This window comes from Sciurus vulgaris (assembly GCF_902686455.1).
Source record: "Sciurus vulgaris genome assembly, chromosome: 6".
NCBI lineage: Eukaryota > Metazoa > Chordata > Mammalia > Rodentia > Sciuridae > Sciurus > Sciurus vulgaris.
Genome location: NC_136466.1, coordinates 108,901,440 through 109,111,686, shown reverse-complemented (window position 1 = coordinate 109,111,686; position 210,247 = coordinate 108,901,440). Strand labels below are relative to the sequence as shown.

The following is a 210,247-nucleotide window of genomic DNA, read 5'->3' as shown; positions in this document are numbered from 1 at the left end:
TGTTCATAACATTAATGACAAAAAGTTTATAAAATTGTTTTTAAAAAGTAAAAATAAAAATAAGAATTTTATCAATCCCCAGCACCGCCAAAAAATAATAATAAGAAGAAATATTTTAAAATATAATACAAATGACCATCTAAGTGCCAGATTGTGTAGGACAGACATTAAAGGAACAGAACATGATGGGAAAGGGAGGTAGCTGAGCAAAACCTTCCTGAGGCTCCTGCACACCCCCTACAGTACCAGGGATTGATCCCCAGTCTTTTTTATTTTTTTATCTTAAGCCAAGTTCTCACTAACATGCCAGGCTGGCCTAGAATTTGTAATCCTGCTTCAGCCTTTTGAAGCACTGGTATTACATGCTTGTGACACCACTGCAGCTGGTTTTGCAGTAGCACTGAATATGAATGGAGTCTGGAACTTAGCTAGGTTTAAAACCTGGGGAAAAGTCAGCAGCAGCTGGGACAAACACAAGATCAGGAACTAAACTGGAAAGTTCTGATGTACAATGTGTGTGTTTCCAGTGATCAATAGAAAAATGGCCAGTAAAAACTGACTCTTCACATGTGTAAAGGTAACAGGAGAGAGACTGTTTGACATTAAAATTGCCACTTTATTTTCCTCTAAATAGTTCTTTGGTGATGCAAAATATTAAAAAACCACCTTCTAACCACAGAAAATACAAGATAGAATATAATTCCTTGCTTTCTTTAAAAATCATCCATCATGCTTATTTCTTGTAACTTTTGTTGTGTTGATACCAGGGATTGGACCCAGGGACACTTAACCACTGAGCACATCTTCAGTTCTATTTTTTTTTTTTTTTTTTTGAGTCAGGGTCTCACCAAGTGCTTAGGACCTTACTAAGTTACGGAGGCTGGCTTTGAACTTACCTTTTCTCCTGCCTCAGCCTCCTGAGCTACTGGAATTACAGTGTGCAACACCACATCTGGCTCTTGTAACTTTTGTTACGTGAAGTTCATTGGGAATTGTATAATGCTCCCAGAACAGGGAGATAGAAAAATGCAAACGGTCAAGTGACAGCAAAGTCACCTAGCATTTGTTAAGTGTCTGGTGTCTACATTTACTACTGAAATTATACTCAGAAGTTAAAGTTATGACTTAGCTACCTGATGATTTTTTTAAAGAAACTTTGATGTTGAAAATAATAAAAAAGAATTTACTTTTAGCCCCCAAGGACCATTTCTGTAGCTGAGGTACTGCCTTTCCCCTTTGCCTTCAGCTCCACTCCCATGCATTGCTTATTCCCATTGTTTATCCTCCTCCACTTGCTTTCTCTCTGCCCAGAGCAGCTTCCCACCATCTCACCTGCCTATTCTAACTACTAAACCTGGTTGGCTCATCCACATCCTTCAAGACTTGGCTTAAGAGTCTCCTCTCCCCAAAGTCCTCCTGAACTACCTATTTAACTTCTTTTATCCTGAAGCAGAACTCTATTGTAGCTCAGATCACACTGTGTGGTTAAGGCACATTAGTTTCTCGAACTATGGAACTTGTCAGAGTCACTTTCTTTGTCCTATGCCCAGCCAAGTACATGACAGATGCTAAATTTGTTGAATGAACACATGAAAAATAACTGCCCGGGAATCAGTTCCAGGACACCCGAGAGAGTTAAACGCAGGCAGGAAGGTGGAAGTTCAAGGGCTACTGAACCTATGCCATAAGGTGTCCTTTTACCCATTATGACCTTGCCTAGCTTATCACAAAGTATCACTTTGGTTGTCCTCTACTGGATTCAAGGGGAAGGGACATAGATTCTATATCTTCGTGGGAGGAGTGTCAAGGCCACTTACAGAAGATGGGAAATAGTATGTGGTTGTTTACACCAGATGGCTGCATCCATATTTATACATTTAGCCTGATCCAGTTTTATATTTTGTTTCCTTTGTTTTAACTCTCTTAATCCATTTCCACATTGCCTAACTGCTGCCCATATAAATTGGCAAGCAACTTTCTCTTTCTAGGCCATGTTTAATACTCTTTGGTTTATTTTGGAATAACTAACTCCTTTTAAGATCCAGAGGCAAAGAGATGTAGTAGGGCCCCCAGGAGAAATGGCATCAGCTCATAAGGCAAATACATCAGATGAGGTGACTGACTGACTTTATACAGGGGAAGGCTAATTGGGAAGGTGGTATGAGTATGAGGGTGAGCTGCTTCCACTCCTGGGAAAAATTCAAGGGGTTCTGGGCATTTGAAAATCTTGATTTTAACCACATCTGCCCAAATGTTTCTGTGCAATTTTCCCAGATTTCCATCCCTTCCTATATATTGTCCCTTTTGCAGAGAGTGGGGACCAAGGAGAGCCCCATCTCATTCTTTTTGAGACAGGGTCTCGCTAATTGCTGAGTCTGGCCTTGAACTTGTAATCCTCCTGACTCAGCCTCCCAAGCTGCTGGGATTACAGGTATGTGCCACCATGCCTGGCATGTATGGTGTTCTTACATCTACATTGTACCTTAAATTGTCATCTCAACTCTGTATCCATCCTTCTCATGCCCTGGCCTTCTCCTAAGCCAAACTGCCCTGGAATCTACAGAAGATAATGCACTAGAAGCTGTGATGGAGGCTTCTGGGGTTTCACCCTTATCATAGGAATCTACTCAAGAGAAATAAAAGTAGACATACATACACAAAGTTGTGCAAAAATATTGTAGTAGCTTTGTTTGTAATACACAAAAATTCTAAACCAAAATGTTCATTAACAGGTGAATGGATGAACAAATTATGATTGATATGCCCTACTAGATGACATCCAGATGCCAGGGCCATCTTCTTGGACTTCTTTGTCTCCAGAACCATGAGCTAAATAAACCTCTATTTTTTTTTTTTTTTTCCAGTACTGGGGATAGAACCTAGGGCTTTCTGCGTGCTAGGCACACACTCTACCACTGAGCTTCATCCTGAGGCCTCTATTCTTTGTAAATTAAAAATGCATAAGGGCTGGGATACAGCTCAGTTGGTAGAGTGCTTGTCTCTTAAGCACAAGGCCCTGGGTTCAATCCCCAGCACTGGGAAAAAAAAAAAAAAAATCCATAAGATAAATATTGCCTACTGTAAAAAATATTATGTAAAAGACCATTTCAAAAGGTTAGTCAAGGGCTGGGAGTGTAACTCAGTGGTAAAGCATTTGCTTGCTATTCATGAGGCTCTGGGTTCAATCCCCAACATCACAAAATAGATTTTAAAAAAGATTACACAAGACATCCTCTAGTTTAACCATTAACTGGAAGGAACCACAGAACTCAGAAAAGCTGAAGAATACAGACTAAAATAACCATAAAATTGCTAGCCCAAGGCCCCAGATATTCAAAGACACTTTCAGGCAGGGTATTCCAAGGGCTTGAACATCCCAAAGCCATTGAATTAAAACTTTACCCCACAGATTGCACTATTTGATTCCATTTGAACACTATTCTCAAATGAAAAATTATAATAATGGAGAAGAGATAAGTAGTAGCCAGACGATAAAGTTGGAGGAGAGAATGCCCATAAGGACAGCATAAGGAAGATTTTTGGGGGTTGATGTGCCCTGATTATAGTGAAGTTAAATGAATTATACGTGTGATAAAATTTCATAGAATTGTATATACACACAAGTACTTATAAAAGTGACAATAAGATCTGATATGTGATGTACATCCCAGGCAATATGCTTAAGAGATTGCAAAGACAGAAAGAAATCTCACCTTTTATATAGCCATGCAGATGTACCCCATATCATGTATAAGTTAAATGATAACTAGTCCTCAAGTAAGGGCTCTTGGCAGCAACCCTGGTCATGAAGAGTTCATACTAAATTCACCTGGCAATGGGGTAGCTACTTGTGTTTGATCCAAAGAAAAATTAAAGTCTTCATATCCTTGTGATAGAATGTAAGTTGCCAGCTGAAGTTAGGCTCCTGCTCTTCCACAGGACTGAGAAATAAGGACAATATCTGCCTTGATTTCATGTTAAAGACATGTCTCTTGGGTTCCTGAGAAAGATTCTTCAGGTGGGATTGGGGGAGAGGAGGAAGAGGAAAGGAAGAAAAATTTGGCTAAGGGTGGTGGTGCACTCCTATAATCTCAGCTACTTGGGAATGGGGATTGCAAGTTCGAGTCATTGCAAGTAGAGAATTGCAAGTCAACCTGGGCAATTTTAGAAAGACCCCATCTCAAATTTTTAAAAACTAAAATAAAAAGGGCTGAGGATATAGCTCAGTGGTAAAATGCTCCTGGGTTCAATTCCTAGTACCATATACACATAAAAAAATTCTAGACAATTCATCGTGACTGAAAGCATATTAACGGTTACCTAGAGACCCGGGAGAGATTTGGAAGACAGCAAGGAGAGGGGGACAAGGTAACTTCGGGGCGTGATGGAAATCTTACCTTTATTGTGGTGATGATTTATGGATGTACACATATGTCAAACCTTCACTGTATATTTAACATATGCAGTTTATTGAATGTCAAATATTGCTAAGGCTATTTTATAGAAATTCCAGGCATAGTACCACATTTGTTAATTTATAATCTCTGATGCTAGAACGTAGGCATCAGTTATTTTTCAAAACTTGCCAGGTGATTTCAGTAGGCAACCATGCTTGTAGTCCTCTTTGAATTTTAGAGGGAGCATATATTTGGGCAGGCTGCTCCAACCTACTTACAGGATAACTCATAAGCTGTGATAACCAAAGTTTCCAAAGTGAGAAAGGGCTCTTCAGCAGATTCAGGATGTACTGTGGGAAAGATGCTGTATAGAATGTTCTCTAAGAAACATTAGGACAATCACATTGCAGACTCCTAGAGATGTGGAGTAAGGACATGTCCTCTGTCAAAAACTGTTTTCCCTTTGAGGATGGGGATGTAACTCAGGGCAAAACACTTGCCTACCATGTGCAATGCCCTGGATTCAATCCCTAGTACTGCAAAACAGACAAACAAAAAATATTCTACCTTTGAAAACAAATACAAAGTATTCAACTGAATTAACATAGCTAGAAATGAAATGCTTGACCTAGGGCACTGCCCATCATACAGCAGTGCTATTTGATCCAATGAACTATAAAACGGGACATGCACAACAGAATTCCAGTGTACAGGAAAATGGAACTTGTAGGCATTATGTTAAATGAAATAAGTCAGACCCAAAAAGTCAAGGGTTATATGTTTTTTCCCATTACATGGAAGTTACAGAGGAAAAAAAGAAAAAGAAAAAAGAAAAAAAACTGTTGTGGGTGGGAATCTCATAAAAATAAAAGGGAGACCAGTAGAGGAAGGGGACCAAGGGGAGAAAGAAGGGGAGGGAAAGGGAAGGTACTGGGGAATGAAATTGACCCAATTATGTCGTGTGCATGTATGAATCTCTTACAACGAATTCCATTATTATATTAAATATACTGCATCAAAAATTTTTTTTAAAAAAATTCAGTGTAAAATGGAAGTAGTATATAGGAAAGTAAAACTCAGGAAGCACTAATGGAATTTTGGAGGCCCAGACTCCCATGGAACCTGTCTGCTTTCTCACCCCTCAACCTATAGCTATGGTTGTGGGTGGAAAAAGTACAGGCTCAGTTTAAAGATGAATCCACAGCACTGGCCACAGAGAATGGTCACTGCAAAACAACCCACTCTGTGTTGACCCTAGAAAGCAATACTGAAGGGAAACTTACCGAATAAAAAACTGGGCACCACAGACATTTCTCTCAGCTACATTTTTTGGCTGAAAGTTTTCCAATAAACACTTCAGAAGTCCAAGTTTATGTTACATCAGTTTTTAGCTTCTCATTTGCCTTTCTTTACAGAGAAAATGAAGTGGGAATAGTAAAAGACTTCTGATATCTAAAAATTCATTATTTAAGCAGTAAATAACAAAAAAAAGTAAGCAACTCCTCACATGTCCCAATTTTGTGTGTGTGTATATATATGTGTGCGTATGTGTGTTGGGAGGTAGCGGGGGCAAGATAAAAAAATTCCTTCATAACAATCATATAAAAATAAAAATTTATTCTTCCAGCTATACTTCATTTTTATGGAAAAAACTAAGTATAAACTATAGTTGAAAATGGTTTTAGTTAACTAAAATAAAGATCTTTCTTACTGTTTGCAAAGAAAAGGATACAACATAAATGATATAAAATAACTTTTTATTTACATAATTTATATCTATAGAACATAACTGCTTTCTTTAGAACAAGAAAATTTACATATGACAGATATTGCTTTTTTGTCAACAACTTCTTCAAGCAAGATAGTATACATGGTTGCATCTTTTAAAAATAATATGGTGGTAAACAATGGATATTAATATTTTTATCGGTGCCTCAATTACTTACCAACAATTAGGCTTTGAAGCCATCATGTTGATCACATGCTAAGACTTAAGTGTTCAGGAGCAAAAGTCAGGAAAAGATAAAGACCTTTAATCACATCTCCTTCAAGATTTATGAAATAAATTCTTTGCAACATCTTTACATCAGTCAGACTTAACACAGATCATTCCATCTTGTAAGGTAAGTACACTGATTAAACTTCTCTTTATCCAAGGTAAGTTTTAAGACTATAACAGTAGGATAATTTGTTGACTGACTTGATTCTCTATACAATGAATGCCCTGTACTTGTTATACAGTAAGAAATTATTATTGTCCATAAAATTGGTTTATTGTAGATGTTAACAAAGTTAAAAAGTAAATATTGTACAGGGATAAATAACAATTTAGTCATGGCAATGTAACACCCAAACTAATACTAATTAACAATTTCAGAATGAATTGTGTTGTTCTTGAGACAAGTTCTTACCATGTTGCCCACAATGGGTTCAAATTCATCATATGCCTTCTTCAGCCTCCCAAGTAGCTGAGATTATAGGCATGTGCCACTGTACTCAGTACAATGAGATTTTTTAAAAATTTACAAACAGGTTATTAAAATAGCAATGTGATTTACTACCATGATTTTGTGACATTAATTGATTAAATAAATAAATGCATACTTATAGAGAATTTCCACTCAGACTGAGATCTTCCTCATGACAAAAACTTAAATTGTAAATTTCACTGTAAGGCAATGAATACGAAATGCTCTAATAGCAAGTTTCAGTAAATTAGCATCACTGTTAAACTTGCTAAGCCATTATCCTCTTTCTAAGGAACTTGAAAACTGGCCACCATTTCCTCAATATACAAACCCTAGAATTATCTAGACTTTAAAATATTTTCCCAATTGAAATACTCATCAGTTCATAATACAATGGACACAGTTTTAACTTATAGGCACAACTCATAACTTTAACGACAAATAACATATATATATAGATGTCAGCACCTCAAGGTAAGAAAACTATCTAATATAGGGTTAAACTAAAAACAATCCAGCCATGGCCCTTCTTTCAAGTACTGTCTGTGGCTGCTTTCACACGGAATGGCAGAGTTGCAGAGCTGCCACACAGACCAGCTGGCCTGCAAACTTGAAAACATTTTGCAGAAGAAATTTATAACTCTAGAGCTAATATATAATATCAATCTAGGAGGCTTTTCAAATAAAATCAGAATAAATCTGCCCTTTGAGATATTTAATTTGAACCAGGAAAGATTTGCTCAGGTAGAATGAATATATATGTGCGTGTGTGTGTATGCAATCAAATCTCAAAAATAAAAATGATACTTAAATTCATACTGATGTTAATTGTTGACCTTATAAAATCTTGTTCTTATTTTGTTTTTAACATCACAATTATGTTCTGTGCTATATGTTCCTTAAACAGAATGGGGCGGGGGGGTTTGCTATCAAGAAACTTTTTTTTTTAAGGAGTGTGTGTAAAGGAGACTGAGTTTTTTTATTTTAATATTTTTTAGTTATTGATAGATCTTTATTTTATTTATTTATATGTGATGTTAAGAATTGAGTCCAGTGCCTCACACATGCCAGGCAAGCGCTCTTCCATTGAGCTACGACCCCAACCATGCTTTTGTTTTTTGATACTAGGGATTGAACCCAAGGATACCTAACCACTGAGCTACATCCCTAGCCCTTTTTTTAAAAAAAATTTGACAGGGCCTCACTAAATTGCTGAGGCTGGCTTTGAATTTGAAATCCTCCTGCCTCAGCCTCCCTAGTTGCTGGGATTATAGGTATGAGCCACAGCACCCCCGCAGGAGACTGAATTTTATGTGAGAATTTGTCTCCTAAGTGAAGTTGAGTTTTTTCTCTCCCTGAAAATCCTGAGATTACCCATGAAATAAGAAAAATAAAAATTCACAGTACAAAGTCAATATACTAAACTATGAGGAAAAAAAGCATTTAAACCATACACACTACCCAAATATTTTTAGTTATATCATTTTAAATATCTTTACAAATAAAGAGGGAAAGGAGACAAACATAAATTTGTTAATGCCTTCTTTACCCACAATCTGAAGGGTACATATAATTAAAACTGAGTATGCTTTTAAATAAAAATTTTAAAAATAAATAAGCTCTTTGATGTATCAACTTTATAAATAGTAAATTTAAATACTAGTTCTTCAATTAGGACTAATGGTACATCACCATGAATTAGAAAAATACATATTTTTGAGTGTGTCAGATACAGTTGATAATAGAAAAGTTTTTAACTTTACCATACTCAAGTGGAGAGTCACAATTTGCTTTCATATACTTAGAGGCAACTGCAAGGGCCTTCATCATCCCCCCCAAAGAAAACAAAAACAAAAACCTTTACAAAAGAAGTTCACTGAATGTTAAATACAATCAACCTCCACTGTCAGCACTGATTTATGTAGATATTTATCCACAATATTTCCAATGTCCATGTGTGCTCAGAAACAGGAAGTATCAAAATGTAAACAAGAGTTATTTCTGAGAAAGCAGTCCTAATTGTTTGGTATATCCAAAATGCTGAATCAATCAGAATCAAAGGAACTTCGGCAATGTCTTCCACTGATTATAAAAACGTATTAGATGTTCAAATGACCTAAAGAAAAATAAAGTGATGCTTTTTTTCTAAATGCTGCTTTGCTGATGTAATTGATTCTGGAAATACTAATGCTTTAAAAACAAAAAAAAAAAACAACAAAAAAAAAAAGGGTGGAGGAAGAAGAAGAAAAAAACCCAAAAGATGGTTTCATTCTGTTTCATCTACTTCAATGAAGATATCACTGAAGAAATATTCAGAGACTGTGGTTGGCTCCCGTTCACGTGCCCGGTTTTGGCCAGTTTTCCGTTCTTTCAGTAAGGGCTGATCACAAGAAACCTAAATAAAAATAAAAATACAATACAACATTTACATATCACTAGTGAGCACCCACCTAGGATGCACAAAGGCCCTGAGTTTGATCCCCAGCATCATGTAACAACAACAAAGAGTGACGTAATCCTAAACACAAAAGAGCTTTAACAGTAAGGTGACTTTTGTTGCATCAGTTATAACTTTGGAAGCATCCTAAATTTATAACACTTGACATGATTAGGCAAATTATAAGGTACTCAGGATCCATTACTTCACCCTAACTCTCAAGAAAAAATTGCAATCAACACGAGAGAAACATAGCACTGTTGAATCAGTAATTATAACATTTTAATTACTGGTATAACAACAGACAGACCCATAAAACAGAACAGCACCCAAAAGCATCACAAATCAAAGTGACCTTAACAAACACTTAAAAATCTATAAAAAATTAAGATAGCATAGTATTGGCACAGGAATACATACAGATCGATGAAAGAGAAGACTAGATAACATATGGAAATCTATTATCTAATTAAGTTATATTTCAAAAAACATGAGAAAAGTTAGATTATTCAAAAGGTGATGTTAAGACAGCTATATAACCCCCTCAGGGTGAAAAACCAGTCAGACCTATACCTCACCAAAATAAATTCTAGGTGAATCCAAAGACCTAAATGTAAAAACATTAAAACAACCACAAAAAAAACTACTATAATATGCCAAAATAAAACACTTTTATAACCCTGGATTGGGAGGGGAGTGATATCTTTTTAAATGACCCCAAAGGTCAGAAGCTGTAAAAGAAACAATTGATAAATTCATGTACAGAGAAGCAAAAGGTATGTGCACAGCACAGTTTACCAGGTGGGAATGAAAAGACAAAGGAAACATGCAAAAAAAAAAAAAAAAAAAAAAAGCAAGTATATCATCAACAAAGGGCATTTTTTCCCCTAATAACCTCTATAAATCGGTATGAAAAAGAGAAATAACCAAATTTTTAAAAAATGTCAAATTATATGAATATATGTGTCACAGAAAATAAAGCATGAGCTGGGTATGGTGGCAAACACTTATAAACTTAGCTACTTGGGAGGCTGAGGCTACTTGGAATATCACAAGTTTAGGGTTAGCCTGAGCAACTTAATAAGACCCTGTTTCAAATAAAATAAAAAGGGGTGAGAGTATATCTCAGTAGTAAAGCATTTGTCTGCCATGCACAGGGCCCTGGGTTCAATCCCCAGTATGACAAAAAAAAATTATCCAAAAAAAAAAAAAAAAAAAAAAAAAAAAAGAGAGAGAGAACAATCAGGCAGTACCTATCAAAGGAATAATTGTTCCTTTCAACAACTCAATTCTATTGCTAGGAATTAAACCAATGAGTATATTTGCAAAATGAGTCATTTTTAAGTTAAGCTATTACCACATTATTTGAAATAACAAATAATTAAGAACAGCCTAAATGCCTATGACACTAGATTATTACATGGTAAAACCAAATAATGGAACACCATGTAGTCAGTCATTAAAAACAAGGAGGGTACTCTTGGACACTTATCCTTGAAAAATGAAAAGTAATGTACATATGGAAACCTACACATGAATGATCATAATAGTTTTGCTCATAAAAGCAAAAACTGAAAACAACTCAGATGTCCTACAGTGGCTGAATGAATAAACAAAACTGTGATACATCCACATCAGGGAATATTATTCAGCAACAAAAATCAACAAACTATTGATACGTAAAACCACCTGGAAGAATCTCCAGGAAACTTCTAAATGAGAAAAAAAAAAAGCCATTTCAGATGTATGATTCCATTTATGTAACACACTTGAAATGATAAATTTAATGCTGAACAAGTTGCTAGAAGTTAAGAAGGGAATGGAGGGAGAAGTGGGTGCATCTACCAAGGACCATTATACAAAGGATTCTTGCGGTGATAGAGAACTGTTCTGCATCTTGAGTGGAGCAATGTCAATATCGTGGTTGCAACACTGAAACATCATTTTGCCAATGGGGAAAAACAGATAAAAGGTAGATGGAACTCCTCTGTATTATTTCTTACAGCTAACTACCTGTGAAACTACAATTACTTTAAATTGAAAAATTCAAATTAAGGGAGAGAGAGACAGAGAAGCAGCTCTTTACTGTTCTGCAAAGGTTTCTAGGACATACTGTTAAGTTAAAAAAAAAGGAGGGTACAGCCGGATGCATTGATATACCCCCGAAAAAAGAGCTTATATAAAATAGCTCTGGAAAAGTAAACCAGAAACGGATAATACCATCTATCTGGGAAGGATGGGCAAGTGAACTTTTCATAGTAAATCCTTTTGGTTTTTTTGGGTACACTATAAGTCTTGAAACATTTATAAAATATTACTTAATTCAAAACAAAATTTAATTGAGATTCTTGCCTTATATTATATACTAAGTTGCCTAGGCTATCCTTGAATTTGCAATCCTGCTTCAGAGTAGCTAGATTATAGGCATGTGCCACTGTGCCTGGCTGTACAGAGTCAAAATTTTAAAACTGATTACTGAAAATTTTAAACCTCTGAAGAAAAACTTCTTAAATCATAAGATATACACAATCAAAAAAACAACTAACAAAAAATACAAAAGGAAAATTCTAGTAAATATATGGGAAAAAAAAAAAAAAATCAAGTCACTAGTAACTAAGGAAATGCCAATTAAAAAATGAAACGACAGCCCTGGCATGATTCCGTCCTGCGCGTCTCTTCTCTCAGGCAGCAGCCTATTTTCTGTCCACCTTCTCTCCCACCTAAGTGCGTGCTACCACCCCATGGAACATTCGATGGACATGGACATGAGCCCCCTGAGGTCCCAGAACTATCTTTTCAGTTGTGAACTAAAGGCTGACAAACATTATCACTTTAAGGTGGATAATGATGAAAATGAACACCAGTTATCCTTAAGAACGGTCAGTTTAGGGGCTGGTGCAAAGGATGAATTGCATATTGTTGAAGAAGAGGCAATGAATTATGAAGGCAGTCCAGTTAAAGTAACATTGGCAACATTGAAAATGTCTGTACAGTCAACGGTTTCCCTTGGGGGCTTTGAAATCACACCACCTGTGGTCTTAAGGCTGAAGTGTGATTCAGGGCCTGTGCATATTGGTGGGCAGCACTTAGTAGCTGTGGAGGAAGATGCAGAATCAGAAGACAAAGAGGAGGAGGATGTAGAACTCTTAAGTGTGTCTGGAAAGCGATCTGCCCCTGGAGGTGGTAGTAAGGTTCCCTAGAAAAAAGTAAAACTTGCTGCTGATGAAGATGACAATGATGATGATGATGAAGAAGATGACGATTTTGATGATGAGGAAACTGAAGAAAAAGCTCCAGTGAGGAAATCTGTATGATACACTACAGCCCAAAATGCACAAAAATCAAACCAGAATGGAAAAGACTCAAAACCATCAACACCAAGATCAAAAAGTCAAGAATCCTTCAAAAAACAGGAAAAAACTCCTAAAACAGGGGCTGGGGAGATAGCTCAGTTGGTAGAGTGCTTGTAAGCACAAGGCCCTGAGTTCAATCCCCAGCACAGCAAAAAAAAAAAAAAAAAAAAAAAAACTCCTAAAGGACCTAGTTCTGTAGAAGACATTAAAGCAAAAATGCAAGCAAGCACATTGAACAACCCTGGGCACTACTGGTAAATTAAGCCCAAAGATGGGGAGAAGGGAAAAGGAGAGACAAATATAGTCCATACTGAGTATCATCAACAATCCAGGCTGAAGTCTTCTATTTTAATCTCAATCCTCTTTCCTGGTTTGACACCCACACCCACTTGCAGGCTGGAAGCAATCTCTCTTGATTTTCTAAAGCACTTTTGACTGCTGTGAATTCAGCGAACCTTATATTACTCTTACTTGTGCATATGCCTCATCATCTCCTGGACCATGTTTTAATCACCTTTGTATCTCCTCCTCCTTAGCTGCTCAATAAATATTTGAATGAATCAAAAAAGACATTTTTACCCCTCCATCATTATATTTAATAGAAAAAGTAATTTATTTTGAAGTGTTTTTAATATCTAACACTGGCAAGGATATGATTAAACTGGCACTGCCATACTGCTAATAATTATAACTGTTCTATATAATAACTTGGCAATGATATTCAATGATATTCAAGGACATTTATCCAAGGCAAATAAAATGCAAGCACTGCTTCATTTTGCTTCCACAAGTCAGAAGCAACGGGATGAAAGGAATGACAACGGCCATTTATGGCCCTAAACTAAACTAGGTTAACTTCATAATCTAATACCTTATCTTTTCCACGATGGAGGGTTTGATGGGGGAGAAAACTGATGTGAGTTGCTCTGAAATAATTTCTGATATCCAAATGAAAATAAAAGCACCATGTTTTTCCTAGTTGAGTCTGATATTCAATCCATTTTATACAAACAATAAAATACAGTAGTTATCACAAACCTGAGCTGATGAACTGCCAATATTCTCAGACTGAGTATTAATAACAACACTTGGAGATGGAAGCAGATCAGAGGACTCCTGATTTTTTTTCTGATCTTCATTAAGTGGATTAGATCGTTTCAAATTCCGTCTTGATACAGGTATAAGAGGTTTTAGGCGCTTCTTACTATGGACGTGAGTAGGTTCATCAGACTCCAAATTATTCTTTGAGCATATTAAAGATAAAAATCCCAGGGGTCTTCTGCCAGGTCTAAAAATGCAAATGTACAGATATTCAAGAATATCCAGGAAGACATATTCTTAATAACATCTTCTTTCTACTGATGCTAAAATGGCACACTCCTACTAAGTACCGATGTCACTAGGCCATAACATTTATCTGCAATAAGATCAAGGCTTACTCTGGAGCAGAGCTTCCCAAGTTTAAAAGTTCATATAAATCACTTGGCAACGTAACTAAAATAAAAATTCTGACTGAATTGGTAGTATGACCTGAGTCCTGCATTTCTAACAAGTTCTCAAATGACACTTAAGAGAAGCAAGGCTCTGGAACAGTAGTCAGCAAATGATGGTCCAATCATACGACTGTGTAAATAAGTTTTACTGAAACATAGCCATGTGCATCTGTCTATGATTGCTTTTTGTTGTATGGCTTTAAAATATTTTTAGTTGGAGACAGACACGATACCTTTAGTTTGTTTGTCTATTTATTTATTTTTAGATGGTGCTGAGGATCAAACCTACTGCTTCACATGTGGTAGGTAAGTACTCTACCACTGAGCTGCAAATCCAGCCCCATATGGTTGCTTTTGTATTGTAACTGCAAAGCTGAGTTGAGTAGCTGCAAGAGAAACCATATGGTCCACAAAGCCTAGAATATGTACTATATGACCTTTAATAACAAATTTGCTGCCCTCTGTTCTAGAATACTGCTTTTCAACTTGTTTTAATCCAAATCCCAATGATGCTTCCTTCCCTCATTCTATTTTCAGTACCTCTCTAAAGCCAGAAAAGATATCACTGAGCTTTACTTTCTACAATTTAGATAATCCAAACAACAGAGCTATTAAATAAGCCTTTTAAAAACACGTCCTTTCCCCTTAGTGGAGGCTAGTGCATGTTGCCTCCCTTCAACTCACCATGTAAAATTTTTTTTCTTTTATTGGCAATAGTGGGGATTAAATGCAGGGCCAAGCACTCTACCACTGAGCTACATCCTCAGTCCCATGGAAATGCTTTGAATGCTGCTGACAAACCAATAATTGTTGATGACTCAAAAGACTCGCTTCTAGGATATGAGAAAAAAACAATGCGGGAGAAGTTTGGTTTGGGGCTTAAATTTCACACTTGGTGATGGTTTGCCTCTTTAGTATAGAAAACAAGTCGTGGTTTGCCTCTTTAGTATGAGATAAGGAAAGAAAATGAAACATTATTTGGGAATTCAATAAAACAACTTCGAGTATTACCTCTGTATCAATTCTGTGTCTCATATCAACACCATGTGCATTAGCAGCTCTGTATGGCAGCATGCATAATGATCTAAACAATAACCACAATCTTGGGGAAAAAAATGTATGCAATCTATTCTTAAGACTTTCTATCTAAAATAGTCAGTTGTTCTTTATATTACTGATAGAGGAGACGTTTATAAAACACCAACTTTTGTACTGAATTTAATCTCTGTATATGTGTTATATCTATAGGTTATACTTTTTCAGAGGGGTAGGGGAACATTTATTAAAGATTTGCACATAATACCTGGACAGTGAGGTTTTTGAAGATGTTGTTCTGCTACCTATTTGTTCAGACGTAGAAGCAGAATCCGTTCTTTTTTCTTTATCAGATACAACCATCTCATCCTGAGGCAACTGAGGCATATTCTTTTCTATACATGTATCTCTTATTTTATCAACAGACCTAGATCCTACATTCTGAAAAGTTGTTTCAAGTTTCTCTTTTTGAGGTTCTGTAGTTGCATGTGCACATCCTGAGGTAGGAAAAATACCTCGTCCCTTGTAAGACTCCCCTTCAAAATAAGAACAAATGGTAAGCATGTATACTGAAATTAATACTTACATTTTAATTGCAATACTTGAAGGCAAAAAGCATGATATTCTATAACAAACCTCAACTAACAAAAGCAGCCTAAATTTTAGTTAGTGGAGTTGCTTGGACAATTAAAAATAACTGAGTAAAAGATACGGTAACAGATTCTATAAAATAGTGGTATTACTACAAAAATTGTTTTCCAAAAATATATCTTGAACTATCAAATGAAAGGGTGATCACTTTAAAATAATCTAAGACTCCTTAAACTATAGAAGCTAAACCAACATATAAAATACAGGTGGTAACTTGGATATCTGTAGTCTAGTGGAAAAGTAAACCCCATGGATTGTTAGGTTAGCTTTAAAGAGTTTTATTTTCCTAAATAGTAGATAAAACCCACAGTAGCAGTTAGAACAAAACAATGAGAAATTTCTTGTTAAAATATAAATTTCCCTTCAGAGAGTTATTTCTAAGCTCTGTTCCTAGTCTCACTTATAGGCTCCATGAAGAGCAAATGAAATTGGTAAGTACATCCACCTTTTAAAAAACAAAACAAAACATGATTAAGGATGGCATTATGATATATCACTAATACTTCAGTGTGTTATGATTTGTTAACACTTTTAATGGAGAGGAGGAAATGGATGAAACAGATCTTAGGACACTTCTAAAGGCTAGAAACCATAACCAGATTACAGTTTCACAATTAAAGTTGGGCAATTAAGACTAAGTCAATGACATCGTATTATCATTGTAAGTGTCTTTAAAGAGCCAGAACCAGATCTGGGGGAGCAGCTCAGTGGTAGAGCAGTTCTGTAGCATGAATGAGGCCTTGAGTTTGATCCCCAGCACCATATAACAAACAAACAACAACCTCAAATCATCAAGTCTTTCCATTCTGTAATTCTAACTCTATAAAGATGCCACCATTACTAATTTTTTTTAATTCCTAGGAATTCATTTTTGGGGCAGGGGATATAGCTCAATTGGTAGAGTGCTTGCCTTGCAAGTACAAGGTCCTGAATTCAATCCCCAGCACGGCAAAAAAAAAAAAAAAAAATCATTTTGTCTGGTTTTAAATTCTTAACCATTGCCATGGTTAAGCAATATCTGAACTAATAGGCCTAAGAAATAGTAAGCTTGGAAGAAAAGAGGAATGATACAAATTCAGGGTAAAATTAAGGAGATATAAGAACAACTGCCATTTACACACTCAGCTAATTCCTAAAATGTAGTTACTAAGCTTTTACAGAAAATCTTTGTATAGTCATTATGTTTTTCCACTAGTTACAGGATAAAAGGACCTCATTTTGGCTACCAACATGCCAAATCCAAGGTCTTAGTAGAAGAGTAACTATTGACAATAAAATGAATATTCTTTTTTAAAAAATGAGCAAGAATGCTTCAAGTTGGAAATGTACAGGAAATAATCAGAAATACTTAGCAAAATGCAATCAGGTTAAAATTTATTTCACTCACCTGTTTCCTCAAAAACATTTAATTTCTTTGAACACACCTGTTTCAAGAAAATTTACAAAAAATTTTAGAAATCTATTTGTCAAATAAATTTCCCTCCCTCCATTTCCTTCTTTCCTTTCTGCAAAGAAGGCATGTATCTCCCAGAAAGCTCTATAGTCATTCATGTTTTATAGGAATTCTACCAAACTTTTCTGGAAATGTCAACTGTTAAACTGGTCCACAGTCCAGAGAGGGAAAGCTGCCAAATGCCTCTTATCTCAAGCATTAATATTGATACAAACTAAACACTTAATATCAGTAGAAAAATGTCAAATGCAATAGTACAATTTTGTATGTGTGTGGTGCTAGGGATTGAACCCAGGACCATGAACATGCTAAGCAAGTGTTCCACCATTAAGCTACAATCCAACCCCTCAAATCAAATATTACAAGCAGCAAATCAATAGACTAGCAAATGTATCACAAATAGTTTATCTGAGGAATATGAAGATGATTCAACATTAGAAATATAATTCAATAGACCTTAGGAGAAAAAGCATATATAATAGTATCATTCATTCCTGAAAAAAGTTAATAAAATGGACTAGATATATATACATTTTTAATACAGTTGGGGGGGTCTATGGGGGTCTCACTATGTTGTATAGGCTAGTCTTGAACTTGTAGGCTCAAATGATCCTTCTGGCTCAGCCTCCCAAGTAGAGGACATTTCCTTCCTTCTTTTCTCTCTCTTTTTTTTTTTTTTTTTGTGGTGCTGGGGATCGTGTGGCATGGGGCGTTGTGCTTGCAATGCAAGCACTCTACCAACTGAGCTATCTCCCCAGCCCCTCTCTTTTTTTTGGTACTGGGGATTGAACCCAGGGCACTTAATCACTGAGACACATTCTTTATTTAAATTTTATGTTATGTTATGTTAGAGACAAGGCCTTGCTAAATTGCTGAAGTTGGCCTTGAACTTCTCATTCTCCTTTCTCAGCCTCCTGAGTTGCTGGGATTATAAGTATATACCACTGTACCTAGTGACATTTTCTTTTTCTTTCTTTTTTTTTTTTTGTGATACTGGGGATTTGAACCCAGGACCTTGTGCTTGCGAGGCAAGCACTCAACCAACTGAGCTATATCCCCAGCCCCCTAGTGACATTTTCTTAATGCCATAAGATATAACCATTGAAATGTGAAAGTTGGCATTCCACTTAATCAGGAATAAGAAAAAGATGTCAACTATTGTGATTACTTTTTTAATACTATTTTTTAGTTATATCAGTCACTATTAACAGAACAGAGAAAAAAATAGAATTATAAAACGTAGAACTGAAATTACAGTTGCAGACAAGATACCTGTTAACCTACAAAATCTGAATCAACTGAATACTGCACATAATAAGTAAATTCAGAAAGCTCTCTTAGAGACAGAGAGCGAGCAAGTGCACTCAATAAGAACAACAAAAAAGATTAAATTATCAAGGATAACCTAATTTAAAAAAGTATGAATTCTATAAAAGAACTTAAAATAAAAACAAAAAGTCACATAGCAGGCTAGAGTTGTAGCTCAGTGGTAGAGTGCTGGCCTAGCACATGTGAGGCACTGGGCTCCATCCTTAGCACCACATAAAAATAAACATAAAATAAAGGCATCTGTCCATCTCCAACTACAAAAAAAACTTTTTTTAATTAAAAAAAAAAAAAAAAAAAAATTGGGGCTGAGGATATAGCTCAGTTGGTACAGTGCTTGCCTATCAAGCATAAGGCCCTGGGTTCAATCCCCAGCACTGGAAAAAAAAAAAAAAAAAAACAAAAAGAAACCACAAAAGTAGTAGTTTACCTTAGTACTGAAAAAAAAAAAAAAAAAAAAAAATCAATCAATCAATAAAATCTACATGAGAAAAGTCATTTCTGTCATGTATAACTAATTAATTAATAACTAATTAATAACAAAAATTTTTTAGAGAAAACAGTCAAAAGATAAATAAAAATAGGGGGAAAATGTGCTGCCCGTTACCATATCTGTATCAAAATTCTTCCAGATCTATAAAAACAGCAACTCCTTTAAAAAAATGTGTAAAGAATATATTCATTTGATAGTCAAAGAAACATAAATGGCCCTTAAACATATCAAAAGATGTCTAATCTTATCAATAACAAGAGAAAAACTAATCTGTGATACCATTTTTTTACCTATCAGATATATATGAAACTACCTCTGTATTTGTTCTCATTTAAGAACTATTGGTCTTTAGCTTTCCCTTTGAAGAAACAAGATTTTCAACTGATTTTCCATAATATAGTTAAAAATATAATATATATTTGTACAATATATAATATATATTATATATAATATATAATACAAATGTAATATAGTTCCAAACATACAAATATAGTTACAAATTATGAATGGTATTAGAAATAAAACAAAAAAGGGGATACTAGGAAACCTACAACATGATGACCAGTATCAAATCTACATTATGGAGACTTTCCTGAGACAGTGATGACTGAGCTAGGACAATCTGTAGTGTTTTACAATGGAACGTTTCATACAGAAGGGACAGCAAATGAAATGTTTTGGGACAAGAAGAATTATAGAGCATTCAAGAAATTGAAAGATGGCTAATGTGCCCAGAAAGTGAGATGGAAATTAACACAGAATGAGACTAGAGACAGAAATGGGTAAGACCATACAGGGGCTTAGATGCTCTAAGAACAATGGAAAACTTTACACATTATGATGATGATATTACTATTATCTAACTATTATCTGAAAATTCATTCTGAGAGGTAAAGTATCTTGTTTACAGATCTATCTGTTGGGTGGTAGAGCTAAGATCCAGATCTATATGATACTTTTGGCCTTATTTTCAGTCTATGTCACAGAACTGAGAGTAGGTTTCCTGATTAAAGTTGACTGATTTTTACAATGAACTAATAGAAAGTGATAATCCCAAACTGGCCTTATCTAGATTATTTATGATGATAAGTGTCAGAACTAAGTTTATATATCTATAAAGGCTTTAAGAACCAGAAGGCAAAAACAGAAATAGATCTCTTCCATTATGGCCACCACACTTGCCTAATCAGTCTATCTTACCTCAGAGGTATACTGTTGATAATCATCTCTTGAAGTGAGTGAACTTTTTTTGGCAGGAGGAACATGGTTGTTTTCATCAAGTCTGCAATGAAATCTTTTCCTAGATATAAGATCCAAATTAGCAGGAGGCTCTTCAGAAACATCTCTTGCAGAATTAGATAAACACATGGCATCTTGACCAACTTGTACTGTAGTTAGTGGTAAACTCTTACTGCATAGAAAAAAAATACAGATAAAACCAATGAATCAGAAGCTATTTAATGAGGTTAAAGGCTGAGCTATTCCAATTAAATTTCTAATGAAACCAAATTCCAAATAAATAAATTCAATGTCATGGCCATTAAGATTCTAGTTCTGAGCTGCATTCATACTTAAAGGCTCACAACTTAACTTCCCAATATTGAATTAAATCTGAAGTATTTGTGTTGTTCATATCTACAAAATTAAACTTTTAATCTAAAATGTACCTTCCTAATATAAATGGCTTCAACTTCTAATGCTACTTCATAGACAATTAAGTTTCCCAATGGTAGTCAAAATATAATAGTTCTACACTAAAGAATTAAAGAGTATCAAGAAAATAAAAATTGAGTTAGGCACAGCAGCAGGCACCTATAATGCAAACTATTTGGAAGGTTGGAGCAGTAGGACCACAAATTTGAGGCAAATTTGCCTGGGCTAATTAGTGATGCCCTGTTTCAAAAAAGGGGTCAGGAGTATTCCCAGGGGTGTAGCTCAGTGACACTGCACTAGTGTAACATGTGTTAGGCATTGGATTCAATCCCCAGGACCACACAAAATATTAAAAATTAAAAATGTTACTTCTCTGTACTACTTTTTTTTGCAACTTTCTGTGAATGTGTACTTCAGTTATGTGTATATAACTGCACTTGTAATAGATGTTACTATGATCTAAACTACTAAATTTTTTGGTTGACAAAATAAAATATTAATTTTCATTTAAATGGCATCTTTACCAAATATAAAATCAACTATCTTACATTTTTTTCCTCTAAGTTACCACATAATTTAAGATCCACAACCATTACAAATAACTATCAGAGAATAGTTAATTCAATCAATATGAATAGATTGATAAAGCACCGTTCTCCCTAGAAGAAACAGTTAACTCATTTATTACCTCATATCGTCTATTTCTTCGGTATTCACAGATTTTACCAATATGGGTGCTGGTAGTAAAGGGTTTGGCATTAAATGAGAAGTAGCATCTGCAAAGTCTTCTGTAGCATTGGTTGGGATTTCCACCAGAGTTAAAATGAATGCTTCTTCATCCTCTTCATCTTGATGTACATCAGCAATCAGATTCACTATCAAAGTTGAAATATTAGTAATGAAAATCTAAACCATGAAATAACAGAAAATCATTTATTTTACCTTTAAAAAGAGAGCATAAGACTAAAAATCTAAATTATACCCCTAACCACCACTATAAGTAATTGTCAGTGAGTGGTACCAATGGATACTGAACTGAACTGACAGGTTGCTGGATCTCTCTGGATAAACTACTTACTAACCAAAAGAATAATTTCACAAAGTAATGATATACAAAATAGTTCATTTGATGTTAAGGCCACTATAAACTAAAAAAATTTTGTATTTTTCCATAGTTAAATTTAAACATCATACTAATTAGGTACTATGATACTTCACTGAAGCAGATAATTATACCTGTTAGGTCTTCAGAATTGATTACATTCTCTTGTTGGACTTCTGGAATACTAGTTGGTATACACTGCCATAAAATATTAAAATGAAAGAGTTAGGTTTTTAAAATTTTTTCTGATAATGTGATATATAGTGAAGAGATAGCTTCAAAATGCAATGACTTATCTTAAACATATACAATTTTTCCAGTTGAGATGATTTTTGAAGTGATAGGATAGATAGGGAGACCCAAATCCCTCAACCTCTCTGATCACACAAGCCATATATGTAGATGACATATGAATGGAGGCAAACTGCTCTCCTTGTCTTCACTGGGGTTTCCTCCAATTTGTTTTGCACAGAACTGCTAACACTGTTCTAAAATGCAACCTTGATTTTAATTCTCTAGTGCTTAAAATCATAAAACTTCTTCATTTTTATAAAACATCAATTATTGACTCAGACAAGATTCACCAATGGATGCCAAATTATTGGGTGATAGGTTGCTAGATCTCTCTGGATAAATTACTTACTAATACAAAGTAGAAAAGATGCTTTTAAAATGGAGAAACCTGGCAGGCACCATTCTAACCAAATTGCTCAGTCTTATATGTGATACAAAAGGAAGATCACCAAGATTACGGAGTAATCTTGCCCAAACATTAAATCCAATAATGAGGTAATAAAAAACAATTTCAGATTGTGGAGCAATCTAAAAATTAGTCTACAATGTGAAGTTCACAAACCAACAAACAAAAAAAGAGCTACTCTAAGGAGAGTAAGAAGAAATGACAATAAAATGCAATGTGATAGTCTTGATTGGGTCCTGAGTTAAACAAAAAAAGCTCTAATGGACATCATTGAGACAAGGGGGAAACCTGAATGGTAACAATATAGTAAGTAAAATTATTTAATTGATATTAAACAGTATGATAATACTTATTGTGAGAATAGTACTCTCACTTCTCTATAAGAGAATACCCTTGCTTTTATTAATAGAGAGAAAATACAAAGATACAGTATTTAGAAGTGACAGCTTATGTTTGCAACTGACATGCTTTTTTTTTTTTTTTTTTTAAGTACTGGGGATTGAACCCAGGAGACTTGGGCATACTAAACCAAATGCTCTACCACTAAACTATACATCTTCAGTCCTTTTTTTAAATTTTAAGATCAAATCTTGCTAAGTTGCTGAGGGTCTCACTAAATAGATGGGGCTGGCCTTGAACTTGTGATCCTCCTGCCTCAGACTTCAGAATCGCTGGGATTACAAGGATGTGTCACTGTAGCCAGCCTCAATGATTGTATTAGGGGGTAGGGGTGGGGCACAGTACTAGGAATTGAACTCAGAGGCACTTTACCACTGAATTATATTTCTGGCCCTTAATAATTTTTACTTTGAGACAGGGTCTCACTAAATTGCTGAGGCTGGCCTCAAATTTGTGATCCTCTTGCCTCTACCTCCCAAGTCCCTGGGATTACAGGAATATACCACAGTAAGCAGCCCACTCAATGATTTACTATCCTAGAACATGTCTTGCTGTTTCATCTTATTTTTTTACACATGTTCCTCTCCCTTTAATTGGCTAAGTTATAAGCATTCTTGAAGATCAAGCATTCTCCCACTAAGGGAACTTTTTAAAGAAAATTTTATTGCCTGGGCCTCATTCCCAGAGATGAGATTAATTTAATGGGTGTAAGATAACCCCTACAGAGTCCTGTTAAAATCTCTAACAAAACATCTATCAAACCAAGTTTAATCATTCATTTGGTTATCAGTCTCTCACCGATGTATCTCCCAGTACCTCACAGTGTCAGACAAGCAGTAGTAATATTTCTTTCTTTTTTTAAATTTATATATATATATATATATATATTTAGTTGTAGTTGAACATAATGCCTTTGTTTTATTTATTTATTTATTTATTTATTCTTATGTGGTGCTGAGGACTGAACTCAGTGCCTCGCTTGTGCTAGGCAAGTGCTCTACCACTGAGCCACAACCCCGGCCCAGTAGTAATATTTCAATAAATACTTGCTGTTAATGAACTCCTCAGATCCAGGAGATAAGAAATAAGAAATGAATTCTCTATGTATGCATTTTTTTTTTTTTTTAACAATAATGCTGAATAACAACTCTATTACCTCTATGCTCCAGAGACCAAACACACTCAACCAAAATTCTATCACAATACATTTTACTAAGGTAAAACTATAGGGAAAATGGATCAGTAACTGTCAGGAGCTGGTGGGGAAGTAGAGGGGTGACTATAAAAGTCAAGTAGAGAATAAGGGTGATGGAACTGTTCACATATTGGTTACATGAGACTATATATCTGTAATTTGTAAAAGTAAAAAGGATGAAGTTTACCACATGCAAATTATACTTCAATTTTTCAAATGGGGGCAAAAAAAAAACACCTCTTAACCCTTGGTATAATCTACATTCTTTTACCTCTGGCACAGGAAGTGTGAGCACACTGTCTCCTTTAGTGTCCTTTCTCAGGGGCTTGTCAACAGAACTCTCACCAAGATCCCTACCCAAATCAATTGAGTAGGGTCCTTGCTCAGTGGAAACAATTGGAGTAACTGACACTATCTGAACCTCTTGAGATCTCTCCTCTTGACCTTCATTTCTGAAAAAGAGTTTGTAGTATGTTATCTGAAATCAGGAAAATCACCATGGAATTATTTTTAAGAGATCGGTGCAATCAGAGATCATCTAGTTTCATGATTTTCAAAATTTTAAAATATATTTAATGCAACAAAACTCTTTTCTCAATCAAATTGTTATAGTTATAGCCTTTGGTTATAGTTGAAAGAGAATATGAACTGAATTCCAGATTCTCTTCTCTCTTACCTTTCTATTAAGTTTGCTTCTTGTGAAATACTGGTCCCTTTGGTATCATGTACACATGAAAATTTGTTCTGCTCCTTACTCTCTGTTGTTGTAACTTGCCCAAGGCTTTTCTCTTCCAATTCTGTTGCTTTGGAAGCATTTTTCTCAGTTTCTTAAATAAAAAACACATGTAAGTTACAGTTCAAAACAGTACAGCTAAAATCTCTGTATTACAAACATTCTCTTTTAAAAAACAGATCACTATGTAGTGACTTCTCCAAACTCCTCTTAATCCAAAAATCAACTGATTAACATGGCAGCAGAATGGTTCGGGTCAATGAGCTTTTTGAACAGTAAAACAGATGTGATTAATAAATCTTGTGCTGCATACATTTTTCTTCTGGCTGCCACAGCAATTGCCCCTACTTTATGCTAACAGTACTCTAGAACTATCATCAAGAATAACACTGTTGTTAAAAACTCACACCCAAAAGAGGCAGAGAAGTGAGTACAGATTAAGTCCGGCTAGTACCACCTACAGGGTAGGTTTTGGGAGGGAGCTATAGGACAAAGATGTCATAAAGGGGAAGGAAATATTTCTAGATAAACAGACTAATTTGGGTCAATAGAGTGAAAGTTTCTGGATGCTGCCCAAGATAGCATAATAATGAATTAACTAACTGCATATGCACACTGCACCAGAAGCATTGCTGGATTAAGGGAAATCCCAGAAATCAGTGACTCCAAAATAGGGGAAAAAATGATGCTAACTATCCAGATCTTCTAAACGTGAGATCAATATAATATAGGTAGCCTGTTGTTTGCACTGCTTTTCATGGTCTTACTACCACTGTAAGGGAGTGGGCCACTGGAAAGAAAGAGACAGAAAACAAAGTGGACGAGCAGTCAACAGGTATATCACAATAGGGCCAATAAAAAAAAAGAAAGAAATAGGGGGCTGTGTGATTATATCAAAAGATGTTTTCAATATATTAAGCTTGAAAAACAAAAGGTACTAATACATAAAGAATTTTTATTTTATTTCTTTAAAGACTTGGGAAATCAAATTTAGTGCCTTGTGCATGGTAAATATGTACTCTATCCTTGAGGTATACCCACAGGTCAAGAAATCTTAATAAGACAAACCAATTTAAAAATAAGCAGAGAACAGATATTTTGCTAAAGAAGATACACAAAAAAGCACATGAAAAGACACAACAGGGATGGAGATGTAGCTTAGTGGTAGAGCCTGGATTGAGTCCTCAGCGTTAGAGGAGGAAAAAATGACATACATCATCATTAACCATCAGGAAAATACAAATCAAAACTACAAGGAAATACTACTTCACATAAGGACACCTAGATCAAAAAGACAAATAATAAAAAGTGTCTGTGAGCACTGGGATATAGTTCAATGGTAGAGTATTTGCCCAGAATGTGCTGGGTCCGGGGTTTGATTCCTACTATCATAATAAAAAGTGCCTAGGAGTATGTACAGAAACCAAATCTCTCATAGAATCTTAATGAAAATATAAGATGGTGCCGATGTTCCTTTTTTAAAATTTACTTTGTATAAATGATAGATAAAAACATAAAAAGTGTACATACTTAAATGCCATCACTCTTGAAAGCAGTTTAACAGTTTCTCAAATTATTAAATAAAGGGGCTGGGGGCACAGTTCAATGGCAGAGTGTATGCTTAGTATCTGTGAAGGGCTAGGTTTTATTCCCAGCATCAAAAAAGAAAAAAAAAAAAAAAAAGGTTAAATACTGTATGATCCAGAAATTCTACTTATATGTATATAAGAAATGAAAACCTGTCCACATTAAAATGTGTACATGAATGTTCTTAGTAACATTACTCATTATAGCAAAAAAGGTAAAAACATCTCAAATGCCCATCAAAAGATAAATGGATCAACAAATGCAGCATATTTATACAAGAAATATGGCAATAGCAAGAAATGAAGTTTGTTTTTTTTTTTTTTTTTTGGGGTGCTGGGGATCGAACCCATGCACATGTTTTAAAGAAGATATGCATATTGGAATGGTTAAATCTATGCATTGCCTCATATAGTTATTAATTTTGTGATAAGAGTACATAACATGTCTGTTCACATTTTTCAAGAACATGATGTATCATCATTAACTGTAGCCATTTTCTGTATAATTGTACAGCCACTGTTTTTAAAAGTGATGAACAGTATATATGATGTAGTATGCATATAATTTTGTTCTAAAAAAATGCACATATAAATATATATACATACACATACATACCTGTGTATATACATGAACATGCATGTGTATATACTTATACATGTGTAAAACATTTCTGGAAGTCTACAATAAGAGACTGTTAGTAGAAGTTTACCACTAGAAGTGAAGACTAGGGGGCTGCAAATCAAGAAGGAAAGGTTTATTTTATTTTATTTTTTGGTAGCAGGGATTAAACTGAAGGGTGCTTAACTACTGAACCACATCCCCAGCCCTTTTAAAAATTTTTATTTAGAGACAGGGTCTTGCTAGATTGCTTAGGGCCTCGATAAGTTGCTGAGGTTGGCTTTGTACTCCTGATCCTCCTGCTCAGCCTCCTGAACTGCTAGGATTTCAGGCATGTACCACTGCACCCAGCAGGAGTTTTGTTTTTTAATTTTAAGCTTTTCTGGGAACTATCTTATTTTTTGCCAAGTGCTCCATGCATACATTTATTTTTTGTAATTGTAGATGGACAGCATGCCTTTATTTTATTTTGTTATTTATTTTTTAGTAGATGGATGTAATACCTTTATTATATTTACTTATTTTTATGTGGTGCTAAGGATTGAACCCTCATAGGCGTTAGGCAAATGCTCTGCCACTGAGCTACAGCCCCAGTCATGCATACCTTTCTAAGAGATGTCTGAGTATTTATGTATACACAGATACATACACATACACACACACACACCCCAAAAAAACAAAACCGAACAAAAACCTGATCAGGCAAATATAGCAAAATGGGATCAATTACCGAAATCAGCTGGCAGATTTATTGTATAGCTCATTTCACCTTTTTTGTATATTTAAAATTTTTTAAACATGAATTTAAAATAATTTTAACAGATTAAATTCCTTTGAAATGCTAATATTATTTCTGTGTCAAAGTGATCTTATAACTTGTAAGTGAAAAATAAAATTTACCTCTTTGAATTTCTATTTCTTCCCCTTTTAAAACACAAAAACTGGGATTTTTCTGATGAGCATGAAACCTCTTGGTTCGTAAAACCTTCTCAAGATTTGGCTTTGGTTTGACAAATCTGCTTCTCATTCTCAAACTACTGGTTACTTTAGAAGTTGTATTTCTAAAATGTACAGAGATAATAGAAATTTTATGAATTACTTAAGAATTCTCTTACTCTCTCACAGTGATAGCAGTTAATGCAACAACTGTCAGGTATGGTCTATGTAAGTGTTCATTTCTTAATTCTAAAATTACTAAGTACTTCATTTTCTAGAGATCTTCAGAAGAAAATCTGACCACATCTGTAGAACAGAGACTACATTTACATAAATCTTTTAAATTAAAGCTTCAGACAAACAACACCACTACTTACTTTAATACCCAAATCAATAAAATCTAAAATCAGATAATTTTTAATTTAATTGATGAGAAATTAACATGTCTATAAGCATTACTTAAAGCTATTAACTAAACTGATGGAGGTTTAATTATATTTAATAATTGAATACTAAAATAAACCTGGTCAATGTAGCATTCTCCTTGACTTCTTGCATTAAACCAACTTCTCTAGTACTCTGTTCCTCTAATACAATCTTGTTTTCTTCAAATGATGCAGGAGATGTAGTAATGACAGGTGAAGAAACCTCCTGATATTCATGAACAATTTTGTGATTTACATTATCTGGGTTGAAAGGAATATGACTTTTATCCTTTGACTGAACATCAGGAAATACACATACTCCTACTGCAGAAAAAAACAGAAAATTAAAATTGACACAATATAGAGAGATATCCAAATAAAATTAATGCTTCAACATTAATATTTATAAAATTCTATATTATTATTAAAGATTGCTCTTTTTGGATCCAAACTTAAATTCATGATCTCATATTTCATATTGGGGATCTGACCCGTAATGAGCTTAATAATTCTTATGACTAAAATTTTGTGCAACTATAAGTAAAAATGCATCACTTTTTAAATTATTTCCAGTAATTATATAACCCCAGGTGGATTTCAAGATAGGACTATATTTATTAGCTTTTAAGATCTATATTTTATGTCCTCGAGATTTGTGACAGGCTTTACTGTAATGCTATCACTGAGAAAGAAGCTCTATAGGGAACACGAATCAGACTTTCCTAATAAATAAGTGTTATAAGCATAAAAATCTAACAACTAAAATAAATGGCAGATCTGTTATTATCAAAGTAATTACCAGAAACACAATTAGCATAATTTTTCACTTGACACAGTTAAAGATAATCAATGGTAAAGACCATAACTTCTAAGTGCAGTCTGATATATTAAAAAATCTAGGTTGGCATATCTTTTGGCTCTGTCCAAATAATCACAACAGTTTAAATGATCTCAATAACTGTGAAAACCTCAAGCAGCAACTCCTTTGCTAAAGAAATGAGTATAAAATGATCAATAAGCTCAATTAACCAATGATGTTTATCATGATAAAGGTAGAAGTCATTAGATCAACTACTCAATGAATTAAATTTTTCTTTCTTTCTTTCTTTTTTTTTTTAATTATTTTTGATGTCAGGGATTGAACCCAGGGGTCACTTAACCACTGAGCCACATCCCCAGCCCTTTTTATTTTTTACTTTCAGGTCTTGCTAAGTTGTTGAGGCTAGCCTTGAACTTGCAGTCCTCTTGTCTTAGTCTCCCAAGTTGCTGAAAATTACAGGCATGTACAACCACACCTGGCTTCATATTATTCTTAATAAACTAAATACACTATCTCAAAATGGTTTTTGCTACACCTAAAGGTGCTAAACCAGAGGATGAGGACAGGTACAGTAATGCACACCTGTAAACCCAGTGACGAGGGAGGCTGAAGCAGGAAGATCTCAAGTTTAAGGGCAGCCTTAGCAATTAAGCAAGGCCCTCAGCAACATAGCGTAACTCTGTCTCAAAATAAAAATAAAAAGGGTTGGGGATGTGGCTTACTGGTAATGAGCCCCTGGTTGAGTTCAATTCCTAGTACAATTTAAAAAGGGGAGGGTGGGGAGGGAAGGAGGCAGAGAGGGAGGGAGGGAAGATGGACCAATACATAAATATTACCATTTCTGGAAAACAAAAGTGATGATAATTTCAAATGTAAAAGGTTTATTTTCTCAAAACACAGGTGTAATTTCTTAACAGATTTTAAGCTTTTTTTCTCATGGTAGGACTTAGCTCTCTCTCTTACCATCACCCTGTTCAGTACTGATCTCTGACTGCAATACTAGATCTCCCATTGTTAGTAAGGTTATGGCAGCTTCAGTGCTTCCATCATTGGTACCTTGTGAGGAAATACAACAATATTAAAAAGGAATAACAGATCTGGAAATTAGTTTACTTTAAAAAGAATATTAGCTCAGTTGTTTTTTTTCTAGTAATGGGTTTCAATATCCTCTATACTATTATTCCCTTACTAGTATGGTGTTTTATTCAGTTTATATGCTACAAATTTAAAAAAATCATCAACTGGTGGCTCTTATTTACTAAAACATTTTCTCCCATTAAATAATACATTCAAAGAAAATGTTCCCATCTGTGCAAATTAAAAGGAAATGATCAACAAATACTTTTCTACTGAACATTTAACTTTCAACTCACCTTTTTAAAAGTAACATCCCAAGGATCTAAGTTTATCATAAAGATAACATATTTAACACCTGAACAGTTTTGTCCAATTCTCCAGCCAAGTGACTCATTCACTATCACTAGTGCTAAATCACTGTGCTAGTGCTAACCAAGTAGTTTTAGTAGTTTTCTTAACAGTTACCTGGTTCATCTTGGGTCTGTTCACCTGTTATTTCCTGAAAGAGGAAAAGAAAGGTAACATCTGAAGTATTTCCCCAAACACATACAGTCTCTCAAGAAACACTACATTTTATAGTCAAGAAACACTACATTTTATAGATCTTTCTATACTTTTAGTTATATTTTAAATTTGATTGTTCATAACATTTCATAAACAAAAACAGAAATAATAGCAAATTCTTTTCTCTCTTGCTCCTAATTTTGCCTTTATCGTAAATGTAAATTTTAACTCTAACCACACTGTTATGTATACCTAACCTTTTTTACTTTTTTCACTTTAAAATCCTTCAACTCCAGTCAAATCTGTTACTAATTTTTGCCCAATGGAAACTGAAGTCTGAAGAATATTACAAATTTTTTTACATTACTAGATGGCTTAAAATTTAGCTATAGTTGGGATATAACTCAGTGGATGGATCAGCCTAATATATTAAAAACCAAGGTTGGTATTTCTTTTAGCTCTGACCAAACCATCAGAACAGTTTAAACCAAATTACAGCAATGAATGCAACTGCCCGTTATAGTATATTTGTCATCTAATTGTGAAAAATATTTTGTGTTTAGTATTCAAAAGGCCAGGAGTTTAATCCCCAGTACCACCTTTCCCACCCTCTCCCCAAATAATTTTAATAAATTGAGAAGTTACAGGATTAATTTTCAGAGCAATACCATGAAGAGCTCAGAGCTCCACTGATCCATCCCCCAGTAAAACTGGTGAGAATAATATAAAAAAGACAAAAGTATTCAAAGTCTCTGAAAATAGCCCTAAAGACCAAAAGTAAATGTGAAGAAAGGTCTACTCAAGATCTACGAAAATTAATACAGATGAGCATTTAAGTGAACCATGGGTGCTCTCTCCTTCCTTTCTCCTGACTCAGGTGGTAGAGATGATACCTAAGACTGCTATAGCCAAGAAAAACAGGGCCCATCTCCCACTGGTGCCAGTTGGAGAGCTTTGTTCCCCAGGGGAGCAGGACTTCCAACATCACAAGAAAACCACAGACCAATATCTATCATAAATATGGACACAGAAACCTTCAATAAAATACTAGTAAACTGAATCCAGCAACATATTGTGATGGGCTGACAGATCTGACTCCATGAGAATGTTATAGGCCAGACTCTAAGGGAAATGACTAAACAGACTCCATTTTGCTCTGAGACTCCACGTTATGTAGAAAATAAGCTTCTCCCATGGGAACACCCCGCCTCTGTACCCATCATCAGTTACTTGGTGTGACATGTTTAATAATATACAATGCCAACTCCTATGTGTAAAAAATTGCTCTCTTTTGATTCCTACTGCTCCTAAACAATGTACCATGTAAACAGTGATTGTGTGGATGTTAGTAACCATTCTTTAGTTTGTACCTAGGTAAGGGTCAGTTTGACCCACTTCCCCCTCTATGATCTCATGATGATAGTTTGTAATTCTGAATCACAGCAACAGACACTTATGATTGATGTGATTTTTGGTATAAGAATCCCTACAACCTCTGTGGTCGAGGCTGTTCTCCCAATAGCTATTTTTTGGGGGCATTGTGTGAGACAGTCAGTCAGCCGGCTTAATAAAGACTCTCAAATTTGGACTTCTCAGTGGTGATTGGTCTGTTCTTAAGTTGCGCCCCATAACAATATAAAAATGATACATCATGACTAAGCAGGTTTTATCCCAATAAAGTAAGGTTGACTTGAAATCCAAAAATCAATGTAATACAGCTTATTGATATAATACAAGTAAAACCAATCATCTGAATACAAAAAAAAAAAAAAAAAAAAAAAAAGATAAATTCCAACATCCTTTCCACTAAAAAAACCAAAAAGCTAGAAATAGAAGGGGGGGAATTTCCTCAACCTAATAAAGGGCATCTAGTGAAAAACCCACAGCTAACATTCTTCTTCAGTGAAAAACTGAATGCTTTCCCCTAAAACCAGGTACAAGTCAAGAATGTTCACTCTCAATCAGGCATAGTGGCACATACCTATAACCTCAAGGACTTGGGAAGCTGAGGCAGGAGGATCACAAATTTGAGGCCAGCCTCAGCAACTTGGTGGGACCCTCTCTCAAAAAATAAAAAGGAGGGCTGGGGAGATAGCTCAGCTGGTAGAGTGCTTGCCTCGCAAGCACAAGGCCCTGAGTTCATTCCCAGTACCGCAAAAATAAATAAATAAATTAATTAAATAAATAAATAAAATTAAGAAATAAAAAGGAGGCTGGGGATATAGCTCAGTTGGTAGATTACTTGCCTTGCAAGTACAAGGCCCTGGGTTTAATCCCCAGCACCGCAAAAAAAAAAAAAAAGAGAGACTGCCAAAAAATAAAAAGGACTGGGCATGTCACTTAATGGTAATGGAGCCCCAGGTTAAATCTCACGTGCTGACTTATAAAAAAGAATGTCCACTCTCACCATTTCTAAGAAACGTTGAACTAAATGTTCTAGTCAGAGAAATAAGGCAAGAAAAATAAAAAGCATTCAGAGTGAAAAGTGCTGCAGGCTGAATTGTGCCCCCTATAAAAATATGTTGGCCCTAATCTAATATATCCTTATGAGAAAAGACACAGACACATAATCAGGGAAAAGGCCATGTGGCATTGGAAGCAGAGATTGGAATTATGCTACCTCAAACCATAAAACGGCATATATTGCCAAATAACCATGGTTAAAAGCATCGAAAGATTTCCTCCTCAGAGCCTCCAGAAAGAACCAAAATACCATGACTTTGGACTTTACTTCTAAACTTCAGAACCATGAAAGAAAAAAATTCTGTGGCTTTGAGCCACTCAGTCTGTGGTACTTTGACATGATTTTGCATAGAAGATACTAAGGAATTCACTGAAAAACTAAAAAATGAGTTATAGCATACAAAAAATATATATAAAAATCAGTTATATTTTGATGTACTTGCAATAAACAAATCGAAAGTGAAAGTTAAGAAAAACAGTCCCATTCACAATAATGCTGAAAATGACATACTTGAAAATAAATTTAGCAAGGAAGTGCATAGTTCATACTCTTAAAACTACAAACTATTTTTGAAAAAAAGCAAAGAAAGGTTTTAAATAAATGGGTATAGTTCAGTGGTAGAGTAAAATGGTAGAATGTTTGCCTAGTATGTATGAGGTCCATGATTCAATCCCCAGCACCACCAAAAGAAGGAAAATATCCTATGATCATGAACTGAAAGTCTCAAAATAATTAAGACTGCAACATTTTCCATACTGATCTACAAATACAATGAAATTCCAAACATAATCCCAGATAACATCTTAGTAGAATCTAACAAGTATTTTAAATTTCATATGGAATTAAAAGGGACTCATTAGCCAAAACAATTCTAAGAATAAATAAAATTTATTTATTGTATTTATTATTGTACTTCTCAAATGCAATTTACTACAAAGCAATAATAATCAACGTAGCATCACTAACATAAGAATTGATACCGATCAATGGAAAAGAATTAACAGTCCTAGAATAAACACATACATCTAGGATCAACTGATTTTTTTTTTTTTTTTTTGGCGGTGCTGGAGATTGAACCCAGAGCCCTATGCTTGTAATACCAACTGAGCTATCTCCCCAGCCCTGGATCAACTGATTTTTGACAAGGATGCTAGGACCATTCAATGAAGTCTCTTCAAACAAATGGTGCTAAAGAATGAAGCTGGATAAAGAGGTAATCACAATATATACAAAAATTAACTCAAAATAGATCAAAGACAAACTATAAAACTTCTAGAAGAAAAATAGGGGTAAATCTTTATGACTCTGGATTTGGAAAAGGATTCTTAGATATGACAGCAAAAGCAAAAGCAATGACATCAACAACAAAAAATCAATCAGGAGCCAGGCACAGTGGCGCATGCCTGTAATCCCAGCAACTCAGGACTCAGGATGCTGAGGCAGGAGATCACAAGTTCGAAGCCAGCCTCAGCAATTTAGCAAGGCCCTAAGCAACTTAGCAAGACCCTGCTCCTATATAAAATATAAAAAGGGGTGGGGATGTGGTTCAGTGATTAAGAGCTCCTGGATTCAATCCCTGGTACAAAAAAATAAAACCTCAATTAGACTTTCATCTAAATTAGAAACTTTTATGTTTTAAGGGAAACTATCAAGAATGTGAAAAGATAATCCATAGAATGGAAGAAAATACCTGTAAATCATATACCTGATACTAGACTTGTACCTAGACTATAAAAAGAATTCTTATTGGCTGGGGATGTAGCTTGGTGGTAGAACACTTGCCTAGTAAGTGTGTAGTCCCTGTGTTTAATCCCCAGTATCACCAAAAAAAAACCCCATGAACCAACAAACAAAACAACCAAACAAAAACAAACAAAACAAAAAAATTACAACTCAAATAATAAAAAAGGAGTCCAACTAAAAAAGATCTGAATCATCCTTTCTCCAAAGAAGATATACTGATGGTCAAAAGGCACATGAAAGATACTCAACATCATTAGTCATCAGGAAAATGCAAATCAAAATCATTCGAGACAAAACACTCACTAACACAGATCCCAAAAGTCAAACAAGTAGGGCTGGGGTTGTGGCTCAGTGGCAGAGTGCTTGTCTACCATGTACTGGGTTCAATTCTCAGCACCACATACAAATAAATAAAATAAAGGTCCACTGCCAACTAAAAGAAAATTAAAAAAAAAAAAAAAAAAAAAAGTCAAACAAGTGTTGATAAGATGTGAAAAAATGGGGACCCAGCAAAATATTCTGATGGTGGGTATACAAGATACCATTATTTTATTATTCTATTTCTATAAAATGTTCAGAATAAGCAAATCTATAAACAAAAAGCAGGTAACTGGCTGGGCACAGTGGTGCACACCTAACTACTAGGAAGGCTGATCCAAGAAGATTATAAGTTTGAGACCAGCAAGTTCTTCATGAGATGCTGTCTCAAAATAAAATAAATAAATAAAAAGGGCTGAGAATGTACTTCAAGGGTAAAGTGTCCTTGGGTTCAATTCCCAGTACCCAAAAAAAAAAAAAAAAAAAAAAAAATTCGTTCCATAAGAGCCTGGAGAGACTTGCAGGGGGAATAAGGAGTAACTACAAATGAACATGGAACTTGTTTTTGAGGTGATGAAAATATTCTAAAATTTGATTTAAGTCATACTAGCACAACTCTGTGAATATACTAAAAAAAAAAAAAAAAAAAAAAAAATCACTGAAATGTACTCTTTCAAAGGGTGAACTATATAGTATGTGAATTATATCTCAATAAAAATGTTTTCAAAAAGTTATAATTCCATGCTGGGCCTGATGGCACACTGTAATCCCAGCAGCCTGGGAGGCTGAAGCAGAAGGATTGCTAATTCAAGGCCAGCCTCAGCAACTTAGCAAGGCCCTCAGCAACTTAGTGAGATCCTGTCTCAAAATTTACAAAAAAAAAAAAAAAAAAAAGAAAAAAGAAAAAAGAAAGGGGGGGTGGGGTTGGAGATACCTCAGTGATAAAGCACCCTAGTACTAAAAAAAAGTACAATTCCAAATGTTCATTTGCAAAAACAAGGTTAAATACTAAATATGAAAGAGTGTCAAAACAAAATGAAACTAAATATATTTTTAAGTAATTTACTTTTAACACAGATTTAATGCAACAGAATTTTGATATAAAAGTCTTTATTACTTGTCAGCCTTTTGGCTAAGATCAAATGTAAAGTCTATGGGGACACTAAGAGCTCTACTCACACACACAAAAAAGACAATGCTTTCCAAGTCAAAGACAAAATCCATGATTATTCACAAGTTTTTACTATTCACACATGAGAGAAAAAAAGTTCCATTCATGAGAGAAATTAGCTAAGAACTGTAAACTTAAAGCAATCAAAATAACCCTAGAGTCTTTTGAAAGTAAACAAAGGACATAAGACAAAACATTACCATGCATACTTACAAATGATGATGAATCCAAATATTTTTCTTCCTTTACTTCCTGAGTAGCTACATCTGTGTTTGAAAGGTGATGTTCAACAACAGTTACACATCCTATATCTGCAACATTCTCAGTTATTTCAAGCTGTCAAAATAAAGTTTTTATTATTTTCCACATGAACACATAAAATGAAATGTTAAAATGAAGGGAATAATCCACATTCACACAAAATTAAAAAACTGAAATACGATTCTAAAACTGATTGATAGCAATTTGTCAAAAGTAAAACATTTAAGGTTTTTGAAAGGGCTCTAACTATTATAATCATTAACCAAAAATTTTAAGGCTTAATGTTAATGCCTGGCATTCCTGTCCCATCCTCCCCATTTTGACCCTGTTTTGCCCTAATTTCTTCCATCTGTTAACATTTATGGAGTGCCTCCTAAAACTAGAGGAATATGGGCATAGGAACACAAAGCCAAAAAAGACAGGTTTGGTCCTGCCTTCATTAACTCACAATATATGAGCAACACATGTAATAAATTAACTATACATTGTCATAAGTGCCATAACAAAGATGAGTTAGAGTGCTTTAAAAGACTGATCATCCCCTCATTCCAAGTGCAACCATCTTTCCCCCAAATCCCAAAGCCTACATGATTCTTGACACCCATGGCAATGGGTTCACTCACATTTACTCTTCATGTGGCAGCCCTACTAGTCAAGGAGCTCTATGATCAAAGTTAAAAAAAGACACTAATTTATATCCTAAAATACATATACTACAGTCTGGTTCTTATTCCCTTATTAACAGAAAGATGGGTATAAAGCATTTTGTGATTCAATAGAATCTTAAAGTAAAGAATCAAGTCTGAAAATCTGTCTTCAATATGTAGTTATTATAGTAACACATAAATGTTCTTTGTCTTTCCTCAGATGCAAAAATAAGAGAAAAATCTTCATTAGTAGCCAATAGGTCTGGGATGAATTTAAAAGTTCAAGTGATTTGTGAAAATAAAATACATTCAGAAAAATTGGGATGGGGTGGGGGGAGAGGAATATTCTAGATAACTCTTAAAAATTTAGGCTTTATATAGTTTACTAATGTTTTATTTTTTAATAACAACTATACTGAGATATAATGTACATACTATAAATTCATCCACTTCTTTTTTTGACAGTACTGGGAAGATCGAACCCAGGACCTTGCACATGCTAGCAAGAGTTCTAACACTGAACTACACCCAACCCCAATTCAACCACACTAAATATACAATTCAATGTATTTTGGAATACTTACAGATATGAACAAACATCACCACACTCAATCTTAGAACATTTCATCACCTCAAAAAGAAATCCTATACCTACTAGCTGTCAATTTTCCAACTTCTCCCCTTCATTTCCCAATCCCTAGGCAACCATTAATCTATTTTATATCTCTATAGATTTTCCTACTTTGGACATTTCATATAAGTGGAATCATGTATGTGATCTTTTTTCCCCGCTTCCTTCCCCTCCCCTCCCCCTCGTATGTGATCTTTTGTGACTAGCTTCTTTCACTTAGTTTTCACGGTTCATCCACATTGGAGAGCATGTATCATTCCATTGTATTTCAATGCTTTTTAAAGAAATTCTCTAATTCTAACATGTAAACAAATTTCCATTTTAGTAAGCTGACTAAAAGGAATATAAGTTTTCCCTGCTAAATTACTATTATTACTGCTATTGAAGAAGATATTCTGTGTTAGTTCAGGGATACATTTTGAAATCTGACTTTCAGAAATTAATTTCTGGGCTGGATTTATGGCTCAGTGGTAGAGTGCTTATCTGGCATGTGTGAGGCTCTGGGTTCAATTCTCAGTCCCACATATAAATAAATGAATAAAATAAAGGTCTGTCAACATCTAAAAAAAATTTTAAAAAGAAAAAAATTAATTTCTGATATTAGTTTTCACTAACAAGCTACCTTCACATAAAGAAAAATACAAAATATATAACTCAATGAAATCTCATGCAGTATTAACCAGCTGTCTTTTCACAAAATTCACTCTTCTTTTGCATTTTGATTTCAACTAATTTTTTTTTTTGTGGTGCTGGGGATCAAACCCAGGGCCTCGTGCTTGCAAGGCAAGCATTCTACCGACTGAGCTATCTCCCCAGCCCTAAACTAAATCTTTAATTATCTTTACTTTGAATTTTTCATTATGAAAAGTCATATGATTTTGTGTCATTTTCAATTAGTTTCAAGAAGCCTGTAAATACTTTAAAACACTTAGCATGCTATGATTAATAGTGAATAAAACAGAAGTAGGTTTTGATTTTCATTCTTAAGTGTGACTCTACAGATTCAGGCAATCTATTACTTCTTAATGGATCTACCATAACATTAATGTTAACTTGTTTTTGTTTTCCACTGTTCCTTTTATTATCTTACCACTATCTTAACTAACTCTTCATTCTGCTTCAAATGACTCAAAACCAATTATGAATGCTTAGACAAAACTGATCAAATATGCTACTCTGTAAGTCAGATGACTGACTAAAAATTAAAACAGAACAGAAAACTTTGAATTTACAAAGTAGAAATACTAAACCAAGAGGAAAAAGAGTAGGAAAAAAAAAGAGGAGGAAAAAAGAGTAAGAAAGCAAAATACATTTTACCTTACACCCATTAAGATAACTACCACTTTAAAAAAAAAAAAAAGGTCTAGGAGTATAGCTCAGTGGTAAAGTGCCTGTCTAGAATGCATGAGGCCCTGTGTTTGAGTTTGATTCCCAGCATAGTGGTGGGTGGGGAGAAGGGGGAGTTAGAAAGAAAATAACATCTATTAGGTAAGAACATGAAGAAGCTAGATCACTTGTCACTGCTGGTAGAAATGTAAAATTATATGGCCACTACTAAAACAATATGGTGGGATGGGAAAAAATTAATTCATTAATTAAAAAAAACCAACATGGTGGTCACTAAAAAAAATTAAATATAGATTTACCATGTAATCCAGCAATATCACTTATGAGTATATCCCCAAAAGAACTGAAAGCAGGTTAAAAGAGATATTTGCATTACCATGTTCACAGGAACACTAATTACAATAGCCATTCATTGATAGATAAATGTTGAACAAAATGTGAGACACACACACAAATATTATTTAGACTTTAAAAAGGAAAGACATTCTGGGCTAATCACATAGCCCAGTGGCAGAGTGCCTGCCTAACAAGTGGAAGAATCTGTCTGGGCTCCATCCCTAGCATGGCAAAAGAAAATGGAAAAAGGAAGATATTCTGACATAAGCTACAACTTATAAAGGAACCTTGAAAACATTATGCTAAGTAAAACTGGCCAGTCACAAAAAGGACAAATACTATATGATTCCACTTACATGAGGCTCCTACAGAGTTAAATTCATAGACAAAAATTAGAATGGTGGTTGCCAAAGATTCAGAGGTAGGAGAAATGAGGAATTATTGTTTAATTGTATAGAATGCCAGTTCTGTAAGATGAAGAGTTTTGTGAAAGGATGGTGATAACGGTAGCACTGAACTGTATAGTTAAAAATGGTTAAAATGACAAATTTTATATAATGTGTATTTTAACAGTTTTTTTTTTTAAAAAAGAAAAAAATATGTCCCATCTACCTTCTATACCAACCAGAACTCAGTCTGAACCTGTTACAAAATGTTAACAGAAAATATCTTCCAAAACATTTTAAAAATTAATAAAAAAAAAAAAAAAAGTAGATAAAGCAACTTCTAGATAAAAGTGTAAGCAGAATTCTATCATTATTGTTATATTGGTTCTCTTACTGAGTCTGGGCCCTAGGGGCTGAGTAATCAGAAGAGGTCACAAAAGGCCACTTTTAGTGATTCTTAAGCTATTCATTAGATTCCAAACAAATTGTATCTAGTAGCGGTTTATTTAGAGAAAGAACTCTTCAAATCCTAATATTTACTAAGAGAAGAAATAATGATCCACTAAAAGAAAAAGGAAGAAAAATATAAGTAAGATAAAATGTTAAAAATTCAAAAATCATTACCTCTTCCATTGTTTCCTCAATCTGAGCAGAAACAGGTTCAGGGGATCTCAGACCAACGGGTACAAACACTGGTGCTTTGTTTAATTCTTCTGGGGCAAGATGATAGTTTTCTTCTTCATAATCAGATTCAAAATCATCATCGTCTTCATCTTCTTCCTGGGAAGCCCGAAGAGTCACCAGCATTGACTTGGAAGCTCTAGGTTCCTTCTTAGAGGTCTTACCCCGAGTTCGTTTTGATCCACGCCCTTTGGTGACATTTGGTTTGATCTTCCTATGTATTCTCCTTTCACTATGATCTATCTCACACTCAGAAGCAGTAGCAGTGACAGTTGTTCTTCGATCCAGAGCAATTTTAGAGGAATTTGATTCTTTTAACAATTGTGGGCGGCTATATGTTTAATCAAAATAACAATATGGTCATATATGCAATAATTTTATTGAAAACCAAAGTTTTGAGTGTGAAATCTCAGTTCCAGCCATTAAAATGAAAACTCCCACCACCAATTCTTTTAAAGACTTACACTGTGAAAATAAGAAAAGAATTAATGACTGCTAATTTCTCATTGAGAGTTAATTCTTAGTTCTCTACCTAAAATTCTGCATAATAATTTTTAAATTTTGGGCTATTTTTTCCCCATTATATGTGGTGGTAGAGATGAAATAAAAACTGGAAATTATTAGAATAAAAAGGGATAAAATACATAGAATGATGAATACAGAATATGGAATCAAACAGTAATACTGGGCTGGGGAGATAGCTCAGTTGTTAGAGTGCTTGCCTTGCAAGCACAAGGCCGTGGGTTCAATCCCCAGCACCGCCAAATTAAAAAAAAAAAAAAAAGTAATACTGATTTATTTTACTGGGTAAACAGTTTAGGTGAAAAGAAAAAGGGAAGACAAAAAATTCATCAGAAAAATGCTGTTTTCTAGAATTTAAGTTCCTTCCCACTTCCTTCAAAAACTAAAGAATACCATTCATTTATGTTTATAACCTCATACGAATTAGCACTCTAATTCATATTACTCTTTGGCCAGGCATCTGCTCTTATCTAATACATTTGGCACCCACAAACTACATCAGGGAAAGAAAAATCTTCCAATGAATATCAGAAAAATGTGAAATGTAGTAAATAAATACCAAAATTAGGAAACAGACTTGTAAATAAAAAACAATCTCACTTCTGTTCACAAGCCATGTTTTTGCTCTAACAATAATTTAGGTAAGACACATAAGTGATTTTTATTTCCTAGTCTATTTGTTAAGTAAAATATTACCTTGGTAGTTTACTGAGATATCGCTCTTCAACAACTGAACACACAGAATTAGTTCCTACGTTTTCCTCTCCAACACTTCCAGAAGGTCCAACTTCTTCTAACCGAGCATCTTTTTTGGCCAAACTAGATTCTCTAGAGTCCACAAAATCTTTTCTTGCTGAAACCTCCATAGATGACAGATTCTCTGTTTTTTCCTTAAATTTAAGATGAACAGGTTATTATTACCATGGAAACAATCTCTATGTCTATTTAATTTAGCTGTTTGGCTTAAATCTCTAAGACTGCACACATACATAATAATCAGTTTCTAAATGTTTCATGAAAATAGTCATAGCTATAAAAGTCAAAATTAGCCAGTTATGGTGGCCCACACCTATAATCCCAGCTACTCAGAAGGGTGAAACAAGAGGATTACAAGTTCAAGACCTGGGCAATTTAGCAATATCCTATCTCAAAAAATAAACTAGGCATGGCGGTGTACCACCATGTAATCTCAGCTACCAGGAGGTTGAGGTAGGAGAATTAAAAGTTTGAGGCCAGCCTGGGCAACTTACTGTTGAAATAAAAAAATAAAAAGGGTTGAGGATATAGTTTGGTAGAAGAATGCCACTGGATTCAATCCTAGTACTGCAAAAAAAATAAAAAAGGTTAGGGATGCATCTCCATGGTACATCACTTGCCTAGAATGCATGAGGCTCTGGAGGGTTCGATTCCAGAACCACAAAAAAAAAAAAAAAAAAAAAAAAGTTAAAGTAGTAAGGTGTGGTGGTATACACTTATAATCCCAACTACCTAGAAGGTTGAGGCAGAAGGATCACAAATTCGAGCCCAGGCTAAACAACTTAGTGAGACCTTGTATCAAAATAAAAATTTTTAAAAGGGCTGGGGATATAGCTTCATGATAAGAGTACTTGCCTAGCAAGAGGAAGGCCCTGGGTTTAACTCCTAGTATTGAAAAACAAAAAGTCAAAACTGTATTTTATCAATTCTGACAGAATAGAGGCTGCTAAAAGAAATTTTCCCCCCAAAACTTACTTTTGGAAAGAAACAGATGTCAGAATTTCCTCGCTGCTGCAAATTGTTTTCTTGTTTGCTTGTCCTACTTTGATATGTACCTTTTTCTATACCTGGTTCCTGTTTCTTACTGTGTGCCCTTCCCAAATTTGGCTTAGTCTTTTGGAATTTCCTTCTTATCAATGGTGCTGGACTAGCAACATATGGTTTATTTTCATGTCTGAAATGAGTATAAATCACATTGAAAAAACAAAATCAGATTTTCTTATCGATATAACAGCTATTAAACAATGTTGGATACAAACCAATTCTAAGTTCAAAGGATTATATACAAATTGGAGATAAAACCAAGCATGTAAAACAATTCCTATATTGCTGATATGAAAGAAAAAACATAAAAGCTTTTATAGCTTTCATTCTATGTATAGCCTAAGGATTAGTTTCATAATATGTATCTTTTTTGACTTTTATTATTGATTCTGGTGTGCAGATTCATGCTACTGTAAGTAATTTTCAGAGAAATAACTAAAATATCCAAAACCGGTAGCTAAAATTGATTTCATAATGGTACTTCAACAAATGCCTTCTATTGGACTCCAAAGCCTGAACAAATACACCATGACCACCTGGGCTTTCTGACTCAAAAGCAGGATTGAAGTCAAAAGTCTATTTTCTACCACATTTCTGAGAGTTCACAAAAAATGTGAGGCCCTAGGTTCAATTCTCAGCATTTGGCGGGGGGTGGGGGGAGACTTCACAGAAAAGGGTTAATTGACAGTCAATGTCATAAGATTTTTAACAAAATTCATTTGTATCTGCCAAATCAGACGAGGTTTTAACATTCCATAGTAGTATGAGAGCTGTCAGTCAAGGCAACTCAAATAGCAATCTTATGGATTCTCAGAAATATCTAAATAACTGGCAAGTATCTAAATTCAGAGTAAAACCTAACATAAATCTGGTTATATGAATTCTGTAAAATATTTGTATTCAAAAACTAATTCTGGAGCTGGGGTTGCAGCTCAGTGGTAGAGGGCTTGCCTTGTATGTGTGAGGCACTGGGTTCAATTCTCAGCACCACATAAAAATAAACAACAGTATTGTATCCATCTACAACTAAAAAAAAATTAAAAAAAACACAAAACTAATCTTAAGAATATATCTAAATAAAATACTTAGAAAAGAAAGTACTTAGACATTTCCAAACATACCAACCTTACAAAGTTCTAGTAGTGAAACACCAAAGAAGTTCACATCAAGTTCTAAAAAGTTACAAAGAAGCCGGGTACAGTGGTGCACGCCTATAATCCCAGAGGCTTGGGAGGCTAAGACAGGAGGATCACAAGTTCAAAGACAGCCTCAGCAACAGCAAGGCACTAAGCAACTCAATGAGACCCGTCTCTAAACAAAATACAGATTAGGACTGGGGATGTGGCTCAGTGGCTGAGTGCCCCTGAGTTCAACCCCCGTAGAGCCCCTCAACCAAAAAAAGGTTATAATACTGGCTAACACATTCTAGTATGAGCTAAAGTATTTGGGAAAACAAGATATATTTAAGTTATTGTAAGCTATCAAGTGTGATTTTTGCAAAGGTATTAAAGAATAAAATACATACATAAGTTCAACATGCTTCTGAGGTGAAAAGAAACAACAAAACATTAGACACAAGAATAAGTTTTAAAACTAGAGATTTTCAATTTTCAAGTAGGCTGACATGGTTGCTCTTGGTCACAGTACAGCAACAGCTGGAATAAACTTTATGATCTAGAAAAGGTTAAAGAAAAGGCACGGTGCTGGGGTTTTGGCTCAGTGATAGAGCACTTGCTTAGCAAGTGTGAGGCACTGGGTTCGATCCTCAACATCACATAAAAATAAATTAAATTGCTGGGCATGGTGGTGCACACCTGTAATCCCAGAGGCTTGGGAAGCTGAGGCAGGAGGATCTTCAGCTCAAAACCAGCCTCAGCAACTTAGTGAGGCACTCAACAACTGAGTGAGACCCTGTCTCTAAATAAAATATTTAAAAAGAGCTGGGGATATGGTTCAGTGGTTAAATGCCCTTGAGTTCAATCCCCAGTACCAAAAAACAAAAACAAAGGCTAAGCATATATGAAATATGAAAAGTTTATTTCAGGAAACACTGTTCATATATAGTAGGAAATTGCTAGTTTTAAAGTCAAAAATCCTGAAAAATTAAGTTTAAATTATAAATTGCCAAGATTACTTTAAGCTACTTAAGTCCTCCAGGTCTACAAAGTCAATTATAGAACAGTAAGAGAAACTGACCTTGAAAGCCACTAATGTATAAAAGCCCATTAGAGTAAATATCAAAATCCTTACAGTGACCCTACATAATCTATCTTTATCCTCTAGCGTTTAACTGGCCTACATCTTCCATTCCTTCTGCCCCATACACAAAACCAAGATCATTCCATAATTAAAGGAAGCTGGAACATTCAAAGTAAATTCATAGGTGCCAAAGACATCCTAGAGGAAAATGAGTAAATATTTCACTAAAACATACCCTAGTTATAAAGATAACATCATAAATTATATGGATCATGAATTACATCCAGAAAGGAAAGTTGTTTTCACTAAAGAAGCTAATATTCCTGCTTTAATACCAGTAATTAAGCAGACTGCAAGTAATATATAAAAGCGCTAATGACAAAATTTCCTTACCCTACTAACCACAACTCATTTAAAAGAACATTATAGGGGCTGGGGTTGTGGTTCAGTGATAGAGAACTTGCCTAGCATGTGTGAGGCACTGGATTTGATTCTCAGCACCAAATAAAAATAAATGAATAAAATACAGATCTATCAACATCTAAAAATATAATTAAAATTTTTTTTAAAAAAGACCATTTTACCATTTGGCTTAGATGTAGTTACGTCCAAATAGAGTATTTAGTAAGTACTTCATAGCACTTACTATGTCTGAATTTTAGTCAGTAGGTTTCCAATTTCTAAAGATACAAAAGAATCCTTAAGGTATTTAAGAAAAAAAAAGAACTTTAAATAACAGTTTAGCTTTAATACCAAAACTTAGGATGCCTGCCAAACATTTAGAGTATCAGCAATGTTAACAGTATTTAAAGAATTAAATTTAAATAACTCTAATTCGTCCAGGCACAATGGCAAACATCTATAATCCCAGTGGTTCAGGAGGCTGAGACAGGAGTATTCAAGTTCGAAGCCAGCTTCAGTAACTTATCAAGGTTCTAAGCAACACTGCAAGATCCTGTCTCAAAATAAAATATACAAAAGGCAGGGGAAGTGGCTCAGTGGTTAATTACCCCTGAGTTCAATCCCCAGTACTGAAAAAAATAAAAACCTTCTAATTTCTTAAGTAATTATTACTTTATCTTTTCACAAAATTTTTAAAATATAAAGTTATATAAAATTATGCAAAAATCCAAACTTTACCTTTGAGAAGTTTTATGCTTTTCTTATTAAAAACAAACTTACCTCATTTTTTCATCTAAAACATTTCTTTCATTAATATGAAGGTTTTCTACAAGAACCACATGACTTTGATTTTCATCTATTCTGCATTCTGAAACTTTGGAGGGTACTTCAATTTCAGTTTCAAATTGAGAATTTGACTGAAAAGACAAAATCATATGAATGTTGTCTATGCGCATGTATGTGTTTATTTCACAACAGAACATATCCTAAAATATTTCAATCATTAAAAAGGTATCTAGGTTTTAAAAAAAAATTTTTTTAGTTATAGATGGACAAAACACCTTTATTTCATTTATTTGTTTTCATGTGGTGCTGAGGATCAAACCCAGAGCCTCAAATGTGCTAGGCAAAACCTTGATCACTAAGCTATAACCTTCCCCCAGGTAATCTAGTTTTTGTTTTGTTTATTCTTTCTGGTGCTGGGAATTGAACCCAGGGCCTTCTATCACTGAGCTACAACCCCAAGTCTGGGTAAGTAGTTGTTTTAAATTAAGATTCAATAATGCAGCAATAAAAAAATGGCAAAAAAAATTTATTACACAGAATATATATTACATAAAATTAGTAAAATATAAAATTAAGACTCAAACTGGGTAACTGATGTTCATTTTTTGCTGTCAAAATAAGACTAAGTCAGAAAGAAAATTACAATGACTACTGCAGTAATACGTTTAATACTTGAAAAGCTGTAAAAGTCATCTGTTATAAAATGAAAAATCTGTTAAAAGTTTAGACTGGGGTATAACTCCGTGTATGTGACGAGCACGCACAAGGCCGTGGTTGCATCCCCAGAACCCCCAAAAAAAAAAAAAAAAAAAGTTTGACAGATTTTTTTTTTTTTTTTTTAAGAAAAAGTATTTTGGTTCAAATAAGGATTACAATCACGTTAGATCTAGGTTTTCCCTTATTAGAAACAAGAAGAAAACAATAAGAACTACCTTAAATAGACATTTTTTGGCATTATACTAAGATTTTTTTTTTCCCCCCTAATATCAAAAGATCTACTGGGCTGGTGTTGTAGCTCAGTGGTAGAGTGTTTGCCTAGGCACTGGGTTCAATCCTCAGCACCACATAAAAATAAAGATATTATGCATCTATAACTAATTATATATATGTACATTTATATATAAAATCTGTGTGTGTGTATGTATATATATAAAATATATATAATATATTATAATATTATATATTATAATATATATTATAATATAATTATATATATACATATAAATAAAATCTACTAAGGGATTGTTTAAATTATCATTCAAAATAGCACATTGCTCCATAGCAAAAATGATTAAATCCTTATTTCCTGGTACAAAAATCCAATTATAGGGGCTGGGGATATAGCTCAGTTGGGAGAGTTCTTGCCTCGCAAGCACAAGGCCCTGGGTTCAAATACCTGGCACCACAAAAAAAAAAAAAAAAAAAAAAAAAAGAGAGAAAGGAAGAAAAAAAGAAAAAAAAAAAAAATCCAATTATAGTATTAAATAACAAAATTATAAAATAACATGTACAAGATGATTTTATTAAGTGTGTGTATAAGTTTGCATGGAGCTTATTAATTCAGTAAGGCAGGTCAAAAATTTTTCAGTAGTTATTTCAGATGATAGGACTTGAGGTATTATTTTGTTTTGACTAAACATTTCACAGTGTCATTAGATGGGCAGGGAATGTCTTTTCACTTAAAAAAGGCTGAAATAGTAAATCAAACAAAACTGGGATATATTATGTATTTACTAGGGAGAATAAGGGTGAGATGACTACATATTACTTCAAGTTCCAGCTATCACTTGATATTTTAATATGAATTTAAAAGAATCAATTTAGTTACACAATAACTCACCACTGTCAGGGACTTCTTACTACTTTCATTTTTTTGTAGTATTGATCTTTCCTCCTTAATTATGCCTTTGGCTTCATCATTTTCTACTATTTGCCTGTGTCTCGCTTTTCTTACATTTGGTTTAGGTCTCTGAAGTCGGCCCCTCACTGGTCCAGAAGTTTGGATAACACTTTCCTTCACTTCTTGTGGAAAAGTCTTCATCTCAGGAGTCCTAGAAAAGAAAACAGGGAGAAAAAGAGAAAGCCTGATTGTAAAAAGTTGTAAACCATTGTAAAAATATATAATGTAAACCTCCCCTATTAAGCTCTCTATAAAAATACTTTTTACTATTCAAGGAAAACGACTTTCTGATTATAAAAAAGTTTTAGAAGATATTTAAATCTCAAAAGGTTTAATACACTCATATGGTATACCTAGAAGAGCAGATTAATAGAGACAGAAAATGGAATGGTAGTTGCCAGGGTCTAGAAGAAGATGATAATGAAAGTTAATGCTTAATAGGCAGAGTTTCAGCTTCTGGGGGTAAAAAAAAAAAAAAAAAACATGATAAGTTCTAGAAATAGACACTATCAATAATTGCACAACAATGTAAATAAATTTAATATCTCTGTTGTGCACACCTAAAATTGGTTAAAATGGTAATGAATTTATCGCATATATACATATATTTTTTAATAAGTTGCTCTGTACAGAAACTTAAGCAGTTAACAGTAAAGCATTAAAAGATCAACTTGAGCCAGGCCCAGTGGGGCATGCCTATAATCCCAGCGGTTCAGGAAGCAAAGGTTAGAAAATTACAAGTTCAAGGTCAGGATCAGCAACTTAACAAGCAGCTTACTGAGAACTTATCTGAAAATAAAAAATAAAAAGGGCTGGGAATGTAGCTCAGTGATTAAGTGTCCCTGGGTTCAATCCCCAGTACCAAATAAAAAAAAAAAATCAACTTGAATTCAATTTCATTTCTATTTTAGATAGTCTGCCATATCAACTAAAATAAACCAAATAGCGTTTATATTCATTTTTTAAAAACATAAGGACACTTAAATAACAATAAAGCAATATTGGAAAGAAATGTCTCTTAGATTTTCAAGGAAATATCACTGTTTACCCTGTAGAAACAACTAATTCATTTTCCTGGGTTTGTGCTGATTGAGACTCCTCTTTAGGTTCATGAGAATTTGAAGGTGAAGGGTCCTTTTCAGTCTGTATACATGGTAAGGTCACAGCCTCTTCCTTGTGACTCAATTTATCTTTTTCTTCTGATGTTATTATAGAAGACACATCCTAGAAAAAATAAATCATTCAGAGTTGGTAAAAGTAGAGGGAAATAAAGTCAAAGCAGAAGGAGCAAGTCCAAGGTCAGTCTGGGTAACTTAGCAAGACTGTGTCTCAAAATAAAATTTTTAAAAAGGGCTGTGTATATAGTCCAGAGGCAGAATGCTCCTAGTTTAATCCGCAATATCCATCACCCCAAAAAAATATAGTAAAATAAAAACTTTTATATTACCACTAGAAGGAGAGGACAACAGGGCATTTATCTATCAAAATTTTAAATTCCCAACAATTCCACCTCTAGAAATTCATTTTATAAAAATATTCAAATAGCTGGGCTTGTTGGTGCACCCTATCATCCCAGCAACTCAGTTGGCTGAGGCAGAAGGATCCAAGTTTGAGACTAGCTTCAACAACTCAGCAAGACCTGTCTCAAAATATAAAAAGACTAGACATGTAGCCCAGTGTATAAAGCACTCCTGGGTTCCATCCTCAATACTCCCTCCCAATAAAGTACCTACAAGCATATATACAAAGGTATTTATTAAAACAACCTAACAACCCCCCCCCCAAACAAACAGGACATTGAACATAAAACAAATGAGTAGGAGATTAAATAAATTTCAATTTCTTTACAAAGCAATACTACACAGACATTTAAAAGACAAATTTTACCAGACATGATAGTATACATGTATAATCTCAGCTACATGGGAGGCTGAATCAGAAGGATGGCAAGCTCCAGGACAGCATGGGGAAATTTATGAAGACATGTCTCAAAATAAAAGTTTCAATAAAGGGCTGGGGATATAGCTCAGTGGTAGAGGGCTTGCCTAGCATGCACAAAGACCTGGGTTCAATCCTCAATACAGCAACAAACAAAAAGAAGACATTTCTCTGCACTGATCCAATGAAAATGTTCACAATATTGTGTTAAGTAGAAATTAGAAGGCAAGAATGATGCCATTTAAAAAAAAAATACTTGTACATTATTTTATAAATAAGTATTATCTATCTATACCAAAAAGCCTAGAACAAAAATGCAAAGCTGCTATATGATTACCTCAGTACAGAGGGATGGGATATTATAAAGGACTCTCACTTTTTAGAACATATTAACTTTTTAGAACGTATTTTTTTTCCAAGTTAAAATTCTTATAATCACAAAAAATAATTAATAAAAAAGTTGTTTATCTTTTATAAATATAAAGTCAGGACAAGCGTAAATATTGATGCATAATAAAGAACTAAGCTACATTAAGAAGTCACATGAGAATTCTAATTCTAAGAAGTACTTTAGAAACAATTTATGAGTATTAACATTTGAATTCAATGTTTTTGATGCTATATTGGAAAATTAACTCATTAACTTGTTATGGACCATATATTGTTATTTTAAATCATACAAAGTTTTTGACTTTTCATTTCGTCTTCACAAGAAAGTAAAATAAAGCACTATAATTCCCACTTTTCCTAGAAGAAATCTGTTACATCATTTGTCTTCAGTCATGAAGCCTGATATGGTTTAGATATGAAAAGCTCATGTATGAGACAATGCAAGAATTTTCAGGAAAAAGAATTAGATTATGAGAGAGAGCCTGATCAATGGATTAACCCATTGTAAGTATTAACTAGGCCATAACAGTAGACAGGTATGCTATGGCTGAGAGGAAGGAGGTCAGTGGTGCATTCCTTTGGGGTTCATATTTTGTCCCTAGACAGCAGCACACTCTGTTTCCTGATTGCCATGTCCTGAGCTGATTCCCTCCACCACACCCTTCTACCATGACATCCTGCTTCACATTGGGCACAAATCTATGGAGTTGGCCAACCAGGGACAGAACCTCTGAAACCATGAGCGGAAATAAACGGTATCCACCTCTGTGTTGTTCTTGTCATGTCTTTTGATCACAGTGACAAAAGGCTCACTAAGGGCTGGAGATGTGGCTCAGTGGTATTCTGTTTGCCAAGTATGCACAAGACCCCAGGTTCAATTCCCAGCACCCAGGTGGGGTTGTGGTATGTTAGGAAGAGGGTGGGGAGCTAACTAAAACAGTCAGAACCTCAACTACCGCCCAGGCCTCCCAACAGGCTTCCCATGATTCCTAGGCAAACTACGCAAAACAGTGAGGCACAATAAGCGTGGGAACATGATCAAACAAAATAAAAATATGAAGAAACTTAAAACTGCCTTGGATATAACACAGCAGACTAGAGGGAGGCTGTGTTCCTTGTCGCTCCGAAACTCGGGTTTCACAAGCAGAGGGTATCTGTTTCATGGTGAGGCAGTTTATGCTGCTTATCGATCCCCTGCTGTCTACCCCATTTCTCGACTATGATCACCCCCAGTCAGCCAACATATTGACGCCTTTTTGAGTGCACACTGCTCACTGTCAGTCGCCTATAATTCGCCATCTGCCTACCTCTTGCCTATCGCCTACCTTTCACCTACCCATCACCCACCACCCGAGGTTCACCTCCCAATCATCCAACAGCAGTCAGCAAATTGACTGCAGACCGCCAGTGGAGCAACAGCTGCCTGCTGTTGCCAGGAAGTTCACTGTCACAGAACCTGCAGAATTGGTTACACATGGCTGCGCCATTTTGAGACAACGGCCATGTCCCGTAGGACCCCTGGCCGGACTGACCGAGCCTAGTCTCCAGGATCCCTCAGCCCAACTGATCACACCCTGCGTCCAAGGCCCTCACATAGACTGACTGCTCCCCGCAACCAGGACCCCCAGAGCGACTGTGCCCTATCACCAGGACCTCCAGACCAATTAATTGCACCCCACCTCCAGGACCCCTGCCCCACCAACCCCACCCCACCTCCAGGAACTCCTGCTAACCACATCCACACCCCAAGCTGCAGCTCCCCATTTGCCAACACATTTGGAAGTCAGAGCAGCCATCTTACATAATCCTGGAAGCCATAGCTCTGATCTTTAGGTGGGGCAAATCCCATACTGAGATGCCTGCTGGAGACTTGAAGCTCATTGTCAGGTACCTCTCATGCATCAGGCTACTGAAGACTGAAAGGTTTGAATGCTATGTGATTGATACAGTATAGATTTTTTTTTTATTTCTCCTTATTGAAAAATTTTAAGCTTTTACTTCTTTACTTTTTTTGCTCTCTTTTCCTTTTGTTTACCTGTTTCCTCAGAGTCTCTTTCTCCCTTTTTGCATGCTAACAACCAATTTCTTTTGATTACACTCTCACTCTATTATCTAGAACACCTATAAATTCTTTTCTTATCCCATTAACATCTACATGCTACACCCCTCCACATCCTCTTTCTCCTCCATTAGAAACTACAGACATTATTGAAAATCTATTTGTTATACTAAAGATAATAATTGAACTCATTCTGTTTATTATGACAATATTGTTAATGCCCTCATAGGGGCTAAATTGATCTAGGATTGCATACTGTTTGAACTGGGCACTGCTAATATTGATCTCCCCCTTAAAGAAAAAGTTTTGGAAACCTACAGAGTCACTATAAGCCTATAGGAGGTAATCTGCAATACCCCAGAGCTGCACTGCTGGAGGGGAAGATACATGGACAACATGGAAGAAAATATTCCAAACAAATCTAGATTCTATATTAATAGAATCCAGTGACACTATAGTAGAAGAAATGTCAGAAAAGGACTTCAGATTATACATGATTAAGATGATTCGTGAAGCAAAGGATGAGATAAGAGAGCAAATGCAGGCAATGAAGGATCACTCCAATAAGCAGTTGAAAGAACAACTGCAGGAAGCAAAAGATCATTTCAACAAAGAGATAGAGATTCTCAAAAAAACCCAAACGGAAATCCTTCATTGAAGGAAACAATAAACCAAATAAAAAACTGAATGGAAACCATCACCAAAAGACTAGACCACTTGGAAGACAGAACCTCAGACAATGAAGACAAAATATTTAATCTTGAAAATGGAGTTGCCCAAACAGAGAAGATGGTAAGAAATCATGAACAGAATCTCCAAGAACTACGGAATATCATGAAAAGACCAAATTTAAGAATTATCAAGGGCTAGGGATATAGCTCAGTTGGTAAAGTGTTTGCCTCGCAAGCAGAAGGCCCTGGGTTCAATCCCCAGTACCGCAAAAAAAAAGAATTATCGGGACTGAGGAAGGCACAGACATACAAACCAAAGGAATGAACAACCTATTCAATGAAATAATAGCAGAAAATTTCCCAAGACTAAAGAATGAAATGGAAAATCAAATACAAGAGGCTTACAAAACACCAAATGCACAAATCACAACAGATCCACACCAAGGCACATTCTAATAAAAAAGGCCTAACATTCAAAATAAAGATAGGATTTTGAAGGCTGTGAGAGAAAAGCATCAGATTACATATAGTGGGAGACCAATACGGATAGCAGCCGACTTCTCAACCCAAACACTAAAAGCGAGAAGGGCCTGGAACAACATATTTCAAGCTCTGAAAGAACATGGTTGCCAATCAAGAATCCATTACCCAGCAAAACTAATCTTCATATTTGAAGATGAAACAGAATCCTTTCATGATAAACAAAAGTTAAAAGAATTTACAAACAGAAAGCCTATGCTACAGAATGTTCTCAAGCAAATATTCCATGAGAAGGAAATGAAAAACAACAATTTAGGTCAGCAAAGGGAGGAACTACCTTAAAGAAAAATCTACTCAAAGGAGAAACCAAGCCAAGGTAAAAACCAAAAATAAGACCAAATGACTGGGAATACAAATCATATCGAAATAATAACCCTGAACGTTAATGGCCTAAACTCATCAATCAAAAGAAACACAGTGGCAGAATGGATTAAAAAGAAAGACCCAACAATATGTTGCCTGCAAGGGACTCATCTCATAGAAAAAGACATCCACAGACTAAAGGTGAAACGACGGGAAAAAAATGACAATATAACATACCAAAATAAACATATCAAAATCTATGGGACACTATGAAAAAGTACTAAGAGGAAAATTCATTGCATGGAGCTCATTCAAGAAAAAAATGAAAAGTCAACAACTAAATGACCTAACATTACAGCTCAGAGCCCTAGAAACGAAGAACAGAATAACAACAAAACTAGTAGAAGACAGGAAATAATTAAAATCAGAGCTGAAATCAATGAAATTGAAACAAAAGAAACTATTCAAAAAATTGACAAAACAAAAAGTTGGTTCTTTGAGAAAGTAAACAAAATAGACAAACCCTTAGCCACACTAACAAAGGAGAGAGAAGACTCAAATTACTAAAATTCGTGATGAAAAAGGAAATATCACAACAGACACCACTGAGATGCATAACATAATGAGAAGCTACCCTGCAAATCTGTATTCCAACAAAGTAGAAACTACCAAGACATTGACAAATTTCTAGAGACATATTCTTCTCCCAAACTGAACCAGGAGGACATACATAATTTAAACAGATCAATGTCAAGCAAAGAAATAGAAGAAGCCATTAAAAACCTACCATCCAAGAAAAGCCCGGGACCAGACGGATTCTCAGCTGAGTTCTACAAGACCTTCAAAGAAGAACTCATTCTAATACTTCTCAAAGTATTCCAGGAAATAGAAAAGGACGGTACCCTACCAAACTCATTCTATGAAGCTAATATCACCCTCATACCCAAACCAGGCAAAGACACATCAAGGAAAGAAAATTTTAGATCAATATCCTTGATGAATATAGATGCAAAGATCCTTAACAAAATATTGGCAAACTGTATCCAAAAACATATTAAGAAAATTGTGCACCACAATCAAGTGGGGTTCATGATAGTAATTCAAGGTTGGTTCAACATCCGTAAATCAATAAACGTAATCCATCATGTCAACAGACTTAAGATAAGAATCATATGGCTATTTCAATTGACGCAGAAAAAGCGTTCCACAAAATACAACACCCCTTCATGCTCAAAACACTAGAAAAAATAGGGATAATAGGAACATACCTGAACATTGTAAAGGCTATTTATGCTAAGCCCACCGCCTACATCGTTCTTAATGGAGAAAAACTGAAAGCACTCCCTTAAAACAGGAAGGAGACAGGGATGTCCTCTTTCACCACTTCTTTTCAACATCATACTTGAAATACTAGCCAGAGCAATTAGACAGACTAAAGAAATTAAAGGGATATGAATAGGAAAAGAGGAACCTAAGCTGTCACTATTTGCTGATACATGATTCTCTATTTAGAGGATCAAAAAAACTCCTCCAGAAAACTTCCAGACCTCATCAATGAATTCAGCAAAATAGCAGGTTATAAAATCAGCACGCATAAATCTAAAGCATTTTTATACACAAGTGATGAAACATCTGAAAGGGAAACGAGGGAAACAACTCCATTTGCAATAGCCTCAAAAAAAAAAAAAAAAAAAAACTTGGGAATCGATCTATCCGAAGAGGTACAAGATCTCTACAATGAAAACTACAAAACACTGGAGAAAGAAACTGAGGAAGACCTTAGAAGGCGGAAAGATCTCTCATGTTCTGGATAGGCAGAATTAATATCAAAATGGCCATATTTCCAAAGGCACCATGCAGATTTAACACAATTCCAATTAAAATCTCTATGACGTTTCTCATGGAAACAGAAAAAGCAATCATGAAATTCATCTGGAAGAACAAAAGACCCATAAAAACCAAATCAATCCTGGGCAGGAAGAGTGATGCAGGGGCAATAGTAACAAAACCGGCATGGTATTGGCACCAAAACGCACAGGTAGACCAATGGTACAGGATAGAAGACACAGAGACATACCCACATAAGTACAGTAACCTCATACTACGCAAGGGTGCCAAAAACTTACAATGGAGAAAAGACAGCCTCCTCAACAAATGGTGCTGGGAAAACTGGAATTCCATATGCTGTAAAATGAAACTAAACCCCTATCTCTCACCCTGTACAAAACTCAACTCAAAATGGATCAAGGATCTAGGAATTAGACCTGAGACCTTTCACCAAATAGAAGAAAAAGTAAGCCCAAATATCCATCATGTTGGCTTAGGACCAGACTTCCTTAACACCCCCACAGCGCAAGAAATAAAAGCAAGAATTAATAAATGGGATAGATTCAAACTAAAAAGTTTTTTCTCAGCACAGGAAATAAACAACAATGTGAAAAGAGAGCCTATGGAGTGGGAGAAAATCTTTTCCACACACACTTCAGACAGAGCACTCATCTCCAAAGTTTATAAAGAACTTAAAAAACTTTATACACAAAGTACAAAGAATCCAATCATTAAATGGACTAAGGAAATGGGCAGACACTTCACAGAAGAAGAAATACAGGTGATCGGCAAATATATGAAAAAGTGCTCATCATCCCTAGTAATTAGAGAAATGCAAATTAAAACCATCCTACGATTTCATCTAACTCCAATTAGAATGGCTGTTACCAAGAACACAAGCAATAATAAGTGTAGGGTGGATGTGGGGAAAAAGGCACACTCATACATCACTGGCGGAGTTGCAAATTGGTACAGCCACTCTGGAAAGCAGTATGAAGATTCCTCAGAAAGCTTGGAATGGACCCACCATTTCACCCAGCTACCCCAACTCCTTGGTTTATACCCAAAGGACTTAAAATCCACATACTACAGTGATGCAGCCACATCAATGTTCATAGCAGCTCAATTCACAATAGCTAGATTGTGGATCCAACCTAGATGCCCTTCAATTGATGAATGGATAAAGAAACTGTGGTACATATACACAATGGAATATTACTCAGTCATAAAGAACAATAAAATTATGGCACTTGCTGGTAAATGGATGAAGCTGGAAAATATCATGCTTAGTGAAATAGACCAAGTCCAAAAATCCAAAGGCGGAATGTTTTCTCTGATAAGTGCATGACAATACATAACGATGGGGGCTAGTGGGGAAAAGAGAAGAATGAAGGAACTTTGGATGGTGTAGACGAAAAAAGGGTAGGAGGGGGTGGGGATGGAAAAACAGTAGAATGAAACAGACAGTATTACCCTATATATATGTATGATTATACGTATGTATGATTACATGAATGGTTTGAATATACATTGTGCACAACCATAGAAATGAAAAGTTGTACCCCATTTTTGTACGATGAATCAAAATGTGTCTGTAAAAATAAAAAATATTTTAATAAAAAAAAGGGGAAAAAAGAGATACTTATAATCATTGTAATTAACCTCTATCCCACATACACAAGCAAGATCCTTTTTTTTAATTTTTATTTTTTATTTTTTAAATACCAGGGATTGAAACCAGGGGCACTTAAACATGGAACTAAATTCCCTGGCACTTTTTATTTATTTTGAGACAGGGTCTCACTAAGTTGATGAGGGCCTCACTAAACTGCTGAGGGTGGCCTCAAATTTGCCTCAGCCTCCCAAATTGCTGAGATTCCAGGTATGTGCTAATGCACCCAGATTCCACTACCTCCATCTTAATCACTCACATGTTGAGAAGTGAAAGTACTAACTTGTTCACTGTACTGCTGTGTCACAATGGTCTCTACTTTATCAGTTTCCAATTTCTTCCCAGGTACATATTTTTGTGCTTCTGTAGTCTCTTTCTTTAAAGTTGCTCTTGTTAAATTCGGTTTCGGTCTTTTTAATTTGCTTCTCACAAAAGGTGCTGGTTTATCTTCACGTGGCTTCTGTTCTTGAGGAAGAGATTTGCTTTTGGAACAAGGATTATCAAACTTTAGAATGAAATGAAGGGGCAGCACAAATGGGATTGTAGGACAAACTTAGCAATTGGCAGTAAACATTTAATCCTAATTCTTAATAGGAAAACAAATCAAAATCATTTCATAGATTTCAAAAACCCTAAGTAGTACAATCCACGTATGAACCTAGGGAATTATATCGTCATTATAAAAAGAAAGCAGTTTGCTAAACCCATGTTGTCTTAGGAACAGGTGGTCTGTACAATTTTACACGTTAGTAATTCTCACAATTCACTGCCAGAATGACCTCAATTCCTTCTCCCAGTCTTCCCAAAACTATCTTAAATCTCAAACACCATCCTGTATATTATACCTTGAAACGTCACTTAGTTTGACATAATCTGTAAATGCTTCTTCTTTAAAAACACGCAGACCTATACATATATATTTGTACCTTAAATTAATATCTGAAAACTGCTCTGGAACATCTGGAGGTCTTATCCCCTGGTCTTCTGTTTCACCAAGTTCAGAAGTCTGTGAAGAAATCTTCAAATGACTTAAATGACAGAACACCTCTTTTTCAGAATTTCTATTTTCTTCTGTAGGTATATGCATAACTGATAATACTTCACTGCTAATAGTCTAAAAGAAATAGTTATAGTAAATGAGCATATACAGATTCTGCAAACATTTCACACATTCCAAACAAATGTCTACTGTTTTCTAAACCCTTCAAAACTTTTTGTTCTTAATTTTTAATTTTTAAAAATATATTTTAGTTGAAGATGGACACACTACCTTTATTTTATTTATTTTCATGTGCAGCTGAGGATTGAACCCAGTCCTCATATTTGTGAGGCTAAGTGCTCCACTACTGAGCTACAGCCCTAACATTTAATTTTTAAATAAAATTTAACTTACAAATATTAAAACCCAGAATCGAGCAAGTCTTCCTTTTATACTGTATATTACGATTTTTCCAAAAGTGTCATTATCTACCCAAAAAAAAATTAGAAAAAAAATCCTTGAAGAGAGGATGAACTTCAAGTAACAGGAAATTTTTAACAGAAGAACTTAGAAGTGGAGTAAATGAGGTAGGGCAGGAAATAAGGAGAAAAACAGACATAAATATAGACAAAATAAATAATTGCAGCATATTTCCATATTCCTTTTATCTAAAAAAGTGACTTCAAATAGTTACTAAAAACAATAACTTTTTGCTGGGCATGGTGACTCATGCCCATAAAACTAGTGACTATATTACAGAGGCTAAGACAGGAAGATTAAAAGCTTGAGGCCAGCCTCAGCAACTTAGTGAGGCCCTGTCTCAAAATAAAATACTAAAAAGGGGCTGGGAATGTGGCTCAGTGGTAAAATGCCCCTGGATTCAATCCTCAGTACCAAAAAAAAGTAACTTTTCCACACTTAAAAACCTTCTAAACTTCGTTGTTTAAAGAACACACAGTTTTTCAAGGTCCAAAATATAAAACTTTAGGGTTGGGAAAAACTTGCAACTTTTAGAAATTTAAAATGTTGCTGTATTTAAGGTCAATAAGCATGGAATTATTTTGGTAACTTTTACCTAAAAAAATTTTTTTTTAAAACTTAAAAGGACAGAAAAATACATACTTTCATATCTAGTGAAGGTGTGATAGTGATGTCAACACTATTGCTCTGCATTACATTTGCTTCAGTTTGCTCTGAAGTACCAGGTTCCTCTGATTCATTTTCCCTTGGAGAATCTTCTATTTTTCCAGTTTTTTCCAAATCTGCCACCATTTCCTCAGTAACACCAATCTTTACAGATCCTCTCTTCTTCAAGGAATTTTTTCTTCCAGTATCTTTCAGATCTGTCTCCATTCCCTCAGTGGCGATCATCTCTCCTGGTATGGTCTCCATCAGGGCAGTGTCTCTTCCAGTATCTTTCAAATCTGCCTCTATTCCCTCAATAGCGGTCATCTTTTCTGATATGGTCTCCATCAGAGAAATGTCTCTTCCCATATCTTTCAAATCTGCCTCCATTTCCTCAGTGGCGATCATCTCTCCCGATATGGTCTCCATCAGGGCAATGTCTCTTCCAGTTTCTTTCAAATCAATCTCCCTTTCCCCTAGGGCACTGACCTTCACTAGCACCTTTTCCGTTTGAGAAATTTCTCCTCTAATTTCTTTCGGATCTGTTTTAATTTCATCTATAGTTTTGACTTCCTCTGGAACCTTTATGAATGCAGATATTTCTCTTCCTTCAGTTTCTTCTAAATCTGTCTCTCCTTCCTCAGTGACATTAATCTTTTGTAGAGTCCTGTCTCTTGTGGGCATTTCTCTTTCAGTTTCTTTCAAAACTGTCTCCATCTCACCCATATACTTGATCTCTTGGACATTTTCCTGTGGGGATATTTCTCTTATTCCAGTTTCTTCCAAATTTCTGTCTATTTCCTCAATGGCATCAATCAATTCCTGTACGTTCTCCCTTGGGAAAATCTCTCTTCCAGGTGTTTTCAAATCTGTCTCCTTCTGCATAGCGCTGTCAGTCATTTCTGATATCATCCCCCTTGGGGAAATTTCTCTTTCAATTGCTTTCAAACCTGTCTGCATTTCCAAAGTAACATCAGTCATTTCCGGCATCTTCTCACTGAGAGAAATGTCTCTCCCAGTTTCTTTTAAATCTGACTTCGTTTCTTTAGCAGTAGTGGTTGTCACTGATACCTTCTGCCTTGGTAAGGCATCTAGTCTTACAATTTCTGTCAATGCTGCTGTCATTTCCCCAGAGGCAAGTATTTCCTCTGGTACTTCTTCCTTTGAGGATATCGCTCTTCTTTTTCCTATATTTGGCTTTGGTTTCTGAAATCGAGTCCTTGAAACAGGGACTTGCTTGATGACATTTGCTTGTTTATCTTCTTGAATGCTGAAGGAAAAAAAAAAAGAGAGAGACAATCAAATTTTAAACAAGAAAGCCAGCTGAAGAGATAATAGTTGAGGTATGAAATCATTATAGAAACACCAGAAATGCACAAATTTTAAGATATTAAGGGGCTGGGCATTGCTCAATGCTAGAGCATGTTTGGCCCTGGGTTCAATTCCCAGCAATAAAAAATAAAGTGAAATAGAAATAAAAACAATCAAAGATGCCCCCAAAATCACTGGATAAAATTTAAAAATCAAAGAAAAAAATTATAACTTTTAAAATTACAGTAAAATTTTAAAGTCATAACTATACCTACTTATAGAGACAGAGAGATATTTACTAATGAAATCAGACTAGCTGCTAATTGTCCCTTAACAGTTTCTTTCCAATTGTCATTTTCACCATCCTATGCAAACACTAGCTGGGAAAGGCTCTAAATATGTTGGCATTACATCAAGGTGTTTCTGCTATTTCCAGCTCTCTGCTCCAATTATCTTTACCCAAACATATATCTTGCCATGACAGACTTGGCCATATCAAATAGTTAGATGGAAATATGACTTGAATAAGAAAAGTATTCTAAGAAACTAACTCTGCCTTCCAAACATTTTTTAAAAATATTTCTGTAGTTGTAGATGGAAATAATACCTTTTATTTATTTATTTTACTTTTCATCTGGTGCTAAAGATGCCTCACACATGCTAGGAAAGTGCTGTACTACTGAGCTGCAAACCCAAACCCCAAAACATTTTGAAAAATTTAAAATAAGACTTCCTATACAGACATTTTTTAAACAGAATGTGATTCCATAAAAATACACAATGTGCTGTGTTTTCCTGAACATTACTGGACATACAATCACTATACAAAACAAGCCACCTTGCTCTCCAGAAAAGCAGCAGCATTCTTTTGTTTTGTATTTACCATAATAAATGGTAAAACCAATTCAAATACATACACAAATGAAGCTTAGCACTAAAGATAGTCATTAATCTTGGGCAAAAGCCAGAACAAAAGAAACAAAAAGATTTATTCAGCCAAGTCAGGCTGAACAAATATATAACTGTGCACTTAATGGTTTTTAAAAAAATTTATTAAAAATTATGATTGCAGAAGGGGCAGATGGTTAACATGTATGAGGATGTTTTTAAATATATAGGCCAAATAACCTTTATGTTCAATATAGCAAAATAAGGATAACAATGGTTGACAACAATTAACTCGGTATTCATAATAGCTAGTAGAGAGGATTTTGACTGTTCCTAATACAAAGAAATGATAAATATCTGACACAAAAGATTTGCCAATTACCTTAATCATTACACATTATACACATGTATTAAAATGTCACACAATACTCCAAAAATACATGTAAATTACTATGTGTTGATTAAACATTTTAAAACATTTTTTAAAGGGTGGCACTAATTAAAAAAAAAAAAAAAAAAAAAAGGCAATTCTTTGTAATTAAAAAAAGATTTTTTCAATCTTTTTGAAAAGATGACTAAAGCCAAGAGTGGTGGTGCACACTTCTGATCCCAGGCTCAGCAACTTAGCAAGGCCCTAAGCAACTTAGTGATACTATCTCTCAAAATTTAAAAAGGGGGTGCACAAGCAGGACTGTCACTCAGTGCTGAAGTGCTCTTGGGTTAAATCCCCAGAATGTTAAAAGAAAAGAAAAAAAAAAGACTAAATTTAAATGACAGATCTTCAGAATCTTCCTCCTTTAATATCTAATGACAATAGAAACTGCACCATTCACCTGGGGTAAGTAAACACAAAGGGACACAAATATCAGTTTGCCAACTTTAGAACAAATGATGGCCAATGAAAGAAAATAAATGCAAGGTCCACCTAAGTGCAAAACCCTCCTACCAACATGAGCCCAAAGCCACTGGGCAGTACAGTAAAGGCTATTTCAGACTATAAAGAACATTTTGAGATTTGAAAAAGATACCATATCAAAAGGTTAAAAAAATGTAAAATAATGAAATGGAGGCTATGACCTGCATGAACTTTTGTAGGACCTAAAGTTTCTTCACTGAAATATCTGTTTTTTATAATGCAATTTTTTATTTAAGAAAGTCTTCAGGGGCTGGGATTGTGGCTCAATGGTAGAACGCTTGCCTAGCATGTGTGAGGCACTGGGTTTGATCCTCAGCACAACACATAAATAAATAAATAAATAAAATAAAGGTCTATCAATATCTAAAAGAAATATATTTTAAAAAATCCTTAGAAACAAGACTGCTGTTCAAATTGTACTTGTTTATATAACAGGTATTTATATCTACCACTAACTTCAGTAAATGATAACATTAAATGCAAAATTGAGAGCAAATGATAAAAGAAATTTAATGTGGTTAATCCTGGATGGATTTCACTCCGTTCTCTGATTCGCTGCATTCTTTGATCATCTTCATCCAAAACACCTAGTTTTTTTTAGTGAGGTTACTCTGTTAAGAATCTGGTTTGAAAATCATGAGAAAAGATAATTTTTATAAAGTCATATTTTCAATAGTGGTTTATCCTTTAAACATAATAAATACTTTAAGCAAAGGCTTTATTAGTACTTTCATTATTTCAGTATCAGTTCAAATTGTAAAATACAAATATGAAATGTTATATTCCACGTGCTTAAATAGTTTTTAAGTAATAAAAGGACTTTCATGAGCTTATTTTTTAAATATATTTTTAGTTGTTGACACACAAGATATCTTTTTCTGTTTTTATGTGGTGCTAAGAATTGAGCCCAGTGACTCAGTGCTAGACAAGCACTCTACCACTGAGCCACCATCCCAGCCCCATCATGAGCCTATTTTTATGGATAAACAAATATGATGCCTCACTGAGTTCATAAATAATAAATTAACAAGTATTTCTAAGTCCTATTACATGCTAGAAAGGTATATGTTATGAATTGGGAATACAATGATGAGCAATGCAGACCTCTTCTCATAGAGTTCACGTTCGCTGCATAATGAAGGGCAGTATGAGACTGGAAGTCAGGTAAGTAGTTGAATGAGAATATTTCTCAACTTAAAATATACAATGGATCCATAAAATTCTCTTCAAAGATCAGAGAATTTAAGAATATAAGCAAAGAAAGGAGATCATGATTGGAGAAAATAGAAGAAAGGATAGCACAAAACTATATATCTACTTCTAGGTCACGGATGTGTTTTTCTACAATGCAGAGTTTAAGAATCTACAAAATATTGACACACCTCTTTAAGATAAATCACTCTAATGACAAAAGCCTCACAATATTTATATGAAGTAGATATGATATATAATAGTCCAGAAGATTGGAAAAAAAATTCACTCATTTATCTAATGAAGAATTTTTTTTTTTTTTTTTTTTTGTAGTGCTGGGGATTGAACCCAGGGCCTTATGCTTGCAAGGCAAGCACTCTACCAACTGAGCTATCTCCCCAGCCCAAGAATTTTTTAATACAGTCTTCATTTTAAGACGCTTTCCCTGTTATCCCTTTCTCTTATACAGCAACTTGAATAGGCCAAAGCATTCAAAGTAAGGGAAGTGGAAAACTGCTTAGTAGACACACAAAAAATATATGATCTGACAAAACACAGAATTTTAGAATTGTTTTTAATGATCCTGGACATTCAAAAAGCCAGGAAGGTCACATGATAAAGCTTAAAGGACACTCACAGCCTGTAGAGAGGGAAGTTCTGAGATCAGATTGGTATTAGGTATAAACAATGTCCACCAGGGTTCTAAAACCCAGAAGCAGCAAAGAAAACCTAATTTTATACTGAGTCACATTAATTTTTAAATGTTTTTTTCATTTACTTTTTTTAGTTGAAGCCAGATTTCAATCAGTAAGTTACTTATAAACAAAATCTGTATCAGAGATACATAACAAGTTAATGAGATTGGACAAGTTTCTAATCAGCAGATTTTGTGGCGCACTGAGGGGTGAAAAAACTGAGGGGTGAAGCAAAAATAGTAGAGGAAGAGAGAAATAAAGGAATTTTTCTGTTTTAATAAAGATCTTTAAATAAGTTCAGGAAAACCAGTTTTCACTTTCAGGTTAGGTACATTTGATTGATGTGACAAAGTATAGCAGCCAGGTATGGCAGCATACCCTATAATCCCAGCTACCTGGAAGGCAAGGTCAGGAGGATCACAAAGTTCAAAGCCAGCCTCAGCAACTTAAGGAGACCCTGTCTCATTGGGCAGAAGATACATGGGAATCCATTATTGTTCTCTCTGCATCTGTGTGCATTAAGCATTACCAAACTAAAAATTTTTGAAGTACACTAGTAATTCCATCACTCTGATTTGGTACTCTCCAAGGGAAACAAAAACTTTGGCTATAAAAAGTATGGATCTTCATTAATAAGTACTACATAAAATTTAAATCAATCTTAAATAAAACCGATATGTATGCAATCAATCTAATGCCAAAGAAACAAATACTAAAAATAGCATTTGCACATTTGGATACAGGCATATAACTTAAAATGCATGTTAAGTGATAAGGCTACTCCTGTTAACTCAAATTCTAATTTATGGAAAGTTACTCTTTTCAAGCCATTAACTAAGAAGTCAACATAAAAGTTATGACATAAAGTTCTTTGGAGATCAAATTGTACTTTGAAATATTTTAAACATTCTATTACTTATCATACGGAAAACAAATCTAATATGCTTTAGTCTAAAAAAAACTGATTAAATTCTAAAACTACACAAAACTAAGTTGGGCACAGTGGTTCACACTATAATCCCAGCAACTCAGGAGGCTGAGATAAGAGGATTCCAAGTTCAAGGGCAGCCACAGCAACTTAGCGAGGCCCTAAACGACTTAGTGAGACAGTTTCAAAATAAAAAACAAAAGGGCTGGGGATGTAGCTCAGTGGAAAAGTGCTCCTGGGTTAAATCGCTAGTATCAAAAAAAAAAAAAAAAAAAAAAACTATAAAATTCAAAAATTACATGGTCAATAAAATGATGCTTACCTTAGACATTCATTAAGAGTCTTGAGCTCATCTGGCTGTACTTTTTGAAAAGAAGAATCTTTTCTTTCGGCTATGACATGTGACACTTCCCTACTGAAATTTTTACATGACTGATCTTCCATTTGTTGAGGAATCTTAATAACAAACAAAAATGTTTTAATGTTTTAGATTTCACAACAAAATTTAATTTTTTAAAAGTTCACTGAAAATTCTGTTATATGAGGAAAATGAAAAAAAAAAATCAGAAGTAGAAAATGAAATTCAAAGGATGCTTTTTAAATGTATTTTCTTTAGGTATCTTAAAAAAATTTCTTAAGTCATACTTTTTACCTTAAGTCATAGCTCCCATTCTTTTCTGCCAAATCATAAAGGAAATAACTGTTTTGGACTGATCTGTTAGAATTACTGCATGGTGTCCCTCTTTTTGAATCTTTCTAATTATTACATTACAACTAGAGAAACTACAACAGAGGAAATCCAAATCTTACATCATACTAACTTTCTCATGAAGTCTATGTAAATAATCTAAAATTCATGATCTTAGTTCCTGGAATTATATTTTAGAGGGAAGTTTTCAACATTTTATTCTATTTAAGCCAATATTAAAAGTCATTTACTTAACTATCTTTTCAAATGGAAAGGGTAATTTAAATATTCATGGAGAAATAGGGAAAAAGCAAGTTCAAATATGAGGGAAGGTGAAAGCAAATTAACAATCATGTAAATGCTCAAAATCTAAAATGGTTTTACAATTAGCAAAACTGCTAGCTATGAAATTTTGACCATAAATTCAATAATCAATGCACACAAACTGTGCAGCCATTGTTGTTTTTAAAAGGAATGAGAGGTTTATGTTAAGATTTATGTACTTGCTTAACACAGTGTAAGAAAGAAAGTACTTACATCTCTATCAACACAGGATTCATTTTCATTTTTCTCTATATCAGTCCCAATTTTTTCCTGTGATTCAAGAATTTCTTTTCTTTCTTCAGTTTTCTCTATATTTGGCTTTGGCCTTGGTAATCGGCCCCTTATTGGTCGTGAAGGTCTAAAAGCCTTTGATTGATTATCTTTCTGCAGACAAGTTTTTTCATTCAAACTAGAACCACAAAGAAATAAAATCAATGTTTAATCTGAAGTTACAAACTGTTTTTTTCCGTGATATGAATAAGAAAATTATTCAGAATATAAAATAATTCACAGATATCCTCAAGAACATCTTGAAAGATATTCATACTTCTAATCCTACTCTTTTGAGCAGACATAATTCTTGAAGCCTGACTATAAAAAGCATTTTTAAATCAACTTTTCATTACAAAATTGTCAGCCAGGTATGGTGATGCACACCAGTAATCTTTACTACCTGGGAAAGTGAGGCAGGAGGATTGCAACTTCAAGGACAGCCTGGGCAACTTGGTAGACATTATCTCAAATTCAAATAGCACATACTTGTAAACCCAGAAGCTCAGGAGGCTGAGACAGGAGGAATGCAAGTTCAAAACCAGCCTCAGCAAAAGCAAGGCACTAAGCAACTTAGTGAGACCCTGCGTCTAAATAAAACACAAAACAGGACTGGGGATGTGGCTCAGTGGTCAAGTGCCCCTGAGTTCAATTCCTGCTCCCCCCACCAAAAAAAAAAATCAAAAAGGGGATAGTAAGGTAGGGCAGTGCACTTTTCAAGCTTACGTGAGGGTCTGAATTCAACCTCTAGCATTACAAAAAAAGGGAGGGGGGACTTGAAAAAAATCTACATCTACCAAGGATGTGACACCAGTATGCCGCATACAGGATACTACTGTATGTTATACAATTCTAGGAAATTAGTTCCAAATTGTGGTATAAATTATACCACCTGAAATAGCCCAGAACCTATTGGTTAAAGTCACATTGGGGGGCTGGGGAGATGGCTCAGTCGGTAGAGTGCTTGCCTTCTAAGCACAAGGCCCTGGGTTTGATCCCCAGCAACCCCCCCCCAAAAAAAAAAAAAAAAAAAAAAAAAAAGTCACATTGGAGTGAAGCTGTTATAGTTCTCCACATTGAGTTAAATATTCTCTTCTGAAATCCCTTACTATAAAATTTTTCAGAAACATTACCTTAACCATTCATTGTATTTAACAACACTTTGTGACCATTACAAATGTAATTGTTAATTCAGTGGGCCCAAACCATAATTTTTATTTAGGATGTCAAGCATAGAAAATGTTACTAAAATGTTTCATCACCACCTATTGTTGAAAATGGACTTAAAGTACAGTAGATGAAAATAGTATCAGATAATATCAAGTAGAAAACAAGTGATTAGAATAATTCCTAAAAGTTAACACACTTTTGTATTAGCTTCTATGTACTTACTTAGACATAGTTTCAGCTTCAAGGTTCTCTCTTTCTGTATTCTCCATTTCAAAAGAGTCACCTGAATTCACATTATTTTTTTCCATGTGATTCTGTGAATTTAAATTTTACAGTTAACCTACTTACTACTTAAAACCTCAAACTTTGTTAGAAACAAACAGTAATTAAAACAATGCAATTTCATTTTCTGTATTTCTACCAGATTTTTTAATAATCCTAAATGCAAATGAGAATATTATAAAACATAATCTTATTCATTATTAGACAGTACTTGTCAATATGAAGAGTTTTAAAAATGTTCATATTCTTTGACTCAGTAGTACCATTGTGAAGACCCGATTTTAATAAAGTAAATGGAAAAAGATGTACACACCACAATGTTCACTGGAACATTATGTAAAATACCAAACACTGCAAACAGATAAATTTTCCAAAAATGAATAAATAGCTAAATAAGGTCAGTTAAACATCACTGATAGAGTATCACTGAAAACCATGTTTACTTTTTTTTTTCCCCCATACCAGGGATTGAACCCAGGGACACATTACCACTGAGCCACATCCCCAGCCCTTTTTTTTTTTTTTTAAAGTTTTATTTTGAGATAGGGTCTTGCTAAGCTACTTAGGGCCTTGCTAGGTTGCTAAGGCTTTCCTCAACTTGCAATCCTAACTACCAAGTAGCTGGGATTACAGGCATATGCCACCATGCCCAGCAAAAAACATGTTTTCAGAAGAAGTTTAATAACATGAAAAAAAAAAATTGTGAAATGTTAAATAGCAACAAGATATAAAATTAAATTCATACCACTACTAAATTTTATAAAAGAAAATCTGCGATGATAAATGTGAAAAGAATGGTTGGATCTGGACAACGAAATTACAACTAATTTTCATTTTAATTTTTAAATCAACCTGTATTTTCCAAAATTTCTAGAATAAAATCTTAAGAGATTATGATAATAAAGCTATATGAAAACAAATTGCCCTCCCTGCCAAAAAAAAAAAAAAAAAAACCTGCTAAAAAAGGTACTTAAGAGAGAAAAAAAAGTGATCAGTGAATGGGCAGGCTTGGTGGCACACACCTGTTATCTCAGCTACCTGGGAAACTAGGCAGAAGGACTGCAAGTTTGAGGTCAGTCTGAGCAACTTATATAAACTCTGTCCCAAAATAAAAAATTAAAAGAGCTGGGAAGGTAGCTTGGTGGTTCAAGGCCCTTGATTTAATCCCCAGTATTTAAGAAAGAAACTTGACCAATGTTTTAAAGATTTAGCCAAAATTAAAACTTTTCTAACATAATTTTCAGAGATAAAGGACAGGAACATTTCATTTAATCCTAATAGCAATGTAAACAGATTCTTTCTGATAATGTCTAAGAACCACAAAAATATTTTAAATATTTTGAACCAATAATATAATCTCCATGACCTATAAAAATAGTTTCCTTAAGAAAATCCTACTTACAAAAGCATTTGCTTTTATTTTTAAAAGTTAAAGGAAAAAAGAAAACAACCACATACACCATTAGAGAAATGCTTAGGCAAATCAATAATGTTAACCCAACACATTTTACTTTTTTATTTTTATTTTTTTACCAGGGATTGAACTCAGGAGCATTTACCCACTGAGGCACATCCCACTCCTTTTTCTTATTTATTTAGGGTCTCACTGAGTTGCTTAGGGCCTTGCTCAATTGCTGAGGCTGGCTTTGAATTTGAGATCCTCCTACCTCAGCCTCCCAAGCCACTGGGTTTACAGGCACGTGCCACCACGCATGGTCTAATACAATTTTTAAAAGTTCAATTAGACCCAAGAAGGTATATATGAATAGCTTCTGAGAAAAAATGTTTTAACTTCTGCATTCATACACAATGTTTTCATACACAAAGTTCATAAAGCACAAATAGGAAGGTGACTGCTTATATTTAGATAAAGTATTGTAGGTATAACTCAGACAGTTTAAAAAATATTTTGACTAAAACTTTTATGTACATAAACAAAAGATTTTTCACCACTGAGGAGGTTTAAAATGGTATGTCCCCTGGCTCTAAAGAAAATATGTACAAGGGCTGGTGTTGTAACTCAGGAGTAGAGCATTTGCCTAGCATGTGTGAGGCACTGGGTTCAATTCTCAGCACTACACATACCAACAAACAAACAAATGAATAACTATCCATTGACAACTAAAAAATATATTTAAAAATATAGACAATATGTAAACAGGAGACTAATAAGATAGAAAGAAACCTAATGTTGATGTGTAAGTTCTTGTATCTGTTTTAATATCAGTAACAGTCATCTGTAATTACAAGCTGAATATTTTTATTACCAACTACGTAGGAAAATTTTTTATTTTATAATTTTAATTCCAGAATATCTCTTATGTCATACCTCGTCAACTGAAGTTTCTGAACATGAATTCTTGCTCTCTGCATCTGTTTTGTTTCGTAAAAGAACTGATTTCTTCCCAACTGCTCTTGATAGATTCGGCTTAGGTTTCTGGAGTCGACCTCTCAAAATTGGTTTTACGTTTTCTACTTGATCGGTCTCCCTAAAAAAATTATTTAATCTGTAAACAACATGCAGTTTTGTTCAAATAAAATTCTGAAAGATTTTAAAATAACCCTCTCGGAACCAGAAAGAATTCCTTTGAAAGTTTACTTACTGTAAAAATGGCATTGAAAACTGAGAGACTAACTTGTTCTATCGATGTACAAATATACTGCTGAGAATCAATAATTAGAGGAGGTAATGGTATTAACATATGAATAAACAGGTAATTGAAGCAAAATCCAAAAACTGATTCTAAAACATATATTTCAGCACATAATAAAGGTAGCATCTCAAAACAGGAGAAGATGAAATACAAAATACAGTATTTTAAAAAACAGACAAAATTAAATAAATGGTGAAGAAAAAAGTGAGTAACACTGAGAAAAAAACAGAACTAGCTCCATCCCTTATAATGTGCTGACAATATACGCTAAGTAGATCAAAGATTTAAATATTCCAAACCAAGAAACTCATATCACAAGGCAAACAACCCTAAAATATAAAGAGCTCTTACAAAACAATATCAAACCTTAAAAAACTGGGCAAAGGATATATAAAACTCACAAAAACAAATTAATTAATTTTTAAAAATGGGTTTTAAATGTAAAGAGATACTCAAAATTCCTTCTCAATAACAAAAGTACAAATTAAAGGTAGACTAAGAAGCCGGGAACAGTGTACCACACCTATAATTCAACTATTTGGGAGGCTGAGGTAGAAGGATGGTAACTTCAAGGCCACCTCAACTTAGTAATAACTATCTCAAAATAAAAAGGTTGAGGATATAGCACAGTGGTAGAGTACCTTACTTATGCATGAGCCCCTGAATCCAATCCCCAGTACGAGAGAGAAAGACAGAACAAGCAAACTTTTTATGAAAAGACAAGAAAACTACAAAATATTATGTAAATATTATTAAAAAGAGCAAAAACAAATGCATACTAGCTTTGAGTACACACTTTTAAAATCTCTTAAAATAATGTAAGAAATAAACACTGGTAACTTGTCAAAGTGAAAGGGGACAGGGTGAAAGGAGATGTTGCTCTGTGTCTTTTCACAGTTTTTACTTATTTATTTATTTTTTGATACTAGGGACTGAACCCAGAGGCACTTTACCACTGAGTCACAGCCTCAGCCCTTTTACTTTTTTATTTTGAGACAGGGCATTGCTAAGTTGCTTAGGATCTTGCTTGGTTGCGGAAGCTTTGAACTTGGAATCCTCCTGCCTCAGCCTCCCGAGCTGCTGAGATTATACAGGTGTGCTACCACACCCAGCCATTTCAGTTTCTGATGTTTGAAGCATATGAATGTATCACCTATTACATTGTGGTGCATGCCTGTAAAACCAGCAACTTGGGAGGCTGAGGCAGGAAGACCCCAAGTTTGAGGACAGTCTGAGCAAATGAACCAGAGCCTGTCTCAAAATAAAAGGGGCTGGAGATTTAGCTCAGTAGTAGGTTGCCTTGGGTCCAATCTCTAGTTTTAAAAAAAAAAAAAAATCTACTACTTTTGACAGAAATAAAAATAACTCAAAGCTCATACATAAGATATGAGATATGAAAAAGAATCTTTGTATAGTAGAATATAAAGTAAAAAACCCTGATGTAGCACTAACAGACCACAGTAAGATTACAAAATAAGTAGTCCAGATGTTAACGATCCCTTGTTAATTCCTGGATAAAATGGTGCTATAATTTAAGAACCCTATTAAGGGTTGGGGGTATGGCTCAGTGGTAGAGGCTTGCCTGGCACTTGTGAAGCCCTGGGTTCAATTTCCAGGATAGGAAAAAAAAAAATTTAAGAGCCTTATTAAAATATGAAGAAAAAAATCCTATCATATAAAATACTTACAGTGATTTATTCTTCAGGTCAACACTTCTTTCTCCTGTACTACTCTCAGCATTATTCACCTCACATGATGTTCTAATTCCAACTTCTGATGGAAGCAAATCTGAAGTGCTTAATTCTGAAGACTCAGTTGCTAAAAGCATGGTATCTTGTTGATTACTACAGAAATGAAAATATATTAGCAGAAAATAAATTTTTAGTAATACATATTTCATACTACTTAAAAGATTTTAAAATAGATAATATCAACACTTTGGAAATGATTCCTCATTATGGAATAATCAAAAGCTGTTATGCTGGCTTTTCTATAAGACTTCTTGCCTCATGTTATAAAGACCTGTACCTTCAGGGAAAGTAGCCACCACATACAAATAAGTTTGGGAGAGCCCAAGAAGTGTCAAAATCAAAATTTATTAATTAGAAGAGATTTGCGAATCACATGTATGTGTAAAATTACAGTGATATTTAGGAATTAGTTCTCACTAAAATTTTATATAGGCAGTCCTTGCTTTGTATGGGACTGTCAACCAAAAGTCATATAAAATGAGGACACAGTTTCCATAAGTAAAAATTGCAGTTAACACTACTATGCAAAGCAAGGATTATTCTATTAAGAAATATATCAACTAACAATAATATAACTGATGGCCACAAACTACCTAACACTGTTTCAACACATATTTATATTTAGTCTTTTTTTTTTTTTTTGCCTATTTTTTCTACTAAGTGGTTTTTTTTTTTTTTTCATATTGTATCAATAAGAGTTCATTAAGAGTTGTCTACTTGCTTTTATTGGCCAGCTATTACATCTAAACCTCTTAATCAATAACTTGTATTCTACTTTCCTTATGGACTCTGTTAACAGAAGTTATTTTTTGCTCCAAGTGTTAAGAAACTCTTAACATCACAAAGATATTTTCCCACATTTCTTCTAAAAGTTTTTTTTAAGATTTTTTTTTTTTATATGTGTAGTCCTTAATTCATCAGGAAGTTAAAAGGCAGGACAAAACAGGGATCTAATATTATCTTTTCCCTATCTCAGCACACTTAGTTCAATCTTTGCCCACTAATTTCTAAAGCTACCTCTGCCCTACAAGATACCCAAATGTCTTTTACTAGATTAGATATTCAGTTCCACTGAGTAAATTTGTCTATGCCTGTATCAGTATCACAGTGCTTTACTTGAACTTTAGAATAAATCATAATATATTCCCCCTGCACAGCTGCTGTTTTTCAAAACTGTCTTTACCATTCATAACTCTTAGCTTTTTTAGACAACTTTTCAATCAACTTACTGTTTTCCAATATCAATTGGGATTTTAACAATTATTATAAGATTGTTCTTTTCCTCCTATAGTAGAGTAAGTGGTAAGTGTGGTTTTGTGCATAATTTCTGAAATTAGATTTATCTTTGAAGTCACATTTTAAACTATCAACTGAAAGCTGGGGGTATGGCTCAGGGGTAAAGTGCTTAGCATATGAGAAGCCTTGGGTTCAATCCCTAGTACGTCCCAAAAAAAAAAAAAAAAAAGTATAAACTGATGAGAACAACAAACAGCTGAGAATATATAATTCCACCAAAATTAAGTATCTATAACAGATAGATTCATAGAGAGAAAAGGCAGATTAGAAGTTACTAGGGGTTGAGGGGAGATGGGAATTACTACATAGTTTAGAATTTTGGTTTGGAAAGAAAAAATGTTTTAGAAAAAGTGATTAGGATCCAAAAATATAACTGTAATTAATTCTACTGAACTGTACACTGAAAAAATGGTTAATTACAGCCAGGCACAGTGGTACACACCTATAATCCCAGTGGTTTGGGAGGCTGAGGCAGGAGGATTGTGAGTTCAAAGCCAGTCTCAGCAACTTGGCAAGGCCCTAAGCAACTCAGTGGAACCCTGTCTCTAAATATGTGATGGGCTGACAGATCTGACTCCATGAGAATGTTATAGGCCAGACTCTAAGAGAAATGACTAAACAGACTCCATTTTGCTCTGAGACTCCACGTTATGTAGGAAATAAGCTTCTCCCATGGGAACACCCCGCCTCTGTGCCCATAATCATTTACTTTGTGTGACATGTTTAATGATATACAATGGCAACCCCTATGTAGTAAAGAATTGCTCTCTTTTGATTCCTATTGCTCCTAAACAATGTACCATGTGAACAGTAATTGTGTCGATGTTAGCAACCATTCTTTAGTTTGTACCTAGGTAAGGGTCAGTTTGACCCACTTCCCCCCCCCCCACGTCGATGATCTCATGATGTTAATGTGTAATTTCAAATCATAGCAATAGACACTTATGATTAATGTAATTTTTGGTATAAGAACCCCTACAAACCTGTGGTCAGGGATGTTCTCCCAATAGCCATTTTTTGGGGCATTGTGTGAGACAGTCAGCCGGCCGGCTTAATAAAGACTTTCAAATTTGGACTTCTCAGTGATAAACAGTCTGTTCTTAAGTTGTGCCCCATAAAAATTAAAATATTAAAAAAGGCTGGGGATGTGGCTCAGTGATTAAGTGCCCTGGGTTCAATTCCCAGTACCAAAAAAAAAGGTCAATATAGCTAATTTTACACACACACACACACACACACACACACACACGTAGATATATATATGGAAATATACATACACATATATATTTTACACTACAGTAAAGAAACAGATAATACCCAAGAATATGAAAAGAAATCAATAATGAAAATAACTCCAGGGATCCAAGATGGTGGACTAGAGGGAGGCTGCGATCCTTGTTGTTCCCTAACCCGAGTTTCAAGCACATATATCTCTCTGTTGGTGAGGGAGTTTTTGCTGCTTATTGATCCCTTGATGTCTACCCAATTTCTCTACTGCAATCACCTGCATTCAGCCACAGCATATGGAAGCCTTTTTGAGTGCAGATTGCTCACTGTCAGGCGCCTATCATCCGCCATTTGCCTGCCTCTTACCTGTCCATTGCCTGCCTTTCACCTATCCATCATCCACCACCTGAGGTTCCTGACCGTCCGACGACAGTCAGCAAACTGACTGCCGACCGCCAGTTGAGCGCCAGTGGCCTGCTGTTGCCTGGAAATTCACTGTTACAGTATCTGCAGGTTTGGTTACATGTGGCTGTCAGCATTTTGAGACAACTGCCAGGCCACGTAGTGATGAATCTTCAGAAAGAGAAATTAGGAAAACTACCCCATTCACAATAGCATCGAAAAAAATAAAATACTTGGGAATCAATCTCACAAAAAAGAGGTGAAAGACCTCTACAATGAGAACTACAGAACACTAAAGAAAGAAATTAAAGAAAACCTTAGAAGATGGAAAGATCTCCCATGTTCTTGGATAGGCAGAATTAATATTGTCAAAATGGCCATACTACCAAAAGTGCTATACAGATTCAATGCAATTCCAATTAAAATCCCAATGGTGTACCTTACAGAAATAGAGCAAGCAATTATGAAATTCATCTGGAAGAATAAGAAACCCAGAATAGCTAAAGCAATCCTCAGTAGAAAGAGCGAAGCGGGGGGTATTGCAATACCTGATCTTCAACTCCATTACAAAGCAATAGTAACAAAAACGGCATGGTATTGGCACCAAAATAGACAGGTAGATCAATGGTACAGAATAGAGGACATGGACACAAACCCAAATAAATACAATTTTCTCATACTAGACAAAGGTGCCAAAAATAGGCAATGGAGAAAAGATAGCCTCTTCAACAAATGGTGCTGAGAAAACTGGAAATCCATATGCAACAGAATGAAGCTAAATCCCTATCTCTCACCCTGCACAAAACTTCAACTCAAAATGGATCAAGGACCTTGGAATCAGACCAGAGACCCTGCATCTTATAGAAGAAAAAGTAGGTCCAAACCTTCAACTTATTGGCATAGGATCAGACTTCCTTAACAGGACTTCTATAGCACAAAAAATAAAAGCTAGAATCAACCACTGGGATAGATTCAAACTAAAAAGCTTTCTCTCAGTAAAGGAAACTATCAGTAATGTGAAGAGAGAGCCTACAGAGTGGGAGAATATCTTTGCCACTCATACTTCAGATAGAGCACTAATTTCCAGAATCTATAAAGAACTCAAAAAACTCTACACCAAGAATACAAATAATCCAATCAACAAATGGGCTAAGGAAATGAACAGACACTTCACAGAAGATGTACAAGCAATCAACAGATATATGAAAAAATGTTCAACATCTCTAGCAATAAGAGAAATGCAAATCAAAACTACCCTAAGATTTCATCTCACCCCAATTAAAATGGCAATTATCAAGAACACAAGCAATAATAGGTGTTGGCGAGGATATGGGGAAAAAGGTACACTCACACATTGCTGGTGGGGTTGCAAATTAGTGCAGCCACTCTGGAAAGCAGTGTGGAGATTCCTCAGAAAGCTTGGAATGGAACCACCATTTGAACCAGCTATCCCACTCCTTGGCCTATACCCAATGGACTTAAAATCAGCATACTACAGAGATACAGCCACATCAATGTTCATAGCTGCTCAACTGACTATAGCCCGATTGTGGAACCAACCTAGATGCCCTTCAGTTGATGAATGGATAAAGAAACTGTGGCATATATATACAATGGAATATTACTCCGTCGTGAAGAATGATTAAATTATGGCATTTGCAGGCAAATGGATGAAACTGGAGGATATCATGCTAAGTGAGATAAGCCAATCTCAAAAAACTAAAGGATGAATGATCTCGCTGATAAGCGGATGAGGACATATAAGGGGGTGTAGGAGGGGTTAGTGTTAGGGTTAGGTTTAGGGTTAGGGATAAGGAAGGTGGTAAGAATGGAGGAAGGAAGGACTGTATAGAGGGAAAAGAGGGGTGGGAGGGGTGTGGGGGAAGGGGAAAAAATAACAATGAATCAAACAACACTGCCCTATGCAAATTTGTGATTTTTAATTAAAATTAAAAAAAAATAGAACTATGCTAGGCACAGTGGGACACAACTGTACTCCCAGCAACTTGGGAGGCTGAGGGAGGACTATAAGTTTGAGTCCAGCCTCAGAACTTGTCTCAGAGTCAGACCCTGTATCAAAATCAAATAAAAAGAGTTGGGGATACAGATCACTGGTAGAGTGCCCTTGGATTCAATTCCCAGTTTCATAAGGGAAGGAAAAGAAAAAAAAAAAAAAAAACTAAAGAGAGAAATGCAAATCCACAATTATAGTTAGATACTTTAACACTACTCTCTCAGTAATCAATTATATAAGATAAAGCTAGTGAAGATATAGAAAATACCTTTCTGAAAGGACAGGGTCAGCTCTCTTCTCGACTTTTTCAGAGGCTAATAAACTCATACTGTCATCTCTGTTCTGTGCACAGAGAAGCTTCTGTTCCATATTGCATTCACCTTCATTTACCTCAGGTCTTGAAGACAGACTTGTATCTATGAATATAAAGTGCACGTTACTCTTAAAAAATTACAGCCCAAAACACCTTCTTTTATAAAGCACAAAAATATTTACATGTAAGACTCTTTTTCTCCTGTAAAACAATCCATTCAACATTCAAGTTCTTAATTATAAGACACAGTCTTATTTCTAATTTAGAACATAATGAAAAATTAATCAACTTATAATAGTTTGTGTTTTGAATATTAGCGCAAGTTTCCTGGGAAGTTTGTAGCACTTTCTTTATCTTTCTGGCAGGGGGGGGGAATGTTTTTGGTATCAGGGACTGAACCCGGGAGTGCTTAACCACTGAGCCAAATCCCCAGTACTTGTTAATATTCTTTTTATTTTGATACAGAGTCTCACTAAGTTTCTTAGAGCCTCATCAATGCTGGTGCTTGAACTTGGGATTCTCCAGTCTCAGTCTCCTGAGTTATTGGGATTACAGGTATGTACCACCACACCCAGCAACTTAAATTTTAAGTGGTTAATGACTTGTTTTATATGTCTCTTCAGGAAGCTAAAGATGGACTTGGCTGTTCTTTTATTCCTTCTGAAGTGTAATAATTAATAATAAAATAACAGCTACCATTCACTGAATACTTACTAAATGGCAAGAACTCTTAAGTCTATCAGATGCATTATCTTAAATAATATTTTTTAAAAATCCTATTAAAGTTATTAATGTTAACCCATGATAGAGAAGAACCACCTGAGTTCAGAGATCTTAACTGACAGTTCAATGCAAAGAGCTAGTATAAAAATACAAGAGCTAGGATAAAAAACAAAATCTGTTTAACTTCTTAATCAGTAAGCTTTCTTGCTTTACAAGCAATGTCTCTTGTAACAGCAACAAAATAGCATAACGTTGTTAGGCTTATAAAATCATACTACTTTAACTACCAGATTTAATTTTTTAAAACCGTATTAGTGAAGGTGAACTGCATGACATTTAAATTCTATAAAAGGTTGTTCTAGTCTGCTACAACTTTCTCTTTCTGTCTTTACCTGATTATTTGCTTTCATTTTTTCATGTTGTGAATTAAACCCCAGAGCCTCGCACATGCCAAGCACAGGCTTACCAATGAGCTACTACCCCAGATTTTAAATAATTTATATATGAACTCTTGAACTTTTTACTTTACTTCTTTTTATCTTTTTTTTTTCTGAGACAGAGTTTCACTTTGCCCAGGATGGGCTCAAGCTCCCCAACTCAAGCTTCCCAAGTGGGGACTACATGTGTACCATCGTGCCCTGCATGAACTCTTTAGAGAAGGGACCAAGCTCCCACTAAATTCTTAGCCCCTGTCCCCTAGCAACTCCTAAGTTTCAACATGTTTGCATTCTAAGACTAAAAAGAAAAATGGAGGAAATACTTATTCAACTAGTTCTTTTAAGAAATTAACCCACTGTGGGTTCACTGTATTACTAGACAAAGGTAGAACACAAAAATCTGTGATTTATTAACAAAACAACTATAATTAACTAGATACATGTGACTGCTAGTCATTATTAATGTGAATACATAGGAAATGATAAATAAATAAATTTTGGGAAATTTATAAATTTTATAAATTCATAAATAAATTTATAATTTATTTTATAAATAAATTTTGGGAAAAGATGTCTCTGATTTACCTGGATTTTTTGGAGGGAGGAGGTTCCTGGGGATAGAACCCAGGGGTAATTTACCACTGAGCTAATCCACAGCTCTTTTTATTTTATTTCTAGACAGCGTCTAAGTTGCCGAGGCTGGCCTCAAACTTGCAATACTCCACCCTCGGTCTCCAGGGTCTCTGGGATTACAGGCATGTGCCATCGTGCCTGATTGCTTTTCTTTCTTTTTTTTTTAAACAATATCTTTTTTCTTTTAATTAAAAAGAAAAGGAGAGCTTGCTTTGACATTACATGTACTAAAAATAGGAATAGTACAAAGAATATTACCATCACCCCTACACATGAGTGATGTGCAAATCTGTGAAGCATTCCATATTTTAAAAATAAATTTTAAAAGATATAAATACTTAGCACAGTACTTTCAGTATAGAACCAATTAACAAACCAGGTACAGTAGTATACAACTATAATCCCAGCAACTGGGAGGATGAGGAAGGAGGATGGGCTAGTCTCAGCAACTTAGAGAGGCCCTAAGACGCTTAGTGAGATTCCATCTCAAAACAAAAAAGACTAGGGCTGGAGTTGTGGCTCAGTGGTTCAATGCTAGCCTAGGATGCATAAGGCCCTGGGTTCAATCCTCAGCAACACATAAAAATAAAATAAAGGGGGCTGGGGATATAGCTCAGTTGGTAGAGTGCTTGCCTTGCATGCACAAGGCGCTGGGTTCAATCCCTAGCACCACAATAAAAAAAAGTAAAAAATAAAAAAATAAAATAAAATAAAGGTATTATGTCCACCTACAACTAAAAAATATATTAAAAAAAAAAGAAAAAAGACTAGAGACATGGGTCAGTGATAAAGTGCATCTATATTCAATCCCAATACTAAAATAAATAAATAGATAAAAAATAACAAGCATTACTGAATCTATCCACAAGCAAAGTATTTGTTATGTACCACATTACTATACATGCCTTCAAGTAAAATAAGGTTATTAAAATGTATAAAAAACTTACTCTTGTGTTTTTCTCCTTTAAAAGGGGCTGACTGAACACTGGCATTTCCTAAAAGATTTTTGACTTCCTGTTCATTAGCATCATCTTGATTCTTCCTTCTCCTTTTCCTTTCACTTCTGTCTTGTTCTAATGCAACTTGTTCTAAATTCTGTCCTGGTAAAGTCAAGGACTCTTCTTCAACCATCTGAGCATACTCCTGAGTATCTGAAATTTTAGTACTTAGAGACTCATCAGGATCATCATTTACTCCTTCACTAGCAACTTTTTTCACTGAAAATAAGAGAAATAGTTATAAATATACAAACAGCATACAGAAAATTACTAAAGGTAGAGAATATAAATACTCAAGGTTATCCTCTATAATACCACTTGTATGAACAAAAAATTGAAGACAAACTAAAATGTTCAAAAGGGAATAACCATGTAAGTTACAATACTTCATGCAGAGGTATGCTGGGGGTATAGGTCAGTGGTAGAACACCTGCCTACCATGGGCAAGACTCTAGTTCAATCAATCCCAGCATCACTAAAGCAAAATTCACTACCCACTCCAAACGAAAAATTCACGCAGTGTCAGGTGTCCGGGCACACACCTGTAATTCAAGCAACAGGGACGATTGAAGTAGGAGGATCCCACGTTTGAGAAAAATCTCAGCAACTTAGTAAGACAAAGTTTCAAAATTAAAAATAAATAAGGCTAGGGATGTAGTTCAGTGGTAGAGTACCACAGGATTCAATTTCCACTACCAAAAAAAAAAAAAAAAAAAATCCAGGCAGGGTGCAGCTCAGTGATAAAGCAAATAATCATCATGCACAAAGCCCTGGGTGCAAACCCTACCACCACACAAACATAAAAAATTCACAAAGGCAATAAGAACAATGAGATGGGTTTAAAGACAGTAAAGTGAAAGATTTCAAAACGTGCTGTTACATTTTAAAAAATCAAATGGTAGAAAGATATATGTATATATGTGATTCCATTTTTATGAATCAAAAAAACTTACATATACTCTAAGACATACAGATATATATGAACAGAAAAGTGTTCATAACAGGTGGGAGAAAGTATTCAAGAATTGAATCGCTCCTCATTTGTGTTTTCATTTTTTTTTTCTATTGGTGCACTGTAGTTGTATATAATGAATGAAATTGCTATTATATATTCACACATGAACTCAATATAAAAATATAATTTGGCCAATATCATTACCCAGTATTTTCCTTTTTCCTCCCTCCCAAGGGCCTGGTTGCTTTACTCTACTCTATAGCTGATATTCCACTGATTTTCATAAGACCAACCCTCCATCTTTCTTTTTCTTTTTCTGTTTTTGAACAACCACCACCAAATGTGTGTGTGTGTGTGTGTGTGTGTGTGTGTGTAAATAACACCAGTTCCCATTTTTTTAAATTTTGAGACATGGTCTTGCTATGTTGCTTAGGACTCTGAAGTTGCAATCCTCCTGCCTCAGTCTCCCAAGTCACTGGGATTATAGGAGTGTGCCACTGCTCCTAGCTCAATGAACAATATTTTTTTTCAATTGTTGATGAACCTTTATTTCTTTATTTATTTAAAATATATGTGGTGCTGAGAATTGAACAAAGTGCCTCACACATGTAAGGCAAGCACTCAGCCACTGAGCCACAACCCCAGCCCAATGAAGAATATTTGTAGGGCTGGGGATATAGCTCAGTTGGTAGAGTGCTTGCCTCACAAGCACAAGGCCCTGGGTTCAATCCCCAGCACCGCAAAAAAAAAAAAAAAAAAAAAAAAAAAAAAGAATATTTGTAACAAATATTTTAAAATAATTGCTAGTACCAGGGTGCAGGGGCACACGCCTATAATCCCAGCAGTTCAGGTGGCTGAGGCAGGAGGATCACTAGTTCAAAGTCAGCCTCATCAATGGCAAGGTGCTAAGCAACACAGTGAGATCTTGTCTTTAAACAAATAGAGCTGGGGATGTGGCTCAGTGTTCAAATGACCCTGAGTTTAATCCCTGGTACCAAAAAGTAAAATAAAAGAAAATTAAATTAAATTAAATTAACTGCTATTGCCCTGCCTACTAAGGCATATCAACAGTCAACTGCATCAAAATATAAAAACATGAATTATTTTTTAATTATTTCAAAAGATGAAGATGAAAAAAAAAAAAAAAAAAACCAGAGATCACCACGAAAATAGCATGGCTTGGTCTGAATATCTTCAAAACACTCAGGTTGAAATTTGTCACTGTAACAATATCACAAAGTGGCATCTTTACAAGGTGATTAGACCAAGAGTGCTCTGTCCTCATGGAAAAATTAATAACCAGTATTGAGAAAGGTCACGTTCACTGCCCCCCTTTGCCCTTCTACCATGTATGAAGTAGCAAGAAGGCCTCACCAGATCACAGATGCCTTGATCTTGGATTTCTCAGCCTCCAGAGCTATGAGAAATAAATTTCTGTTCTCTAGGAATTACTCAGACTCAGGTATTCTGTTACAGCAGCACAAAACAGACTTAGGGCAGGATCCAAACCAAAAACAAGCTTAATTTCAAAATCATGGTTGATAAGACATCTTCTCTAAAAATATCCCATCTCGAATGATAATAAAATTCAATTTCATTCACTTACATTTTAAAAAAAGTGAAAATAAACCAGGCATGGTGGTGCAAGCCTATAATCCAGAGACTCAGGAGGCTAAGGCAGAAGAATTGCAAGTTCAAAGCCAGCTTCAGCAACTTAGTAAGACCCTAAGCAATTAAGCAAGACCCTTGTCTCATAAATAAAAAAGAATGGGGATATGGTGCACTGGTAAAGTGCCTCTGGGTTTAAAAAAAAAAAAGTGAAAATAAGATTTCTAAATTGAGAAAACACTTGATTTATTCAGTGAAAATAACCATGAATTACTAAATTGAGCTATAATAATGTATCTTTAAAATTCTTACATTAAATAAGATATAGTGAGTTACTCATATTGTTTACATGATAATCACAAGAAGAAACAATACATCTTAATCTTCTAAGGTTAAATATAGTTAAATTAAAAAGAATTTTTTTTTTTTTTTTTGACTAACGAATGAAATATGAACTGGGCACAGTGGTATACATCTGTAACCCGAGCTACTCAGGAGGCTGAGGCAGGAGGAGATCACAAATTCAAAGGTCAGCCTGGGAAACTTAGCAAGACCCTGTCTCAAAATAAACTTATTAAAAAAAAAAAAAAAAAGTCTTGAGGACATAGCTCAGTGGTACAGCACTTGCCCAGCATGCACAAAGCCATGTTTAATCCCACTGCTACCAGAAGAACAAAGTAACTTTAGTTATCAAAGACAGAGGTACGACGCTCTAGAAAAATTCTAGATTGGCTTTGTACAGAGAAGAGTAAATATAGCATGTTTTGCAACTTCTCATTGGGCCTCATTGGGCCATGTCTGGGACCGTGGTTTCGAAACGGTTTCTACCACTCTGATAAGAGTGGCTTGCTGTGCCTACTGTTTGTACAAATAATGTGGTTTATAATGAAGTGCTTTCCTTTTGGTGGTCCGGAATTTTGGTATATGCCAGGCATAGGGTGCTGAACACTGTTAGTACTCCTAACCAATAACGAAATGTGGTGGTGGTCTTGGGGACTTCCACCACAGGCTCTCACAATTCTAAGTTTGAGTCCTGCTTCTGCCCCTACTTACATTCTGAGAGCTTAGGAAAAAGTGATGTAGGATCTTTGGGGCTGTTTTTCAGTGTTTACAACAATGGAAAAGGACCTGGGATGTAAACTAATGTATAAGGTTTCACTATAGTTTCAAGATTCTTTAATTATGTGATTAGTTGAACATCATTCTTAAGAGTCCAGCATTCAGGGCTGGGATTGTGGCTCAGTGGTAGAGCACTTGCCGAGCATGTATGAGGCACTGGGTTCGATTCTCAGACCACAAATACATAAATAAAATAAAGGTCCATTGACAACTAAAAAATTAAAAAAAAAAAAAAAGTCCAGCATTCAAAGTTTTAAGAAAATGAAAATCTAAAAATAGAAATACCCACAAAAATACTATTTTCTCCCTGGTGCTAGTCAACATCAACCTTCAGAAATTAAGCTGTGCTCAAAAAATACAATCTAGTCACAATCCCCAAAATATCAGAGTTCTACCTTTTAAAATATTAGAATTTTAAAACATTTGTTTTGCAGAAAATAAATAACCAAATAGATCATGACACTCAAAAACTCTGATGCTCTTTGATTAACTAGAACAATTCACTAAATGTCAAAATGATGTCAAGTAGCCCAACCATGACAATCATAAAATTTTATAAGGAGGTGCTGTTTTGACTCACTTCACTGGCTAGGTAAAGAAAAACCAAGTCTCTCCAATGCCCTGATGATCTCAACTACCTGAGCTATACCTAAACTCTCAATTCCTGAGGGACAATATTGTAAGTTCATTATTACTAAGTAAAAACTACAAACTTTCTTATAAAATCAATACCTTTTACATTTTTCCGTGGTTTAGAGGGTTTCTTCTCCTTTAAACTCTGACTTTTAACGGATTTTTGTTTTCTTTTTTCTTCCTCAGCAAGAACTTTCTGAAGCAAATGAGCAAAAAAATCGAAGTCAAAAGGGCGCTTTTCCTCTGTTTAAAAAAAAAATGGAAAAAAAAGCTTCAAGTATTTATTTTTAAAAAAAGAAAAAGAATTTCTAGTTTTTAAAATAGTACAACAGCAAAAGGAAATAGGCTTACTTATCAGCGAAATAATGGATAAACAAGTACATAAAAGACCATACAGAGAGGAAAAACTATTAGTCTAAAAATTAAAAAAGGAACTACTAATATAAGCAATAAAATGAGTGAATTTCTAAAATAGTGAGTAAAAGAAACCAAGCACCAAACAGTACATACTGAATGATTCCATGAATAAGGCATTCTGAAACATTCTAAACCAAACCATGGAGATTCAAATGACTAGTAGATGCCTGGGGTCAGGAGGACAGAATTTAATTGATTGAAGGGGAACCAACTAAACTTGTGAAGCAATAAAAATGTTCCATATTTAAAAAAAAAAAAAAAGTTCCATATACATTTGGAGTGGTGGTCACACACATATTATTGTCAAAATCCGAACTACACTTTTTTTTTTTTTTTTTTTTTTTTTTAGTTCCAACAAGTGGATTTTATTCATGTAGTGCACACTCAACTTGACATTCCAAATATTAGCAAGTCACATATACATTGAAGATTCACTCCCTTGTTCACCTAGAGTCCAATCCCCATGGACTTATTCAATGTAACATCTCTTATCCAAGAAGTCAGTCAGCAAGACCGCGGGGATTCTTCTCAGGCGTAGCCTCTTTCAGCTCCTCGGATGTCTTTGGATGTCCTCGGGTGTCCAATAAGCCGGAGGCGGGTGGCAGTCATCGCCGCAAGAGAGGTGGTCAGTAATCTGGCTTCTGTGACAGGTTGATCAGCAATCAGTGATAGAGTGGACAGCAGCCGGGGCAGTCAAGAGACAGAGCCATGAGGAGTCCTCTGGTCATGGTGCTGCTGACAGTTTGCTCCAAAAGTCCAGGGGTTTAAGTAGTGATTTTCAGCCCAGTCATGCTCTGGTCTTCATCGATAAAGGCCAGAACACGACTATACTAGGAGCCCCCACTCAAATCATAGATAAAGGTTTTTATCAGCATTGTTCAGGAGTGTCATCCTGCCACACAGCAAGTTTATCACCAGGTGCCTTTTAGTTTTACAAGTTCAGGCAAATACCAAATACAGCTTATTATTACTGCATAACACACTACTATAGCAATCCTATTACTTCCTTGTCTCATTACACATCACCACTTTAAAGGCAGGAGAACAGAAGGGATAATCTGAGGGTGGTAGAGAGGCGATAGGCAGGCACCCATGCCAAGGGAAGATACATTCTGCCTTTAAAAAATGCTCGCAGTCTTCTGTTGTTGTAAGGAAGCAAAGGAATGTATCTTGGGCTGCGTGGTTCCTTGGTTTAGGTCATTAATGAGTCTTTTCTAGTTAGATCCATCCTGCAGTCTAGACGAGGATAGAGGTTGAGAACTAAATTCCTCAGCACTGAGTTTTTCCCTGGCAGGTGAGGGAGATGGGCGTGTCAGAGCCTTGGAACATCAGTCCATCTTTTTAAAAATGCATTTTGAGGGCTGGGGTTGTAGCTCAGTGGTAGAGCGCTTGCCTAGCATGTGTGAGGCACTGGATTTGATCTTCAGCACTGTCCTGAGGCTTCAAAGGCAAGGAACCGAACAGGATTTCTTTCTTTTCCTTTGACTTGGCATTCAGAGAAGTCGCAGTCACAAGAATGCTTTTAAATTTATTTTCATTTAGAAAATTCAGTTTTGGAGGTTCCAGGCCATGATCAATTGACCCTGTTGCTTTGGGCCTGTGGCAGAGAAGCAGATCACGACAGTGTGCAGCCATATTGGAACAGCCAGCTTACATCATGACACCAGGAATCCCGAACTACACTTTTAACTATGTGTAAACATGTCTATTTATTGATTGATAGCAGGAATTTTGAGACAGGGTCTCACCGAGTTGCTTAGAGTCTTGCTAAGTTGCTGAGACTGGTCTTGAACTTGCTATGCTCCTGCCTCAGCCATGCTTCAACCCCCAGCCACTGGGATTATAGGTATGTGCCACCATGCCTGGCTGTAAACTGATTTTTTTATTTTTTGGAGGAGGGTGGGGGGATACCAAGGATTGAATTCAGGGGCACTCAACAACTGAGGCACATCCCCTGCCCTATTTTGCATTTTTTTATTTAGAGACAGGGTCTTACTGAGTTGCTTAGTGCCTCATCATTGCTGAGGCTGGCTTTGAACTTTCGATCCTCCTGTCTCAGCCTCACGAGTCATTGGGATTACAGGCCTGCGCCATTGCACCCAGCTATAAATTGATTTTTAAAAACAAGAAAGACACACTACACTATGCCATGTGCTATTTTAGTGATGGGGAAAATGGAGAATAAAATCTGTTCTTTAGCATAAAAGAAAAAAAAGAAAGAAGACGCACTACACACTACAGTCAAAGAGAATTATTTTTATCCTCTCCAAATGATACTTTGTAAAAGAGATTTGTAATACTTACGGAATGCTTTGTCTATTCTCCATCCATTTGTTTTTTCTTCACGTTTAAATTTGTTCTGTTAAAAGAAACAAAACAAAACCTATAGTAATTGTCTCCCATTAAGTGAGTAAAGGTTAAAGGTGGTTTTTTTTTGTTTGTTTGTTTGTTTTTTTTGTTTGTTTTGTGGTGCTGGGGATTGAACCCAGGGCCTTGTGCAAGGCAAGCACTCTACCGACTGAGCTACCTCCCCAGCCCTAAAGGTTATTTTTTAAATTAGCAAACATTAAAATAAAACTTATGAATAACATAAGGAGGAGAAGGAAGAGGAAGAGCAAGAGGAAGAAGGTGGCTAGTCTTTGAATGTAGCTCAGGGCAGAGTGCTTGTCTAGAATGCCTGAGGTTCAGGCTTTGATCCCTAGCATCACAAAAAAGCAAAAGACGAAAACCAACAAGGTTAAAAGAGAACATTTGGGTAAACGAAAGTACAGAAAACTTTTCAATAGCAGAGTACTGGGCTGGGATTGTGGCTCAGTGATAGAGAACTTGTCTAGCATGTGTGAGGCACTAGGTTGGATCCTCAGCACAACATAAAAAATTTAAAAAAAAATAAAGGTATTGTGTCCATCTACAACTAGAAATGTTAAAGGAAAAAACAAAACAAAACAAAACAAAACAAAAACAGCAGAGTACCCATTCAGACCTACAGGAAAAAATGAACATCACCAGAGCTGGGCGGGAACATGACTGTAATCCCAGCAACCCAGGAGGCTGCAGCAGGATAATAAATTCAAGGCTGGCTTCTGCAATTTAGCAAGGCCCTGAGTAACTTAGTGAGACTTTAACTCAAAATAAAACATAAAAAGGGCTGGGGAATATAGCTAAGTGGTAAAGTGCCCTTAGGTTTAACCCTGGAACCGAAGGGGGGGGGGGGGGGGAAGGCACTAAGAAAGGTGAATATGTACTCAATATTGAAGACTAACTTTTTTTTTTTTTTTTCCCCAGTACTAAGAATGGAAGCCAGGGCCTCACACATGCTAGGCAAGTGCTATATTACCACTGAGTACATCCCTAGCCCTTTTTTATTTTGAGACAGAGTCCTGCTAAACTGCCCAATCAGTCCAGTTGCAGTCCTTCTGCTGCAGCCTCCTAAAGCCTCTGGTTTCTGGTTCCACATGCCCAACAAAAAGACTCTGTAATGTAAAATCATTAAGTTCACTGTAAGATGGGGTTTATAAGGTATGTAGAAGTAAAAAAGGACTTTAAAGATCATAGCACAGGAATAGGCAACAAAAAAAATTACATTTGTGAAAGGGTTTTTTTGGTTTTGTTTTTTGGTACTGGAGATTAAAGCCAAGAGGGCTTTACCACTGAGCTATAGCCCAGTCCTTTTTAAAAAATTATTCTTATTATTATTATTTTGAGATAGGGTCTCACTAAGTTGCCCAGGCTAGCCTCAAATTTGCAAACTTCTTGCTTCAGTCTCCAAAATTGCTGAGATTAGAGACATGCACACAGCACCCAGAAAGAAGTTATTATTTGTGTAAGCCCAGTCTCAGAAAATCATTGTCAAATGTTTCTCTCATATGCAGAAGCTAGAACAAAATAAGGAAATGAAGGAGGGGAGGATCAAATATAATAAAGACTTAAGGATGATCAGTAGAGTATAAGATGGAGATCAAGAGGGAGGGAGAAGTGACGGGAAAGGGGGAAGAAATGTGGAATGAACTTTTAAAAAATAATACTATGTACACATATAAATATACCAAGGGAACTTCACCCTTTTATGTATAAGTAGAAAGAACCAATCAAAACTAAATAAATAGATGAGCAAAAGGAAGATCTGTAGAATAGAGGGAAGGAGCAGGAAAAAGAACAGGAACTTAAAACAAATTCCACACATGTATGATTTTGCCAGAATGAACCCAGCTACTATGTATAACTATAATGCTCTAATTAAAAAAATAATAATAATAAGAGATGCTGGGCATGGTGGCACACACTTGTAATCCCACAGACTCAGGAGGCTGAGGCTGAGACGGAGAAGGATGGCAAGTTCCAAGAGAGCCTTAAAACTCTGTCTCAAAAATAAAAAATAGGGCTGGGGAGATAACTCAGTTGGTAGAGTGCTTGCCTTGCAAGCACAAGGCCCTGGGTTCGATCCCCAGCACCGCAAAAATAAATAAATAAATAAATAAATAATAAAAAGGGTTGGGGATGTAGCTCAGTGACTGCACCCCTGAATTCAACCCCCAGTACAAAGAAATTAAAAAAAGTCATTATCTGTGAAGTATAAAGAAAGTAAAGAGAAAAATGATGAAACAGAAAATGATTAACCCAAAAGAAGATAGGAAAAAGGAATTTAAAAAATGAGAGAGAGAGTAATGTTAGACTTAAACCCAGACATATCTATTATTGTTGATTCTTAGTCTTCTATATTGGTGGGAACTGGTTCCACGACCACCCAACAGATGATAAAAATCCTTGCATAGGGGCTTGGGATATGAAGACTTGCTTGGCATGCCAGAGGCCCTGGGTTCAAATCCCAGTACCACAAAAAAGAAATTTTTGTATAAAATGGCACAGTACATGATTATAAACTGCATATATGATCTCATACACTTTATTTTTTATTTATTTATTTTGGTACCAGGGATTGAACCCAGGGGTATATAACCACTGAGCAACATATGTCATTTTTATTTTAAGACAAGGTCTCCCTAAATTGCTTAGGGTCTTGATAGGTTGCTAAGGCTGGCCTTGAACTTTTGATCCTCCTGCCTCGGCCTCCTGAGCCACTGGGATTACATACATGTGCCACCACACCTGGCCCTCATATACTTTAAACTGCCTCTAGATTACATTATTTAGCAAAATATAAATAATGTGAATGCTATGTAAATAGCTGTTATGTTGTCTTATTTAGGGTATAATGACAAGGGAAAAAAAATGCACAAATGCTTACTACAGACTTTTTTCCTTAAATATTTTCAATCCACAGTTGGTTTAATCCACAGAACAGCAGACATGGAAAGCCAATTATATTACATTATATGTAAATGAACCAAATCAATACAGTGAAATGTAAAATGATATTTTATTTTCTTTTTATCCAAGGCTAACATAATACAAAAAAAGAATATATAATAAAGATTTCCCTATCTTTTGTAGAAAAGGAATATATTATTTGAAATGATTAAAGGCAAAAATTTCAAGTTAAATTAAAAAGAAAAATAAGTCCAGCACGGTAATCCCAGAGGCTCCAGAGGCTGAGGCAGGAGGATCAAAAATTCAAAGCCAGCCTCAGTGAAAGCAAGCAGCTAAGCAACTCAGTGAGATCCAGTCTCTAAATAAAAAAAATGCAAAACAGGGCAGGGATGTGGCTCAGTGGTTAAGTGCCTCTGGGTTCAATCCCTGATACTAAAAGGAAAAATAAATAAATAAATGAGAATATGAAATCTAATGCCTATAAATTTAAGTTTTGCATCAAAACTGTTACAAAAAATTAAAACTCTTAAACAAATTTTTACTTGTCACTGAACCTTTCTATTTATTTATTTATTTATTTATTTATTTATTTATTTGTTTATTTGTGGTGCTGAGAATGGAACCCAGTGCTTCACACATACTAGGAAAGTACTCTAACACTAAACTTTTCTTTTTTTAAGGACAGGGTCTCATTGTAAACTCTTAGGCTCAAGCAACTCTTCTGTCTCAGTCTCCTAACTAGAGCAAGACAGGTATATGCCATTGAGGCCAGTTGAAACTGAAAATCTGAATGCCCCATACGTATTAAAGAAATTTATCATCTAACCCTTCCCCCAAAGAAAATCACCTGATTAGATGATTTCACTAGTGAATTCTATCAAACATTAAAGAAGAAACAGTATTAATCTTAAGTTCTTTCAGGAAGCAAATAAGAGAACATTTTCCAACTCATTTTCTTTAATCTTCATGCTAAAACAAGACAAGGACATTAAAAGAAAATTACAAGGGCTAGAGATGTGACTCAACAGTAGAACACATGTTTAGCATATAGAAGGCCTGAGTTCAATCCCTAGCACTTCAAAAAAGGAAACAAAGAAAAACTACAAACCATTAACCAATATTCTTCTCATAAACGAAGTTGTAAAAAAATTCTCAAAATAAGCTGGGCACAGTGGCACATGGCTATAATCCCAGGGACTTAGAGGCTGAGACAGGAAGATCACAAGTTCAAGACCAGCCTTAGCAACTTAGCAAGGCCCTAAGGACCTACTGAGATCCTGTCTCAAAATAAAAATTAAAGGGGCTTGGCATGTAGCTTGGTGGTTAAGCACCCAAGCAGGACTGGGGTTGTGGCTCAGTGGTAGAGTCCTTGCCTGGCATGTGGGAGATACTAGGTTGAATCCTCGGCACCACATAAAAATAAATAAGCAAAATAAAGGTATTGTATCCATCTACAACTAAAAAAAAAAAAGAATAAGCTGTTTTTCATCTTTTGAAGAAATGCAGTAATGCAGTGAGGAAGGATAGTCTGTCATACTGTACAATACACCTTACATAAAACCCCCAGGCAATCAATCAATGCCTAATCTGGTTCTTCGGGGGGAAATGATCTTTCCTATTGGCAATTTTTATTAATGTAATGAATGTGATAGAGTAGGAAATGAAGTCCAAAGATTATGGCTAGGTAATGCACTGCAGCAACAGAGTGATAGCACATAGAGGCACTCCAACCCAGGAGATTTGTATAAAGAGAAAATCCATCCTCCAGCCATGTAACAGCTATAATTGATATCATTGCTATTGCTAATAATACCATTCTTCTCTTTATGCTATTCTAGAAAATTTAAAAATATATTTTGTGTCCCAAAGGCTACCTTAAGTTTAGGGATATAGCTCAGTGGTAGAGCACCTGCCCATTATGTATAAGGCCCTCAGTTCAATCCTCACCATTACCAAAAAAAAAAAGTGTTCTTATATATTTATCTTCTCTTTTCATTGTCCAACTCTTACATTAATTTCGGTGCCTTTATTAGTACTCCCTCAAATCTATTTTAGAAGTAATTCTAAAATTAAGTACAGTCATACTAAAGTTAAGGAGATTTTACCAAAAACACAATTGAGAAATACTGCTTTACTTCTCAGGCAAAAAAGGAAAAATGTAACATAAACATCACTGTGAAAAAACATGGACATGAATGAGACCAAAGGTAAAAAAAAAAAAAAAAAAAAAAAGCAACATTTGGATTTTTTCCAATCAACAAATGTTATGGGTTTACTTTACCTTAATTTCTATTCTTGCTCTGTGAGGAAAGAGTTGTCCAATCATAGAAAAGTCAGTTCCTACCATGCTGATGGCTAAAAAGAACATATCTGTTTCTGTAAAATAAGATTGAGAATCACTGAAACTATTTTCAGAGGAAAGAAATTCTACATAAGCATATATTATGAGTTAAAAATAAATTTCACAGTACTTTCTTATTGAAAAAATAGTCATGGAATATCGAAACAATATCTTTAAAATATTTTTTTTTTCCTTCTGAGGCGTGGGGGATTCGAACTGCAGCCCTTGCACATGCTAGGTGAGCGCTCTCTAAAATAAGCTATTTCTTCAGCTCTAAAACTTTTTTTTTAAAAAAAGGTAACATAAGAAATTTTTATGCTCATACCAAACCAGCCATAGTTAATTTTGGGAGGGCAGGGAGTACTGGGATTGAATCCAAGGGTGCTTGACCACTGAGCCACATACCCAGCCTTTTTTATTTTGAGACAGCATCTCAATAAGCTGCTTAGGGCCTTGCTAAGTTGCTGAGGCTGCCTTGAACTTAACAATTCTCCTGTCTCAGTCTCCCAAGTCTCTAGGACTCTAGGATTACAGGCATGCTCCATGGCACGCATCCAGAATTTTTAAAGACATTGTTATCTGGTCTCATTCAAAACACCTTGAAGAAAGTTGTCAGTCACAGCCAGAATTGGGGATGTGTGCACCTAAGATGTCCTAAAAACATTAAAAAGTAGCTAAAAAAAAAAAAAAAAAAATACATGAGAAACTTGATACAATTTCTCATGTATCAAGTGAATAGGAATGGTGTAGTCAGAGAAAGGAAGTATAGACTCTTCCCTTCTGCTCTATATTTTTGAATTTCTTCCCAAAATTCTAATGCTTATGTAATAAAAAGTAATAAGCATCACCATGCAATACGTACTGTATACTTTGTTTAACAGCCTGATTTTTACCTATAGTAACTTTAGGGGGCTGGGATAGTTCAGTGGTAGCATGCCTAGCATGTGTGAAGTCCATGGTTCAATCCCCTAGCACACAGGAAGAAAAAAAAAAAATAGAATCTTTATTACGTTATATTATCTTAAGTAGAATATTATGACCATTAGAAATGTTAATTTTTCATTTAAATGGCATTTCTTTGTAAAAGGATTTGACAAAGGAAGATTTCAGACAAAATGACCAAAGAACTAATTCTTCCAAAGATTTCTAATATAATTAAACCAAGGATACATTTCCATAGTAGGAACAGGTGGGAGGTGCCAAAAAATTTGCTGGACAGAAAACAACATAGGAGTTTCCATATGACGTAAGTCAGAAATACAGTTTATTTCATTTCAAGTAAGTAACTTAAACAATTTTTAATGAAAATTAGTTACCTTTATTAGACCATGGCTTAGAGTAATAGTTTTTCCTAAAGCTGGAATACGTAGTTGTAGAACCACGCTCAAATATAGGATCATTTTCCTCAACAACGCAGGGGCCCTTTGTCCTTAAAACTTCTACAGTTAAACTAAAAGAAACACATTTTCAAATAGAGCCACAATAAAAATAAGAAAACAAATAGTAAATGAGATTTAAACAGCTATACTTTAAAACGTTTACTATACATTTCAAACAAAAATGACAGTAATATATATTTGAAATATGTGTACTTTCCAAATATCAAATTGTTACTTAAAATGTGATTACCAAGAAGTAGAAACAAGTACCAACCTGTTTTCAAAATCCACAATAACAATATAAAGTTCAGAAAATAACGTGGGTGCAATTAAGCCAGACATGGTGGCACACATCTATAATCCCAACGCAGGAAGTTAAAGCAAAAGGGTCATAACTTGGGGGCTAGTCTTAGCAACTCAAAATAAAATGACTAGGGATATACCCCATGGCAGAGTACCCCTGGGTTCAATCTCCAGTATCAGAGGAGAAAAAAAAAAAAAAAAAAAAAAAAGGCCAGGTATAGGGGCGCATACCTGCAATCCCAATGGCTTGGGAGGCTGAGACAGGAGAATTACCAGTTCAAAACCAGCTTCATCAACTTAGCAATGCCCTAAGCAATTTATCGAAGTGATATCTCAAAAGAAAAAATAAAAAGGGCTGGGGATGTGGCACAGTAATTTTGACGAACCTAAAAAATGTTTTGTTGCCTTCTGTGTGCCTCATATATTCTATATATATTATTATGCTAGGCATTATGAGGATATTGAGAAATATAAGCATTTTATATTTTATATTCCTACAGACAAAGCAGTTAAATACACTTTTAACTCTTCATCAACCAGTAAACTCACCATCACAAACTAAAGGAAAAAAAGCAAACAAAATATTATTAGCACTACCACATTCATGTTTAATCATCATATTTTTATTATTATTATTTTTTAGTTTGGATTTTTTTTTTTTTTTTTAAGTAGTAGGGATTGAATCCAGGATGCTTCACCCCTGAGGTACATTTTCGGCCTTTATTTTTTTTTCCATACTTTTTTTATTGGTGCATTATAGCTGTAAACAGAGATAGGATCTACTGCTACATATTCATACATGCACACTCTGGCCTTTTTTATTTTTTGATTAGGGTATCACTAAGTTACTAAGGTTGGCTTCAAACTTCTGATCCTCTGCCTTCACCTCCAGAGTTGCTGGGTTATATAAACCAGGAGTAGTAATACACGCCCATAATTTCAGCTACTCGGGAAACTGAAATAGGAGGATTCAAGTTCACAGTCAGCCTCAGCAACTTAACAAGGCCCTGTTTTTGAGAACTTGCCTTAAAAATAAAAAGGGCTGGGAATACAGCTCAATGGTAGAGTACCACTGTGTTCAATCCCCGGTACCAAAAAAAAAAAAAAAAAAAATTGAAAAGAGCTGCAGATGTAGCTCTGTGGTAGAGGGTGCCTGGATTCAATCCCCAGTACCAGGGAGAGGGGAAAAAATTGTTTTACTAATTAGGCAAAAAACTTTCCATTTTCCTTTATTTACTAACTTATTAATTTAGCATACTCTTTACAAAATAATTCACTTTAGAAAGAAAAATGAATTGTGCAATGCCAAATGAGAAATTTAATTTTACAACTGTAAAAGCAGAAAATGAATTAAATCTCACCTTAACAAAAAATCATAAAATGTTAAGCTTGTTTCATTATTTATCACCACATGCCAGAACGTGATATAAATTAATTACATAAAAAGCTGAATACTGATTTCAAGATTAATTCTAGAAATCTATCCTCAGTGGAGAACTGCATGTAATTAGTTTAACAGCTCAGCTCAATTACCAGTAAGGTCAGTAAAACAATGGTGTTAGACTAATGTATGACAGAGCAACAGTATCATCTCCTATAAAACATACAAAAACTGCAAAAAATTAGCTGGGTAGGGAGGCATGTGCCTATAATCCAGTTACTGGGTGATGCAGAGAGCTGGGGCAAGAGGATTTCAAGTTTAAGGCCAGTCTGGGCAATTTAGAAGGCCATCCTCTCAAAAAAAGAAAAGCTACAAATTATAACTTAATAGCATTTTCTGTTTATAGCATTCATGATGTAAATGGAAACACTGCAGCCTAAGTGATGATGACAGACTCAGAAACAGGATCTCTCTCCCTAGACAAGGCAGGCTTGTTCTGGCGACCACAACAAATCTCCAACTTACCTTTCTTCATCCAAAATAATAGAACCATCTTCTGCCACTTTTACTCGAGGAACCAGCAATGGCCCATCATCTGTCTCTTCTTCCATTTCTTCATTATCTTCAACATCAACAGTGCTCTTATTTTCCTGCCTACTAAATGTAAAGATAAGTTAATTTCCATAGCTTAGAGAAGTATTTCCTAGGGTGGAGGTATAACTCAGTAGCAGTATACATGCTCAGCAGGTTCAAGGCCCTACACTTAATTTCTAGCAACAAAATCAATTAATTAGAGAAATAAATGCTCATCTATTCTACTTCAACTCAGTATCATTGCAAACCATCCAGTTATTACGGGATTAATAAGAATAATCCTTCCAGTTACTTAGCACTTACTTCCAGAACATTTTATTAACTCTTCAGTATCTCCACTCACAGACTATACATAGTGGCTAAACCCATTGCAGAACAGTGTACATAGTATGCTAACTTTGAGATTTACAAAGAAAAAGAAGCTAGATTTGATCAGAGGTAGAAGAATTTTTACAATATTCACTATTGTTCCTTTCGAATTTTGTATCAGGCAAACATTATTTTTCTAAAACAACAACAAAGTTTTGTTGTTCTACTAGTTTTAACTTAACATCTGGTCAGTTAAATATGCATTATACAAATAGTGTGGGCCTTTCAAGTTGATTTAAATAAAGTTACTTTTATTCTTAAGTGAGTCTATTTTAAAAACTCAATCAAGGCTAGAAGGTAGTTCAGTAGCAAAGCACCTGCCCAGAACACATAAGGCCCTGGGTTCCATCCCCCTGCACCACAAAAATACAAAGATCCAGTCAAGCCAGTTATAGGGTACATGCCTGAGATCCCAGAGACTTGGGAGGCTGGGGAAGGAGGATCCTAAGTTTGAGTCAACTTCAGCAACTTAGCAAGGCCCTAAGCAATTTAGCAAGACCCTGCCTCAAAATAAAAAATAAAAAGGGCTGGAGCTGGGCATGGTGGTGTTCATTTATAATCCAAGCAGCTCAGGAAGCTTAGGCTGGAGGACTGCAAGTTCAAGGCCAGCCTCAGCAATTTAGCAAGCCCCTAAGCAACTTAGGGAGACCCTGCCTCAAAATAAATAAAAAAAAAGGGCTGAGGATTTGGCTCAGTAGTAATGTGCCCCTGGGTTCAATCCCCAAAATAGGGAAAAAAATTCAATCAAATGTAATTTGATGGATCATTTCTTTTTTAAAAAAATTTTCCTTAAGAGAACTTTCTCTATTTTTGTATGAACTGCTTATTAATTATAAGGGTGGGGCTGGGGATATAGCTCAGTTGGTAGAGTGCTTGCCTTGCAAGCACAAGGTCCTGGGTTCAATCCCCAGACCACAAAAAATAAATAAATAAATAAATAAATAAATACAAGGCTGAAAAGTAAAAATATATTTTATAATCAAAGAAAAATCTGGACACAGACCTCAAAATCATTTCATTTAAAAAAAAAAAAATTCCCATAATAGAATACATTAAAAAAAAAAATAAGATGGAATGCTTACTCTCTTGACTGGACTGGAGTCAATGATTTTTCAGTTTTCTTTTCTTGTTCTAGTGAAGAACTATTAAACACAAATAACAATACTTTTTAATGAGTTAAATTATTTACATCTTGTCAATTATCTGTAAGCAAGAAGAAAATTAACTTCCATATGTTTTATAAAGACATAATAAACCATAGCACTTCATTAATAATGGCACAATCCAACAATCAATTTTTCAGTCACAGTTGGGGTTTTAGTTCAATGTGTGTTTAGTATGCTCAAGTTCCTGAGTTCAGTCCCCAACATGGAAGGCAGGGAAGGGAACAGAAGGGAAGGAAAAAAGCAAAAAAGGAATTTTTCAGTAAGAAATTTGTCATTGAGTACAAATAATCTGTTAGACTCTAAGTAGAAAATGCTCTTAGTAATTCCTTATTCCTTAGTAAAGGGAGGGTCCCACTCCTGAGGCCTGAAGAAACCTGGGTAGCTTGTCTTCAATGCATATATGTCAAACAACTAAAAATCTAGGTTTCTGGCCCTTCCTTCAACTGGGCCAAACACCTGGTAAACACTGAAAGAGCCTATGCTACCTCTACCTGCTAAGCTATCAATAACACAACAATCAGCAGATTTATATATAAGACTTCTGTTGTCCCCCAACCCCACCCAAGACTTTGAAGTTTTGTTCTTGGAAGATTTGCTAATCAAACTGCCACTGAATTTAATCACAAGGTAGTGCATAAAATCTTAGATTGCGCCCTTAGATTAGGTTATAGTAAATAAGAAAGAGATTGCAATCGTGATCAAGAAAAATTGCCTAATTGGTTTTTACTACATCCTAGCAATTAATATAACAAGGGAAAATTATTTTTCATTTCATAGATAAAGAGTATCATTTACCATCCCCAAAAAGCAGTTAATTGCAATGTCACAGCTGGGGGTATAGCTCAGCAGTAGAGCACATGCTTTCACACATGCAAGGCCCTGAATTCAATCATCAGCACATGAGAGAGGAGGGGAAGAAAAGAGAGAGGAAAGGAGGGGAGAGGAGGGAAGGGGAGGGGAGGGAGGGGAGGGGAGGGGAAGAAAAAGACCAGGCAGAGGTGCACGCCTATAATCCCAGGGACTCCCAAGGTGGACATAGGAGGATCACAGGTTCAAGGCCAATGTGGGCAACTTCTCAAGACCCTGTCTCAAAACAAAAAAAGGATTGGGGATGTAGCTCAGTGGTAGAGTGCTTAAGTGTGAGTTCAATCCCCAGTGCCACAAAAAAGAAAAAAAGATCACTAGTTATAAAATATTCTATCATAGGATAGCATATGTGCTACTAATTTTGTCAACATGCTTTTGGAAAACATGAAATTATACACTAAATGTGGTACTTAAATTACTACAAAGAAACTAAAACAAATAAATTTTACTTACGTCATTGGATTATTATCTGGCAGGTAATATATGAAGTCTCTCATAGTCATTTTTGAACGGTCTGGTGGCCTCTGACTTTCATTTATAGCATATTTGTTTTTCCATTGTTTCTATATACACAAACACATACACAGATCCACTTTTATTTTATAAATATAGAAGAATTTCAAATGTACTATATTCAAATATACAGTCTATTGTCACATTCATTCCAAGAGTTTTAATATTAATATTATTATTAATTATTATTATTCCTATTCCTATTATTCCTATGCCTAATTTTAGGAGAAAATTTATAAACTGAATATTAAAAAGTTATAGCACATCACCCTCAGTACTTTTAGCTTTTAAAAACTAAAGTGACTGGGACTGGATAAAAGTTCAATATAGAAAATCTGCTCATTGGAGCTACGTGTAGCTCTGTGATAAGAGTGCTTGCCTATCATTCATGAGGTCCTGGACTCAATCTCTAGCATTGGAGAGGGGGAAAAAAAAAGATGCATTCTATAATTAATAAAAGGAACTGACATTTGGTGGACACTTAATGTTTTCAACAGAATTTTTTTCTTTTTTGGGGTCTCACTGTGTTGCCCAGGTTGGCCTCAAACTCACAATCCTCCCACCCTGGCCTCCCAAATAGCTGGGATTACAGGCATGCACCACCACACCAGCGCTTACTATTTTCTAGACTTAAGCTTAAACATGTTTCACATGTATTAACTCTTTTAATGTTCACAACCCTCCAATGATGTAGATACTATTATTGGTCCTATTTTACTGATGAAGAAACAGACAGAGAGATTAATTAAATTGCCCACCATCACACAGCTAGTAAGAGATAAAGCTAAGATTCAAAGCTTAAGTATCTAACTCCAGAGCCAGCATGCTTCACTACTATTACCATGTCCTTCCAGGGGAAAAAAAAAAATTTAGTCTTCAAGATTATAAAGAACATGGACTCTACTACAGGCATTTCACAAATTTTTCCCATTTGTAATTTTCTACCCAGCAACTTAGAAAACATTACCAATTCATTCTGCTCAACTATACTTGTTCAAATATATAGCATGTCACTTGGATATCTTTATGTGAAATCTCTGAAGGTTTATTTTATAACTATGCTTATGTATCTATGTATATGTTCTTACAAAACTTTTACTTGTTGTCTTCACCAAAAACAATAAAAAACAAAGGGAAAACACTGAGGAATGATACTGGCCAAATTATATTTTATATATATACATATATACATATGTATATATATACGTATACACACACACACACATATATATAAAAAAAACAAATCCCACCATTATGTACAACTATAATGCACAAATTAAAAAATGGAAAAAATTAAAAAGATAATTGAATGAAGTACATAAAAATTATACCAGTTGAATATGAAGTTCATCATACTTCTCAATCACCTATTAACCAAAGGAGTTGTTATTCTGGTTTTGCTATAGATGCTTATTTTTCTTCCAAATGATGCCATACTAACATAAAAACACAAATCTAGCGAGCAACAATTAAATTGGGATTTTCCTCCCTTACCTTCTCTTTTCTCAATTCTTCTTTTAACATTTCCCTCAGTTTCTGGGCTTTATATATTCGGTATCTGTCTGAGCATGGCTGTTTCTCTTTCGTTGGAATAGGGTTTGGCTGTGGAGCATCTTGATTAACTATAGATAAGGGATGAGACTGTGAAGGAAGACTGATGCTAGGCTTAACCAAACTAGAAGTACTTGATATTCGCTTTCTTCTCTGTGAAACAGTGGAGGACAATTTGTTGGACTCTTCAACATTATTTTCACTAGCAATCTTCTCATCACTGTTGAAATTTTAATAAAAGAAAGAAAAGAAAAGAAAAATGAACACCACAAATCTTCTATTACATATCCTAGTTTTAAAATCTAGTCTGATGAAAATCCAAAACACTTAAGTCTCATTATTTAAAATAAATTAAGGGGGGTAGGAGGGGGGCAAGAATGGAGGAAGAAGGGACTGTATAGAGGAAAAAGAGGAGTGGGAGGGGTGGCGGAAGAAAAAAAATGACAGAATGAATCAAAAACTATTACCCTAGGTAAATGTATGATTACACAAATGGTATGCCACTACTTCATGTACAGAGAAACAAGACGTATCCCATTCGTTTACAATAAAAATAAATTTAAAAAAATAAATAAAGTAAATTAAAAGATTAATGGGGTTTAGGGGTACAGTTTAGTGGCAAAGAATGTGCAAGGCCTGGGTTCACACCAGCACCTCCAATGACTTAAGATTTATGCTGACTACAGTAAGTTTTGTTTAAAATCTTTTAACCTGTGTAAATTCTAACGAATATAGTTAATCTTTTCAAACTTTAAGTCCCTCAGCCCAATAGAGAACATAATTATATGCTTAGTTTCCTCAAAGCAAACAAAAACCTAAGTTACAGAACAAAGCTTAATTAATCTAGTTTGAATTACTAGATAACAGAGCTTTGTTTTTAGGTTTTAACTTTTTTTGTTTTTTGTTTGTTTTACTTATGGTGCTGGGATGAAACCCAAGGCCTTGTGCATGGTAAGCAGAGATTGCTTTTTAAATACAGTCTATGTACATCACTTTGACATCTCCCTAAACAGGTCTAAATTGCTGGCACTTTATCAACATGAGATCAGTCAAATCAAACATGCAAAACTTCAAACTTACAAAATATTTGTATTACAGTATTTAAAGACACACATTTAGCTTCATTATCCAAACCAAATTCTTTATTTCTTTATTTCTTTATTTAATTATTTTTGGTACCAGGGATTGAACCCAGGGGTGCTTAACCACTGAGCCACATTCCAGGCCCTTTTTATTTTATAATTTGAGACAGGGTCTCTTTAAGTTGCTTAGTGCCTCAATGAGTTGCTGAAGCTGGCCTTGAACTTGCAATCCTCCTGCCTCAGCCTCCTGAGCTGCTAAGACAACAGGTGTGTGCCACTACACCCGACTCAAACCAAATTGTTTGAAGCAGCAATCATTTACCTTTTTTTTTGGCACTACTCTATTTACACAGCCATCAGAATGAACTCTTCACTCAAAAGAAATACTCAGTCACTTCAAATTACTCATCAGGGGGCTGGGGTGTGGCTCAGTGGTAAAGCATTTGCCTAGCATGCATATATACATATATATATAAATAAATTACATATTAGATATGGTACAGATAAGATATAAATAATTCAAAAATGGCCTAAAAACAAATTAAGTCAAGAAAAGAAAACGGGATGAAAATTGGATAGAATCAATAACTTTTAATGTATTATACAATAGTCAGGTGATAATACAATTATAGAGTTAACAACAAATAATTTTATATCTCACAATAGCTGGTACAGAGAATTTGGAAAGTTCCCAACACAAAGAAACAACGCTTTTGAAGTGATGGATATGCCAATTTCCCTGATCTGATCATTACACATCGTATACATATGCTGAAATATCATATTGTACCCTATAAATATGTACAAATTATTATGTAACAATTAATTTTTTAATATTAAAAAGTAAAAAGGGGCCAGAGATGTAGTTCAGTGGTAAGAGTGCTTGCCTAGCATATGTGAGGCGCTGGGTTTGATGCCCACAAGCACAAAATAAATTAATTAAGAGAAGCAAAAAATGAAATTTTTCCCATATTTTACAATTGGTTTTTATATAAAAATGGAAAATGCCTCTTAATCTGTGGAATAATCTTTCCAGAAAATTTCCAATTTAAGTTCTTATCTCAGGCTCAGGATGTAACTTGGTGGCACAGTGCCTGCCCAGCATGTTTAAGAACCTGGGTTGGATCCCCGGCACCAACCCTCTTCCTTCCCCCCAAAAAATCTTATCTCAACTCTTATAGACATGATATACGTATCATTTGCTTTTTACCCAATTATGCTGAATGCATATGGCAGAACATATACCCAATTTTTACAATTAGCAAAAACACACATACACAAAACAATGCATTAAAAAACAAAATATACTCCCTAAATGTCAATTTTTTTAAGTTTTTTTTTTTTTTTTTTTTTTTAGTTGTTGATGAACCTTTATTTTATTCATTTACTTATATGAGGTGTTGAGAATTGAACCCAGTGCCTCACACATGCTAGGCAAGCATTCTATCACTGAGCCACAACCCCAGCCCCTAAATGTCAACTCTAAGAAATCAATTAAATAGGGCTGGGGATATAGCTCAGTTGGTAGAGTGCTCGCCTCTAAAGCACAGGGCCCTGGGTTCAATCCCCAGCACTGCAGGGGGGAAAAAAAAAAATCAATTAAATACTCTAGAGCATGAATGTCTCAGGACTACAGTCTCTGGGCAATTTATTATTAAATTATCAATCATCATGCATTCCTACATGGTTAACCAAATCTCTCAGAACTTTATTAATTTAACAGTGAGAGGTATTGGTATCTCTGTTTTAAGTAGAAATTTTCAATCAGATTCATGTAAGAAACTTGTAAATAATTGTCACTGAGCAATCAAAATAAAAACCCTATAATCAGTACCAGCTTAGGAGAGCAAGTTGTGCTCTCACAAAAGAAAATGTTCACCTTTTTATCACAATATAAATATAATTTGTACCATCTCATTGTAACTTAACAGGGCTGTTTTTTTTACAGGTTTCTTCCTACAAATAATATGAAAACAGAGACCACCTTATTACCTGGCACGTTTTAAACTTAATTATTTTCCATTGTCACCTTTTCTTAAAACTGAGAACTTATGCCAGGTACGGTGGTGCACGACTGTTATCTCAGAGGCTGGGGAGGCTGAGGTAGGAGAAAGAAGAGTTCAAAGCCAGTCCCAGCAAAAATCAAGGTGCTAAGCAACTCAGTGAGGCCCTGTCTCTAAATACAATACAAAACAGGGCTGGGGATGTGGCTCAGTGGTTAAGAGTCCCTGAGTTCAATCCCCAGTATCCCCCTTCAAAAAAAAAAAAAAAAAAAAAAAAAACCAACTGAACTTTTGTAGGGGAACTATTCTGCCATGTGCTGTGCAAGACAGTTTATATGTAATCTAATAAATTTATCTCTAATCTCCAAAATAATACCCCCCAAGAAGATAGAATTATCCTTACTTAGCAGAATAAATTTTGTCTAGGAAGAGTCCACTTAAATTGTTAAATTACGTAGAAGAGTCCTGAATCCAAAAGTGGTACATGACGCTAAAGTCATGCTTCTTGATTAAGTGCACACCCTCAAACCCAAAGCAAGCAACCGAAACTTCTTTCCTTGACACAAATCAGCAGAAGCAAAACAGTCCTGGGAATATAGCTCAGTGGCAGAGAGCTTGCCCAGCATGTGCGAGGCCCTGGGTTCGATCACCAACACCGAGGGGAATCAAAATAGCAATACTGGTGATCTCCTTTTAAAAATAAGTAGTTTTTTTTTTTTTAAAAAAAACTCTCCTTGCAAAGAACTCCAAAAGAATGGAAAAACTAAGAAAATCATGTTCTCGAGTGATCGTGTGGCTATTCTCCCTTCAGACTGCTATACTGGGTTCCCATCACCACCACTGAAAGACCATGACAAAATTCATACTAGCCACACCCTGCGGGGCAGAGGGGCAAACTGCAGTTTAGAGTGGTTTCACTGGGACTCTGCAAGCAAGGGAATATTCCTCTAACAATGTTCATCTGCTCAGCTTCATTTCCCCTCCGCAGGCGCTTACCTGCTCCTAGGAGCCTTTTCTTGGAGCTCCGCTCCCCCGGAATCCACCGCGGGCACTTCTGTGGGCTCCAGTGGCTTCGGAGCGGACTCTGCCGTAGGCTCCGGTGGCCTGGGAGATTCCCGGCCGCGATTGGGATTGGGAGCAGTGGAGCCCCTGGCGCCTACACCAGGCCTGACATTCGGCTTCACGCTAAGGCGTGCCCTGCGGAACATGGCGGAGGCAGGGGGCCCGGGGAGGCGGCTCCACGGCCGCGCTAAGCCCCGAGCCCCGGCCGCTGCCCTGGAGGGGGCTCGGACCTACGCCCTCCCGACAAAGCCGCACCACCAGCCCAGCGGGCGGCTACCGCAGTTTCGCGCCCCTGCCGCCGCCGCCTCTCTCCCACCACCGCCTCTTCTTCATGACCCTGCCACACTAAAAGCTAAGTTTCTCCCTCCTCACTGCTCCCCCGCCCGCAGAGGGCGCCGGAACTGGTCGCGTAATCAGGGAGCGCCTCCGACTGACGTCAGACTCAGGGCGCCGGGAGCCATGGTAACTACCCAGAGCTTGGCTCATCGGTGAACCGGAATTTGAGAAACTTAGATGTGTGCTATTCCTTCTCTAGGCGTCTTTAGGAGTTGTTGAAAAGAGGGAAACGAGGAAGTCGACTCCACAGCTCAACCTCTTTAATTTTTTCCGCCTCCTGGGGCTGGGAATCGACCCAGGGCTTTCTGCATGCTGAACATGCACTCTACCACTAAGCTACCCCCTCAGCCCCCTCAACGGAAGCCTTAATGGAAACTAATAAAATGACTGGTCAATTTTGGTTTTGGAGGGTCCCCAAGAGCAGTTAAACAATATGAGGCAGTACCTGCTCACCAGTGTATTCCCAGGGCTCAGAAATTCCAAACTGAAGCCCAACTCGGTGGCGCAGTACTGTAATCCCAGGAACTCGAGAGGCTGAGGCTACAGGATCGCAAATTGGCCTCTGGGTTCAATGCCCAGTACCAAAACATAATAAAATTTTAAAATGGATTTCCAGCTTTCAAAAAACCTAAGTTGAATAGAACATAGATAAGAAATTCTGGTGTGAAGATGTGATAATGGTTACATCCTAGGAAAGGAACCAGGTTTCTGCTAAGCATCGTGGGGGAAGACGATTCATTACATGTTCTTGTGTATGTATTGCCCGTTCAAAAATTATTATAATCGAAACTGCAAATCAACGTGAATATTTTTATTCTGTTTCACGAGTTGCAAAACAGCAATAAAATGTTATTGGTTGGGGAGGGGAGAATACAACAAATAAGATTTTTTATTTTTTATTTTTAGTACTGGGGATTCAGCCTAAGGGCGCTTAACCACGAGTCACATCCCCAGCCCTTTTTAATATTTTATTTAGAGAGAGGTCGCACTGAGTTGCTTAGCCCAGGGTAGTGAGGCACACCTTGGGAGGCCAAGGCTGGAGAATCACAAGTTCAAAGCCAGCCTCAGCAATTTAGCCAGATCTTCTCTCTAAATAAAATATTAAAAAGTACTGGGGATGTCTCTCAGTGGTTCAGCACCCCTGAGTTCAATCCCAGGTACTACACACACACACATATATACATGCGTCCTACCATAGGCCTCCCATTACTCTCTATTATATCATATATATATATATATATATATATATATATATATATATTTAAAGGATGATATAATAGAGAGTAATGGGAGGCCTTATGGTGGGAGGCAAAATACCCAGAGATGAGGTTCACCCTGTAAGTATGAAGCAATGTTTGAACCTGTGATACAAATCCCCTTATTTATGAAAACAACAAAGGCTTGATTCGAAAGAAAAAGGAGGATTCCATAAGAACATCCCCCGACATTAGAAACAAAACATCAAAGAAACAAAATCCTGAACTGGCTGAAAAAATAGGTCATTCAGAGGGAGAAAGAAAAGAGGCAAGTGCTTTTGAAAATAGGAAGGCAAGGCTGAAAGTAGAGAAGAAGTAAGAGATTCCTTCAAGAATGGGAAGAAAATGGAGATCTGTGAGTTCTGTGGGCCGTCTTCAATACTTCAGAGAGAAAAAAAACATGATCTCAGATTTTAAAAATTTTTGTTGTTGTTGTTGTTTTTCTTGGGGTTTGTTGTTGTTTTTTCCCCCTCGGATGCATTTAAAGAAGCTCAGAAGCTCAGTGCATAGCTTGCACAAGGCCCTGGGTTCAATTGCCAGCACCAAAAAATAAAGAAATCTCAAGAAATTGAAAAAGAATACCCTGCTTGCCAGCTGGGCATAGTGGCCCACACCTGTAAACCCAGCAACTCGGGAGGCTGAGGTTCCAGGTCAACCTCAGCAATTTAGCTCACTAAGCAATGTAGTGAGACACTGTCCAAAAATAAAAATTAAAAAGGGCTGGCGGGGGATGTAGCTCAGTGGTAAAGCACCCCTGGATTTAGTCCCCAGTCCCAAAAAAGAAAGAACATCCTGCCAAAGATGTCTTAGAGCCACTGGTAGGACCATACAGATTTGGACAGAATGTTCTGATGCAAACTGAAGACACAAGTCCTCCTATCAAATGTACTGTTCCATCCAAGAGTCTACCTGGGCACAATGGCACATGCCTGTAATCCCAGTGGCTCAGGAGGCTGAAACAAGAGAACGAGAGTTCAAAGCCAGCCTCAGCAATTGTGAGACCCCATCTCTAAATAAAATACAAAATAGGGTTGGGGATGTGGCTCAGTGGTTGAGTGTTCATGAGTTCAATCCCTGGTACCCACCCTGCACGCTTGCACATGTGCATACACAGACACACACAGAAGAACACCTAAGAGTCTAGAACATTCCAACAATTTTATAGGTAAATCGATAATGACTTAGATTAATTTTCTACTAGTAAAGGTATGGCAATAAAGTCAAATTAAATTTTTACTATTAAATATAAAGTCATAAGACATTTGTAACAAACCCAAGTTTGTGGAGTAAATTCTTAGCATCATCAGTGTTTAAAAATCTCCAGTTTTATACCTATAATCCCAGTGACTCAGGAGGCTAAGACAGAGGATGGCAAGTTCAAGGCCAGCATCAGCAACTTAACAAGGCCATCGGCAGTTAAATAGAAAATAAAAAGGGCTGGGGATGTATCTTAGTAGTAAAGAAACACTGAATTAAATCCCTAGTATGAAAAAAGAAAAATCTTTGTTTTCTCTGGAAGACACACTTGACATATCTTGTGTATATGATGTCCATCATGTGTAGTCCTCCAACTCAATACTATAATTTCAGCTGCAAAGAAAAAAAAATCATTATAAATTGAAAGTGCAAACAAAAACAACTCTTTTTTTTTTTTTTTTTTTTAAACTGGGGATTGAATCCAGGGGCATATAACCCAATCATTTTTATTTTTTATGTTGAGACAGGATCTCACTAAATTGCTGAGGCTACCTTCAAACTTCCAATCCTCCTGCCTTAGCCTCCCAAGTCATTGGGATTACAGACTTGTATCATCGTGCCTTGTACAAAAAAAACTCTTACCACATTCCAATCCTAAATCCCTTCCTTCCTTCCCTCCCTCTTTAGATGATTTCTTTATAAATAGGTGGTCCAGAAAGTCAATCTTTTCCCCCTGCTTAAGTTACTCAAGAGTTCACATCCCCAGAAATGCAAAAAAGAGGAGGAGGAGATTCACTATACAGACCTATAAGCAGTATTAAGGAGGGGGTCAGGAGGAGATGGGGACAGTGAGATTATGCAGTGCTAAGGCTGAAGTAACAATGAGAAATAATAGCTGACATATTGAGTGTTACCATATGCTAGTACTTCACCAAATACTTAAAATATTAATCGGTGAGGGAGGTACAATTGCCCGCCCCTTATACAAGTAAAAGAAGCTTTAACACAATGAGTTCCTGAGTTAATACAGCTACTAATTAACAAAGCAGAATTTTCAACCCAGAGGTTTCATCTCCAGAGCCACTTTCTCCCAACTTCTCTAACATAGACAATTTTGAAAGGAGCAGGGGTATGCACCCTATAATGCCAGAGACTGGAGGCTAAGGCAGGAGGATGACAAGTTCCAGGTCAGCCTCGGCACTTTAAACAAGACACTGAGCACCTTATGGAGACCCTATCTCAAAATAGCCTTTACAATGTTCAGGTATGTTCCTACTCTCCCTATTTTTTCTAGTGTTTTCAGCATGAAGGGGTGTTGTATATTGTCAAATGCTTTTTCTGCGTCAATTGAAATAACCATATGATTCTTATCCTTAAGTCTATTGACATGATGGATTATGTTTATTGATTTACGGATGTTAAACCATCCTTGCATTGCAGGAATGAACCCCACTTGATCGTGGTGCACAATTTTCTTAATATGTTTTTGGATACGGTTTGACAATATTTTGTTAAGGATCTTTGCATCTATATTCATCAAGGATATTAGTCTAAAATTTTCTTTCCTTGATGTGTCTTTTCCTGGTTCAGGTATGAGGGTGATAATAGCTTCATAGAATGAGTTCGGTAGGGTACCCTCCTTTTCTATTTCCTGGAACACTTTGAGAAGTATTGGAATGAATTCTTCTTTGAAGGTCTTGTAGAGCTCCGCTGAGCCTATCTCAAAATAAAAAGGGCTGGAGATGTGGCTCTGTGGAAAAGCACCCCTGGGTTAAATCCCCAGTGCCAAAAATAAATAAATTGTTGGAAAGTTTAGCCAAACATACTTGGGGGGGGGGGTGCATTACAATACTTTCCACACTTCTGTATGTATTTGAAATCGTCCAAAAAATTTTTAAAAATCCTTTTTTTCTTTCCACATTTTTGGGGTGCATTACAGTTGTACATGATGAAACTGTTTTAAAAATCACGGACCAAAATTTGGGTGTCCAGACCATTTCCTTTCGTAACAATGGAAAAGGTAAGAAAATAAGGATCAGCCAAACAAACCACAAAACACTTTTTCTTCTGTAGCAGGCACTGGGAAATGAACCCAGCCTCTCACACATGTTAGGCAAGCATCCTACCACTGAGCTACTTCCCAGCCCCGTGGAAGGCTCACATGTTTGTTTCTAGCTAAGGCAGATGGTCCCCAGCTTTTGCGTAGGCTGAGGTTATTCTGAGCTATTCTAAATCCTGCCCTCTTCTTCCCACCTCACAATCCAAGCACAGAGCCAGTAACCTAAAACTCCGAAAGCACTACTGACTGCTACAGGACACTGGGATAAAATGAGAAAAGAGCAGAGTTTAGATTCCATGTTAAATTTGATTCTCAGTTCTATCAATTCCTTGTCAGTTAGGTCAGCCTGTTCTGTAAAATGAAAACAATGAAGCCTACCTTGCAGGCTTGTTGCTAGAATAAGGAAGGAAAACATAAATGGTCCACACTGTCATCCACAGTTAACCCTCTAACTGGTCAGTTGCCTTCCTCCCTTTTCGCTTCTGCAAGGGGATGAATAAAAGCTAACCTTCTTTGTCGAAAGTTAAGATTTTGTAGCGTTTATTGTCCCATATTGCAAAAAAATGGCTGATTAAGCCCCAGTACGTGGGGAATCCACACTGCCTATGCCACTCAGGCACGGGACCTGCTTGTCGGAACTCCTGTGAACCCTAGAAGCCGCAGGGCCGGGGTGCGGTCGGTGCTCCGGAGCTGCGACCCCGCCCTCGGGAGCGACCGCCCTCAAGCGCGCACGCGCAGTAGCTTGCCAGCCACGCCGGCTGCTGTTGTCGGGGCTCCGTGGGCGGGGCGGCTAGCGGACTGCGCGGAGGCGTTGCCCCGCGGAGGGCGGGCACGGGCTCAGCCTTCTTGATCTGCGGGTGGCGACCGTAGCTGAGCGTGCGAAGGAGCCGTTGCTTCTCCTAGTAGCTCTCTTCCAGGCTCCGTCCGGTGGTCGGCATGGCCCGTGAGTGTGCAGACGGGTGAGGGAAGCGGCGGGCGAGGGAGTCCCGTACCTAATCCGACACCGGGGCAGCGGCGCGGCGGGAGGGGAGCGGGGACAGCCGGGCGAATCCCTTGGGTTCGCCCGGATAGGGACTACGGCTGCCCTCAGCAGAGGGATGGTCGGTTGGCTCCAGGTGGAACCGGCGCCTTGCCCTCAGCTGCGAGTTTGCATGGTAAGGAACACGCCTCCAGGAGGCGTGGGGAGACGACCGCCCCAGGAAGGGTCCTAGTCTGGAGGCGGTTCATAGCTGCTCCCTGAAATCCGAAGGCCTGACGAGGATTGGGAGCCCCGACTGGGTGTTCTCCCTAGTTCTTTTGTTTGGCCCTCACAGGTGATGTTTTATGAGCATCTGCATTTGCTAGTCCAGTTTGTGATGGGCTGAACTTGAGCTAGGTGGGATCTCTTGTGTGTCTTTTTCCACCCACACCCCTCACATGCTAGAACTTATTTTGGAATGCTGGATTGTACAGGCATATCATTGCAATGCTTCTTTTAAAAGCTCCGGTATTTATAGCTAGTGAACACCTAGACTGATAATACTCTTAAGCTCTTAGGTGTTTACCTTTAAGCTTCTCCTGGTCAGATGTGGGAGCATCTCAGTGCAATGTTCTGCTTGCTTATTCATTAAAAAGCAAACTTAAGACTCATTTAAATAAAAGCCCTTTAATGAAATTAATAATTTTGAAGATGGGAAAACTGCGTGCTATTTATCTTTGTAGGTGGAAATCAGCGAGAACTTGCCCGCCAGAAAAATATGAAGAAAACCCAGGAAATTAGCAAGGGAAAAAGAAAAGAGGATAGCTTGACTACCTCTCAAAGAAAGCAGAGGTGAGTGGAACTAATAGAATTTTCAAGTCACTGAAATTTTTATTAAAACCACATTTCCATAAATGGAAAGCATTTTTTAAAAACAGAAGAGAATAGCAGTTATGAATATCCATTTTGTGCCAAGCATATTAAAACCTTGTGGAGTAGTCACCATCCCAACCTGTGGACAAAGAATTTAAAGCTCTAAAGCCCTTATTTTATTTGAAGAGAATTTCACACAGCCTCTCCACAGCTGTAAGAACTTTATTCAGCAAAATAATAGAACATCTTCCATACAAGAGCAGTTAAATGCTAGGGATACATTTTCAAAGCAGTCAACCTACCCAAAGTAGTCTGAATGACAGGTGACTCGATTACAGTGATAACTGTTCTGAAAGCAGTAACAAAAAGTACATGTAGTGTATTGATTCCTGAAGATTCATTGGGTTGGAGAGAATGCATGTAAACCACTTAATGATATATGAGCTTTTGTGACAAACAGTGCTGACGACAGCTTAGAGGTAGATCACCTGCTTAGTAGTGTGAGACCCTAGGTTCCATCCATAGCACCACTGGCGGCGGCAGCGGGGGGGCGGGGGGGCCTGTAGCTGTGTGGTAGATTACTGGCCTACAATTCTTGCAGCCCTAAGGTTTAATCCCTAGAACTACAAGACCCTATATGACAAGTAATACAAAATAGCCACAGAAATACTTTAGTGAGAGCCTAGGAGAAAAATGAATGCATGTATGTTTCTTAAAAAAAAAAACTAAATAAAGGTTAGTTTTACTCTCAAATCTTTTTATTTTTCTTGGTGCAAGAGACTGAAGATTGAAATTAGGCCTCTTAATTATACCACTGAGATATCCCCAAAATCCCATATTCTAACATCAAATTTTATTGTTCCTATGGAACTTGGAGGTCAGGTGAATAACTGACTACACATACTTCATTGTGACTTAGGGTGGTTCTCAGTCCTGCACATGAGCGGGGAAACCTTGACACCTACTCAAACCTGTACCCTATACACAGTTCTGATTTTTTTTTTTTGGGGGTGGGGGGTGTACTGGGGCACTTAACCAGTCCTTTTTATTTTTTATTCTGAGACAGGGTCTTCCTAAGTTGCTTAGGCCTTACTAAGTTGCCTCATACTTGCTATCCCCTTGCCTCAGCCTCCCAAGCTGTTGGGATTATAGGCGTGCACCACCACATCCAGCTGCAGTTCTTTTTTAATTAGCCTGATGTTGGGCATTAAAAGCATGCTAGGTAAATTCTATTGTATCTACGTTATAAGTTAAACCTGACTAAAAACTAGTTCCCCAGGTGATACCATTGTGTGGCTAGAGTTGAGACTCAGTTGTTAGATAAAAACCCTTCACTATCACTTGACACTTTCTTGTGACAGTTATTAGTTGAGCAAAGAGCTTTGCCTTAAATTTCTTTTTCCTCACTTTGGGGTAAAAGTGGTATATATAAGTGACCCTGAAATAGTCTTTTTATTACAGAACTTACTCTAGCTTGGTTCAGAAATAGCCATTGTTTACTGAGTACCTACTCCTTATAAAGCTCTGTACTAGCTGTTCTGTATGTATTTCTATTCATCATAGCCTTTTTCAAGGTAGTTGTTTTAATCAGCTTTTTCACTGCTATGACTAAAAGATCTGACCAGAACAATTATAGAGGAGGAAAAGTTTATTTGAGGGCTTACAGTTTTAGAGGTCTTAGTCCACAGAAGGCTGCCTCTATTCCTCAGGGCTTGAGGTGAGGCTGAACAACATGGCAGAAGAGTGTGGCAGAGGGAAGCAGCTCACACGATGATCAGAAAGCAGAAGGAGAGATCTCCACTTGCCAGATACAAATATTTATCTCAAAGCCACATTCTACCACTTCAGTTACCACTCAGTTAATCCCTATCAGGAGATTAAGACACTGATTGGGTTAAGACTCTTCACAACCCAATCATTTCTCCTCTGAACCTTCTTACATTATCTCACACATGTGCTTTTGGGGGACACCTCACATCCAAACATTAACATTCCACCCCTAACCCCCAAATGCTCACAACCATCTCACAATGCAAAATACATTCTGTCCATTCCCAAGAGTCCTCATAGTCTCAACAGATCCAAGATTGCCCAAAAGCTCAATCCAAAGCTGCCTCTGAGACTCTGGGCAAGCTTTGTGAGTTCCTGTAAAATTAAAAGCAATTTACAAATATCCAATATATAAAGGTACAGAGTAAACATTTCCATTCAGGAAAATAGGTGTATAGAAAGAAGGGATAGGACCAAAGCAAGACTGAAATCCAGCTGGGCAAACAAGTCCTATAGCACCACATCCAGCATCTGGGGCACATGGCATGGTGATATTCTGTTCAGCGGGCTTCTGTAGCTCCGCCTCTGTGGCCTTGTTGGTTGCAGCTCAAGTAGCCTTTCTGTTGGCTTGTCTCTGCTGGATTCCTGCAGCTTTCCTAGGACGATATCCCACTTTACTGGCATTTCTTAATCTCAGGGGTTTCCACTGCATCTTTGACTTCCTCCTCCCATCTCCACACTTTGCCCTCTCTGGGGCTGCCCACAGGGACTCTGAACCTGCTGCACCTTGCCTGGCCTCCCAGGCCTTCCTTTGAAATCTTGGTGGGAGCCTCCATGCCCTCCTAACTCCAGTATTCTGTATTCCTGCAGAACCAGCACCACGTGGTTGACACCAAGGTCTGCTGCACTTTGAGCAGTAGTAAAACCTCCAGGGACCCTTGTTGCAGCAGCCTCTGAGTGCCTGAGTGACTGAGCATGTTGAAAAGACTTCTTAGGCCCTCTTGTGCAGGAGGGATCCCCTACTGGTCTCAAGAGAATTTTCACTTTTACTCCCTTGAGCCTGAGATGCCCTCAAGCCATCTTTCTTATTGTCTCTGGGCAAAGTTACCAGTATTTCTTTAGTGGCAGTAATGTCTTTAACAACTTCAACTTCCATAACCTGGATTTTACTCCTGCCTTTCAAGTCCAACTTTTTCAAATCTTTCTGCTCTGCTTTCTGCTCCTGATTAGCACAATAAATTTGGCTAAAAGCCACCAGCAATATCTATGCAACCTCCTGAAAGCTATGCTGGCTAAATATTTCTTCCACCAGATTAAATAAGTCCATTGCTTTTAAAATCATTCTCAAAAACCTCAGGACACAGGCAAAATGCAGACAACTTCGTAGCTAGAATGGCCTGTACTCCAAATTCCAATAGAGTTGTCAAGAGGTTGAGCCCCGTCCTTGCTGTCCTTGCTCCCATTAGCATTCTGGTCTTCTGAGCTTCCACCAGAATCAGCCATTAAGCTCCACTTACAAAACTAAAGCATTTCCAACTTGCACTGCTAAACATCTCAAAATCCCTCCTACCAATTTCAAAAATGCTTCAAAAGCTTCTGAACCACATGGTCAAGATAGTCACAGCAGTGACCCCACTTCTTGGTATCAATTTCTGTTTTACATTTTTCACTGCTGTTACTAAAGGACCCAACCATAACAATAGTATTTACACCAATCTGTAGGATAGGATTCTGAAGGTTTAGACTGCAGTAACATTATTAAGGTCATATAGCAAGCACAGCAGAGCTCAGTTTCAAACAAAAGTAACTATGATTGTTCTGTCATTCTATATATTTTTTTTCTTTGTAGCTATCTTGTTTTTACTTTTTCATTTTTACTGTTGGCTTTGCATAAATGTCTTAGAGTCATAGACAGGGGTATTCAATTCTCAATTAAAATCTAATTCTAAATCTTTTCAAGAACATAGAAAAGCCTAGACTTTGAAATTGGATGGACATGAGTATTTATGTGATTTGGAGAAAATTATTTAGTGCTGAACCTTTTTTTGTTTTTAAATATGAAACATACAGACAGTAACTCAGAATTGTGTGATTTAGGCTAGAGCCAATAGTGCTAGGCACATAGTGGGAGTTACATACATAGCCATTAGTATATATATATATATATATATTTTTTTTTCTCTTGTCTCATATTAAGTTCTTTTTTATTTATTTATTTTTTTAATTGTAAACAAATGGGATACATGTTGTTTCTGTTTTTACATGGAGTAACAGCATACCATTTGCATATTCATACATTTACATAGAGTAATGATGTTTGATTCATTCCGTTATTTTTTTCCTTCCCCCCCACCCCTCCCACCTCTCTTTGCCCTCTATACAGTCCCTCCTTCCTCCATTCGTGCCCCCCTACCACCCCCCATTAAGTGTCATCATCCACTTATCAGTGAGATCATTCGTCTTTTGGATTTTTTTAGATTGGCTTATTCTCCAATTTCATCCATTTGCCTGCAAATGCCATAATTTTATTATTATTTATAGCTCAGTAATATTCCATTGTATATATATATACCACGGTTTATTTATCCATTCATCAATTGAAGGGCATCTAGGTTGGTTCCATAGTCTGGCTATTGTGAATTGAGCAGCTATGAACATTGATGGGGCTGTATCTCTGTAGTATGCTGATTTTAAGTCCTTTGGGTATAGGCTGAGGAGTGGGATAGCTGGGTCAAATGGTAGGTCCATTCCAAGTTTTCTAAGGAATCTCCACACTGCTTTCCAGAGTGGCTGCACTAATTTGCAACCCCACCAGCAATGTATGAGTGTACCTTTTCCCCCACATCCTCTCCAACACCTATTGTTGCTTATATTCTTGATAATCACCATTCTAATTGGGGTGAGATGGAATCTTAGAGTAGTTTTGATTTGCATTTCTCTTATTACTAAAGATGGTAAACATTTTTTCATATGTTTGTTGATTGCTTCTAGATCTTCTTCAGTGAAGTGTCTGTTCATTTCCTTAGCCCATTCGTTGATTGGGTTATTTGTATTCTTGATGTAGAGTTTTTTGAGTTCTTTATATATTCTGGAAATTAGTGCTCTATCTGAAGTATGAGTGGCAAAGATATTCTCCCACTCTGTAGGCTCTCTCTTCACATTGCCGATAGTTTCCTTTGCTGAGAGAAAGCTATTTAGTTTGAATCTATCCCAGTTATTGATTCTTGCTTTTATTTCTTGTGCTATGGGAGTCCTGTTAAGGAAGTCTGATCCTAAGCCAACAAGTTGAAGGTTTGAACCTACTTTTTCTTCTATAAGATGCAGGGTCTCTGGTCTGATTTCAAGGTCCTTGATCCATTGTGAGCTGAGTTTTGTGCAGGGTGAGAGATATGGGTTTAGTTTCATTCTGTTGCATATGGATTTCCAGTTTTCCCAGCACCATGTTGAAGAGGCTATCTTTTCTCCATTGCATATTTTTGGCACCTTTGTCTAGTATGAGAAAATTGTATTTATTTGGGTTTGTGTCCATGTCCTCTATTCTGTACCATTGATCTACCTGTCTATTTTGGTGCCAATACCATGCCGTTTTTGTTACTATTGCTTTGTAGTATAGTTGAAGTTCTGGTATTGCGATACCCCCTGTTTCATTCTTCCTGCTAAGGATTGCTTTAGCTATTCTGGGTTTCTTATTCTTCCAGATGAATTTCATGATTGCTTGCTCTATTTCTGTGAGGTACGTCATTGGGATTTTAATTGGAATTGCATTGAATCTGTATAGCACTTTTTGTAGTTTGGCCATTTTGACAGTATTAATTCTGCCTATCCAAGAACATGGGAGATCTTTCCATCTCCTAAGGTCTTCCTTAAATTCTTTCTTCAATGTTTTGTAGTTTTCATCGTAGAGATCTTTTACCTCTTTGGTTAGATGGATGCCCAAGTATTTTTTTTTTTTTTTTTTTTTTGAGGCTATTGCAAATGGAGTTATTTTCCTCATTTCTCTTTCAGCTGTTTCGTCACTTGCATATAAAAATGCTGTAGATTTACGCGTGTTGATTTTATAGCCTGCTATTTTGCTGAATTCATTGATGAGTTCTAGAAGTTTTCTGGAGGAGGTTTTTGGATCCTCTAAATATAGAATCATGTCATCCGCAAATAGTGACAGCTTAAGTTCCTCTTTTCCTATTCGTATCCCTTTAATTTCTTTAGTCTGCCTAATTGCTCTGGCTAGAGTTTCGAGGACAATGTTGAATAGAAGTGGTGAAAGAGGACATCCCTGTCTTGTTCCCATTTTTAAAGGGAATGGTTTCAGTTTTTCTCCATTAAGAATGATGTTGGCCATGGGCTTAGCATAAATAGCCTTTACAATGTTCAGGTATGTTCCTACTATCCCTATTTTTTTCTAGTGTTTTGAGCATGAAAGGGTGTTGTATTTTGTCGAACGCTTTTTCTGCATCAATTGAAATAACCACATGATTCTTATCCTTATGTCTATTGATATGATGGATTATGTTTATTGATTTACGGATGTTAAACCATCCTTGCATTGCAGGGATGAACCCCACTTGATCGTGGTGCACAATTTTCTTAATATGTTTTTGGATACAGTATGCCAGTATTTTGTTAAGGATCTTTGCATCTATATTCATCAAGGATATTGGTCTAAAATTTTCTTTCCTTGATGTGTCTTTTCCTGGTTTGGGTATGAGGGTGATATTAGCTTTATAGAATGAGTTTGGTAGGGTACCCTCTTATTCTATTTCCTGGAATACTTTGAGAAGTATTGGAATGAGTTCTTCTTTGAAGGTCTTGTAGAACTCGGCTGAGAATCCGTCTGGTCCTGGGCTTTTCTTGGATGGTAGATTTTTAATGGCTTCTTCTATTTCTTTGCTTGATATTCATCTATTTAAATTGTGTATGTCCTCCTGGTTCAGTTTGGGAGGAGCATATGTCTCCAGAAATTTGTCAATGTCTTCGGTAGTTTCTATTTTGTTGGAATACAGATTTTCAAAGTAGCTTCTCATTATGTTCTGTATCTCAGTGGTGTCTGTCGTGATATTTCCTTTTGTCTTGGTGTGGATCTGTTGTGATTCTGTGCATTTGGTGTTCTGTAAGTTTCTTGTATTTGATTTTCCATTTCATTCTTCAGGTTTGGGAAATTTTCTGATATTATTTCATTGAATAGGTTGTTCATTCCTTTGGTTTGTATCTCTGTGCCTTCCTCAATCCCAGTAATTCTTAAATTTGTTCTTTTCATGATGTCCCATAGTTCTTGGAGATTCTGTTCATGATTTCTTACTATCTTCTCTGTTTGGGCAACTTTATTTTCAATATTAAATATTTTGTCTTCATTGTCTGAGGTTCTGTCTTCCAAGTGGTCTAGTCTGTTGGTGATGCTTTCCATTGAGTTTTTTATTTGGTTTATTGTCTCCTTCATTTCTAGGATTTCCATTTGGGTTTTTTTGAGAATCTCTATCTCTTTGGTGAAATGATCTTTTGCTTCCTGCAGGTGCTCTTTCAGCTTATTGGTATTATCATTCATTGCCTGCATTTGCTCTCTTATCTCATCCTTTGCTTTGCGAATCATCTTAATCATTCATGTATAATCTGAAGTTCTTTTCTGACATTTCTTCTAACATACTGTCATTGGGTTCTATTACTATAGAATCTAGATTTGTTTGGATCATTTTCTTCCCTTGTTTTTTCATGTTGTTCATGTATCTTCCCCTCTAGCACTGCAGTTCTGGGGTATTGCAGATTTCCCCCTATAGGCTTATAGTGGCCCTATAGGTTTCCAAAACCCTTTCTTTAAGGGGAGATCAATATTAGCAGTGCCCAAATCAGACACTATGCAATCCTAGACCAAATAGCCCCTATGGGGACAATAACAAAATTGTCATAATAAACAAAGTGAGTTCAAATATTATCTTCGGTAAAACAAACAGGTTTGCAATAAGGTCTGCAGTTTCTAATGGAAGACAAAGAGGATGCAGAGGGATGTAGAATGTGGCTGTTAATGGGATAAGAAAAGAATATACAGAAGTTCTAGAAAATAGAAAGGGTGAGAGTGTAATCAAAAGAAATCAGATGTTAGCATGCAAAAAAGGGAGAAAGAGACTCTGAGGGAACAGGTAAACAGAAGGAAAAGAGAGCAAGAAAAGTAAAGAAATAAAAACTTAAATTTTTTTAAAAAGGAGAAAAAAAATCTACTGTATAGCAGTCATATACTAATGAAACCTCCCAGTGTTCAGTAGCCTGATGTATGAGAGGTACCTGACAATGAGCTTCAAGCCTCCAGCAGGCGTCTCAGGATGGGATTTGCCCCACCCAAAGATCGGAGCTATGGCTTCCAGGATTATCCAAGATGGCTGCTCTGGCTTCGAAATGTGTTGGCAAATGGGGAGCTGCAGCTCAGGGGTGGACGTGGTCAGCTGGAGGTCCTGGAGGCGGGATGCGGTTGGTCCGGCAGGGGTCCTGGAGGTCCCGTGTGTTTGGTGTGTTTGTGGGATCCTGGAGGCCAGGTGCAATCAGTTCGTCTGGGGTCCTGGTGATAGGGCGCAGGCAGTTGATCTGGGGGTCCTGGCAGCAGGGAGCAGTCAGTTCATGTGAGGGCCCCAGAGGCAGGGAGAGATCGGTCGGGCTGAGGGATCCTGGAGATGGGGCTCAGTCAGTCCGGCCAGGGGTCCTACGGGGCCTGGCTATTGTCTCAAAATGGCGGCAGCCACGTGTAATCAAACCTGCAGGTATTGTAACAGTGAACTTCCAGGCGGCAGCAGGCAGCTGGTGCTCCACTGGCGATTGGCGATCGGTTTGCTGACTGTTGTCGGACGGTAGGGAGGTGAACCTGGAGCATTGGGTGACGGATAGGAGTAAGGCAGGCGATGGACAGGCGAGAGGCAGGCCAATGGCCGCCATTAGTATATTTTTATAATATGCATCTGGGGTGGTAGCTCAGTGGTGGAGACACTGATTAGCATGTGCAGGGCCCTAGGTTAGATGTCCAGTGCCAAAATATAAGTATTTTTTTCTTTTTGTTTTTTTCTTACAGTTGGAGATTAAATCCAGGCCTTGTACATGCTAGGCAAGCCCTGTAACACTAAGCTACAGCACCAGTCAATAAATTTTTTAGAAATTAAAGTAAGAGTCCCATGAATCTTTGAATCACCTAGCCCAGGTAATCTGGTTATAGTTCACAGTTAATATAACATATGGAGGTTCAGCCAGAGACAAAGTGTTAAGAAAATGCCCTGAATATTTAGCTTTTCGTAAAAGTAAGCCAATTTTAATCACTAGCTACTGGGCCTCTTTGTAAGAAACCAAATTGTTTCATCTGTGTCCTGATCCTAGGTACTAGTTAACATATGTAGGAGACTTCCTGAATTCCTCTTTCAGGAAAAAAATTAGAGTGAATTAATGTTAACAATCTAGAGTAATTACCATTATTTCTGCATATAACTATTTAATGTCAGATGTTTTAAAATATATTCATGACTGTTCATCAGAACAACCTTTATATATATTTCTCCAATTCTGAAACAACTTTGAGATTATTTGCCCAAGGACATGGTAACAGTGTGAATGGTGTTCAGAATAAGATCTGACTGCAAAGGCTTTCCAGACTTTGCCTTTCCATTCTGTCATCATATATGAAAACAGAAAAATGTGCATATTTTTATCTACTTTTAAATTGTCTTCTGCTGGTTGCAATGGTGTATGCCTGTAATCCCAGCAACTTGGGAGGCTGAGGCAAGAGCGTCATAAGTTCAACACCAGCTTCAGCAACTTAGGGAGGTCTTAAGAAAGTTAGTGAGACCCTGTCTCAAAAAAGGGCTGGGGTTGTGGCTTAGTGGTTGAGCACTCCTGGGTTTAATCCCTAGACCCCAAAATAAATAGTCTTCTAATGAACTGAATGAGTTATGTATAGAAAACAAATGAAAGTATAAAATTAGTTTTTCTGTGACAACTTACAGCCTTTTCCCCCATTATAGGGACTCTGAGATCATGCAACAAAAGCAGAAGGCAGCTAATGAGAAGAAGTCTATGCAGACAAGAGAGAAATGACAAATGGCCTTTTGGAAGACCTGGGTGCTACAGCCAACTGGGTGCATCATAAGCTCTAGGACCAAGATTTCTTAAGAGTGAACATTCATTACATATATTATAACTTATCTTTATAAAACTGTCTATTTTAAACTTTACTTTTCAGCCTTAGTGTGATGTTTTAGGACTGTTCTTCAAAGAATAAAGCACTAACCATGCATGTGACATTGGTGAACATTATTTTTTACCAGCAGTGTACATTTATGTAATAGAGTAGCTAGGTAATGTGACTCAGAGTTGGTTCTCTTATATAAATCTAAAATCTTTGTCATGAACTTTGTTAAAATGGATCTTTAAATTTTATTGTCTAGGGCTGGAGATATAGCTCAGTGGTGGAGAGCTTTCCTAGTATGCACAAGGCCCTGGGTTCCACCCCCAAACCCACACAGAAAAAAATGATTGTATAATTGAATTTAAGATTCCTTTGTGCCCAGCGTGGTCACACATGCCTGTAATTCCAGCTACTCGGAAGGCTGAGACAGGAGGATCATGAGTTCAAGGCCAGCCTCAGCAACTTAGTGAGACCCTGTCTCTAAATAAAACATAAAAAGGGGGGGTTGCTGGGGATGTGACTTAGTAATTAAGTACCCCTAGGTTCAATACCCTGTACCAATAAATAATAATTTTGCTTCATAATCAACTGGTTTTTGTATGAAGAAGTTAAAATACATTAAAAAATTCAAAGCCTAAGTAGAACTTGTTCTGAGTCCTCTCATTTACTTTATATTCGTTTAGTTGGTATTTCACCACACCTGGCTTAGCCGGAGGTTTTTGTTGTTGCTCCTTTGCCACACTGGACACTAAACCCAGAGCACTCTGCCATTAAGTTAGATCCCCAGCCCTTTGTTAAAAATTTTAACAGTCTCACTAAGTTGCTGCAGCTGGCCATGAATTTTCAATCCCCCTGCCTCAGACCCAAGAAGCTGGGATTACTGGTAGGTGCCACTGCACCCAGTTGATCTTTTAAAATTCTTTTTATTAAGATAAATCCTTGCTAAGTTGCTCAGGCTGGCCTTGAACTTAGATCCCCTTGCCTCAGCCTCCCGTGTAGATGGGATTGCAGGAATGCACCATTGCACTCAGCTCAGCCTGAGTTTTTAATGTTCATATTAGCACAAATTTTTTTCATTAAAGTAAAATGGTCTATCCCTTGGATTAACTTTGGTCTTCAACATTTTCTATGGTAGTAGTCACAAAGGCAAAAAGGGTACACTTAAGTTACATTCTAGTAAAAGGGATTAATTCTGATCTCACCACAAAGATTATGAGTCTGATTTCTGTAATTGTATCTCCAGAATTTCTACACAAAAAAATAAGCAATAAATACAAAAAAAAAAAAAATTTAGGCTCTAAGCTCTATCTTTTATTTACTTCCTTTTCAAGCAAATACTTTCCATAGTTTAAAATATCCTGTGGAGCAGGCTGGGGAGATAGCTCAGCTGGTAGAGTGCTCGCCTTGGAATCACAAAGCCCTGAGTTTGATCCCCAGTACTGGAAAAAAAAAAAAAAAAAAAAAAAAAAAAAAAATATATATATATATATATATATATATATATATATATATATATATATATATCCTGTGGAGTGAAGGGATTTTAGACTTTTTAAAACTTAATTCTTATAATCTAGGGGAAAATTAGTTTCCAAAACGACATGGATATTAGAATAAAGATGATGTCTCCACTATAATTAATCCTTGAGACAGATTAAAACTGTTCTTGAATAATTTTATGACACTTAAATTCATTGTTAAAATAAGAGTTTTTTGTTTGTTTTATTTTGTTTCAGGTACGAGGGGTTGAATCCAGGAGTGCTTAACCATAGTCACATCCTCATCCCTTTTTATTTTTCATTTTGAGACAGGGTCTCATTAAGTTGCTTAGAGCTTTGTTAAGTTCCTGAGGCTGACTTTGAACTTGTGATCCTCCTGCCTCACCCTCCTAAGCCACTGGCCTGCATCACCACATCAGGCTTAGGGTTTTACTTTTAACCTCAACATGACCATAGACATAGGAGTTATCTGAGAAGAAAATTGAATCTAATTATTCTTATTTGCTGATACCAATCACATAGCATATTTAAGCAAGACAACTAAAAATAAACTTCTAAAGAAACTGGTTGATTATAAGATAGGGAAAATAACTGTAATTTTAGTAAAGTTAATTTACATAGTAACTTCAGTTTAGATATTCTTTTGATTTGTTGCCAAAACAAGATAAAGTTATTTAGTTCTAACTTTAGAATTTAATTTGGAAAACACCAAATTCCAAACAACACTTTTGTAGGCATTAAAAATACTGTCTTATGGGCTGGGGTTATGACTCAGTGGTAGAGCACTCACCTAGCATGTGTGAGGCACTGGGTTCAGTTCTCAGCACCACATTAAAAAAAAAAAAAAAAAAAAAGATATCGTGTCCATCTACAGCTAAAATGTTAAAAAAAAAAAAAAAAATACTGTCTTAGCCAAGCATGGTAATGCTTGCCTGTGATCCCAGCAACTCTGGAGGCTGAGGCAGGAGGATTGTGATTTCAAAGCCAGCCTCATTAATTTAGTGGGACCCTAAGCAACTCAGTGAGACCCTGCCTCTAAATAAAATATTAAGAAGGGCCGGGGGTGGGGGAGTCCTGAAGTTGTAACTCAGTGATAGAGCACTTGCCTCACACATGTGAGGCATGGGTTCAATCCTCAACACCACATAGAAATAAAAGGTACTATGTCCATCTGCAATTAAAAAAATTTTTTTTTTTAAAAAGGGCTGGAGATATGGCTCAGTGGTTAAGTTCCCTTCGGTTTAATCCCATGACAATTTTTTTTTTAAGTTTTTAAATATTACAAATTGTCTTGCATCATCCTCAAAAGGGGTGAAAAATTGGGCAAAAAGGGAAAATTGATCACTGACATTTGTCCTAACTTTAAAAAATTATTATTTCCTAATATTTAAAATATACATTTTGTTCATCCTTATATTTTTATAGATGGGAAGAGTTTACCCACTTCCAAAAATTAACTTTTTTTTTTTTTTTCTGTACAAGTTTCTTTTTAAGGGCTGGGGATATAGCTCAGTGGTAAAGCACTTGCTTCACAAGTGAAAGGCCCTGTGTTCAATCCCCAGCACTGGGGGGAAAAAGAAAGAGAGAAGTCCCTTTCAGGCACCGTGAGGTGAGGCTTGCCTATTATCCCAGCTACCTGAGAGGCAGGAAGAAAGGCAGGAAGATGTTGAGTTCAAGGCCAGCCTGGGTGACATAGCAAGACTCTGTTTCAAAAAGAGAAAAAAGATTATTTTCAAGTTATATCTTGTAAAGAGACCTTTTCTGTTCAAGGTAATATCATGTAGTACCTTAGCTTTGTATCTATAGTCTGCTTCAAAACTATTGAACTTTGAAAAATATCCCTGAAGTGAAAACCTAATATAAAATTGACTTTGACAGAATATGATATTTTTGTTTTACCCTCTGTGTCAGGGTTTTCAAGAAGTGATATAACCTAAACAGGGAGCATGTTAACTTCTTAAGATAAATTCTAATTCCTTTTGGTGATGAGGACTCATTTGAAGAAATAACAACAAAGAAAAATTCTTCAATTCCTAGTACCACACACACACAAAAAGTCCATAATAATTATAAATCAGTTCAAAACTGAGTAAGAACATCTATTAAACTGCCTTCCAGGCTTGACATGGTGGTGCACACCTGTAATCCCAGTGACTCAGGAGGCCTGAGGCAGGAGGATCACAAGTTCAAAACCAGCCTCCCTAACTTAGGGAGGCTCTGAGCAACTCAGCAAGACCCTATCTCTAAATTAAATACAAAGGGGGCTGCGGATGTGGCTCAGTGATTAAGTGCCCCTGAGTTCAATCCCCAGTACCCAAAACAAAACAAAGCAAAACAAAAAACCTGCCTCCTATAACTTTCTCTACTAATGTATTTGCTATATGGTAATTAAATATTAGAATATATTATTATTCTTAGAGATGGTCAAATCATAAAAATGAAAATGTCACTGAAAAAGGAGAATTGACAAAAAGTATGCTCAAATGTACTTCCCTGTAAAATCCACAACCATTTAGGTATGGTATAGCCCATGCCTATAAACCTAGCTACTGGTAAGGCTGAGTCAGGAGAATCACAAGTTTCAGCCCAGTCTGGGCAAATTAGTAAGACTGTCTGGGGAAAAAAAAAAAAAAAAAAAAGAATTGGGGATGTAGTTCAGTGGTTAGAGCACCCCTGGGTTCAATTCCTAGTATGGGGAGAGAAAAAAAAAAAAAACTTTTGTGTAGTACAAATAATGTATGCACATTGAAACTTCATAGCTACAACTACAATTGGATGATTTGCCTAGGGAAAATTGAGATTTTTCTAATTTGATATCATAACTTATAGAAATATTTTCCATGATACATACTACTCTTGCTACTTAAGCAGCTGGATGTTACTTTGCTTACTGGAATATTAGTGCAGAAATGTTTCTTTAAGGACAAAATCATTTTTTTAAATTTTGGTTTTGTGGAACTAGGGATTGAACTCAGGGCCCCAGCATGCTAAGCACTCTACCACTGAACTATATTCCCTGTCCGTGGGCAGCATAGTTTTATTGCACTTTTCTTCATACTTGTGTATGAAGTCCTATTTAATCCTGCACCCCCCCCCCCCCTTTTTCTTTTTTGGTATAGGGGATAGAACACAGATGCTTAACCACTAAGCCACATCCCCAGTCCTTTTTAGTTCTTCTTTTTTAATGCTTTTTTAGTTGTCAATGGACCTTTATTTTATTTATATGTAGAGCTGAGAATTAAATCCAGTGCCTCGCACATGCTAGGCAAGCACTGTACCACTGAGCTACAACCCCAGCCCTCTCTTTAGTTTTTGAGACAGGGTTTCATTGAAGTCCATTAGAGTCTTGATAAGTAGCTGAGACTGGCCTCAAACTTGGCAATCCTCCTGCCTCAGTCTCCGGAGTCACTGGGATCCCAAGCATGAACCACCACTCTCAGCCCTATTGCATATTTTTATAAACATTTACTACATGACAAAGGCTTTTATTAAAGACTTCTGTTGTTGTTTGAGTGACACATGCTATAATCTCAGCGACTCTGGAGGTTAAAGCAGAAGGATCTCAAACTGTAGGCTAGACTAGGCAAGTTTAGTGAGACCCTGTCTCAAAATAAAAAGAGCTGGGGTTGTGGCTTAGTGGTAGAGCACTCCCTGGCAAGTGCAGGGCCCTGTATTCCATCACCAACACTGGAAGTGAGGAAAGACTGCTTTTTATTGTTCAAAGTCTCATTTGGCCTTGTATCACTAAAGGTGACTATTAGAGTAGCCTATGAATGGACACTTAATATATAGTCATTTTTTTTTTTTTTCTTCTGGTACTGGGGATTGAACCCAGGGTGCTCTACAATTTATTTTAAGACATGATCCTACTAAATTGCCCAGGCTGACCTTGAACTTGTGATCCTCCTGCCCCAGCTTCCCAAGTGACTGGGATTATAGGTGTGCACTACCATGTATACATGCTTTAAGAAATACCACACCAGCCACGTGTGGTGGCACATACCTCTAATTCTGATCATAGCAATTTAGGGGGCTGAAGCAAGAGGATCACAAGTTCAAAGCCAGCCTCAATGGAGGGTGGGAGGGGGGGCAAGAATGGAGGAAGGAGAAACTGTGTAGAGGGAAAAGAGGGGTGGGAGAGGTGGGGGGGAAGGAAAGAAATAACAGAATGAATCAAAAACTATTACCCTAGGTAAATGTATGATTACACAAATGGTATGCCTCTACTTCATGTACAAACAGAAACAAGATGTATCCCATTTGTTTACAATAAAAATAAATTTTAAAAAAAGCCAGCCTCAATAATTTAATGAGGCCCTAAGCAATTTAGTGAGACCCTATCTCAAAATAAAAATGAAAAGGGCTGGAGATATAGTTCAGTGATTAAAGTACCCCTAGGTTCAATTCCTGGTACCAAAAAAAAAAAAAAAAAAAATTACTGCTGATTTCATAATATATTGGAATTTTTGTTTGTAAGGAAGAGAATGAGATTAATTTGTTAATGACAAAATATTTGGAAGGGTAAGACTCCAGAGTCAAGGAAAACTTGAAGATTCAAAGTTCTGGAAAGATCATGAATGGGAATAGCTCTAGGTTCCTTATGAGAGCTGCTGTAAGGGTTTTTTCCCCACAGTGCTGCTAATCAGGTTGAAAATTTGCAACTATTTATAGTCTTCATGTTAGAGTGTCACCAACTGAACTAACTTGGGTTGTTTCCAATTCTCAGCAAGGGGAAGGCAGGTTGTTTACATTGATGGTAAAATCAAGACTACATCCTATAACCAATTAGTGATCCTCCAAACCAATTTGAGGTTCATTGTCAAAGGAAGAATGGTTTCTGAGCATACTGAAAAAAAAAGTATTCAATCCTCTTATTACAAGGCTAAGATTAAATTTTACTTATTTTTAAGATTAAATTTAAAAAATGCAAATAAAGGGTAAGGCAAATATGAAGGGGTTAGGTGAATGTCTGATTTATGTCTACCAACATTTCAAACCCCTAAACTACAGGGCTTCTTCATTTTAGAAAATCTGGAAGAAACAACAAAAGGGCTAAAAGAGACTTGACATTAAATTCTAAATAGCAATTTCTTGGAAAACATCTTTTCTTTTTTTTATTACCCCTCTTCTCCAGTACTGGCGACTGAACCTAGGGGCACTCTATTACTAAGCTACATCCCCAGTCCTTTTTATATTTTGGGACAAGTTCTCACTAAATTGCTGAGGTTGTCCTTGAGCTTGCAATCCTCCTGCCCTAGCCTCTGGGTATATAGTGATATCTCACTGTACTTTGAACCTTTTCACTTTCTTAATGGTGTTTTTTGTTTCGCTTTGTTTTGTTTTGTGGTGTTGGGGATCAAACCCAGGGCCTCACACGTGCCGAGCACCCAACTCTACCATTGAGCTACATCCCCAGTCCTTCACCAACCTTATTAACCTACTTTAATTTATCGATCTTTTACTTTGTTTAGTGTTATTTGTGTTGCGCTTTAAAAATCTAACCTCAGATCATGAAGATATTCTAAGATATTTTTTTAAAAGAACCGTGCCTAGTCCCCCTTCTTTTTCTCTCACTTTTCTCCCCATGCCCTTACAAAACATCCAAGACTGATGATGGATGCCAGGCTCCCCCATATGTACGGGTGAATATGCGTGGTAGGAGAGCTATCCCTAGAGTAAATCTGACCCATGTCCACTTAGATTTCTCTCTTTTGTGATCCACTTAGCAAAAGCCACAGGCATCTCTGCTGAGGAAGAGAGACAGGAGAAGTGGGTATAAATGGAGAGGCCTTTTAGAATTGCTAGCATTTGGATCTGGAATGTACCCCAAAGTCCCCTGTGTTAAAGGTTTGGTCTCCAGGTGGGTGATATTGGGAGGTGGAGGAACCTTTAAGAGGTGGGACCTAGGAGGGGGCCTTCAGGCTCTGGAGACCTGCCCTGGAAAGGAACTGTGGGACCCTGATATCTGTCTCTCCCCATATCCACCTCTCTCCTTCCTGGCAAGGAGGTGAGCGGTGTTTTGCCCTGCCACACACTTCTGCCAGGATGTGCCGCCTCACCAGAGGCCCTGTGCAGTTTGGCTGACCAATCATGGACTAGAACCTCCAAAACTGTAAGCCAAAATAAACCTTTTCTTCTTATAAAATAATTAATAAATAAAGCACTGGGATTTGGGGATTTAGCTCAGTGACACAGTGCTTGTCTAACACATGCAAAAGCAAGGTGCTTAGCAACTCTAAATAAAGTACAAAATAGGGCTGGGGATGTGACTTGAGTAGTCAAGGGCCCATGAGTTCAATCCCCGTCCCCTCCTCAAAAAAAAAAAAAAAAAATTGAGATCTTTATATCTTTTGTTACATCCCAGTCTTTTTTATTTTTAAGACAGGTTCTCACCAAGTTGCTTAGGTTCTCATTAAGTTGCTGAGGCTGGCCTCAAACTTGTGATCCTCCTGCCTCAGCCTCCTGGGTTGCTGGGATTATAGGCATACGCCACTATGCCCAGCTGCACCCTGTTGGAATATTTGCAACTTTTGCCACTTCAAATAATTCTGTAATATATAGGGTCATACTTGTTAATCTCCATTTACCATGCTTTTATTTCTTTTAAGAGTGAATTTTTAAGCTGGCATGCTGGCCCACACCTGTAATCCCAGCAACTCCAGAGGCTGAAGCAGAAGGATTACAAATTGAAAAATAGCCTCAGCAAAAGCAAGGCACTAAGCAACTCAGTGAGATCCTGTCTCTAAATAAAATACAAAAACTAGAACTGGGGATGTGGCTTGGTGGAACCCCCCCCCCCCAAAAAAAAAAGAATAGATTGTGTGTGTGTGTGTGTATGTGGTGCTGGGGATTGAACCCAAAGCACTCTACCAACTGAGCTATCTCCCCAGCCCCCAAATAATGGATTTTTAAAGGTAGGATTCCTATTTTATATCTTTATTTTTCAACAAGAGGGAAACCATTTATCCATACTCTTGATCATATCAAGTACTAATCTCTAACACTTTTACCAACCTGAGTGGAATATGGTTAGTTTTTAATTTGAAATTCCTTGATTCTAGAGGTTAAGTATCTTTTCATATAAACATGGATGCTTCAGTTTTTCCCTTGGGTACTATCCAGTATTTCTTCTCTGCCTTATGCTTTTTATTGCATTTAATCTTCACATGTATGTACTACTGTTATGTCTTTATTTATTTATTTATTTTGGTACTAGGGATTAAACTCAGGGAAGCTTTACCACTGAGCTATATCCTTAGCCCTTTTTATTTTTTATTTTGAGATAGCATCTCACTGAGTTGCTTATTCTTGCTAAATTGCTAAGACTGGCCTCAAATTTGTGACCTTCTTGTCTCAGTCTCCCAAGTTGCTGGGATTACAGGTATGTGCCACCACATCCAGTTAAGAAATTTCAACTTTTGCTGCTTTAACAGTTTTGTGATCATCCTTGTACATCAATCATTGCCATCTTTCTGATCTTCTACATCCTGAACTACAGTAAGAAATTAATTGTTTTAGGCTTGTCTTTTGTTTATCCCATGTGACAGACAACTCCAAAATATATTATTCAAGTTGGAAATCTGATCATTAATTATTTGAAACTTTTTGATTTGATCATGGGGAAGTTCCAAGAATTACTGAAGAAAAGGTTTTGGGCCAACCACAGTGGATTACATGCCCATAAACCCAGTGACTTGGGTGGCTGAGGCAAGAGGATCATAAGTTTGAGGCTAGCCTGGACAACTTGGCAATATCCTGTTTCAAAAACTAGAGTCTGAGGACGATGTCTGCACACAACTTCTTTTGCATGAGTGCCACGTGATTCTCTGCAGGGCCAGAAGCCTGCTCTGTAACAGGGTCCACTTTATCCTTTGAAGACAGCCCTGGCTGCTCAGTCACTGCAACTTATTCTTCAAATGGACATGTTTCTTTCTCTTCCTCTCTCCCTCCTCTCCTGTAGTCTCTCCCTGCTCCTCCCTGATCTCTCCCCATCCCTATTCTCAGGAAAAACAGGATTATCTTTCTTCCCCCTCCTAGCAGAGTTATCTGTCCCTGAGTACACACCCACCACAGGAATAAGTAATCCAGACTTTGGGGATGGTACCAGAAGATCTCAGAAATGACTGTCTCCCAAATTAACAAGTGGATTAGAACTCCAATAGAGAACACCTCTTTAAAAGCCCCCCTGTTCCTGCTCATGGACAGATCACAGCCTTTGGGACAGGAGTCCTCTTCATTTTGAAAGAATGGACATTTTTTTAAGCTGTCTGTTTTATCTCAACTCCCTAAGGTCTCCCTCCCAGTGATGGGAACAAAGCCCTTAAAGCTGTTCCAGGAAACAGCCCCAAACAGAGAGTAAAAGGGTAAATTGAGCAAGATAGTGCTCAGACAGTTAAGATATATAGGATATAAGATTACCAGAAACTGTTGACCAGAATCTACGCCCTGTTGTAAAACATTGTGAAACATGTTGTATGTTATCAGCAAACCCAGACCCCCCTTTGGAATTTCCCGGTGGCTTTGTTCCCCTTTTCCCTTCCATGTGTGACCCCTCCCAATGTGTGGTTTCTGCCTTTATAAACTTGTAAGATTTTCTGCTAGGGACTCGACTCCTACATGAGTCACGAGTTGGGTCCCAGCGCACTGGAATAAAAGCCTCTTGCGGTTTGCATCAAGTGACACCTCCTACGGTTGATTGGGGTTGCCGTCGATCCGTGGGACAGAGTTGGGGGTCTCCTTTTTGGGGGTCTTACAATTTCTCCTTTGCTAGCAAAGCAATAAACTTTCTTTTTCCTTTTTCTCAAAAAAAAAAAAAAAAAAAATTAAAGGGCTGGGGGTCCTTACTGGTGGAATGCCTTAAATTTGATCCCCAGATAAATAATTATTTATCTTGTGATAATTTAATTTTTGGATATGTAAATTTGTACAGATACATGAGGTCCTAGGCTCAAATACCCAACTTCAAAAGAATTATCCATATTTATTTTATTCTTATTTATTTATTGTACTGGGGATCAACCCAGGGGCACTTTACCACTGAGTTACAGTCCCAGCCCTTTTTATTTATTTATTTGAGACAGGGTCTTGCTAAGTTGCTTAGAGCCTCACTAAGTTTCTGAGGCTGACTTTGAACTCGCAAACCTCCTGCCTTAGCCTCCCAAGTCACTTGTGACACCATATCTAGCAATATATATACATATATTATATATGTATATATATCTTATATATATGAATCTTATATATCTCCATATGAGATACTTATCATATATATATATTTATTTATTTATTTTGAAGAGGAAAAGTTTATTTTGGCTCATGATTTCAGAGGTTCAGTCCATGTTTGGCCAACTCCATAGTTTTGGATCTGAGGAGAGTCAGAACATAAATGGCAGAAGGCAATGTGGGTGGAAAAGAGCTCAGGACATAGCAGCCAGGAAACAGAGAGAAACCATTTTAATTTTTTATCTGGAGACAAGATGTTGCTAAATTGCGCAAGCTACCCTCAAACTTGCTTCCCTCAAACTCACAATCTTCCTACCTCAGCCTCCAGAGTCACTGGGATTACAGGTATGTGCCACATGCTTGGAAAAATTATATATATTTAATATGTACAAATTGATGTTTTGAAATACATTCTGAAATGATCGCCACTCTGGGTAAACATCACCACTGTAGTCACTATATTTATACTCTTTGACCAACATCACCCCATTCTCCCTTCCCCCAACTCTGTGTGTGTGTGTCACTGTGTGTACACTAGGGACTAAATGCAGGGCCTCACATATGCCAAGCATGTGCCCTACCACTGAGCTACCCACCTAACCTTGGTACTTTGTATACATATAGAAATTCAAGACATTTAGGGAGGAGCCCTTGAACTTCCTTTGCTGGGCTTAGAAAATATATATAACCAGATCTGGTAGTGCATACCTGCAGTCCTACAGACTATGGAAGCTGAGACAAGAGGATCACAAGTTTGAAAATTCAAGGCCAGTGATGGCAATTTAGAGAGATCCTGTCTCAAAGTAGGGCTGGGGGTTTAGCTCAGTGATAAAATGCCCCAGGGATAAATCTCTAGTAGTGCATGAGAAAACACACACACACACACACACACACACACACACACACACACACACACATTATAATATGTGAATTAAAGTAATCTGACAATCCTAGAAGTTTAATAAAGTACACTGGGGCTTGGTTGTAACTCTGTGGTAGAGCACCTACCTTGCATGCACAAGGTTCTGAGTTTGATTCCTGTTGGGGTTGTAGCTTAGTGGTACAACATGTACATGGCAGGTTCCAGGCCCCAGGTTCAATCACCAGAACCAAAACAGACAACAGGATACTAGAAAACCTGTTTGAGGGGCTGGGTTTATGGCTTGGTGGTAGAGCACTTGCCTTATATGTGTGAGGCACTGGGTTTGATACTCAGCACCGCATATAAATTAGCAAATATAAAGGTCCAGCAACAACTAAAAAAATTGTTTTTAAACTTGGCAAAAAAAACCCGTTTGATTAAAAAATAAAAATGAAAAAACCTGTTGATTCATGTAAAGACAAGTATGGGTTGACATGCACAATGGTGTGTAGCGGGGTAAAGATCCTTAGACAATATGTAGAGAGAAGGCTGTGCCCTGGTCTGAGTTACTCCATGATATATAGAACAACAGTTCAGGCTGTGCCTAGCCCTGAGTTGCTCCATTTTACAAAGCAGCAGTTTGCAATGAGTTCCTCCATTTTGAGTACAAGCGCTATGGTAGAATGACTCTATGCTTTGTTTATACAAACAAACAACCACCATCTGCTCAGGTTAACTATAAGGCACAAGTTAATGATTTATTCATGCCTACTTATCAAATTAAGTCAGGAACACATGGACACCTGGGCATATCAAATCATATCATAAATGCCAGACACAGGAGCTTATTGATCTCACCAGATGAAACTCCCTCATAACCCATTAAAGGGGACACACCCCAAGACTGGACACAGAGGCACACACAAACTCATGAGGTTAATAGGTAGTGAACTCCTGATTCTGTCCCCAGGGATCCAGCACAGCAAGATCCTCCTGCTTGCCATGGCTCACTTAGACCTGCCTACAGTCAAAACGCTCACCTAGAGCCAGTTCCCAATAGCTCACATATACTAGTAAGTTTTTTGGCTGGTTCCTGGTTAGAAATTTTATGATCACCTACAGTGACTATTTTGCTTTTGTGTCCAGTCTTTGCCTTTGCTCTTGGTACTGCTGCCTCTTGAAACTCTGTGATCCTCTAAACCTTTTTTTTTTTTTTTTTTTTTTTTTTTTTTTTTTGATTGAACCATAGAGGTACTTAACCACTGGACTACATCCCAGCCTTTTTTTTTTTTTTTTTGAGGACAGTCCCCCTAAGTTGCTGAGGCTGGCTTTGAACTTGTGATTCTCCTGCCTCAGCCTCCCAAGTAGCTGAGCTTATAGATGTGTGTCACTACGCACAGCTCCTCTAAACCTTTCTTAGCCATTCTGTAACCTATATATCATGTGTAAAGCATGATGTGTGACTTGAATGTTATAGTTATTAGTAATTAAGATTGGAATGGAATACAGGAACCTGTGATCACCTGTCACAACACCAAGTGAATTATATTTCTGTGAATTGAAATGAATGAAAGTAATGTAGCTTGTAAATTTATTCTGACATCTGTGAAAGACACAAATGTATCCAGTTTATGTTGATGGTATAGCTAGCTCAAGACAATGTATACAATATTTTATCCCTTTTTGGGTTGGGCAGCAACTGGGGATTGAACCCATGGGCTCTCTATTACTGAACTACACCTCCAGTCCTTTTGATTTCTTTCTTTTTTTTCTTTTTTTTTTATGGGACACAGTGTCTCCCTAAGTTGCTGAGGCTGAGGCTGGCTGGAACTTGTGATTCTCCTGCCTCAGCCTTTCCAGTCACTGGGATTACAGGCTGGCACCCAGCTTTTTTACTTTTGAGACAGGTTCTCGATAAATTGCTGAGGCTGGACTTGAACCTGCCAATCTCCTGCCTCAGCCTCCCCAGCTGATTATTATTTTTTTTTTTTTAACTTCTCTTTTTTTGGAGCCAGGGATCGCTTTGCGCAAGCAAGGCAAGCACTTTAACACTGAGTTACAGTCTAGCCTTTTTGTTTGTTTCAATTTTTCTGTTATTGATGGATCTTTATTTATATGCGGTGCTCAGAATGGAACCCAGTGCCTCAGACATGCTAAGCAAGCTCTCTACCACCCAGCTACAATCCCAGCCCTCTAGTTCGCTTTAAAAACAAACAAAAACAAATTAAAAAAATCCTGTTTGTTTTTAAAACAGGGATCGAACCCAGGGGCGCTTCACCACTGAGCCATATCTCAGTCTTTTTATTTTGAGACAGCGTTTCACTGAGTTACATTAAGTTCTCCCTAAACCTGCTGAGGCTGACTTAACATTGAGACCTCCTGCCTCAGCCTCCTAACTAGCTGGATGATTATAGGAGTGAGCCACCACGCTAGGCTGCTTACCCTTATTTTCTTAACTATCTTCCACTAACATTTTCTGAGAGTTTATTGTTTAAAACACAGCAAAACAAAAAAGCCCTGGCCGGGAGCGGTCAGCCTCAGCAGCTCAGTGAGGCCCTAAGTAACTTAGCTTGACCCCTGTCGCTAAATAAAAAAAGGACCTGGGGATGAGGCTTAGTGGTTAAGTGCCCCTTGGTTCAATCTCTGGTACAAAAAATAAAATTAAAAAAAAAAAAAAAAAAACCCTGATGGAATCACTTTACAAAAGTACAACAAAGCAAAACCAAAAGGTTAAGAGAGAAAAGACTTAGGAGAGAAAACCCCGCGCCACCAAGCTGCGAGGGCGGTAACTCAAAGGCAGCTTGAAAGCCCTCCAGACCGCCCTCTGGGTCACGGTGCTCTTCCGGTCCCAGAAGCCCTCGCGGCGGAAGTCGTCGCTCTTGGGTCTGCGCCCCACGCCGCGCATCCTCCAGAAGGCTCGCCATGGCGATGGGCCCAGGTGGCGGTAGCAGCGGCGTCCCAGAGCAGGAAGACTCGGTGCTGTTCCGGCGCGGCAACAGCCAGGTGAGGTCACGGTCCGCGCGACCTCGATACGCGCGCCCAGGGCGTGCGGTAGCCTTGGTCTCCGGGCGGGGTCTAACCAGTTTGTTCACTGGTGCTGTGGTCCACCGGCTTCTCTACAGTCTTTCCCCTCCCCTATTTCTTGGCGAAGTCCCTCCGCAGGCCCCTTCCTTGCGCATCCTGGTGGGCTTGATGGCTTTGAGGCGAGGCCATACTGCATCTTGATGTATCTACCTTTTCCTGACCCGAGTGGGGATCGGGGGACAGGGTCAGAGTGAAGCAGGGAAACCTGGTAGGAGTCTATTCAAACGATCCAGACCTAGATCGGCGTGTTAGCAGTGGATTTAAACTAAAGGATTTGGGTTCTAGGTATTCTTTGTAATCAGAGGGACCAGGTTTTGCAGGTGGATTCGATAAGAACGTTTTAGAGAAGAAAGTCAAGGATAACGTTGAAATTGCCCTGAGCAGTCAAAAGCAAAGTTGCTGTTTACTGAGATGGGGAAGAGGGAAGGCTCCAAGTAGAGCAAATCTATCTAGGGAAGATCCCATAGCTCGGTCTTGGGCATGACATGGTGGGAGTGAAATCTGATTGAAATTGAGAATGGGAAAAGACAAATATTTCAAGGAATTTTATTGCAATAAAATAGGCAATAGATAGAGGGGGTGTGAAGTAAAGGTTTAAAATTGTGGTTTTTGTTTGTTTTTAAGATGGAAGCAACACACTTCAGTTTCTTTATGGGTTATGATAGGAAAGATTCAGCAAAGTTGGAAAAATTATTTATTCTGGAAGAGAATAGAATTCTGGAGCAATAGGTAAAGTAGGTAAGAGAGATGAGTTTAAACTTTCCTTAGAAGCATTGACAATTTATATAGTTATTTGGGATACAGATCTGTGAAGGGGCAGACATGGTGACAGGAGATTGTGAAAGTTCTCTTGATTCTTCTTGCCTTTCTTTTAGAGAAAGAGGCAAGGTCATCAGCTAGGTGGGAGGATGGGGAGGGGGTGTTGAAGAATTGAGATGAGAAGAGGTAGGAAGTAGGTCTCTAGGAGAGGGGATTAGTGTTGGAGGAGGAAAATTTAGTGTAAATGTGGCTAAGCAACATAAAGCCTACTTGAGATTGGGGTCATGAGTCAGGGGAAACCAGACTTAGCTGTTTTTCTCCAGCTAAGTTCACGTGTGTGAGGAAGGCACAGAATAAACCAAGAGATGAAATTAACAGTATTTTAATTTTGCCAAGTAGGTAGGAAAAAGTGAGGGGAGGGCTCACTCAGTGTTTGAGTGTTTACCTAGGTGAATGAGGCCCTGAGTTCATACCAAGCAATACAAAAAAAAAAAAAAAGAGAGAGAGGGGTACATATGAGTTATATTAGTGTTGACCATAGAATTTAGGCTGGCTAGAAAAGGAAGTGAGGACATTAAGATACTGAGAGGGGCTGGGTTGTGGCTTAGTAGAAAAGCACTTGCCTGGCATATGTGAGGTGCTGGATTAAATTCTTAGCACCATGAATGATAAATAAATAAATAAACATCCATTGACAACTTAAAAAAAAAAATACTGAGAGACAGTTAAAAAATGTGAGGCTTGCCAGTCTCAGGGAAGTGGAATGATTATTATCATCAGGCTCCTAGAAGTAATAAATTGCAGATCTTAGAGGATGGTATTAGAATGTGGGGTTCTTGAAATTGAATTTATTCACAGGGTTGTAGTTACCATTCACAATAAAAAAGACTATAAAAGCTAGCTGAGTTCGAGGATGTCCCAACATTGTTGGTAGAGGAGTTTAAAGACTCACAGGATTAGGGTATTGGAAGGATAATTTACTTCGGTATTTAAATCACCACAAATTAATGAAATACTAGTGTTAGAATGCCCGAATGTAAACTTTAAGAAGGAGGAAAAGCGACTTAGTAAGTTGTAGATGACTGCAATTTGAAGATAATATGACAGTGGAGACTGACAGAATTTTTTGAGGGTGGGGTACTGGGGATTGAACCCTGAGGTTGCTTTACCACTTGAGCTACATCCCTAGCCCTTTTTAAAAAAATTTTTTTACTTTGAGACAGGTCCTCCACTGAGTTGCTGAGAGTGGCCTTGAACTTGTGATTCTGCCTCAGCCTCCTAAGTCACTGGGATTACAGACATGTGCAATTGCGCCCAACTGATTGGGAATTTTTAGAGATAGGAAGGAGAATGATCTGGAAATGAAAGTAAGGAACAAGGAAGATTCTCCCCCACTTCTGGTATAGTGCTATGAAGAGTATGGAGAGAACATATGTGCCATTTGAGATGACTGCAAGGGAAGTGGCATCCTCAGGGAAAGGCAGATTTTAGTTAGAGCAAGATGATAGGAATGTTTAGAAAAGAGGTTAAAGATTGGAGGTTTAACTGATTGCTCAAGAGAGCACAGTTGCTGTTCCAGGAGTTGAGAAGTGATAGAAAAAGATGGCAGGACACGAGGAATAACTTGAGAAACCTGAGCTGCTGGGGGTTACCAGTCCTCTGGCTACTATTGCTATGTAACAAATCACTCAAAACTTAGTGGCTTATCAACAATAATGATTTGTTTTGTTTTAACCACTCAGGGTTTCTGTGGGTCAGGAATTTGCTAGGCAGTTCTTGTTCAGTGCTCTCGTGTGCTAGCATACCTGTAGTTGCAGCTACAGTAGCTGGGGACTAAGCAGCTAGGGAGGAGCAGAGCATCTCTTCATGTAGTCCCAGGATTTCTCCATTTGGTCTCAAATGTGTAGGCTGGTTTGGATTTCCTTATAGCATGGTGACCTTGGGGCAATTGGATTCCCCCTTTATGATGCTCCCCTCCCATTCCTCCTTTTCTTTTATCCTCAGACAACCACTGATCTTCTTTTTTTCCTCTCACTGATCCACTTTCTGTCACCACAGATTAGTCTGAATTTGTTAGAATTTTATAAACGTGAAATCTTCCAGTATCTTTTTTGTCTGGCTTCTTTTATTCAACATAGCTGTTTTGACTTCATCATTTTGTATATGTCAGTTTATCTTATTTTATTGCTGAGTAGTATTCCCACTGTAGTGTGTATATTGTACTTCTTCCATTCACTTGTTCATGAACATTTGGGTTGTTTCCAGGTTGAGGCTGTTACAGATTTCCCCTGAATATTGGTGTTTATTAATTTTAGGAAAAAATGCTTTCATTTTCTTCTGGATATGGGGTAGATTATTTTAGTTTTTAGAGTTGTCACAACTCTTCAAAATGTTTGTACCATTTTATATTCTTTCAGCATATAAACGTTCCATTTCTTCCTTATCCTTGCAAACATTTGGTATGGTTGGTCTTCTTAATTTTAGATGTGGTAATAAGTATATAGTAGCGTCTGAGGGTTTTAATCAGTATTTTCCTAATGACTAATGATGTTGATCTTTATTTCATGTGCTTATCTGCTATGTACATATCTCCTTCAGTTCAGGTCTTTTGCCTTTTCTTATATTGGATTGTTTTCTTTTTGCTAAGATTTGAGAGTTCTTCATATATGCTTGATTATGTCTGGATTAAGATGGCTCTTGGTACTAACATACATTTTAGAAAAAGTGTATCTGACATAAATTATTTCTATTCCTTTCCCTTCCCAGAGTGATGATTCTGACATTTGGGATGATACAGCATTGATAAAAGCTTATGATAAAGCTGTGGCTTCCTTTTAAGGTAAAGTATAAGAAATAGGGAACAGGTACCCTATTTCTTCATGTTACTCATTTGAGAAAAATACACAGCAAGACATTGAAGTACATATTATTATTATTATTTATTTATTTTTGGTGGTGCTGGGGATTGAACCCAGGGCCTTGTGCTTGCGAGGCAGGCATCTCTACCAGCTGAGCCATATCCCCAGCCCTTGTTTCATTTTGAAGCTCAGATATAATATGGGTTAGCCAGGTGTGGTGAGCATGCCTGCAATCCCACTGACTCAGCCTGAGGTAGGTTCAAGGCCAGCCTCGGCAATTAGCAATACCCTGTCTCAAATATTTTTTGGGGGGGGGGCAGGGGTACTAGGATTGAACTCAGGGGCACTCGACCACTGAGCCACATTCCTAGCCCTATGGTGTATTTATTTAGAAACCAGGGTCCCACTGAATTGCTTAGTCACCTCATTGTTGCTGAGGCTGGCTTTGAACTCAAATTTCTCCTGAACTCTGCTGGGATTACAGGCATGCGCCACCATGCCTGACTCAAAAAAATTTAAGGTAGGACTGGGGTTGTAGCTCAGTGATAGAGCCACCCTGGGTTCAGTTCCCAATACAATAAAATAAATAAATAAATATGGGTAAGTTAAATCAGATAATATCTTCCTTTGGAAGTTGATAGCTTATCTACATGTCATTCCTTTTGCAAAAGCAATTCAATAATATTTTCGATATTTGTTCCTTTTATATCATATCAAACTTTTAGAATCCTCTAATTTAGCCAGGCATGGTAGGAGATTGAGGCAGGAAGATCCCAGTTCAAGGATAGCCTAAGCAACCTTACTGAGACCCTGTCTCAAAATAAGAAATATAAAGGCTGGGGTGTAAGCTCAGTGGGTATAGCACTCCTGGATTTTATCCCTAGAACTGCCAAAAAAAAAAAAAGAAAGAAAAGGAAAAGAAAAAAAAAGGAGGGAAGAAAAGAAAGAAAAAGGAAAATGTTCTCTAGTTCAGATAAGTAGGAAAAGGACAGTCTGAATTATAATTTTAAACATTTAATAAGCTCTTAGTTAAATAATTATGATAAAAATAGCAGTACAATATAATAATAAATACCTATCTAGTGTGACAAAGTTCTGTGTACTGTTTTAAGTGCTTTACATATTTTGGTATTTTGGGTTTGGGTTTTTTTGGTGGTGATAGTGGTTAGTGGGTTTTTTTTTTTTGTTTTTGTTTTTTCCCCCTCAGTATTGGGGATTAAATCTAGGGCTTGGTACCTGCTAGGCAAGCACTCTACCACTGAGAGACACCCCTAGTCCCAATTAAATTAATCCTTCCAACTCCCATGAGTTGGGTGTCAAGTGTTCCTGATGGTAGGATTATACATATTTCTCAGGAGGTAAAGTCTGGTTGTGTGGCTGAAATAAGAAATTTATATAGTTTAACATCTTTACTTTCTCCACTGTTCAGAATATTTGGTCTTACTGAGCACCAAGTATTGGTTGGTTGTCCATCATCCAGGTTAGGAAGAGCACACAGAACCTACATTTTTGCAGAGCACCAGGCAGAGAGAGTCTACTTCTTTCCATAATTACACTTTTAGCATGAGATAAGGATCAGGCCCTATGTCATCTTTGCATCCAAATTCTAGATTTTTTTATGCCTTCTATTATCCACTGAAACTAGAAGTTGACTTAGGAAGAGTTACAAAGAAAGTTCTGTAAAATACAGATTGGGACTTAGTGTGGGATAGGGTTGGTAATATTGCAGGGTGAAGTAGTCTGAATAAAGTAGGAAAATAGCTGGTTGGGGAAAAGGTAGTTTAGGTTTATTCACACTTTGAGTGTGAAGATATGAAATTGATAACTAAAAATGTTGGGTTGAACTAAGAAAATTCAGAGCTGGATAGTAGCTTTGGAAGTCTGTTTCTGTAAAGGTTGTAATTGAACTAATGGGAATAGATTACTTTGAACAGGTAAAGAAGGATGGCCCACTCCTTTTGGGAATGTGTAAGACTTGGTCAGAAAAATAACTAAAGCATTGGGGCCTTACATTTTTGTGTCATCTAAATTATGAATATCCAGAAGGAAGAGGTGATCAACTGTAATAGCAACTGTCTACTGTTACAGAGTCTGAGAGCATGAAGACTTGATTATGGGAGTCTTTAGAGCTGTTATTCAGATGGACACCACCTTCATGGGCAGTTCCTATAGTTTGTGAGATGATGAAAAGGAGTGTAGGCTTTCTGAGGTGATGGGGCCTTGAAACTAGCTTATAGTGGTAACTGAGTTATACTTGACTTTTAAAAAATGTATCACTCGGGCTGGGGCCGTGGCTCAGCGGTAGAGCACTTGCCTGGCATGTGTGGGACCCTGGGTTCAAGACTCAGCACCACATGTAAATATACCAATAAAATAAAGGCCTATTGACACCTGAAATTAAAAAAAAAAAAAAATGTATCACTCTATAATGTATACATTTTTATTCCTATTTTCATAGCATGCTCTAAAGAATGGTGACATTTGTGAAACTTCAGATAAACCAAAGAGCACACCTAGGCGAAAACCTGTTAAGAAGAATAAAAGCCAGAAGAAGAATGCTACAACTCCCTTGAAACAGGTTGTTTTAAAACTTTGAAATTTAACTTCAAAGGATTTCTTGTTATTGTCCTTATTAAATAGTGTCCTTTAACTTAAATGATTAATTAGTACAGTGTTTTCTATTGACATGTGATCTTGCAACTTTTAAAACAACTATTTAAACTTCCTACTGTTTAGGAACATAAGTGTCAATAATAAAAGTGTAGGGAATATTAGATAGGATTGACAAATACTAAGATCAGGACAAGGTTTATTTTGTGGATAGAGTGGAGGAAAGAAGATGAGGTTATTTGAGAGGAGTATCTGAGGGTCTTATACTGAACCAGCAGTGTTTATTTCTTAAGCTGAGAGATGGGTATCTTTTTTCTTTATTTCAAAAACACTAAAGTCTTTAATTCCAGAGAGACAAAAATTCTGGGTTAAAGTCATTTCTGTTAATTAAAAACAGTTGACTTGGAAGATACCTCGTTAATCAACCTCTATTCATCTTTACCAAAGAAGAAGAGATTTAACTTGGCTCTGCGGCAGGCACAGAGTGCTGAGTGCTGGGCATTTTATATACTTCCCTGCTTCTCTTCACATCAGCATGGAGATAGACTATATTATAGCCATTGTATAGATGGCGAAAAGAATACTCAAAGCGTTTAAGAACCTTGTCCATGATTATATAAACGTGAAGGCTGGAATTCAGATTTGCATGGTTTTGGTCCTAAACCTTTTTCACTAGATCATTCTTGTGAATGACCGCTAGATGATTAGAGACTCTTCCAAACCAGTTGATTAGAGACTCTTTTACCTGTCATCCCACCCCATCTAAATAAGATTGCAGTTTACTTTCTTTCAAGAAATAATCGTGTGCGTGTTTGTGTGTGTGTCTTTGATTTGTAGTGGAAAGTTGGTGACAAGTGTTCTGCCATTTGGTCAGAAGATGGCTGTATTTACCCAGCTACCATTGCTTCAGTTGATTTTAAGAGAGAAACCTGTATTGTGATTTACACTGGATATGGAAATAGAGAGGAGCAAAATCTGTCTGATCTGCTTTCCCCAACCTCTGAAGTAGCTAATAATATAGAACAGAATGCTCAGGAGGTAAGGATACAAAATATTTTAATTCCTGAGCTGGGTGTGGTGGTACATGCCTGTAATGTCAGCTACTCAGGAAGCTGAGACTGGATGATCACTTAAGTCCAGGTGCAACATCCAGGTGCAACACCTACCTGGGCAATGTAGCTAGACCCCATTCTTTACAAAACAAAAAGATAACTACATACAAAAAGCAATAACTACATACCAAGTTATCAGTTTGATCCACTGAAACATTGCATTTTTCTTTCTTTTTCTCTCTTTTATTTATTTATTTTTTGACATTGGGCCTCCCTGTGCTGCCCATGCTGATCACCTGAGCTTAGGTAATCCTCCTGTACCAGCCTCCCAAGTAGCTGGGACTATCGGTGTCATTTTTCTTAATGACACCTTTATAACACAATTTTTTTTTTTCTTTTTAAAGAATGAAAATGAAAGTCAAGTTTCAACAGATGAAAGTGAAAACTCCTCTAGGTCTCCTGGAAATAAATCAAATAACATCAAGTCAAAAGCAACTCCATGGGACTCTTTTCTCCCTCCACCACCCCCAATGCCAGGGTCAGGATTGGGACCAGGAAAGGTAAACCTATTGCCCAGAAAAGGTTTCCAGAAATAATTTATATTGGTACATTTAACTCCTCCATTGAGTGCTTCCCTATGAAACTTTGATAACTCTATTTATTTTTTAATATTTTTTTCATACACGTACGTAGGGTAATAATATCTGTCTCGTTCTACCGTCTGATAACTCTCTTTAGATGTTATAAATACACGTGTGAGAATTCTTTGAAAAGAAAATAGGATAATGATGCAAAATGGTTTATATCGAAAGACTTACCAAACTACTTGTGTGAAGTAGTAGGTATTAGACTAATATTTTAGTCACTTTAAGTTAGAAGATATAATACATATTATTATATGTGAAATATAATAATAATATGGTGTCATCATCTCCATGATATGCTATAGTTCCACATGTCACCCATATCAGATATTTGAGGAGGAAAAGAGTACAGTTTTTATATCTTACATAGATTCCTGAGGAACTCCCAAATTTTTTTGTGGATTTTTACTATTTTGATTTGTGGCTCTTTCAGTTATAACTGGGTTTTTTTCATTGTTGGTTTTTTTTTTTGGTACTGGGGATTGAACCCAGGGCATTTTTACCACTGAGCTACATCCTCAGCCCTTTTCATTTTTCGTTTTTTATTTTGAGACAGAGTCTCCTTAGGTTCCTTCAGCTCTTGCTAACTTGTTAAGGCTGGCTTCAAACTTGAAATTCTTCTGCCTTAGCCTCCCAAATCATTGCGATTTACAGCCATACACTACTGAGCCTGGCAGTCACTAATCATTTTATTTATTTATTTGTTTTCTTTCCCCTTTTTTTTTTTTTTTTTTTTTTTTTTTGTGCTGGGGATTGAACCCTCGGCCTTGTGCTTACAAGGCAAGCACTCTACTGACTGAGCTATCTCCCCAGCCCAACTAATCATTTTAAATGAACATTATTTTTATGCCAGGTGTAGTATCACATGCCTGTAATCTCAGGGACTCGGGAGGTGGTGGCAGGAAAATCACAAGTTCAAGGCCAGCCTGGGCAACTTAGCCAAGACCCTGTCTCGGAATTTAAAAAACAAAATAAAAGGGGCTAGGATGATGTATGTAACTCAGTGGCAGAGCACCCAGATTTAATCCCCAGCATCACACAAAAAAAGTTTTATTGTAGGCTGGGTAGTTATAGAACACAAGTGTATGTCTCTATCGAGTTCTTTGTGTAAAGCAGTGATTTCTTCCTTGGAGAGTGTGGGTATTCAGATAATAATTTAAAAATCAAGATTTTCCTTAAGATTTTTTGTGGTAGCTTTTTTAATTGAGAATTATTAGAGCTTCTTAAGTCTAAAATGATCAAAGCTCTTAAATTATGCATCTTTGGTCTTGGGACTGATTTTTGTTAGGTGAGAGGTTTGCTGGCTTTCTCAGTATGTGCTCTGCTCTAAGCATGTATGACAGGACTTTCATAAAAAGATTATATAATGTTAATAAAAGTAGAGGAGAGTATATAATCTTTTATGATTGAAATAGCTTGCTAAATGCACTGTTGATTTATTAGGTAATTACAAATCTTCCTTACTTTGATTTTGTTTCCTAAATGTTTACCTAGAAAAGAAATGAGAAAAATCTAGAGGTTGTTATTTGACTTACGAGTCTCTTTGATTCTGGGATTTAGTACATGAAATTCCATTTAAATCTTTTTGATATGTATGATACAACATTATTCTTGGTAATTTATTTTTCTTTTGGGTTTGAATTCTTTCCTTTCATTGAAATTAGTAAACTAATTTTCCTTTGAAATATTCTTTATAGCCAGGTCTAAAATTCAGTGGTCCTCCACCACCTCCACCACCCCACTTCTTATCATGTTGGCTACCTCCATTTCCTTCTGGACCACCAGTAAGTACAAAAGAATTCACATTAAACTTTGCTTTCATATATAGTTTGGATTTTAGCAGAATATAGGGGAGAAATTATCATCTTAGATCATCCATTGGGCCACATTAATAATGGGAAAAATATTGAATTAAACCTCAGTTTTTTGTTTTGAATGTCCTTCTGTTACCCAGACAGTGCTCTTAGAGCCCCAGCTCTGAACTATATATTGCCTTTTCTTCCCTGGCTAAAGTTGGTATCTTTCTATGGGAGGTAGCTCCTATTAAAAAGGTCCTCCACACCTTCCCCCTGATACACAGCAGGCTGAGGCCCCAAATGGAAAGCTCAAGCACAGTCTGGGTAACTTAGTGAAACCTGTCTCAAAATAAAAAATTTTTAAAAGGGGGGTGGGAATTGGGGTTGTAGCTCAGTGGTGGAGCACTTACTTTGCATGTGTGAAGCACTGGGTTTGATCCTCAGCACCACATAAAAATAAATAAAGATACTGTGTCCATCTGTAACTAAACACATATTGAAAAAAAAAAAATGACCAGGGTAATATCTCAGTAGTAAAGCATCCCTGGTTTCAATCTCTAGTACCTCCAAAAAAGGACAAAAGGACTTAGGATTGTAGGTATAACTCAGTGGTGGAGCACCACCAAAAAGGAAAAGAAAGGACTTATTCACACCTTATATAGGATGTTTTTTTCTACCTTGTAGATATACTTGGATAATCACTAATATCTTTCGATCTTTGTTAAATTTAATTTTGTTGGTCTTTTTATTACTGGTAGACTTTCTCCGATACTAGATTCAAAAACAAAAAAACTTAAATAAGAGATGTCATGAGATGTTGGAGAGATACAATTAATATCCAGCATTCGCTGTATAAAACAGATCTCCAGACTTCTCGTTTTTGTTTGCTGAATTTAAGATAAATCTTTTTCCCTTTCCAGATAATTCCCCCACCACCTCCCATATGTCCAGATTCTCTTGATGATGCTGATGCTTTGGGAAGCATGTTAATCTCTTGGTATATGAGTGGCTATCATACTGGCTATTATATGGTAAGTAACAGACAAGCATTTATTTTTCTTTCTTTCTTTTTTTGGAAGACAGGGTCTTGCTCTGTTGACCAGGCAGGCCTCAAACTTATGATCCTCCCTCCTCAGGCCTCCAGGTCACTGGGGTCATAGGCGTGTGCCACTAGGCTGGGCTCAATTATTTTTCTCTCCATTTTTTTTTTTATTGGTGCATTATAATTATACATAATGATGGGATTTGTTGTTACGTATACATTCACACAATTTAACAATATAATTTGACTAGTATCATTCTCCAATATTTCCCCTTAAATTATTTTTCAATCTTAGTAGCTTTTCTGCTTTGATTTGAAATAAAATGAATTTTAGGGAATGGGGAAACAGATTTTTCTCTTTCTTTTTTTTTTTTTTTTTTGCAGTGCTAGATGCCAAACCTTGGGCCTTGCACATGCTAGCCAAGCACTGTACTCTTGAGCTACACCCAGTCCTGGCTGGCTGGGCTTTTTTTGTTCAGTGTTTTGTTTGTGAGATGAATCTACATTATTATGTGTGGTTGTAGCTACGTTACATTTCATTGAATGAACATATTATAGTCTGTCAATTCATTCTAGCACTGATGAATATTTATGTTTAAGCCTTTTACCCTGGTTTGCAGAGTATAATATGTGTCTTCCAAGCTTGTTTCCAATTTGAGGCTATTAACAATTGTGTTGCTGTGAATATTTTCTTATCTTTTTTCTAATAAAAGTCTTATTTAGATATAATCTTCATGACATATAGCTCCCTCTTCTAAAATATATAAATCAAAACTTTAGGTTTTTAATATATTAACTGTAAATCAACTGTGTCAGTATAATCAATTCTAGAACATTTTCACCACCCCAAAAACAAGCCCTGTACTCATTTTTCCCAACCCTAGCAGCCACTAAGCTTTCTGTCTCCACTGATTTGTCTGTTTTGAATATGTCCTATATACAGAATTATACTACATATGGTCTTTTGTGTATGACTTATTTTATTTAACACAGTGTTTTCAAGGTTCATCCATGTCGTAGCATATACCAATAGTTTATTCCTTTTTATAGCTGAACAATCCATTATATACATGTATATATTACGATTCATCAATTGACGGGCATTTGAGTTACTTTCTTTTTGGAGCTACTCTGAATAATACTGTGGTGAAAATTTGTAAAATTTTTTGAACCTATTTTCAGTTCTTTGGGTATACTTACAAATGTAATTGTTGACTCATGAAAACTCTATGTTCAACTTTCTGAGAAACTGCCAAATTTTTTCAAAGTTCCTGCACCATTTTATATTTCATAGGAATAACTCATGAAAAGGGAAAGAATTATTTCTTTCTTTTTTTTAATATTTTTTATTTGTAGGTGGACACAGTACCTTTATTCTGTTCATTTAGTTTTGTTTTTTTAATGGGAGAGCAAGTGCTCTACCACTAAGCACAACCTCAGCTCCAAGAACTATTTCTTTTTATCCTCTTCAACACTTCTTATCGTCTCTGTGTTTGATTATAGCCACTGTAGTGGGTAGGAGATGATCCCTTATTTTGATTTGCATTTCCTAATTGAATGATGTTGAACATCTTGTCTTATATTTATTTGGCTATATATCTTCTTAGAGAAATTTCTGTTCAAATTCTTTGCCTGATTTCTTACTTGGGTAAGGTTTGTCTTTTTATTGTTGGGTGTAAATAACTATATTCTGAATTGTCAGATATCATCAACTCTATTTGCTTCTAAAATCTCATCTCTCACCCTGACAAATCCATTTATATTTTAAAATATAAAGTATATCATAGCTACTCCTTTGAGACCCTCCAATAGCTTTTAGTCACACTTAGGTTAAAAGCCAAACCTTTCACACTGGTTTGCAGAGTATAATATGTGTATCTTCCCAGCTTCTTTACTCACATCTGATTCCATGCTCTCTCTTACTTACTCCACTAACACTGTAGTAAAAACAGAAATTCAGGTCTTTGCACTCTATTCTTTGGTCTGAAAACTACCCAGATTCACTTGTCTGTCTTGATATGATTCAGATATCAACTTAAATTTCACCTTCCCTGCCCAGTGTGGAAATTCTCTTATCATTTTAGCCCTCTTACATTTCTAAGTTGTATTTATCATTCACTCCCTGTTATAATTTTTCATGCTTATTTGTTTGTCATTTTCCAGTGGAATGTAAGGTCCACAACAACAGGGACCTTGTCTGTCTTGTAACATTGGATCTCTGTAGAATATAGAACAGTGCATGGTTTATGATAAACTTGTTTCAGAATAAGTTCATAGTTTCTCAGTTGTTGAACATTAACAACTTTTTTTGGGGGTCAGGTGTGGTACTGGGGATTGAACCCAGGGCCTTGTGCTTGCAAGGCAAGCACTCTACCAACTGAGCTATATCCCCAGCCCCAGCAACTTTTTATTCTGATAGTAACCATTTTTATTAATTAAGTGTCTTGTGTATTATTTCCTTATGATGTCTAGAAGTGTTATTTTCAGGTCAAAGAACTGGGAATTGAACCCAGGAGTACTCTACCACTGAACTACACCCCCAACCCTTTTTTTTTGGTTTTGTTTTGTTTTTTTTCCAAACAGGATCTCACTAAGGCTGGACATGAACTTGTGATTCTCCTGCCTGAGTTGCTGGAATTATAAACTTGTGCCACCACATCCAGCTTTTTATTTTTTTGGTGGGGGGGCAGTGTGCTGTACCGGGGATTGAAGCCAGGGGCACTTAACCACTAAGCCACATCCCCAGCCCTTTTTTGTATTTTATTTAGAGACAGAGTCTTGGAAGTTGCTTAGGGCCTTGCTTAGTTGCTGAGACTGGCTTTGAACTCACAATTCTACTGCCTCAGCCTCCTGAATAGCTGGGATTACAGGCGTTTGCCACCGTGCCTGGCTCTAGCTCTAGTTTTTGATTCTGCCAACTGACTTTCCAAAATTCTTATTTCCATATGCATTGTTACCTGTGCACTTTGAAAATGCCTATTTTAGCCAGGTGTAGTGGCATATATCTGTAATCCCAGCAATTTAGGAGGCTGAGGCAGGAGGATCAGCTTCGGCAATTTAGTGAGACCCTATCTCAAAAGAGTAATGTTATTGGAAAAACATAAAATGGTTTCTAACCTGTTCTCATTAGTAAAAAGTCAGTTTCAATGGACCTTCTGGCCTCATAGGTATACGTTGGTAATGAAGTAGAAAGCATCTAAGTGGTGCACACTTAGGAAAGATAAAATGCATTGAAAGCAAGAAAGAAGGGTAGCTAAGACATTTGGGCTAGGTCTGACCAGGAGAAACAATAAATATAAGTATTGATTTTTTTGGTTGTGTTTTGTTTTTATCTTTTACATTTTTATTGAGTGCTAGTTTTTAATGCTTTTATTTTAATTTAATTTAAATTTTTTTTGTGATGCTATTTTCTAAGCCCAGGACCTACACCTACATCCCAGTTTTATTTTAATAAATGGGTGTGATACAAGTCATTTTAGGTCACTGTACCTTTTATTTAACAAAAAGTGTAAGGGAGCTTAGGAACATAACTGACCTTAGTTTAAAAAAAATGTTTTAAACTTAATATTTTACTTTGGAATCAATCACTTTAAAAACATGTTGGAAGCCAATAAACTTACTTTATGATATTTTGTTAACTAAAATTAATAAAATGATACTCTTTCTTAACATCTGTATAAAGTATAAGTAAATACAAATAAAATGTGTATGCTGTTCTTTTAACTTCCTTTATTTTGCTTTTATTACAGGGTTTCAGACAAAATCAAAAAGAAGGGAGGTGCTCACATTTCAATTAAGGAGTAAGTCTGCCATCAATATAAAAGTGAATCTTTTGTATAAATTTTATGATTTGTGGAAAACCGATGTTTTTTGAATATCTTAAAAAATTGAAATTTAAAAAATTGAAAAGTTACAGATATTTTGATGCCAAAACTATTAGATAAAATTTGATCTACATCCCCACTAGAATTATCTTGGTCGGAATGTCATTTCACCAAACACTTGCTGGTTGGTCATGTAGACAAAACATAATTTACAAAAAAAAAAAAAAAAAATCCTCAGGATTTGGTGACACTTTTCATGACGGACAGTGGTCAAACAGCCAGGCAGCTTTTTAATTTGTGATGCAGTTATAAAGTGTACTGCATTACCTGTGAAGTTTTTTTGTCAAGAAAGTTTAACTGAAATCTAATCAGGCTTTTAGGTCTAATTTCCTATTTGCAGGAAATATTGGGGATAGAGCAACAAGTTCAAAGATATTGATAAAGAAGCTGTTAAACAGGTTTAGAATATGAAATGTTATAGACGATAACTGGTCTCATTTCTTCAAAATATCAGGAAAGAAAAGAGAGGGATTGGGCAACTATTCTTGATTAAAAGTTACTTAAGAGATATAACAGACTAATGTAATGTGAGTTCTTTTCTGGTGCCAGCTAAGCACCCACTGTACCACTGATCTGTGTCTCCAGGCCCCAGTGTAACAGCCTTGAACAGACTCTGGCTTGAAAAGCCATTTGTAAAAACCTTGAGTTGGGGGCACTGAGGAAAATTTGAATATGGATTGGATTTTAAATATTAGATCATTTCTGATTTTGTCAGCTGTGATAAAACTTGTTCATAGAGTGATGTCTTTTAATTAGTGCACTGAAGCATTCAGGAATGAAATGTTATAGTGACTCTAAAATATTTTTAAGTGGTTTCACCAAGTGTGTTTGTGTATGAAACATACATGGCAAAAATCTAACTGGTGTGTATATGGATATTCACTGTACTATTTTCCTATTTTTTGTATGTTTAAAAGTATGTAATAAATATATTTAATTTTTAAAAATCAGCAAAAATTAGCTGTGTATATCATTGTATTCCTTTTTTTGCACATTACTGTACACTTTCTGGGTTATTTCGGTTATTTTTTTGGTTTTGTTTTTGTGGTACTGAGGATCAAACTAGGGCTTCAGTCATGCTCTGCAAATGCTCTATCACTGAGCTCTCTTTTATACTTTTTGCACACATTTTGAAATGGATGTCATCACAGCATTTTGCCCACACATGTGCATGTGTGTCTGTCTGCCATAAGTCACATTTTGTATGTCTTTACCTACTTAGTATGCCACTATTCCTTTAGTGCAGTAGATTTTGCCAGTCTGAATAGCATTACAGTAAACACCTTGATATATGTAGTAATTTGATTCTATTTTGTCATAGTCTTAGGGTAAACTTTTTTGTTTTGCAATCATTGGTAAGAGATTGTGGGTGTATCCTGTTCTTCACTGTATCTACACTATCTGGCAAGATTCTTGGTAGAGATTTTCATGTTTCTCTGAAATTCAAATTTTTGAAAATCATATTTTCAGTTTTTCAGAATATGAGATGTAGTCTTAGGAGGAGTGATTTTTTTGTTTGTTTCTAAAATAGCATTTATTTTTTAAAAGTTAATGTGCACATTATAGGAAAAATAAAAACACAAGCAAAGAACAAAGTCATCCAGTCACAAACAGCTTAGTTGGACGTGTCCCTCTAGGTTGTGTGTATACATATATGATATCCTATTTTGTGTGATTGAGGTCATAGTGTGTATCATGCTTTTCCATACATCATATTCACCAATTCAAAATCCCGAAGCTACATGAGTATTTTTGATAACCAAGAATATACTATACCAACTCAATCTGTTATCCTTTCTTGGGGACAAAAATTAGGAGGAGTACTTTTAAAATAATATAAATAATATTTAAATGTGCATTGCCAGCACTGCAAAACAACAAAAGAAATTTATAAAAAGTAACTAACCCTTTTTTGTTTAAAGTTGTCTTAATTCAATTGAAGTTCTTTTTTTTTTTTAATTTTTTTTTAGTTGTCAGTGGACTTTTTATACATGTGGTGCTGAGACTCAAACCAGTGCCTCACACCTAGGCAAGCACTCCACCACTAAGCCACAACCTCAGTTGAAGTTCTTTACCTGGGTTATCAACAAAATCTGAAAGGGTAAATAGAAAAAGTAGGCAGGGTATGAAATGAGTTAGACCATTCCATGTAAATGTACAAAGCCAGAAGTTTCAGGTCATAGTGTGTTTAGAGGCATAAGATAGTTCAAATGTATCTCTATACCATTTTTTTCTTTTAATTAAACTTCTATCACTATGTTACATCCCCCAGCCCATTTTACTTTTTATTTTGAGACAGGTGCTTGCTAAATTACTGAGGCTATCCTCAAACTCATGATTCTCTCTGCCTCAGCCTCTGTTGTTCCTCAGATTAAAGGTGTGCATCTGGCTTGAATCTCTATTTCTAATGCCACCCAGCCATCTTACCCGCTAGTCCTCATCCATGTAATTCTCCCTCTTTGAATCAGTTTTCTAATATATTTTTTAAATTACATAGCTTTCCACATAGACTTTCTTGATCATATATGTACCTTTCCTTTGTGGAAAGCTATATCCTATTCACTGTATCTACAATATCTGGCAATATTTGAAATCAGAAGAGGTTTTGAGCCTAGTCTAGAAGGAATGTCAAAAAAGAGAAAATGGTAAATAAAAGAGAAATTTCAGAATTGTTTTCAGATCAGTCTTTTATTCATTATGAAGAAGTTGGGCATTTGTTCTGTTTCTTGCTAGATTAAAGATATTTATCCTTTTTTTTTTTTTTTTTTTTTTAAGCCCTGGGGCACTTAATCATTGAGCTACAGCCCCATACCATTTTTTTAAAATTATTATTATTAATTTTGAGATAGGGTCTCACGAATTGCTTAGGGTCTTGCTAAGTTGCTGAGGCTGGCTTCACACTTAAATCCTCCTGCCTCAGTCTTCCAAGTTGCTGGGATTGCAAGTGTGCACCACTGCACCTAACTGATATTTCTTCTGACAAATCCTTTGTTAGGTGAATGATTTTGAAAGTTGAGTTAATCATAATACTGTTTGACCTAAGGTTATTTTAAAATAATACTTAAATATAATGAAGCAGCTTCCCCCATAAGTACAGACAAAAAACAAAGCCATCAACCATACTACATGTCTAGTAGTCCTAATAATAAAATCAAAGCAGCTATTATGGCAATACCTACATTCAGAAGAGATATGCAGAAGTGCCCTATCTCAAGGGATCCATCCAGAAATTACTTTATCTGAGTGATGTTGTTAAGTTTAGCTTTTCTGCATGGTTACTCTTAGCAGAAAGAAACCACAGGGTTAATGTTTTGTTTATATGAACTTAAGTCTTGTGGTACTTGAAGCTCCTGGCAAATGGAAAAACAATATATTCAGTTCAGAAATGAGATTCTGAAAGTTAAGAAGAGCAACTCCTGCTACTGAGAAGCCCATGTTTTATAAACAGCAAACAGAAGACATTCAGTATTTAGTTATATTACTAAGTATTGGGCATTAAGTAATTTTTTTGTGTGGAAAATGGCCTTCAAGAGAATTAAGAGAATTGAAGAAAACACTCATTTATTTTCCAGTACTTTTTTTGTTTTGTTTTGTTTTGTACTGGGGATTGAACCCATGGGCATTCAATCACTGAGCCATATCCCCAGCTGTTTTTTGTATTTTATTTAGAGACAGGATCTCACTGAGTTGCTTAGGGACTTGCTAAGTTGCTGAGGCTGACTTTGAACATGAGATTCTCCTGCCTCAGTCTCCTGAGCTGCTGGGATTACAGGTGTGTGCCACCAATCCCAGCTCCTGTACTTTTTTTGAGATATAATATTTATATGATAAAACGTGCAGATTTGTATAAAGCTGAATTAGTATTGACAAAGAACCTCAACCCAGAACATTCCTTTGTGCATCTTTCTCGCCATTCACACTTACCTGTCCCCAGCTATTCTGATTTCTGTGAGCAAAAAATTGAAAGTTTTAGAACTTCATTTAATGGAACTATACAGTATGCACTCTTACACAATTTTTTAAATGCATGTAGCATATGTTATTCTTTTTCTTGTTTGTTGGTTTGTCCTTCTCTCTGCCACTGAGCTACCCTCCAGCCCTCTTTAAAACTTTTGAGACAAGGTGTTCTAAGTTGCCCAGGCTGGCCTTAAAGTTGTGATTCTTCTGTCTCACTTTCCTGAGTAACTGGGATTACAGGTGTGTGCCACTGCACCCATCTTATGTAGCATATTTTAAGGATATTAAGTAATATATTCGGAAAAGCTTTTTGTAAAGCATTCCTGATTCTTGTAGTCTTAATCTTTTCATATGATTGTAGTGCAAAAATTGTCCTTTAAAAATGGCATTTGATTTAGGGTTGGACTATATTCTGTTTTAAATAAAAGTTCTTGGTTACTGAGTAAAAAATGACAAATGTGAAGCAGTATACCTAAGCGTTAATGAGCCTTTACATTTCAATAAAGATTTCTAGTTGAGAACAAATAAAACCTTATCTTATAAATCTTGGTTTCAATAGACTTTTAGGTATATTTTAGTAGATTTGGGTTTTATTGTAAAGGAAACTGGAAACTACCACATGAAAAATTTCTTACCTTTATGAGTAATCATATTAGCCATACTTTGATTTCTGTATGCTGTACTTACTTATTTTGTTTAATCTTTATAATATTCATCAAATTAGATGCTATTATCCCATTTTACAGATGAGAAAACAGATTCACAGAGGTAAAGTGAGTTGCACTGGACCACACAGTAGATCATGGAACTCTAAACTCTCCAGCAGTCAGCTCCCCAGCAACTGCTTTTTTTGTTTGTTTGTTTGTTTGTTTGTTTTGTTTTGTTTTTTTGGTACTGGGGAGCGAGCCCAGGGGCACTTAACCTCTGAGCACATCCCCAGCCCTTTTTAGAATTTTGTTTTTATTTTGAGATAGAGCCTTGCTAAGGATGGCTTTGAACTTGCAATACACCTGGCTCCTTATGTTTGAGAAAGAGAAACCTTTGGCATGGACTTTGCATAGATCCTTTCTGGCTGGTGGTGGTTCCCTGGCTGCTGCACCAGCTACAGTGCACCTGGCTCCCTAGCAACTGGTTTTGCCAGGTTCTGTAGAGACATGTCCTATACACATACAATTTAGAATTGGGCAAGGCTCTAAGTGAAAACCTTCCAAAATTTCTGCAGCACTTTCTCTTCAAGCTTCTACCCTCTACACCCTGCTTGCTCAGATTCTGCCTTAGTCCAGGACCTGAACTGAAGACCTGGCTTCTATTCAGGAATATCAGCAATCTCAGACTCCATTTCCAGGCAGCAGCCTGGGGACCATAGTCAGGCAGAAAGGGTGAATTCAAAGTCCATGGCAAAGGTTTCTCTTTCTCAACAGCCCTGCACCACGTTACCTAGTACCTGCAAATCATGGTATATAATGGTATATGTTGTATGCCTAGTTTTGTAATCTGTAGTGAGAAGACAAGTGCACCTCCATCTACTCCCTTTCTAGTTGGTTTTAACAAATGTTTCATCATTTTTTTTTTTCATGAGTATTTGGCTGGATGACCCAATTCATTATCACTTTTCCCATTTTAGAACAATTTCCTTCCTTCCTTCTCTTTTTTTTCTTCCTCCTCCTCCCCTGCCTCCTCCTCCTCCTTTTTTTTTTTTTTTTTCCTTCCGTCTGATGCTGGGAATGGAACCCAGGGCATTGCACATGCTAGGCAAGTACTCTACATCGAGCTACATACCCCTGAAGAATAGAACAAATTTCATTTGTTTCATGTTTCCTGAAAGATGAGTTTGTTGTGGTTAAAGCAAATGTACTACCTGATGATACTATATAATTCCCAAGTACATAAGGTTTAGATATAAAAGTTTGGGATTACTGATACACATTTCTACATAGCTATAATCTATTTTGGTCTGGGTACAATGGCATATGCCTATAGTCCTAGCAGCTCTGAAGGCTGAGGCTGGAGATCATAGTTTCAAGGCCAGCCTTGGCAAATTTACAAGACCCTGTCTAAATAGAAAATGAAAGGGACTGGAGATGTAGTTCAGTGGTAGGGTACCCTGGGTTCAATCCCCAGATCAAAAAGAAAAAAGGAAATCTCTTCAGCTCTTTTGTTTCATAGAAGTGATTTTGTATATTCATTAATTTTGTATATGGGTTCCTAGATTCTAAGTAATTCTAAACATAAGGTTGTCATATTGCTTCTCTAAAAAGAACAGTTAATAATGTCTTCATTCTGCACATTTAACTAATTACTGTAGTCTTCACCTGCATTATTTTAAGTAGTCTCTCAGTTCTTGTTTATAAAAGTTCTAAAATAGTTTGAATCTATTCTTTGAACATTATTCAGTTTATTCTTTCAATTTGTTTTTGTTAGATTTGTTATCCTTTTAAATTGTTTTTTAAGAAGTAATATTGTTGCTTTGCTAAAAAGTCTGATAGAAAGATCTATATTTAAGTGAAAAAATTGAGGCAGAACTTGTATATTATGTTAATCTATTTTTCATAAATATATATTTATGTTTGTGTGTATGTACATTAATTATGCCAGGGCAGTACTCAATTACCTCTGGAGAAGTAGAAGACACGGGGAAATAAGGGAGATTTTCCATAGTGTTTTTTAAATTTGTGTCACAAGATAAGTTTTTTTAAAAAAACTTAAAGTTTTTAAAATATGTAATTAAAATAAATCTAGTATGAGATAATATTACTCTCCCTTTAAACTTTAACTTTTTTATTTTTATAGGTAATTCATACAGTATTCTTTAATAGGTAAGTGCTTTTTCCTCAATATATCTGAGAGAGCCCTCCATATCACTATGTAAAACTGTCTTATTCTTTTAAACAGTGCAGGGTGTTTTATATGGAGATGTATATAGTATTTAATCAAGTTTTTGTGGATGAAAGTTTAAGTTGAGACTGAGGGTGTAGAATGAAAAAAAGAGCTGAAGTGGTTTCCAGTCATTTAATATTTAATACTTTAGTCAATATTCTTTTTATATAGTTCTTTTTGTAGAAATGAATACAGCTTTAACATTATCTAGAAGTAGAACTGCTGGGTTGAAAAGGATATGCATTCAGAATTTTAATAAATTTTTGACAAATTACTCTCAGTAGAGGTTGTATTAGTTTATATTTCCACCAACATTGAGAGTTCCTGTTTCCCACAATCTAGCCAATAGTTTACCAAACCTTTGGATCTTTGTCAGTCTGTTTTCATTTTTATTTTTAATTTTTAAATTTTTTTTGACACCTAGGATTTAACCCAAGGGTGATTTACCACTGAACTACATCCCTAGCCTTTTTTATTTTTTATTTCCAGAGTCTTACTACATTGCTTAGGGCCTTACTAAATTGCTGAGGCTGGCCTTGAACTTGCAATCCTTCTGCCTCAGCTTCCCTATCTTTGTTAATCTAATAGTTGAAATTGGTCATCTCATAGTATTTATGATTTTAAGATTTATCTTATTTTGAGGGTCAGTATTTTGTTTCTTGTGTTTAAGAGCTATGTTAATTTTTTTTCTCTATGTGTTTATTTTTCCAATTATTTCAGATGTTTATGTTTACTCTTTTTAAATATTTTCAAGATTGTGTGTGTGTATTACTGGGGATTGAACACAGGGCCTGGCATATGGTAGACAAGGATTCTACCACTGAGCTACATCCTCAGCTGTGTTTTGAGGCAAGGTCTCATTTAGTTGCTAACCTCAAACTTGCAATCCTCCTGCCTCAGCCTCCTAAGTCACTGAGATTACAGGCGTGCACCAGCATACCAGGCTTCTTATAAAATTGATTATTGAACCCCATTATTTGTGGGTTCTGGATTTGCTCATCTGTCTACTTGCTCAAATTTATTTTTAAGCCTCAAATCAATACTCATGATACTTTGACCATTCATGGATATGCTTGGAAGAGGGAAAAGTTTTGAGTACCCAACAGAGGTTTCTTTTTTTTTTTTTAATTTATTTTTATTGTAAACAAATGGGATACATGTTGTTTCTGTTTGTACATGGAGTAACAGCATACCATTTGCATATTCATAAATTTACAGAGTAATGATGTTTGATTCATTCCATTATTTTTTTCCTTCCCCCCACCCCTCCCACTTCTCTTTTCCCTCTGTACAGTCCCTCCTTCCTCCATTCTTGTCCCACTCCCACCCCCCATTAAGAGATATCATCCGCTTATCAGTGAGATCATTCCTCTTTTGGATTTTTGAGATTGGCTTATCTCACTTAACATGATATTCTCCAATTTCATCCATTTGCCTGCAAATTCCATAATTTTATTATTCTTTATAGCTGAGTAATATTCCATTGTATATATATACCACAGTTTCTTTATCCACTCATCAATTGAAGGGCATCTAGGTTGGTTCCACAGTCTGGCTATTGTGAACTGAGCAGCTATGAACATTGATGTGGCTGTATCTCTGTAGTGTGCTGATTTTAAGTCCTTTGGGTATAGGCTGAGGAGTGGGATAGCTGGGTCAAATGGTAGGTCCATTCCAAGTTTTCTAAGGAATCTCCACACTGCTTTCCAGAGTGGCTGCACTAATTTGCAGTCCCACCAGCAACGTATGAGTGTACCTTTTTCCCCACATCCTCGCCAACACCTATTGTTGCCCAACAGAGGTTTCTGGTTGGGGGTTGAACAATGCTCTGCTTTCTTGTTTTAGCTCCTGTGCTATAAGCAAGTATCTTTTTCAAAAGCAGTTTATTTATACCCCATGTTTCTCGTTTTTGTGGCTTCTTTTTGTGATTTTTCTGTTTAAAATGGCCCACATGCATTTTGCTGATGTGCTGTCTTCTATCCCTAGGTGGAAGAACACTGTGATGTGTTTTACAGAGAAAATGCATGCATTAAATAACTTTTTTTTATAACTTTGGGCATGAGTTATATTTCTGGGAGGAGTGAGTCCAATGTTAATGAATCATAATATTTGTTAAATACTGTGTCTTTAAACAAAATACACATAAAATGGACAACCTGCTATAGGGTTCCCTCTCCCCTGCTGGAGTTCCATTTGTATTCTTCACACTTGAATGAATCATACTGTTTTCGTTCTTGCAAGAACAAAAAAATATGCACCAAACAAGATTATGTATATTGACGGGTGATGAAAATGAGTCCAGACCTGGGGATGTGGCTCAGTTGTAGAGCACTTGTCTAACATTACATAAAGTTCTGGGGTTCAATCCCCAGTACTGGGGAGAAAAAAAAAAAAAAAAAATGAAAGAGAAGAAAAACAGATAGATGATAATTATCTTCTTTGTTCCATAAAAGCAAACATTTTTACATTCATAAATACCAATAGGGGATCAGTCCAAATATATTTTTTTAATAAAATAGCAAAATGGGATGGTTCAGTTTTGTTCTTATTTTGTTTTAAAACAGGATCATGGGGTTAGGAATGTAGCTCATTTGTTTCTGTGCTTGCCCAGCATGCACAAGGCCCTGGGTTCAGTCCCCAGCACCACCAAAAATAAATAAAGAAATAAGTAAATAATTTTTTAAAATAGCATTTTAATTTTTTTTTTGTTTTAATTTTTGTTCTTTTATAGTTTTCTGAATGTCCCAGGATCTTGTAGTTAGTCCATCACTTTTTTATGAGCTAAGCAGAATACAATATCATCTTGCAACTTAAAAGGCAACATACAGAGAAGCATAAGAATTGCATTGAATTTCTCCTAGGGCAAGTACAAATATTCATCCCTTTGTTCTAGCCAAGTAAACTATAAACCCTTTCATATTCTGTATACTTAAATAAATTATGAACGTAATACTGTTGCCCAGGTTGGATCTCAAACTTCTGGCCTTAAGCAGTGGTCCGTCTTCAGCCTCCCAATTAGCTGGTACTTCAGGTACCCTGCTAGTGGTTCAGATTTTATCACAAAATATTGTATTATGTAGCTCTCTGTTGAATGAACTAGCCTGATAAGACTCCCATATTTTCTGATTTTCTGATTTTTTTTTTTTTTTTTTTGTGGTGCTGGGGATTGAACCCAGGGCCTTGTGCTTGCAAGGCAAGTGCTCTACCAACTGAGCTGCATCCCCAGCCCTCCTATATTTTCTTTTATCCTTGAATATGTCAGTTCTCCACTCTTTTCTTTCCTTTTTTTTTTTTTTTTTTAAACAGTACTGGGATTGAAACCAGGAGGACTCTACCCCAATGAACTACATCCCCTGCTGTTTTAAAAATTTTTATTTTGGGATAGAGACTTGCCAAGTTGCCCAGGTTGGCCTTGAAATTTTATCCCTCTATCTCAACTTCCTGAGTAACTGGCATTACAGGTGTGCAACACCATGACTGATTTGAGATTCTAAAGTTTTGAGTTTTGTTTTCAACTCTAGAAATATTTAATGTTATAATTTCTAGGTGGTTAGGTTTACTTTCTAGTTTTAGTGTGTTGTGGTTAAGAGAAGTGAAAAAAAAAGTTGTGCTGTTATAATCATTTAAAAATTTTTTTAACACAGGTTTGATAATTGTTTTGTGATTTTTTAATTCTAGTAGGACAAATAAAATACTAGTATTCCTTAATTTTTTTGAAATTATTTTATATTGTCTTTTTTAATTAAATTTTTTTTATTTTTACAGACTGCATTTTGATTCATTGTACACAAATGGGGTACAACTTCATTTCTGTGGTTGTACACATTGTAGATTCACACCATTCATGTAATCATACATTTACATAGGGTAATACTGTCTGTTTCATTCTACTCTTTCCGTCCCCCCCCCCCTCCCCCCCCCATTTTCCTCTACACCATCCAAAGATCCTTTATTCTTCTCTTCCCCACTGCCACCCTCCCTATATTAAGTCTTTATATTGGCATATTTTTATTTTTTGTGTTCTATACAAATATACATTTTTATATTTTTATTCTAGTTTGATGAGTATATTATATTTTCTCACTTCTTTATGATTTCATAGGGTTTTATATTTTGTAATTGGACCCAGCCTTTATTTTTTTCTTCAAATTCAGGTTCAACTCTCTCCCAAGGAGAATGGTATTTTGATGTTCCCTACTTGATATGAACAAAAGTCTCACCCTTATCTTCATGGATTATCTTCACGGACACTTGGTTGGGTGGCACCATTATCTACATTTTCCTCTATATGGTTTGTATACCTAAGTCACCAGCCAAGGTGTTTTTAGGGAATAATCAGTTGAGGAACTGAACGTGGGAATGTGAGTAATTAAAGAAACTCAAGTTCATGTTCAGTGCATTAAAGTCAATCTGTCAAAATTGTTACTGAGCACATTGTATAATTATAACTCTCAGCATATTAAACTTTTTATTACTGCCTTTAAAAATAAATTAAAAAATTTGAAACCTTGAATATATGAATATTTGTCTTTGGAATATATACAGTGAAGTTGAGTCTGTCTAAAGATATATAAAGAAAACTACTCAGTCTTATTTGGATAAAGGGTAATAATATTGTAAAGAAGGAACAAATTGTAAAATAGTTATTGATAATCCAAGGTTAGGAAAAAAAGGCAGCTGAAGTTGAGGCCTAGACTGGCTAGTCAGGAACCAAGGCTATGTTCTGTTTCTTAAGAGTCCACCTTCTCTCATCTGTCTGTCTCTCAGCTTCTTCTGTCTCTTCTGGCTTCTTCCACATATTCACCATGTACACTGCCTAACCCAGTTGCTATGCCGTTTTCTTCGCATGACCCTATTTAGTTCATGCACCATCTCCACTTAATTCTTCTTTCAGTTTAGTCTAAGGATTGGTGTCTATACACCTAGGATACTCTCTTTTCCATTTAATGGAGGAGGAGGAAGAAGGAGTTAATATGATAAATATTATTCCTTTCAGATGTTTTGACTAGGCAAACTAAACTCCATATGTGCCTAACATATTAGCTGCCCCATACGTATTTGTTAAATAAATGAATATCCAATGCCTGATGTGTAAGCTTTGCAAATGAGATGTTTTATGACTTAAAAGTTTTCTTGTATAGAGTGAGTGGAGTTTTATTATTTTTCATGACTGTTGACCAATATTTTATGCATTCAGCATACTTTAATTATCTAAGGTATGTGGCAGGTTTAATTTAAATATGAATAGGAGGCTGGGGTTGTGGCTCAGTGGTAGAGTACTTGCCTAGCATGTGTGAGGCACTGGGCTTGATTCTCAGCACCACATATAAATAAGTGAATAAAATAAAGATCTTTCAACATCAGAAAAAGTTAAATAATTATGAACACAGCTGATTTGCTTTCCACGATATTTTTGGATTTTTACCTCCCTTAACACCTAATATACCAGACTCTGGTTATTCATTCCAACAAATATTTATTCAACTTTGCCTCTTTGCTAGGCACTGTTGTAGGTGCAGCAGCTATAGGGATCTGTCAGTCCTTTTTCTCTTGCCAATAAAAATATCAGCCAGGTGCAACAGCACACACTTGTAGTCCCAGCCACTAGGGAAACTGAGGCAGCAGGACTGCTTGAGCCCAGGAGATCAGGGTCAGCCTGAGAAACGTAGCTAGATCCCATCTCAAAAACAAACAGCATACAAATAGGGCATAATGAATCCCACTATTATGTATAATTGTATTGCACCAATTGAAAAAACACACCAGAAACAAAGACTGGGTGAGCTGTGAGGAAAAGAGGTCTATGCATACACCTGTAATTCTAGTAACTCAGGAGTTTGAGGCAAGAGGATTGCAGGTTCAAGGCCAGCCTCAGCAAGTGAGGCCCTGTCTCAAAATATAAAAAGACCTGGAGATATAGCTCAGTGGCAAACTGTCCCTGGGTTCAATCCCCGGTACCAAAAAATAAGAGGTTTATTTTGGCTCACAGTTCAGGAGAGCCAGGTGTTGGGGGCTATGCCATGCAGACTACGCCAAGATGGCGCCTGGCAGCCAACCAGAAATTGTTTTGATCACATCGGCAGTGAGGAAATCGGTTAACATAGACACACTCAGGTGCTTTATCATCGGACGTATTCAAGTCAGTCCACTGCACTCAATGCGTGCACATGTGTTCCGGAGTGCTCCTGCTTGGGCCTGCTCCTTTTGACCTTTGCCATGATTGAGCAGCTGGCTCCTCGCCTGATCTTCGCTTAACTGGCGTGGCCCTACCCTCTGCCTCCTGGAGGGAATATAAGCAGGCAGTAGGCAGATGGCAGAGTGGAGAACTAAGAACACACCTCTAGGTTGCAGATCACAGATCGCAGTACGCGGGACACACCACTATGAAGCACTACTGATAGCACCTTTAGCACACACCTTCAGTTTGCAGGATGCAGGATACATCTCTAAGAAGAAGCAGCAGAACTCTAAGAAGAAATAGATCTCTGAAAGCATAGCAAGCCTCTTTCTCTAAAACTCCCTCTCAAAGCCTCTCTTCCTCTAAAATCAAGCTTCTCTTCCTCTATAAGTTAGAGAATAAGCAAACAAGCAAGGAAGCAGCTCAGGAATAGAAGTAGTTTATTTCCAGTCCACCTCCCATAGTTGTTGCTGCAGGCGATAACAAATATCCGCGGGATTGTTGCTGTGGGCGGTGACAGCAAGGGTTAAGGGGCCACATCTGGTGATGGCCTAAGAAGGACATCACATTGCAAGATATTGGAGTACATGCATAGGTCTTTTGGTCTCTCTCTTCCTTATGAAGCCACCAGGATTCAGTCATGGGACCTCCACTTTGATGACCTTATCAATTCCTGATCACCTCCATTTCTAAACACTGACGTCAGAATGAGTTTCTGCTCTTAATACCACACAGTGAGGGGTGTGTGTGTGTGTGTGTTTTGTGGTTGCGGGGATTGAACCCAGGGCCTTGTGCTTGTGAGGCGAGCACTCTACCAACTGAGCTATCTCCCCAGCCCGAGGATTATATTTTTGTGCACGAACCCTTGGGGGGACATGTTCAAATCATATCCAAACCTAAGCAAGAAAGAATCTCCCAGGAAAAGGAAATGACAAGTGCAAAGACCTTGCAAAGGAGTGTATGTGGCATGTTCAGGGAACAGCAAGGAAGCCAATATGGCTGGAGAGGGAAAGAGGAGAGATTTGGAAGACTGGGAAACAGAAGTAGCCAAGGGTCACGCTATATGTAAGCCATTGTAAGGTTTTCAGCATTTACTTTGGGAGCCAGTGGAAGATTTACAATCAGAGGTATAGTATGATCTGACTTACAGAAAGGAGTCGAGGATGACTCCAGTGACACCAAGAGTTTTGGCTAGACAACTGGAAGAAGAAAGTTTAATGAGAAGGAAGTCTGGACTATTTTTGTAAAGGGGAAGAATAGGACTTAGGTTTTAGAGCTGTAAAATTTGTGATTCCAGAAGTACGAGGGGAGGGGCTGGGGGTGCAGCTCAGTGACAGTATTTGCCTAGCATGTGTGAGGCCCTAGGTTCAATCCCCAGTACCCAGGGTTACAGGGGCGGTCACGGATAGGTCTTGGCTAGAGATGGAAATGTAGAAATTAGTGGAGACAGAGGATATAAAGCCATTCAACTGGACGAGATAACTGAGGAAGTATATCTAAGTTGAGAGGAAGAGGTGGGCACAGTGGCACACGCCTGTAATGCCAGCAACTCCAGAGGCTTGGGTAGGAGGATCACATTTGAAGCCTAGTCTGGGCAACTTAGCAAGACCCTGTCTCAAGAAGTAAAACAGGCTGGAATGTAGCCCAGTGGTAGAGTGCCCCTGAGTTCAGTCCCCAAGATCACAAGTAAATATGATGTCAGAGAACCCTGGGATACCCCCAATGGTTAGTGATCCAAGAGAAACACCGAAGGAAACTGAGATGGAGCTCTCAATGAATAAGGGAAAAACCAGTGGAAAAAAGTGTTTTGAGGAAGAGGGGGAGGGGTAACAGGCTATATCAAAGCTACCAATAGATCAGATGCTGCTAACAGAATGAGATGAAGACAGAATGTGCACTGAATTGGGCAATGTGGAAGTCATTCATGATGCTCTAAACAGCCATGGCAGTGGAATGGAGGAGGTAAAAGCCTGGGAAAGAACTAGGGGTGAAAGGACATTCACTTACCAGCACATACAAACAACTCTTTCAAGGAAAATGTATTTCTAGATTTTCGTAATTGTAATTCTTATGTATTTCTGGATATTAATAAAATCATACTTGGCAGCTTTAGTAAGTTATTTTTATGACACTTGTATACATGTGTGTTTGGATGTAAAATTTATTTTTTACTGTGGGTCATGGTAAAAAAAAGGGAAAAAAAAGCTTGAAAATAAAAAGTTAGATCCAAAAAGGTACAGGAATGTTTGGAAAAGAGGTTGAGAATGTAGGGGATTTTGCAAGGCCAGCACATTGGCACACATCTTTGTGCCAGCTACTCAGAAGGCCAAGGTGAGAAAATCATTTGAGCCCATGAGTTCAAGGCCAACATAGGCAACATTGAGTTCCTCTCTCAGAAAACTAAATAAATAAAAAGGGAATGGGATTTTTTTTTTTTCCATGTGAGCACAACGGAAGGATGCAGGAAGGTGGAGTGGGTTGGAATATTCAATCAAGGGGACAGAAATTTAGATTCTTTTCCATCTACACTATTAATGAGTTACACCAGTTATCAAGTTATTGCCTCTCATGTCTAAATTCAGTCTTTTCTGCTTGTCCTGCAGTAATAGATCAAGACCCTCTAAAACCTTACCTTGTCAATAGGCACAGTGTAAAGCCTTCTCAGTAGTGGAATACCACAGAGCAAGGGGCTTCTTTTCCTAGTTCCAATGTGCCTACAGGCAGATGCTGCAGAGCCCAGCTTTAGCAGTACCAAGTGACTAGCAGCACACAACTCTCCCCACCCCATTACCACCCCTGGACCCTGTTCAACAAAATGCCCCAAGCCTACGCCTCCACACACTGCAACTAAACAGCCCTAGCAAACCTGTCTCCTGGATGTCTGGATTTTTTTTTTTTTTTTTTTTTTTTATACCAGGGAATTGAACCCAGGGGCTCTCAACCATTGAGTCACATCCCCAGCATCCCCTTTTTGAAAAAAAATTTTTATAGTTGTAGATGGACAGAATACCTTTATTTATTTTTATGTGGTGCTGAGGATTGAACCCAGAGCCTCACATGTGCTAGGCAAGTGCTCTGCCACTGAGCTATAACTCCAGCCCATCTCCAGCCCTTTTTTATATTTTACCTAGAGACAGGGCCTCCCTGAGTTGCTGAGGCTGGCTTTGAACTTGCAATCCTCCTGCCTCAGCCTCCTGAGCAACTGGTTTTACAGGCCTGCACCACCAAGCCCCTCAAGGTCTGAATCTTAACCCTGGGGTTCCTTAGCCTAAGGTTTGTACTAAGTTGTCTTACTCTTTACTACCCAACCCCCATTATTCCAACTCTATGTAGAGTTACTACTTCTTTAAACTTTTCCCCAAATTTCTGTGTTTTTTCTTCTGACGAGAGGCTGATATTTTATATAAAATCTTTCTGAATACAGAAGTATTAATTTGCAGGCAAGAAGACAACCTATCTTGTCTTAAAGTAGTTTGACTCTTCAGATGAACCCTATTAATGTTTTAAATGCTAAGCTTTTTAAAAATTTTATTATCATTATTTTATTATTTTTGGCAGCCCTCCTTTTTTTTTTTTCAGGGAGCGGGTACTGGGAATGGAACACAGGGCACTTGACCACTGAACCACATTCCCAGCCCTTCTTTGTATTTTATTTAGAGACAGGGTCTCACTGAGTTGCTTAGTGCCTTGCTTTTGCTGAGGCTGACTTTGAACTCATGATTTCTCCTGCCTTTGCCTCCTGAGCCGCTGGGATTACAGGTGTGCGCCACCATGCCCAGCTTTCAGCCCTGTTTTTTATTTTAAATATAATATTACAGGCAATTGTAAAACACACATGCACACACACACACACACACACACACAAACTACATAAAGGGAGTGAAAAAAAAAATGCCTCTGTCTCACATCCCAGAGGTAATTGGTATTAACATTTTTAAATACTCTTCCAGAAATCTTTTTTCCCCAACTTTATTGAGGTATAATTGACAGACAAAAATTATATATATTTAATTTGTACCAACATGGGTATTTGTTTTAGTCAGCTTTTTTGTTGCTGAGACTAGAAGACCCAACCAGAACAATTGTAGAGGAGAAAAAATAGTTATTTGAGGGCTCTAAGTTTCAGAGTTCTCAGTTCAGATTCAGTCAGCTTCATTCCGGGAGGCTCCAGGTGAAGCTGAACACCATGGCAGAAAAGTGTGGCAGAGGAAGCAGCTCACATGATAATCAGGAAGCAGAGAGCGAGAGACTCCACTAACCAGATACAAAATATATACCCCAAAGCCATTCCTCCAATGCCCCACCTCCTCCAGCCACACCCCACCTGCCTTCAGTTACCACCCAATTAATCCCATCAGGTGATGACTGAATGGGTTAAGGCTCTCATAGCAATCTTTCTTCCTCTGAACCTTATTGCATTACCTCACAAGTGAGCTTTTGGGGGACACCTCACATCCAAACTATAACAGTATTCAATGTGATGTTTCAACATTGTGAAATGATAAATAATTACCACAATCAAGCTAATTAATGTATCCAGAAATCTGTAATGCTTCTAGAAATATTAAGAGGCTTGTTAAATTTTGTTTTTGTGGTTCTGGGACCAAACAGAACACACAGCTAGGCAAGCACTCTACCATTGACTTACACCCCCAGTCCCAAGAGTTTGTTTAAAAAAAAATGAGATTATATCATATACTGACTGGAGTGTGTTCATAAGAAACCATAAGGTCATTATAGCATATGTTGAGTTCTCAAAAGCCTCTGGAATAAAAGCAGTTTTCCCTAAACCCTATCTCTTCTTCACATTGGCAATGTACAAAGAAATGGTATAAGCAAACTAACTATACCAAGGCTGAATATGTAAAAGAAATCTTGCTAAGTTTAAAAATTATCTCTTGGAAGAGATTCATCCAAATCCTATGTTAAAGTCAACTCTTGTCTCATTTCTGTGCAAAACTGATTAAATCCTTAAATTAACCATTTTTTATGCAAGTTGAACACTTCTTCCATCTTGTGGATTTGAGATAGATAGTGTGCCTTTCACACCCCTTCCTTGTGGACCTTGACAATGGATGGTTCATTTTGTAATACTGATTGTAGGGCTAGTCTATAGCCAGAGAGAATCATTCAAAGACTGCAAAGGTATTGGATGCAGTGATGGGTGAGTGGGCTTTTAAAATTATCATTATTATAAGTCTTATACATTTAGTGAATATTCTTTAGTATGTAAAACTTAGTAAGATGCTTTCGATAGCTGGGCATGGTAGCGCACACCTGAAATCCCAAGGTCTCAGGAGGTTGAGGCAGGAGGATTGGGAGTTCAAAGCCAGCCTCAACAAAAGCAAGGTGCTAAGCAACTCAGTGAGACCCTGTCTCTAAATAAAATACAAAATAGTGCTGGGGATGTGGCTCAGTGGTTGAGTGCCCCCGAGTTCAATCCCCAGAACCAAGAAAAAAAAAAAAAAAAAAAAACTTTTGATAATTAGGTTTTTATTTTTATTCTATTTTTTTGGTACTGGAGATTGAACTCAGTAGTACTTAACCACTGAGCCACATCCCCAGCCCTTTTTATTTTTTATTTTGAGGCTGGGTCTCGCAGTTGCAGAGGTTGGCCTCTAACTTTCAATTCTCCTGCCTCAACCTCCTGAGTCACTGAGATTATAGGTGTGTCACCACGCCCAGCCAAAATATTTCTTGATTCAGCATTTCTTAGCTGAATTGCTTATTTCTGAATGACTGGAGAGAATGGCAGTATCCATTTCCATATAATAGTTAGGTGTTTAGATTTAGGATGTCTTTGTTTCATGGCATTAAGCAATGCCATGTCTTCTGCATCCAGGAGCCAACTTAACATTTGAAGCCTGGTGAGGTTTGGCAGGCGTGACACACACTGACTCAAAGCCTTGACAGTGGTGGCCTGAGCTTTGATACAGGCTGTGAAATGTCTGGAGATAGTCAACTCTTGCAAGTTTGGCAGGTTGTCCAGTGCCCGAAAGAAATTTCTGAATCCTTCCTCTGTAATCTCATGATTCATTGAAAGATTTAAGTTCTCAAGTTTCTGGAAGCCTCCATTGATTGCAACCTTGGCTACAAAAACAAAAGAAAATCAGAAGAACTTCTGTTCAATAATGGTAGACTAGGGTGTTTGAATCAGCCTCCTTTCCCACCACCACCATCGTGATGAGAGTAGGAAATGCTGATAATAAGATTTTTAAATATTTCTTTAAAAGCTCCAAAGATGGCCATATTGCTAAAAGCAATATATAGATTCAATGCAATCCCCATTAAAATACTAATGACATTCTTCACAGAACTACAAAAAGCAATCCTAAAATTCACATGCAGGAACAAAAGACCCAGAATAGCCAAAGCAATCCTGAGCAAAAAGAGCAACACAGGAGCTGGGTGTGATGGTGAAACCTGTAATCCCAGTGATTTGGGAGGTTAAGGCAGGAGGATTGTGAGTTCAAAGTCTGTCTGCACAACTTAGCAAGACCCTGTCTCAAAATATAAAAAGGGCTCAGTGGTAGAGTGCCCTTGGGTTCCATCCTCATTATTGAAGCGGGGCGGGAAGCGATGTTGGAAGCATCACAATACCCAATTTCAAATTATATTACAGAGCCATAGTAACAAAAGCACGATGGTATTGGCATACAAAGACACACCAACCAGTGGAACACAATAGAAGTCATAGATAAACCCACATAGCTACAGACATCTGATTTTTTTTTTTTTTTTTTTTTTTTTTTTTTTTGGTGGTACTGGGGATCGAACTCAGGCCCTTGTGATTGCGAGGCAAGCACTCTACCAGCTGAGCTATCTCCCCAGCCCCAGACATCTGATTTTTGTGCCAAAAAATATGTAGGAGAAAAGACAGCCTATTTAATAAACCATGCTGGAGGGACAGATCCCGGACGCTGGATGTTGAGCCTGCCCACCCCACGCACTGCAGATGGATTCCGGTCACCGAGCCTGCCCGACCCCCATCACACCACAGAGGGACACTGGACATTGTGCCTGCCCTGCCCCTTGCTGGGCCTCCCCAGCTTCTTTGAAGGATGGTGCAGGCATTTTGAATTATTCCTGAGGGTGTGGCCATCATCATTGCAAGGGTGACTCACTTCCTGAAACACCTACAGGAAATCAGAGGCCCTTTGACAGGTACCTCTGTTTACTCACATCCTACACCCTTCCCCATCCTCTTCATTCACAACAAGAAATACTGTAAATAATAATCAAACTCATTCTGTTTATTATAATAATGTTAAAGACTTTATAGGGGCTCTCTGGTTCAGAATTGCATTTTCTCTGTATTGGGTGCTACTAATATTGATTTCTCCTTCAAAGGAGAGGTACTGAAAAACTGCAGGGTCATATTAAGCCTGTAGGGGAAACTTCAGTACCTCTGATCTTCACTGCTGGAGGGGAATATACAAAAACAATATGAAAAAACAGGGGAAGAAAGTGTCCCTAACAAACCAAGATGCTATTTTGATAGAATGCAATGACAGCGTGGCAGTAGAAATGACAGAAAAAGAGTTTAGAATCTGCATAATTAAAATGATCTGAAAAGCAAAAGATGAGATAAGAGAGCAAATGCAGGCAATGCATGATCACTCCAATAAACAGTTAAAAGAGCAAATTCAGGAACATTTCAACAAAGAGATAGAGTTCTGGAAAAAAAAAAACAACAACAACAGAAATACTTGAAATGAAAGAAACAATAAACCAAATTAAAAACATCACCAACAGAATAGATCTCGTGGAAGACAGAATCTCAGGCAATGAAGACAAAATATTTAATCTTGAAAATAAAGTTGAACAAACTGAGAGGATGTTAAGAAGTCATGAATGGAACCTCCAAGAATTATGGGATATCATGAAAAGACCAAATTTAAGCATTATTGGGATTGAGGAAGGCATAGAGATACAAACCAAAGGAATGAACAACCTGTTTAATGAAATAATATCAGAAAATTTCCCAAACCGGAAAAATGAAATGGAAAATCAAATACAAGAGGCTTACAGAACACCAGGTGCACAAAATTACAACAGATCCACACCAAGACACAGTATAATGAAAATACCTTACATACAAGATAAAGATAGGATTTTAAAGGCTGCAAGAGAAAAGCATCAGATTACTTATAAGGGGAAACCAATATGGATATCAGCAGATTTCTCAGCCCAGAACCTAAAAGCAAGAAGGGCCTGGAACAATGTATTTCAATCTCTGAAAGAACATGGATGCCAACCAAGAATCCTATACCCAGCAAAACTAACATTCAGATTTGATGATGAAATAAAATCTTTCCATGATAAACAAAAGATAAAGGAATTTACAAAGAGAAAGCCTGCCCTAAAGAACATTCTCAGCAAAATATTTCATGAGGAGGAAGTGAAAAACAACAATACAAGTAAGCAAAGGGAGGAACTACCCTAAAGGAAAAGTCAATCAAAGGAGAAACCAAGTCAAGTTAAAAATCAAAAATAAGCCAAAATGACCAGGAATACAAATCATATCACAACAATAACCCTTAATGTTAATGGCTTAAACTCAATAATCAAAAGACACAGACTGGCAGGTTGGATTAAAAAGAAAGACCCAACAATATGCTACCTTAAAGAGACTCATCTCATAGAAAAAGACATCCACAGACTCAAGGTGAAAGGATGGGGAAAAACATACCAGGCACATGGACCCAGTAAAAAAGCAGGGGTCTCCATCCTCATATCAGATAAAGTGGACTTCGAACCTAAATTAGTCAGAAGGGATAAAGAAGGACATTTCATAGTGCTTAAGGGAAGCATAAAACAGCAAGAGATAACGATTTTAAATATTTATGCCCCAAACAATGTAGCATCTGTGTACAGCAGACAAACCCTTCTCAATTTTAAGAATCAAATAGACCAAAACACAATAATAGTGGGTGACTTTAACACATCATTCTCACCACTGGATAGATCCTCCAAATAAAAACTGAACAAAGAAACTGTAGACTAAATAATACAATCAGTGATATAGACTTAATGGACATTTACAGAATATTTCATCCATCTTCGAGCAAATATACTTTCTTCTCAGCAGCTCATGGATCCTTCTCCAAAATAGACCATATGCTATACCATAAAGAAGCCATTAGAAAAAACAAAAAAATAGAGATACTACCTTGTATCCTATCAGATCATAATGGAATACAATTAGAAATCAACAATAAAAGAAGAACAATAAAATAAAAACTACTCATACACCTGGAGACTAAATAATATGCTATTGAATGATGCAGTGATAACAGAAGACATCAGGGAAGAAATAAAAAAATTCTTAGAGGTAAATGAGAATAACGACACAACATATCAAAATCTCTGGGACACTCTGAAAGCAGTACTAAGAAGAAAATTCATTGCATTGAGCTCATACATTAAAAAAATAAAAAGTCAACAACTAAATGACCTAACATTACATCTCAAAGTCCTACAAAAAGAAGACCAGAACAACGCCAAAAGTAGTAGGAGACAGGAAATAATTAAAATCAGAGCTGAAATCAATGAAATTGGAATAAAAAACATTTTAAAAAATTGACAAAACAAAAAGTTGGTTCTTTGAAAAAGTAAACAAAATTGATAGGGCTGGGGATATGGCTCAGTTGGTAGAGTGCCTGCCTCATAAGCACAAGGCCCTGGGTTCAATCCCCAGCACCACAAAAAAAAAAAAAAAAAAAAAAAAATTGATAAACCCTTAGCCACACTAACAAAGAGAAGAGAGAAAACTCAAATTACTAACATTCATGATGAAAAAGATAATATCACAACAGACACTGCTGAAATACATAACATAATTAGAAACTACTTTGAAAATCTATACTCCAACAAAATAGAAAATATCGAAAACATTGACTAATTTTTAGAGACATATGATCCTCCCAAACTGAATCAGGAAGACATACACAATTTAAACAGATCAATTTCAAGTACCGAAATAGAAGAAGCCATCAAAAGCCTACCAACCAAGAAAAGCCCAGGACCAGATGGATTCTCAGTTGAATTTTACAAGACCTTTAAAGAAGAACTAATACTCCTCAAAGTATTCCATGAAATAGAAAAGGAGGGAACCCTTCCAAACTCATTCTATTAGACTAGTACCACTCTGATACCAAAACCAGACAAAGATTCATCAGGAAAAGAAAACTTTAGACCAATATCCCTGATGAACATAGATGCAAAAATCCTTAACAAAATACTGGCAAATAGCATATAAATATATATTAAAAAAACAGTGCACCATGATCAAGTGGGGTTTATCCCAGGGATGCAAGGTTGGTTCAACATCCAGAAATCAATAAATGTAATTTATCACATCAGTAGACTTAAAGTTAAGAATCATATGATTATTTCAATAGATTCTGAGAAAACATTTGTTAAAATACAGCACCCCTTCATGCTTAAAACACTAGAAAAAATAGGAATAGTAGGAACATACCTCAACATTGTAAAGGCTATCTATGCCAACATCATTCTTAATGGAGAAAAACTGAAAGCATTCCCTCTAAAAATTGGAACAAGACAGGGATGCCCTCTTTCACCACTTTTATTCAACATCATCCTTGAAACACTAGCCAGAGCAATTAGACAGACCAAAGAAATTAAAGGGATTCAAAGAGGCAAAGAAGAACTCAAGCTGTCACTATTTGCTGATGACATGACTCTATATTTGGAGAATCCAAAAAAACTCCACTAGAAAACTTCTAGAACTAATAAATGAATTCAGCAAAGTAGTAGGATATAATATCAATAGGCATAAATCTAATGCATTTCTATTCATAAGTGATGAATTCTCTGAAAGAGAATTTAGGAAAACTATTCCATTCACAGTAGCCTCAAAAAAAAAAATAAAATACTTGGGAATTAATCTAACAAAAGAGGTGAAAGGCCTCTACAATGAAAACTACAGAACATTAAAGAAAGAAATTGAAGAAAACCTTAGAAGATGGAAAGATCTCCCATGTTCTTGGATAGACAGAATTAACATTGTCAAAATGGCCATTCTATCAAAGGCACTATACAGATTCACTACAATTCCAATTAAAATCCCAATGACATTCTTCATGGAAATAGAGAAAACAATCATGAACTTCATCTGGAAGAACAAGAGATCTCAAATAGCCAAAACAATCCTGAATAGAAAAAGTGAAACAGGAGGTATCACAATACCAGACAATAAACTATACTACAGAGCAATAGTAACAAAAACAGCATGGTATTGGCACCAAAATAGACAGGCAGACCAGTGGTATGGAATAGAAGACACAGAGACAAACCACATAAATACAGTCACCTCATACTAGACAAAGGAACTAAAAATACAATGGAGAAAAGATAGCCTGTTCAACAAATGATGCTGGCAAAACTGGAAATCCATATGCAGTAAAATGAAATTAAAGGGCTGGGGATATAGCTCAGTTAGTAGAGTGCCTGCCTCGCAAGCACAAGGCCCTGGGTTCAATCCCCAGCACCGCAAAAAAAAAAAAAAAAAAAAAAAAAAAAAAAGAAATAAACCTCTATCTCTCACCCTGCACAAAACTCAACTGAAAATGGATCGAGAACTTAGGAATTAGACCAGAGACCCTGCACCTAATAGAAGACAAAGTAGGCTTGAATCTTCATCATCTTGACTTGGATCAGACTTCCTTAACAAGACTCCCAAAGCACAAGAAATCAAAACAAGAATCAATAAATGGGAATGGGACTCAAACTGACAAGCTTTTTCTCAGCAAAGGATACAATCAATGTGAAAAGAGAACCTACAGAGTGAGAGAAAATCTTTTCTACACACACTTCAGATAGAGCACTTACCTCCAAAATTTATAAAGAACTTACAAAACTTTACACCAAAATAACAAAGAACCCAATCAATAAATGGGCCAAGGAACTGGACAGACACTTTACAGAAGAAGACATACAGGTGATTAATAAATATATGAAAAAGTGTTCAACATCTCTAGTAATTAGAGAAATGCAAATTAAAACAACTCTACGATTTCATCTTAACTCCAACTAGAATGGCTATTATCAAGAAAACAACAATAATAGATGTTGGAGTGGGATGTGGGGGAAAAAGGCACACTTTTACATTGCTGGTGGAGTTGCCAATTGGTGGCAGCAACTCTGGAAAGCAGTGTGGAAAATCCTCAGAAAGCTTGAGTGGACCCATATTTGACCCAGTTATCCCACTCCTTGGTTTATACCCAAAGGACTTAAAATTAGGTACTACAGTAACGCAGACACATCAGTGTTTATAGCAACTCAAGTCACAATATCTAGATTGTGGAACCAACCTAGATGCCCTTCAACAGATGAATGGATAAAGAAGCTGTGGTACTTCAATCCCCAACACTGAAAAAAAAAAAAAAAAGAAGCTGTAGTATATATACACAATGGAATATTATTCAGCCATAAAGAATAATAATATTATGGCGTTTGCAAATAAATGGATGGAATTGGAGAATATCTTGCTAAGTGAAATAAGCCAATCCCAAAAAGCCAAAGGCTGAAATGTTTTCCCTGATAAGTGGAGAATGATATATAATGGGGGTCTGGGGGGAGTGAGAGAAGAATGGAGGAACTTTAGATTATGTAGAAGGAAATGAGAGGAACGGGGCATATGAAAAATCGTGGAATGAGACAGACATCATTACCCTATGTACATGCATGATTACACGAATGGTATGAATCTAAATCGTGTACAACCATAGAAATGAAATGATGTACCCCATTTGTGAACAATGAATCAAAATGCAGTCTGTAAAAAATTAATAAATAAATAATTTAAAAAATAAAAATAATGCTGGAAAATATTTATTTGTTTAATTATTTTGAGGCAGAGTCTTGCTAAATTGAGGAGACTGGCCTCAAACCTGCAATTCTCCTGCTTCAGCTTCCTATGTAACTGGGATTAGAGACATGCACTACCACATCGGGCTGCAAGACACCATCTCTTTAAAATAATAAAAAAAAAATCTTAAAATCCACCAGAATGAGAAAAAATGACATGACATAAAAGCAGACAGCTCACTAAACAACAGAAACAATGCAAGATAGAAAGGTGAGAAGGTAAGTGCCAAAACAGAATTCTATACTCACTGAAAAAAAAATACACGTCAAAGATGAAGCCAACACAAAGCATTTCCAGACAATCAAAACACGAGACAAGAGAATCACAGCCTTTGCAACAGGAACAAAGCAATAAACCATCTTTTTTTCCTTTTTCTCAAAATCATTCCTCATTATTGGATTGGCATTGGGAACAAGGACCAAGCTTTGGGCAACTCTTTGAGTCTGGACAGGAAAACACGAGACAATTCATTACGAGCTAACCCACTGGAAAGGAGACACTACAGGAGTCTTCAGACAGAAGGAATGTGATCCCTCATGAAAGGAAGCACAGGAGACCATAAAGAGCAACAGAAATAGTAAATGTGTGGCCACATATAAAAATATTCATAGAGGCATTATTCATAATAAGCCAAATATGTTCGTGCATGCGTGTGTATGCATGTATGTGTGTGAAGTGCCAGGGCTTGAGCTCAGGGTCTCATGCATGCCAGGCATGCACTCTACCCCTGAACTACACTAGGCCCTGATGTTCTGTGTGCTAATCTGCCTCATTGTTACCCATACTTGGTATGGGTATTTTTTTTTTTTTTTTTTTTTTTTTTTTTTTTTTTTTGCGGTACTGGGGATCGAACTCAGGGCCTTGTGCTTGCCAGGAAAGCACTCTACCAGCTGAGCTATCTCCCCAGCCCTTGGTATGGGTATTTTTAATTATGTTCACTGGAAAAGTCATTGAGTTGTATACTTAAAGAGTTTTATACATTTCTGTATGTATATTAATCTTCAACTGAAAAGAAAAGGACTTTGAGAGTATTTGGTCAGTTGTCTGAAACACTAGTTATCAAGAACCAATTCAGCTGAGGATGTTGCTCAGTGGTAGACTGTTTGCCTAGCACACATGCGTGAGGCCCTGGCTTCATCCTCAGTCTCTCTCTCTCTCTCTCTCTCATACACACACACACACACACACACACAGGGAACACAGACTTGTGGGAGACATTCTTGAATTTCCAAATCTGACTAGGATGAACTTAAATCCACAGAAGGACACGGAAGGAACAATATGATAGTGAGAGTGAGGAAGTAGGTTGAAAACTTTAGGAGAGGCAAATGTTTTATAGATATTTTGCAAGCAGAAAGCTTGAGTAACCCCCTGGCTTCAGTGAACTGAAACACGTTCTCTAAAAAATAGCTCACCAATTTCCATCACGCTGTCATCATTTAAAGTCTGGTAAAAGGAGAGGACTCGGAGACTTTGAAGCTGCTGACACTGCTGGATGATCAATTTTGCCACTTGACGAATCCCATCTCCAGTAGGAAGCTTCAGCTCTTCCAAGTGATTAAGAGAACCTAAAGTATAGGCTGTCAGAAGACACCAAAAAAGCAATTCTCTTTGTACAGCTCATTCCCATACATCAGTAATCTGTAACCTAAAAAGTATGCACTATCTGAAGAACCCCATGTAGTGTAGAGGTCATTCTTCATCCTCTCCATGTGCAAAAGAAAGGGGGTCAGCATACAACTTGATCTTTGTCCACACTTGTAGAAATTCCTCCACCCTCCCCTGACCAGTTTCTACTGCCCTGAAGTCTAAGATGCCTATCATTTCCCCATTTCCTCTTTTATGGTGAGTTTCCACTGATCTGTAGGTTACTCTGGTAGCTCTGCAATGCCTTCTGCCCCCTTCTTTCCCATCCCACCTCTGGCTGTCATCTTCAATGACTTCCACATTGAAGAAATCCACACTGGGTACTAAAACCTCACCATCTACCACTCTGATAACCTTTCTTTCCACTTTGACCCCTCCTTGGCATGCCATACTGTGGATCTCTTTAAAAGTTCTCCAAACTCTAAAGTTTTCTGAACATTTTCTAGCATAAAACAAAACTTCCAGGCTTTCCCAGTTCCAGTTCTTGAATGACCCATTGCTCCATTGACTATGGTTCCTTTATGGAAAGACAGAATTTAAAAGTCAAGATCTGAAGGCTGAGGATGTAGTTCAGTGATAGGGGTGAGGACCTGGGTTCATCCACAGCACCAAAAACAATAACAAAAGCAAACTAAAAAACCACCAAATCACTAGAAATTAAGATCTGGGCCTTTTGCCCATTGTGTCTCTGAAAGCAAGATGGTCACCCATAGCTGTATTGGGACCATCTGCAGAAATTCAGCCACAGTTCTAGTTCTTGTCCTTTCTTCACACCAGCAAGGTGTGATCCAAAAATACAGCCTTAATATGTACTGCTAATGATACCATCAGTGCACATGGAATAGGCTTCTCTGAGTTATACTAAGTGATCTTTCTTGAATGGATTAGCCAAGACAGCTACCCACTGAAAGGAACCATACTATCTCTTTGGGCAGAAAATTTAAAAATTTAGCTAGGCATGGTGGTGCCTGCTCGTAATACCAGCTACTCAGGAGGCAGAGACAGGAAGATTATAAATTCAAGGCATTTTTCCAAGACATGTTTCCTTGTCAATATTCCCTAACAATACAGCACAACTATTATATAACATTTACATTACTTCAGGGACTATGAGTGATTTAGAATTGATTTAAAGTATATAGAAGCCAGGCATGGTGGTAACACCTACAATCCCAGCTAAAAAAAAAAAGAAAAAGAAAAAAAGGAGGGATAGGGGCTGGGGATATAGCTCAGTTGGTCAAGTGCTTGCCTCAATCCTCAGCACTGAAAAAAAAAGGAAGATGTGTGTAGGTTATGTGCAATATTATACCTGGAACCAATGTAGGGGATACTGAAGGACAAAGAAAGGTATGTATCTTGCTTTGTTGTGGCTAATTAAAAATAGGAAAAAGACTTTTGAAGAGGTTGAGAGAGGGAGGGAATAAGAAACAAGTAAAAAGAACTGCTTTGAAAACATACCAAATTTTTCAGATGCTTCCTTGTCTGGAAATTGTTGGTATTCAAGATTTAATATCTTCAGAGAAATAAAATTTGGCAAAATGGTGACTATGCGAGGGAAAATAAAAATTTAGTTGTATCACCTATATTTCTTACAACAGAGTAACATCTTTAAAATAAAGAATACTTGAGAAGTGATCAACATTAATAGAACAATTCCGACTGAATTGGTTTGACTAAGAGGATACAAATCCTTGCTCAGAAAATAATTCTGAAAATAAAAATATTTAAACTTGTACAAATACACTTTATTATTTGAGAAATTCATTTAAGATCAAGTATCAAGTGTTCCTTGACATCAACTGCATTTTATAGACTTTGACTTTTTAGAGTGACTTTTAATATGACTTTGTCCACAGAAACATCTTAAATCAAAATTTTAAGATTATAGTTCTTACCAAATGGGATGGCTTTAAAAAATGATCCAGAAAACCAAATTTCTTTAAGTTTCTCACAAGAAGTGAGTGCAGTCATGAGAGACTCAAAATCCGAAAAAGGACTCACATTCAGATGGAAAACATGAAGGTTAGGAGAATTCTGAATCAATGTGACTGTAAATATCAAGGATTTTCAGAAATTAGAGAAAACTATAAATTTTGATCGAAATAACCTTGTAATTTATTATTTGTTCCAACAATATTGAATTAAAACAAGGCACCCATGATATAATGATCTAAGAATCCGGTTGCTTTGGACTTACATTCAGTTCTGCAAACTGACTGACAGCAACCTAAACTTGGAAGAGTTTACTGACCCTCTCTGGGAATCAGTTTACTTTTCTACAAAATTAGGACTCAGAAGCCAGGTGGTGTGGCACATGCCTGTAATCCTAGCTGTTTGGCATGCAGAATCACAAGGCCGGGGCTGGGGATATAGCACAGTGGGTAGAGTGCTTGCCTTGCAAGCATAAGGCCCTGGGTTCAATCCCCAGCACCACCAAAAAAAAAAAAAAGGCTGGAGGTATAGCTCAGTTGGTAGAGTACTTGTATAGCTAGGTGCAAGGCCCTGAGTTCAGTCCCCAACAGCACTAAAAACAAAAACAACAGCAACAAATGGCTCCCTAAGGTCACCTTCAGCTTTACCATTCTTTCTCTAGTTTGTATATTGCATTTATACAATAGAAATCCTATATGAAGAAACATAAAAGAATGACAACTTTAAGCAAAAACCTTAATTTGATCCAAAAATTGCTGGCAAATTTAAGGGAAACTATCTCTTCCAGCCTTCAACGGCAATGAATTTTTGCATGTAACTCTATATGTCAATTTCATATGGAGTTTTACATTTCTTTAGTCTTTAGTGTTCAGCACTTACTAAATTAAGGAACTGATAGTGACTAAGTCATTTTTCGAATGATGTATTTTAAAAGGATGGTTGCACAAACTGTCCATTAACTATAAAGATAAGATGTTTAGAAACAGGAAAATGCTACCAATCACATTTTCACCCTGCTGAGTGGGCAAATGTGCAAGCTGCAATGTAAGAACAACTTAAACAGAAGCAAAATAAAAGAATCAAACTATTTTGGAGAGGCAGGATGTTAAGGATTAAGAGGTCAGACTTAGGAGTCAAAATTTCTGTATTTCAATGTATGTTTCCTTAGCTGGATGAACTTGAGCAAATGACTTAACCTCTTTGTGCTCCAATTTCTCCATTCGTAAAATGGCAATAATAATAGTACCTTACCTCACAAACTAGGTATGAAGATTATAAATTAATATTTGTGCAGTGCTTAGAACAGTTCAAAGAATGTAGTAAAGACTCAATAATTACAAAGAACTCTCTGCTTTCTTAATGAGAAAGAGTGCTATTCCCATAATTTACCATCGATACAGCTCAGTGGTAGAGGGCCCCTGGGTTGAATCCCCAATACTGAAAAAAAAGGATATAGGAAGATGTGGGTAGGTTATATGCAAATACTAACACCATTTTAATGAGGGACTTGAGCATTCTTTGATTTTAGTATCAACAGGAGGTCCTGGAACTCTCAAGCCGGAGAAGTTTTAATTCTTAAATTATTGGCTAACGTAGTTTTTCTAACTGATGTAAAAAACAGTAATTGAGCCATCCTTACCTAGTTTAGAAGAATTATTTTCAGCTAAAATATGAATCACTAATTTCTCCATATGGTGGAGGTTTGGGAATTCTTCAGGAATGACTGAAAAAACGTTTGGTTTGTCAGCTAGCTTCACTGACAGTTCTTTTAGGCACAGGAACTTGTCCAAGTTAGGAAAGATTTGATCTGGAAAGTGACACACAGTTTCTCATTATTACAGTGCTCCAAATGGAAATGTTGAAACTTTCATTTTGATTCATCAACTATTTTCACATTTTCGAATGAAAACCTGTCAGATACCATAAAAATTTCTTTTTTAGAAAGGACACATATGCAGATACTGCTATCTGCAGCATTTACTGATTATGTTCTATATGGGAAGCCTTGTGTGACTCTTTGGACTTACAAAAATAAATAAAACATCTCAACAAATGGTTTGAGAACAACTGAGTTTGCACAAGCAAGAGAATGTAAAAACATTTTCAAAAATTAATTAAAATGGATCAATGACAAATATAAGAGCTAAAATCATACAACTCCTAGATGATAGCATAGGGGTGAATCTTCCTGACCTTGAACTTGGCAATGGAGTCTTAGATATGATATCAAAAGCACTTGTGAATGAATGAATGAGTGAATGAATACATAAATAAATAAATAAATAGACTTCATCAGATTTTAAACTTTTGTGCACTGGACATTATAAAGTAAAATGACAATCTACAGGAGAAAATATTTTTCAAACCATGTTTCTAATAAGGGTTTGATATATAGAATAGACAGAACTTCTACAACATTACAAAAATATTTTTTAAATGGGCAAAGAACTTGACTAGACATTTCTCAAAAAAAGATATACAGTCATCACAAGAACATGAAAAGATGATGTTTAACATCATTCAGTCATTAGGAAAATGCAATCAAAGCCACAATGAGATAACACTTCACATCTATAAAATGGCTTTATGATTAGCAAAACAAAAGAAAAGAAAAACTGAGGATGTGGAGAAACTGGAAATCTTGCATATAACTGGTGGAAATATAAAATGATACAGCCACTGAAGAACAGTTTGGAAGTTCCTCAAAAAGCTAAACAGAATTATCATATGAAGCAGCAATTCTACTCCTAGGTATATACCCAAATCAATTCAAAACATGGCCTCAAACAGATACTTGTAACAGTAATGTTCATTGCAGCATTATTCACAGTAGCAGAAGATAGAAATCACCTAAGTGTCTGTTGAGGGAGCAATGACTCAACGAAATATGATATATACATACAATGGCATATTATTCAGCTACAAAGAGAAATAAAGGGACTGGATTCAATGGCATAGTTCTGTAATCCCAACTACTCAACAATGTTAGGCAGAAGGATAGCAATTTTGAGGCCCGTCTAGACAAGTTAGTGAAACCCTGCCTCAAAATAAAATAAAAAAGAGCAGAGGCTGTCTCTCCCTTTGGAGATGTCTCACTTCTTTCTTGAATGTGTGTTCTTTCTTTACCCCGCAAAGTTCTCACTGTTAAGATGGCTGGCATTCTCCCTTGAATGTATACTTGTTACTTTACCCCAAAAGACATCTCTCCCTTTACACAGCCTGAATTCTCCCTTAAATGTGTAACTGCTTTCCTAAATAAATCTGAATCTGTGGGGAAAAAAGGGAAAAAGGGGAAGTGGGGGGCTGGAAAATAGCTCAAAGGTTGAGTGCCACTGGGTTCAACCCCCAATACTGAAAAAAAAAAAAAAAAGAAAAGAAAAGAAAAGAAAGACAGAAAGAAAAGCACCAGGGTGGTGCACACCTATAACCCCAGAGAATGCGGCAGGAGGATCACAAGTTTGAGGCCAGCCTCAGCAATTTAGTGTGAACTTCGGCAACTTAGAGAGACCCTGTTTCAAAATAAAAAATAAAGGGCTGGGATGCAGTTCAGTGGTAAAGCACACTTGGGTTCAATCCCCATTACCCGTCCCCAAAAAGGAAACACACAAAAAAGAAAGGTGGAATGAAGGTCTGACACATGTTACACGATAAAGAACCCTGAAAACATGCAAAGTGAAGTAAGTCAGACACAACAGGACAAATATTATATGATTCCACTTATATAAAATATCTAGAGTAGGCAAATTCATAAAGACAGAGAATAAAATAGAGATTACCAGGGACTCTTGGGAAGAAGACGTTATTGTTAAATGGGTACAGAGTTGCCGTCTGGGATGATGAAATTTCTGAAACTGGATGGTGGTAATGGTTAAACAACATTGTAAATATACTAAATGTCACTGTACACTTAAAAATGGTTAAAATGGTCAGGCATGGTGGCGCATGCCTATAATCACAGCAGCTTGGGAGGCAGGAGGATTGCAAGTTCAAAGCCAGCCTCAGCAATTTATCCAGACTGTAAGCAACTTCATGAGAACTTGTCTCAAAATAAAGCATAAAAAGGGCTCGGGATGTGGCTTAGTGGTTAAGCCCTCCTAGGTTCAATCCCCAGTGCCAAACAAACAAACAACAAAAACTGTTACAATGGAAAATTTTGTTATATATATTTTACCATAGTAAAAATACTTTAAAAAGTCAAACTATTTTTAAATTTAATGATACCTATCAACCCACAGAATTAAAAAGAAGTTGAATGACCCTCAAGCAAGATATATGCAAAGCACTAGATATAAGTCAGACTGTTGAAAATCAAAGTTGAGTAGCAACAATTAGAAAATGAAAAAAAAATAAAATGCCATTTACAATGGTATCAAAAACTATATGTGCAAAGGAATAAATTTAATGAGAGGTAGACAATGTTTACACTGAAATGATAAAATATTGCTTAGAAGACAAAAATAAAAAGAGACATTATTTCTTGTTTATCCTTTTCCTCTGTGGAGAAGTCAAGCACTTTTTTTATCAGGTAGTTAGCATGAAGGTAATTTTCGAGCATCATTTATATATAGATCATTATTTGCTAATAACAAGTAATTCACATCTGTTTACAAAGAGCGCTCACTAGTTAAATATTGATATTAATGTTGTTGTTTTTTAACTGGGGATTAAAACCAGGGGCACTGGAGAGGGTACATTGCCATCCCTTTTCATTTTTTATTTTGAGACAGAGACTCCCTAAATTGTCCAGACTGGCCTCAACTTTGTGTGTGATCCTTCTGCCTCAGCCTCCTGAGTCTCTGGGATTTTGACATATGCCACTACATCTATCTTCTTTTGTTAATTTTATCTCAGTTATATGAAAACCATTCTATTATTCAGGGGCCTTTCATTAATTTATACTACTGACTCAAATAATTAGTGAAAGTTTATTTCATATCCATTCTGTCAAGGAGCACTTTTGGTCTCAAGCCTTCAGGAATTTTCATCTACCTAAAACTAAGAATGAGAAAATAAAATGTCACATTGGAATAGTCACCCCAAATCTATTCAGGTTTACCTGGTAGCTGGATTGTCTCTGAGATGTTAAGAGATTCCAGGGAAGGCAGGGCAAGAAGCAGCTCCTGTTCTGTGGCACAGAGCTCACACTGCTCTATGGAGCACTTGGTAACAGAGGTCTTATTCAGCTCTAGAGCTGGGCGGATGCTTTCAATAAAGCCACTACTGTGGTTTAAATGGAGTTCAATGTGCTGTGAAGCTGAGAAAACTATCATTAGAAACCTGAGCATCTCCTGATCCACAGCATCCATACTGGTCACCTGGACTTCCAGCAGGGGAATCTTGTACTGCTTGGAAGGCAGTTTCCAGTAGCCAGCACTGATGTCTGGTAGTGCCCTGTGTTGTAAATCCAGATAACTGTTTATGTTCTCTTCCTTTTCAGCTATATTTTGCTCAAATTCTTTCATAGATTCAAAGATAGAAGCATAGTCCTGATCTATAGTTGGTGCCTGAAATTTGTCCCAACATGCTTCCAGGGATGAAAAATTTGGAAATTTTGTCCTTTTCTTTCCTTGTACGGAGACAACAATACTCTTCAACAATAACAGGCTTTCCGGGTGATCTAAAAAGTACCGTAAATTAAGTACATCCAAAGTCAGTGTTCTCCCTTGAAGGAATTCCAAAATAAATGGAGAACATGCAGCAACACTGTTGCTTTGATAAGCAATTTTTAGGGCAAGAGCCAGTAAATGTTTTGAAACCAGGGAAAAGTAAGAGTCTGGAGTCATTTGCCATATTATCCTAAAAAATTCCATATTCGCTGAAATATCTGGACGGTGCTTCAGGTAGTCATCATTTTCTGACCTATCTTCCAATGATTCTTTATTATCCACCAAATGAAGCAAATGAGATACAAGTTTTGGCCCTGCCTTTGATGAAGGGTGGCTGGAGACATAGTTCAAAAAATTCTCATAGGGACATAGAGCCATCATGGGTGACTTAATTTGTTTCAAATAAGAAAGCCCCAAATCTTGATTGTCCTGCCTATCTGAATCCAGGAGTTCATTCAGCCTTATTGCAGCAAGAAATTCTTGAAATGTTGGATTTAAAAACTGATAGACTGGTCTCAGTCTTTGGGCTGTGAATTTACTCATCAAACACATGGTTAGATCTTCATCTTCATCAACCCCTACTTCTGCGAGATCATCGCCACTAAACTCAAAGCAAGATGAAAAAAACCCTTTCAGGGCCAGCTCACCGCAGGAAGACACAATTGCTTTGAAAAGTTCAGCTGTAGATTTGTGCTTTAAGAAAAGGCACTCCATATAGGATTTGAAGACAGCCACATCATCAAAGGACTGGTCAAAAGGACATTGAAACCAGTTTATACAGATTGCTGCCACAAAAAGGGGAGTTTTCTGAATTACCTGCAAATTTGTATTCTTTCCAAAGTGAACCATAATCTTTTGCAGACGGGTTATATTATGTGGAAAGAGCCTCCGTAATAGAAAGATAGTATTATAAAAGGGAAATGCTTGGATCTCTAGAATTGTGTCTAGGTATCGGCGGATGTTCCTGGCCCTGTTTGTATGGATGGCAATCAACAAGCAGGACCGTAATGAGTGGTTTTTTTTAATCAGTTTTTCTATGACTTGAGGGAATGAACACATTTCTTTGTAATCATCCAAAAGAAATAACACCTGGTTCTTTAACTGCCGGATGATGTTCATCAAGCATAGTTCAGTAACAGTTCCTTCTGTCTCTAGGAGTTGGTCACAAATGATGCTGGCTAGCCCCTGGTCCCGTCTGGTGGAATTAAGGGAGAGGTAAAAGACCAGCTGGAATCTGTTCAGCAGAGGACAGCATCCAGATGCCCAGAGAAAAGCTATTTTCTTTAGTAGGACTGTCTTTCCACTACCAGTTTCGCCTTCCACACACATGACAGAGTTCAAGTTGGCAAAGACTTCAGGCAACACCATGGGTTCTTTCACAGTGCTGCTGATATGCTTTGAAATGATGGACAGATCACAACCCAGCAAGTGGTCAGTGGCTAGTTTGGAAGAGAGTTCAGGCAAAGACATGTGGCGGAAACTGGCACTGGTGTAGACTGCTCTCAGTTGCTCACTCAGACTCTTTGCCTCTTGAAACCACTGGGTTTCACCCTGTGCCACTTCTGAGGAGAGAAGAAGGTGGGCACAGCTGAGATTCACAGTCATATCTCTCTCAATCCTAATACAATTATTCTTTTCACTACATGATTCTGCCTATCTACTACAGATGGACTAGGACCTTGCACAGCTGTCCATGATCCCTAGTTTGGGATTCTCTTCTAGCTTTTTCCACCAAACTAGAAGGTGGAGAGCATGTACTCAAATACCCTACTTGACGTGGGGACCTAGATATGAAATGTACTTATTAGGAGCACCCTGGAATTCTATATTTTCCTATTTTAAAACCTCAGGAAAGAAACTTGCTGGGTGGTGCTTTTAAATACTAGTTTGTATCTGAAACACATTGACTACCATGAATTCAGTCTTGCATTTACTCTGGAAATGCCAGAGGAACCTGACTTTCTCTCATGTTCAGTAGTCTCCATTTCAATGCTGCTCCTGTCTATGAGATCTTTGAACAATTATAATACTTTTTTTTCCCAAATCTTTGCATATAAATATATTTACACATACATACAATCCCATGTGCTACTTCCAAGTTCTTTTTTTAAAATTCAGTCATTCTTTTGTCACTAGACTTTTGGACTAAATCTAGAATAACTTGTTATCTAGAACACACGTAACATATTCCAGTGATTTTTTTCTGGCAACTTTTTAATTTAATGACTGTATTTTTCTCAGCATTCATTCATTTATGAATGTCTATAATTAGTAAAGACATGCCTTACATACATTCTCACTTAATCCTTACATGGTCATTCCAAGAGATGGTATCATCTTTTCATAGATGAGAGATTTGAAGTTCTAAATGATTTGAAATGACAACTAAGGAGTTCAGTTAGGATTCCTGCTTAAATTGCCCAACTTAGAAGCTCTTCACTCTACTATGGAGACAGGCAACATAGCATAGTGAGTTAGTGAAACACAATGCACGGGTCTATTCTACCTCTGCTACTTATTACTGCCTTTATGATCTTAGATAGATTATCTCACCTTTCTGAGTCTGTTTCCTGTGTCTAATAATAGTACTTGCATCACAGGGATTATTGTGATGATTAATTATTAATTAATCAACTAACCCTCAATACATATATTATCAATGAGTAACTCTTACTATTATTATTATTCTACCTCCTAAATAAACATTTCACTTCCAAGTTCTTACCTGGCCCTGTAGAATTAACTGTTTCTGAATTTTCAAGAATGCTTTCAGTTGTAGTTTCCTTTGAAAAATAAAATTCTTTATTAGTTCAAAATTTGCATATGAGAGAGGGGCAGCATATTATTATTGAGGACCTAACATCTTCTAAACACAGCCCACCCTCAAATGTCTTATGCTAAAAGAAGTGCTCCAAATGCAAAATAATTAACCATCTGCAAACATCTGCAAGATTGTCTGTGTGTTCCCAGATGACTGTGTCAGTCAGATTTCCATCACTGGGAAAAATTACCTGATAAAAACAACTTGGAGGAGGAAAGATTTATTTTGGCTCACAGTTTCAAAGTCTGTGACTGGCTGGCTCCAAGGCAGAAGCATCACGGCAGCAGGACATGGTGGAGGAGAGCTGCTCATCTTGTGGCAACCACAAAGCAGAGAGAAGGACACCAGGAAGGAGATGTACCCTTCCTTGCTCCTCATGACCTGCTTCCTCCAACTAGTCCCCACTTCCTATTGTTTCCACCAACTCCCAATAATGCCAGCAAACTATTAACTCATCAATGCATTAATCCATCTATTAGGTCAGAGCACTCATGATCCAATCACTTGCCCAAAACTTCACCTCTATACATGCTGCTTTGAAGACTAAGTCTTAAACACATGAGTCTTTGGAGGATACTTCATATCCCAACCATGACAATGATACATATATGGTGAATACTTTTCAGATAATCAGAATCATAGTGTGAAGAGCAAGAAGAACCCTGAAAAAAAATCACTAAGTGCAGCCTCTGTCCTTAGTTATTGAACACTCTGATGGGCTGACGTATTTGACTCCATGGAAATGTTATAGGCCAGGCTATATGGGCAATGACTAAACAGACTCCATTTTACCCTGAGACTCCATGCTATGTAGGAAATGCTTCTCCTATGGGAACATCCTGCCTCTGTACCTGCCAACGGTTGCTTAGCATGCCTTGTTCGGCACTACAAAATGATGAAATGGCAATTCTTGTATAATGAAAACTTGTTCTCTTTTTGATTCCTAGTTTCCTAAACAATGTACCATGTTAATGGTGATGTCAACAGTGATTGCTTAGATGTTAGTAACCATTCTTTAGTTTGTACCTAAGTAAGGTCATTTTGACCCACTTCCCCCTCTGCTAATGATTTCAGATCCCATGATGTTAGTTTGTAATTTTAAATCATAGCAACAGACACTTATGATTGATGTACTGATTTATGGTATAAAAATCCCTATAACCCTATGGTCAGGGCTGTTCTCCCAATAGCCATTTTTGGAGCATTGTGTGAGACGGTCAACCGGCCAGCTTAATAAAGACTCTCAAATTTGGACTTCTCAGTGATGATTCATCTGTTCTTAAGTTGCGCCCCACAAAAAATACATGTTTATTATTACACACCTGGGACTTATGTTTCTTTCTTTTGAAAATGAGCTATTTTTAAGAGGGGTGTAGCTCAGTGGCAGAAAACTTGCTTAGCACGTGTGAAGCCCTGGGCTCCATTCCCAGCACCAGAAAAAAAAAAAAAAAAAAAAAGGTAAAAACTAAGTTATTTTAAAAAGTAAAAATAAGCTTTTTATGTGTCTTGAAACTTTTTTCTTCAATGCTACTTTTTAAAAATTTTTATTTTTTGTGGTACTAGTGATTGGATGCAGGGGTACTTTACCACTGAGCTGTAGTCCCAGCCCTTTATTTTTTTAAATTTTTTTTGTAGTTGTAGATGGACAGCATGTCTTTATTTTGTTTATTTTTATGTGTTTCTGAGGATCGAACCCAGGACCTCATAGGTGAGAGGCAAGTACTCTGCCACTGAGTTACAGCCCTAGCTCCCCAGTCCTTTATTTATTTATTCATTTTGAAACAGGGTCTTGCTAAGTTGCTGAGGCTGGCCACAAACTTGTGATTTTCCTGCTTTAACCTCCTGAGTTGCTGGAATTACAGGCGTGCACCACCACACCTGGCTTCAATGTCACATCCCTCACCCTTTTATGTCAAATGGGTAATGTACTGACATTGTAACAAGTTTGAGGGAGACACATCTCACAAAATGACATGAAAACCCAATCATCATGCTTAAACAGTCACTTCTGATCTTAATGTCATTTTTTTTGGGGGGGGGGGGGTGAGTTACAAGAGATTGAACTCAGGGGCACTCAACCACTGAGCCACATACCCAGCCCTATGTTGTGTTTTATTTAGAAACAGGGTCTCACTGAGCTGCTTAGGGCCCTGCTAAGTTGCTGAGGCTGGTTGTGAACTTGAGATCCTCCTGCCTCAGCCTCTGGAGCTGCTGAGATTGTAGGCTTGCACCTCTGTGCTCAGCTTCAATGTCATTTTGAACTAGGTTTTATTGTTTGTTTGTGGTACTGGGGATTAAAGCCTGGAGTTTGCACATGCACTGAACTATATATAGCTCTAGACCTTTTTAAAATTTTATTTTGAGATGGATCTCAAAGCTTCCCAGGATGGCCTCAAAGTTTCCATCCTCCTGCTTACGCCTCCCAAATAGCTGAGGTAATAGGCATGCACCATCGTACCTGTTTTCAATGTCAATTTTTAATTCTCAAATATAAAAGATGGATCAAGTGAACAGAAAATTACTTTGTTTTCTTTCTGTGGGATGATAAACATAACATGCTTTCTATACAGTCTCAAAATAAGAGGGTATGTTGGGGCTGGGGAGATAGCTCAGTCGGCAGAGTGCTTGCCTTGCAAGTGCAAGGCCCTGGGTTCGATCCCCAGCACCCCCCCCCAAAAAAAAATGGTATGTATTTGTATCTATCAAATTGATAGTTGCTTTATACCTCAGAGAACAAAGTAGGATTTCTCAGCTTAAAGGGGATCAATGTATTATCTGGATTTATAATTTTTGTTGGGCAATCATTCCTAAAAACAAGGCCAAGTAGGAACTCAGGCCTTACTATCTGCCAAATGAAGACCACAGGTGAGATCCGTTTAGCTTGGAGCTGATCAACTCTAAGCCTGAAAGAGTCTGAGCCCCAGAGTAGAAGGAACTGTCTGTAACTTTCATGAAGTTAGAAATTGTATCATCCTGGTTTACATGGTATCCCCATCTGTGCCTAGCACTTGATAGGGACTTAGTAGAATAGGGACTTAGTAGATAGTTGTAGACATTATTTATTTACTTATTTATAAAGAGCAATTTCTGTTCATAACAGTTTTTTTTTGTTTGTTTGTTTTTGCGGTGCTGGGGATCGAACCCAGGGCCTTATGCTTGCAAGGCAAGCACTCTACCAGCTGAGCTATCTCCCCAGCCCTCATAACAGTTTTCAATCACATGAGCACAGACTGCTGAAATAGACAGGTGGTAGTGTTTATTACCATTACCTCAGGAAGTTCACCATGGCTCTGAAGGTCTGGAATCACTTCTGCAGCAGACTTCATGTTTTGGAGAAATGGACAACTAATCATAAAAGGTATAAGTTATACAATAGTTGTTGTAAATTAAACACTTGCATTATGCTTTTTTTTTTGGTACCAGGGATCGAACTCAGAGGCACTTGACCACTGAGCCACATCCCCAGCCCATTTTGTATTTTATTTAGAGACAGGGTCTCACTGAGTTGCTTAGCACCTTGCTTTTGCTGAGGCTGGCTTTGAACTTGTGATCCTCCTGTCTCAGCCTCCCAAGTTTCTGGGATTACAGGCATGTGCCTGGCGCATTATACTTTTAAAAAGCAGAGTTTTAGTAACAAGAATTAAGTATAAAACTAACATTTTTCAGTGACCGTCAGTATCATAATACATAAGACATTCAGACTGTGGCTCTCAGCATTAGAAATGGGTATGGTTGGGCTGGGGATATAGCTCAGTTGGTAGAGTGCTTGCCTGGCATGAATAAGGCCCTGGGTTCAATCCCCAGCACCACAAAAAAAAAAAAAAAAAAAAAAAAAAAAAGAAAGAAATGGGTATGGTTTATAAAGCCATTTGGTGGGATGAGTGCATATTTAATGTTCATCCAGAAAACCAAATAAAATTAATTTAAAGACTCAAAAGTAGAGAAAATTCCATCTATGAATCCAAGAACCAAAAAAAAAAAAAAAAAAAAAAAAGACATTAGTGGAAAAACAGCGGAATAGTTCAGTGGTAAAGTTCCTCTGGGTGAAAACCCCAGTACCAAAAAATAAGACAAAATAAAATAACTTCCAGTCTAGAATCCTATACCTAACTAAACTACCAAAAATTGTGAAAGTAAGGGAATATACACACACAAATACATGTGTTATATTCAAACTAAAATCATACATCTCTCTTATGCAATCTTTCCCAGAGTACTGTGGTGGAGTATTCCTCCAAAATGAGTAAGAAAATTGAGAATGAGATTAGATCCAGGAAACAGAAACAACACAGGAGAGGAATCTCCAGGATGATTGTGAAGATCCCAGGATACCAGGATGACTATAGGATAAGTAGTTCATACTGGAGCAAGTCAAGACATTTTGGGAGAAACTCCTTCAAGGAGATGAAAATGATGAGATATTTGATAGATCAGAATAACTGAGAAGATCCTAAACATTTAGGAGAATTTAAAGATGAACTGGTACTAGGTGCATAAAAAGCTAAGTAGATAACTATACTGTAACAGATAAAAAAAGAAAAACAGAAAATGTGTTGATGAGGATACAAAGAATTTGGAACCTTCATATATTGTTGGTAAGAAATTAAAATGGTGGAAAACAGTTTGACAAAAAGCTAAAAATTGAATAACTATATAACCTAGCAATTCAAATCCTGAATGCCCAAAAGCATTGAATACAGGCACTCAAACAGGACCTTCCACTTAGTAGCAGTACTATTTATAAAAGTCAAAAGGTAGAAACAACTCAAATGTCCAAGAACCAGTGAATGGATAAATAAAATGTAGTGTATCCATATGGAATATTATTTGGCTACAAAAGGAATAAAATACTGATACAGGCTACAACTTGGATAAACCTCCAAACAATATGCCAAGTGAAAAAAGTCAGGGGGCTGGGGTTGCAACTCAGTGGCAGAGCGCTTGCCTAGCGGGTATGAGGCACTGGGTTAGAAGCTCAGCACCACATAAAAATAAATAAAACAAAAGGATTTGTTTTATTTACATCTACAAACTAAAAAAAAATTTTAAATGGTTTATGTGTGGATTTTACTTCAAAAAACAATAAACGAACGAACATACTCTCAAGGCAATTATTTTTTCCTACAAAATAAAATGATGTACAAGCCAGGCCAGGTGGTGCACACCTGTAATCCTAGCTACTTGGGAGGCTGAGGCAGGAAGGTCACAAATTGGAGGCCAGCCTCAGCAACTTAGTCTTAAAAAATAAAAACGGACTAGAAATGTAGCTCAGTGGCAGAGGATGTGTCTAGCTTATGCTAGGCCCTGGGTTCAAACCGAGTACTGGGGGAAAGGGGAGATGTCAGGAAAGGAAAATAAGCCACCATTTATTACAAGTTTCAGCTCTGCATAGTATTTATGTAGTTGTAATAATATAAACGTGAAGTAAAAATATTGATCTAACCCAAACCAAGACATAACTATAATGGGAGGAAAGATAGAGAGGAAGGTGTCATGGTAACAAAGGGATGGAAGACATGAAGACATGTCCTTCATTGTCTGAATCAGAGGAGCAAGTAAACACTTCATCCACAGATATAATAAGGGGGGGGGGGAGTTCTTAAAGTGCATCCAAATATTCATTCCACTCACTTGGGAAAATACTTGGTGTGATCTTCAAATGGGTCGTCCTCTTCCTTCCACTTCTCCAAACATCCTCCACAGGAAAAACACTGGACCATGTCCTCTATACCTGGAAGTAAGGAAACTTGATCAGTGTCAATGGTGTGTGCATTTGTCAACTGACCAGATAATAACCATCAAACCTTTATTAGCAAAATCCTATTCTCATCCAATTGGATTCTGTGGCAAAGTCCTAAGCTGAGTCACCAGCAAGACAGTATTCTGTATAGGACTTTTGGTCCATCAATGGGATAATCAGCAGTGGGGTAGTCCCTGAATGCTCTTGTACACCATGGACTTCGATGAATGTCCTCTCCTGGCCCCATTCTTCTATCAACAGAGAGATTTGAATCTGGCATTGAAGATCCGCAAGGGAAAAGATTTTTGTCTGTTTTGCTTCTCATGAACGTGGAAGAGTGCCTACCACTTTTGGGCAATCTATTTGTTTAATGACTAAATCAGAAAGAATATATTTGGAGCTCAGGGGGAAAATGAGGAAATTACTGCCAAATTTATTCTTCTAGAAATAGAACCAAGTCTCCTATGTGTCTATATTTCTTTGGAAGGAAAGTATTTGGATTTGCTAAATGAAATGAACCCATGGAAATGAAGCTTCCTCCCACTCTTGGACTCCTGCAGGCGCTGTAAAGCTGGGGTAAAGGAAAGCCTTCCTTTATGTCTGGCCAAAAATATGAGGTCCAAGAGCTTGCAGAACCCTAAAAGGACCAGACAAGGAAGAGGGTGAGCATATGGGATGAGGGAGAGGGGCGGGGGACTTGAGGGAAACTGGCAAGAGAAAAACACAGTAGGCAGAGTAAGGAGAAAGGGTAAACACCTCTCTTTCCAAAGGTTTAAGATTGTGAGGCATTAAGATTTTTTATGCCTTTTCAGCCAGAACCGCCATCTTCCAGTCATTCACCAAAATGACGAACACAAAGGAAAAGGGGAGAGGAACCTGATATATGATATCTAGGCCTTTTAGAAAACATGGAGTTGTTCCTTTGGCCACATATATGCACAAAGGTGATCTTGTAGACATTAAGGGAATGGATACTGTTCAAAAAGGAATGCCCCATAAATGTTATCATGGCAAAACTGGTTGAGTCTACAGTGTTACCTAGCATGCTGTTGGCATTTTTGTGAATAAGAAAGTAAAGGGCTTGCCAAGAGAATGAATGTGCATCTTGAGCACATTAAGCAATCTAAGAGCTGAGACAGCTTCCTGAAATGTATGAAGGAAAATGATCAGAAAAAGAAGGAAGCCAAAGAGAAAGGTACCTGGGTTCAGCTGAAACGCCAGCCTGCTCCACCCAGAGAAGCACATTTTGTGAGAAAAAATGGGAAGGAGCCTGAGCTGCTGGTAACTATTCCCTATGAATTCATGGCATAATAAATGTTAAAAAATAAATAAATAAAAACCTGTGAACTTAAAAAAAAAATAAGTTTTTTTATGCCAATGAAGTACATCTGTTAGATAAAGTGACACTTTTCCCTATTCTGAACTGCCCTGTTACATTTATTGTACCTAAAATAAAATTTAAACAGTTAAATGAAACTCTGTTGTAACTCAGGTACATTTGGTCTGAGGAAGACCAGCAAGGTACCTAGAAAAGGTAGAATATTCTTAACCTGTTCCCCCATTGTACCTCAGGCAAAGATTTGACTGAGGGCAAAAAGCTTTGTGGATTGCAGAGTGAAGCTGCCTGATGACCACAAGCTAGATAATACAAGGAACTGGTGGAAGATTCTTCATGCTTCCAAATCATGAATTTCACCCAAAAGATGAATTTCCTGATTTTCTTTTCCAAGCAGAGTATAGTGAAGGTTGCTTTCCACATCCCCAGTCTCTCCCATTTCCCCATAGTAATAGAAACTTCAATTCTTAACTGGGCACATTGCTACCCAAGAAAAATATTAGGTTTCCTAGCTCCTCTTATAGAAAATTATGTACACCTAAGTTGTGGTTAAAAAATGATAAGTAGAAGTGTTCTGTGACAGTTTTCTGGGACTGGGGAAAGTAATATATAAAAAGGAAAAGATGCAATAATTATCCCAGACTACTTCTATTCATTGTTAGTTCAGACCTTAAGGTTTTACCTCCTAAGGAAAGTATGGAAAACTGAGAGAGGTTTATGATGGAGCAAGGAAAAGTGATCCGGAAGGAATGAAGAGCAGGTATAGCAAGTCTCGAATCATAAAGTCTATTTGGGATTTAAATGGTTGAAGAAGCAAGACAGCACAAACCACTGACTCACCTGTATAGAAAAGACCTGCTCTAGCCAGATCTGCAATTCTCAGACGTGATTTGTGGGGCCAGTTCTTAAATGTGTCCAGCCGTAGTTCTTCATTAGCAAAGACACTGTCATTGCAATAAGCTTGAATGAAAAAGAGGGTGAGGCTTTGGTCATCAAGCTTTGGTAATGCAGAGTTTGAGTTATCCCTCCATATTTACAGATGGAGTGAGCTGACATGTTGAGTTTGCTTCAAAACAATGCGGGGAGGCAAGGAAAGCAGAAAGTGATATGAATGAAGCAAGACTGACAACATGTAAGAATGGCTGAAGCAGAATGTTGGATATCGCGTGAGTATAAATTCAATTGTCTAATTTCTGTATGAGTTTGAAATTTTACATAATAAAATATATTTTTAAATTATTTCTTCATCATCTAACACCAGAATAAAATAAGAAAAAGCTAGAGTAAATTCCCTTCCTTCCAAAGTCAGTGTCAAGATTTAAGAAAGGAAGTTTTCCTTGTAAGCTCCCTTAACAGGCAGTTATATCTTTTACTCTTTGGGATATATACTCTTGGTGGTCTCCATTAGACTTTCTGCCTCAGACTGGCCCTAAGCTTTGCTTCCTATCTTCAGCATGCTAACAGGCTTTGAAAAATAAGTTATTTTACCTTTGTTCTGCAAATTTCCTTAAGATGAAAGCTTGCTCCCATGTTCCACTTAACTTTTTTTTTTGTTGGTGCTGGGGATTGAACCCAGGGCCTCATGCATACTAAGCAAGTATTCTACCACTAAGCCACATTCCAGCCCCCCAGTCCTTTTTATTTTGAGACAGGACCTTGCTAAGTTGCTAAGACTGGCCTCAAACTTGCAATCCTCCTGCCTTAGCCTCTCCAGTCACTGGGGATTATAGTGTTCACCACCATGCCTGGCTCTAACTTCTTAACAGTACATTGAGCCACTTAAAATTGTTTTCCAAACATTTTATCTAGAAATTTTAGTTATTTTCAAAGAATAGTGGCAGTTAAGGAACAAATCCTACTGTTTTTCCCTATATTCATCTATACTAAACCTAACTCACTCCATAAGAGCGGAAATCTCTTAAGAAAATGAATGAAGTTAAGGGGGAGATCACGAGTTCAAAGCCAGCCTCAGGAACTTATCAAGGCCCTAAGCAACTTAGTGAGACTCTGTCTCAAAATGAAATATAAAAATGAGCTGGGGATATGGCTCAGTGGTTAAGTGCCTCTGGGTTCAATCCCCAGTACCAGAGAGACAGAGGGAGAGAGGGAAAGAGAGAGAGATAAAGTGCTGTAAAATGAGGAGGAAACTGGAGGGTTTAAAAAAAAAAGATGGGAACAAAAAAGTAAAAGAAATAAGCAAGCAAAGCCTTTGGAATATGTCTGAGTTTTTACCAGAAGCCATAGGCAATTCTCTTTTGACCCAGGAATTCATAAAATGTTCTCCCTGAGGAAAATTAAATTCATGTTATTGATTATTTAGCTTATCTATACCTATATGTAAATAAGAACTGAAGAACCCCCTCCCCACACCATGAAGAATCCATTAAATAAACAGGCAGATTTGTTGGAAAAACATTCTTTTAATTAATTCTCTTAATGCTGAATATGTTTTTAGTGACTGTTTACCTATACCTGTTAGGGGACAGACAGACATGAATGGTGGGAACATGAGGCTAAGAGAATAATTCTGTAGGATGGGCCCACTGTGCTGACCCCCACATGCTTTCTTTTCAAAGAAGCAATTTGTGGGTAGCCCTGCCTGACCTCAGTAGACAGGATATGTCACATTCCTCAGCAAACTACCAGTTCACTGGGAGAAATGCGGGCCATAAATAATGTTGGTAAGAGGAATCCAAGTTACCCTGAGGGAGGAGACTTCTGTGACCAGATCCTGAAACTCTGGGAAATTAAGATAGTTCTTCCCAACCATAAAATCTGTGACAATGTATGATTAAGGAGCCAATTAGAACTGGTCAGCATGGGCCAAGGTGACCTAGAGTTGCCATGGCAGTGGGAACTTGAAAGTCTGATGTTACCCTGCTGTCAATCAAAAGTCAAGAGGTTGACCTGGCAGGACTCTCTGGAAACTTCTCTGGGATCCATTAAAACTGGAGTTCAGGGGAAGCAAATTGTCCTTTTCCTCTTTGTCTCCCTTGAGAGTATCTCCTTTCTCCTTTTCTTATCCTGTCAATAAACTCATTCCTGTTATGTTGAGTGACATGTCTGAAATCTTTTTGACTTTAGGTCAAGAATTGGAGTTTGAAGAGGGGGGTCTTTGCTGTGGCTCAGTTTCTCAGAAAGTCCCAGCTCTGTAACATACCCAACAGGAAACCTTGTCAGGGTCACTTTTTCAAGAGACTTGGCTCAATAACAGAATTGCATTTAGAGACCACAGATTCATTTTGACTAAAGAGGAAGTACAAGGCAGAGGAAGGAAACTAAGTTCAGAAGTGCATTAGTTATTTAGCAATAGATGTTTCTGGGGAAATTGCCTGAAGAAGCACCCCTCCTCCCCCACTTTTAGTCCAGGTTCTTTGCTGGCTTCCAGGCTTCTGTGTCATGTTAGCCATGACATTGGAATTAATTAATTCCTTTTTGTTTATGTCAGTTTGGGTTGGGTTTCCTGTACTTTCCACTAGGAAGTCCTTACTGATTGAGGCTAAGTAACCAAGTAGAAGACCCTCTGTGGGTGATGGTGCCTGATCAGAAGAACTTACTCAGGCATTTGCAAGGGGACAGCTCCAAGAAGCTGGGGGAAGGGACAGCAGTAAGAGAGCAAAGACTATCAGGAAAGCAGGCAATTAAAAGCCATTCCCAGAAAAAGAAAGTCTAAAGGCTCATAATTAACAAAAGAATGTGATTTCCCCCTTCTTCACTCTGCAGAAAAGAAGCTGGGAATGAAAGGATAGAAAAAAGAAATAGAACCCATGACATAAAAAGAACGCCTCCCACCTTGTGATTCAGATATTACTAGGCAATCAAAGACAAGTTGGAAAAAATTTTGGTGTTCTAAATTACCGTTACGTCAACAAATCCCTTGTAACTTTCAATATACTGGGCAATTTCCTCGGAGGATTTCTTACTTTGAAGAAATTCACATCTATAATAAAAATATAATTAAAAATTACCCCAATACTGTGATAGAGTGGTCCTATATCACAATGAATATTTATTAAAATATATTGAATTATTGGATTTTCAATAAAGCTGTCAAAGAATTTTACCCTGAAACTTAACTGGGAGAATTATCACTGTTCTGATGTAATTCTTTTTTTATTTCTATACTGACAATATATGTAGTTATTTAAAATTAGATCTTCAAATTGTCCCACACCACCTTACCCACAGACAAACCAAACCCAAGGGTATCTACTGTTTGGTTTGTACCTTTTCCTATTTATCTTCAAACAAGTTCCTACATTGTTTATGTGATTTTCAACTTTCTTATTTCCAGTTTTGGCAGTTCAGGAGGTTGAACCCAGGGCCTCACACAAACTAAGAAAATGATCTACCACTAAGCTACATCCACAGCCGTATGTGGCTTCTTTAATGAATAAATGACAAGGAAAAAAAGACAGGGAAGGATGAATATATAAATTAAAAATCCCAAGAGGAGAGAGATGAGCATTGATTACTGACTCAGAGAGTTGATGACATTGGGAATTAATGTTCATCTTTTTTAAAGAGCAGTAATAATATTGTGATTATGGTTTTTAAAAAGGCACTCCTAATTCAGTTACATACTAAAATATTAACTGTATTATGTAATAGCTGGGATTCACTTTAAAATAACCTAGTTAATATTATTTGCAGGGGAAGATGGGCAGGAGGTGGATGAAATATGATTTAGCCACATGTTGACAAGTGTTCATTATACTATTCTACCTTTGTGTGAAATTTTCCACAATTAAAGTTTACTTTAAAGGAATGAATCAGTATGTGGTGGAAACAGAGAAAGTCATGTAGAAGATACTAATAAATATAGTAGTAAAATAATCAAAATTCATTTCCTTTTTAAGTAAAGACCATTGCAAATGAAAAAATTTTTCTTGAGTTTATGAGATGAAACACTTTCATTTGGTATACATCAACAGTATGTGAAACCATTTGTAATTCTGTTTTAAACATTGTTATTTACTTTCTAACTTCCTCTGTAAACCATTTTTCACCATCTCTATGCAAAGTATCTTGTTTATTAATTGAGGCAAATCATGAAACTTCAAGTTGGCAAAACCTTTCTTTGTATTGGGGATAATAAAACAACACTTAAAAACTGTTTAAAATTACATAATTCAAAATTTTTCATATTGTGACCAGGACTTTCCTGCTTAATTCTGGGGTAGTCCAGTTTTGGATAGGGAAAGATCAAAACTGATACTCCAGCAAGGTGGCTCTTTTGTCTTTCATTTTGTCTGATCTTTTTTCAAAACTGAAAACTTTTATCGGAAAACACTTATCTACTTACTTGGGGAACCATTTGGCATGTTCCTTCCAAGGATTGTCTCCTTCTTCCCAGTCTCCTAAGCATCCACCACAGGAAAAACACTGTACCGTGTCCCTTTTACCTACATGTGAAAGAAAATGTTTTGCTAGCCGGCCAATGCCACCAGAGGTGATCATTTTGTGCGTGAACAGGACATGCTCCAGTGTGCCTGTCCTCTCAAAACTTGTCTGGCTGAATCTCCGTTCTCAGTCCTGCTGCCTTAAATGACCAATTTTGAGCTCTGGAAACTGATCCCTTGGCCATGGCCACCCTGCACAGAGGACTCTAGGCTCTAGAACTCAACATGCTGCCCCAGGTGCTTCCCAGGGCTGGCATGAATGGCATCTTGCTCTTCAACCTTTCAGAACCAAAATGATGGAGAAGCAACAAACATTAGTGAGAAGATCTGTTTTCCTTTTGCTGTGCCATTTCTGTAGAAACACAGCACATTTCTTAATTCTTTGAGCAAAATGAAAACAGCTGTGAAATGTGAGGAAAGGGGGCATAGTGGTTGGATTAGAATTAATGCTCATTCTGTGCCTGGCATGAAGGAGGTACTCAGTAAATGGTAGCTGTTCTTATAATTCCCATTCACATCCATCATAGCATCTATGGCAAGGCTAAAGCAGTGCGAAGTGCCATGCTCTGAAATGCGACTTGCCCTATATGTTTGAGTAAATACACAACAAGCCAGGGGTGGTGGCACACCTGTAATCCCAGTGACTTAGCAGGCTGGGTCAAGAAGGATCACAGGTTCAAGATCAGTCTCAGCAACTTACTGGGACCTTAAGCAGCTTAGCAAGATGCGGTCTCAAAATAAAAAAAAAAAAATAAAAGCTGGGCATGATGCACACGCCTGTAATACCAGCGGCTTAGGAGGCTGAGACAGGAGGATTGCGAATTCAAAGTCAGCCTCAGCAACTCAGTGAGACTCTGTCTCTAATAAAATACAAAAAAAGGCTGGGGATGCGTTCAGTGGTTAAGCACCCCTGGGTTCAATCCCCAGTACTACTACTACTATTACTACTACTAACAACAACAAAACGAGTATTATCTAAGGTCAAATTTAAGAACCAGTAGCATTCTTATTTTATATATATTTGATAAATTAATACACATTGTGCTGAATGCAAATCAAAGCAAAATTACTGAACTTGAATTTTATTTATTTACATATTACTTATTTTTTGCAGTACTAGGGACTGAACCCTGGGTCACTACCACTACACTACATCCCCAGCCATTTTTATTTTTTATTTTGGAACAGGTTCTTACTAAATTGCTGAGACTGGCCTCAAACTTGCAATCCACCTGCCTCAGCTTTCCCAGTTGATGGGGTTTCAGGCATGCACTAACATCTGCTGCTTGAAGTTCAATATTTTTTTTTTTTTTCTTTTTTTTTTTTTGGTACCGAGTTTTGAACCTAGGGGCACTTAACCACTGGGCCACATCCCGAGTCCCTTTTATTTAGAGACAGGGTCTCACTGAGTTACTTAGGGCTTTGCTAAATTGATGAGACTGGCTTTGAATTTTCCATTCTCCCGCCTCAGCCTCCCAAGTCCCTGGGATTATAGGCCATCATGTCCAAACTTGAAGTTCAGTTTTAATAAAACAGACTTTATATCTGATATAACACATTTAACAAGGGAGGGTTCACAAAATATTGAGAAATGCAACCAAAATATGGAAGCTAAATAAACACTTAGAGAAACACTTCAGAAAAAGATTTCAAGGTACCTGTAAAGACGAAGCCAGCGGTTGAGAGGGCATGTGGGGATATCCCATGGGCATAAAACGGCCATTTGTTGAAGGATTCGAGTCTGGTCTCCTCATTTTGGTACCTTGCTTTGTCCCCTCTCAGCTTCTTCCCTGGATTCTTTACCCTTACGTCGTACTTGGCAATGTTACCAACATCTTTACCCAGAAGGAACTCACAATGTGGATGGAATTTCTTGTGGTTTTCTATGGGGAATTTCCTGAGGCTGGTACCAAAGAGGATCAAGCTACAGCAGAAGCACTGAACCCCAGATTTTACCCCAGTGAAGTAGAACCCAGTGGCTGCCATCTCGGGTGGTGTCCATGAGCTGTAGGACTCATAGGTCACAAAAGTCTTCAACCTTTTGGCTTCACTGCGCATTTCTGAGTTAAAACCTTTCTGCATTTTTGCTCGGGTTTCCTCTTCATTTTCTTCCATTTCCTTTGCCATCTGAACTGCATCTATGCCCAGAAGGGTACTCAGCTCTGGGAGTAAATCATAGTCAAATCTAGGAATCCTCTCCTCAGAGGCCTTCCCCTCGGTGGCCATTTTCTGAAAAAGGGAACAACGTAGGTTGATTTGCTATGGTATGCTTTTAGTGGCAACAGCATTTGCTCGTTGTTTCTGAAGAAGACAGAAATGGAAGGAATTCAGAAATCACCTGGATTTTCAAGGCAAAATTGTTGCTCGAACAATTATAAAATGTCAGTACCCATCCACTTTATCTGAAAATTTTGTTAAGTGCCTACATGTGTGTCAAACACTGTGTAGGCACTAGGGATCCGGCAACAAGAAAGACAGACAGATCTAGCTCCGTTCATGAAGCCTTCCAAATGTCAATTATGGAAAAATGCAGTAACATGGACATAAATTTACGTTTGTGTTAAGGGAAAATATATACAAAACTGCATAGCCCAGTAGTGGTGATTTAATAAAATTATTCAGCTTTTTTTGTTTGTTTGTTTGTTTGATTTCATTTTTCTGTATTAGGGGTTAAACCTGGGAGTGCTCTACTACTGAGCTACATTCCCAGCCCTTTTTTACTTTTCATTTCGAAAAAGATGTCTTGCTAAATTGCTGAGACTGGCCTCAAATTTCCTGTCCTCCTGCCTCAGCCTCCCAAATAGCTGAGATTACAGGTGTGCATCACTATATCTGGCTTAGATTTTTAATTTTTTAAAAAATTTCTTTATGGTGCTGGGGATTGAACCTAGGGTCTTGTGGATGCAAGGCAAGCACTCTACCAACTTAGCCATATCCCCAGTTCTGGCTTAGATGTTTAAAAAGTTATTATTTTAATTGTTTTCACTTTCTGATTGTGTTCACTTTCTAAATTGCAGAGCTTTGTACCCAAGCTATATGTGACCCACTGTATTTATGGTTTTGTGTGTGATACATTTTATTTTATAAGCTATTATCCTAACTAAAAATTATAAAATATTATCACATTAATAAATATATTTCTTCAGCCAGGCACTGTGGCATATGCCTGTAGTCCTGGCAGGAGGATGACAAGTTTGAGGCCAGCCTCAGCAATTTAGTGAGATCCTGTCTCAAAATAAAAAATAAAAAAGGTCTGGGATGTAGCTCAGTGGTTAAGTGTCCCTGGGTTCAACCCCTATACCTAAATAAATAAATAAATAAACGTCTTCAATGTACTTTTTTTTTTTTTTTTTTTTGACATGTGGGATTGAACCCAAGGGTGCTTTACCACTGAGCCATATCCTCAGCCCTTTTTATTTTTTATATCAAGATATTGTCTCTCTAAGTCACTTAGAGCCTTAAAAAATTGAACTTGTGGTCCTCCAGCCTCAGCCTCCTGAGTCCCTGGGATTATAGGTGTGTGCCACCATGACTGGCCATATTGCATTCTTAAAACCATATCAGACATGGTTGAAGATATTGGAGGCACAGCTGTATTTACATTCTTTATAGTCCACGATGAATATCCTGTATCATCAATTTTTATCACAGGCCATACCAGATTTTTTAACAAAGAATTCATCATCATTATTACAACTGCATCTAACATGTCCTTAACTGGGGCTGAATCTCCTGACATCTCCCAAATATCCTGCATTGCTTCAAATTAAACACTTGAGTAGGCTTAGGTAATTCTAAAGGCTCTATTCTAGCATCTCCAAATAAAATCATATGAAGACCAGATTTTCATGAAATCCTTTTCCTCAAAGGCTTGGGTGAGGGACATGTCCCCCATTCAGACATCTCATCCATTCCAATAATATATCAAGGAAATATTATAATTACAGTTATAGTACAACAAATTTTTTTCCTCATAAGTTCCTGTCATCTTTCATTTTTTAAATCATAACTTTATTAGGATATAATTCACACACCATAATATTCACTTGTTTAAAACATATAATTCTGAATATATCGTATATTCAGACTCATATACCCCTCATTACAATCAATTTTTAAACAGTTTCATCACCCCAGAAAGAAATGCCCCTTAGCAGTTGTTTCCCATTTTCCCCCAACCCTCCTAGCCCTAGACAACCACCCTTTTACTTTCTGTCTCTGCTAGATTTGCCCATTCTGGACATTTCATATAAATCATACAATATGTGGTCCTTAATGTCTGATTGCATTCACTTAGCATAATGTTTTCAAGATTCATTCAGGTTGTAGTATGCATAGTACTTCATATTTTCTTTGTTGTCAAATAATATTCCACTATATGGATATACCATATTTTATTTATCCATTCAGCAACATTTGGCTTATTTACACTTTTTGGCTATTATGAATAATGCTACTATGTACATTTGTGTATAAGATTTTGTGTAGACATTTTTTGTTCTTAACCCATAGTTACATTTTCATATCATACTAATTAATTTAATTGCACTTTACCTTCATCAGTAGGTTTAGGTATGACAATACATTATGCACTGTGGTCCAATAATGCCAGTAAAATTTTTTCACCACCTGCAAGTCATTTTGTCCATAACAGTGCATGTGTCATCAGGTCCACAGTGGGAGCAACACCAAGTGACCTCTTCTTCACATCACATTGGGTTTTTTGGCTTTGTTTTGTTTTTGGCTTTTTACATATATTTTAGTTGTAGATGGACACAATACCTTTATTTTATTTATTTGTTTTTATGTAGTGCTGAGGATCAATCCCAGTGCCTCACATGTGCTAGGCAAGTGCTCTACCACTGAGATACAACCACAGCCCTCACATTTTTTAAAAGGACCGTAGATTTCACTTTCCTGTCATCATACAGTTTTTTAATTCATCGAGGCTAGTATAAATTAGAAATCCATTGTGGTTCTTTCATAGTTTAAGGCGTTAATGGAACAGACGACTAACCACTATAATGAATCATCTTATGGCAGTATGTTGAAATTCCAGCAGTAACTCCCCTTATTTCCTCCCTTTTCATGTCATTTCTTAGTTCTGTTTTGTTTTTCAGTGCTGGCAACTAAACTCAGGGCTTTGTACAGCTAGGCCCGTGCTATACCATTGAGGTACAATCAGCCCTTTCATATCATTTGTAATTATCCATCTGAACATTCTCATGTGGTTCACTTGTCCTGAGGATTTTTTCATCTTTTTCCTTTTCTTTTTTCTTCCTTTTTCTTTTTTTTTTTTTTTTTTTTTGGTGCGGGGAATTGAACTCAGGGGCACTTTACCACTGAGCCACTTCCCCAGCTCTATTTTGTATTTTATTTAGAGACAGGGTCTCACTGAGTTGCTTAGCACCTCACCATTGCTGAGGCTAACTTTGAACTTGCAATCCTCCTGTCTCAGCCTCCCGAGCAGCTAGGATTACAGGTGTTTTTTTCATCTTTTATTCATTCAGCACAACTGGGATCAAATGAGCAAGTTGGTTGGCAACAGCCTTTCTTAACTGTTCTCCACACATTCAAGTCACATAGTCTGAGCATTTGGAGGACCTCTTACCACAGCATCACTTAAGCCAAAGGCATAACATTAAGGCTACATTTCCATAACCTCACCTACAGGTGGAGTTTCACAGTTTCCCTTTACAAGATGTTTCATGTACTCCAATCATTTTCCCAGCTCATCCAGTTTGGAATTTGCCCACACTTCTACAAAAGCTGCAGCAAATTGAAGATTGTTATCAAGACCAAGCATGCCCTTTCATGTGAAAGTACATTTGACAGTACTTTAAAAGAGGAAGAACTCCTTTGTCATTAATGTATAAAATCTACTTTAGCTGGGCATGGTGGCATACATCTGTAATCCCAATGACTCAAGAGGCTGAGGCAGGAGGATCTACCAGTTCAAGCTTGGGAAACTACCAAGAACCCGTCTCAAAAAATAAAAAGGGGTGGTAGAGCATCACTACATTCAATCCCTAGCACCATGAAAAACAAAGCAAAAAACAAAAAATAAATAAACTAGCAATAGTTCAAGAATCTCTCTGTATCAATCCGCAATTTACTAAGCTCTTTGAATAGTTCTATTTTTAGTTGTCTCTTGATGTCTTACCCTACAGAGTCTCTTTAGTGATCATCTATGAGTTGAGGGTCATAGTCCCATCAAAAGAACCATCTTCCCAGCTCTCTTTTGGCATCACGTTCTTTCCCTATACAGAAGGAAGTGGTCATGGTTTGGCAACTAGGGCTCTTTCTTACTTTCACTTTTGCCAATGCCAGCCAATATACAATATTCTTGACAGAATTCCTCTGTATCTGGATTTCTTTTTAAATCAATTTAGTTACTTCTTCTGGTTTTAGATCTACCACCTTCAAATTCCATTAACAGATGCATAATCATAAGGCATAAACCATAAATCATCTGAGAGGGGTCTTTTATACTCCTCTGAGTCCAGGTGGCCCAAACTAGGATGTGTAACCAGGTACGAAAACATAAACAAGATGGTACAAGGCTGGCCCCTGGTCTGTCTCACAGCCCAGCACAGCACCATGTTAATAAATAGTATCTTTCATTCAGGTTTGTCCATCAAATGCCACCAAAGCCACAGACCTCCCTGGAGATAAATAAGCACCTATGCTTATTTATGCAACAAACTAGTTGAGATCAGTCCTATATTGACTCAACAAGTTTGGTGGTCAATTTGGCCAGCTGTGAGGTCATTTCTGGGGAGAAGACATGATTTCCAAGGCCCTCTCCAATGCTCTTTGACTATAAATACCAAGAATGCCATTGAGGCAAATATGTCATGGAGCTAGGATTTAAACTCAAGCCTATGTAACGTCAGCACCTGTCCTTTTTCCTCCATACCAGGCTTCCTCCAAAGAGAGAAACAAGACCAAGAGAAAGAAGGGGGTCATAAGTTTCAATGTAGAAGAAAAGTCTCTTTGCTAGAGAGGTCACTTACTTACCTTGAAATTTATCCAGAGTCAAGGTCAAATGGAAGGAGAAAGCCAACTAATTGGAAAGAGAATGAGAAAACTATGGCTTACAAATGCTCTGTGCTTGTCCTTTAATGGAAAGTCCTGAGAAAATATTTGAGGAACTAAAACTCAAAAAAAAAAAAAAAAAAATTGCACATAAAAAAGTCACCAGTAAATGTGCTAAGGTATTGAGTCAACAGGGTTAGTGAACTAACCCTTTCAGGACCAAAAAGGAAAAATTAAACATCAATTCCCACAACTGGAAAAAATTCTCTTCGTGCAATTTGGTTAATAGTTATGTTGCTAGTGTAAGTCTTTAACCCTGACAAGTTTCTGTCTTTCTGGTACCTTTCAGGATCTTCTCTTTTTTTCTTGGGGCTATAAAATTACAAAACATTGTATCTAGGTGGTTTTTTTTTGTTTTTGTTTTTTTTTTTTTTTTTTGGGGTGCTGGGGATCGAACCCAGGACCTTGTGCAAGGCAAGCACTCACTCTACCAAGTGAGCTATCTCCCCAGCCCCTCTGGGTGGTCTTTCCATATTCACTGTACTAGGAAATCCACAGACCTTTTCAATCTGAGCACTTGGGTCTCCCATCAGCCCTGGGAAATTATCTTCTATTATTTATTTGATAATTTCCTTCTGTCTGTATTTTTTTCATCCTTTCTGGTATTCTTACTTTCCAGGTGGGAATTTTATCGATCGCTTCCATTTCTTGCCCCCCCCCCCCCCCCATAAATATTCTCAGTGTCCTTGCTTTACTTTCTGGATTTCCTCTTTTGCTTTCCAATTCACTGATAGAATTTTTTCTCTTCCTTTTTTTTTTCCTTATAAGGGATTGAACCCAGAGGTACTCTACCACGGAGTGACAACCCTTTCTATTTTCATTTTGAAACAGGGTCTCGCTAAGTTGCTGAGGTCGGCCTCAAATTTGCAATCCTCCTGTCTCAGCCTCCTGAGTTGCTGGAATTACAGGCATGCACCACCACACCTGGTTCTCCAATAGTATTTTAAAATTTCAGCAATTATAATTTCCTACAATTCTTTCTTATTTTCTGGCTGTACCTTTTTTCATGACATCTAAATTTTTTTCTTTTTCTTTTTGGTTGTCAGTGGACATTTAATTTATTTATATGCTAAGAATTGAACCCAGTGCTTCACACATGCCAGGCAAGTGCTCCAGCACTGAGCCACAACCCAAGCCCACAAGAATGATTTTAAATGTCCCAAAGAACTTTAC

At 36.9% G+C, this 210,247-nt stretch overlaps 4 protein-coding genes and 2 pseudogenes across 16 annotated transcripts; 4 read left to right on the top strand and 2 right to left on the bottom strand.

Moving 5' to 3' along the window:
* Nucleotides 1-7,863: 7,863 nt before the first annotated feature.
* BDP1 (BDP1 general transcription factor IIIB subunit) lies at nucleotides 7,864-106,057 on the bottom strand. Of its 8 annotated transcripts, none has more exons than XM_079143546.1 (39): nucleotides 105,610-106,057; nucleotides 101,472-101,748; nucleotides 99,918-100,027; nucleotides 98,514-98,573; nucleotides 96,994-97,125; nucleotides 94,722-94,855; nucleotides 93,346-93,440; nucleotides 88,101-88,155; nucleotides 85,479-85,622; nucleotides 81,014-81,283; nucleotides 78,229-78,376; nucleotides 72,959-73,114; nucleotides 70,946-71,105; nucleotides 68,557-68,648; nucleotides 67,108-67,303; nucleotides 66,205-66,338; nucleotides 59,951-61,223; nucleotides 58,776-58,963; nucleotides 58,109-58,331; nucleotides 49,498-49,673; nucleotides 48,390-48,600; nucleotides 46,544-46,680; nucleotides 43,094-43,292; nucleotides 42,059-42,252; nucleotides 40,784-41,171; nucleotides 36,752-36,887; nucleotides 30,817-30,840; nucleotides 30,238-30,330; nucleotides 28,553-28,778; nucleotides 27,994-28,154; nucleotides 24,832-24,982; nucleotides 24,427-24,607; nucleotides 21,996-22,059; nucleotides 21,448-21,634; nucleotides 20,307-20,517; nucleotides 17,222-17,258; nucleotides 15,452-15,719; nucleotides 13,694-13,943; nucleotides 7,864-9,260 (listed from the first exon to the last, which is right to left on the bottom strand). In XM_079143546.1, the coding sequence occupies exons 1-39, from the start codon at nucleotides 105,819-105,821 to the stop codon at nucleotides 9,132-9,134; spliced, it is 7,482 nt and encodes a 2,493-aa protein (XP_078999672.1). In that variant the 5' UTR covers nucleotides 105,822-106,057; the 3' UTR covers nucleotides 7,864-9,131. The 8 variants fall into 8 exon arrangements, with proteins under 8 accessions (XP_078999672.1, XP_078999676.1, XP_078999673.1 ...); XM_079143550.1 differs by having other exon boundaries at nucleotides 48,504-48,600; XM_079143547.1 differs by having other exon boundaries at nucleotides 96,994-97,122.
* LOC306663188 (nucleophosmin-like) lies at nucleotides 10,150-12,743 on the top strand (annotated as a pseudogene). The gene has a single exon. The product of its transcript is annotated as a nucleophosmin-like (transcript).
* A 5,241-nt stretch (nucleotides 106,058-111,298) lies between the features above and the next one.
* Nucleotides 111,299-122,379, top strand: LOC306663945 (small EDRK-rich factor 1). The gene is made up of 3 exons (XM_079144595.1): nucleotides 111,299-111,466; nucleotides 112,225-112,333; nucleotides 122,110-122,379. The coding sequence occupies exons 1-3, from the start codon at nucleotides 111,460-111,462 to the stop codon at nucleotides 122,180-122,182; spliced, it is 189 nt and encodes a 62-aa protein (XP_079000721.1). The 5' UTR covers nucleotides 111,299-111,459; the 3' UTR covers nucleotides 122,183-122,379.
* Nucleotides 122,380-136,726: 14,347 nt separating this feature from the next.
* LOC306663193 (survival motor neuron protein-like) lies at nucleotides 136,727-162,932 on the top strand. The gene is given in 11 exon segments (XM_079143602.1): nucleotides 136,727-136,859; nucleotides 140,466-140,531; nucleotides 140,533-140,538; nucleotides 143,016-143,135; nucleotides 144,005-144,205; nucleotides 144,624-144,779; nucleotides 146,561-146,647; nucleotides 147,580-147,690; nucleotides 151,451-151,501; nucleotides 158,333-158,358; nucleotides 162,574-162,932. Coding segments are annotated over 9 exon segments (876 nt in total). The 5' UTR covers nucleotides 136,727-136,778; the 3' UTR covers nucleotides 151,499-151,501; nucleotides 158,333-158,358; nucleotides 162,574-162,932.
* A 5,530-nt stretch (nucleotides 162,933-168,462) lies between these two features.
* On the bottom strand, nucleotides 168,463-209,134 carry NAIP (NLR family apoptosis inhibitory protein). 4 transcript variants are annotated; one of them, XM_079143554.1, is made up of 16 exons: nucleotides 208,997-209,122; nucleotides 207,644-207,745; nucleotides 203,635-204,205; nucleotides 201,880-201,979; nucleotides 200,433-200,514; nucleotides 198,807-198,858; nucleotides 197,415-197,534; nucleotides 195,130-195,229; nucleotides 192,762-192,843; nucleotides 189,403-189,460; nucleotides 186,128-188,239; nucleotides 182,711-182,878; nucleotides 181,035-181,187; nucleotides 180,598-180,684; nucleotides 178,908-179,072; nucleotides 168,465-170,687 (listed from the first exon to the last, which is right to left on the bottom strand). In XM_079143554.1, exons 3-16 carry the CDS (start codon nucleotides 204,200-204,202, stop codon nucleotides 170,323-170,325), a joined length of 4,212 nt encoding a protein of 1,403 aa, XP_078999680.1. In that variant the 5' UTR covers nucleotides 204,203-204,205; nucleotides 207,644-207,745; nucleotides 208,997-209,122; the 3' UTR covers nucleotides 168,465-170,322. The 4 variants fall into 4 exon arrangements, with proteins under 4 accessions (XP_078999683.1, XP_078999680.1, XP_078999682.1 ...); XM_079143556.1 differs by having other exon boundaries at nucleotides 192,768-192,843; nucleotides 208,997-209,121; XM_079143555.1 differs by lacking the exon at nucleotides 207,644-207,745 and having other exon boundaries at nucleotides 208,997-209,134.
* Nucleotides 196,068-197,398, top strand: LOC306663190 (large ribosomal subunit protein eL21-like; annotated as a pseudogene). Its single transcript has one exon. The product of its transcript is annotated as a large ribosomal subunit protein eL21-like (transcript).
* Nucleotides 209,135-210,247: the final 1,113 nt, after the last annotated feature.

Coding starts and splice junctions, on each gene's coding strand:
- BDP1 (XM_079143546.1), bottom strand. CDS start 105,821: ATGTTCCGCAGGGCACGCCTTAGCGTGAAGCCGAATGTCAGGCCTGGT. Junction 93,441..94,721: donor TAAGCCATGGTCTAATAAAG/GTAACTAATTTT, acceptor CTTATTTTACAG/AAACAGATATGTTCTTTTTA. Junction 21,635..21,995: donor CAATTCTGAAGACCTAACAG/GTATAATTATCT, acceptor CAACTTTGATAG/TGAATCTGATTGCTGATGTA.
- LOC306663945 (XM_079144595.1), top strand. Junction 112,334..122,109: donor ACCTCTCAAAGAAAGCAGAG/GTGAGTGGAACT, acceptor CCCCCATTATAG/GGACTCTGAGATCATGCAAC.
- NAIP (XM_079143555.1), bottom strand. CDS start 204,202: ATGGCCACCGAGGGGAAGGCCTCTGAGGAGAGGATTCCTAGATTTGAC. Junction 189,461..192,761: donor GTGAACTTCCTGAGGTAATG/GTAATAAACACT, acceptor TATTTTTCAAAG/GAAACTACAACTGAAAGCAT. Junction 181,188..182,710: donor AAATAATTCTTCTAAACTAG/GTAAGGATGGCT, acceptor TGATATTTACAG/TCACATTGATTCAGAATTCT.